Source organism: Apostichopus japonicus, chromosome 15 (genome assembly GCF_037975245.1).
Source record: "Apostichopus japonicus isolate 1M-3 chromosome 15, ASM3797524v1, whole genome shotgun sequence".
Lineage (NCBI taxonomy): Eukaryota > Metazoa > Echinodermata > Holothuroidea > Aspidochirotida > Stichopodidae > Apostichopus > Apostichopus japonicus.
This window is the reverse complement of record NC_092575.1, coordinates 23,964,413-24,252,770: the sequence shown is the minus strand read 5'-3', so window position 1 is coordinate 24,252,770 and position 288,358 is coordinate 23,964,413. Positions and strand designations below refer to the sequence as shown.

The window sequence follows — 288,358 nt, the reverse complement described above, 5'->3', positions numbered from 1 at the left end:
CCTTAGGCCAATGACTTGCCTCATTTCAGCCAGTTCTCCAACATCCCCTTACTACACTCAAAAACGTCTATGCGAGTACACTACGAGTTATAGCTACTCTCTTAAAACACCATCGAATATACAAATTACAATGTTTTTACAGATTTTTACGTGCAATCTGAGAAATTGCAGGCTTGAGACCCATATTTTAGGGCCAGGTATTCGCAGCATAAAACATTCGGGAAGTTCCGTTTCCGGCCATTTGGGGATTTGAAAAACCCAAAATTTTCTTGTACGCTCCGCGCCAACCGATGGTGGTGCTCCGCTTAGATAGTCCCCACACATTAGCCCCCCCCCCCCCATAATTTTCCCGTTCCGCCGCGCCTGGTTCCCTAACTGCGGTGCATGAACCCACAGGGGGTGCGTGTGTCCATCCCAGGGGGTTCTTGAGACGTTTTTGAAAGTCAAAACTATAGAGTCACTTTTGTTGAACTAAAATCTGATATATCATATAATTTAGTATGTACCAAAGCTGTACCTATCGACAAACCCTTTTCGCGTTCCAAAAGCATATGTTGCCATAGTAGAACCGTACCGTGCATGTGAAAAATGACTGCATTATGAAACAGACACAGGCCGCATGACTTTGGTGAAGTTGGTGTACGCATGACAGTACGTCGTGAAGATAAAGAGCTGAGAAAGTAACTGAAAGGTTGGCCAAAGTAATTATTATTATTTTGGAATTTCCAGATGACCTCTATTTTGCCAGACACAAAGCAAAGTTAGCATACATTTATGCTTGAAAATTGTTGGTGAGTGTTGGTGATATGCAGTCACTGGCCTGTTTTAACATGATACACCAGTTCAATATTACACTATGAACTTGACCTTTTACGAAGCACTGTTATGTGCGTATAATAATGACTCAGAGCGTGTCTCGAAAAGTTGGGCGTTCGTGGACAACTCTGACATCCAATGGGGGGGGGGGGGGGGGTTCGTATGGGGATAAAGTCAGGGAAACTCTGCTCTACACGATATATTTATTAGGTGAATAAATTTTCTCCGAGAGAACGACTGAACTCCAAATTTCTGTAGAGAGGAATTATTGTGGCAACCCTCGTAGTGTGACTATTTACCCTTTTAAATTTAAAGATAGCACAAAAGATGACAAAATGAAGTGATATACACTCTCAAACCAGCGTAAGTAAAATTTGTTGACTTGTTATGTTGACCGCTATACGTATATACTTGTACTTTGTACTCTCCGAGTTGTTGAAGCATGTATCTTGACACTCAGTGGTGCAACAAATCACAATGCACGTTTTGTTGAGACAATTTTTGTAGTGAGAAGTATTATAAAGTGGATCTTTCGCAACTTCTTCAGTTTTGACACAATTTTTGTTTCACTTGTATAGCAAGAAAGCGCATTGTTTAAAATTTCATAAACAAGAAGGTAATAATTCTAACTGCGTAACAAGAGACACCATAGGCTGCAAGTTATATCCACAACTTGTACAAAGTATTCGCTTGGCCTGTTCAAGGGTACGCGCTTAGTCAGGGAAACCAACGTAATTTGGTGCGTATATATATATATATATATATATATATATATATATATATATATATCACATAATATACTACTTAACTACTTTGATAGTAGTTTAGTTAAGTATATTATGTGATATTCTAGCTCTGCCTTGGCATAGAGCAAACTTTGTGAATATTGGCCACCATTATATGTGATATATATATATATATATATATATATATATATATATATATATACATATAGATATATACATATACATATTTAGGTAGGTGCTAGCGGCTGCTTTAAATGGCGTATACGTCAGTTCCCAAATTTCACATCTATGCAAATTCTAAGCTTCCCCCGGGTGGTCCTGGCTTGCACCCCAAGGGGATGCGTATATACACCAGGTTACTGAAACACTGGTTTTAAGATGCTCTAGATCTCGGCATGAAATTTCTATCAATTTTGAAAAGAGGGCCTATATACGACGAACTTTTTAGCCTTGTTTACACATGAAGGAGGAATCGAAAATTCATAGTTTATCCAGTTAAGCTTAAGGTCAAACAATTATAGCATAATGATATATACGAGCTATTAATTAACTATACCAAATGTTAACTGTGAGTTCTAATTGCAGCTGAAGAAAGGAAAAGTCTCTATTGGTGTAAAATGAACACATAAAGCTTCTTAAAGAGTGCACGTATATCGGAAAACAGGAAATGCGCTTAATTTGAATGATCATTATAACTGAACAGGACCGCGGAAGATTCTCCTTACAATATAAAACGTACAGCCTTTTTCTTTACATTGTATGTATAGTCTGCATATAGCCTGTACATTAGCCTAGTATATCAGTGTGGTGCTGTTTCATAATAATGATAAAAACAAATTATATTAACATCAACAAAAACTCCCAGTGAGAGCTAATTCCAAATAAATCTGGTTTCCATAGGCCTATACTTGTCGTGAATTCTATTAGCGAATCTTATGTGTGTTAGTTCTTCTTTTTTTTCGAGTGATAAATATACGCATGCATATGTAACTGAATCAAACGCTATACATGATATCGGTTCCAGTGCCATACCGCCCTAGGTACATACCGCCATACCTTTCCGCCATAGGTTTCAATCCTTTCCGCCATAGGTTTCAATCCTTTCCGCCATATGGCAGTTTAGAAATGTATTTTACACAGGAATGTATCGGTGAAACTGTTTTGATTCGCGTGGAAGGATAGGTACACCGTCTTCAAATGTGATGGTTCGCTGGTTACACTGAATTGTGGTTAAGACAAGCTTGGGGAATAGACACATAGTCTTTAATGTACATGTTGATTGAATAGTATTAATTGTAAGTTCGTACTCTTGAGTCGATTCACTGTCTTCAAATATATAATAGTTGGTTGAATTTATCGAAATAATTTAGGTTGATTGTTCATTATTTTCGATTTAAATGACCGATATTGTGGATTTTGCGGGCCAATAGGTAGTGTAAGCAATGCAATATACAGTGCATATAAGCCTACAGTGAACCAACAATAAATGTGCTCTCTCCGCCAAACAAAAGCTTTATCGCCACAGGGGTAACATGGCGCAATGGCACTTTCTCTATGGCGGAAAGAGCACATTTTCTATGGCGGAATGTACCGATGGCGGAATGACACGCCCCCCCCCCCCCCCCCCATGATTTCATATCAAAGTCTGGTAGAAAACATATCTGGAATAGTTTCATTTTACCGTCGACATCTGCAGCACCGACATACCTTGCAGAGGCGCTTAATACAGTCTTTTCGGCCGGCTGTGGTAGCGTGACAAGTTAATGTAACATTAATGCAGATATGTGATATACCGTAGAATAGCTAACTGAAATGAGCTACAATAGGCGTGGGAATTCATAATAGAAACATTGTTTGGTATATGATAATTTTATAACGCTCTGTTGCGCGAAACAAATGTATCTATTTATAGCAAGGTACAACTTTATGGCATTCGACTGCAAATATGATTCACCGTGACATTCTGTGATTGCAATGAAATTGGGAACGAAGTTAATCCCCGATAGGTTGCTTGTATATGATACGCTTACATGTATTTTGGCCGGGGAAGGAACAGGGGGAAGGGGGAAGGGGGAAGGGAGGTGTTAACGTACTCGTGACTTTAGCAAATCCTGCAATTTGTGAACAATAAGGTTTGGTAGACGATGTACGCAATTGTGTACAATACGGAGTACACACAAGGAAGATATGTTTCCATCGATCATCCAGTACATGAAATAACGACGAACATGACCAAATTAACATGTCTTAGTTCCACAGCTAGTTTGTGAGAAAACTATCTACTGAATAAGAACGTAATATGGAACATTTTACCAAGTTTCATAAGCTTGAGTCGAAATCAGCCTGCATGTAGCCTACTACTCAATAAAGTGCATATTATAAAGTTGTTACTATAACATATATCTAGTTTAAACTTACCGTATTTTGACTGAGGCTCACCGGACGGTACTAACGATGTTTACCGATTGTGTGTGTTTGTGTGAATGCAGCAGATTCGATTTAGTTAAGGTACCAGTTATTGCACTGTGTTAATTCAATAGTAGCAAGTACTGAGTCATCAATGATACACCACAAGATAGTATCAGCTGCACTTGACGGCCGCATTAGACTGTTGAGACCTAGCCTCGAATTGATTAAACATTGTTCACTAAGCAAACTGATCTTTCACAAGTTTGGATGTTGAAATGAACACGGTTCAATCAGTCAAAGGACTTTGTAACGTCGTCTATATATATAGGCCTGCACTTCCACGAACGACAACGTACAGATAAATATGGGTATAGGTATCGCGTACATATTCAAAATATTGCTTTTACACATAGTCACAGCTGTTCAGACGAATACGACACAACATCAAACTGCAACATTAATCAAGATTGCGGCGAACATATATCCATAAAGATTATACCATAAACTACAATCATATATAGTTATACGTACCCGATATTAACACAGAGAACATACGTACCAACAATAAACAAGAACCGGATGAAAGACAGTGCAGGTTTGATTCACTATAAAGGAAGTAGGTCACTTAGTGATTAAGCCTGTACACTTAGACCGTATCTTTACAGACAGGAACGGTGTGGTCTTTTTTTTTCTCTATATGTAGTTCCTCATAACAAGTCAGGTATAACAGATACAAAATCCGGAAATTATTCAAGTTTCCCAGCAGTAAAGCTTGTCCGGGCTTAAAACTGTGACTTTGGAAATACCCAGCATATCAGCTATTTACAGTGTATGCCTGCGGTTTCCGATAACAAGGATGTACAGTGCAGTATGCGCCCTGTCTTTTCGAAAAGGCAAAACTCGGTAGTCCGTACATATAATGTATACTCACACTTGTGGTGTGGTATTTTCTTTTTCTTCTTGTTATTTCGCTTTTTTTCTTCTTCTACTTTCGTATTTCTTTTGATTTGTGGGAAGGTGGCTCACATTTGATTTACCCCTCCAACGGCGAAGGAGAAGTTTGAACATGTATATAAAGTCCTATCTTCCACCCCAAGGAAATTGAGAGTTACACTAGTACCCCAGATATATGTGAATATGCATATGTGATAGTATTTTAAAAATATTGTGAAGAAAATATTTTTCATAATGTTTTACAAATTTTTCAGTATTGCATAAAACTTTATAGCTCAGTAAAAAAAACATGTAAGGTTGTATATAAACAGAAAGATGGAATACAAATGCATAAGGCAAAAATTTGGAAAAGATTGCATCACTTGGGTAAGCCCCTGAGTCTAGCAAACATTTCTCAATCGAGAGGGAGACATTCGACATTCCCTCTCTCAAATCGGCTACTCTGGCTATACGGGCCTACACACTGAGTCGTGTTTCTGGGAGTTTTGGAATAAATTACATCTATGATATTTATAGCAGTGGCGTAGGAAGGTACTTTTGAGTGGGGGGGGGGGGGCTGAAGACTGATGGCCGGCCTGGGGGAGGGGTCTAAGGGGAGTGGGTGTCCCCCTCCCCTTTGGATTTTTTTTGCATTTCCAGTTGGCCTCATATGCAATTTGGTGCAATATAGCACACTTCAACCCACCCACTCCATTTTGTATATAATTTTGCATTTTCACCTGGCCTTAGATGCAATTTGGTGCTCCAAATGAGATTTTTTTCTCATTTGGAAATGAAAAAGGGGTTTTCTGACTTGCGAAGCGGGGGGGGGGGCGGAATGATACTTCCGCCCCTCCATACTTTTCACTGGGGGGGGCTGGCGCCCCCCAGCCCTCCCGGTTCCTACGCCCTTGATTTATAGTCTTGAGATGGTCGTGTCTGGCCCCATCTAGTGCAGTGGATATATAATGTAAGAAACAGGTCAGCCGCCATCAGCTTGATCATTTTGTTGTTCAAGTGGAAGCAAGGATTCCTTATTGAAAACAGCATGAACATTCAGCTCCCGGAAGTGGAGGCAACATGAAATGTAAAACTTGGAACGGCAGGGATAACCGATTGACTAACACCGATCCGTGCAGGAAATCACGATCACTCTATATATACCAGACATCAGAAAGCACATGACAATGATTATCAAAGCATGTGATAACTACACATGTTAGTGATCACACTAACAATGAAATGAAACGCCGTTAAAACAATTATAGAAACGATAAAACTTAATACTTAACGTACGTTAGATTAAAAGTAAATGTATTTACTTCTGGAGAATAATTAAAACAGATATTTGTTTGTTTGTGTAAAATAAATAAGCGACATAGCGACCGAACTTGAACGGCCTTGGCAGTGCACTTTGATCATCATGATATTATATTCAAATGAGTCGGACGATCAACTGAGTGTAGACTCAGCGATAACGTTATATCGACACACACTGACTCAGAACGTGTTGCATTCACTTCATGACCAGGTTGTCTATATATAATATACATCAAGACTACATGCCAGTGGCGTAGGAAGGTACTTTTGAGTGGGGGGGGGGGGCTGAAGACTGATGGCCGGTCTGGGGGAGGGGTCTAAGGGGAGGGGGTGTCCCCTCCCCTTTGGAATTTTTTTGCATTTCCAGGTGGCCTCAGATGCAATTTGGTGCAATATAGCACACTTCAACCCACCCACTCCATTTTGTATATAATTTTGCATTTTCACCTGGCCTTAGATGCAATTTGGTGCTCCAAATGAGATTTTTTTTCTCATTTGGAAATGAGAAAGGGGTTTTCTGACTTGCGAAGCGGGGGGGGGGGGCGGAATGATGCTTCCGCCCCTCCATATTTTTCACTGGGGGGCTGGCGCCCCCAACCCCCCGGTTCCTACGCCCTTGCTACATGCACGCAAAGCGAAGTCCATGGTTCACTTCGGGCATAGGAAGGGGGGGGGACTTGGTGAAGGGGACGGGTGTAGCTTCGAGGAGCAGATACAAACTTCATGCAGCAGTCAGACATGTGTTTTAAATTCATTTGAGGAGCAAACAAAAAATAACATTAAACGTCTCATACTCTCAGTCGCAAATGAATTCTAGCAAATTTAAATGGTCTCACGGTCGTGTCATTTAATTAAATTTCAGTTAATTGCAAGCTATTGTGACAAACTTTTCAAAAGACTGTCTCTTCATTTGGGTCTACCGCATTTATCATTTTTTGTTAAAAAGCACTAGAAATTAAAACATCAGAGGTCTCTGTCCATATCGATATGTTGGACTTGCCCAAGTCATCAGTGAAGTTTACATTAGATATCAACCTTGTTAAGAAACGGATGTTTGCTAAATTTTGTATTCATTTCGTATGGGGTTTCATAATCATTTCTACCACATAAGAGTATTCTATTTTGTATCGTTGCACTAGCGAGTCCTTTGAGCTTTCCCTGCCAGTATCCTTGCACGGAAAAAAATCGAAACGGAGATCACATAATCATAATTATGCGCTATTTGCTTTTACTTTGGCGATGAGGATGAATTTTTGATTGATTTATAAGCTGACGATATATAATATCATTCGGCAGTAAGAATATTCCCCGAATGAACCCTTTTTTCCGGACTGACAATTTCAGGTGGGGTTACCCTGTCTCGCTATGCCGTGGTGTGTATATTTAGTAAGTAAATCAATGACCCAAATAAACGTGGTATATCCGCCACTTCAATGCTTTCCGAGTTTGATTTTAAAGAATTTCATAGAAAATTGAATATTGCAGGAAGCGAGCTTTGAATAATGTAAGAATATGAGAAGTAGAATATTGTGATAACTTAATGAACATGTCTATGATACCGATGCACATGATAAGTAGGCCTAAATATAATATTAAGAATAATTTTCTTCTTCTTTTGTAGTAGGAATATTTACGAAAAAGTACTGTTAAAAAAGACATTATAATCAGTTATTGTCATCTTAGCCTCAACGATTCCTCCTTACTCGACCATGTGTCATGTGTCTTTGCTATTCCCCAGTCGTAGATTTCAAACAACAGCTGACTTTGTGCAATGTTAGATCTATTATAGAGCCTATTGTAGCTATATGGCCATAGTAACGGTTGCCATGGTAAGATTTCTTGTTTCAGACTACGGGCGAGTCTTGGGAGTCACATGAAATTTGCCGGCTACACGCACATACCACATATATATATATATACAATCTTTGCCATATGCATGTATATATACGAAAAATACCTTTATTCTAAGTAAGACCAACAGCTTGTTCGTCTGTTGAAAGAATCTAACCCATACAAAACACAATTGTAACGCAAAACATGTTTTTACATATAAACAAACTTTATTTGACGACACAAAGACAAACAGGTGATTTTTTTTTCATTAATCTTAATAGAGAAGTAAGATTTATCGTTATTTGTAAAGTTAATTAATAATTAAATTAATTATCATTTATAAATAATTAATAAAGCTGGTCTCAAAGTTTTCGACCCAAGTATCGCACCACGGGATACCGGGCTTTTCGCATCTGATAGTCTTTCGTCTCCGATAGAAATCAAATGGATGAAATTAGTAATACGAATTATTGCAAATCTTCGTCTCCGAAGTAAAAGATAAAGGAATAAAGAATACAAACGATGGCGACAAACAAACTCAGACTTGTGACGTTGCAAACTGTAGCGTGTCCATTGGCAGACGACATTCTATAACTAACAGAGGGCGACATACTCTCTTTTGTTGCCAATCCAGTATGATGGCTGTTTTGATCAAACTGATTTAAGTTGCGTATTCTGTTCCTACGACGTGGTTTTTGATTCCATTTATCGGCAAGATCGTTAAACTTTCCAACATCATTTTTCTTTGCAAGATTTTCTACTTCGCAGTTACTATGGCTACGACAATTGCGTCTGCGGATAACATTAGATGTAAGGCATTTCCTTCGGTTCATTTTGTTGCAAGTTTCATCAACATTTTGACATTCTTGGCGTTCCGTTCTCTCCCGTAACTGGAACTTTTTAGACTTTTTGTTTACATGATATGACGTCATTGTCTGGGTCCAATTTTTGTATAGATGACGCTGTTCAGTAGCTGTGACGGATTTATGGCAGTCCCTGCTTTGAGCTTCCAGTTGGTATTTGGATGAATACAACGGAATATCATGATCGCCATCCAAAGTCTCATCTCGCGAAGGAGAGGATCTGTCAGAAACTGGTGAAAGGTGTTCATGAAATATGTTGCTATACAAACCTGGGATTTAAGTTGGCTAGCGCCCTCTTTAGGTTTATTGGCATATACCATTTTGTCATTTCTCTCATTCTCCACGTTATTGTTTTTTTTTTTTTTAGTTCACTACACAACATTTACTGCTCTCGTTTTTCTCTGTATTCAAATCCTTTAAAGGTATCGAATAGTTAGTGTTCATAGCAGCAGCGTTCTTACATACCTCTTTCTTACTTTTTGTAACATTTTGGTTATATTTTGGCGTCTTACTTTTTGCTATCGACTCTCTCTTCTGAGCAAGATAGTATGGCCTCTCACTTTGTCCTTTCGACTGCTCGTCGACAGCGCACAAACGGCCGACGGCAGAGTCATTCAAAGTCGCTGCTCGATTAACAGTTCTAATATCAGAGGCTGATGTGAGTCTTTTATCCCAATCAGTGGCAGCCATCTGATAGTTTATCCGGACAGTGCTCTCTTTACTCTCATTCATGCGCAACATTTGGCAATTTCTTTCTTTTTCTGCAGTCTGGTATGTCGTGCACTTTATTTCGATCGTTGACGTTATGCTGCCCTCTTCATTCTCTGCGCATGCGTCGATGAGATGTGCTGAACAAAGATCGCGTATGGTTGCAATTTTTTCAATTATGTCCTTCTCACTGCCTCGTACACTCTGATTCTTTTTCTGCCTATACACTTTGCCAAAAACTTTTTCTTCTGAGCAAGATAATAGACTTCGTGGCTTTTTGCTTTCGATTGGTTCTTGCTGGAACTCAAATCGACAACGAAAGAGCTGTTTGAAGTCACTGCTCCTTTGGTGATGTTGGCTGCCGAATTATCAATACCAATCTGACAGTTTATCTGGGCATCTGTATCGTTTCTGTTTATCTGTACATCCTGGATTGTAGTACAATTTGCGTGACTGCATGGTACACTGTTCTCTCTGTTATTTTCACATGAAGCATTTACAGGATTTGGATTACAGTCCCGCGCAGTTGTATCATTCTTAAGCACGTCATTCCCACTGCTTTTATCAGCATCCTGATTCTTTTTCTGCTTCCTACACTTTGCCAAAAAAAATTTCTTCTGAGCAAGCAAATAGACTTCGTGCCGTTTTGCCTTCGATTGGTCTTTCCTTGAACGCACATCGATGTTCATATTCACTGCTCCACTGATAACGTTGTCAGACCCTGGTTTTAGTGTTTCATTCAATTTACTGGCACCCTCATGACACTTTATCTGGACAGCGTTCTCTTTATATTCAAGATCGTCAAACACTTGGTAATTTCTGCCTTCCTCTGCGTTCTGCTTTGTTGTACACTTTATGTCACAGCGTGATGTTGCACTGCTCTCTATGTCCTTAGCACAAGAAGCAAGTTGGTTGTCTTGTGTAGTTGTAACATTCTTTACAACCTCATTCTCACTGCTTCTTATAACAGCACCCTGATTCTTTTTCTGCTTCCGACACTTTGCCAAAAAAAATTTTCTTCTGAGCAAGCAAATAGGCTTTCGTAGGCACATTATCTGGAATTTTAGAGGCATGTGACGTCATTTCCTGTTTTGCTTTCTTCAGATCATCTTTGATCGTCAGTTCACCTTCTCTTGGCTCAGCTGGTAAATTATTATTTGCACCTTTCGGTTTAGATATTGCACACTTTCCACCAAACAGGTATCGACTAACGGTCTTTACTTGATTTTTGCTCAAATCAAATCGAACCTGTTTTCTCGCTTTTTCTCCTACAACTGATTTATTTGTTATCTCTTTAAAAACCTTTTCCTCGCTTAGATATTTGTGAGGTGTCATTGGTAGGTGGTAATTTGGAAGCCTACATACAGGTGGTTGATACAATCCTCCATTAAGCGAAGTATGGTATTCTGGATAATATCCCTGTAGCCCATTGACTGTATTCGTCTCATGGCAGGATTCATGGGAGGCCGACATGGACAAAATACTTCATTAAATAATCTTTGATGCATCCTCAATGCTTGAAATCTCTCTCGGATCCAGAGCCTTCCTAATCGTTTATCTTCAAGATATATTTCAAAGATGAACCTCCTTCGGTGGTCGTAAGGGTCTTTGGTTGGTTCAACTTCACACACTACCTTAACCGTTGCCCGTGCGAGGTTGTTTGGGTGAGCATCTTCCCCACGATTCACCCGGCAGTATACCCTCTTCGACTAGACTGAAAAAATCATATCACATGATTTTTCGGTGGTGTTATTTTCTATCGCAAGGGGACTTGCCGTAGTGGTCAAGTTTTCATCATTATCAGCAAATGTGCCTTTTGGTGTCTCTTCCTTTTGGTTATTTTCAGGAAGAATTCGCTGGCGATTCTTGTTTGCCAACAAATAATTCGTAGCTGTTAATTTAATAATTTTGCCGGTGTTTCTGGCTCCAACTCCTATGATGTTATAATATTCTGACATATCTATCACGGAGTTGGTGTCGATTTCTTCATCAGACACGTCATCGATGTCTTCATAGTTGTAATCGTCGATGGCGTTAAGCGTAAAAAGTTCTGGAACAACGAGCTGTTGCTGTGGGTAGTTGTGGTGGTTACAACCCTTGTTCCAGTAGGAGACATGGTGGTTTGAGGACTCCGTAGGTCGAGGTAACTGTCGTTGTACGTCCTCGATGGTGTCGGTGCCGTTTGTCGTCAATGAGTGACGTATGGCGGCCGAGATGTGGTGCCGCAGATGTTTGGGATCACCGGTGGGGTCATCCAATGCAAAAGGAAGGGATCTGAAAAGACAAGAAAATATGTTCCACGTTATAGCTATTTGTGAATATACCATAACCCTCTAATTTCTTCCACCGCCACCAGCCACCCCCCCCTTCTCCCTCTCTATCAATATTTACACTGATATTTGTATTTATAGGCTATTTACTGTGTAAAGTCCAATTTTAGCTTGGAAATTGGCCTTGTTGCTACTTTGCTTCACATCATGAGAAACTCTACCCTTACACGACACCTACCACAATTTCACGGCAGTTGTACACAGCCTAGTCTACTTTGTATATAAGAATCTGGGCTGATTACATTCTTGGCAATTGTTGAGGATTATTCCATAATCAGGCCGGCGGAGCCGTTAAAAAAAATGTATATATATATATAAAAAATAAGTGTAAACATCTTTTACTTAAGAAGTCCCATTTCATTTGAAACTTGATAAAAATAATCAAATTGTGCCCTTTAGTTGAAAAAATCAATACTGGAGTTACGGTACGGATTGCACAAAGAATGAATTTTGTCGGAAAGTTTTGAAGAAACTCAGTGGTTTGTTCTTCACATTAAAATCACATTTCCCCTGCCCTTTGATGCTTGTGCCCACATAACCCCCCCCCCCCCCTCCCCCGCTTCTGTTCAATAGGGTTCGCACCGAACATTACTGTATCTTAACAATCTTTGTTTGAAGCCAAATCTGTCAAAAATGAACGAAGCAGCTACTTAAACTGTAGTACGTTCGCAATCTCTAATATATGAAAGTAAATATTAGTGGAGAAAACATTGACCTCCTGACCTGAATAACTAACTTTAAGTATGATTAAGATAAACAACGGAATAATTTAACCTATAAGAGAAATATTAGTTAAATGCAGTCCAATGCAATATGGATTATAATGAACTTTGTAGTTGGCATAATCAATACGTATACGATCTGAACACTAGGCTACTAAACCACTGCGCATCACGCAAACGAAATTACAGTTCGTTTATCTGTCAGAAAATAACATATTTATGCTTCTTACTTGTTCAAATTTAAAGCAAAGAGTTGGAAAACAACTCACCTTCCGTTAAGATTGGATTCAACGTTCATTTCGTGAACTAACATTCGATAACTTTGGAAAAAACTTTCCGAAAAACTTTGCGTAAACTCTATAGAGATCTGCTAAGTAGTGCTTGTTGATACAAACTAAGGTTCATCGCTACGAAAATAACTGCACTTGATGTTTTTATTGTGACGTTATGTCATGCTGATGTCGCGTTTACATTTTGCTAATACCCGATTGGCTAGTTAATGTTACGCAACGAATATGTAACTACAACGCGCGCAAAATGTATCCACTTCCATGTGCGTGACTTCATTATGATGCGCAGTTTTCCACGCCGATGATTAGCTCACATTGATGCAATTACGCGACACGGGCTATTTTCTTGGGTAATATACTACGTCATGGGGTACGAACTGTTACGCGCATTCATAGAAATTGAAGTAGGGAGAATGACGTCATGCGACATATACTGAAGCCACTCGTCCAACTGGTGGCGCTTTGCGCTTTAGTTATGTCAACGACGTATAGTGTTCGTATTACGCGCCGGTACTTTCTTGCCGTATTTCAATTTCTATGACTTTGACCATGTATATTTTTACATAGAGCTCCTTGAAGGTCTAAAGGGGCCTGAAATTGATCTGAAACGACATATATCCCGCAGCTCATGTACCTCCATTTATGCTCGTCAATATGGAGGCCATATATAGAAAGTGAATTATATGTGATAACAGATATAAAATGTTCTCCTGTTGTTGTTTTTGTATGGCACAGATAGAAGAACAACGTAGTTCTATCAACGTGAAGTCTGCCTATTTATTCACTATTTCCCCGAAATTGACTTATTTTAACGATTTTTCCCCTAAATCTTGTAGGGTGTATACGAACTTTGTTAGTCCCCGAAATATTTCCCGATATCGTCGTCTTCCGGTAAAATTCCTTCAAAGTGGAAACACTGTCACAAACTTATCTTATGCAATTGATCGGTGTACTTGTTACTAGGGATAAAGTATGAACCACTGCAAAAACAAAGAACCAACAGTATATGCACTTCGTACTTTCCAGACTCAACAATATTTAACAGCAGTTTTTTGACACCAGGTTCAGTGATTAGTAATGGTTGAACATCAGGGTATGGTTCCCCGTGCATATAGGGGATGTTGTCCATGGTATCACGGGTAAACACAGAGCTAAACTGTCTACTCAAAATTTCTGCTTAAGCCCTGCTAGAACTGTAGAGAGTCCCAGAAACCTTGAGAGGTGCTACCCCTCCCGCTTCCTTTCTTTGCTGTTTGATATAATTCCAGAAGGGGCGGTTATTACCTTCTTTAAAAGCATTAGTCATGGTTTGTTTAATGTAATCGTGATGAGCTTTCTTAATTGCTTGTTGGGTAGATTTTTTAAAGTCCTTATATTTCAACCAATTTTTAGCCCTTTCCCCCATTTCAGTAGTTCTCCTAGCCAGGTTGTAAAGTCGATGCTTACGCCTAGTCAGTTTACGCAGGCGAGGAGACATCCAAGGAAGATTGTAACGTGTTGACTTAAGTTTTGAGGGGATATGCTTATCAAGCATCTCAAGCAAATGTTTCTTGAGTTCTAACCAATTTTCATTAACAGAGCGCTTGTCACTCGTTGCTGTTTGGGCATACTGTTCAGCAAAACGTATGGTTTTCTCTTTAATAAGATTCCAGTTTGCATGATTGAAAGAATAAATTTTCCTAGGAGCTGGTGGATTATACTTAGGCTAAAATTTACATTGACGAAATTTACACCAAATCGAATGAAAAATTACGAAATGGCAGTCATTCAAACACGGTGGCAAAACAGGCGCGTATCCAGGATTTTCTAACCCGGGGGGCGCGGATTACTATCTAAGCGGAGCGCCACCATCGGTTGGCGCGGAGCGTACAAGAAAATTTCTGGTTTTGATACCCCCCAGATCACCGGAAATGGCACTTCTCGGGCTTGAAAATGATGTACACTTTTGCCTGAGAACCAAGTATTTCCCAAAAGTTTTTCCATCCATAACCTTTTTGAAGATTGTCACCAGTCACACATCATGTTGGACCTCATTGCATGTCCTATGGATCATTGCTTGTGTAGGTTATTCTACGTCACGGCTCACAATATCCGAAAGCCCCACTTTTCAAGGTTTTAAGCCCATTACTTGTTGAGAATTTGAAAATTCACTTTTCTCGTGAATAAAATCACTTGAAAACATACCCATAATGTTGCACAAAATTCAATCTATAGACAAGCAATATAGAAAAACCTCCTTGAACCCCTAACAGACAGGTCAAAATTGAACGAGTAGAGGAAAGTATGATGAAGAATGTTGGTGAGGAAATTTTCGAAAATTCCGACACAGTTAATTTATTGGTGTCGAAATATTGCAACCTCTTATAATGGCTTTTACAAAACTTGGTTGAAGGAACAGAAAAATAGCAGATATTTCCGATATCAGGTATATCGAAACCGAACACTTCACTCATAGGCGTAGGTCCCGTAGGAGGCGGGGCTGCAGCCCCCCCCCCCCCCCAATTGTTTTCCATTTTTTTCGGGCACCTACTGAAAGAAAAATAAATAGCAATGAATAGCTTAAAATGATCTCCTTGGTAATTTAAATAAAGTTGTAAGCTTGGCCGACATTACTACTGTAAAAGAGAGTTTTGACATAAATGGATCTGTATGCTTTTTCTCCATCTACATAAGACATTTTGTTGTTTACATTAGCATCCGGCGGTATACTGTGCAACTTTCACCGACCGTGCGGTACACGATGCCATACAATGTAATGACCGATCTTGCCTATATGATATTGGCATCGATATGTTGAATGCGCGCTTAGCGCGCGAACAATTTTGGCTTTTTTGGGGGGCAAGTCATTTTAGCCCCCAAATCCAATCTGGCTCCTACGCCTTTGACTACACACATTGACAGTTTTTGAGGCTGTTCATCGTGGAACATGCATTTCAATGCTCATTGAAATGATGTTATATCTGCTCTTTGCTTTACAAATTCGAACAGGCGTGTAGCGAGTAATTGCCAAGGGAGGGCGAAGCCTGTAGGCAAACTATGAGTTGGCGCGAAGCATACAAGAAAAATTTTGGCCGAAAATGCCTCCCAGATCGCTGGAAATGACACTTCCCATGCCTTGTAAGTTGCATCTAAGCATTGTCTATTTTGAAATTACTAGCGATGTCATAAAGAAAATTTGCTCGGGGGGGGGGGGGCGGTCGCCCCCTTCCCGAAATGCGTTATGTTCCCCGACGACTCGGTCGAGTTCAAGTACATTAGTGAGAGAGGAAAAACGGAAACGTCAAAAATGGAGTTGTCGGGGTAAGGGGTAGGGTGAGGCGCACACCCCCTCCGTAATCCTTGATCTGTCACTGGCTACCCTGTGTATATAATAGGGATCTTTCTCTTCCCGAGGTCTTGGCTATCTTCTACTCCCCCCTTTTCTCCTTTTTCTCTCTTTTTTCTTTTTCTTTTCCCTTCCTTCCTCTCCTCCTTTTCTTTTTTTCCCCTCCTTTTCCCTTTTTTCTTCTCTTTTTTTTTCTCTCCTCTTTTCCTTACCCGGGGGGCGCGCGCCCCCAACGCCCCCCCCCCCTGGATACGCACCTGCAAAAGGTGACAGAATTTCGGCAGAAACACACTATCGTTATATAGCTCTGCTGAAAGCTTTTATTTCAGCTGAGTTAAAAATCACACACGACCAGTTCCGCGTTCCAAACACGAGTCTCGTCTTTCGGATAGTGTGCTCTGTGATGAAGGGCTAAATAAATGTTCGTGTTAGTTTCTAGTATTGCTACGGGCACCGCGTAGTACACAGCCTAGGCTTCATGACATGCGTTCACCTCATAAGTAACTTGCGATCGCCTAAGCTTAACAGTGACACAACATTGCTAGTATTGTTACTCTCGACGGCTTATGAAACGAGGGCATTTTGCCCTGACGCCATACCAGGCCGAGGATCAGGTTCTCTGATGTATGTATTTGGCATTTAAAGCGTAAGAATATTATACGTAACTTAGACAAGACAAATTGAATCATTGGTAGGAATAACGTTACGCCTTGCCAAGTAAGAATTCATACACACCAGTAACGTGATGGCCTAGTTAGTCACTGTGCTACGTACAGTAACACTAGTTCATAGTGTTACTGTAATGTAACTGTGTTAGCCCAACTAAGGCATAGGTGAGAGTATTTTAGTAGCTTGTTAGTGTCAGGCGGTCACAAAGTGGTTCACTTTGTCATGTGCAGGACTAGGCTAGGCCCACTTTTTACTGGAATTTGATGTGTCACTGTTACTTGGGCAGCAGTACACGCCACTTGATTTAACAGAATATTAGGCATAAGTCGTCACTTCAACAAAGCCTAGGCTAGCCTAGGATATGTACTGTTAATAACAATATATAGTTACAGTACACGCCACTTGATTTAACAGAATATTAGGCATAAGTCGTCACTTCAACAAAGCCTAGGCTAGCCTAGGATATGTACTGTTAATAACAATATATAGTTACAGGCCTAAGTTACGTCTGTCAATATTGTTACAGGAATAGGCTACTTAGAAATATCATCTTTGGAAATGTTAAAAAAAAATTATTTCCAGTAAGTGTCAGACAGCGTTAAAACAGTCACTGTTTTCAAAAAGTTACTCTTGTAGTGTTGTAACCACTTGGTCTTGGTGTGGTACTGCACAAATCGCCCTTGATGTGGCTGTTGACGTGCAGTCCTTCAAGTTTTGCTAATGGTGCTGCTGACTTTCCAGCATGAACTTGAAGGAGGCGGTGTTTGGTGCTGATTTCAGTTCAGGTGGGAGTGCGTTCCACTGAGGAATGGTGCGAGGATAAAGCGAATATTTGTAACAGTTCTTTTGAGCTTGAGGAATTTTATAATTCAAACTGTGAGATTGACGTGTAGTTGGTTTGTCTTTGTCTTCAAGAAGGTTATATATGTTGCTTGGAATAAGGCCATGAGTAGTCTCTGATTGTGTGACGGTGGTGAGGCCTCCACTGGGAGTTGTAGGTCTTTGTTGAAAGAGACCTAGGTATCTACATTGACTAATCTCTGCAACCTTCTAAACATTGTTTAAAGCTGCTAAAAGAGGTAATAGGGCTTTACTGTAGGTATCTTCAAGAGGAATTTCAGTTTTCTGAAAGAGGACATCGTTGTAAGGCTTTATAAGCAGTAGGTTAGGCCTCTTCTGGAGTATGCTGTGCCGGCTTGGAACCCATATTTTGCTAAGGATAAGGAAGTTCTGGAGAAGGTCCAGATTGGGCTACTAGGATGAGTAGTTCCTGATAGGGTGTTCCTTATTATAGGCAGTTACAGCTGCTGAATCTCACCAAACTGGAGCTTAGGAGGTTACATGGTAACTTGATTCAGGGTTTCAAGATTGTATATAGTTTGACAATTTATCCTTCACTGTCTTTTTCATGTTTGCTAATAGTAGTTGTACCAGAGGTCATTGTCTTAAACTCCAGAGGTTAGACAGTAGGATTAATGTTTGACATAACTTTTTTTTCTAATAGGGTTGTGAATGAGTGGAACAGTTTGCCTGGGAAAGTAGTTTGCAACTACAGTAGTGTGAATGGATGTAAGAATGCTTTGGACAAGCACTTTAAGCATTGTAATCGGGTCTGATGTTTTGTGTCTTCGGTTTTTCTCTCCAATAGGGTCCTTGATGGGGACTTGAGTGTCCCTCCTGATCCTTCATCCACTAAGCTGAACTACACACATATTGCATAAAATAGGCTCTAGCTTACAGTAACTCTGTACAATATTTACAGAGAAAGTTTAGTGTAAGTGATTACAATGTTTTTCATGGATATTCTTGCATTAATTATACTTGTAACATGAGACATTTATCAGTTTGCAATAACTTAGGGAAAATCCCAGTAATTTAATGTTGATGATCTAAAGTTTCGTCTAAAATTTTATACCATAATCCTTATTTTATTTCAGGATAATAATTATGATAATTTTGAATAGCTATACACTCTACAGTACTGTAGTAATACAACAAACTAGTCTCATCTTTTAAATATTGATCTGACATCAGTATATCTTGTGGTGACATGTTTAAAGAAAAATTTGTATGCTACAACATTTGCCACTCAATCATTGAATGTTTTTAAGCTATGTACACATGTAAGACTGTAAGGGGTATTGCATATTCTGTTTCCAGAAACCTAAGTGTAATCTGTATATGAGCCTAGATGTAATCTATACACAAAGTAATAAGCTTACATCCAAGGATGTATAGTCACACATATCTGGTTCAGTACTTTTATAGATGGGAAGAGGGGTGGGGGGATAGATCAGTAGAGCAAACACTCCCATGGTGTTTGGTTCTTTCGGTCTTGAGGTATGTACAGAGGCATATTCGGCAAGATTCTGAAATTTCCAAAGTTCCAAAATTAGTGGCTGTCCAGAGCTAAAAGTACTGAGCTTTTAGTATAAGGTAGTTTTCCAGACTCAAATTTGGTGAAACATGGCGCAGTTGGATCTAAATTGAGTAACTTCACCACTATAACATTTGAAATTGTTCCTGAATTTGACTACCCCTAAGATAAAACCATTGTTAATAAGTTAATTGACATTTCACCTAGGCTGGTATTGTGTACATATATCTAAGTAGCATTAAAAAGGTACAACTCCTCCTCATACAGCGTAACTTCAGCTCAATTTATTTTAGTTTCCTACATAATACATGGAAAGATAGTGCAGTAAGAAGAAGATGTGTAAAAGTGAAAGGAAGTAAGGAAACTTAAATCATGACATTTGCTTTCTTGTTAGCTATATAGTAAGATTGTCACTTCCGTGTTGTAATCTCTTTGGAAATGGTTGATTTTCTGAACCTGATGTTGCAATTATAGGCATGGAATGTGTAATACTTCCACGGTGCAGATTTTCTTGGGGAGAAAGTATACAGTATTTACATTACAAACCCCCCAAATCTCTGCATTATTTTGCTTTCATTTTGTAGATGGATGACCTTTTATCAGCTGCTCTCTCTGAAAGTGGATTAGACTTATCGCTTGATGATGAAAGTGCTAATCATTTTGAGACGGGTGGAGGCCCACATGATGGGAAGATGCCATCATCTAACATTGAAGATAGACCAATCACAAAATTAGAATCTCTCAACGGTCCAAATAGTTTCACCACTTCAGCAGGTCGTATTGAGGTACAGTAATACATTCATGTTACTCTCATGCACGTATGTTCCAAAGTTTTCCTGCAAGATTAAATTTGTTACTTTTGAAGTTTCTCCAGTTGTTTCCCCAGATGATTGTCCCAATATTTAACTTAAGTGAACATTTTAAGTCATTCCATTTGCAGAAATTTCCCAAGTCAGAGACGTCATCCAATCTCGCAAATTCACAGACATTCGGACAGACTGTCGCTAACACGACGCAGGCTTCTGTCGTCAGAAACGGAAGCACAAAGCCTCCCAACGCTCATTTGGATTTTCTCTTATCCAACAAGAAGACCATTATCATCAAAAATTTGCCCGCCGGGATAACGGCACAGGCTCTCAGTAGAGGGGGCAAACTGCCGATCAAATTTGTACAGCAGTTGGCATCACAAAAGACAGCCGGAGTTTCCTCTTCCAATATATTAAAGGAAGCTGGTCAAGACATTGCCAAAGCCGCATCGTCATCGTCGACGTCTGTTTTAAGCTACCCGAGCGGTTCAGTGATATCAGTGACTATGGGGAAAGACGGGAAGCCGGTCTTATTGCGAAATACGAACGCTGTTCCAGCTAATCAGAGGGAAGTCCAGAAGCCAAAAGGGGGCAGGGACGCGGAGGTCATCGATCTCACAGACGATGGTGCGTCAAGCCGTCGTCTTGCAGGGGAGTCTCAGAACAGTGGAACCAGATCGGAGAGATTTTTGATAACGCCACTGAATGCCGCCAAGGCGTTGGAGTCACACAAAAGTACCTTAAATTTCAACGCCAGCCAAACAGCTCTGAGCTCAACGCCGAACAACTCCAAAAACGTCGCCGTCAGAACAGTGACTCTGAGCAGCGCTCAGGGCACGACCCCTGGACTGGCCGGCAAGATGGGACTCCTCGTCAAGAATCACAGTTTTCCTGGGAGGGACGGTATAAACGATTTGAAGACCGGTTACATGTCCAAACCGTTCATCTCTGTAAACGACATACGTGCTCCTCCCACAGGGCAGACCGATGCTATCGCACCGCTCTATGCAAATACCACCAAGACGCTAGTGGCCGGATCTAAGATTGGGGTAAGTGATTTACTCATTATGGGTTATATTATTATATTGTCTAGTTTTGATGAGCATTTCCTGATCTGAGTGAGGGTTTACAAGAACGTCATGGTGTTGAGGACCGTGGAGATTAAAGGCACGTCTCATGTTTGGTTCCTTTCTTGCAAATTTTCAGACTCAGTCTTCTCAGGTTGAGGAAGATGATGATGAGGAAGAGACGGAGGAAGAATTAGGACACACAGACACATACGCAAACTATGTACCAAGCAAATGTAAGTACTCGATCAGGGTCACACACAGACACATACGCAAACTATGTACCAAGCAAATGTAAGTACTTCATCAGGGTAACCCACAGACACATACGCAAACTATGTACCAAGCAAATGTAAGTACTTGATCAGGGTCACACACAGACACGTACGCAAACTATGTACCAAGCAAATGTAAGTACTTGATCAGGGTAACACACAGACACGTACGCAAACTATGTACCAAGCAAATGTAAGTACTCGATCAGGGTCACACACAGACACGTACGCAAACTATGTACCAAGCAAATGTAAGCACTCGATCAGGGTCGCACACAGACACGTACGCAAACTATGTACCAAGCAAATGTAAGTACTCGATCAGGGTCACACACAGACACGTACGCAAACTATGTACCAAGCAAATGTAAGTACTCGATCAGGGTAACACACAGACACGTACGCAAACTATGTACCAAGCAAATGTAAGTACTCGATCAGGGTCACACACAGACACGTACGCAAACTATGTACCAAGCAAATGTAAGTACTCGATCAGGGTCACACACAGACACGTACGCAAACTATGTACCAAGCAAATGTAAGTACTCGATCAGGGTCGCACACAGACACGTACGCAAACTATGTACCAAGCAAATGTTAGTACTCGATCAAGGTCGCACACAGACACGTACGCAAACTATGTACCAAGCAAATGTTAGTACTCGATCAAGGTCGCACACAGACACGTACGCAAACTATGTACCAAGCAAATGTAAGTACTCGATCAAGGTCGCACACAGACACGTACGCAAACTATGTACCAAGCAAATGTAAGTACTTGATCAAGGTCGCACACAGACACGTACGCAAACTATGTACCAAGCAAATGTAAGTACTTGATCAGGGTCGCACACAGACACGTACACAAACTATGTACCAAGCAAATGTAAGTACTTGATCAGGGTCGCACACAGACACGTACACAAACTATGTACCAAGCAAATGTAAGTACTTGATCAGGGTCGCACACAGACACATACGCAAACTATGTACCAAGCAAATGTAAGTACTCGATCAGGGTCACACACAGACACGTACGCAAACTATGTACCAAGCAAATGTAAGTACTCGATCAGGGTCACACACAGACACGTACGCAAACTATGTACCAAGCAAATGTAAGTACATGATCAGGGTAACACACAGACACATACGCAAACTATGTACCAAGCAAATGTAAGTACTCGATCAGGGTCACACACAGACACATAGCAAACTATGTAACAAGCAAATGTAAGTACATGATCAGGGTCACACACAGACACATACGCAAACTACTTACCAAGGAAATGTAAGTACTCGATCAGGGTCAATCCATGTGGAGGACTTAAAACTCCTCCTGCTGTTTCAAGTTAACAACAAAATGATGCATTTGATGGTTAGTTTGTTGTCTCTGTGTCACCTAACAGCGATAGATAGATACCTCAAAGAAAGGTAGCACATGAGCTAGAGGCCTCCATCACTTTTAGAGTATTTAAATTGCAGTGTACAGTAGGTAACTAGGCTTTAGTCTATATGAAAACTCTAAGACTAAAATTGTCATTATTTATAATTTAAAAAAAAGTGATGTGTAGCTGACTAGCCTGACTGTAGCATTGTGGAGGGGGAAGAAACACTTCACGTCGGCTGTTCTTGACGATATCCTTCAACTGTCGGCATAATGACAGAGAATGTAGCTGGAGCAAAGTGTTCACTTGGTGATGGATGCTACATGGCTAACATACTATTCGCATAATTCCAGGCCTGTATCTGATAGATATTGCAAGAAAGGTTACATGCTTACAAATATATAAAAACAAAGAAAATTTTTAATATTTTTATACAACACAATATTTTTGTTCCATTTTCCAGTAAAAATAGGGCTCCCTCATCCAGACCCTGTGGTGGAGACAAGTTCTCTAGCCAGTGTGGAGCCGCCAGACGTTCTATACCGTGTTTGTATTCCTGAGAGGACCATGGATATGTGTAGTCTGTCTGCTCTACAGTTAGAGGCTGTCACTTACGCCTGCCAACAACACGATACATTCCTTCGAGGTGGCGAGAGGGCAGGCTTCCTAATCGGTGATTTTAACTTCACATGTTTTTCTCTTGGGGGAGGGCAGAAGGAAGAAAGGAAGGGGGAGGGGGGGGGGGAATTGACAATCTCTGTGTTTTTTCAAAATATAAATTCACAAATAGAATGTCAACTGGGAAAAACTCACGACCAAAGTTGCATTAAGCCTGAAGGAAATTCAAACCAGTGATATCGGGATACCGAGTACTTTGCTCTACGGACTGAGTTATGAAACTTATCAAAAAGTTATCAAAACTTATCAACACAAAGAGTTATCAAGAAGTTGGATTTTTTAGTACTGTATTTGTCATCCATGTTATCTTTCCTTCAGAAGTTGGTTGTTATTCTCATCACAGATGGTTCGAAGTTTTTTTTTTTTTTCAATTTGTCTGCTCGGCTTTGTAGTAGATAAGAATACATACAGTTCGCTTTGACCAGCGGCGTTCAATATCTGTACTTAATAGAACTCTGTTCTGGAGTTGATACTCCTCTGCCTTTGATTGGTCAAGACAATTATTTGAAAGCACTCACACCTAAGACTTCACTAGTTTCTCACGATATCAACCGTTAATGAACTGGTGCCTTTCTGGAACACAATCAGTTGACTTTTTTTGTTGCAGAATTTTCATATTTTTTTCTACAAATGTTGCAAAAAAGAGCAATTCTCTTCGTTTCTGTCTTCAGGAGATGGGGCTGGCGTTGGAAAGGGGAGGACGGTAGCTGGAGTCATCTTTGAAAATTATCTCTTAGGAAGGAAAAGATCTCTTTGGTAAGTAGAGCAGAGTGGTATCTTGAGAATATCAGTTTTGCTAGATTTACAGCCATTTACATTTACGTTTAAATGTTTTCATTGTTATTGACGTCAAAGATCATCATTTCTGACACAGTAGTTCTTCCATCAGTCCTTCTTCTTGTTATCGATAAAATCACTGTTAAGATTATACCAAAATATACTATACTGTAGGCACTCCCCAACTACCCTCATCCCCTAGCCCACTCAAACCCACAAAGAAAAGGAGGAAATTAGTTATGCATTCTCCACCCACTTCCACCCCACTCCTTCCCCCACCCCTTCTCAACTCTCCCTAGTTGAACGAAAGTGGGAGCCAGTGGTAGAACGTAAAATAAAGTCTGAATCATTTGTCACCAATTTGAAGCCTTGGGAAACTCCTGCCAGTACTCGTAAGCCTTTGTTAGTCTTTATGCTAGACTTCTTTTTTTCTCTAGGTCTATTTTCAGTTCCTGTAGTCCGGTATAAATTGTATAAACTTAATAAATAGGATGGATTATATTTACATATGCAAAATAAATAATTAATTAATTAATTGATTTATTAAAGTGATTAGAACAGAGACAGATAAAAGATAAAACAAGGTATGCATATTAAAATACTTTAAAGGAATTTATAACAAAGGATTTCATACTCCATTTTGAGTTAAAATCCAGCTTTATAAATAAAGGAATTTCTAAAAAGGTGTTATTTTTTCTAAAACTTGTAGTGCTTACAGTATTTCGTAAAATGTAGTTTGTCTTATAGCACCTGTAAGGATGTCAATTCACGATATAAAGGATGATCTTTACAAGGCAAGTATATTTCAGTAAGTCTGACAAAGTCGTTTCCGGAGGCAACATCAACCTTAATCTAAGCACGATATATGTCTGCACAATCTTTAGGAAACTCTTTAATTCTCTTCTTGTCTTTAACATGTATAAATTGATACAAACTGCGAGCCCCACCTGTAACCTGTCTCTTTCCTTTGTTTTCATCCCTCTCAGGTTCAGCGTTTCTAACGATCTCAAGTTTGATGCGCAGAGGGATTTAAAAGATATAGGTGCCAGCAATATCCCTGTCCATTCCTTAAACAAGGTCAGTAACATCTCCAAATGTTTTTTTTTTCAAGAAACGGATAAAGAAGTGAACAAAAATCACGGAGGAAATATTTTGGACCTATTTTTTTGTGTATATCACTTACTGTTTCTCCATATGACTGACCCTATCTCACCTTCTCATGTTTTGATTTCTGCTTTCATGTTGGACATGCATCCCCTTGGCAACATTTAAGTACGGTGAATGTTAATGATCACGCAACTATTCTGTATGGGGATGTTTATTGCATCTCTTCGTTATAGGATTGTTATGGTCCCCTTTTTTGGGGTGGATGGGAGGGGGGGTTATTTGCACAAGCTTAAAACATTTAAATGCAACAGTCATCAAACATTTGGAAGTTGTGAGGGGAGGAAGGGGAGGTACAGCATATTGAGAGCAAAATTTGGAAAGGGGGCATAGAATGTGGATAAGGTATACAACATAAACAACACCCCCCCCAGACCCAACGATCACTTAATCAGTAAAGTGACGCTCTAAGAAAATCCTCAGTTATGTCACAAGTATCAGACGCAATTATTCACTACACACTGAACAGTTGTAACATGGTATTCTCTATTCTTTTACTTCCCCCATGCAGTTTAGATACATCAAGATTAATTCCAAGGAGAACGGCTATATTCGGAAAGGTGTCATATTCGCTACCTATTCTGCCTTGATAGGCGAGAGTCAGAGCAAGAATAAATACCATACCAGACTAAAGCAGATACTTCACTGGTGTGGCAAGGACTTTGATGGTGTTGTAAGTATCTTTATGTTTTTGCTTTTTTGTATACATATCCGTGAAGTTTTCAAAAATGGATGGTTTGAGAAAATGCACTATACACCAATCATTTGCAACTCACAAGGAAGTAGTTTTTGTCTTTTGATTTACCACAATCTACAGCTAGGACAGTATTTAATTCTTCTCTTGTTTCCCTGCATGATCAGATTGTCCTAGATGAGTGCCACAAAGCGAAGAACTTAGTCCCAAGCGGTTCGTCGAAGCCGACCAAGACCGGAGTGACCGTCTTAGAACTACAGAAGCAACTGCCGAAGGCGCGCATCATTTATTGTAGTGCAACAGGTACAGTGCAATCGCCTACACATAAATCTTCTCTCTGTTTGCTTTATGAGCACATTGGAACACATGCTTTGCATTTTATCATTTTTATTTTTATCAAATTTAAGACATCTGTACAATAATTTCATCTTGATCCAATTATCCTGTTGGAAATTGGGTTACAATCTGTTTCAATGGGATGAAATATTTTTTTGTAACATTTGCCAACAGATCTTTTGGGCTGAATGTTATATGCAAATTAGCAATATCTGTTTGCGTTGAATTTAATACAAACCTCAATTTTTTTACACTCTCACAGGTGCATCAGAGCCAAGGAATATGGCCTACATGTCGCGACTGGGTATCTGGGGCGGGGGCACTCCCTTCCCTGACTTTCAGACCTTCATTCAAGCTGTCGAGAAAAGGTATTGTACCAAATTTTCTTTCGAAGTTTGCATGTATATGCATATTGTAATAATTTCTACCGCCTTTGTTACATCAAGAAGTGGTCTCAAAGTTACACGATCAGATGAATTTGACACTTTCAAGTGATTTTTCACATATGGTATCTCATTACAAAGGGATGTAACCTTACTCTTGTACCTCGTTACAGGGGTGTCGGTGCTATGGAGATTGTTGCCATGGATATGAAACTGAGGGGCATGTACATGGCCAGGCAGCTCAGCTTTCAAGGTGTCGGCTTTAGTATCAGGGAAATCCCATTGTCAGACAACTTCAAGTCGATGTACAATAGAGCAGTTAAACTGGTGAGTGTTTCCACGCCAATAGTTGCCTTGGAGATTTGTCCCAATGCGGTTGTTATAACAAAGCCAATCATTTCATCAGAGAAGTTTCACTTTAAAATGAAAATCTATTTGCTGTCATTTAGATAATGTTCATGCGATTAGGCAGGTATAATGACAAGCAATTCTGCAAAATATCCTTTCGATATTCCATTAACAGGTCCATGTGTACTTGTGTGACCTAAATAGAATGTTATCTTGCAAGGAGCAATGTTACTGTGATGTCATTGTAGAAGCAAATTGTCTGAAAATTGCTGCCATTAATGCATATGGGAATGATGTTGATGAATGAATAAAAAAGGGAGTTTTAGCTGATAGCAAACAGGAGTGAAAGTGTATATTCATTAACATTTCCATAACTGTTTCTGTAAGCACTTTGGTGAACCTAAAAAGTATAATAAACAGAATGACAAACACAAACAAACAAACAGTTATTCAATGTAATAATCTGTTGTAGAAGACATTACTGAAATATCCCTCCAGTTGCTATGGTAATTTACACCTCTTTTTGTTTTTCCTCCTTCAGTGGTGTGAGGCCAGAGAGAGATTCCAGCGGGCTGCAAATCTTATGAGTGGAGATCCAAGTTTTTCCAAGTTCATGTGGGGTCAGTTTTGGTCTGCTCACCAACGGTTCTTCAAGTATCTATGCATCGCAGCCAAGGTCAAGGAAGCGGTCAGAAGTGCACAGGAAGCTGTGAAGATGGGAAAGGTAACCATGGCGACAACAAAGCCAGAATAGACCCCGATTTCGGTTTAAAGAAATATTTGTGATGCGACTAACTAGGAGTAATTGTGATGTCATTACTTGCTTCTGCACCTAAAAAGTCTGTGGCATTGCTATGAAATTAAGCTGTCTTTTTAATGTAGTAAACTGTGGATCATAACTTCATAGCACTGCCCACATTAGCAACTAGTTCAATGTGGTGTGTGAACTTTTTATAGTGCTTTTTTTTTTAAAGTTTTAAATGGGTACAGTACAGTTAACTGGTAATTATCATCAACATTTTATAAAAATTTAAAATCTTTAGCCTAGGTTCTTTTATACAATGTGAGCTAGGCTAGGTACATGTTGTATGAAAGTATGATGGGTTAAAGCCAGGAGTTCCAAATAGGTGAACTGCAAAGATTTCAATCCAGCCCGCAAAAGAAATATTGACAGAAAATCTAATCAGGGATACAGGCTCTGGAGGTCGTAGACCTAAGCGCCCTACCAGCCTACCTCATATATGTATTACTCAATCTAGGTATAAAGTGAGATTATGGTTCTCTCTGGTCTTTTTCGCTCCGACTAATTTGCTCGTAAAAAAATTAATGAAGGACTCCTGATTCAGGCTATGTGTTGAATAAAATTAACCAACTTTCTTGAGACTGCATGTAGCTGCTCTGACATTAATGGAATAATTATAACACTATAGATTCCCTTCGAGTGAACTTGTTAGCTGGAAAAGTTACATTAAAGACACTCCCAGTTGCTCTAAAGTAGTGACATCATGTTCTGTTTTCTCTTTCAGTGTGTGGTGATTGGTTTACAGTCAACCGGTGAAGCTAGGACGTTGGACGCCTTAGAAGAAGCCGGAGGAGAACTCTCTGATTTTGTCTCGACCGCAAAGTAAGATTTAATTTAAATATTTGAAGTCACTGTTAAGTACAGGTGTTTTCAGCAATTTGCAGCCCCCCTCCACCCCCCCTGGAAGTAGAATAATATCTGCCGAATGTTTAGAGAGACTGTATGGTAACAGAGAAACAATTATTAAAAATTGTTTAGCAAAACTCCAGCACCGATATGGAAAGCCTACAGCGGGAGAGTTAGTGTCAAGATACAAAGCTGGATGATTTTGTAAAATGATATCTTTCTTGAAATGTAATTGCATTTTCCAAAAGACTTCATGGTACATTGAGCCCAAAAAAACGCTATCAACTGAGAAGTAAACAAGCGATGCATATAAGAAGAAAATAAATGCCTTTGCAACAAAACAAATTTAATCTACAGGGTTCCTAATGGGTACTTGAAAGTCGTTGAGAGACCTTGAAAAAAATTGTAGAAAATGAAATTGAAATTCGAGGCAAAACTGCTTAAAAAGTCATTGAATTACAATATTATGTCATACAGACAGTACTCTGGGCTTGTCTATGTCAGTCTTCCAGTGTAGTTATTTCTGCACTGTTCTGTTACTGTTCTTATTACTTTTCCTTCTTTGGTGATGGCTTATTCCTTCTTTGGTGATTGCCTCATATTGGAGACCTACATGTATATGTATCTATAGTCTCTTGTAATGGGCTTCAACCTGCTAAAGAACTGTAGGTCTGAAAGGGGGTAGCGTCCCTGACAGCCAGAGCTAATATGAGCCCCTTATATCCACGTTTATATCCAAGTTAATATCTACAGATCATCATGTGGTGAAACTGTTGACTGCCCTGTGTTCCGACACACGTATGTTCCGACTGTGCCGTAGATCATATTGTACAAGGAGGAGAAAAACAATAACGATAAAGCAGCTGAAAATCCCAGGAAAATGTTTAAGAATTTATTTATTGAGATTGTCAAGTCTCTAGTATGTCTTGGGCAGGACTAGTTCATCTTCAGAAAGGTGTCAGACAGTCCTTGAAAACGGGCTATTTTGTCCTTGAATTATGATTTTAAAGATTGTGTGGGAACCCGGTAGTATTTTAAGTCTCATATGACTGCCATATGGATTTACGAGTATCTGTCATAGGTTTAACATGTTTCCAAGCTAATACCATAGGCCCGCCCAATTTGGAACAAGGTACGTATTTCTCCTGTGGGGTGGCATCGAATTGTCTGCCAATATAAATCAATATCTTTATGTTCTCATTTCTGCTTTTCAGGGGTGTATTCAGTTCTCTTATTGAGAAACACTTCCCAGCACCAAACAGGGCAAAGATGGCTGGTCTGTTTGGATTATCTTTCGACCCAGATACAAAAGCCGAGACTAAAGAACGCAACGGCAAGAGGAAACGGAAAAGAGGTAAATTCATAGAAAAACAGATTATTCCAGATAAATTCATAGAATAACAGATTATTCCAGATAAATTCATAGAATAACAGATTTATTCCAGATATGTTGTCTCTCTTCATTCCTTGCTTTGAAAAACAGTTGCAACAGTGAAAATTGTTTTTTGTTAATAACAAAGTTTAAGACATAAATGGTCGTAGCTTAGCAACATGGAGCTGTTGAGTGGCAAAGAGTGACAAGGCTAGGTGGTGCATTTAGTGCTGCGTATCCTCCCCACCTACTTTAAGGGAGGATTTGAAGTTTGAGGGGTTTCTCATAGCTTCCATTCATGCTGTTTCTGAGCATGGAAGGCCGGATCAATTTGAACTATTTAGAGGTTTTTGAAGTTTTCTGGAATAATTCCAGGGACACTTGTAATCTGTTTCAATCTGGAGACAGTACATGTAATCCAAGGACAATTCTGGGGACACAAAGGAACATGAAATCCAGGAAATGTCCACGGAAGTCAGAAATTACCAGCCACCTTATGTTTGGATCCCATTCAATGCTGATCAAACTGTATAAATTTTAAATGAATTAAAATCCATACACAGTTCTTTGCTAGAAAATTGGGCTTTCCTAGGTTAAGTTTAATATTTATTTCTTTTTTGTTGGGGGGAACGAAATTACGATGACAAAGACGTTTGATCAATGTTTGAAGTTTCGTCCTCTCTTTTATCATTCCCAGGCAAGAACAACGCCAACAATCAACGGAAGAAGAAACGACAGACCGGGAGTGATGACGACATCATGAGCGACAGCAGCCACGATTCAGAGTTCTCCGACCTCGACAGCGAGAAATTGTCCGTATCTTCTGGACTATCTTCCTCGGACGAAGAGGAGGACGATGATGATGATGACCAGGATGATGATGAAGAAGGATTCAACCCGTTTGGAGATTCCGATTCCGATGACGGTGAGTGATGGAGTTTTGGGGGATGAGACATCGACGATGATCCACTCGAGCAGAGATGGAATTGTGTTTATGATGATGCAAATGTTGTCTAACATAATATTCCACTCATTTACAGTTGTGTTGCTAAAATCAAACCAGTGTTCCACTCTCTCTTTGCCATTGTTGAGACTTTAAAACAAACGTAAACTAAATTGGTGTTTCTAGTGAGAGCGTTGTGGTCGAGTGGTCAAGGCAATGGATTGTGATCTAAGGCTTGCAGGTTTGAGTCCTGGCCAGATCATTACGTTGTGTCCTTGGGCAAGGCACTTTATTTCCATTGCGGCTTTCCATCCAGGTGTATAAATGGGGACCTGTAAGATAAACTGTCAGTTGGGGCACTGTTTAGCCACTGCCATGTGGAGGGATTGTCTCTGTCACGGATTCTTTTTAAGAGAGCAGTCGACAACGGCATAAAGACGGACAGAGAGAGTATATGAGTTTCGAAGGTTCAATATAATTATAAACAACAACAACAATAAATTAATATTGGTTACATATAGAACAAAATAAATCATTTTCTATATATATTCTTTTAATCTTTCACGTCTATACTTCATATGGCATCCTTTCTTTCTTATGGTCCTAGTTTTGTTTCGTTGAGGGTTCTGTCAACATTTATGGTTAATACAAATGAATGTTCTTTCTTTCTATATGAGCGTCGGCCTTTTCCTTTTCTTAGTTTCACGTTCTCTTTCTTTCCTCATTCAAGCTTTAATTTAGCTTCTTCCTGCCTCTTTTGCCATCTATAAAAGTACCAAAAACACCGAATTTAATTCGTAAAGTAATGAGTCCATGTTATCTCAATGAAGGTGGAAATTGGTTTCTTTTGAACTATAATTCTGACATTTTATAATTAAACAAGAGCAACTTACGGTTTTGCTTTCGGTTCAAGACCGAGATTGAAAAGAGAGAGCACATGGCTTTACTGTTCTATTTATACCCCATGCCGACGGAATTCCGATACTCGTTAACAAAGAAATGATAACGTAATGCTTAAGGATGCACAATACCATGGCTAAATAATTAGCATCCAATTAACTAAACACGTAAAGTAATCAATAAAATACTTGAGGGGGTTATCCCAGAACGAGTTGTGGCAGTCTCTATGTTTGACAGGTTATCGTTGACCAGGGTGGATTTGCCTGCGCTTTATAAGTCCTCAATATTATTATGAGTATTATCCTCAAAATGGATAAATTATTGATCTTACTGTGTTCTTTGTGTTGTCATTTTTATATACTCTCTCCATTCTTAAACCATTCCATATCGTCCATATAAGTCGTTTGATTTCGCTATTCCGAATCCAAAGATCCTTGGTTGAAGAAAGGTACGAAGACGAAGAAGAAGGACAAAGTCGCCAAGAAGACGAAGAAGAAGAAGACTCGAAAGAAAGGCGGAGGAAAGGATAGAGAGGAAGAACAGATGAAGAGTATGGCGGACAGCGCCCTCAGAGCCTTGGGAATCACGCCAAAGACTTCTATCAGCAAGCCAAAACCAGAGGACTACCAAAGCAAGCTTTCATCGTCAATGCCTAGTTTTCCATCCGGTAAGTTGCCGAAGTAATTTTCTTTGTCAGGATCGGTTTCAGGTGTCGTATTTTAGTTGCGTTTTTCATCGTCATCATTTTGGGAGTCTTAATTGAAAAGGCATTGTGAGGTGCTCAGTGTAGGTCAAAAGTCGGTTCTTATGCAAAGACGTAGCCAGTGATAAGACCCGGACCAACAGGTCTTGAACAGCAGGCCGGATCCGGACTGTGAAAGATTTTATCCGGGCTCATGAAAAGATGAAAATCGACACACGATGATGCACTTATCGAGATATGCCGAGCCTGAATGCCTTAGGCATAAAACACCCCGTACCATTCTGCCCTGCAGATTGTTCAATATAGGTTAGGAGAGACATTGAGATTCTGTCTGTCAGGATCTTTGCTCCAACCAATATTGTGCTACGGCCCTAATTAAAAATTTGATTGAGAACAACCCCCAGGAAACAGTAACTGTGTTGTCAAACCTAGAGGCTATGTTTCTTGAAGAATAAAATAGAATAACATAACATTTATATCTTGTTAAGACAAAGAAAGCAGTGAGCTACTTTTCAATGCTTATAACTCCCATTGAAGAAAAAGTTTGGAATATTTTGCTCATTCACATAAATGTCACCACGTCACTGACTGACCCCTCCAAATACTCTTTTTGCTCTAGCTACCAGACAGACCAGTCTACCAGGCATGGACGCATACGACAGAGTTTCTCTTATGAAGCAGGAACTCCTGGACATGCTGGAGGAACTAGGTCCTATTCTGCCCCCCAATACCCTGGATGAGCTCATCGAGGAACTTGGTGGACCCGAAAATGTTGCTGAGGTATGAATTTTCCCTTGAGAAAGTTTTTTGACTTAAGTGGATATACTTTCAATATTAGGAGTAATACTCAGAATAATTGTACTTGCAGAAATTTGTTAACAAAGTTTGAAGCTTCCGTGATATGTGAATACTCGATTGGAATAGAAAAGTAGTTAAAAAAGTTAATATTCAAATGGTATTAGTCTGCACTGTTTGTCAACAAAAACATTCAGAATAAAAAAACAAGTTAAGAAATGTATAGTAAATGAACATCAGAAAACTGACTGGGCAAGTATAAACGAATTGTAAAATGAAACGTTTGGCTGGAACAAGAGTTCAACCGGTTGACCTCAGGGGTTAGAAAGTCCAAATGAAAGAAATAAAAGGTGTAGTACTAGGCCTATCTTCAAAAACAAAGTTCAGTACCCTTTGCCCTACTTACTTGCACTTTCCTGGAAAAAAAGTTGCTCCGTAAAAGGAAATCGATGCCTCACAGCCATTGCATATACTATTTATCTTTCCTTTTTACTTAGTTTTTATTCATTTATTTTTTATTCCAGATGACTGGCAGAAAGGGCAGAGTAGTCAGCAATAACGACGGCAACGTGCAATACGAATCTAGATGTGAGATGGACGTACCACTGGAGATACTAAACCTCACAGAAAAGAAACGTTTCATGGATGGAGAAAAGGTGAGCAAGAAACTGCCGTATCTAAGACACAAAACTATGCTCATACTTTATACTGGAGAAATATATTGAACATGAACCAAATCAAGTTACACACACCAAAAAAAAAATAATAATAATAATAATAATAATTTTTTTTAATACTGAACAAAACCAAGTTACCAAAAAAAAAAAAAAATATTTTTAAATTATTATTATTATTTTTTTTTTTAATTGTTTCACAGTATGTGGCAATAATATCAGAGGCAGCTAGCTCAGGGATTTCTCTCCAAGCAGACAGACGGGTTCCAAACCAGAAGAGACGGGTCCACATTACTCTAGAAATTCCATGGAGTGCCGACAGGGCAGTCCAACAATTTGGTGAGTTTTGTCGAGTAAGAGGCTGTTTCATCAAGTTTTTAACCCATTCCTCGAGTTTATACTTCAGAGCCATTTCTCGTCTCGTCTGGAAATACCTTCCCAGACCACGATACCCGTTTGCAATGCAAGTCCGTAACTTTAAGCTGTTCCCGCTTTCATTCAGAGTAATTAATGAAATTGATTTTGGTCAATCTTTCATCGTTGTGTCTACAGGTCGTACTCATCGATCTAACCAAGTCAGTGCCCCAGAGTATGTCTTTCTTATATCCGAACTGGCCGGGGAGAGACGGTTTGCTTCCATCGTCGCCAAGAGATTGGAATGTCTCGTAAGTCGTGCAGACATCATTAATTGCTCTACAATTTGTTATTTGTACCGCTCATCCACTTCATCTGATTCCTACAATATTAGCTAAGAAATGTTACAAAAAAAGTTAAAAGGTTGCTATTGCACGCCTTTAAAAGTAAGTTGAGACAAAGCAACATTTAGCAATCTACTTTGCAGTTACATTCATTCAGTGGTACTTACCTATTGTAGAAGGTTCAATAGTTAAATCAAGAGTAGTATTACAGTTGCAGAATCGGTGCTATAGAGTGACCATTTATTATGATTATCATGATTATTATGATTATTATTATTAATATCATTAATATTTTCGTTATTAATAATATTATTATTCATGTTATCATTATTATTAATATTATTATTATCATAACTATTATTATTATTATTTTTGGGAGGGGGGTGGGGGGAGGGAGAGACTTGGGGATGGATTTTCTCTGACAAGTCTTATAAGGACGGGGTGCTTCATCATTCTTAAAATGGAAAAGCCATCATAAGAAAACAATAATCATAAAATGTGTTATATTTCCATTGGGTTGGGTGCTTTACCATTAAATTATCCCTGAATTGATAGAACCTATTAATACAAGATCTTCCCTGCAGTGAAAGCAATCAAAAATTGGTCAGTGTAATTCAGATCATTCTCTACAAAATGACAAATTCAGATACTGAACCGTATGGTGCTACTTTCTACTATTTACCTATTGACCCTAAAACATACATTGTTGAATCCTTATTGATATGATTTTTTTTTCTTAATTTTTTAAATTATCGGTCCAAAAGGGTGCTCTTACACACGGTGACAGACGTGCAACTGAGGTTCGAGACCTCAGCCAGTTCAATATTGATAACAAGGTCAGTGTCAAATGTCGTCATATGTTCCCAGTTCGCTTTAGTCATCTCTACACATACCATTCATAAAAAAAATTAAGATAAATTAAAAGGCACTTAACGACGATTATTCTCTGTTCCAACAAATAAATGTACTGTGATAATTTTATCCAAAATTCTATTTTCCATATATATTATATAATTTATTCAGGCTCTGTCATAAGGGAAGCCTTGTATCGGAGCTTGGGGTTGGGGGGGTGGGGTGGAGGACAGATGGTTGGGTGCACAGGGTTATGCTATTATCTTTGATAGAAGAGGTTTAGAATTGTGTAAATCAAAACGATTGAAAAATTTAATAAAGCTGCCTCAAATCGTCATTATCGTTATTTTTTTTCTCTTTAATCTTGAATATTCATACAGATCTTTCCTTTTTTTTATGTATGTATATTACAGTATGGTCGTATAGCCTTGGAGTCGGTCATGAAGTCTATCGTCGGCAGTGAAACGCCGATGGTAAAACCACCTAGGAGTCGATTCTTTGCAGGTACACTCAGTCACTCCAAGCAGGCGTGTTATATTTTACTATATTGAAGTTATTTGCATCAGTTTGACTGCAGTAAAGGGCAGTTGTCTTCACAATATGTTATGGGGTTCAGTTAGGCAACCAGAGGACAAAAGTAAACTGATGACCCGGGATGACAGAAGAAGTGTAGTACTCATCAAAGTGTACTTCCACTGCCCCTTCTAGTACCTCCTCCTACTAATCCTACCCCTCCCCCCCCCCCCCCCGCCACAAAACTTGTTTCCCTGAAGTCATTTGGATTGAATTCATTTCTAGTCAGAAAGTGCTGATGTTCTTTTAAAAATGTCTTTATATATATATTTTTTTTATGCTTTGTCCTTAATCTGTTTAAATTTCACTCCGATTATTGCTCCAGTAACAAGTTCTTTCAGGTTCTGTATTTACTGTTACCCTTTTCATTTGTCTTATATCTGTTTTTCGTTTTTTTTTAAATCTCTCCCAGATTGCAAGGAAGCTCTCATTGGTGTTGGCTTGATCATAGCCAATGATCATTTCAGTTTTGCTTCTTTAGATAAAGGTATGTCGACCTTAACTTTTGGTGGTTTTAAATCTCAAAAGTCATGCATTTACTTTTAAGTAAAAATTATTTGTTACATTTGTAGGCAACTGTCTAAGATAAATTGATTTTAAGAGCATGTTGTGTTTCCAGAGGAAATCGCCTGTTACTATAAATAGCCTGTTACATCATTAGACGTATCTGTTTATATTCCACAGTATTCTTGTTGCTGTTTTTGTTGTTGTTTTTGTTGTTACATAAATACGTAAACACTTCATTCAAATACACATAAATACATTAATTCAGGAAATGCATCATATTCAATCACTGCAGTTTAAGAAGTGATAAGGTCATATATTCTAAAATCCTTTGGATTTTCTTTCCATGCTGAGCTTTCTGATGATTTTGTATTTGAGTTTGGATACAGTTGGAAAGTTTTGTCAGCTGTGATCTTTCATCATAATGCAATTTGTCTCATTCCTTGCTCAAACTGTAACAGCGATGGCAATATCATTTAGTGTACTCTACCAATGCCAGATACTTCATGTTCCATAAATTTATCAAACCATATATTCCAGATGAAGCAGGCGATAAGGATGTTATTGCCTGGTTTAACCGCAGAGTATGTACTCCGATAAACTCGTAAAATATGATTGTGTGGTAATGGAGTTAACTTACAATAATTCTTATTTTCTCATTTCTTGATTTTTTCTCTCCAGATTATAATAGTTTACCAAAGTTTTTGAACCGACTCCTCGGTGTAGAGGTCGATCTCCAGAATGAACTCTTTGGATACTTCAGTGACACCTTAGCAGAAATTATTTCACGTGTAAAGAAAGAAGGATTGTGGGATATGGGAATTTTGGGTAAGTTAAGTAAAGAAGATGTAAACCATCCTAGGTAATAGTGTGGTCCATGGTGTGAATTCTGTTATCTTATTGAAGGAAAGTCCAATGACGCTTTCCTTAGCTAGCCTAACGTGTAAGTCATGTTAGAAATAAGTGCCTAAGCTTAAACAAAATAAAGATGAGCCCTGTATCGGGCTTCAGATGTTGGTTGCTATGTGTCTTGCACAGTTGTTCTAAAGTTAAGACAGATATAAGTTAAGACAGTTATTTTACAGATTTTGCTATATTATTATTATCATTATTTTTTTGTCTTTTCCCTTCTTTCTTTCAGACATCATATCTGAGGGCCAAATCGTTAAAAAATTAGAAACCAACAACTTTATTGGCAGCTTCTCTACTGGAACTGCTACGTGTCAGCTTCACAAGGTATGTGTTGAATATGCATGAAGTGTCCTTGCGGATCATGGAAAAAATAAAGCGCAACATTTGTAGTATAAACTGCAAAGAAAAGTTCGCAGATTGAAAGTGAAGATACATTCAGAGACAGCTGAAGCTGAAATTGGAGTCAAATATGAAATCATTGTGAACAAGTCATGGTGTTCCATAATGCTGCATTAGAAAGTTGTGAAGTATGAACATTACAGTTCCCTGTATTAGAAAGTTCTGAAAAAGGCGGACCACAGTTCCCTGTATGTTAGAGAGTCGTGGAAAATGTAGAAGACAGTTCCATGAAATAGGTGGAGCATAGTTCCCTATAAGTTAGAAAATTGTGAAATATAGAGAATCTTGCTTCCTTTATTAGAAAGCTCTGAAATAGGAAGAACATAGTTCCCTATATGTTATAAAATATCGATATATGAAGAATACAGTTCCTTGTATGAGAAAGTTTTGGAATAGGTGGAACACAGTTCCCTGTATGTTAGAGAGTTTTGAAACAGAGAAGACAGTTACCTGTAGTAGAATAAACTCTGAAATGGGCAGAAGATAGTTCCATACATGCTATACAATAGTGAAATATGAAGAATACAGTTCCCTGTATTAGAAAGTTCTGAAATGGGCAGAACATAGTTCCATATGTGCTTTACAATAGTGAAATATGAATTATACAGTTCCCTGTATCAGAAAGACATGAAGTAGGCAGAACATAGTTCCATATATGTTATACAATAGTGAAATATGAAGAATACAGTTCCCTGTATTATAAAGTTCTGAAATAGACCGAACATAGTTCCATATATACTATAAAATAGAGAAATATGAAGTAGGAGGATTATAGTTTGCTGGATTAGAAAGCTGTGAAACAGGAGGAATATGATTCATTGTATATTAGAAAGTTTTGATGTACGAAGAATACAATTGAAGTAGTTTACCTGTATACTAGAAAGTTTTGAAATATAAGAAATGAACCTCCCTGCTTTGGAAGGTTTTGAATTATGATGAATATAGCTCCTTCTATTAGAAAGTTGTGAATTATGAAGAATATAGCTGGTTGTATTTCATAAACTCATATCCCCTGAACCTGAACAAGGTATAAAATGTGAAAGAACATGAATGCCTGCCGTAGAGAAAAATTTCCTCTACCGAGGGAACGTATCAGATATAAATGGTGTATAAGGATAGAAACCATAACTTCATCAGTCGTGCCTCGGAAGGTTCTTAGCATGGGAGGATAATCAATCTTCATTCTCTGTTACAGGTTAGTGCTGAACGAGGACTAAAGTGGGGTCTAGCGGTTGATCTGTGGAGCCAGCTGACTTATCCCGACGAGGGATTCTACATCTCGTTAAAGGTATCTGTCATGCTTCTGCCTTGATGAGGTGCTCATCCATTCAGATGTTATGATTTGTTTTGTGATATGAATATTCATTAATGAGGCATGAGCTTTTTCCGCGAATTTGAGGAATATCTGTGATTTCTTTTCTACAAAAACTATTATCCTAACACACTGTAGCATACGCAAACTGGAGCCTATACCGCAATTTTTGCAAAGTTCCGTGATTTTTTTTTTACCCAAGGCTCATCCCTGATTAATTAAATGTGAATCCGAGAAAACATTCAGTGTCTTCTCCACGGTGCACCTTCTACCTGTATCTACGGAAGCTTAAAAGTGCCATTAAACATAAGAAAATCTTTGCCACATAAGTTGACAATTTAACACTTTGCAGAAAAATGTTGAATTAACGACATATGATAAGTTGTCAATTAAACAATTTGCAGAAAATTTTTCGAGTGCTCAGTTAGAACGAAGTGAACCATTTTGCATTTTGCAGAAAAATGTTGAATTGACGAGATACGATAAGTTGTCAATTAATCATTTTGCAGAAAATTATTCAATTGCTCAGATGGAATGAAGTGATGAACAATTAAACATTTTTGCAGAAAAATGTTGAATTGACGAGATACGATAAGTTGTCAATTAAACATTTTGCAGAAAATTGCTCACTTGGAATGGAGGGAACAATTTAATATTTTGCAGAGAAATGTTGAATTGACGAGATATCATAAGTTGCCAATTAAACATTTGGCAGAAAAATGTTAAATTGCTCAGTAAAAGCAGCTGAGCAATCTAACATTTTTCTGACTTTTGATAAGATGTAATCTTGTTTTTTAAACAATTTACTGAAAAATGTTGCCTTATTGGGGCAAAGTTTTCTTATGTTGATGGCACTTTTCAGCTTCCGTATGTATCTGCTATACATTTTGTACAAAACGATTGCAAGAATGAAATTCATAGCCGTCAGCAGTAATCAAGTTAGGCCAGATAACCGACTCTCCATGGCCATGTTAGATAGAAATGAGTTGACTTTGATGAAAATGTTTATAAGCTGGTCAAAAATTGAATTTAAAATCAGCTGTATATTTTTATAAAGAGTAACTTTAGGTCATTACTTAGGAAAAACAAATTTTGTCATCAGTCAAAGCCTTGAAATCAATCTTGATAATTTGTACTTGCATGTCAGTATTGACTTTATGTTTTGAGAGTGTGTAGGGCTCATCTGTCAAAGTGACTGGACTAAGTAGTTTACCACATAAATTATTTTAAGTCAACTGCTGTTTACCAGCAACTCAATAATGTTCTGGATGTGTTCAGTAAGTGTTTACATGTGGTGTTGGGTATCATTCTCTTATGGTGTGTTGCTACAAAAAGTTGAGGGGTGGGGTGGATTGGTGGGGAGGGGTTTTGATGGTGGTGGTTGTGGAGAATGCATCAACAGTTATCATTTCCAATAGGGTTGTTCACATCGATTTTCTTCCAAGAGATGTCATAGCACAGATGTCTTTGGGGAAGAATAAGGTAAGTTTTGAAAATTGTAGACTGATGATGGGTGTTCTCCTTTCCTCGCTCAGACCCGAAACGGGAAGCGGCTAGCGGTCTTGGTCAAATTCTCATCCAATGCGAGCGCCGCGAGGAAGGGCATCATGAACATCTATCGACCAAACTTGGGCCAACAGGTGAAAACGGAGACTCTGACCGAACTGAAGCAGAAATATAAGAAGGTGATCTCAGACGAGGCCAAAACCCACTGGGAGCAGCAGTACACTGCAGCTGCGACAATGTGCTCGCATAAATTCTGGTAATTTACATATACTAAATATTCATGATATTGACACACATGTGCTCAAATACAAGATTGCTTAGATGCCATATTCAGTTTAGTTTAAGATTACTTCAAAGTGTACTTCAACGCATAGAAAGTGATACGTTAGATTTTATATACATTTTGAAAACCCTGTCTCCGAGTGCTCAGATTTGGGAAGCAGGCAGGTAAATATTTCATCGCGAGACAGTCGCCTGACTTCCCAAATTCATTGGGGAGAGTTTACCATGACTGCCTTTGTAAATACTAAGGGATACAAAAGCAGCAGGTTCAAATATATTCAAAACAGAGGAAAGTTTTTCTGCTGTTGGAGGAAAATTTGTTGTGTGGGGGGGGGGGGAGGGGGATTGCAATTTTTATCCTTCAACCATTTTAGTGATTTCACAGAAAGGTCCTTTTCCCAGAGCAGTTGATAAATATTATTGAAATGTGTTTGTGGGAAGTTCAAGAATTGCTGGTATCATGCATCTCCTTGCAATTTTTTTTTTTTCATCTTTCTCTTCTTTTCAGGAGAGGCAGATGCAGAAACACTGATGTAGGTATACCATGTGACGTAGGACTCCGGAGCAGAACTTTCTACATCCTGGGTGGGTCGGTGCTCAGCGTTTGGAGCAGAGTAGAGAGGATCCTGATGAACTACAGAGGAGGGAGAGATGGAAAGATGCAGCTCATCAGAGTTAAAACAGCAGATAACTCCAAACTTGTCGGTGAGGGAATATATATATGGGATACTACAAGTACATATAAATTCTCTGAGAGGAGTGGGGGTGGGTGGACTGGTGGGTGGGAGTTGGAACAAAAGCTGGTGGGAAAATGAAGGAAAAGAAAAAAAGTAAGATACTAGTAGATATAGAATTTCTGAGAGGAGTGGGGGTGGGTGGATTGGTTGGTGGACAGGAGTGTGGGAGTTGGAACAAAAGCTGGTGGGAAAATGAAGGAAAAAAAAAAAGTAAGATACAAGTAGATATAGAATTTCTGAGAGGAGTGGGGGTGGTTGGACCGGAGGGAGGGTGGGTGGACGAGTTGGTGGGTGGGTTGGTGTGGAATTTCTGAGATTAATGGATAAGGGAGGGTAAGGGACGGTTGGGAAATTTAGTCAGCTAGAAGAAGAAGAAACAGATTAGGATCAATCAGAAAATCACAGCGACCCAATTTGCAACATCAAATTTGGTTGAGCGGTGGGAGACGGCCAGCGAGGATGTTATTGCTCCAAGAGAACATGAAATGTCAAGATGAAAAACAAAATGCTAGCAGGGAAACAAAAGGAAGATCATTTAAAAGCAAGTTTTGTTATGATTATACAGCAGAAAACATGAAAATTCTAATACAGTGCATGTGACAGGTATATTTTTACAATTGGTTTATAATTTTTTGTTCCAACAGGTATGTTAATACCAAAGAACTGTGTGACAGCCATCAAGAGAGACCTCTCGTTTGGTGCCACCTGCTTCTCCCAGACGTACTGATGTGAGTTAATAGGACGAGGAGGGTCGGGAGATATCGACATGAGTCAGGGTGTACCAACTTGAGTCAGGAGGGGCCGACGAAGGTCTGGAGGCGTAGGTTCAGGTCAGGGGATGAGTTATATCATGCAGAGATCAGTAGGAATATATGTAACCGTTGGTAACTTCTTTGTGGAAAGCTTTGGAGTGTCATATCGTCCTCTTTTAGGATCAAGTCCCTCCAGATGTCAATCTGTAGAACAAATGGTTTGGAGTGTAAGAGACAGATGGAGCTATTCATAAAAACAGACCATAAAAGTGTTTTTCCATACACTGAATCAACCAGGTGTCACAGTGTGTTACTATTCCAAAATCCCCCTTTTTTTCGGGGGTGAGGGTGTTTGGTGGGGGACTGCCCACATTCAAGCAATAAACTCTTAATAGTGCTTGCTGCAGGCATATGACAGTATAGCTACTTGTTTGTTTAGTGTTGAATTTAGCCTGTAATGCAACGCCTGTAATTCACTCTGTGGTGACCCGAGGGAGGTTAAATTTATGTCTCTGTGGATTGATAACTTTTCAATAACATAACAAGTTCCATAACAATATCCATTGGATAATCTTGTTTGTGGAGGTTATATGCCTAGGAAGTGTGTTATTTTCTTCTTGCAAGATTCATTTTCTATCGGGTATGTTCATACAATTTAGTATAAGAGGCTAGCAAGTGGTGTCTTTTCTTAGCATATATACACAAAGTAACTATAGTAACACCAGGGTCCAGAGCAACTTCAATATGTTCTTTCATGGTATTCAATAACTCTAATTTCCACTCTTTCCACAGTTAGCCTAACATGTAACCTATATGCGATCATAATAGCCTAAGCTGGATGAAAAAGAAAACGTTCTCTATTTTGATTTCAGAAATTGCTAATTCTGTACCATGTAGCCATAGGCTTCTGAGACAAAATTTCTGTTCTATTCAAGGTTTATGATGATATTTCCTTTCAAAACAAATTTGTTATTCAGTAACAGATTTTTTTTTCTCTTATGTGCGAGAGGAGGGTGATTATGAATTGTGATTATGAATTGTGGAAGTGACAGACTCAAGGTGACGGTCAGGATTAATTTCTAACAATTTTTTGCAAGTATGAGTTGAAAAGTTTACGCTAATTTGGTTTTTTGTTCAGGAGAGGCACAGATATATGTTAAAAAACATGGCTGTACACATTCTTCATATGATTAAAAGTCACAGTGGTATCTGGACATTCCCCTCCCTTCCCCCTCTCCATTGCAAAGGTCGTTCTTTTGTTTTAGATGATCCCTCACAGGTTATTTCTTCTGAGAGTCATCATAAAGTAGAATACCTGTGATCTACTCACCGCTTCACTCGATCAAATTTTTCAAATACTCCAAATTAATAAAAGTAATAATATAATAAATTGGACTGTTTGGCATTATTAAACCAACTGGTTAATTGGCAACTGTAGATGATTTATGAAGAATTTGGATGAAATTTCTGTTCCATCTGTTTGTTGCAGTTGTTCTAGGTTAGGCTACCAAATACATTTGCAATTTTACATCATCAAATATCTGTTATCAGCTTTAGCCTCTGGTGACCAGATGTCCCGGATTTCTTCCGAATTTCATGGATTGTCTCCAGATTAAAAGCATCACCAAAATTGTCCCCGGATATCGTGTAATGTCACTGATCATTCATAAATTTTGTGAATTAAAGAGAAATAATGTAAATCTGAAAAACAAATGCCTGTGTCTGGATAATGTATTACAACAATTTTAGCATGTTAATGTGATTGTTGAATCATAGCACCACCAAGCATCGAGATCTCAAATTTCCAATCATCTCTAAAACGTATAGGTGTAGACACTACCAGTGATGTCCACGGCAATATCATGTCCACGGAATTTCTGAAAAAATTATGGTCACCTTACTGTTAGCTCTCTTCAGTTTATGGCAAAGTTTCTGAAAAACCCTCTAAGTATTTTATGCAATGATTATCATTTGTTATATTAAAAATTGATACTGAATATTCTTATCAAGTGAGCGGTGATCAACAATGAGTCAGTGACTCCATTATCATAATAATCTTAGCCTTCTTGATGCCCTATTAGTATCAATCACATCCAAATAAAATTGGAAGATTCCCAAACAAAGTCTAATTTTTCCCGAATTATGTGAGATAAATTTTACCTTATCAGGTAATTATACTTATAATTATGTGGGAGTCTTGTATTGAACAAAATTAGAAAAAACAAAATATCTTCTCTAAGAAAAATATTGTCTCAACTCGTTGAGCATGGGAGTGGTTAAAGGTTGTCAGTATTACATCTGTGTGGTATATCCAAGTGTTAGATCGTAAGGTCCCGAGTTCCATCATAAGTTTGATCATAAGAAGTTCGTTCATAAGGTCCCGAGTTTGAGTCACTCCAAGATTAATGTATGTCGTCCAGTTACAGAGCTGTTGACAATTCATGATCATTGACGTTAAATATGAATGTAAGAGACTGACTTTGGTCAGCTTGCGGCTTTGATAAGCCAATGATGGCTTCTTCGCGAGTTCCTGCTTGCAGGAGGATCTAATATACATATCCAAGTGTTATATCCTGCAGTGTTATATCCAAATATGCTAGAAAGACAAATTATGGTCACAGTTGTTGAAGAGGTTTCGATGTCCAGTTGAGTCTGTGACCTGTAATGGTCCTGATTTGATTGTATAATCTGAAAAAAAAGGGCAAAACTTGACAAACTTATTTTTTGTCACTTCACAGTGGAAGTTTAGTGACTCCTCTTCACAACACTGACGAGTGTTAAAATAAAGTTATAGAACTGCAAAAGTAGAACCCTTGACCTAGTCAATTACCCTGCAGCCTGTACTGTATCCAAGTCACCATTTTGTGTCTACTTAAAAGAACTATCATGCTATAAAAAAAAGGGGGGAATTTATGGTTGGTCCTTTTGCTACTGTTTTCAAGATAAAATGCAACCCCTTATCCTGATTTCTCTTCATTATTCATTTTCTATCATAGGTTTGGTTATTTTTTGTTTTGTTTTGTTTTATGTTGCATGAAATGCTTACAAATATCTTTATAATATGAACAAAGAATCGGCATATGATACACATCGATCTGTTTGTATTTATTTGTATTCTTTTATCCAAATGTGAATAGTTTAGTCATACTAGAAGTGGATTCCTTAAATTCAGTCTTGTGTTTGTTCCCTTTTGCTTCTTGCTTCATTTCAATTGTTAGAAATATGAGAAAGAAACTTTTTTGAAAAAGTCACAAAAATGAGAGACTTTGAAATATCAGTTGTGCAAAAAAGCATTTTCGTCTGGGTCATAGTTATATATAAACATAACTATGAGTCATCAAATCGTGCCAACAACTAACTCGAGTGGCATGGATTGCATGAGTGACCACCCACAAACGAGAACTCCCCCCCCCCTCTCCCTACACACACATACATACCTTAACAATTGACTTCTTCTGAGGACAATATAATTCTTCTGAGGACAATAGAATTCTTCTGAGGACAATAGAATTCTTCTGAGGACGTGGTGATTCTGTTCAAATGACATCGGAGTACTTGGAATTCCTGTGTGTAAGTCCTCAGTGAGCATACTAAACAAGTGCACACACACACACAAAGAAATGACCAAAGGCTACCAGGCCCAGATTTGTCCATATATATATATTGCAGTGCTCAAATTTAGCAACGTTTCCTGAGTTGATGTAAGTGTTTGCAGTGCACTATACGTCTGAGGAAAGTGCATTTTTAACCCTCTCGGGATGCACTAAAACTTAACTGAATTCAATACAATATAAGGTAGATAATTTGTTTTCTTCGGTTTAAGCATACTTTGTTGAAAGAATAATCATGTAGGGTATAGCATGAACACATCTCGTGAAAACCAGTGAGCTGTTTCCCTGCTGAAAAGCTCATTCCTGTTAACTGTGTTTCGAAACTGAGTGCAGGGCCTTCTCTACGAATTCCAAGTTCGAGGGGGCATTAAACAATTATATAGGGGCACCATAATCTTGAGGGGCACCCTCGTGTTTCTGTATGATCGTGTGAACGCTTAGTACAACGATCATGATGGTGAGAAGGATGTGGGGCACAGAAATCTTCACGGCCCCCTGTGCCTCGGCCTGGGATCAGACCTGGCTGAGTGGCGTACAGACTGGGGAGCCACGGTAGGCCTAACGGTCGATAACATCGCATCCGCAATATCCCCATATTGGCCTGTGAGCTGCGGACTAACCTCTTCTCCCAATAAGACGATTAGTACGTAAATTATGGGCTGATAATGAATTACGAAACTGCTCATCATGCAGCGAGGATGTTAAACAGGTGTGTAAACAGTGACTTGCTGCGGACAACTTAATCGGTTCGACCATATGTGGGGGAATACACATAGCGTCATACAGAATGTAAATATGTGGACTGTTATTCATACGGAGAAGTAGGCAGCTAGACTGAATAGTCAAACGTTCTGTATCCCAGGTAAGTTTTGACTTTATACTTGATACAATTTAACTCTCAAGACTTTCATTCCACGGTGTCTTTGAATTTGTCTGAACGTATAGCCAGTGGCGTATAATCATGGGGGGGGGGGGAGGGGACACGCCCCCACTTTCTGTAGGGTGGGGGACAGAATATCAAATGCCCCCTCCAACCCAAGTTTAGTGACAAACTCGTGTAGTCGCTAGGCCTACCAGGCTCATAATGACTCGTGTATCTCATAAAAGTTCAAACAAGTGTCAAATAAGAGTTCAAACATTGTGCTATGAGATTAGTAGTTAGTAATATTTTATTCTCATCTGCTCAGCCCCCGATGAGAAATAGAACTAAGCGAAATTATCGTATCATTTCTTCTCATTTCATTAGTCAGTAGTGCATGTGCAACCTCAACATTCTAGGCACGTATTGTAGAAATGGCGTTCAAAAGGAAAAGTACGGTTCATAAATACATGTATCAAGTCTATATGTTTTATGATAGGTACATAAGTTTCATTGTAAGCCATATACTAGTGCCCCAATGTTTTAACTAAGAATATTGGGGCACAGTTCCCTACACGGCTCACCCACTCAGCTTATTTGCCCCCCCCCCCCTCAAGTAGATCCCTTTTGTCATGTAAAGCAGATAATGATAATACAAACCTAACAATTAATTTACACATACATTCGCCATGATGGATCCCCCCCCCCCCCCCCGCAGCATATATAGGCTATCGCTACCATCAGTTTTATGACGTGTGTATATTGAAAACAATAAGGTAAAGTTTGTTAAGACAATCATACCAATACACACATTAAAACAAATGTTATCGGTGATTCCTTGGAATCACTCACTCAACTTTACCGTATAGATATACATTTTATTTCACTATACACACCTTGGTTATATAATTGTTGTTTCTCCGATAGAACAGATTGCCTACTAATATTTCCTTGTCAAAATCATACTCTCTTAATGTTGTAACTAACTTATGAAGCGTTCACAGTAAAACCAAAGTAAGCCTAAATACGTCAGGTTCAAAAGACTCAAAATTGAATTGCTCTTGTCTGAAACCGCGTACACACGAATACAAAATATTCACTACTTTCGAGGGTTCCCGTTACATGCTATGTAGCTGTATAATGTCTTATCGAATTTATGCATTTATGCATGTATTATTTTCTTTTTAAATTATTCAAATTCGTTTGTCAAATTTTCAGCAAGTATATCTGAATATATATAAATCAGCAAATTAATTTACTCCCGTATTGCTGCAGTGTTCTGCGTTTGGTTGTGTTTTTTTCTTTCTTTGTACAGACTCTTAATTTGTTTGGCAACATTTCTACTGACTAGTCCTTTTTTCTCTTTATTTAATACAAATTGTATCGAATGGCTTCTTTTCGCCTTGGTATTGTGTTTACACTCGAGTGAACACTATTTTCCCTTCAGGTTGCCATATCGCATGGGTACCTTATTGTTTGTTTTTTAAAGTTTTGATTGACGAGATATCTACACCATGTTAAATGTAGGCTATAGTTTCTGCATATACACTGTTGTAACACAAGGTGTATGGAACTTGTCTAGAGATTAAAGTAAAGCATTGGCCTACCGATATACTTGTCGAAGATGGCGCCGGTAAGCAATCGATACTATATCTGTAAATAATGTCTGTTTATAATAATAAGTTATTGCACTAAGTATTGCAAGAGTGCAGAAATTACTTTCGTATGTCTGTATGTGTAGAAAACAAGCGTGTATCGTGTTATAGTGTTTGTAGTACTGCTATAGCAAACAGACCAACGTTGTATTAATGTTTCAATAGTATTCCTTGAAACAAAGTATACCAAACAACAACAGACTTTTTACGTCTGGAGATTAGTCGTTTCCGTCAAAAGCGTTAATTCTAATAGATGTTTTTGAGTGCATGTGTCCTGAAGAAACTTCTTGAATTTGTAAGTAAAATGTTAAATAAATTTCAAAATATTCTCTGACCAGTAGCTATACTACTGGCTATTTCATAGACCAGTGTGAGTACTGCCTGTGGTTTGTTAATACCTGATTACAACTAACCAGTCCGTCATTTCGAGGGAGAATATGTGTGTAAGCAGGGGGTAGGAGCCTGGGGGGGGGGGTAATGGGGGCACGTGCCCCTCCCCTGCTTTTTCCCCAAAATAACAAATGTGCTCTATTGGCAAATAAAATGTGCCCCTTTGATGAAGAACTGTCTTTTGGTTATCTTACGCCTTTGTTAATTTTAATATTTTATTTTAATTATTTATTTTTAGTCTATACATGCTATTTCAAAAATGGCATCCAATATCTTTTTGTAGCACGGTTAACAATAAACGATCTCAATAAATAGTATTGATAGCATACTAACACATCATATATATTTAAGTGATATGGCCGGTGAACTGTGTATCGGTTTATAGCATAACGAGTGGTGGTTGTGGAATGAGGAAGTGCCCCTCTTTTTGGAAGCTTCCTACCCCCCCCCCCCCCGTGTGTAAGATTTGTCAAAGATCCCAAGACGCGGTGCCTTAATGCGACAACAGCGTGTACACACGATGTAGAGTAAACGATCAACACATGTACTGTCTGTGAAAAGATATTTCTTCTAAGAGATGCGTTGGTTAGACACGCGAAGACTCACGTAAACGAGCGGTCTGCTAAGAGACAACGCACAACCTCACATGTTCGACATTTGGATGTGTGGACGATGTGTGGACGATGTGTGGACGATGTGTGGACGATGTGTGGACGATGTGTGGACGATGTGTGGACGATGTGTGGACGATGTGTGGACGATGTGTGGACGATGTGTGGACGATGTGTGGACGATGTGTGGACGATGTGTGGACGATGTGTGGACGATGTGTGGACGATGTGTGGACGATGTGTGGACGATGTGTGGACGATGTGTGGACGATGTGTGGACGATGTGTGGACGATGTGTGGACGATGTGTGGACGATGTGTGGACGATGTGTGGACGATGTGTGGACGATGTGTGGACGATGTGTGGACGATGTGTGGACGATGTGTGGACGATGTGTGGACGATGTGTGGACGATGTGTGGACGATGTGTGGACGATGTGTGGACGATGTGTGGACGATGTGTGGACGATGTGTGGACGATGTGTGGACGATGTGTGGACGATGTGTGGACGATGTGTGGACGATGTGTGGACGATGTGTGGACGATGTGTGGACGATGTGTGGACGATGTGTGGACGATGTGTGGACGATGTGTGGACGATGTGTGGACGATGTGTGGACGATCAGAGAAGGGCCACATGAAAAACGGAATGAGGATACAATGGAATATGAAAGTCACGAGGCTGACTCGAAGGATTCAGAGACATTGCAGACGGCGAATCACCTACAGAAGAGTAATAATACTACTACTGGTGGTGCTTATGGAACTACCAATATAGGTGACTGGGGCATGGATGACAAATTATGGCTGGAAGATCCGGTCCGCTATGCTGACAATCTCCTCTTCCCAGATGGTTTCGGGCGTGTGGAAAAAAATGATGCGCAAGGTTTAAACATATACTCTATAAAAAGCATCGGAAGGTCGGAAATACGAACCAGATTCCAAACGGAAACTGAAACATATATAGTTTCAACTTCCTACTATACAGACGATGACCACTAAAGAACAACTCGTCCATGCCGGTAACAAACCAGCTTTTCGAAAAACAAACGACGGCCTTTCAAGATAAACGATGGATTTTAGCCACTTTCTGGGAAACGTAGAAACCTGCGAGCCACAATACTACTACGCCCAGGCGCGTAGCCAAGGGGGGGGGGGCGAAGGGGGCAGCCGCCCCCCCCCTTGAGCATATTTTTTACTTTTTTTTTAATGTTTTTATAATATCGCTAGTATTTTCAAAAGAGGAAATGCTAAGATGCAACTTACAAGGCCTGGGAAGTGCCATTTCCAGCGATCTGGGAGGCATTTTCAGCCAAAAGTTTATTGTACGCTTCGCGCCAACCTATGGTGGCGCTACGCTTAGATAGGGGGGCGGCTTCCCCCTTCGCCCCGCCCCCCTTGGCTACGCGCCTGTGTAGAAATAACCATCAGTCTAAGTATATGAAAAAGTGAAATATTATATAACGCCGACGTATTCGTTTTTGTTTTCTGACAGTGGACTTCGTCTCATGTTTACACATCAGATACTGGGGATAATAATCGTTTGATGCAATTATCAAATCCAAGTTAAATAACTGTTTGAATAACGGTATCAAGACACTTTGTCAATATATAGGCCTAATGTAATGTAATCAAAGGAAAGGTCATTATATGCTTCGTTACAAAGTATACCAAATCCTACAATGATTTAGTATGTATATATGGATCACGAGATGAAATGCATGGTTGCATAAACTGAAAATTTAGGCGGTACGTATATTTATGAACTTCTGCATAATTTCTTTGACATATCATGGGCGTAGGAACCGGGGGGCTGGGGGCGCCAGCCCCCCAGTGAAAAATATGGGGGGCGGAAGTATCGTTCCGCCCCCCCCCCCGCTCCGCAAGTCAGAAAACCCCTTTTTTCATTTCCAAATGAGAAAAAAATCTCATTTGAAGCACCAAATTGCATCTAAGGCCAGGTGAAAATGAAAAAATCTTTACAAAATGGAGTGGGTGTTGAAGTGTGCTATATTGCACCAAATTGCATCTGAGGCCACCTGGAAATGCCAAAAAATTCCAAAGGGGAGGGTGTCCCCCTCCCCTTAGACCCCTCCCCAGGCCGGCCATCAGTCTTCAGCCCCCCCCCCCCACTCAAAAGTACCTTCCTACGCCACTGCATATCATCTGTCATAAAGTACTGGGAATCAAGTATCTTATAATGTATATACATGTAGTTTAGCTATAAAACATTGTGTTAGTTTTTATTGAAGTTTACGAGAAAATATTTTACTTAGGCCAATCCACCGCATATGGTACATACAACACTTTTATGGCATCATTTTATTATTTATTATTACATAATTAGAACCGATAAATGAAACTCCTCGAATGCACTGTATTATACACTCGAATTAAGATATTCCTTCGCCATGTGGAGTACAGTAAAAAATACTACTGCTAGAAAGGAATTAATGAGAAGAATGAGAAAAATTAGAAAACTTAGAATGAGAAATAGAAAAATGAGAAAGAGAATGAGAATGAGAATAAGAATAATGATAAGAATAATAATGAGAAAGAGAATATGAATATGATGAGGAATTAATGAGAATGAGAATAAGAATAATAATAATAATAATAAGAATAAGAATGAGAATGAGAATGAGAATGAGAATATGAATATGATAAGGTGTTAATGAGAATGAGAAAAATGAGAATGAGAATAATGATAAGAACAGGCGCGTAACCAAGGGGGGGGCGAAGGGCGCAACCCCCCCCCCCCCCATTGAGCATATGTTTTTATGATATCACTAGTAATTTCAAGCTCATAAATGCAACTTACAAGGCCTGGGAAGTGCCATAGCGGTCTACTTTCGAGAAAAAAAAACACAAAAATAAAGTTATCTGTAATTATTATATTTATTTTCCAGATATATCGATTGCTTGATCATTTCCGAAATGAATTATAACATGATGTCATCGGTGAGGATATTGTTATTCCTCGCTTTGTTCATACGTACTGTTGTTGGCAGCGATTACGACCCCCACATATATCCAGATCGGGGACCATTCTTCGAAGGCTGGTATGCTAGACTGACAGACGGTGAAAATGCTAGATCTTTTGGTATTCTCTTTGGACGTGTTCTACCTGAAGCGACGCAAAAGGCAGCAACATTGACGTATTTGAACCTGATAAGAAGCAACGGTAGTCGTAGCATGATTTCAACAGAGACCGCGCCTCTTTTAGAGGTAAATGGATCAAAATATACTAACTTTAGAAACTGCTTAACATTATAATACTTCGGAGGTGTTGTTCAGTTTATTTGGCTGTTCAAAGAGTGAAGTAAATATGTAAGGCTTTTAAGAAACGGTACCAATCAATTTATACTCGTCGTTTGCGAAATATGAACAGTTGTCTTTAGTTGCCATCAAAATTGTCAAAGTCCTTACCACAAAAGCGCAGTAATATTGAAGCAGATAGGTGTTATACATCCTGTGGCGTAGCTAGAGGTTTGGCGCCCGGGTGCCAGAGTAGAAAAATGCGCCCACCCCCCACCACTGCTATATATTATATATTTCGGGCTAGTCGTTACAGCCCCCCCCCCCTAAAATTTTGCTCCTACGCCTATGATATTTCCACCTTTTGAAATCTACTGCCTTGGAACTGTATACTGAAATACCCGAAATTTCCGTGACATATAGACATTACAGAATACAGAACAGAATTTTTTTTTTAAAAAAGAGAAAAAGGTCGAAATGGACTGAAAAGAAATCACAATCTATAAATTTGCTAATAAAAACAACTAGATTTAGTTCAGATTCTTATTAGTAACTGGAAAATACTCATGTCTGACGACATACATCAATTTCGTCATGTTTTTCTAAAAAGTGATTATTTTTTTTGCTCTCATTCTCCCATTTCAGTGCCCCCAAAAATCCGGCGCCCGGGCACGTGTCCTCCCTTGACCCCCCCCCATAGCTACGCCACTGTATACATCATTATATACACACTGATGTAATGATAGTGTTAATGGTATTACTCTACTCTCACTTACTCTGTGGAATTGATCTACGCCGATTGAATAAAGTTCCATATTTGCCAATATAGAGCAAAAACGGATACAAATGACCAATTTATGTATAGTGTACCCGTATTGTAATGTATCCAAGTTTGCAAATAGAAATGCATTGTGTTTTATCATATTTTTATATTAAGTTATAGTTTATTTATATAGTATATAGTTTATATAGTAAGTTTATTTTATATTAAGTAGTATTTAAATTTGCGATATGTATCTTGTCAATTATAACAAGGAATACAACTTTGTTGATCATGTAGACCTTCAGTTTTTCTCCAATGTAAGGTAAAAATCATATTTTTTTTTTCTTTTTCAAAAAGTTATATGAAAACTTCAGCCGGGACAATCCACCCCTCTAGCTATCCTCTGGAACTAATCAAAACCCGAACAGATGTTTGTGTACCTCACTGCTTTACTTTGATTTATAACGACTCAAGAAAGTCGAATCATCATGTCATTAATGTCTGTAATAAACCTGTTGTTCCATTTACCAATTATTCACAAAGGACATTTCTGTCACCATCAAAAATGGCACGCCACCAGTTACCAATCCTACTACGTCTGCACCTTCCGATTTTCAATGGGTATCTAGACCGAACGGGTATTTCAATGTTACAGCTAACAGCACAGAATTTAATATGACGGTGAACGATGTTCGATTTGAAGGAGAATTTGGTGCTCCTGTACCCTGGGCTCCCGGTGGGCTAGGTAAGATATCGCAGATTGGTGCATCTTTTGACATTTCTCCAAAAATCATGTATACATTTATAAACGCCATCAGAACGACATTGATGATGGGGATAGTGTATGCCCTCTGAGAGGGCGTGACATAAAACAATGCATGGCTAATCACAGTTGTCATGGTAACTCCAATTGTGAAAAGTAAATTTATAATTAAAATGAGGACACTAACCCAAGCGTTATATTAGATTACATGGCAAATACCTTTGTGGAGAACAACATCCACGCCCCGCTCACCCCCACCCCATCCACCCCACCCACCCCACCCACCCCAAAATGTTAACAAATATCTTGTCCCGTTTGGGTGATACTTAAAACTCGTGACATTAAATCTCGTTTCTGGAAACTGTCATTTTTGTACACCTCTCCCCTTTCTCAAGCTCACACAAACTACTTATTTGCACAAACTTTCGTTAAGAGCTACCAATGCAGACCTTATTAATAGTCTAAATATGACTCCGAGTGCATCATTTGACGTCTAAAACTTTTTCGACTTCGATGAACCCAGGGCCGGCATCCCTCCTTACTAAATTCCTTGAGTCGCCTTTGCCCCTGCCATAACGGTTCATGCCCCTTCCAAAATAACTCGAATTTGTGTGTTCCCGCCCCTCCCTTCCCTCCCTCCTCTCCCCTCCCTTCCAATTTTAAGGATCTACTTGTCATTGATTTGAGACTGACTTGTACTTTTCACCGGGGAGGGTGTGGGGGGGGGGGGTAACCCCTGCATAAGACCTATTTTCATGCATGTCTTATCAGTACTTCATAAATGGTGCTGCTTATGTAAACATTTTTCTTCTTTTTACCAGGACCCGAGGGTTGGCTCCACGTTCTCCCTTTACCACTCCACTGGTTCGTGTACAGTCTCGCGACCCCCGGGACATACCGATGGATTAATCTCACCTCTAAAGAAGTTCTCCAAGGGTCCGGCTATCTCCACCAAGAGAAAAACTGGGGGAAGTCCTTCCCACCTGAATGGATTTGGACGGAGGGATACGATCCCGTGAAAAATGTCTCATTCGCGGGGTCTTTTGGAACAGTTAATTTTGGCCCACTTCCGGTTCCCGCCATGTTGTTTGGCTACAGAAACTTTCGTAGCGGGTTCGCGGTGGATTTTCGACCTGATGATTCCGTAACAATGAAAGACCTCCAACCTTGCAACGGCACGGCATCAGTGACCATCGAATCTTTATTTTATTCGGTGAAACTACACTTTTCAGCAGAAGAGACAACCTTTGGAACTTGCCTTTGTGGACCGGTCGCTGACGGTTTCGAGCCCGTAATTACGGAGAGTTTCGTAGCAACAGCTTGGATACAGGTCACGCAACATGTGACATTTTGGGACATGATTTTTCGATCAGGCGATATCTTAGAAGACGTAGTTCTGACGGGAGTTGCGCTCGAATTTGGCGGTAACTACCTGTGTCAAGACAATCCTTGTAAGACCAAAGATACGTGTGGTTAGAATCAGTGTTGTAGTCAAGTACTTTAGGTCCCGATTACTATAAGTACCAGTGTCTAAGCACAACCTTTAGAATCCGATTATCGAGTACAAATACCTTTTCATCTGAGTAGGAGTAATTTTAATTGATAAAATACACAAGAACCTTTTACCTGATTATCATCATTATCAAAGTACTCGATTTAAATAATTTATTTAAATCGAGTACTTTTCATCGCTTGAGAATACTCGAGTACGAGGCGAGTTCGAGTACCTTTCGAGTACTACAACACTGGTTGGAAGAGTTAGTTCCTATGAGAACGCAGAGAGTTGAAGACGACATTTGTCTTGTTCCTTATAGACGCCAGGAAATGATGCTCATATAAACCAAAGATATTTTATATAATGAAAAACAACAATTGTTGTCGAAATCTGTATAAGAAGTAGAGCATTTCGCTAAAAATAAGGTCTTGTGTTTTTTTTCTATGATAAATTAGTAAGTTACAGAATCAAAATAAAAGGAGATCGTAGCATTTCTTAGGAGAATATTAATCAAAAGCCCTTTAAAAACATTCAGTGACGTGCACAGAATTTCAAAAGTGGATGAGGTGGGCGGGGGGGAGGGTTCAAAATCCCCGTCAAGATTTACGTAGGTGCCTGAACTTCTGGGAACGCCCATTGGTGAATCAAGGATTTAATGGGTGCAGCCTTGAGGTCGTTAAAGCCGGCTCCCATTAAGGGGTTGGCGTACTCCACCCCCCCCCCCCACCCACCCCCACGAGAATAATTAAGTTTAAACTTCAAATGATGCATTCTGATGTATATCTAGACCAGAAATTAAGTCTAAGTACCTCTAAACGCAAGATTGTGCTTATAATTATTTCTGTGAGTTTGAAAGATAAGGGGAGGGGGTGGGGGGTTGGTGAGTATACACTCGTATACTAGTGGCCTCAACTCCCACCCCCGCGGGGAATGTAAAATATCCCCGGACTGAACCTCCCCCCCCCACTGACGATGAGAAGTGCCAGGTATCTAGGCCATTGAACCCAACCCCCCCCCCCCCCCACATCTCCCTCATGCGAACGTTACTGATATCACTGATAAACCGTACTTCCTGCGTTTGAAAAACATCCGATGTGTCGAAGAATATCGTAATGAACGGTTACACGATTGTAGATTTAACAACGACCGCTATTTCTAACAGTTTTGTAATGACTATATGTTGTAGGGTTTCATCTTGGCTATTAAAATGTATCGTCTCTCTTGTACTTGTCAGTGTAGTCTGCAACATTATTTCATGTGGAACTTAAATATATTCTTTGGCTATGCTATCCGTCAGGAGTGTAGACAATGTAGCTTATACATATATATCAGTTCTTATCAGGGACGTAGCCAGGGGGGGAGCAGGGGGAGCGACCGCTCCCCCCCTTTCAGTGTCGATTTTTTTTTTTTTAAACTGTCGTTTTTTAGCATGGTATTTTGTCAGTGCTATTTTGATCTTGAATACTCGTCAGCTCCGTTAACTTGATTGTAATCGTAGTAACATTCACGCCTACTGATTCAACTACTTACTTAGTTTGGCAGATGCAAGTAGATAAATTTAGCTTATAGCCAATTACAAGCCTACAGTTGGCCACTGCGTAATAAAATACATATTGCCTCAGGGACGTAGCCAGGGGGGGAGCAGGGGGAGCGACCGCTCCCCCCCTTTCAGTGTCGATTTTTTTTTTTAAACTGTCGTTTTTTTAGCATGGTATTTTGTCAGTACTCTTTTGATCTTGAATACTCGTCAGCTCCGTTAACTTGATTGTAATCGTAGTAACATTCACGCCTACTGATTCAACTACTTACTTAGTTTGGCAGATGCAAGTAGATAAATTTAGCTTATAGCCAATTACAAGCCTACAGTTGGCCACTGCGTAATAAAATACATATTGCCTACCTAACCGCACTCTATGGAATGTCAGGAACTGTAACGTCGACAACGTCGTTCTATGAGTCGTCCTAAGTTGTTGCACGAACAGCATGTTATGAAGCTAAGCTAGCAATCGTACGTGATACGCACTTCCTATAATAAGTATTACACTGCTAATACACTGCGGTAACGATATTTGTTTTTAGGCCACTGCATATCTGGCTATATTACAAAATATGAAAGTTTATATTGTCCACCAGTTAAGTTCGTCAAATGTATTAAAGTCCAGACATTGGACAATAAACAAGAATCATCCTACTGGAAAAATTGTAAAAGAGCACTATGTTTGTCTTTCTGATATAATATGTAAAAGAAAATGTAAAGGAATTCAAACAGGAAACAAAATCTGCTGATAATGATATCATATGATTAGGGGCGTAGCCAGTATGTTGCACTGTTGGCCCGGGCCTACATTTTTGTTGGCCAAGTTATCTTTTTTTTAAAAACACCCATAATTCAAATCGATAAGCTTGCTGGACGAGTTTAAGAGTCTATAGACAGCAAAAACTATTGAAATGAACGTAGCAAGAATATGGCTAAATTAGGTGACCTATTCTTCTGTCATCTAGGCTGTCATTTCTATCGCGTGCCGTTTCATTCAACACTCTACCCGCCGAAAAAGACTAGGATCCGATCTTGTCAGTTTTTTAACATGTAGTTAAGAACCCGTTTACGCAGATAATATTTCAGTTGAGAAAACAGTTGAGAAATTTGCATCAGATGGCAATCGTCGGATAGCTCTCGCCTTCTCTTATTAGGCTAACTTAAACATTTACTAGCTACAGTTGTATCAAAGATACTGGCTATAGTTGTATCAAAGACATTTCTGGCCTATCTTTGTATCTACAAGTATCAGAAGTTGAAAAGTAAGACTACTCTGTACGTGTACCTTGCTAATTTTAATACATTATGTAGTATTGAACTACGTACTATTTTAACTCGTTTGTTTTTTGGGTTTAAAAGTGATATTGAATGAGGTGTCTCAAGTTAGCAAGAGGCCAGGGAACCAGAATGAACACTCGGGAAGGGCCGTTTCCGGCCATCTGGTGGGTTTGTAAAACCAAAAATTTTCTTGTACGCTCCGCGCCAACCGATGGTGGCGCTCCGCTCAGATAGTCGTGCCTACAACTTTGAAAATCTATATCAATCGCAAAAAGTGCTCCCCCCTTTCAAATTCCTGGCTACGTCGCTGGTTCTTATAACACGTCTTGCTTTCGTCAAGCGAGAGTCAGGCGTTTTATGTGCGCCCCCTTGTTTTCTGTTGAGTACAGGATTTCCTTGAGTCCCTTGTGGTGGGTATCTGCAGAGCCCAATCGTTTTGATGTCTGGGGCTGGGAGAAGTCGCGTAGCTTGCAAGGAGCGGTGCCGCAATGTGAATGGGTCCCCAAAGGAAACTCCATATAAATCCAAACCCAACCATGGTTTATGTTTGACACCTTTAGATGCCTGGATATGACACTCTCAGGCTTTCTCTTTCAGGCGCGTACCCAATGGGGGGCGAAAGGGGCGACCGCCCCCCCCCCCCCTTGAGCATATTTTTTTTATGATATCGCTAGTAATTTTAAAAATAGGAAAAGCTTAGATGCAGCTTACAAGGCCTGGTAAGTGCCATTTCCAGCGATCTGGGAGGCATTTTCGGCCAAAATATTCTTGTACGCTTCGCACCAGCTTATCGTGGCGCTACGCTTACATAGTTTGCCAACAGGCTTCGATCCTCCCTTGGCAAATTCCTCGCTACGTGCTCGGTTCTCTTCTGAGGACAGGGTTTCTTGTGAATTTAGTAGAGGGTTTTTTGGAGAGAATTTGATATTTATTCTTCTGCCTCTTTTTTACATTTTTAATTCAGTGGGGTTTCCTTTAGGTACTTTAGGCCTCGCTGATGTCTTCCTCCCGATTTTAGATCAGTATCGTACCCTATGTTGTTATTTGGTAGTTTGCTGTCCGATTTGGAATGAAATGTCCGCACATATGTCAGAACGTTCATCAAGGGGTGTACAGAAGAACGATTACCTTGTTTGAGACCGCCTGCAGTGATTGGTCGAACAACGTTTGAACCATTAGGCCAACAAAGTTACAATTTGTTTTCATCATTACAGCTGCGGTATACTCAGACGCATAGGAAGTATTTCCGATTGTGTATACACTGTTAGTGGATTTTTCACATAACTCTTATATAACACACATACATGTCAGAAAGATGAAGTACTCTTATCTTACTATCTGGAAATTTATACCTTAGAGCCCCATTGTAGGTCCAGGGGGTGCATCCCCCGGAAGTTGCAGCGAATTCTAATTCTCTTGTAACGAGTTTCAAGTACGAAAAAAAACAAAAAGCACGTAATAGCGCAGTTTAATTCACCGGAATGTATTCTGAGCTCTAGTAAGGGATTCTGAGGACTTTTTCACGTTTCAGATGTTTAATGTAAGTACAAAACTATGATTTGAGAGAGAATTCATTTTCCTTAGACTGAAATTAGACTGACAACCCTGAAGCATTTTGATATATTTCCGGAGGGGAGTGGGGAGGTGAGAGAAGTGCTCTTCCCCCGGTGGACGCCCATGCTTCTTTAGGGTTACTAGCCAGTGGCGGATCCAGGATTTCGCCGAAGGGGGGGCCCAGATGGGAAATGCCTAATCGTCGTCCTGGGGGAGGGGTCTAAGGGGGTATTTCACAAAATATGGAGGTCCTCGGTGCAATCTGGTGCTACTTTTCGTGAAAGTTTTGAGTAAAATTTATTTCCAATAAATCATGTATTCATGGTTTGCCGGGCATATATTTGCAATTTCGAGCAATGAGCTGGGATTTACGTCTTTGGGGAGTAGGTGGTGATGCAAACTACTTTTTACCAGGCTACTCCAGGCCATTTCATCTTGGATGCCCCCTTCCAGATGGAGACTATTGATGCAGTCAGAGTGCCCCTCTCACCTTCACTTTATCAGAATGATGGTGTACTCTTTTTGCAAATTTATTTTACAAAAAATTACACGCACAGTGGCGTAGCTAGGATTTTTTTAGTGGGGGCCATGGGGGGCTGTTCTTTCTTGTGGGGGAGGGCGGCGTTTACTATCTAAGCGGAGCGCCACCTTGGTTGGCGCGGAGCGTACAGAGAAAATTTGAGATTTCAGCACCCCCCAGATCGCAGGAGATGGCACCTGTGAGGCAAAATAGCAACCAAAAAGATGTGCAACTTTGGTGACAGAAATGCAAAAAAGTTTTTTCTCTTTCATGCTGACTGGCCTTGCCAACTCAGCCAGACTTTTAACTTGAGGGAAGTTGGCATCATTTGTCGTTTCAAGCTGTCAAGGCCTTTCTCCCAACTCAAACCCCTGTGGGCTACCGGTAGATTTGCAGGATATGCCCACATGTGGACTTAAATAGCATTAGAGGAAGGGGGTGGAAGACTAACACGCATCGATGTTTCGGTAATGGTCCACATTGGTGGCTCGGTGCTTATTAGGCCATTTATTGGGTTTCTTGAGGCAGCTGTCATCAGAATCTGGCTTTTTGTGCCAATCGATGACCGATAACATGTATTGGTATGTAAATTTCTTCTTCATATATCTAGCAACACTCTAAAAACAAATGAGTGGATTTCATTCCATTGGAGTGATCACTCGGCGCACTTCAAATTAAGAGTGAAATTTAACTCTATTGGAGTTAACCCTCACTCCTAATATGAGTGAATATAACTCTATTAGGAGTTAAGATTTACTCCAATGGAGTGGAAATTCACTCTTATACCGGAATGTGCTCAGTGATCACTCCCATGGAGTGAAATTCACCTATGTTTTTATCAGTACAGTACAGTGCATATCATCATAGACGTACGTACGTACTACTACGTACGTTCGTATATCAGACGCACTCGATACCCACGATACGATATGGTCCTGGAGAAACTATTTCCACTCATCATTTTTTAAGGCGATACAGTAGTGAGTATTGAACAGGCACAGCCGCATGTTTGCAGGAAATTCAGAATTCCCAATATTTTATATCTCTACCAGTAGTGAAAATCATGTTTTTCGACAGTTTCGTGGACATAAAAAGTTGTTTTGTGGAATATTCAATGACATATCAGGGGCTGATGCAGGATTTGTGACAGGGGGGGGGGGGTCTGACTGGTCCAGCCGCGCCTGAACGTAAGACTATCTAAGCGGAGCGCCATCATCGGTTGGCGCGGAGCGTACAAGAAAATTTTTGGCTTTACAAACCCCCAGATGGCCGGAAACGGCACTTCCCGAGTATTCTAAGCAGCATGTACCTAGCCTGAAAATATGGATCTCATGTCTGCAATTTCAGGCCCCCCGTAGCTACGCCACTGATCAGGATTTTCAAAAAGGGGGGGGCCCGGGCCCCCCGGGCCCCCCTGGATCCGCCCCTGCTAGCTTAGATAAACATTTGATGTTTTTTCTAGTATCCTGTATATGACATTACTGCACTGTTTTTGTATGTCTATGTAGGCTATATGCGAAATATAGTAACTGAAATAACTGAACTGAACTAGTGGTTGTAAACGATTTTGCTGCACTTTGACCATGAATGACCGGTATAAGACATTGTTCTTGGCGGAAATATTAGTGAAGTTGAACAAGAAAAGTAAATCAACCTCCCGAATAAATATTTGCTATGGTGAAAGTCCTTCTGTCAAATCCGCTATAGCTGACCGTCCTTGTGTTTTCTGCTTCGCAAGTTTTGGAATTGGGCCCTCTATTTTGGGATTTTCAAAGCAGATATTTCTGCCTTTGAATTCTGGTCACTGCATTTAAGATGAGGGCTGGCTGTTAACAGAAAAATTGGAACTACAGAACGGAATTATACTTTTTCGGAATAAAATACCACGGTGAAATTTTCCTCGTTTACTGGTAAACAGGTGAGATTTATTGATAAGCATTTTCCACTTTTGTATTGCTACAAGCCAGTGATCATTAAAATAATCATGAGCAGCGGTACAGGCTTAGCACGTTAGGAGTACTGTAGGATGATGATGACACCGCAGCTCCCTACATCACTGTTGCTTTTCCGCCTCTCAATCGAAGTTATCAAACACGATGATTTATCACGAATGAAGCCAAACGTGAATGATAAATTACGAATGCCTAGCCCAAGTTATATAAGGCCCCAGGCCTAAGCTGTGTCTACAAAGTTAAATATTTTACAGGCCAAAGCCTATATGATACGTTTTATTGGCCTTTCCGTTATATTATTGATGTCTATGTTGATACCGTTTACACATACACTATGTACAGTATAATATACGGTAGTCGAAGCAAACACAATGCATTTTTGCTTTGTTGTGGTGTTGTTGTTTAGAATACTGTTACGCCTATTGGCCTAATTTATGGCATGCCTATGGAAACTGGGCAGCTGGAAGAACAAGATATCCCAGCTTCAGGATTTGCCTGGTGCCAGGTGAATTAGTCATACTGTATTGTTTCCATGGCAGCTGCATAAACTAAGGACTTTAGGCAGCACTATTTGGCCAGATGGGCAAGCCAAGGCATGTTATTCACACAGGAGCCAAACAAATACTGAGAAGTACATTACTATTTGTCTAGATTGTAGGCATAAAATTTGGCTACTACTACTGACTACTACTCACCATTAGGCTCATTCTAAGTCGCCTGCAACATGGAATTGAGATGCGGATATATCAAGCCCAAATTTAAAATATAAAACACAATCAATTATAATGATTGTTTGTTCTCCTTGTAGCAGGCTGGACATGTGATGTGCAATTTATGCCTAGGATTTTAGTGAAGCAAACTTTACTACATTGTAATTTCTAATTACCCAAAATTCCTACTCAACTTGGCCAACTCAATTTACTATTAATTTATCGAAACTAAGATAGCTAAGTACTGTACAGTTGACTAAGGGTGTTACTAAAACGAATGACAATTGCGTTACACATAACGAATGACAATATGTTGTACACACTAAAAAATTGCGTTGACTAAAACGAATGACAGTAATGACAGCACAGACATTTGCTTCAACCGGATATCACAGTTCAGACTTCGTGGGTATCTAGATCTAGTAAAGTACGGACAAGATAAAAACGCACCTTACAGATACTAGCGAAATTGTAAGTCTGATTTAAAAAAAAAAATTAACGTCATTTTTCCGATATTAATTGTTAGAAACTAACAATAATATAATCTTGAAACGGCTTCAGATATATTTCTATAAATCTACAGAGGTAAAAAACACAGCACTCAAGCGCATTATCACACACAAACTTTCCCTGTGGTGTCTATAATTACACCAATACCCTGCAACCACGTAACATGCGATTTTCCTCAAATCATTTTTGCGCAGAAAACCAATAACCGCATTTACTCCACTCCGTTAATCATTCTATCTCTTCTCAACACTGTCCTTCGTTGTCCTTCGTTGTCATTCGTTGTCATTCGCTGTCATTCGCAAATGATAATTAACCCTGTACAAAGTCAATTGTCATTCGATCATTCGCTGTCATTCGTTTTAGTTTGTCCCTTGACTAAAGCCTGTGTAAAAGTTAAAGTTGGTGTGATGGTTACAGTAGTTTTCCCAACACCAAAGAATGAATAAATTGTGAATAACTATAAACATAGGCCTACGTAAATACTGTATGGGCCTACAGTACTTACCAGTATTTAAGATACATTTTACCTTTATTCTTTGCCTCTAATTATGATCTCAAAATTCGTAAAACATTTTACTAACACATCGCTTAAATAGTAGAGTACTTTGAAAATGAGAACCATTTATTGCAACAAAATAATAATGGCTGAGAAGACCTCGGGTACATTCAGTATAGTAAAGGCTTTGTAACTGATGCTCCTTCGTAATTAAGGCACCTTCAAATATTACTAGCAAAAATATAGCAGGCAACCTAAACTTTTTGCATTCAAGCAGAGTTACATATTTGATGAGTTTTAATCTATTTCAGGTTTATGCTAATCAAATTGTGTGTTTTTTATAAGCTTTTAACACCCTCCCCCCAGTTTTGCACATTTTTTAGAAATCTTACTCCTAAAAATAACAAAAATTATCTCAATATATATAATACCACTACTCTCTGGGACCTGACCTGTCTGAGCTAAGCGGCTCAGAGCATAGCAAACATCATTCACAGTCAATGGATACATACTTAAGCCTGTAGACACTATAGTTAGCTTATCGACGAATGTGTCAATTTAGGGGTATGAAAGAACTTGACTCAGCAGACATTTTGTGGTCAAATTCTGCTCAATTGTACGATGCGTAGGCACAGAACAATAAATATTTTGAGTTCATTACATTTCTGAGGAAGTACACATATGAAAAACGAATACAGTTGAGTGATTTTGAGTTTTCGTTGATAGACATCGTTAATCAAATCCTTAAGTGCATCAATAATGAGCCCACCATGCTACTGACATACATGAATATGTGTGAGGCCTACCGTATGTATGATTACTGTTGACTTAGCATGGTTGGATCTGGCTTCTAAAGGGCCTAAGGTCGACTTGCCCAAGCATTTAGAATTCATTTGGAATACAGACTAATACACACCGTAGCTACTGTATTGAAAGCAGTGATCCCTAATACCGACATCGTACCATATCATCGCACCAGACTTACCGCTAAGCCAACAATTTGAGTAAAAGTGTAAAGATTGTAAACTTGTGTGATACACACAGATTTACATCAATTTCTGTAACGTTCTGACATACAGTAATGGAGTGCACAGTAACACTGTCTTTAAATACCATCTCTGCTTTAGATTTTCTTCTAAGTAACATCTCTCCTTTAATAAAGAATATTGTCATATAAATTTTAATTTATGATTTTCATAGCATTTATTGCCATTCTTGTATCAAGGCCCTTTCACACGACTTTACAACGGTTAAACCCTGGTCATTGACATTTCCTCACACCCAAGTTAGCACAATTCAAACATTTACTCCTGGGCACTACAGTGGGCGTGTCTCCTGGAGGAATTCCCATATATGGTGCAGCCAAAACCGGTGCATGCAGCTTTATTTACAAGTTACCTTATAGGCATGCAGGTCCACATGTATACCCCTGGGTGAAGAGAGGCTATGAAGATTAAAAGTGCCATCATTCAAGGAAACAACATGGCCAGGAATTAAACCTGTAATCCGTAGATCGCAAGTCCATTGCCTTTCCATTTGACCGCCATGCTCCACTCTGCTTACCTTCTAGTAGTGTACTTTGAGCTTGGATCAGATCAGCTTAATCCATCTATACTGTCACAGTTGTGCAATACTAAATGCATGGCTTAATCCTGCCCAAGTCAACTGGCTGTTTATTCCAAATTATTCATGAAACATCACTGATAATGTCAGAACACACCCATTTTAAGTTAATTGATGTCATTATAACCTCCCAACATACTGTATGCTCATTAGTAAATCCCTGAGCATACAGGAACTCCAAGCAGCTGGTGGCCTGTAACTCCAAGCAGTTATCCCAACCAATAGAGCACACAGTTTACACATTGTTTTGTAAGTAGAACTTTCCATAATGTGAAGTACAGTATTGACTAAATTGTTTAATTCTCATCCAGGTTGGGACAGTTACCTTGGAAACAGTGTATAAATTGCTTAAGTTTATTCAAATTATTATGAACTACTGTACTGTACATCCAATGTCCATCACATTATCAATTTTTTTTTCAATTTCCTTTTATTTTACACAAATTTCATGGTTGGGAGTCATTAACTAAATTTGTGGTAGAGCCCCAATTGCTTTCATATGAAATTTGACCAAGGCTATCAGGCAGTGGGTGTAAAATACGCTTCCATATCCAGGGACTTACAATTCGGTATCTAGGGTCTAAGTACTGTAATGTTGAGGTAGAGTTACCATTTAAAAAATGGAGAAAAAAAAATTCTTGAGGCACCAGCTTGGATTAATTTTACCAAAGCAATCCAATTTTTCCCCCCTTCTTTATTTTGCATGCTGTTCAGTCAAATGTTGGTAAGAATATCCCAAGAGTAATCGAAAAAAGTGTTTATTGATAGTAAAGTGGGTGAAGAAAGCTTACGTTGGGGATGTCAATGATCCAAAAACAACAATCCCCTAAAGTGTAAAGGAAGTGTAGAATCAACTTTGGTTAGCAAGTCCGCAAAAATCACAACGCCTTTTCTTCTGAACGGTCGATCCGATAGGACGAGTACTGTAAGTTGGCGGTTCTCCGGAAGTGGGGGGGCAATGCTAAAACCATTCCAGTTATTTCCTACTTACTGTAGGTTGATAGGAAAGTGCATACAGATAGTGTAGTTGGAGTATGGTTTATGATTTAAGTATATAGTCACCAGTTTGTAAATCCCCAAACCATTAAGTCTTGGGTGTTTGGCGAATGTTACAAATCTTGAAACTTCTTCTTGAGAAATAGTGCTGTGACATGTTACCTATAGATCAGACTACTCGGGCGATCTATTATGTGGCCAGAAATCACAGCTTAGATAGATAGTACTTACTTAACCGGTCGCAGGTTGTTTAGTCTAGCTGCAGAACAAATTAAGGTAAAGGGCTGATTCTCAATGTATGGAAGAGGAGAGGATTTGTGATTGTTGCCATGGAAACAAATTTGTTCTGCTTTTTGCATTATTTATAATTCCTTGAAGAATTACCTGTACAGTATTGCTGGAAAACATATTGCTTTGTACAATTTTGATGTTCTTGTTTTTTTGGGACACCTCAAAGACCTTGTAGTCTCATGTGACATGTTTTGTCCTGGTGATGAGCCTTACTTTAAAAAAAAGAAGACATTTCAGGGTTTACTTTGTCGGGGGAGGCCCTGATCTCCTCTAGCGTGAAAGAAAAATGACATATGGGGCGTATTTTGGGGGAGCAGTTTGCAACACTTTTAGTATGGCTGGTTTAAGATATACTGTATTTGCAACATGTTAATTGTTTAAGGGGTGCACTCTTCTTTTAATTCTAGGGGACTTGCCCCAAACACTCTGGAACCTCCTTCTTACTTAAGGAGGTACAGTGCTAAGTCTGCAGTGGAACAACTACACAGTACAGGTACTGTAAGTATTGGGACCCTTATTAAAGAGAATTACCACAAATATGCTGGTCAAGTATTAATGATTGAAGCGTTACGACTCTGGTTTAGAAGTTACACAATATTTTATCAAGGTGTGCTAGAGCATGTAGGAATGCAGGTTACCTGGCTTCTGCTTTGTAGAATGTACAGTAACAAGGATTGTCAAGTCAATAAGGAAATAAAGTCAGTGTGTTTAATATGTTGACATTCTATACTGTACAGATTGAAGATCCGTGCCACAAGACTCCATAGTCTCACTGCACTAGTTTAAGAACGTGCCTTATAAGCCTTGACCCCATTCTATACCATGTCAACAATGAATGCAAGGTTTTTTATTGGATATAATTTTGCAAGAGCTATAAAAGTACACTCAAAAATTCCCTTCCCTTGGACAACATTCCAAGTTGCAAAGCTATCGAGGGACCAAAATTTGCCAAGTTCATGTCTCCAAAGTTTAGTGTTTGTATTGACACAAGATTCAATATCATAATTTGGTATTCTTCATTTGACACATATTTACAGGCCGTGAGGGTATTGTTACTTTAATGGCATCGAGTGGCTTCCATATATATTTCCTACTCAGGTAGTTGGCATTTGATTTTCATTGAGTACAGTATCTAACATTGTGTTGAAGAACCGTATAAAAGTTTGACCATGAATTGAGCTTTTTGCATAGATTTCCAATTTAACAGTAAACTCACACAGTTTACAATGTGTGCAGTAAACCCACCCATCCAAAGCTGAACGCTAGTGGATGCATTCATTTTCTCAACTGACTGCAACCACCTCATATAAGACTGTACAGCAGATTCAGTGCCTGCAGTCATGCCCCAGTGTCTGTGATGCTGCATTTCCTTCCACAGATGTTAACTATATATGTGCCATGGCTTCCTTGTTTAATTAATTTCAGAATTATAGATCAGACATTTAAATCAAATACAAATTTTATAAAATTTGTACATTTTGCTTGTACCTTTTATTCCATATATCATGTAAGCAACTTGATAAGTATTTCTTACATGACCGTAGATTTGGGATGAACCTCACCATACGGTATTGGGACAGTAAAAGTAGCAAGATCATTTTGCCAAACCCATTAATATTCAAAGTGAGACTTCAATTGTTCAAATTGTAAGGCATTCTCCTAGATTGTGCCACAAAATGAAAGTTTAGGCAGATACTTAGCCCTGGAGTGAATTCTATTTGTATCCAAATATTTTTCTTGCCAGGACACCAGTATACATCAGATATTAGTATGAACCATGTATATGTCAACAAGTTGGATTGGAAAATGTCACATTTTGAAACTTTACTACACAATTTTGATATGAAAATTGGCTAGTCAAGCCAGTACCTGAACTTACTAAATTATCATGGGATTTTAACGTACAGAAGATATCTAGACCGATGTTTTAATAAAAAAATAATATAAAAAAATAAATTTATAATGATAAGAAAAAACAAAATCCATCACAATCAACTCAAAAACTTTGTGTAGACTTCAATATTAATATTTATTTAAATATGCACTATTTAAACTTAGAACTGTATATTGCACATTGTATAAAACCCTGGACATAGCTGAACTCACAATCTGTACATATATGGTGCCTCGGATCGTTATTGCCAGATTTAGGGTGTAAACACGCAAATAGCCTCAACACCTTATAGTACGGTAGTAGTTTGTTCTTGTGTGATGAGTAACACCTTTGAAATGTCCCACGTGTATACAAACAGATCACGCATGCTGAGTTAAATCAAATATATTCAGATAAAACATGTAATAGTACGGTACCCCAAAAAAACAACAACGAATACAGTGGGTGCTGTATAGTAGCAATTATATTATATATACTGTACATAGCTGTTAAGTTGGTATGTAATATGTCAGGGAATTAATTCCTGATAGCATCAATAGCAAAATGCTGCAAATTGCTGCAAAATGTTGTAAAATGCTGCAAAATGCTGCTGTCAAGTGCTGCAAATTGCCGCAAAATGCTGTAAATTGCTGCAAAATTCTAAGTCTCAGTCGAAAGATGTTACAGTATGTGGCAGTCCTGCGGGCGGCTAGTTCTGTTATATATATTGAGCCTTTAGGATCAAAGAAACTACAGTATTTTTTGATGTAGTTGTGATGTTTATCTGTGCTTCATTGTGTTTTGGTTGCAAATAAACCCCTGTAACTATCCAATTTTAGAGCCTATAAATGCATACTATACTTCAGACCTACTCTGGCATAGATGAAACTAGATGCTTTGGTCAGCTGTTAAAGTACGCTTTTTATTGTAACAAGTTGAAAATGATTCCTTTTAATACTTAATCAACAATTTGTGTTATATATATACTGTACTGCTCCATGAGAGAGGAATCTGATGGTCCCCAATTGCCTGTAACCAACCTCAAATACTTGAGTAAAACTGCAAAATCCCATTTTCTTTGGACATCAAATGTATTTGAGGGGCCAGCCCTGAATTAACCCACCGTACTAACGATAAAAAACTCTGGATAAATAACATGGTGTTTTGAACTGTCTTCTTGCCCTCGGACAATATGAGACCAAAATTAATAACAGAGTTTGTATTTGATATCCATAATCAAGCTATGTACAGTTGTAAAAATTAAATTGATCACATCTGGGTGATTTGCTTGAACTAAGCTATTACAAGAAGCAGTCGACAACTGCCAATTTGATAGAACGTTATTAATGCTGAAAACATAATCTCCTTCCATTTTAATTTGATCCGTATTTGCTTTTTCAGATAAATGGAGGCATCATGTTCTCCTTCAAGAAGAAAGATAAACACGACAAGAAGGAGAAGAAGGCCAAGAAATCGGGCAAGGAGAAGCTGACCGACGAGGAGATGAGAAGGCTGGAAGAGATTCACCTACAGCTGCAAGCCGAGAAGAAGGCCAGCCTCAGTCGGAAGGACAAGAAGCACAAAGGCGATCAGAGTATTTCACAGAGCTCCAGTGATTACAGCGTCGGCTCACAGACGGAGAAGGATGGCTCCTTGGGGTCTGCAGCGGTCAATAATAACGATGCAGATAGAGACGGATTCTTCTCTAGGAAACCATCAAAAGATAAAAAGAAATCCAAAGGGATCTTAAAGGGTACCTCTAGTTACGGGGCTCAAGAGCTCTCTCACGGTACCATCTCCCCCAGGCTGGACGATCACGGGACGTTGACCGTCAATACGGCGTACAACGAACGGTTGGTAGACCCCCCCGTGGTCGTGCCCAGGTACATCCCGGAGATAGAGACCACCCCTCCGGTGTTATCTCCGACAGAAAAGACCTTCGACGCGGACCTCCAGTTGCCCGTCGTCGTACCTCCAAAACCCAAACGTGCAAGAGAGGTGAAATTGTACCGACAACCAGGAGGTGGGTTCGGCTTCACCCTCCGAAGGACTATCTTGGAGGAGCGGGCTCTCCCTCTGGGGATCCTGCAGAAGAGGGAGGTGCACTTTGCGGAGCCCAGCACGGCTACGAAGGAGAACACCACGGGACTGCTTCCCGGGGACAGGTTGGTGGAGGTCAACGGTACCAACGTACAAAACACCCCCCGGGACGAAATCATCGGGATGATCAGGAATTCTGGGGACTCAGTGCAATTGAAGGTTCAACCAATCCCCGAGCTGGTGGAGTTGAGTCATAGGTCGGGTGCTGACGGGTCAGAGGTCATGCTGGACGAAGAGATCTTGAAGACAGGCTCTCTGGTCAGGACCGCCAGTATGAGGATGAAAAAGAGAAAGGTAAGTCAAAAACCTTGAGATATTTACTGTACTGGAAAAATGGAAGCGAGTTCATTTTTTAAAAGTTTAAAATTTCACATTTAGACAGCACACTTACCGACTTACCTACTCGGTAAGGAGCTGTAATCATTTATAGAACTTTGCCCGGCATGTATTGGCGTTGTTTGTTATTATCTTCAAAAAGTTATTGTTCAAAATGGAAAACCAAGTTGGTTATATCCTGTTAACAGAGATAACAAACTTGACAGTTTGAACCTTGTAGTTTGGACTCTCATTATTCCGGGGGATCTTAAATATTGGTTTTATACTCTATGGAGGATATTTGTCATTAAGTATTTCATGTATATACTGTAGTAACATCCAAATGACTAGTCATCTCTCTAACTTTGTCAAGACAGTTTGATGACAACACTTGAAATAAATGACTCTTGTCATGTTATAATTAGGTCTAGCCCACTCATAGAACAAACATTGGATGTATGAGTACTGTAGATATGAGATAAATCTTTATATAGTGTGTAGTTATGTATAGAGTTTCTCTCCAAGTAACCACTCAATCAGTGATCCTGATCTATACTCTCTATGGATCACTGATCCTTGTCTATACTCTCGACGGATTACGAATCCTGATCTAAACTCTCCATGATTCAATGATCCTGATCTATACTCCCGACAGATCACTGATCCTGATCTATAGTCTCGACTGATCACTGATCCTGATCTATAATCTTGACAATGCAATGATCCTGATGTATACTCTCAATGGATCACTGATCCTGATCTCTACTCCCGACAGATCACTGATCCTGATCTATAGTCTCGACTGATCACTGATCCTGATCTATAATCTTGACAATGCAATGATCCTGATGTATACTCTCGATGGATCACTGATCCTGATATATACTCCCGACAGATCACTGATCCTGATCTATAGTCTCGACTGATCACTGATCCTGATCTATAATCTTGACAATGCAATGATCCTGATGTATATATACTCTCGATGGATCACTGATCCTGATCTATACTCCCGACAGATCACTGATCCTGATCTATAGTCTCGACTGATCACTGATCCTGATCTATAATCTTGACAATGCAATGATCCTGATGTATACTCTCGATGGATCACTGATCCTGATCTATACTCCCGACAGATCACTGATCCTGATCTATAGTCTCGACTGATCACTGATCCTGATCTATAATCTTGACAATGCAATGATCCTGATGTATACTCTCGATGGATCACTGATCCTGATCTATACTCCCGACAGATCACTGATCCTGATCTATAGTCTCGACTGATCACTGATCCTGATCTATAATCTTGACAATGCAATGATCCTGATGTATACTCTCGATGGATCACTGATCCTGATCTATACTCCCGACAGATCACTGATCCTGATCTATAGTCTCGACTGATCACTGATCCTGATCTATAATCTTGACAATGCAATGATCCTGATGTATACTCTCGATGGATCACTGATCCTGATCTATACTCCCGACAGATCACTGATCCTGATCTATAGTCTCGACTGATCACTGATCCTGATCTATAATCTTGACAATGCAATGATCCTGATGTATACTCTCGATGGATCACTGATCCTGATCGATAGTCTTGGTGGATCACTGACACTGGACTATACTCTTGACGATTCAATGTTCCTGGTCTATACTCTCTACGGATAACTGATCCTGACCTATACTCTCGACGGATCACTGATCCTGGTCTATAGATACTCTCTACGGATCACAGTTAAGAGTGTTGTAAAGTTTTGTACATACTCTACACTCAGTTCTAGCTTTCCTTTGGCCGGCAACACCTTGATAACAAATAAATCAATAAAGACGCATGCACTCGTAGCTGTTCTGAATAACGACCATTACCCTCATAAATTTCTAGTCTACAAAATGTAAAATATCTACGCCCACTTTTGTCGTAGTGTATATTAGGTTAATTTTAACTTTGGGAAATTGGACTATTTTGTGTTCAGTGTATTGTTCAGTATAATGTGCTCAATGAATTCGTTTACACAATTTGTGTCAAGATCACATCTCTACAGTAGAAGGCACCAGTTGTTCTTTTGAAGTTGCAAATAAATTGACCGCCTCCAGCCATCTTGGTCTTAACCTGAAACTTTATGTCTTCCCTCAAATCACTAATATTTATGTTTACAATTATTAACACTGAATAATAATCCCATGATCTGATTTGGTGACGTTCATACCTTAGCACACCTCTTGGACGGATCTGTCCATGTAGCATACGATTCTACAGTACATTAACGTATTAAGGTTCATGTTTGCGACTTCATGGTAGGATGTTCTCTGATCAGAAACCAATATTTGGGATCAAAAACTTCCCTTCAATACACTAGTAGTTTGTAGACCATCTACAGTGACGATGAACACACTGGACAAAGGTTATATTGTATTTGGAATAAGGATGGGGTTGCCTTTTGGAAGGGTACTGATATTTCTCTCATTCATGCCCCTCTTCTGATAAGTACTTAAATTTGATTGCCATGGTCTGCAGACCTGTGCAACTTACAGTATGTGGAAGCCCTTAATTTTCTTCTCCCATTTCAAGGAAGTAAATGTTTGCAGTAAGTTTATAATGTTCTTCCCCCCTTCTTGTACTCATTTAAGTTTCAGATTCACAGCAAGAGAAAGATTCTGTGAAGCCACTTACTAAGTGAAAGTTAGCATGAACAGTACTGTACAATAGTTTACAATATAATCAGGCCATGTTGTTGTTGCCTTCATACAGAGAAAGTAATGAATCTGTTACGCATCTTCTGTCTTTGACTATATAATGAAACGAAAACTTGTCAACAGGTAGTGTGAGGTCGTTGCCATGGAAACTCTGTGATAGGGTAAACACAGAGACACAGTTGCATGCACCACACAGAAAGAATTTGTGACCTATTCCTCTTAAATTTCCTGGTTGAGTGTTATTCCTCATGAAGTCATTAACCTTTGCAAATTAGAAACTGTACAGGAAATTTTTAAGACACTCAAAATTTGTTGTATAAAATGTTGGTAAATTAAAGTTAGGAGGTCAAGGAGGCCTTTGAGATTCCTCAAAGAATATGTATGCCCTGAAGTGCCCTGCTTCTGGGGACAACATTTACCATTGGAAAGTGGGGACAGTGTGTCAAATCTCCATAATGTATCTACAATTGTGAAGTGAATTGAACATGATTTGGGATAAACATACATACTTGGGAATGCATGTATGGGATTCTCATTAGGCATAATAGACCTTACCCTTCTACATGGAAAGATCAATGCATTCGTTTCCAACAAAAACAAGTGCTGTGTTTACTTACAATCAAAGTAGCATAGCATTCTATATTGTTTATTTATTGATGCAGCAATTTAATTCATTCCTCTCTTACATGTCTCTTATACTGCACATACATGCACTCTGATCTACCATCTAGCCTTAACACTGGTAATATTCTTGTACTGTGCCCCCACTGACCCTCTAGAAGTCACCACTGCCAGTGTATAAAGAGTACCCTTCACTCCTGCCTGCCTGCACAAATACATTGTTAACTTACAAATAAGTGGTGTTTAACAAACCAAAAATTATACCTACTGCATCTAAAATTTGACTTGCCCCTCCACTGACCCCCCACACCCTCCCTAACTGCTACAAATTTCTAGAGCACTGTACATACTGTACCGTCCTGGATGCTCTGGACATCCATCAAGATTATTGCCCGGACTGATTTTAAATTAGAATGTGAACACAATCTGGCAGAAAAAGGCTTCTTGAAAGTTGAAAATGAAGGACCAAATAATTGGAAGTTCTCACAAATTTTAGGGATGATTAATGATAAAGTTTAGTTATAAATGAAATATTTTTATTTCACTTTTGGTAGTAATAAATATACAATTATTGCACTCTGATTTTTATGGAACGCCAAAAGGGCAATGCATTTTGTCGTCTCCGTCAAGTTTGTCCACTTTGATGTTGTTGTCTCGATCGAGTTTGTTGCCTCGATCGAGTTTGTTGTCTCGATCGAGTTTGTTGTCTCGATCGAGTTTGTTGCCTCGATCGAGTTTGTTGCCTCGATCGAGTTTGTTGCCTCGATCGAGTTTGTTGCCTCGATCGAGTTTGTTGCCTCGATCTATTTTGTTGTCTCGATCGAGTTTGATGTCTCGTTGTTGCCTCGATCCAGTTTGATGTCTCGATCTATTTTGTTGCCTCGATCGAGTTTGTTGCCTCGATCGAGTTTGTTGCCTCGATCGAGTTTGTTGCCTCGATCGAGTTTGCCGCCTCGATCGATTTTGCTGCCTCGATCGAGTTTGCTGCCTCGATCGAGTTTGCTGCCTCGATCTATTTTGTTGTCTCGATCGAGTTTGATGTCTCGATCGAGTTTGTTGTCTCGATCGAGTTTGTTGCCTCGATCGAGTTTGTTGCCTCGATCTATTTTGTTAAACTGTGCTGCTATTCAATAATTGAATGTACAATGCACATGTACGCACACATAACACTATGCTACTGCTACACACACAAAAAAAGCGTGAATCGGCGTCGTCATATCTCGCGTAACACGCGGAATTATCCAAACTGTTTCCAAAAGAACCGATGCTAGTTACAAAATGGCCCAAAATTTCAAAGATTTACTTGTTAACTCAAGGTTTCGTACTAACGAAGAGTCAGCTGACTCTCAAGGTTTACACGAAGCTCTTTTAGATGCTCTTATAGTTGCACTATGAGTCCATAAAAGTCGTGCACAGAAAATAGATGCATTTTGAGAACGAGACGCCCAGGCCGAATATAGAATATTCAAAGGCTACTACTGATGAAGCTCCTCCTATGAAGTTTGAGAGCAGAAACCGGTCTAGTTGGTCATAAGAACCTACACTAGTCTCTCCTACTATTAACAGTACACTCAATTCACCTAATAGGTGCAATTATGTTTCACCATGAGGAGCATGCTATAAGTTCATATTCCTCGGGCCCTCCCTTAAAAATACTTCATGTTCTTGGCGACTATGTACGTCACGTTAGATAGTGTAAAGCCGCCTACACCCCCATTTCATATAATACGATACGGCGCGATATACACGGTTCGATATGGGACGTAATATAGTCTGCCGGTCATATGTGTTGTATTCACGGAAAGTGTTCTATTTCTGTGGTAATTGTATTTCATTTGGTTTCACCGATGCAGTTAGGGCACGTGCGCTCTATGTTCACACATTTTTCATTTCGGAATAGCGCCCCAAACTCGATCGAGGCAACAAACTCGATCGAGGCAACAAACTCGATCGAGGCAACAAACTCGATCGAGGCAACAAACTCGATCGAGGCAAGAAACTCGATCGAGGCAACAAAATAGATCGAGACAACAAACTCGGCCGAGGCAACAAACTCGATCGAGACAACAAACTCGATCGAGGCAACAAACTCGGCCGAGGCAACAAACTCGATCGAGACAACAAACTCGATCGAGGCAACAAACTCGATCGAGACATCAAACTCGATCGAGACAACAAACTCGATCGAGACAACAAACTCGGCCGAGGCAACAAACTCGATCGAGACAACAAACTCGATCGAGGCAACAAACTCGATCGAGGCAACAAACTCGATCGAGGCAACAAAATAGATCGAGGCAACAAACTCGATCGAGGCAACAAACTCGATTGAGACAACAAACTCGATCGAGACAACAACATCGAAGTAAACAAACTCGACGGAGACGACAAACTACATTTCCCTTTTGGCGTTCCATAGATTTTACTCTACTACAGTATGACATCAATTGGTAATCTGTGACACTGTCATCACCTACTGTACACAGCGCCAGCTCAATTTAGTCCTCCCCTCCCCCCTCCTTCTCAAGCTACCAGTTGATGAGTGACAGGGATTTCTAGTGAGCATATAAAATGAGGAACAGTTTTCAGAGTTGAAAGGCAAAAGCTTTGAAACCAAACCACAAGTGTGAATTGACCTTAAACAGTCATGATTCAAAGTACTAGTATTAAGGTCAATTTCCTACAGTAGCTTCCTCAACTCATTATGTCCTTCTTTTTTTCTTTTTTTTTTGAAAGCCCAATTTGTTGTTTACTCAATCCTAGCCTTGTAAAAACTTCTTGTCATTTTGAACAGTGTGCTAATTCTTGCATGAATGCTGTAGATTCACAGAAATTGAGGTTGTTGTAGAGAGGTATTAATTATTGTTCATTTTGAAGGTCATTTATGCTTACATGAAGCCTGCAGTTTATCATTTAATTTGAGACTGGTGTACAAGCTTCCACAAACATCTTAAGTCCCAAATGTCCCCAAAAAAGTCCTAAAAATTAGGATAAATCAGAATTAAGTAAGGGGAAGTCAGGATCAAGTTGTCATGGTTTCTCTCTTAAAGTAAGTTTGAAGTCAGAATCAAGTCAAGACTTTTGTGAAACATGCTATTAAAAAAACTCACTTAAACTTAATCATTTCTGACATATAATACTAGCTTCAACCTGACTTAAATTTCCAGAGAGGATTCTAAAAAATGGTGACATAAAAAATATATAAAGGTCACCCAGATGACACCTAGAATGCTCTTAACACCGTTAACTCGCAGTGAATTTATGAAGCTCATCGGAGATTTCCTTTCGATCACTTCGGTTGACAAATATACTTGGATAGTCCCTTGGCCAGATGAATGTTTGCTTAGTTACGGAAGGTTACGATTTATGACGCCTTTGATGTCACGGTTCGGTGCACAGTGAAGTGAATGCAGGAATCAAGTGCACATACCTCGACCTACAAGAAGCGATGAACAACATCATTTAATACCCCTTTGGCTTATAATTAACGTGCCAATCCTGGACCTACTGTTGTGAATAGAGGTCGTTGACTGTCTAGAGTGTACAGTTCATTATGTTTCATCAGCTTTATTTCTGTTCCGATATTAAATAGCAATATTATATGACCAGGAGCATCTCTTCACAACAGTCGATTAATTAAACGATGACTAATGCTGGTGGTTCGCTGGGCTGCTTAGAACTGTTACTGTACATTACATGCTTTCAAAGTGCGTGGAGTTTGAAATGTGTTCTTGTCATACCATAAAAGTAAGAAGTAAAAAAAAAGAAAGAGGTGCATTAATAATGCAATCTGACAGTATCTTAAGAGATAATTTCCTGAGTTTATGACTGGCTGCTTGGCGAGACTTTTGGATACAACAGTGCACCCCGGGGAATTGTTTAAATTTGTTATTCCCATAGTTACGAGGACTACAAAAAGAAAAATAGCTAAATTGCTATACGAAGGACTTAAATTTGATGTAAATGGCAAAATTTGTGACAATAATGCAACATGGGATGCGTCACACTCTTTGTGCAAAAACATGTTATTGATAATATGTGCAGTATTTGCTATAAAAACATAGTTGAGAAACAAAACAAAACCACACAGTGTTTTTTCGAAATGTAAACTCTAAATTACAGTACTACTGTACATATCCCCTGTAGTCTACACACATTACATACATGTCTCCTACACGCTCTACACAAGCTCCAGTTCTGGACACACATAATTACATGTTCCCTGTACTCAAAACACATAATTACATGTCCCGTGTTCTCTGCACAAATAAATTACATACAGTCCCTTTACTCTACACACATAATTACATGTCCCTTGTACTCTACACACATAATTACATGTCCCCTCTACTCAGATGCACATAATTACATACATGTCTCCTGTGTTCTACACACATAATTACATGTCACCTGTTCTCTGCACAAATAAATTACACACAGTCCCCTGTGTTCTACTCACATAATTACGTAACATTTCCCTTGTACTCTACACACATAATTACATGTCCCCTGTATCTCAAAACACATAATTGCATGTCTTCCTTATACCCAACACACATTACATGTCCCCTGTACTTTATACACATTATTTTTGTACATGTCTCATGAACCCCATACACATAATAACATGTTCCCTATATTCTACACACAATTACAAGTCCCCTCTACTCTATACACATAATTACTGCATACATACATCCCCTTGTATTCTACACATATAATTACATGTTAACTGTCGACCTACTGTAACTAATGAACAGCTATACAGCCTGTTTTGAAAAAAGGTTTGAAATTTAGCCATTGGAACCATCAGGGAACATATAGTTTCATTTTGTATACACGATGGCATCCTTTCTATAATTTGTGTACATACAGACCTGGGAAGCCTCAAATAGAGATCAAATTTATCATTCCAAGCTGTATTATCTGATATTGTCAATAACCTTTGTACATAGTATACAATTTGAATATATATTAATGTGAAGGTACAGGTACAGTATACAGACTTAGATATGTAATTATAGTGTCTGTAATACCATACCAGCCAAAAATGAGCTTTGAATTGACAGATTGTATAAGAGTTTTAAACCCAAGCTCGTCATCTTGTACAAACTAGCAGACTCTCTTCGTTCAGACATTGAAGAGAACATGCTAGATACAGTACTTATTTAACAAACTTTATCATGTTGTTATTTCTTTCTGTAGGGACTTGGTGAGAATACTTTCTATATATAGCAAATTTACAGAGTGTTAAAATGGTCAAATCAATCAGCTCAATCAACTCAACTAGTATTGTTAGAACTCCTTTAATAAACTACTTTCAAACCTAGCCATGCTCAATCTTAGCAGTTTACATCATACTGCATCGGGCCAAGCAGGGCCGGGTTGGGCCGTATTGTAACGGACTGAACATGTTCAATTACATTCCGTTCCGTGGAATACAGTTCAGCGAAATACGGTTCGGCACGGAACGGTACTGTAACGCAATGAACTGTTCTATACTTTATGGGACTGCACTGTACAGAAGCTTCACTTGGCTTTCAAACAACAACAGAGTTGAACATTCGAATACTATACACATTTTGAGTACCAGCTCTCACACTATGTACATACCTGTACAGTGGCGCAGGAAGGTACTTTTGAGTGGGGGGGCTGAAGACTGATGGCCGGCCTGGGGGAGGGGTCTAAGGGGAGGGGGTGTCCTCCTCCCCTTTGGATTTTTTTTGCATTTCCATGTGGCCTCAGATGCAATTTGGTGCAATATAGCACACTTCAACACCCACTCCATTTTGTAAATAATTTTGCATTTTCACCTGGCCTTAGATGCAATTTGGTGCTCCAAATGAGATTTTTTTCTGATTTGGAAATGAAAAAGGGGTTTTCTGACTTGCTGAGCAGGGGGCGGAATGATACTTCCGCCCCCCCCATATTTTTCACTGGGGGCTGGCGCCCCCAGCCCCCCCGGTTCCTACGCCCTTGTACCTGTATACAATCCTGATGTGGATATTTTAATCATACTATTAATCACAAAGAAGTATTTACTCTCTTATCTGCTAAATTCTTTTGCCGGTACTGTATTTTGGTTTCGAATACCGTACTGTACATGTATGTGATATCTGGATTGTAACATTCTTGATCCAGTATAGTGTTACTGGTCTGAAGAAGCCTTCAGTGGGATTGTAGGAATGTATCAACACTTTCAATTTAGCACGCATATTGGCAGTGCCAGTACTTCTTAGACTTTTGTATTCTTTCTTGTCAACCAGGTTATTCCTTTCATACTGTAAACTTACATATGGAACACTCCAACAGTTTGCTATGCACTGTTTGTACAGTCCTAAAACAGTGTTAAAAAGATTGATAATTGGAGGAGAGGGAGAGGGGGGTGGGGAGGGGTTGGAGGTGGAGGGGTGGAAGGTTTGTAGGGAGAGGAAGTCAGGAATTAGAGGAGGTATTGATGATATGGTTCAGGTGCACAAACCAATAACTTTCAATTATCGTGTTGTGGCATTTGAACCTGATGGAAAAGTAGAATTTTGAATCTTGAGTAACATTTCATGTACAGTACCGCTTTTAAGTAAATTGGAAGAGATTAGCGCGATTCAGCGCAAAACGCAGCTTAACTGTACTTAACCGCGCTCCATATAAAGGAACGCGATTTCCCCGCGTTCCAAACAAAGGAACGCGAATTCCCCTCGCTCGCTATTCACCACCGACACAATGGGAGTGAACCGATCGATACAACGCTATTCATAGCGTGGAGGTAGTGTAAACCTATCGCTTGTAACCAACACCCGTTATAAACATCACAATTTTAAACGAAGTTTACCAACTTTGACGGAAAGAAAGTTTTAATCGAGAATAGTTTCGTGTTGAAGGGCAAAACCTTTTAATACGTGTTTATTTTATTCCCCGATATGTTCTGGTAACCAGAAGTAATAAAAAGCAAGAAGGAAACTTCGTGTCTTACCCTTTCGCCGTAATATTAACGGACCATTTTTTGTAGTAACATTAGGCCTTGCGTTTTGTGTTGAGTTTAGGCACATTAGGCCAGTGTACGAGTACGAAGTTCACGACTTCGACTGAAAGTTTTAAACGAGAATAGTTTCGTGTTGAAGGGCAAAACCTTTTTTATACGTTTTTATTTTATTCCCCAATATGTTATGGTTACCAGAAGTAATAAAAAGCAAGAAGGAAACTTCGTGCCTTATCCTTTCGGGGTAACATATCATTTTAAGTAGTAACATTAGGCCCCGCGTTTTGTGTGAACTTTAGGCACATTAGGCCAGGAAACGTTGCACTGATTTTATTTTATTTTTTATAGAGTTCTGTTCATAGGCTTACGAATGCGAAGGTTGTCACTAACTGAAAGGAGTTGTAAAGAGAATAATTGTAGTTATATCCTGGAAACCAAAATGAAAAAGAATTCTAAGCACAAATGCTTGTTTTAAAAAAAAGCAAATTATTATAAAATAAGAATAATCATGCAACATTGTTAAAGCTTAGAAATGCAAACTAAAAAGAAACAAACAGTCTGTATTTTCTGTAAATCTTTTAAAAATTCTAAAAGAAAATTTAGGCACACATTAGGCTAGGAAGCTTTGCACTCACAAAGCACAGTGTCACACTTAGAGAAGCAAACTAAAAGCAACACACTGTCTATTAGACTAGGAAACATTGCACTTACAAAGGCAACAACATTGAAAAATACAATAAGTAAAATATTAAAATTACCATGCAAGGGATCAAAATTAACATGTAGTTCTTTTTGACTACAGCCTTCAAAGGTTTCACATCAAGAATAACTTAAATATATGATGACAAAAAAAAAGGAAAATGGAATATACCCAAAAATACTGTACTTGAAGATTTGACTGCCATTGCTAAGTATCTCTTAGCATTTCTGTTGGCTGTGTCCATCTTTTTAACGAACTGTCCCCAAACTCTTTTCTGAATGTGAAGTGGTACATGAAACTGCTCCATAATACATTTCCTAATTGCAAATACCCTATCCTTATTAAGTGCATTTTTCTTAATCCCATTAACATTACAATTTAAAAGCTCATACGGTGTGAATATTTTACGCATTAAATATCTGGCAAGACCACATGGATCTCCCTGTTCAGAAAGAGACGACAGCACAACTTCAGGTCTTATTTCTGTTATGACGGAGGATAAGTTTACTTTAAATAGTTGGCAACATTTTGAAGAAATAATAAAGTGTTACTAAGCGTTTCTTGTGTGAATTTTTTATATAAATTACCATTGGTTCCAGCAGAATGAAAAGAAAAAAGAACTTCCACCCAACAAATTTGAAGCAGGGCCGGTTAAATTCAAAACATGTTTCTCGTCCGCGCAATTGATGGGCCTCCTTTTTTCCTGATTCCCGAGTTTCTTTTCGGATTACAAGAAATCTAAACTATCCTTAAAAATTATTTTGTAAAGGTTGGAACATATTCCAAACTAGTAGCAGCGCATGAAAAGAAGAAAAATGGCCGCCCGTTTTTTCAGATCTCAGTACGAGAAACATGTATTTTATTTGGATACTATAGAACAGCTTTTGTTCCCTAGCTGTATGTCGATTTTTTATAAAACCTTCATGAAAATTAACAGACTTGTTTGAAAATGGATTTTGCAGCTCAGTCGACAATTTAAGAAATGCTTACCGTTAAATACTGGCGTCAAGCAATACATTTCGAATTTATTCCAATAAAGATCCGCAAAGGATAAAAATGATGATTAGAGCTTACTAAAGAGAAATAGAAACTGCATGTACATGGTCATTTTAAGTATCCAAGTACTAAAGAGATCGAGTTCACCGAAACATCCCTTTTCCCTATGGCCTGAGGAAAACCGTCTTTTATAAATTATAGTAGGCCTACCATACAGTACTTTACATTTGAAACAAAAGTTACTTCTACAACACACAGAATTTTTGTGTGTCGCAATAGTTTAAGTTTTAACCGCGCAGTACACTACCATTCATAATTTGCATATTACACCAAAAGTTATAACTTGGCGTCCAGATGGCGGGAAAATGTACAATCATGTACAATTTGTTGTGTCGTTGCCATGGTGCAATGAACTTGGGCAAGTTGCCAAGTTCGAATGTCGATGACCTACTTATGTTCCGTGACCAATGTCAATGAGAATTCTGTGTGTAAAAACTCGGGTTTTCCACGTGCAATATATATAGAAGTTTTACGTAAGCGGAACGAATTCGGGGCGGCTCGTTGATTGTGAGGAAGCACTTATCTAGTCATCAATTTTTTTGAAAAATATCGTACTTTTTTTCAGAAAATATTTTTGACTAGTAATTGGAAACTCAATGTATCAAGAAGTACTGGGGGTAGACCTTATCATTGCATTTTGAGGGAAGTCAGATCTTCAAGTGCAAAATATTGTTTTTTCATTTAAGGTTATCGTGGTTTTCTTGCCAGGTGTATACGGCGTAACTTTTGATGTAGGCTTAGAGGTAGGATAGGCCGATGCAAACTAAATGAGAACGTGCAAAAACGTTTGAAGTGTTGTTTTGAACAGTACCCGTGAAGCTGTATACTTTGAGAATTCCAAGGGCAGTGACAACGTGCAATGTCACAGTGCGGTATACAACTGAGTACCAACTCAGTTCCGTAATGTAACATGTGCGCGAATCGCCCGTATTACTTGCAAGAACATTATACTGTACTGTTCTAGCCACGAGAAATGATCAATTCGGCTTTCACTTAATCTGCAATTTTTATTGTTCGCAGCAATCGCGGGAATTCTGTTTGCTAACGTTTCACTCATCAAACCAACTGTTTTGCTCCCACTTGAACATTTGTATTGTACGTTGAATTTAAACAGTATAAGATACGTGCTTATACACTATCCCTTCCCTTGGCCGAGTATAAACCCTCGGTCTTCTTTCTACCGGCGAAGATCGATATTCTTTTGTTACCGGATTGGAAGGAATTAAGTAGGATTACAGCCATTGACCGTCTGACGGTAACAATGAACTTCACACTTTTAGCTGGCATGAATAGAATTAGGGAAGCCTTCCGACGGAATCTGCGCTCTGATAAACAGTTCCCCGCAATTAACTGCATTTAAATGCGGGTTTTAACAAAAGATAGAGCGCGGTTTAAACGCACAGAGCGCGATTAAGAGCGCGGTTTTCTCATTTACTTAAAAGCGGTACTGTATATAACTTTTATCTCAGATGGTGGAGTGGGGCATGAATGCAAAACAAGCTGACAGTAAGTACTCAGTGCGTCCCTGTCATTGGGATGACCACCATACTGTACATATGAGCATGACAGTGTTGTCCAGTGTGGGATCACAAAATTTTCCCTTTAAGAGGAACAACATAAGTATACTGTACATCATAAGCTGCTCACACATTGCATAGTCATCACAGAACTAAGAGAGGTCTCTCCTATTTGATGCAGCACCTACTGGAGGAGTCAGGTGCATTTCTTTTACTTTGCAAATGATTGTAGAACTACTCAGGATCGTGCAGGAACACCTAACAGACTTTTGTAGCTCATTGTTGTGTTTTTGTAATCTCTTATCATCCTTCAGTAAGCATGTGTAAATACATTCATATGTAACAGGCTACTGTTGAATCCTTTTGCTTTTAACTCTTGTGAAAGGATTGGTAGACCAGCTATAGACTGATCTTTTTAAGCTGATTGAATCTGTGGTCAAGCCCTGTTGTCAGGTTTTTTTTTATATTATAATGCATGCATTGCTCACATCACTGTGTGGTGCACATTACTGGTGTTCCCATTCTCAAGTGAACTTCCTGGCCAATTTATTCACTTTAATATTCTGCAGAAAAGGGTGGTTAGGTCCTACTTTTTACTTTAATAGTCCTCCCTGAATGGAGGAAAAATATTGGACTACAGTGTGTATATAAAAAGTTAGATATATACTTATAAGGTTATATGTACACATTGTACAGAGAATTATCAAAATCATTTTAATAATTGTTTCCTTCTTTTGAATTGCATCATCAAGTCTATACAGTACAGTAGATGAAATAACTCGAGGGATAACTGAATTTATGCTTTATGAATACAGTAGCTGATTATAATATTGAAATTAGCACAGTACACATTGTAACAAACTTCAAGGTTGCCAACAGGTTGCACTGCTAGTTTCAAACCTTTCCCTGCAATATTTTCAATATTTTTGGGGGCAGTGGGTAACTTCTAGGTCGTTTTGTGATTTCAAGTTCTCAACACAAGCTCCATGTGGTACAGTACTATGAAACATTCTACTTGTGAAGGACAGAAGTAATATCTGAGTGGCAAAGTACAGGAAGGCATATATTTATACTGTATGACAAATCTGTTGTACTAGTGATGGTTTCCTTGTAGTGACAAATTTGCTGAGAAATTTTCCAAGTAAGCAACTTTACTGTTGATGTCACTTCACAGTCATTGGCAACTAAAGCCTCAGTTTATTGTTGCCTAGGTAACTGCAGTACAGGATCTATTGGCTGGTACAAAATGTTACATGATGCTGGGATCTCAAATGGCTTTACTATGAAATCATTGCTTTACACTTGGTTGGGTGTGACCTTCAGTTTTATTTCCATCATTAATGTAAACATCACAATATTATAAAAAAAAAATAAGAGAAAAAAAATGGGAGGATTTTTTGGATTTGGAAAGAATTGTGAAATTTCTTTGACTTTCTATATTGATCTTGATAGAACTTAGTGCTTCTAGGATGTATGGTAAAGTTTTTCTGCTGCAGGAAATAGAAAGAGATGGTTCAGGCAGTCTCAGCATGGATTCCATCAAAGATAGATCCATTAGTGCTTTGTTTTACTGCATCGTTACATCAATGAGTAAAATTTGATTTTGAAATTTGAAACTTGTAGTATATGTAGTATAAGTGTATACATATACAGTAAAGGGCAGAGGGCTTGGTGCAAAAGAGCTGTCTCTTGATCTTATGCAGCCTAAAACTTGGGATATTGGGAACTATAGTTAACTTTTTAATACAAAATTTTTGTTGTTCTATAAAAGATAGATTTCTTTAAAAGGAAGCAAAAATAGCAGACATAAACACAATTCACATATACAGTAAATAATTACATTTTTGTTCAACATAGTGAAATGTGAATGATAACATGAGTACAACGTCAGAACTACTGTAAAATTGTACAATAATTATACAAACCTACGTACAGGTTTGTCTAAATGATTTAAATGATCCTTTAAGTAGCATTCCCCTAAACATTCCTGCTTACACAATAGGATTATAGGAGTAGGATTCTTAAATCAGTACTTGTTATTACTGCATACTGGACCTCTCTCCTTCAACATTTTAGCTGGTAGGATGCACAGTGAGTCTAGCCCATGCAACCAATTAGAGTATCTTTAAAGTGTTAAAGGACCATTTTTGAGGATGATCATCTAAGTTATCTTGTAAGTTAAAACATCAGGCTGTAGATGTCAGATGTGTAAATATTTGTCGAGGAAATAAATGGAAGACATGGTTGTGTACATGCTATTGTCTTCACTGTGTCAGCTATTATGTCTTTTAATTTACTAAGTGGTGAAACAAAGAGAAAATGGATGTCTCTGAAGCTGAATTGTTCGAACCAGGTATGTAATTATCAAATTCAGCGCGAATCATTAAGCATTGTACGGTACTGTAATGTGTTCGTATTAATAAAGTTCAATGCTGGCATCTTGTGTATATTATCAATAGAAATCAGCAGCTCCAACATAGTGTAGACACGGCTGATATTGTGTGACCATTTGTGGGGTATACTTTCTTCCTATTTGGCATATTTCTGTAGGATGATGTAAAGCTTTTCCCATTTGTCTACCATCTGCCTGCCTGCTCACCTCACCCCCCTCCCCCACCCCATCCCCACCCCACCCTCCTCCTTATGTCTGTATTGTTTACTTAACAGATACTTTGTAACATCAGTCTGGGAGAACAATGATACTGAATGATGGAAGGAGGATGGGTTGGTAAGGAAAGAGGGAGAGGATTAGGGTAGAAGAAGGATTAGTTGCACAGAATATGAGGGATGTTGTAAGGATTTGTATAGGATTAAGGACTGAGGTGAGCAAAGGTAAAGGAGGGAGAGATGGTACTTAGGAAGGAAGGGGGTGGGTACGTAGAGGAAGAGAATAGGTATTGGATGGGATGAGCCGTAGAAAGGAATTGATAATATTAGGGAAGGAAGCAGAGGTATTCTGGACATGGGAATTAGGAATACTAAGGGGGAACTATTATAATGGAACACTCAGTTTACATAGACTATCTCTATACTGGTACAGTAGTACCCATAGTATTACTGACCATATATATACAGTATATACAGCTGGGATGGTTTGAACTGTTGTACGTGAATGCTTGAATCGGTTGGCATCGGTTGGGTGTGGAATGTACTGTATTCAATAGCATTTTGCCCTGGGAGTAAACAGTGGGAGATTTAAAGGTCCTCATAAAAAGGATCTTGGTAAACATGACTTTACATACTAAGTGATTGTCAGACCTCAGATGCTGGAGTGGTCATCAAACTCCACTTAAACTGGTTTGACTATAAACAGTAAGTGTCACAGTTTGGGCAGACCTTCATTAAAATATCTGCCCTTATGGAATATAGTCGGACTCGATTATAAGCAAAGGAAGGGTGTGATCAAAGTACTGTATTTGCTGAAGTTCATATGTACAGTAAGGCCTAATTGTAGTATAAAATGGTACATATTTGTGGTTTAGTGATTAATTATTTGAAGATGATCCTTACACCAGCAACTTATTCTCAGTGAATGAATAAAATATTTGACTTTTGAAACAGTATTAAAGGGGGTGAGAAGAAAAATTGTAGAAAATGATGATTTTTTTCCCTGTTGGGTCTCTAATATTTTGTAGGTCTGTAGGAATAGTACTGAAGACTGTAAACAGACAACTGCAGTATAGTTAAGTGTCTATATCGATACAGTATATATGTTTATGCCCAGCGGTATTAATGTACTGTAGGTGTTGTGCAATTATTGTGCAGTTCACTTATAAATGCAAAAGTCATTTTAACCTCAAAGCTTTTTTATTCTACATGTGAAAGAAATATAAAATATTTGGATAGGTTGTACTGTATGTATACACTGTATACAGTAGTAAAGCTAACTGATTAATGTTGTAAATTGATAGATTGTGATGTGTTGAACTGCAAATTTGATAATTGAGGGTTGGAAGGTCTATACTGTATGATAACAGATGGCACAGTATTCAAAGGTACAGTTTAGTCGTTAATAAACTACACCCAAAACTATGGAGGGGTTTGAACGTTAAAAGAGCAAGTTGTCTTTTAGTCTTGGATCTTTCCATGGTTTGTAAGAAATATTACCGTAACAGTTAAACATTATTACTGTAGAAGGATGTAGAGAAGGATGAACAAAAGTGAAACGAAATCGTGACCTAAATGTGAGAGTTTTGACTCCTCCCACGATATGTTACCTCTCAGATAAATTTACTTCACCTCAAGTGATAAGAATCATGAATAGAGGGATTGGTCTACCCGTTTAACTGTTGACCGGTGAACAGAGCCATGTGCATGGGCGGTACACCAGTGAGGTGCAGATGACACCAATTTCCTCTTGGTGCTAATATTTTAAATCTCCGTAGCATGCAACCGGTTGAATGACCGCGCCGGGGGTAGCAATTTATGCTCCAGTCTGCCCGTGATCATGAAAATCATCCATACTACTACTCACTTTTTGTGCTCATCATCTGGAACAGCCTGTGTACCTGTCGCAACTTCTCTTGCCATATATTCCAACTTGCACACTTCTTTCGTCCAACAAACTGTATTTAACTGTTCTTAAACCAAGCTTGAAGACCTACAGTATGGTTACAGAAGCTCCGAATACTCTGGCTCTTATCTCTGGAACAAGTTACCAGATCACATTTTAACATGCTCTAAACTTTCTACTTTCAAAAGTTTATTTAAGACCCATTTTTTCACTTATCCTTTTGTTAATTAATTTGCTTTCTTTGTAAAGCGCCTTGAGCAGTGACTTTTGTCTACTGATTTGGCGCTATATAAGTCTCATTTATTATTATTATTCAAAATTCACAAATTTCTTATTTTTTTTCATTTTCTTCTCATTTTCTATCATTCAGGCAAAGTCGGAGGAGCAGCTTGCGAGTGAACGTAACTGGATATCAGACAAGGTCTGGTTGGTCCACAAGGGAGGTTTCTCGGGGGCGACAACTCACAGTAAGGACCTGTCACCCGATGGGAGGGTCCGCATCAAGCTAGACACTAACGGCCAATTCCTTGACGTGGAGGAAGAAGATTTAGAGAAGGTAGGCCGGAGAAGATATGAAAATTTTGTAATTTTAGAGTTGGATGTAAACTTTTAGCTTACGGTGAAGACGACCTCTCGATAGGGCAGGGAAATTCTCGTTTTGGCTGTGATATAATAATAAAATATAATAATTTGTAGAACTTCTCTCTTTGTTCTCAGAAATAGTGCACCGGGTATAATTTTGAAAGTCTTCACAATTACATAAATTTACTTAACTTCTCTTATACCTACAGTATCTCCTATACCAATCTACCTAGTTTACAACTCATTGTTACATTACCTTTTAATACTGTGCCCCCCTCCCCCCTATGACCCATGGGGGATTTTAGATCTGAACCTCCAGACGGTCAAGAAGATGTCATTCCTGATTTATGACCCAAAAGTTATTCTTGAGGCTGTCCCAATTTGTATTTTTACGCTGCAACACTTCCATTTATTTCTGATATCATTTTGGTCATCCACATTTTGCTAAAGCAGAAGACAACATTGGAAGAAAGCCAAGTTTATCCTGGTGATGACCAGCAGACTTTCTACATATATATTGGTCAGACAGAAGGGGAATACTCCTAGATGTGTTTTAAACATATGAATAATTTTTCTTTTCCTTTTTTGCTGAAAGGCCAATCATTCCAACTTTGACCGAACAGAGGATCTCTCGTCTCTTCTACACCTGAACGATTCCAGTATCTTACATACCTTGAGGCAGCGTTATGGGGCTAACCTCATCCACACCTATGCAGGCCGTAACTTGCTCATCATCAACCCCACACACCAGCTGTCTGTTTATTCAGATAAGGTGAGTTCCTTGTTCAGCTGTTCAGAAGGGGAGAAAAAATCGACCAGAAGCTTACATTTTCATGTTAATTTAGTTTCATTCCCTATTTTGTTGTGACCGAGTTTCACTTTTATAAACTTTTTTTATTCTACTTGGAAGTTCAACAAACACACATCTCATTTTTGCTGGAAAAGCCAAAGTCAGTGTTCGTCTCCTTGTGTAACCCAACCATCAACTGAAAACTGACAAGAAAATTGTAAACAATTGTTAAACATGCAAGTTAGTAATTATCTGGACCAGTGCCAGCATGTAAACAAGTCATGGGCACTGCAAACTAGGCTAGGCAACCCTGAAATGGTATTACATTGACCAGTGCCAGCATGTAAACAAGTCATGGGCACTGCAAACTAGGCTAGGCCAGCCTGAAATGGTATTACTGTACATTGACCAGTGCCAGCATGTAATTAGTCATGGGTACTAAAAGCTAGGCTAGGCAAGCCTGAAATGGTATTACATTGACCATGCAGTGCCAGCATGTAAATTAGTCAATGGTACTAAAAGCTAGGCTAGGCAAGCCTGAAATGGTAAGATGATTATGCCTCACTGGGATAAATGATCGTAAGAATGTTAAAATGTTGGACAGTTTTGTGAGAGCTTTATCAGTAGGAAATATTCAGTTATTTCAGGTTCTGTTTTCAGTGGTTAACAGCCCTCTATTTTACTAATTGCTGGGAATACCCTCTCTCTTCCTCTGAAAGATAATGAAAGGAAAGTTTGATGTAATCCAAACCAACTAGTGACTAAAATGAAGAGAAGAAAAGAAATAAAAAGGGCTTAACAATTAGGGTGAAGTATCTGACTTGAGTATAATATAGTATAGGAAGGGGAATTTATTGAGCACAATTCTAAGGTGATCATGCTTTCAATTGGTACTTAGAACAAAGATGTGCATGTTATGTCAGTAAAGTAGAAAGTGAAAGGAAAAGGAAAATAATAATATAAAGAAAAGGAAATAAACTCACCTTAGTCTAGTATCCAGGACGTGACAAGTTCAGAAGACAGCATGCTATGTACACATGTGATGGGAACGGTTTACCCAAGAAATGTTAAGAATGACTGCCTTCGTTCACAGTGACATGTGTACACTTACTATATAGCCTAACATGTGTACACTGTGCTGTATAGCCTAACATGTGTACTGTACACTGTGATACATAGCCTAACATGTGTACACTGTGATACATAGCCTAACATGTGTACAATATACTGAATAGCCTAACACTCCTTCTGCAGTGAATGGAAAATAACAAAAAGGTGATATTCCCTTCTATCTTGATGTGTGCACAGTAAGTGTAAAATATGGGGAAATGTGGTAATACTATTCCCCCCTGAGGAAGTTTAGATCAACTGGGTGCAATTACTGTGACATGTGTACCTAGTTACTATATACCGTAGCCTAACAGAATATTTCTGCATTATTGCTTGCTTGCACACTTTCAGTGCAACAAAACTTGACTATTTTTACCCAGAAGTTCAGAGGTAGACCCCGACTGTGTCAAATTCAGTGGAACGTTCCCCACAAAAAGTTGAACAGTACTTTTCCATACTAAAAAGAATCAATCAACATGTGATTGGTCCATAATTATACAACGGACATCACCATTTGAACTTACGGGTTGATTGATGTAACGTCTTTAGACTTCCAACTAAACTATAATTAGCCAGGACCTCCTGGAGCACAAGCCTTAGTGCACGGCAATGAAAGAACAGGTTGGTTAGGCCTATCCAAGTAGGATATCGCGGTGCTGTATAAGTACCGTAACTTTCTTGTAAGAATATTTTGTAAATTATTTCCCATTGCTTAATTATAGCAATTTTATGCAAACATATCCCCAAAAATGCTTAAAGGAATACTTCAATCATGCAAAGCATATTTTAAGAGTAATTCATTCTATGGGGCATTGCACTGTTAGGCTTGAAAGGCCTAAGAGTCGCACACTTGCAAGTTACAAAACATTTTGATAGATCATTCAAACCATCATTGGGGGGGGGGGGGGGAGGGGGGAAAGTATCACATTTGTTGATTTTGCGAAAGCAATGTTAGAGTATAAGAAGAAATTTATATAGATATGCCGCCTTGCCTATCTTACCCTATTATATATATCTACCCTATCTTAATTACTATGTAAACATAACTGAAGGGCTGCATAGCCTATACTATATATACATAGTTACATTAGGCTTAGGTGTATCCTTAGTATCGGCCTTGCTATGGTAGAGTTTGAATGTGTAATGAACAGGTACCCGGGGTATCGTCTGAAATTAGCAAACATACCCAGAGCAAAGTTTTGGACAGTTCCCACATTAGCATTCATTCTGGGTGCATGGTATTCATATTACCACCAAATAAGCATTTTATATTATTGTATAGGCCAGCCAGTCTTAAGGACTATGTGTTAAACTAGGAAATCCAGCCACTTGGATTGTTGAGCCTCCATAGTTTTTAATAATTTGTTTTCCACAATTCCTAAAGTCACTGATCCTTTTAAAGGAGGATTGCTGTGCAGATTACAAGACGATTGTACTTAAAGATGCAATATTAGGTAATATGGAGAAGTTAAAACTAATTTAGGATTTTACTAGTTTAGACAATATATTTGCTGTTATTTCTTTCCATTGATGAACATTCCAGTTAAGTTAATTACAAATTAATAACAAATGTATTAAGCATTTTCCCAAGTGTCCCAAATTGGTTTTCACTTCCAGATGGTTTTTTGATTACAAATTGCTTTCATATCTTCAACATACTATCGATTCTACAGCACGAATCCCCTGACACTACCCAAAGATAAAGGTAGCCTAATTAAGAATAACAAATCTGCTAAAATATCTACCAAATATTTAATGTTTCCTTCAATTAATCTTGATTTTGAAACAATTTTCTTGACCTTTGCCTTCATGAGACATTGACAGTTTTGCCAAATCTTCTTGTTTTTTTTACTTGTTTTTTTTGGAGGGGAGAAAAAATTACTGCGTTTATGACCATATTTGTTAAAATGGCTTCCATCGTGGTTGAAGTAGACTCACATCCTGTTCGAAAAATATATAATTTGTTACACAACTGTGCCCTCCTACGGTGTAACAAAAGTTCGTTATGCTTGGAAATTAAATTACGACACGACAGGGACTTAGATGGCGAAGATTCTGAAGACACTGAATGCATAATTAGCGGAAAGGCTAGGTGGTTTAATGTGTACAGTTTGAAGAGCTTTGGATTATTTTTTACTACTATGACTGTAAGGTTATAGCTAGGGATGTGGCTAGCAGCTTTTTATACTTTTGACATGCCTGTAGGTTTTTTTAAAAAGATATGAATAAGCAAATAATATGTATTTGAAATAAGTATTTAAGATATCAAACTCCTTCAGATTGTTTTATAGCATGTCTTGTTCCATTTTTTTCAGTCTTATCAAATTAATATAAAGTTTCCGTCAAGTTTAGATGTAGAATGTTTACTTCGAGACACGAACAGTTTTGAGTATGTCAATCTTCTGTAAAATGATTTGACATCTTCTGTGTGCCTAATCTAATATTGTGATAGTTAGAAATGAATGTGTTGCATAACTAGCAATTTATAATGTTCCCAGCTTTCCCCTTGCAGCTTGCCACCCCCCTCATTACCCAAGAAGTTACTAAATAATTACCTTCCAATAACACTGACCCCTTCTTATTCCCTCCCTGTTCAATTCTCATATAATAGCCATAATACTGTACATTAAAGTGTGGTGCCAAGCAAGCCTCAGGTAAAGTGCTGTGATAATCTTTTGACTAACATTTTATTAGTGCTCCACCTTTTCATAAGATTTCTGTCCATAATCTTCTTTACCAAACATAAACTTAAACAAGGGGCAGAGCTAGACTTGTTTTCTTGAGGGGGTGGGGGTCATTGCTTCCCTAGGGTACAGGTAGAACCTATTTAAAAAATTGAAAAATTCTGACAAGGTTTTTTTCTTTGGCGGGGGGAGGGGGGTTGGGGGTAGCCAAATGTTTTGGGGCCTTATTTCCCTTAGGTCTCAGTGGCTATACCACTGTAGTTAACCCTTCCACTCCTCTCCTTCCCCCCTCCCCCCATGAAAAAGAAAAAGAAAGAGATATAGGAAGGATACTGCATGAAACAAGATGTAAGGGACAGGAATATCTTTCAAAATATCATCATATTTTAGTGAGCCAAGGACTCACCAAGTACAACAATGCTTTGAAGTTTGTACTCAAATACACTTCAAATGATAGTCCAAAGGTCAAATTTATTATTGTATGGATGATAGAAGAACATACTCTAAGCATCCTTGTGAAATTTCCATTCAATTTCTGTTTACTGTTTTTGAGATAACATCAATATGATGTTGACACATTATGTACTCAAAGTGAACTTGAAGCAAACAGGTGTGATGTCATAGCCCAAAAGAATGACAAAGCTCTGGAATGACTTGAACCTTTAAAATTCACATCATTCAATTCCATACTTGAAGCTTTGGGTACATCTCAAAATGAACAAACTATCAGGTGATTGGTATATATATATTGTTAAATTTACGTCCACTTAGGGTTAATTTGTTACCAGATCCAATTCAAGGTCAAAACATTAAAGGAAAGAGAGAACATTTTGCTGCCAGTGTGCAACTATGACACCATGTATGTTTGCTTCAAGTTCACTTTTAATATATTTACAATCTCTGGCAAATCTCAATTATTAGTTTCTTGATAATGCTATCTAAGATTTGGATGATGTAAATTTCACCAGAAAATGCTGACAATGTGTTTCTCTCTCATCGGTCAAAAATAACTTCTCCTCTTAACAATCATTTTAATGAACATCAGACATACATGCCTTGTTACCATAGCAACGTACTGTATATCAGTCATGTGTCAATATAGATATAATTTCACTTGATCATGAAGGCATATTTTAGAACATGGACAAAATGTCTTTAGTACATCAGTCCATCTTGTTTGCCTTTTTGGCACTCCATATAACTTTATGAATAAACTATAGTATATAAAGTATTAGGCCTTCAATACAGGATATAGTGCATAACAGATGTACGTATTTTCCTAGCATATCATAATACATCGGCCTAAACATTCATAGAAATTACATGATTCGAAAGTAAACGTTAAATTTTGCAATTGTTCTAAAAGCACATTGTTTTTGTTTCAAAATGTGATTTAGGGGAGCACGAAAAGTTCAAAATCGTCCAAATTAGTTCCCTTTCTTATTTCCTGAATTACTGCAATCGAGCAAAGTTTGTACCTTCATATGTGTAGAAGAAAAAAAGTATTACACATATTGTTTTCCCCCTATGTTGTATTGAGTTTGTCCACCAGTGCTATGTATACAGCTTTTTACTCTTTGATCAAATTTTCACTCAAAGAAAGTAAGCTCTCTTTAAAGTGCTATTGAGGAAAGCATTGCAGTTTATACTGAACATCTCTGTCCAATATAGGGAGCAATAAAACTTACTTTTCTCAATTCCAAATTATCAATCATGGACAAAAAACTCCCAAAGATAAGAAATACAATTTGCCTACAGAGGGTAAACTAATCACTTTCTTCTTATATAAGCTGTTTAAAATGTTATATTTCTTTGTATGAATTGGAAGTATTCCAACATTTTTACAAGGGTCTTCACAAACCGATGGATATTTTCGGTTGTAGACACCTACTACAGACGGCTAGATGACACAGAATGAAGAAGTTGATCAATCTTATAAACTGCGTCTGGTCCTAAAGCTGGAGAAATAACCATAAGTTTGTAAATTTTTCAGTTTGGTGGTTATTGCAGAAATATTAATCAAATTGAGTGGCTTGATTGGATGCTACCACAGCTGTAGTGTTGAATTCCCTCTGGCTTAGAATTTGTCGGGAGAGTTGGTTGTATGAGACAGTTTTCTTTCAACCATGCAGGTGACAAGATAAGATGTTGGTAGAAGTCTGAGCTTCGCCCTGTTTAGCGTATTTCTTTGTCTGCTTTTAGGTGCGAAATAGTAGGTCAACGTTTTGGATGCAATAATGTTGTAAAACTTCCAGTTTCTCTCATGGCGGACGCCATGTCCTCGAGACCATGGATAACCAGAAAACCGACTAAACATTTGAAAACGGTTATTTTACAGAGCATTGTAGCCAGATTCCCTTTTTTCCTTTTTGTAACTTTTGTCTTATTTGTGAAGGAATATCTTTCAACTGTTATTTACTTATTTAGACTATGTGTAGAGAGATTATAGCCCACAATCAATTAATTCGTACCTGTGAGAAAAGGACCTTTTTTTGCAACTTTTCCTATATACATGTATGCAATCAGATGATTATTATTTTGGCAAAATACAGCCATAAAGAATTTAATTATGCCATGCAAAATCAAAAACACTCAACGAAGGGAAAAAGATATGTGGCATTTGATTCTCCTAAATATTAACAAAGTACAGTAGCAACAAGTTTACAATCTTGTATGAATAGATTGAACAGTGTTTGTTCACTTTGGCCTTATTTATAAAGTTCATGTTTTCCTAAAGTTTTCATACCACAATACTGTATATATCACAAAAGTCAGCCAAACTGTCGGTTTGGTGTACAGCAGTTTGTTTGTAACATCAAATGGATCCAGTGCAGACTCAGATATAAAAGTTCATTTTGGTGAAAAGCTGCAGGAATTTGGAAACCCTTAGGTTGATCCATTTATAAATTGATGTTAGTAATATCACTTTCTACAGTAGGATTAATAAAAAAGGATCAAACTTTATGATCAAATGCAAACTTGCCTTTTAGTACAATCCATATGAAAATGCCATTTTCTAGACATCTCGCAAATGTTGGATTTGACAGTGATAGGGGCTGTACCTGTCATCTCGGAAGTGTTTGTCAACGGTCAGGGGCTAAAATGTTGCCAGTTTTAATGTAGACTGGATGTTAAAAGTGCAGTAGTAGAGTTAAGACAGGTAAGGTGCAGATATCATCCAAGACAGTGAATTATGGAGTTCCATGTACTCAACATAGTGATAAACTCAGGTGAAATGATTTAATGTTTCATTGACATAGAAGTCACACATGGAACCCCATACATTGTACTTTCTATTAAGAGATAATTTCAAACAGTTTATTCACAGGTTGCAGCCAATAGCACAGTATATTGCAATCTTATACTGAATAATGATAACCAGACCTAAAATGAATCTTACATTGGTGAGAGTTTCATTTGGAATAAACCTTGGCTTCTGACAGTATTTATACACAAACGGTGCCTCCTTATACTGTAGTTCAGATGGACTTCGTGCAAGATGTGTAGGGGCAAATGAATTTTGTCTTTCTCCCCCAACCCCCCTCCCCCCCAAAAAAAAAATTGTGGAGAATATTTTTGATGACGTGTTGATGTCTTCTTCTTTTGTTTTTTGCTGTTATTCCTCACAGCATGCTACAGCAGTAAGTAGTACCAGATTTTATCTCTCTTTTTGCGTTTATAATAATCGTCACCCTCATATATTTTACTAACATTTTTTCCTCTTGTTTTGCTATGTGCTGTGTGTCACAAAATGACCCCCTGCATGCGTGGTTTGTTATTAATGCTGTGCGAGGAGAGGCGTGAACATTGCACATAGTCAGCACTTCCACCGGTAAAAAATAGCTCGAAACAGTGTTTGAAAGGGGCCACAAGACAAGTGACCGTTCGTTGGTCATTGGTCAAAGATCGTCAAAGATATCAGTGAAGAATGGTGTGGTGAAATTGGCCGTTTCCTAAAGGACATTTATTTTGAAACTGGCCATTTACAGGGAAACACCAAAGAACAATTAGAAATTAAATGGGTAAGGTAGATGTGGTCATTTAAGCAGGTAAAACTGGCCGTCAGTGCAAATGGCTACTTGAAGTCCACCCAACGGCAATTTGATGGCAAAAGACCACCAAATGTCCGTTTAATGGCAAATTGTCCCAATGAAATGGTCATTTAATTGATATTCATGAGACATTTTTTGCTGAATATTAATGGGTTATATCAAATGTATTAATACAGACAATCATACTAACTAACAAAAATCATTTTTAATTGGTTCTTTAACTTCTTATATACCATGGGTGTCATTATTAAAGCAATCCAGGGGCCTCCATCCAGAACTCCTGTTGTAATTACTCGCAAGATATATTTTTGTTTCATAAACTAATTTGGAGGATACAAACTTTTTACAAAGCTTTTTGATGTGACTTGTGTAAGGTATTCGATACTAATCTAGGTGAAAATCTCTAAAACATGTAGGTCACTATGACGTTGGATTCTATAAAAAAAAAAATAAAAAAAAGCAGTTGTCTTTCATTAAGTATAAAGGACTGAAGATTTATGTCCAAATTTTTCTTGTGTAAAATTCCTGTTTCTTGTGTTTACTCTATATTTTCTGGTTTGTGAAATTTTGTAAGACAATGACTGGAATCATCATTTACTAAATAGATTGCTGAGTGACTGAAAAGTTTGGTGAAAGCACCTAGAGAGGTGTCCTAGTTTGGTCAATTGCAATCTAAATTGTTCTGCATAGTATGTTTCGAGTTTGAGAATGCGCAATTAAACAGCAGTTTAAAATCGCCTTCACCTGACATAGTAACTGGTCAATAGTAAGTGGTTAAGATCAATACAGACAATTTCCAAATTGTCGCATTTCAAGAATTTTAATCATTACAAATGGTAACAATATATGCTAAAAGGACTTGCAAATTGGCAACGTTAACATCCCTCGTCCCCATCTCAAAGAATATTTGAAAATGACTACTTTCCGGAACCTTTAGGGCAGAGCTACCATATGCATGCTTTATTTGTTTAGCAAATATGGACTTAAAAGTTTTGGCGCAGAATGCAAAGTCTTTTATTTTTGCTTTTTAATTTGCACTTTAATTTGGGGATATTATTTTTTTGTTCTTTAAAAATTGGTTGCAAATTCCACAAAATTGGTTGTGAACCACCTTAGTGTGTAGATGCACACATCATAAATCCATAATTGTTAAGGATTTATAGATTACATGTAGCAAAAGTTTATATTTTGCCTGCCCATGATTATTAAATTACATTATCACTTATCTGCTAATTTGCATAAAAAAATAGAAAAGTACATTTTTGTTGGTTAAAAACTGCTAACTCAGTCTCAAATGCAACTTAGTCTTTAGTTTTCACTATGTAGTTTCACTTTAATTTGGGGTTAAGTTTTCCTGTTAATTAATTAATTAATTAATTAATTAAGTTAACTAATTTCACAAATTTGGGTTTTAACCATCACCTAACTGTGTAGATCTATGCACCAGTCATAAATCCACAATTGTAAAAAATTTCACATATTTAGCAGAATTAATGTTTTATTTGCACTGTATTATTAAATTACATTATCACAGACCTGCTGTCTGCTAATTTGCATAATTCTCATAAGAAAAACTCCAACATTTTGCATAATTAATTTACACATGGCCATGATGATAGACAGACTAGTAATTGCATTGTAGATATATTTATAATATGTTCTAAAGTGAATTCAGTATGGAGACAAGATCTCATTTGCAAGAAATTTGCTGGCACAGTCAATATATAAGAAGGTTCCTGCAACAATCTGGCCTTCTGGAACCATGCAGACAATGTATGCCCACAACTCCACCCAGTTGGGACAATTTTTTTTCCATATACTGTACTTCAATGCCCTGCTTCAAAGCACTCATATTGACAGTACCAGCAATAAGAATATCATGGTTCTATCAGATAAAGGTTAGAAACTGTTTGTACTGTTAGTAATAGTGCTTTGAAGCATGGTATGGGAGGACTTATAGATTGGTAATAGCATAAGGAAATTATCCTCACTGGCTGACAACTCAGATGTTATGTGCGCAGCATCTTGAAAATTATTTACGTCAAGAGGCTCGCTTCTTGGAATTTGGTTAGGATCATTTGTGCAGTATCTATTTTCTCTTTGTGATACTTCACTTGACTACATTACATCGTCACGGTTACATCTGGATCTGAATGTCGTTTGGTTTTAAGGGCCAGTGTTCTATCTTGGATCACTTTACTATAGAATAGTATAATAAAATCCTTGCAAGAATTACGTAGTTTAGCAAATTGTTTGGTCAGCGTATTTATAGTAGTCATGCTCTCTGTATCAGGAATTTCTTTTCACATAGTTTTGCATCTGTTTTGCATAGTAAATAAGATGATATATGCAATTTAACAGACCAAATTTTACTGCACAAATTATACTAACTCAATGTTTGCCTTGGTAGTCTGTAGGTTGTACAATAAACTTTAGAAACACCATTTCTAACAAAGAAATAAGAGGTTAATGTTGTTAAACTGATCAGTGATTTGTTACCTGATTTGCAGTTTTTTTGTATATTGTTTTTGCCCCCCATGTATGTACATTGTACAACTATGGGTGCCATACTACAGTAACATTGTAAAATGTGAACTAAAAAGATTATATATATCCCATACAAACCAAGAAATAATTGACAAGTAAAGTTTATTTGTCACTGCAGAGCAAGTTGAGTGTGACTGGAATAAATGGGAATGATAAAAATAGTGACATATGGTGGTACTTTTATCTAGCAGGCTGCTGTATGTACTGTAGCCCTGCTACAATTATTGTTATTGGTCTGTCTGGTCTGTGGCAGACTAGAAGAGGAAAGTGTGGTTGATATTTGGGAACAAATACATTTCGTTTCCATTATTTGTTACTACATTTATTGCCCACTATTGTGGAAGGAGGCTAAAGCTTCACAGGAAAGAGAAATGTTGTCAAAGGTAGCAGAAAAGTAAACCTCATAACAATAATAGAAAGTAAGAGAACCTGGCAGGGAATATTAAAAACAACTTTTGCCTGATCGCCCTGATGGATCAAGCCCGTTTGTGAAGCTTGCTTTCAATTTATTATCCAGGGTAATATACAATAATACTGCACAATAGTGGTTGTGCAATGTTTCCTCCAGATATATAACAGTCTCTGACATGTTGCTCTGCTCAGAACAATCGAATAAAATAGAATTTCTCCGTAATATGGACGTATTGAACAGGGAATGATGTTATGGGTTTGGACTTGCTTCAAATTCTGTACAAATCGTAAAGTTTTTGACAGTTGATTGAAAGCTGAATAAAAGGTCAACCATCCTAAACCTCAAGGTCATTTAACTTGGCAAACATATCCAAATGCAGGGAAAGGGGATATGTACCCCAAAGCTGGACGGGGGGGGGGAGGGAAAGGGGAGGGATGACAGGGTTCCCTAATATGTTCAGAGTTCCATATTGGTTCCATTTCCTATAATCATTAGAAATGATATTGATTGAAGATTTGTCTGACTCCTGCCCTCTCCCCCTGCCCCTCCCTCCCCCTCCCACCTATTCAAAACCAGGTGTCAGTGACCCTGATGATGCATATCCTGTATGTTATCCGCCTTTTCTTTTGAATTTACTAAATTCAGTAAATTACAGATGGAGTTAATTCCATGGAATTAACATATATATGTATAACCCTACGCCATTGGTACAATACAGTATATAAGTAGTGGATGCTTCCCATAAGTTAGGATTCCAACACAGTATATTTTGGGTGTCTATTTTATACCCTCATAAAAACAAGCTTAAGTTTACAAATACAAATATATCAAAACCTAAACGGTTGAATGAGTATATTGGGAATTCTGCCAAACTTGTGTCATAAGACAATTAAATATATAAAAAAAAGGGATGGGGAGAGATATCATTCTGGTTTTGTCTAATCCTTGATCGATCAATGGATTGATGGATCGATTAATCAATCGGTGGATGGATTGATTGATAGTTCTTTGCGTTAATTCTTGCATCTAACCCATATTAATGCATGATATACTTTCCATTGAGTTCATCCTTTGACAATGCAATGTACATCTATCAGCTAACCAATTAGCAAGTAAATTATTATGCAAAAACATTGTATAGAATGATATATGCACATTTATTTTATTCTTCAAATAAACTGCAGTTATTTATTGTACCTGTAATGCAGAATGCAGACATGCCTCATATCCATGTTACCAAATTTGCTGTGCAGAAATATGCTAGAAGTACTCTGAATTGACTTTCATATTGAGACTGCCACTTTTTGTGTTTAATTGGATCTGACCTACTTCCTCTGCTATGCATATGTGTATACATGATTGTAATTAGCATAACAATGGAAGTTTATAGAGGATAATTAAAGCATTATATGTATTAATAGTGTACTGTTCAGTTATACACATTGCATGACCCTTGACCTATAGAGAACCTAGTCTTCTCTGTATAATCATGTGTCATGCCAAGCCTAATAGTGACAGCTGGGTCAGTCTGGTCTAATGGATAGATATGTTTATAGGATGGATTGAGTTGATCCACAGAATGATGATCCTGTTTGTAAAATCTGATCCTTGATCCTTGTCTCATTCTGCTATGAGAACATTAATACTGTTTTATTACATCAGGATCAGACCAACAAATACACAATGTGTACTATGTTATTTACTCCACCTTTAATTTGATCCAAATCCTTCTATGTGCTTAACTCTAAAGTGGAAGTGGACAGTATATGTGCACTTTACTATAGTGTAATTGGAGCTCTACTGTAGTTGTAAGTGACTTATATATGCACTTTACTATACTAGTGCATGTGAGTAACATGCACTTTACTCCAGTTTAAGTGAAATACATGCACTTTACTGTAGTGTAAGTGAATGGCTTATACTTTACTGTAAGTGAATTATATGCACTTTACAGTACTAAGTGCAAGTGAATAACATGCACTTCACTCAAGTTTAATCGAACTACATGCACTTTACTGTAGTGCTAGTGAATGACTATCTCCTTACTCTTCACAGTGTTACAAGGGAAGGACATGGACTGTACTAGAGTGTATTAAACTGATTACATGCAATTTACTGTAGTGCAAGTGAATAGCATGCACTTCACTCAAGTTTAATTGAAATACATGCACTTTACTGTAGTGCTAGTGAACGTATATCTCTTTACTCTTTACAATGTTACAAGTTAATCACATGGACTTTACTGTAAGTGAATTATATGCACTTTACTGTAGTGCAAGTGAATAGCATGCACTTTACTCGAGTTTAAGTGAATTACATGCACTTTACTGTAGTGCCAGTCAATGTCAAGTGAATGACATGGACTGCACTAGAGTGCAATAAAATTACATGTACACTAAATTTACAGTTAGCAGTATAAGTGCATTCCATGCAATTTACTACAGAAACCGACCTTATATAAGCTGATCTGATCACCTCACAGTGTTGTGCTTTAATACTCTGGTGCAATTCACCACATACCTCTAATTGGTATGTTGCACCCTGAGACATATATATGCACTATCTTGTTGAGGTCTCAAGAATTCCATTTCCCCCGAGTTGTACTTTTTGATCTGAACCTGAAATTTATAGAAAAACTTTGTTTTATTCTTTGTTGTTCATTTTGTATTTATTTATCGATACATTCTTGCATGCTCCACGTGATTATTTATTAGAACCTCACCCCGACCTTGAGGTGTTACAAAAAGTCATTGGAGCTAGCTTAGAATTCTGAAAACATAAATTTGTAGGATGTTATCAGAACAAAGGGTTAAATATTATAGTGATACTACCCTTGTGGTTCACTGTCAACCCTTTATATCAACTTTACATATGTATCCACCATAGTGTGATTAACATTTTGTTTTTATCCGTTTCAGAAATGAAAATACAAACATTCTGAGTTGAGATATATATCTCCTCATATTACTTCGTCCTCTCTCACTTTAATACTTGAAACGGATAATCCTGTCATCCCAATTTCATACATTGGCTGCTGCAGTCAGTCAGCTAATGCTTTATGCATGGCAGAAACCTTATATTACTTGTCTGGGATTTGTAGCCTCCTCTGAAAATGTCAAATTAGATGTTTATTTTTAGCCTTCCTAAAGTTCTGCCATGCATTGCATCTCAAGTGAAGTCGAAAATTTGAGATATGGATCATGCAGACCAGTATTCTCAAGTTCCCTAGGAGGATATTTTTTTTTCTTTCTTTCTTTTTTCTACTTTTTCCCCGTTCGTTCGTTCGGAGGAGTAACGTCATAACATTGATAGCCGAGATGGGAAAGCTGAGAGGCGGGTGATGATTTGAAGAAAAACATTCCCGCAAGACCCTTAGGGGGATGAACAAACCGAGGATGGTAAAGACTAGAGCAACGATGATGATGACGGACAAAGAATGAAAAATATAGGTTTTAAGGAATGCCACTACTCAACTTGGCAGCTCGTAAAGGTCACCAGGATTGGCACCAAATGGTTGCTCGATCATGAGTAATGCTTAAAAACCTTATTAAAAGTCTTCTCACAGAGGTCATGACCCCAGATTTAATTTATTCACATACATTTATGTACAGTATTTTAATTGTTTAAGTGAACAGACTCCTCAATTTCCTGGTATTTCATAAAAAATGTCTGCCAATAAAACTCTTTTTTGCAGAGGTTATGATATGACACACAGATTAATTGATTCACTTACAGTTGGAAGTTTGTTTTTATAGGTTATTATTAATGGACATCAGGATCGTCCCGCAAATATGCTAGAAAGTCAAATAATGGTCACACACATTTCAACTCACAACAAACATTTTGTTGCCAAACTCAGAGCATTTTTGTTCTTCCTCGATCTCAGTTCAATATTTTGATCGTTTAAGTGACCATTCCTCAATATCCGGATATTTCTTAAAATCTTCCAATAAACTCTTTTCGCAGAGGTCATGACATGCAGATTTAATTTATTCACATACATTTAAGTACAGTATTTTAATCGTTTAAGAGAAAGCACCTCAATATCCGGGAGTAATTTAGAAGTCCAGACTTTCCAGGAGAATATTTTTGAAAACGTTTCGCACTTTTTCAAGCATGCTTAATCTCTGGCCAGTGTTGGAGACCTTGAAGTGTCTCAGTGAGGGAAATTGCCTTTAGGTTACTTGACGGAAAAATTTGTCGTTTGAACATTTGAGAGCATGGGTGACCATTATTTTAATCTCTAGCAGAATTGTGACACGTGAACTGATGATCTTAATCTGGTCACTAGCTTTGATCAACAGCATTGTTTTATCTAGTGTCCATCATATGTCATCATTACTCAGTTGTATTAATTACTACTTTATGCCATATGAGAAACAAATGGATTTGAATTTATTACAGCATTAAAATCTCTTAACAATCATCAGATTCATATTCAAATTGAATATTTTCAAAAATATTTGACAGCTATAAAATCAGAGTCATCTCTGGACGTGAATGGCCTTGATAGTTTTAAGTAAAAAAAAAAAAGTGAAAAAAAAAAAGGATAACCAGTTGGCAATAAATTTATTAAAGCCAAACTTTATTCACTGGAATAATAATTTAATAATTGCCATTTGTTGAAAGAAGCAAAAAAAAAAAAAAATTAACAAAAGCTGAGGATTGTCTAAAATTTTCAGGGAAATATATAGGCACGAGACTCAACAAATTTCAGTAAAGCATCTGTATAATTCAATAGCCAAATATTGTTGTAGCTCAGGCCTTTCAACACATGCACACTTTGGGTGTAAAAAGGCCAAAGGCCTCATGTCCCCTTTCGTTTCTTTAGCTGTGGCAATCGTCACATCCGATTGAGCTGGAAAACTATTTGTGACAATAGAAACAAACAGCAGGTATTGTGTAACTGAGTTGTCTATTAAAGTAGGTACAATTGTGTGGTGGTCAATGACACATCGTACGATCAGAGAATATATGTACTTTGTACACCTATGCTATTGTGTGCTACAGTTTCAGTTTGGTGTTTCAAACGAAATTCAGAGGAACAATCTTGAAAGAGTGAAAAGAACAAAAATGGGAATGTTTAAGTAAACAGGGAGACTTGAATGTAATGGAATTTGTAGAGACATTTTAAGGCTTGGCATGCTGAGCCTATATGCTGTTGTGGCTATTACATGGCTCACATAACTACAGTTCATGTATCACTTAACATATAGAGATGGTGAAATCTTATATTTTAAGACCTTTTAGAATTGCCTAATTTTTTTTTGCCTGAAATTAGTTTTCAAAGGTGCTTCACTGCAAGGACCCTGGCATCAGTTTTAATTTTTTTGGGGGTGGGGGAAGGGGGTTGTGGGTGAGGGCTTGAAGGGGTCAGAAGAATGGTCAGTGGTATAGATGGTAATTACCCATGGTGACACTTTATGCCCATGTTATTCACTGCTTGGAAAACTTTTGGCACCTCAATGTCAGGGGTCCTGTTCACCTCCAGAAATTGTCCAGTTGTTAATGCATGTTAGAAATTTTGATTTTCGTACAGTTAAGGAAAAAGAGTGCTTTATTGAAGTTCTAACATGATTGACTATTAACATATTGTGTGAAATACTTTGGAATAGGATAAATTTACCGATCATCTTCAAATGTGTCCATTAAAACCATACATCCATAGTTTGTTACCATATATATATGCCATCTTTTGACAGATAAAACCACCAAAGCTGAGCTAGGGCAGGATAGTATCAGTTGAAACTGTGTATGAGCAGCAATAATATACTTTCACTGAAATCACTCAACTATAATACCTTTTCAAGTGATATGTTCTTTTCAACAGCACTGCAGAGGTCTCCTGTTTGTGAAATAGAGCTGTTTTTCAACACACACACACAAAAAACCCACTTCAGGTATGCCCTAACCTACATTTGGTCTCAGCTGCATTTGGAGCTTTTGGGATTGATGAAGTGGTGATTTACATGTTTCAGGCAGAGGTTGGTTGCGTTGTAATATTAGATCTCACAACACTGCTCACCAAGGACATGGAGAGCCATGGTGGGCCCTGGGGTACAGTTATGTCACCAGGCCTCAATTTGAAGTCTTCATTTTGCCTAAAGTATATTATGAAAATGAGAATTCATTATTCTTAATCCCATATTTTTCCTGGGGCCCCCCTGATAGATTCTGGGCCATCCTTTCTGATACCCTAAGTACTCTCGTCTGGGTCCCCTTTTGACTCAAGTGAACTGATCATTTTTCTGTATGGACTCAGCCATCTCTTAGCCATTCTCTTGTCCGAAGGGTGTAGTTGGAGCCGCTGTTTAGTTTGAGTACAATTAACGTTGTTCATGAGTATGAGTACAAGTAGAATTCCACTTGATGTGAGTACTCCCTGGGTACAAGAAGAATGAGTACAAGAAGAACGAGTACAAGGCTGTCTCTCGCTATATATGCATCGAGATTCTTGAGGATGAGTACTAGTAGAATTACACTTGCTGTGAGTACTCCCTGGGTACAAGAAGAATGAGTACAAGGTGGTATCTCTCAATCGCTATATCCATCTAAAGTCTTGAGTATGAGTACAACTCCACAAGTAAGAGCACATGCATGGATGTAACTATGCTAGGATATGAGTACGGGCTCACTTAAACTCTAGCATGAAGTAAGCATTATGACATAATCCCCTTTAGTCCAGAGTCTTATATGCAAATTAGAGTGAATCTAGGTCGTTGTACTGTATCTGTAAAACTGGGCTAATTGTGTTCATGTTATTTTTTATAGCTTTCCTGGCTGAATTCAGTAAATGTGTATGCTGTGACACTAAAAATTACAACACACTTAATTATAAGAACATGTATGGCAGCTGATGTTTTTATATCGCAAACACGGCCTACCTTACAGACAAGTCATCGATAGTTAACCAACATTGCTGAAAAGTCCAAATACAATCAACGTGTATATATCATAAATTTTAAAATATTTTCAAAGAAAAGTTGAAGAATTAAATGGGTTGTCTAACTTTCTCTGTTGAATATTCATCGGTTAGAACGTTCAGTCCGGTTAAAATCACCAGCGATTCTTGATTAGAATAAATACCTGTACACAGTAGCTCGGATGCCTTAAATTTATTCGATTAACGTAATCAGCTGCGATTAGCATAAACACCGATTAAATTAAAGGAAACGTGTCGCAGGGATAATGTTAACGTCTCAAGTCTCTCCACAGGAGGTAATTAATTGTTCGCCTCGTGAAACATGGATCTGTCCTAATTATTCTGTATAAACGTCAGGAGAAACTCATCGAGCCATGGATGTACCATTTAGGGCGTTCAAGTATTTATACCACAACTTGAATACATCGTATGGTGTGAAGCTACACCATGCTTTGATCATTGAGTTGGGAGACTCGAACGATTTGGTTTTGTTTTGCTTTTGCTTGAGCTAAGACAATTCAACTGTGAGAGTGGGAGGGGACGGGGGGAGGGAGATGGGGTAGGGGAGAAGGGTGCTGTGGTGGGGATTGGATATACCCTAGCTTGTCCACTCCATCATATAGTTACCTGTCATTATTGATTGGAGATCGGATCAATCAGCAGTTATAAGGTACAGTACATGCCACTTTTAAGTTACGAGTGGATTGGAATTATAGTGTTTTTACTCTTGAGTTTGGTTATATTTTAGAGATCAAGTTTTCCCCTTTTCAGTATAGTGGTATGACCTTTAATCATATATTAAAAGGATAACTAGTAACCTGAAAAGAGTTTTCATTAGGTATAATGGCCTACAGTATAAACTAAAATTCCATTATAATTCATAGGGATCATTTTGTTAGGAAGGAATTAGTACTAAAATTGCAATGTATCAAATTGACTCTATTCTTGGTACACATGTTTCGGACATTTACAACATAATGTTTACTAGTGGTACATATGTAATAACCAGGTGGGTTTGGGAGGGGTTGAAGGGAGACGAATAGTGAGAAGGTATAGTGCTACCATAGAATATTTCATTTCCCACCCCCCCCCCATCCTTGTAACTACTGTAACAACATGTGCAGTTGTATGTATACTTGTTGTGTAGTAATATTTAGTATTGATGTATGGACTGTCAGTGTCGATAGTCAAATATTAACTACATAACAACAGACTGGTTTTCCAATGAGCGTATATTTGTCTATTAATTTTCCAGAGAAAATGGATGAATGTTGCTGATGAGCTTACCCATATCGCTACATTATTTTTACATTTGTCAGCATCTATTTATGGTAGATGGTGGTATCTCACTTAATCTACACCCTTTAGGGCTATTAGTCTCTACCTAACCCTTTGATCTGATCAGGATGAAGCAAATCCATGGTCACAATGACCTGTGATCAATAAAGGTGTTTTGCAACTGTTTTTTGGGGGATATCGTTGTTATTACAAAGTTGGTGAATTGTGTAAGGTGACAGATCCTGTTCTTGAAATTGTGAAATAGATTGACTTAAAAAAATCTTGTTGGTTCAGGGTATACTGTTGGATTCCTGCTGCATTCACAACTGTTAAATCAAGTCAATACAAACACCTTTGGTATTATCATGTTCGATGAACTGTGAGTTGCCAACTTGACCTTGTCAGCTTGGTGTTTTGCTTTAATATACTTAGAAGGAAATTAGATGTAGAAGTCAAGTTGAAATGGAAATTACCAAGCAAATAAGGAACTAAAAAATAGCAGGGAACTTGTACTTGTACAACTATATATGTTTATACCAGATTTATAATAGTTCTAAAATTCCCTTTTCAATAAATTAAATAATTGACAACCACAGAAAACTCACTGGGATGTTGTAAACAAAGTTTGAAAGGGGTATTATATTGGCCCAATTATAATTTCAGAACTTCGCATACCAATTGTGACTGAGGAGAAAGGGACCACCACTCCAAGCAGTTTTCACAATGATGCAAGCTTGGAGGGTGGCAAGGAAGGGATTTTTTTTAATTGAATTAAAGTGAAAATAGGCTCATGATCAAAAAAAAAAATTTTTCAATGAAAAACCTATTTCAAACAAATATTGAAAGAAACAAAATTCTTGGTCATTTTTTTCACATGAGGAATTCAAGTAGCTCTCCTTAAAAATATCTTTGCTCTTTCCTCGATATCGATCAAATACCAATTTATTTCGGTCTGTCATGCAGAAGATATTCCGTCGATCGCTGCCAGGTATATAGCCGAACTCTGCACGGTGTATCCTGCATGTATGTAACTAGTGCAATATCAACTGCAATCCATATTGCAGATATAGTAAATATTGAGCTCGTCGTTGTACAGACCTCTGAGACGGAACTTGATTTATGGGTTTGAGGAAGTGATGATCTGTCATATTTCATTATGAATACAGCAAAGAAAAGAAAACATCATAAATTTAAAAATAATATTAATATTTCAAAGTTTAAATCCTTCTCAGTATATATGTGATCCAATCAGCAACTGTCTCTTCTTATAATTGTTGCCCTGGTGATTTTTCGAAATATTTCAACTTCAATTTGAATTTCAACTGTGAAATGTTGTGCAATGTTTTCTTTTGAATTAATTAGTGGTAAGAACCATAGATTGAATAAGAAGATTAAACTTCTGGTAGTTTTCAGAAAGGGAGGGACGGCAGTGGGGTTGGGGTGGGGGGGTGGGGATGGGGGAGACTACCAAAAGTGCTGGACCTGCTTTCAAAAAACACATGAACTGCAGTGAAAATGTTGGAATAATAATGGTACAACCTTGTTGTCATGGTAATATACATTTACAGCATGCCAGGATGTCTTATTCCATTTACTAAAATTGGAGGCAACCTCGCAATATTTCATTTTATGAACGCAAAACAAAGTGATAAGGAGGCAATCTTGTATCTAGTCCAAGAGAGATATGCCATGTTTTAATGCCATAGAAATATAAATATCCTTGTTAGGGACTGCAGTGCCTTTCAACTGACAATCCTTTGTTTGTCTTTGTGTTCCATCTGTCTACCAACCGATCCCTCCTCACTTCTCCATCCATCAGATTAATTTCATTCTCAAAACTCATGGGATATTAATACAGTTTATTTATCGTGTATGATGTTACATTTTGATGCTACTAAAAGCAATATACACGTCACCCCAATTTCAACTATAAGAAGACATAAATCATCGTTAAGTTTGTTGGTCCTGGGAGTGGGGATTCAAAGTGCCGCATTACCTTGATCTATATATCCCTTATTTGTAATAGGTTGTTTGGTATTTGAAAAAAAAAGTTTTCAAGTTAGTTTGACCCTCCATATATCACTTAAACTTGAAATTGGAAAGGTGATTAATTTCTGAATATTACAACCAGACTATGGAAGTTCTTAGTGTTTGACTTACTGGGAACCTTTTATGGGATTGTTTAGTTTTTAATATAGACAAATATTGCAGGAATTTTTAGCTTTGCTTGGTTAAGGTTGTTGACCAAGGGAAAGAAAGTTAATTTCATAGGAAAGTTAAAAAGTTATTTTATTTTAATGTAGCATCAAAGCAGTGTACTGTCATTTGTTCCATTGAGCAAGTTGATAATGGTCTGCTATAAAGCAATTTAATATGAAGAGGCAAAATATATTAATATTTTGAATTTGTTGCATTATACTGTAGTCATGACGACAGATGTTAAAAAATTTGTCTTTCATAATTATTGCAATTAATAACAATATATTAATTAGTCAGAGCTTTTGCAATATGCTTTCTTGGTAATTAGATATTTATTTTTAACGATGGATCATATTCTTGCACTGATTTATTATTCTGATATTAACTTCCATGATACTTTATTATAAATGCACATTTCTAATTAAGCTTGAATATATTAAGCAAACAAATTGTATAATACAATTAGGTTAACAAATGGAAAATCTTGTTGACTTAAAAGTTAGTTGAGATGTGTCATCTCTCTCTATATAATATTTTATAGGCAGAAATTTAGTCTTGATTTATGTTATAACCCAAGAAAAAAAAAATTAATTCTGTAATGTTACTACATGTAGCTATTATTTTTCTTTTTTTTTTCAATATATTTTCTTATTTTATATGCTCCTTTAAGGTTAAATTTTATGAAGATGTGGTTCTTTAATGTTTTGTTAGTCTCAACATACATCAACTTCAATTTTGTGCCTTTTATAAGGAGGGGGTGAGCAGACATTTCAAATTTACAAAGGAATGTACGTTAGGCTATCGATTCTTGATCCGAAAATAATCTGAAGCTGGAAAAAAAAAAATGCCTGGAAAAAAAAAAAATGCCCATTTTGTGTTCATCAAGTACAGAAGGAATATATACCGTATGCACCCGATATTTATATATGGAGATAAACACATTGCATCCTTGAAACTGGTCAATAAAATATTAAAAAAATGTGGTTGAGAAATGACAAAAATTAGTCATAACCGAGAGAGAGACTTAATTACTCCTGGATGTTTGAATTCTCTTTGTAATTGCTAGTAAAGGACAGAAGGGAAGTCTTAGTTGACTTATACGTCAATTGAGACAAAGTGTGATCTCTCTATATAAGAACATAAGTATATTGTTGCTGCTGTTACAGTAATATTCAACCACTGTATGTATATATAGCTTCAAGGTTATATACTGTAGAAACTGCATATTTAATAGATAACATGTGATAATGGTTGTTGGTGTAGTTATTAGTCTGTACTTGGCTTTGCGTGTGATGATGGCAATTTAACTAATAGGGGATCATAGCATGGAAACCGAAAGTATATGAATGGACTAGCTGTATGTACATAGTAATTTGTGCATTGAAATCGTAATTTTCCGATTCACTATTTGTAAAACCATATCGATTAAAAGTCTCATGCATTTGTACGTGCATAATGGGTTTGGCAGATATCAAGTGTCTATTTTACATATATAAAGGAAACTAGAAATTGGAAAGTAGTTCTACTTTCTCAGTACTATTCAGTGGCTTATTTGGGCTTGGAATGAAATAGATTTAACTAGTTCTGTAAGTTTTATTGCAGAAAAGTATTAAGTGTTATATCCTTCCCTTGTGGAACAGCTGTTGGCCGGAAGAAGATGGTACAGTACCTGGCTTTATGGAAGAAAGCTTCTGTAATTCATCTTGAAAAACTTTTCATGAGGTATTTTGATGATTATAAGAGCTGCCCTTCCCTGTGAGGTATATAGAGGTGCCTGAATGTTACTGTGTGAAGGTTCATGCTCGATGTTAACATACATATGAGTCATATGAAGCCATTGTGGATTGTACCAAAATAGTATAAACAATGGGTTTTCCTGTTATCTGGTGCATACACATCTCTCAAAGAATGCATATGCTACTGTGAGTGTGATATGTTATGTAAACTATTTACAGTGTAAGGTACAGAAATCAGGTACCTACAGTAGCAGCTATGTTATAGAGTACTGTTTGAATGGAACAGCTCTATTCTTACTGGAGAGATATCTTGAAGATAATCTTATGATCCAATCTCTCCATGTCCAAGAAACAGGCAGCATGCTTCCTTCTGTTCTTTACAGAGTCCTTTTTCAGCCAGAATTCCCTTCAGCATCATAACAAGCTTCATTGAAATGGTAGTGTAGGTCATCGGGCAGGGACAGGGACTGGGACATCTAAGCATTCCTTAAAGTAGTTCTCAGTCATGTGGTAAATATAGAGTAGCAGATCTCTTGTAGACTATAGCAGCTCTTCTAATTGTTAATGCTAGAACAGCAACTCCCTGCAACTAACTGTCAGAAAAGCAGCTGTTCTCTGTTTGATACAGCTGTAGCAAATATCCTATGATAACATACAGCAGCTGCTCCCAGTTTAATACAGCTACAGTATATAGCAGCTAGCCTGTGTCAGAGTACAGTAGTAGCTCCCTGTAGCTAGCTGTCAGAAAAGCAGCTGTTGTCTGTTTGAATATCCTATGTTGAAGTACAGCAGCTGCTCCCAGTTTAATACAGCTATATAGCAGCTAGCCTTTGTCAGAATACTGTAGTAGCTCCCTGTAGCTAGCTGTCAGAAAGCAGCTGTTCCCTGCTTTGATAAAGCTGTAGCAAATATCCTATGATAACATACGGCAGCTGCTCCCAGTTTAATACAGCTATATAGCAGCTAGCCTATGTCAGAGTACAGTAGTAGCTAGCTGTCAGAAAAAGCAGCTGTTCCCTGTTTGATACAGCTGTAGCAAATATTCTATGTTGAAGTACAGCAGCTACTCCCAGTTTAATACAGCTAAGGCAGCTAGCCCATGTCAGAGTACAGTAGCAGCTCCCTGTAGCTAGTTGTCAGAAAATCAGCTGTTGCCTGCTTGATACAGTTGTAGCAAATATCCTATGTTGAAGTACAGCAGCTGCTCCCTGTAATATACAGCTATATGCAACTAGCCTTTGTCAGAATAGAGTAGCAGTTCCCTACAGCTAACTGTCAGAAGAACAGTTGCTTGCTGTTTATTACAGCTATAGCAGCTACTGTAGCCAATTGTCCGAGTAGAGGGAGCTGTTAAATAGTTAAACCATGTCCATACACTATGTACCTGTTACAGCTATTTGCAGGTATCATACATTTCATACATTATTAAAAGCCTACCATAAATATGGTACAGTAACTTTATTATAAGCCTGCACATAGTAGTCTCTGCATACTAACTGCATAAAACTCAATATGTACAATATTGTAGACATATAGTGGATTAATTTCCCAGTGGTATTGGGTCGATCCATGCATACATAGGTACCTTAGCTTATGCATCTTAGGGGAGATACTGGCTCTATAGTTATATGCAGTAATAACAGCACCAACAGTCATATATTAGACTAAACTTATTATGGGCGGGGGAGGGGGGGGGGCTTTTTGGCAAGTAAAAGCTTCTGGGTCAATTCGGACTGTTTCTCTTCACCAAGGCTTGGTTGGGATGGTGTTGGGGAAAAATGTGAGAAGAGAGGGTTAGGTGGATATGATCAAGAGTATAGAAAACTTGTAGTACAGGCAGCTATATAATCTAGGAAAACAATTATCTGTATGGAAATGTAAGTTATAGTCTGTTTTCGGAAGCTTATATGATGAAACTGGCGAGTATTATTAACAAATATCAGGGAATAATTGATACAGGATCGCATAGCAATATACTATGCAAAATGGGGCTAATACTGTAGTTACAGTATATACAGACCTATGCAAAGATATATCAGTTTCTGTACATAAGGACATTTAGTATACATTTGCATTAGAGACCAAGTCGAGAGCCTTCAAATGGCTACACAAAAGTTTTAACATTAAATTACTCCCTATATATCCTATCCATATAATACTACTTTTTATGTTATTATTTTACATGAGCAAGCTGCTTGCCTATGATATAATTATGCAAATTTTAATAAAAACTCTATTAATACTTGTCAGCGAATTGAAGGTTTCCACTGCATCTGATACATGCTGCTGTGTATATATATATACGATCATATTGTACGTACCACAGATGCAAACGTAATCAAAACCAGGACGAAGTATTATTAATGAAGGCCAGCAGTCCTGAATTATACAGTATCTTGAAGTTAATGATGTATGGCTCCACTGCTATAGTAAACTAACATTAGATTAATAATCATTGTGGCTGATATCATCAATTACAGTAATACATATTTATAATTCGTTCATATTTTGCTGTTTTTTAACTTATCGTGAATTTATAATCATCATCATTTTTTGTCATCATCATCATAACATCCCTGACAGTGTGCATTATTATTTCATTTCAGGGCAGTTTAGACTTAACAGAACTGGAAGTCACCATTTGATTATCATCTTCTATATAACATACATACATGTCCTCCATGATGGGCAATAGTGTAGGAATTAGATGTCGACATTGCTTACTTCATAATATTACTATTTCATGTTATAAAGTCGCGATTGTACATAAATTCCGATTCAAGTACCAAGAAATTTTAAAGTCTTCTTTTAATTTGAAGTGAACCTTGAACCAGATAAGCTAAACGAGCTCCATTGTAAAAGTGAATTATGTATAATAATAAAACTTTACATGTTTGATGCCAGTTGCTGCTTTAAATGCAGAGGAAGGGAGGGGAGGGAAGGGGGGGATGAAGGGAAGAGAGGGAGGTGAGGTGGGAGGGGGCCTCGGACTGGAAGTAAGAAGGAGCTGTATTAGTAAAGGCTAATATGCAGATTCCCAATTTGTTGCCATGTTTACAGTGGTTATGGTACATGGTAGGGATTTGGAAACAATTTAACTCAGAATCAGTTTAAAAAATCTTTTTTGCTTTGAGGTAAGGTAATTGTTATTTTAATACCAGATATGAGATCCTTCGTCCCATAATAATTGCTGGTAAGTGTAAGTAAAATATTTTGAAAAGTTTACCATGCAATTCCATGCATGGGTGCGTGGTAGTTACTTTTCAGAATCAACCAGGTTGTTACAAGTACTTAATTCCTAATTAATGCAAGTTGATTTGGTGATGAAATACATGACATAATTGTCATAAGTCATTTGTGTGATCATCCACTTATCTGTCTTTGATAAATATTTGGAAGATTCAGAAACATTACGAGAACTTGTTGAAACCCCCTATTCTCCCACCCCCCCCCCCCCCTCCATGAACTGCTCAAATTCCATGTTCAAAGCCAAACCACATATTGATCAGATTCTGCGATTTGACTTTGTTAATACACAACGACTACAAATGTGTATTAATGCCCTGTATATGTCTTCACAGCACAGGCAGACCTATTAAGAAGTGGAGAGGAAGTGTTTTGTTTTTGTCATATTCCAATTATATGTTTCTTGGAAAAGAATGGATGAAATAACAAAATGATATACCCACTGCAAGAAGTGGCAGATTGTTGTTAATGTGCACAAACTTCCCTTACACTTTATATATAGTAGTAGCATTGTGTTTGTCACCCTTGTGAACATTTTTGTATATGATATATTAAAATCAACCAAATTTTTTAAGTGTATCCTTTCCACAAAAAAATGTCTTCAACTGACACATTGTCTCCATTGAGAAAGAGAAGAGAAAAAAAAAGATTTTAAAATTAGAGAATTTTTTCTCCTGATATATTTCAATAGTTTTGATTTTGAAGTACCAACATTTTGACTGTTCTTGAGTACAATATGTGTACACAGTACTCAGAAATGATCATGTGATGTTGTTGTGGATGTGCACCTTCAATGTTAGATATATATACAACATCTTCAACTTCACTTCTCGGCACACACGAATGTTTGGTAGGGGAGTGAATAGTTCCTTTTGAATTTTTCATGTGTCCATTTGAGGGGACTTGTGGGGGGGTAGGCAGGGAAGGAGGAGGGGTGGGGGGCTATAATGCCAATAAAACCCAGACGTGAACAAGATGATATTGTGTCAAAATATTGATCGGTTGGGTACCCAGGTAAAAATGATAATGTTTTTGTGTCTATACATACATAAATATTGTTCTGTCTTAAAGCTGTGGTAAGGAGATTATTGACTATTAGAAATAGTGTACAATGACAGATAACGATAACTATGGAGAATCGTAGAACAGGAATATGGGGTTAAACTCGATTTATGGGACAATTACGGGAAACTTTGCTATACAGTAACTCTAAGTGTGTGTAGCATACTGTACCCAGTGTGCCCACCATCTAACAATGAATCCCTTGTTTCTTCAAAGGTGGTACAGATGTTCCGTGGCTGTAAGCTGGAGGACCTGCCTCCGCACATCTACGCCGTGGGCCAGTCCGCCTACCTGAGTATGCAGACGACCAGGAGGGACCAGTCCATTGTATTCATGGGGAAGAGTGGAAGTGGAAAATCCTGGAATGTGAAACACGTCCTACAGTACCTATGCCTGGTCGCGAACCCAACTAATACCTACGATAATATATCTAGTGAGTTGCGCGTAGAAGAGGATTTGAAATGATTACAAAACACAATCGTTAACTGCGTCACGGTTTTTTTCCTTTTTTCGGTGTATTTTCATGTTCCGTTAACCTTTTCTCTGTTTCGCTGGTTAGTTATTGGTTGACTACATGAGGAATGTTCAGTGTCTGAGGAAGAAGTTTCAAATCAAAATTGGGTCGATCATTTGTAAAAAGAAAAAAAGAGAGAAAAAAAAATTGGTGATCCTTTGTACACCGTTGTGGCTGAGGTTGATTGTCTGACAAGTGGTTCAAATGTCACCTTGGATGATCAGAAAATCATTAAAATATCAACCTTCAAAAATGAATTACTAATAACGTTTTGTAAAGCACACCCCATTTCAGAGGATTCTTCTTTAAGCGGCCTACACATTTTTTTTGAATGGGAACATTTTAGCTGTAAGATGCTAATTGCATTTCTCTCAAATGTCTGATAATATTATGGGCCGAGTCTGGAGTACCGGAGTAAAGTTTAGGATACGACTTCAGAAAGGTTTGCTCTAAACCAACTAATCACTCAGTGTCTTATGTCTTTGATCAGGTGTGAAGTGTTTCCTGTTTTAGAGAAATACACAGTAAATGCATCCAATCCCTTCCTTGTTTGCATACATGCACTTGTACAACTGCCTTTCATACAAAATTTTGTCAGAACATGAAAATGCCATATGTACATTTCAGTCTTATCAAAAGCACAATCTGTTTTGATATTTGTCATCTGTTTTTATAGTTTTCCATTTTGAAGGGAATGTTGACATAATATAGCGACCTAATTTGAGTATTGTCATCACTCTATAATAATTGAAGAACATCTAAGCCTGTCTGTGTACACACAGAGGAATAACTACCAGTATAATGTACTAGTATTTCCTGAGTTCTTTGAAGGGCCTCTACTGGTAGACCTCATCTTGTTGACAAGCTCATACCGAACAAAAAGACAGTCATATACACCCTTAAGTAGAATATAAATATTTATGTTGAATGTCAGACTTTATAGACGTGGAATATTGTGAGCTTTTAAATAGAACTATCGTAGCAGAAAACAGTATTATTAGCTAATCACGCATCTGCTGGCTTTACTCAAATATGTTCCGCAAATCTTTGATGTTTATGAAAGTGAAGGCCCCATCTGGGAAAATCTCAAGAAAATTCTACCGAAAAGTCGTCAGATTTTGGCAGCGATATCTAATGATTGTCTCCAGACTTGTCTGTGATCCGCTGGCCTAGTTTCAAATGTTAAAAATGTATAGTGAATGTGACACATTCTCCTCCTCATTATTATTCTTTATCCAATGACCGCCGTTTTGTCATATTTACAGCGACGTAAGAATATCTCAAAATTGGTGTTTTCATCCACTTATCCAGTTTCAAATAGGCAAGCAATATATTGAGTAGAAAGTTACACCTTTTTTTTAAAAGTTAGTTTTGCATTTCTCTCAAGCAAAAACGCAGTCATTGTGTTGTTACATAATGTGCTCAAGCACATAAGACTTACGTTTGATCCACTGACCTTAGTTTCAAATATTAAAGCATTAAAATTAGTTTTTTTTGTCCTTCTTCAAGTTATCATTCCATCCAAAGACTATCATTAAACTCACCTCGTCAGGAACAGTTTCAAAATTTTAAACCTTTGAAAGGTTTATGTGTGATATCAAATGGTGATGGTGACAATCATTACAGGGGCACAGGGTATTACTAAGTCAGACATATAAAGATAAAAAATCATAAACTGTTTACCATGTAAAGATTCATGAGGTAAAAGAAAGCTATGCTTTACACAATTCTTGATATAATTTTGATTAATATTACCTAAAATTTCCCAAATGACATATCAATGAGCTGTGTTCAAAATTGTAAACAAATCCCTGTCTTTGTTTCAAAGTTTCTGCATATATTATTTTTGTTTGTTTTTCATGTTTTTTTCAAATTTATAGTTGAGAAGCTGAATGCCATGTTGTGTTTGATGGAAGCCTTTGGTAGTGCCAGAACTATACAGAGTACTAACGCCTCCAGGTGTGCACAGGTCATCTCACTGGACTTTGATTACAATGGCCAGATAGCAGCTGCATCATTGCAGGTAACGTCACAGTGTCGTGAGATGGTGCATGCATCCACATTAGCATAAGCGTAGGAGACGGGAGAGCTGGGGGGCTGTAGCCCCCAACCAAATGTTTTTGTGAAAATTCGGGCAATATGCTGATAATTTTTAGGGCACCTACTGAAAAATAAATTTGAATGTTTTTTTCAATGGTTAAACTTATATTATTATGATCATGAATATTGTAACAACCTCCCAAAAATTATAACCGATATGGAAGGGTAATAACACGGCAAATTGATTGTATGTAATTGGCATGCGATGTAGTAACTGATGAATGCCTATATGATATGCACATTAACATGTTGAACGCGCGTGGGGCACGCGAAAAAGTTTGGTTATATTTTTCGGGCAAGTCGTTACAGCCCCCCCAAATCAAATTAGGCTCCTACGCCTATCCACATTAGTATCATTAAGAGGATAACATTTACGGACCCCACTACCTTCCGTTTCTCCTTTCCCCCTTTCTCCAAAAAAAAAAACAACTTTGATATATATGTGACAGGCATCTGACATTCATATACTCTTGTTTCATTTTCGTGAGAAGTAATCCATTCAAAAGTGAAAGCCTTTGAGCCAAAGAGTTTGTGTTCTGTCAAATGATGTTGGATTTCATGAATGTAGTTCGGTGTGTGCTTACCTGTCTCAACAAAACATGTGCACTCTAAACTTCCCAGCTTATGAAGAAATTGGTACACAGCCCTAAATTATTATCTAGTTTTCTTTGTTACTTTAGGTTGCAGTAAATATATTGATTAGGTATTGGCAGTGTTTGTTTATTTGTGCATTTCCAGAACATCCAGTATTTTGGCATTTTTGGTTCTGTGTTGTTTCTGATAATTTAACTTGTAATTTGTGAAAACATTAAGATAAACAAAAACAGTGAGTCCTGAACAGAGAAGCTGATGTCATCATCTTCAGTTTTCAAACTGCTTTTCTATTCATCAGTTTTAAAGTTTTTTTTTATCATTCTCCATTCATCCAGATTCATTTGCTCAAAGATGAGAAGTTAAAAATGGGTCTAGATTACTCTTTTTATCAACTCCAAAGATAAGATTGTACCTGATGTTAAATATTCATTTATCCTTATGTAAAGCACTCCTGCACATTTAACTCAATGAAGAATGTTTTGCTGCATCTCTTTTAAGGTCCTCTTACTCGAGAAATACCGGGTCATCAGGAGGCCGAAAGACGAGAGGAATTTCCACATCCTGTATTACCTGATGGAAGGAGCAGACGATAATTTACGGTAGCTAATTGATTCTATTGTTTTAAGCTAATTGATTCTATTGTTTTAAGTTAATGGATTCTATTGTTTTAAGCTAATGACAGTTGAAGACTACATTATGAAAGAAAGAAATGAATAGGTCATCAAATTTCACACACAGAGTATGAAAGTAGAATTGTCAATGCTCAACAATAGGATCTATTGTTTTAAGCTAATGGATTCTATTGTTTAAAGCTAATGGATTCTATTGTTTTAAGCCAATGGAATCTATTGTCTTAAAATCAAAGCGATAGTAGTAATTTTTGACTCAAGAAACAAGATACTAATGCGCACAGTTACCAAACACATGGAAATAAGCACGGAAGTACTTTGCTTTTTGTAAGAAGCATCTAAGAAATATTTTGCCTAATTGCTTTAAAAACATTTTACGATGTTAACTATTGTATTAGAAACAGAGAGGATAGTTATACCATGTTGTAAACATGGAAATGATAATTATATATTTTATTTACAAATATACAAATGATTAATCATGTTGTGATATATACAATAGACATAAAAATTAAGCGAAAGGTAAGCAAAAAATTTAGCTGGCAGTTGAAGACTACATTATGAAAGAAAGGAATTAAAAATGTCATCAGATATAACACACAGAGTATGAAAGTAGAATTGTCCAATGCTGGACAATACAAACTACCTCGGCTTAGATTATTAAAGTGCTATTTGAAACTATTCAACAAAGATAACAGGAACAAGAGGGAACATTTAGTCTCAGTCAGGAAATAGTAGCTGAAAGGTAAACAATTGATTAGTTTCACTTCATCTATCAAAACCTTAAAATGGGTAGAGCGTGTCTGAAGGGTAATGCGGCGATTCCCTAATGGTTATTGACTGCTTTATTGTGGTGTTATTGAGTGCTTTATCATGGGACTCTAATGTGATGGAACGTTAGTCATCACGAGGAAGTGTAATAAGTTCAAGAGTAGTTTCCCAACGGGTTCTCATCTAATTTGAGGTCTGATTATGCCTTGATCATCTCTTCCAGCATTGACGGTTACCTTATAATTCAAGTTATAACATACTACCCCCCCCCCCCAACTTCTTTCGAAGGACATTCCTATTCTTAGTTACTTTATTCTTCCTTTTTGCTAGAATGCTTGGGTTACACCTAGTACTAATGTACATTCCCATAGCTATCTTTCATTGGGTTGTTTGGTGGTCCAAGTCAACTAACTTTCTTGTCAGCTAAACTAAACCTTGATGGAAAGGAGGGTGGGGGTGTGGGGGGGCGGGGAAGGACAGCCAATTTGCCTACTAGTTCTTGGTCCTACCTTCCATGTTATGTTCATCTCGTAGTATGACTAACTTTACTTTCGGAACGATCTACTAGGCAAATCCAGTTTGTCTAGAAGAAGACCAGTGAACCATTCTTGAAATTGTCTGCCATTTTCTCCACGTGTTAAGAGTATAGGTGACATTTTTCGTTTTTTTCTCCCTACAGACAAGAATTATATTTGAACAAGCTCGGAAAGAATGATTACATTTCACCTCTCGAGGATGTAAGTGCCATGATGACGATATGAGTTAATTAATAAAACTAAAAATACATTTGATCTTGGGGAATTTGAAAGAAAATCCAAGTCTCCATTTTTCAAAGTGATGGTAATACAAAGCAATATGAAATGAATCCCTTGGTGGTCTAAAATGTTTGTCTTCATAAATTGTTAACATTACTTGAAAAGTGAGAATAATTTTCACAATTCCACATATCTTCCTCTAAGATGTCTTGTTGATGTACAACACTGATAACACTTTTTAAAGAGCTTATTGTATGTATGTAAACTTGTGTAAATGATGTATATATCGATTTATCTTGGCCATTGTTGGCTCTATGGTCCCATTGAAGCCTCATTGGCGGGGGGGGGGGGGGGTTTAGGGGGGTTTGCAGACTCCCAGGTTGAGAAAAATGGCTGTGTGGTGCTAACGAGCATTCCCTCCTAGAACATGTTACTTGTGGAGTAGCACATTACAAGAAGTATGAGGTATATACCAGGAAACATATCTTGTAAAAAAGTGGTTATCGATCATGGCACAAGTCAGTGGTCTTGTAACAACGATAGATTCACCAGTTTATGTCTCTGAATCTAAAGAAACCGATCTTTGCTGTTTCCTTTCAAAATAAAACAAAAACTGTTAGCAAACTTGTTGTCCATTAAAGAGCCTGTGTAAAGAGAATGTGTAATGGGAAGTTGGCCTGACGTTTCCATCCTAGCAGGATCTTCTTCAGAGGCTGAATGACAAGTCTTTCTAAAGTTTGACAGACCTTTATAGTAAATACTTTAAGAAGCTCTTCAGTATGGAAAAGACAATTACAAGTTAGTTGACTGCATTTCTTGTTAATACTTATAAAAGCTTCTAAAACCCTTCAATTAAACTCATAATCCTCTCATCACCCACAGTATTGAGTTCAAAACCCATTCTACAACATTTCCATCTGTTTCCAATTTTCTCAGACTTCCGACAAGAAATTTGCGAGTGGTTCTTGGCAGAGGATAATAAATGCATGTAGCGTTTTAGGTATCACAAAGGAAGAAATTAAAACTCTCTGGTCTGTCCTGGCTTCAGTCATCCATCTCGGAGCTGCTGGAGCAGTCAAAGGTAAGTTAATTTTAGGTTGAATTTGTTTTTGTATAAGGGGCAGAAAATGTCTACTATTGGTAAGGGGAAAGATTTTGTTTTTTTCTTAAACCAAATTATAGGATGGAAGCCTAATGCTGTGTTTGTAAAATGCCAGGCATATGGTGTAGGAATTAATCATGTCTGAAAGTTATATCTTTTAAAAGAAACCAGAAATGGTTTGAGTCCTAAAATGAGACATTTGTGTTGTTTGAAAATGGTTCACAATTCCTTATGTTGATCCTCCACCAGAGATTTATATTTAGGCTTTGAATTAGCTCTGCATTCAGGGTTATGCTAACTTCAGTGTTCTTAATTGTTTGTGTGTGGTTGAAGGGTGGGGGCGGGGTGGTGTATGTTCCCCCTGCTAAATGCAACAGTTCATTCTAACATTCAACAAGAAAAGCTCCTGTACTGTTACGACCCAGATATCTTGCACAGATGAATCTTTTAATTGAGGTTTGGATGGCTAAATTAGCTTCATGGAGGAGCATGCCTCGTAGATTTGGGTCTTTCATTTATGGTGTAAATGTTTCTAAAGAAACTATTCTTTACTTCTGAAGTAATTGCAAACAATAGTAGGGCTTCTCTGGAAAGCAGTGCTTCTGCACTGAGCAGGACTACCATCATTAAAGATGACAATAAAAAAACAATAAAAAAAAGTACATACAAGTTCGGCCCTCTCTGTTCACCAGGTCAGAATAATGCCAAGGCCCAGTTCAAGGACCCGTCCGAGGCACAGAAGGTTGCGTCCCTGCTTGGGGTAACCGTCGAGGATCTAGTCAGGAACATTTTCAGTCCCAAGGTGGGTGGAACTCCCACCAGAGGTCTGGTTCTGAGATCGTCTGAGCAGGATGCTGAGGGCGCCGTGGAGGCCTTGGAGGGGATGATGGTCGGCTTGTACACAGAAGCTGTCAATGCTCTGGTGTCCCTCATAAACAGGTAAAACTGGGCGGGGCTCATTGAAAGGTAAAAGGAGGGAGGGGGGAAGGGTGGGGCAAGGTGAATGAACTTTTTGGTTTCTCTGATTAACAGGTAAAACTGGACGGGGCTCATTGACAGGTGAAAGGAGGGGTGGGGGGATGGGGTAAGATGAACAAATTATGTGGTTTCTCTCATTAACAGGTAAAACTGGGTGGGGCTCATTGACAGGTAAAAGGAGGGGTGGGGGTGGGGCAAGATGAATGAACTATGTGGTTTCTCTCATTCATAGGTAAAATTGGGTGGAGCTTATTGACAGGTAAAAGGAGGGGAAGAGGGTTGGGGCAAGATGGATGAACTATTTGGTTTCTCTCATTAACAGGTAAACCTGGACGGGACTCATTGACAGGTAAAAGGAGGGAGGGGGAGCGGGTGGTGCAAATATGAATGAACTATTCGGTTTCTCCCATTTATAGCTAAAATGGGGTGTGGCGTGATGAATGACCTTTTCCACCATATTATCATAGTATTATAGGCTTTAATTGCATGTTAGGATATATCCTATAGAAAGTCCTTCACAAATAAAAACATATCCCATGGATATTTCCTAGCAGGGGTGTGGATATATTTGGTGACTGTTTGGTATTTCTCATTAATAGGGGTGAAAGTGGGTGAAGAAAGTAGAATGAACTATTTGGTCACTAGTCATTAATAGGTAAAACAATGTGGGGGGCTTGCAGGATGAATAGACTATTTGATTTCTCTCATTAGCAGATAAAAGTGGTAAAGGTGATTGAACTGGTCAGCACAGTGAAGGTGGTACGTTAATGTAGACAGTGAAATTAAAGTTTAAGTTATGCATATCATATTACTTAAGCTACCGGTTTGTGTTTTTTCAGTATTTATCAAAAATTTATAACTAATAAAAACTTTAATTATAAATAAAGTGTTTATGCTTATAAGTTAAAAATCAAACAATTATATCAATTATTTCTTCAAATCTATATATTTTTTCATTTCAGGGCACTATCTTCCACAAATCGGACTTCTAATTCCATCTTCATCGTGGATATACCCGGTTTCCAGAGTCCCGAAGACTGCGGACGTAAAAGCGGAGCCTCGTTTAGGGATCTATGCGACAACTACGCGAACGAGAGAATGTTTTCACTTTACAACGATCACACGTTCACATCACAGCAGGATAAATATGCACAGGTTCGTTGATGTACCCTTAAGTTTTGTTTGTACTTTGAATTACACACAAGGATATGATGATAGTTTGAAATGAAATGTTGAAACGGTTGATATACTGTTCAGAAAATGTTCAAGAAATTCAGTTTGTGTAACAGTCATATCGGGAAAGATTGACAAAAATCTAGTACGAGCAAAAAATAAAGGAGAGGTTTTATTCCATTTCAGCCACAAAGCTAGTTTGGTTGACTTGGCTTGGTTATGTAATAAGGTAACAAAAAACAGATTGGAAATATTAGCAAAGAAAAGCAACAACTAGAAATTTGAATGCTGCCCTTATAAAACACTGATCTTACAGCATTTTCACATTGCGTGCTATGTAGAGTGGATAAAGGCTGTGACCTTAGAAAGCAATCACACCTAGCATCAGGGAGTGTTGTGGGTTCGAACCATGGCCCACCAAAGTATGGTGGGTTTTACATCCAAGAGAAATCCACCATTTTCTCTTCTGAAATTGTAAGAAAAATCCAAACTGAGCTAAAACTGTAAATTGGATAGCCACCCAAACTATTAGCTTCTCCCACATTCATATGTAGCTGATGAGTGTCATAAACTAACTGACTATCAGCCTGAGTTAAAACAAAACAAGTTCATGTACAGGTTTAGACAGCACACAGTTTCGTTTCTCAACAAACTGAACTGGGTGTGTTCCTATGTGAAGTCTTGTTCTCAGCCAGAAATCTGTACCATATTAACAACCTTGTGCCTCAAAGGGATTTGCCCTCCAGCATTATTCTTGGACTAGATATTAAACTAGTTTATTGTCTGGGTGTTTCTATGAGTAATAAACTGTAAATTTGTCTGCAGAGTCTAGGCTGACAAAAATTAATTACATTTCCTATATTTTGTCTTTCGATAGGAGAATATATCATTCGATTTTGAGAGTAGCGACGATATACCACCGGATGCGATAATCGATCTCATAGATAAACAACAAGGCCTGGTAAGATATTTTGTTGACAGTTATGAAATACAAACGATTTGGAATCACTTCAAATGTTTTACCAATGTTTACAAATGGCTAACCATCATTTGTAATTTGAAATAATATTACATAAACTTTCCCAAGACATTTTTGTTCCATTTGAATAATATCGGTAAATTTTCATGTTAATTCTTGTGTAAGAAGGACATTTAAAAGCACGTCTGAAAAGCCATCACTTGGGGTAAAAAATGGTCAGGATTTCCTTGTGCCACTGTATTTTTACTGGATTAGTGTGATCTGATAGATATTTGAAGTGTTCAAACAAATGTTATCTATTAAATAATCAAATGTATCATATATTTAAACACCCCTAGTAACACAATCAACCAGTCCAATATCTCACCTCCTCTCACTAGATTATAGCATTAGCCCCATAGCAACTATTAGTCATAGTTAATATAATAAGGGTCAGTTGTTATCACTTCTAGGACAGTTTATCTTTGTTTCTGTGATCAATTATATCTTGGTAGTTGTAGAAGAGAGAACAGTCTGAATAGATCAGAGAGCATCATCCTTGTGCCTTATTTCAATTATCCTTGGAACATTGTAATGGTGGTAAATGCCTTTGCATTCGTATCAAATTTCTTAATTCTTTGGGAGTACCGACCATCTCCTCTCCATATCATGATAATGTTAATAGAAACAGTGGCAAAAGTCAAATATTGCCCCCTTTATCGTTTTGCTATGACATCCTGTGATGGAGGTTTTGATCAATGAACAAATTTTTTTCCAGTTTTAGGTTGAGTCAGTCAGCCGTTAGTTTCTTCGTTACCTAAAGTGATTAAATGATAAGTTTGGGTTTTTGGTTCCATGAAAATTAGGAAATTGTCAGGAACTTTAATTTCACAAATCTGTTGAAAAGATTATGCAGTCACCGTATTCTTCTTCTTTGTACCAGAATCGAAGTTCCAGTCATGATTTGAGAAACTCTGACCAGAAAGGGCTTCTCTGGATGCTAGATGAGGAAGCTATGTTCCCCGGAGCCAGCGATGATAGTTTCATGGAGAGACTCTACATTCACTTTTCGGATGAAGTCTCCAAATGTAAGTTTTTTCAAATAATAAACGTCCTACGACAGTTTTAGTTCATTGCTTTCAAGAGAACCGTAACACAGATGTTGCTGTCAGGTATTTGTTCTAACACACAACAGCATGAATTACTGAGTATGCAGTTTACTCTCACCTTACCCATTCCAAAGGAAATAATATCAGTTCTAAGTGGACTTCTTACTTCAATTTCAATTTCTATATTCCAGTATAAATTTCAAAATTTATAAATAGGACACATAATAATGATACACAAAAGACGTAAAATGTACAATTATGAAAGCATGAACAAATAAGAAATAAGATGGAGGATCAGAAGGTTGAAAGATTAAAAGGATTATAACAGAGATTCTAAGAACCCATTTTGAATATAAATGGCTGCTCTGTAGATAAATAAGTTCTTGAAAAGCATAATTCTTACTTTCTTAATTATGAACACAAATGAGTAGTTTAATCACAGGTATATCAAACAAGAACCCTGAAAATATCCAACACAGAATTGTGCACTTGTTCTAAAACTGCACCGTTCTTGGTAATTGCATGACCCTCTCTTGTAAGCAATAGTACATGACACTTCAATCAGATTGAATCAATCTGAAATTTTCTCCAGAGTCTGGATTTAATCCTGTCATCATACTGCTGTTGGTTTTGGTAAACAGTGTCAGACTAGAGGGTCAGAGGTCATGTCAGGTCACATGTGACACCTTGGGTTGTGTTAAGACTCCCTCACCTCCTTTTATCTACTTATTCGTTCATCCTTGCAAAGAGATGTTTTTTATATTATCTTCAATCAGAGAGTGTTTGAATGAAACTTTTATTCATACAGAATACATGTAACTTCTTTATTTTCTTGCATGGTTCATGTTTCTAGTCCGTGGTGTAATCCAGCCTTTATCTAATTAGAATCCCTTTGATCTCAATATTTTTTCCTTGTTCATGTTTCAGCGAGCGGTCTAATGCGGCGTTCGTCCGAGGAACACACCTTTATTTTGAACCATATGCGGTCTACGTATGGCGTGAAGTACCACACCGTAGGCTGGATTAAAAACTGCCGAGAGCATCCCATAATACGGATGGCCGGGGCTACTCTACAGGAATCTCAGAAGTAAGTCATCAATTCTTTTATGTGTTTTATATAAACTTCAAAAGAGTCCAAATTAGCTATAAAGGTCAAATTATTATCACTGTTACTTTGAGACAAAATTTGAAATCATTTCCTCTCAGTTGGATAATTTTTTCGAATTATCTAATTACACATTTATCGATGTGTCAGAATAATTTGGGAAGCTTGAACATTCAGGAGAGTAAATTTTGAAAACTCATTTCAATGTTGACATGCTTAAATATTTATGACCTTGTCACAGAATAATTACTTAATCGTGGTGTAATCCAGCCTTTAACCCTGGTTGTATTTTTTCAGGGAGTGTCACTAACCGACAAGCCCTATAGGTTTTTCTGGTAAACTTGCTTTCACAAGTTTTGTTTCTTATCTCCTGTGTTATATGTCATACTTATGTTGTGATAGAAAAAAATAATGAAATGAAATCACCACCACCACCTCTGCCCCCCCCCCCACCCCACTGCATTGTAATCTGATGTGTTAAAACTTGAACATATCTAGGTTAGCCATATATTGTTATCTGTTAACTATGACCCCTATATATCATGGACATTTCCTGATACATTATTTTACTTTCCTTAAAAAATGTCTCTCGTCATTTACAAAAATGTCTTTTTTTTTGTATGTCTGTTTCTTGTAGGATTTAAAAGTAAGAGTGTAATTTACAGCAAATTCTATATTTCTGTTTAGAGAATTAAACTCTTCCCCAAGTGGATTTCTTTTACACTTTGTATTGTCCATCACTCTCTCCATGGAAGGTATCGCTAAATCTAAAAATATTTCAAATGTTGGTCACATTAGTGAAGGTTTGTTACATTTTTTACCCCCCCCCTGTCTCTTTTGTTTTGCATTTCAGAAAGAGCATAAGTTCCTTATTTGTGAATTCAGCTGGTAGTTTACCAAACACTATGGTAGGTTCTGTCGCAGGCATCCAGGGCAGTGCTGCCCTGAAGAGAGCGTCCAGTCTACGACGGGCTTGGACCAGTGGGACAGCGGCCATCAAAAGAAAGTCACTCTGTCTACAGATTAAATTCCAAGTGGTAGGTACCGCCGCTTATACAACACCTTTATTTCAAGCTTTGGTCTCCAATTATCGCAGAAGTTTTAACCAGACCTGCTGCTAGGTTTGAGATTTTAATTGATCAACTCCAAAACCAAAGGAAGGTCAACTACCCAGCTGTTGTTAATCATTTCATTTTGATTCCCAGAATATTGTCCATCAGGATATCACTCAGTTTTAGTATTAAATAGACAGAAAGGTTGAAATTTTCAGTGTTTCCTCGTTAAAACTATATATATGTTGAAGTTAGAGGTTAGTCTCTGAAGAAGATCCTGCTAGGATTGAATCTTGAGCACCTCCAACTTTTTTACAAAATTTTACCTACACAGGCTTTTTGCAGTAGATAAGTAGTTTGCTAACAGGTTCTTTCTTTCATTAAAAATATAAATTTATCAAGATCCTTATTATAATTATTTCTTTCAATTGCTGGAAGTGCCAGTATACTGTGTAATCAGGCAGTCAAACTATCTTCATTTAAAACAAAATCTAGAAAGTGGCATGGAAGGAAGGTCAAGACAAATTTGGCTTGTGTGTATGTTATTGTAACTCTGCAACAGGCTATTAGCAGAAGAGTAGTTTGCTAACTGGTTCTTTCTCTCTTTAGAATTACAATTTTATGAAGATCCTTATTATAATCATTTCTTTTAATTATTTTCATAAATAATTTTTGAAAGAGCAGAGAAAGTTATTTGGACAGAACAGATTTGGAACCAGTGACAATAAACCAACCCTATAATAAAGCCCCAACCCCACCCACCCACCCCAACCACAACTCAACCCCACCCCCAAAAGAAACTGATATTAAAAAAAAATTAAACAAAATGCCATTTTACCCAAAATATGACAATATTTTTTCTCCAATAGGACGGTCTTATTGACTCTATACGCCGGACGAACCTTCATTTTGTCCACTGTATCACGCCGCACGCCCTAGCTGGTCTGAGCACCGGTGGATTAGAGAGAGCCCAGAACCCTAGGAGTTATAGCGAGGACCTGATTGATGTCCCTCTCCTTAGGAAGCAAATCAAATCACTTGCCCTTCTGCAGGCCTTGAGAATTCACAAGTTTGGTGAGCAATTTTGTTATGGTTTTTATTGAACCCTTGTAAACATGTACACCCTCACTATACATTACGTCAGATTCATGAAGAAAACTGCTCATGTTACATCATCAAAACCACAATGCATTTTTGCATTCTGGTTGTTTCTACTTAAGATTATGATATAACTAAATTCAGAAAACACTTGACGGAATGGGTATTATTTGAAAAACACTTTTTTTTATAGTTTTGTTCTATTAGCTGAATCTAGTGAATTTGATACCAAAAACAACATAAAAATTAAAGTTGTGTTTTTTTAATTTCATCAAAAATGGGGAATTAAATTGTTCAATCTCCAATCAGATACTGCTACGAAAATATGTTTTTTTACCTCATGAAATTTGATAAGATATTTTGTGACCTAGTCAAAGTTGTGGTAAGTGAATAATATTGTGACAATAATTCTTCTTTCTTTCTTTGACGTCTATAGGTTTTCCAGAGAGCATACTGTTCACGGAATTTAAGAATCGTTTTGGAGTGATCGCTCCAGCCGAGAGTAACCTAGAGAATGAGGAGAATGAACAAAAGGTACCTACATTTATCCTGTATCTTTGCTAAAACTTGAGGTACCATCAGGTCTTTTGACTGACCAGTTACACCCTTTGATTAATCTTTAACAAGAGGCACCTACCTTTAATTAAATATCCTTGGTCTACCTTGAGGTAATTTGGGGTATCTCATGTTAGACACCTTGAGTAATCTTGAAGTCATTGCCTCACTATGAAGCACTGTAAGGCATATCTAGATACCATGAGGTGCCCTGAGGTACAGTGACCTGAATCAGAAGTCACTAACCTTGAAGCCTGTATCCTATGATAAGGTACCTTAATCAGAGTGGATTGAGAGATAACTTGAGTGAAATGCTTGGAGGTACAGTGACTAAATTGGACTCTCTAACATTAAAGCCATTGCCCTACCATAAGGCACTGGAAGTCACATTTAGCAACCCTGAGGTGCCATGAGGTATAGTTACTACACTAGACTCACATTGACTAACTTTAAAGCCATTGCCCTAACATAAGGTACTGTAAGTCACATTTAGATACCCTGATAGTGACTACACCAGATTCACATTGACTAACATTGAAGCAGTTGTCCTATCATAAGGCACTGTAAGTCACATTTAGATACCATGAGGTGCCTTGAAGTATAGTGACTAAATTGGATGCACATTGACTAACATTGAAGCCATTGCCCAACCATAAGGCACTGTAAGTCACATTTAGAAAGCCTGAGGTGCCATAAGGTATAGTGACTATACCAGACTCACGTTGACTAAAATAAAAGCCATTGTCTTATCATAAGGCGCTGTAAGTCACATGGTATAGTGACTAAATTGTATGCACATTGACTAACATTGAAGCCATTGTTCTACAGAGAGTAACTGTAAGTCACATTTAGATACCCTGAGGTGACATGAGGTATAGTGATTGCACCAGACCCACGTTGACTAACATTGAAGCCATTGCCTTACCATAAGGTACTGTAAGTCACATTTGTATAGCACAAGGTGCTATGAGATATAATGACTAGACTGAAGTCAATTTTACTAAGCTTTAAGTCACAAGGTAATCTAGGCCCATTGAGGTACATTGAGGTACTGTGGCTTCCCATGAGGTACTAATGATTAGCTTGAAATCCCTGCCTCACCAAGAGACACAATGATTCCTCCAGACTCATTTGCCATTGTTTGTCATTTAATAGTAATTATATTTTTGTTTTCCTTACAAACAACAGGTAGTTGAAGAGATGTTAAAACACATGGATGTAGATGGAACCTCCTTTAGGATTGGACTCAGCCAGGTAAGTTTGTCTTTTTAATGGAATATTTTTTGTCCAGATTGGTTTTGAAACTAAAACTTGTATGAGAATGCCTAATTTTATGTGTGTAGAGAACAAGAAGGTTTGACTTTAAAGAAAACATTCAGGATTTTGGGGAAAAAACATTCTATGGTCACTGTTGGTTGAATTTGTTGAACTTGAAAGCTTCATATTTTGAGGTAGTGGATTTACAAAAATCCTTTACATATGCAAATGCCTGAGCTTGACTGTTCAAATGTCATTAGAAGTAATGAAGGAAATGCTGTCAAGTTGGAAGAAAGAAAGGGGGAAAAATTGCTTGTTTCTTATGTTGAATATTAATATGGAAATCGTTTGGAGTACAAAATTTTCCCGAATGGAAAAGGAAAGACTACATTTTATCCTTTTAAGTTAACGTTTTCTTTGATGAGGAATTGAAAGGTTTGTCATAGATCGGTCAAATACAATGTCGTCATTGAAAGCAGCAAGGGTAGGCTTTGCTGCTCAAGGAAACCTTGTTCATTACAATTGACTTCCATTTCGATGTATTTCTCCAAAAGCTGCTAGGACTATTGTAAATCTATGCTCACAGTTGATGAATGTGTTACAATAAAATGGAAACTGTCATCAGATGGACCTTAGGTTTTATTTAAGCGTGATTCGCAGTGGAGTAACAAGGTCAGCAGTGGATGCACACAAACCTATACTTAGTAATAGTAAACGTGTTAAGATTTTTAAAATTACTGCAGAAAGCATAATCCAGGCGCCTAGCCAGGGGGGGAGGGGCAAAGGGGGCAGCCACCCCCCCTTGAGCATATATATATTTTTTTATTGTATGTTTTTATGATACCGCTAGTAATTTCAAAAGAGAAAATGCTAAGATGCAACATACAAGGCCTGGGAAGTGCCATTTCCAGCGATCTGGGAGGCATTTTAAGCCAAATTTCTTATACGCTTCGCGCCAACTCATGGTGGCGCTACAATTAGATAGTTTGCAAGGCTGTATCTACTGCTCTGATTCCATGCTACACGCCTGGCATAATCCTACCTTATCATCATGAAAAGGGAAAGATTTATTCAATTATTTGTCGATGCTGAAGACTAAACTACCCCAGTTCTTCCTGTTGGTGCAGCAATTATAAGAACACCAGTTTGGTTTTGGAAGAGGTCAAAGGTGACTTTAGTTTCCTTTACTAAAGTAAAGTAAATCTAGCTGAAAGATCACCCGCTCAGGCAAATAGTTTCAAAACTCAGTACCTTCCATTTATTTGCTCTGTCATGCTGGAGTGTTGTTGGTGCAGAGTGTACCGTTTCGTAGATATCAAATGTTAAGCTAATGGCTTAAAGTCTGTCATGGTTTTGTCGATAAGGATTGGCAACTTTGTAATTCATATTAACAAATAATGTATCATTTTTATCAACACCCTCGTAAAATAGCTCCATTTCCTTCCTGCTGATACAAAGTAAATCTGCTGTCTTACTTGGAAATCTTGAAGGAATGACTACAATTTGTGTGTGAATGTTAGGTTTCTTGAATCGGGTTTGTACGTAACTGTTGATGACAGTGGTTGTAAGAGGATATTTAGGTCAATGTGTTGTTCCTCACTAAAGTGTTATTAGTTTACACCCAGTTTGTTTACCTCTCAATGTTTTTCTGCTCTTGGAATTTCATCAAACTGCAACTATTTTTATAGGAATATTATTTTCCTCCAGGATAAATGATTTGAAATATTATAAATTAAACAAAGACATTTTTCATCTCAACTGCCTTGATGGCATCACTCGCTCTGCTGTGCCAGATACTTTTACAAATTTACAAAAGTTATGTTTTTGCCCCCTTGTAGGAGCATTAAAGTATTGCTCAGTATGCAATTTACAAGAAAATACTGTATTATGTGTAGAGAAGTATAATAATAAATAAATCACCAAATTTAATCAAAAACAACCAAAAAACAACCCTGGTATCTTTGTGATACAAAGTGTTATAAGGACGTGGTTTTGACCTTAGAATGGAAAAAAATTTCAGCATTTTTGTTGAGCAGTCAACTTCAGAGATCCTTTTAAACAAACCTAAATTAAACCAGTAGTTATGACATGTGGTAAACAGTACTAACAAGTATTCATGTATTTGTACAGATTCACAATTAACATTAAAAACAGAAAGAAGCAAGCAAACAAAAAATCACAGAAAAATAGCTTAAAAAATAAGAAAAACAAAATTGGTAATGTGAGGAAACCTGTCATAATTATTAGAAAATAAGTTAAACCTTTCTCAGTTTAGGTTTGGTATTCACCATCAATACAATAAAAGTTCAGATTCTTTTTGGAAGGAAAAAACCAATGAGAACTAGGTAACTTGATATCCTGCAGAAAGTGAAGTTTTCATATCATTTATAATATGAACTTACTTTTGCTGCAATACATCATAGATTTATTAAATTCTTGTTTGTGTTATAGTGAATGAAAGTGAGTTAGAGGAAATATGGAAAGACTTTGACTAAATTAAATAAAACACAAACCTAATCATCATCTTTAGCTACTATGACAAAGATCTTTGTGAGGAACAAATCTCCCAAACAAGCCGAGAATATTCCTTTTTCCTTCGGGAGACTGAGTCCCAGTTTAATAGTCAAGTCTGGGAGCTGTCATTCTGTTGTGTCAAAATGCCATTCGGAATTGAAAACTTTTATATTCTTTTTTGTATTAGTTTTTGGGTTTCTTTTCATATTTTTAAGGTTTAAAATGTCAACAGTGTGGACATTTAATCCCCTATCATCTTTAGGTTAATTTTAAGATCTTCAATATTTTAGAGTTTATAGCATTGGCAAAGCCAATATCTCCATTTTGCAGAAAATCAAAATTGTTATAGATAAGAAATAATAAGAAGCACATTTGGCTCGATGATGTCATAGTTTAGACTTGATCAAGTCTTCCAACTTGTGTAAGAGAGAAACATTAATTCTTTGATGACTCCCAATTACGAAAAAGATATTTCTTAGCTTTTGTTGGGAAGTCATTCATGACAGTTATCTCTATCAGGCAAACCAGTAATGATGGTAGGGTCTGTGTGTTCTTACAAGCAGAGGTCATCAGCACTCGTGCTGACATTGGAATTGTTAATTAAAGCAGAATCGTTAATCCAGTTCCTTCCTGCGTCGACTCCAGTGATGTTTTTTTATTGTCATGTTTGGGAAATCACACGAGGGCAGTTGAATGCTTTAGTTCAGTGTTCGAGGATATTTGTATTGGGTTTGAAGTTTTGTAAGAGAGATTTTACCGATGACTGGTACATTTTGTTTCAAAGTTGAAAGAGATTAATAGTTGCCGAGCTGATGAATTAAAAAAATTATTTATTTATATTAGAAATGACATTTGAATATTAAAGACTCATCAGTTTTAAATGGTTGTACTGCTTCATAGTAGTCTAACCAGCAGTGTTATCAGGTTCTGTTCCTATTATGGTCTATATCTCAGATGCAACAAACGTATGATCAATAAGAAACCGTAGCATTTTATGGCCTTGAATGAAATGTTTACGCTACATTACAGATTTTTCAAGGATAAATGGTCTTCAATGTCATCCAGTGAAGTTAATACAGCACATTTTGGTTGCATGAGTAGACGTCATTAATCACTGGATTAACATTAAGTGTCTGCCCTGAGGTGGTGACATCAATCATCATCAATTGAGCAGCCTTAAATTTAAAGGAGCATACCAGAGATTTATTAGCACATGTTAAGGCTGAATATCTTGAATAATAATCTGAATAATTTATAGAAACATTAATAAATCATAAATTTGTCTTTTGATATATAAAAATCTGAAATTGTCCAAAATTCATCTGGTTATCACACCCCCACACCCACCCTCCCATTCCCTTCCCACCCTACTTAACATCCCATTCTCTGTAATATATACCCTATATGTACAGATTTTTCGTGATCATACTGAAGTACTCTCATTGCTCTTGGATAAAGGAGATGGACCAAAAGGAATATTTTAGATTCTCAGCACCTCATGAACAATGCATAGGCCCTACTCTTGATTCTTGTGACAACAAACTTAAATAATAAAGCACAGATTATTAATTGACTGAGATCTTTCAGTTTTACTTGGACCTACCAAGGGAATAATGTTTCCAGTATCACAGAATAAAAATGATACGTAAAATGGTAATTAAAAGTTCAAGAAAGAGAGAATGAAAAACAAGTCCCAGGATAAAGCAGTTTTTGAATGCTGGAATCATAGTATTATATTAGAGACAAACTTCAGAACCTTTTAAACTGCTACACAATTAATGTTTGAACACTATTCAAATTATTACCTGCTACCAATCACAAACCTGGGTGTACATGTAAGATTAATAAAAAAAAAAAAAAAGAGTTGAAAGTGAAAAATAAACATTGACATTAAATTTGTCAGACCAATGCACAGCTGTTCATATTATTGGATTTAACCAATTTTGCAACTGTCTAGTATGGAGCCATGAAATGATTGTGACCACAAAGAATAAATTCAGTGGAATTATATGTATAAATATTACAAACTAACACAGAATGTAGGTTTAAAGAATAGATGCATTCACCCTTCTTCCTCCCTTCCCCTCTACTTTTGGCCCCAGTGTTCGGCCTCATTCGTCACTGATGTACACATTCCATACAGTAGGCCTTTAACTAGCCTAGCCATTGAGACACAGTGCTGTACTCAATGATGACACCTATCCAGGTCATATCACTAGTGTTGATAAAAGTAATTTCCAGCTATGAACATTATTGAAAATACTGAATTTCCCATTCTTCTCTCGCACTCCTTTCATCCCCCCCCCTTCCCACCCTCAATCTCTTTCTCTCACATATATACATCTTCCACAGGTATACCATTCTCCATTCAACTACACAGTAATTCTCTCTCACTCTTTTCACCCCCTCCCCCTCCCCACCCTCAATCTCTTTCTCTCACATATATACATCCTCCACAGGTATACCATTCTCCATTCAACTACACAGTAATTCTCTCTCATTCTTTTCACCCCCTCCCCCCTCCCCACCCTCAATCTCTTTCTCTCACACATACATCCTCCACAGGTATACCATTCTCCATTCAACTGTACACAGTAATTCTCTCTCATCTCCTCCCCATTGACTGACTGTAATCCAGCTAATAAAAGTACAGTGCTGAGATCAATAATAGCCAGCTACTGATGAACAATGCTTCAAGAATGCACCCATCATCTGCTACAATAAACTCCTTTGTTTGACCAATACATTGGTTTCAGGTTTGCTCTGCCTGCCCTGGTCAAAAGGGGGTACAGCAGTGTATCTATGTCAACATGATCTTATTGACTAGCTTGCAAACATACCCTTTGAGTATAATACAAGGCCTATATATATCAACAGGCAGTTTCCTACATGCTGTATCTCAGCTTTATTTGTGAGTGCCAATTAGCTTTATCAGAAATCACTGCTGATAGTGTAACTCCACACTAGTTAGTACACTTTGGGATGTGTGTCTATATTTTTGTGAGTGAGGACCTGATATGAGTGCAATAGTTTATAACTGTATTTTCCCTTTGGTGCATGTGATGATGGACTCTGCCTTCAAAGTTCTTAAAGGAAGCTTAATTATCAATGTTATCAGTGGGTTTTGTGTGTAGACTGCTTTTGTTCTTCAATGGAGCTCCTACAGAGAGTTCACAGATATTTTGTATTTCAAATAGCTCTGGATAACGGTACCGATGTCGGAAGTTATCTCTGTCATATTTGAATTTCGTGTCGGTTGACATTCCAGGCTGGATGTGTAGTACGTCTTTGTTTATATCGGAATCTTGAAGTCAAGGAAAAAATTAATCTGCCTCTTTTGAAATTTCCTTAATTTGGATGATTTTTGAAGTGGTGTGATTTTATTTCTCTTTTTGCCTTCATATATATACATCTGTTGGAAGCGAATGAGCTCTGTTTCTGAATCTTTTCTGTGGATTATATGACCATGTTGGTCCTCCATAGCTGTTTGTTTTGATTTATTTTGTTTTAACTATTTTGTTTTGAGTTTAAACCTTATCTCTCCCTAGTTGACCTGTTCTGGGTGTTTCTACTTCAGCGTGTGATAAATTTGTGTATTGCTTAACTTTTTAGGTTCTGTTGCACTTGTTGAGCATGTGTGCGTGCATGTGTTTACAATCGGACATTAATTTCCACATCATTTGATCTTTGATATTGTGTCTGATGATGTTTAGGAATTCCTACTTTTTTGGAATGTATCGTACATGTGTTGAGTTGGTATGATGCCACCAGTTCACAAAGAACTTTCTGAACCTTGATCGTAGAATTTTTGGATTTGGGGGGCTGAGGGAGATGGGGAATGGGGGCGGGGAGTAGGTGCAAGTAGGGTTTATGAGGAGGAAAGAGAAAGGAACGTGAAGGAATGAAAGTTGACATTAACCAATGTAATGTCACACTAGTACAGTATCAAACCCTATGGTCCAATTGCAGTTGTTGGCAAAATTTCTTGAAGAAAATGTAATAGTGTCTTGTTATTTACAGGGTGATTTCCATGGAAATCTCCAGCAGTCAGATTTGTACATCATGTCTGTGCTCTGCATTTGTACACTGACCATCCTAACCTGGCTTTTACTTCACAACATAGTATTGTAAAGCCTATACCTCCATCGGGAGGGAAATTCACAAATGGTCTAATATCCTTTTCATTGGTTTTAACATCCTGATAAAGTTATTTATTGGGCTGGATAGGACTGAATAGGAAACTGGTTTTTCCTTATGGTGTAACATTTTATGTGTCTGAAGTGAATACATTGAACAAATGACTTAAGCACCTGATAAGAAATACTATTTTCTTTTCCTTTGTTTTTATCAGTGGATATGTCGAAATGAGTTTCAACAGGAATGAGTTGATATCAATGTCTGTAGACACATCAAATATTAATCTGTCCTCTGTGTCAGTTCAGTCTTGAAATGGCTGATTTTGACAGAATAAATATTCCACTCTAAAAATATTTGTTTAAGAAAAATTGATATTTATGAATTATTATAAATATTTCCATTCAGAGGTCAAGTTAGTGTCAAAGTAAATTTCTGTCCTGAGATTTGACTTTTTCTTTTTCTCTTTTACCAAACTTTGAGGTACTCCTCAAAGCTTCATTAGCTGTCTTTGTGGTGTATATAAGAAAGATATTGATATTGTCATATTGTTGTGACCTTTGACCTATTAGCTTTGATTGGTTAACTCAATATTGAATAAACAAGTGTCAATTACCAGTATTTATCCTCAGGTGGAAGGATTGTTAGCTTTTATTCCATGGATAGGTAGGCAAGGAGAGAGAGAGAATTTAAGAAAGAAAAAAATCTTGTCATTTCGTGATTCAATTCTTGGGGATGGCAGGTGACATCAATGATATAGTTCGGGTGCTCCCTCAATTCTCTTGGGTTTTCTGTGACTTCTGAAACTTCTGAGTTCTTTGCAGGGTTATAAAAAGGTTACATGTTTAAAGGAGCATATCTTGAATCGAATCGAATCGGAAAAACAATTGATGTTACGTATAATTATTGAGTAAATATCTTCAGTTTGTAGGATTGAGATGATAATTTAAGATACTTGATGTGTGTTTTCACATTGCAGAAGTGTGATATGTGTTTTAATGTTGCAGAAGTGGTTATTACAAGAGTCACAGACTCATACCTGAAAACACGAAAACTAAACATTTTTCACGTACCAGCTTGGTCTAGAAGAGTACTCACAAAATGTGAAATTTGTATCAAATTTTATGAGATCAAATACTGCACCATATTTCTTTTTCAATTAGCCAAGCCTACATTTTTTTCAGTGATGATGGTCTATATGCTTTGAGGTTGATTTCTTTATGTACTGTAGTTTAGCAGGTCCGTTATCTCAAATGGGTTAAATACAATTTATTCCTTTCGTTAGTCAATTCATCCCTCCTTTTCAGTAATGTTGGTCTATATGACAGAGGTTTTATTTCGATGCACATGAGTTTTATTACGAGTTTTGTATCTTTGAGATTTAACCATCTGTGATGTCTTGTTCAAATCCTCGTGTTCTTTTAATAAGTCTAAACAGTACTGTAGGACAGTGATGATGGTCTGTCTAGTATTGGGTTATTATGAAGTATAGTTTCGGTGCAAAGGTACCCTATTCCTTCGTTTGGTCAAGGTAGAATTTCCATTCAATGATCATGACGGCCAGGATCAGCAACCAATGAGTTGCGGCCCAACGTTTGGGTTGAAAACGATTTTTGATTGGTCGGTGGCGCAGTGCGGATCTCAGGATTGCATTTTTGCAACTTCAGACCAAGATTGACTAACTTGGCAATGAAGCAGAGACAAGTCAGACAACCATGACATAGGCTACCATGTATCTCATAGGCTCTTTAACGATAAATTTAAAGGGGAAGATGTGTTGATCGTATTGTCACAGCCAAATGCCCAAATTTTGACTGGGTCCTGGCCTAAAATGGTTGCAGATCGCTGGTCTACAGCTTATGGCACTTAGGTTGTTTTGACCTTTTAATTTCTTCCATAGTTTAGCTAAGCAGTGATCTTTAGTTAAGGGCATTGTATTCCTTTAAGTAGTCAAGCTGAGCATTCCTGTTAAGAGTTTATGGTTTACAGTTTATGGCAGTGAGGTTTGAGGTATATTTCCTCACAGTATGTTACAACTAAGTAATGACCTGTGGTATGATATGTGCACTGTATTCCTTTAATTAGTAAAGCTTTGGCATTCCCTGTTTAGTGTTGATGGTATACGGTGTATTGACAGTGAGGTTATAAAGAGGTTGGATTATTTCTTGTAGGTTAATGAGATTCTAAGCATGGCCTGCAGTGCTGTACCCCTTCATATATATGTCATTGCAGTGTGTGTACATCGTTTGTGAATGACTGTTATCCCTGGAGACTGGCTGACTTCTAAAGATGTCTATGATTGGTCTAGTGTTTCCCATTTGGTGTCAGGTATTTGAGTGAATTGCACATCTCAAACTGAACTGGACAATAAAAAACTGGAGAATATATATTGCTATGGCAACCACCAGTTAACGTTGGAACTTGAGAGGATCATTGGTTATGGAAAAAGTTGAAAAATTTCAATCTCTGGTGGGTAGGGATTGGTTTCAAATCAATACAATGGTTTTAAACTGTTAAATGAAAGAGAAATCGGAGCCAGAGGTGTTTTGAAATATTTACTTGAATGGATAAAATATTCGGGCAGTAAGAAAACAAGAAAAAGGTCAAAAATGTCATATTTCGTGCTGGTCAAGAAGCAGGATTCGAATCAGTTGGAGATGAAGCTCGTGGAAGAAGAGCCGAAGATTGTAAAAGAGAGGAGCGAGGAGGTAAGGAGATAAAGTAGATAATAATAATACGGTGAAGATGATCATCTGATGTTTTGACGAAATGTCAACAGTATTGATATTTGTGAAGGTTTCGTCATTAGATAGCTCACAGTGTGTTTGGTGACCAATGGGAAACACTTTGCATGTTTAATAACTAAACTTGATTGGATGATAGTAGATTTGTGTTTGGTGTCATTTCTTGGATTTTTGGTACTTTAAGATATAAACTTGGCCAATGTTGAGTACATCGACTAACGTTAAATCCAGGTTTTAAGGTGAAATTAATCATTTGCGGACTATTAATATTAATAATGCGGAAGGACTTCATGACGGTTTATCTGCTATCCTACAAGTATTATTATTATTGCTTAGGTCACCGGTCATATTTCTTTTGCCTTAGTAATAAAATGTGTACATCGGGAACAACATGGACTTTAATTAACGGTCCAAAGGGTTACTTTTAATTCCTCACTCACTCAACTTTTAGTTAGAAATAGTAGGGGTTGGGTAAAGCAGCTAAGGGTTTAGTGGGAGGCCCACTTTTCTGTGATGAGTACCACATATATCTATGTAAATACAATATAGTGAGTAAACAGTATGCAGCATTGTCAGGTATGGGTGGGTGCATGTGTGTGTTTAAAATCTAAATTTCATTTTACATTTTGACATGTTTCATATGCTGTGGGAGGAGGGGATGTGATGGTGTTCACTAACAAGTAAAGCATTTCCATCACACACAGTACAGTATGTCTCCATGATTGTACTTTACTGCTTTTCAGACCTTGTGAGTCACGAGATTATCCGTGGACCTTCTAATGTACAGTTCTCAGTCAAATATCAAGTTACTTTGCAATGACGAACTATTTAAATTAATTAGATTACAATGTGATAGATTTCTGACATCCATTGTTTCAGCACTTATTATGCGTGCATGTTGTAATCAACACTTAATCGACCAATGGTCTGCAGCGATGAGCGACCTATGACGTACTCTGCACCATGTTGTATTGTGTCCTGCCAAACCTTTCCAGAAAACCTTTCAGGCTTGCTGTGCTACAGTATGTATTCTGCATTAATTCTAGCAGAGTCATATACAGATGTGTACATTTAGGGCAGCAGTTATTTTATCCTGCAGTACATAGCTGGCTACAGCTGTATTGGCCTGTACCTTTGGGAAATGTTTGTAGCCTCTTGTTGGTATGTTTCATATCAAAGGCATCTCATATACTCTGTGATTGGTCTGATACATGAAACAGATAACTTAATTGGAAAGCTGACCAAAATGCAATACATTCCCATTGTGGGGGAGGATGAGATGTTGATTTATACAATGATAAAGAGAATAAGATGGTTTGTGGTATGAAAATGTCAGTATATACATGTATTTGTTAAGAGGCCATCTTTTAACAGAATATACTTTATCACCAAGACAGAGAGTTAATTATATCTGTATAGTATCTTGATACCTTATAATGTACAGTACATCCCATTTTCCATCAGCCCCAACCCCTCCTTTCCTCCCTCTCCCACAAAGATAAAGCCCCAATCCCCCTCCCCTCCCCTCTCCCCTCCCCCTCCCTTTGCCACCCTAACCCACACAGATAAATCTACTTTCCTTGTACACTGCTCAGTTTGTATGTGCAGTAACTTAATTCTCTTCAGGTTTTTTTGTATTTCCCGTTGAAACTATCGGTAAAGATTTGTGTCCCTGTTTTAGCGGCCCTTACTGTATTTATGTAGATTCTATGTACCTGGCTTCATCAGTCTCTTAGCAGTTTCTTTGTTTCAGTTTCTGTTGAGGCTGGACAGGGAATTTGTTGTTGGGACTAAATTCCTCTGTCCTATCAGACAGTCAGAGCTAAAATTAATTGGTGACTGGCTAGTGGGTTATACCATGGAGGTAAAAACAGAGTTTTACCTCCATGGTTTTACTACTGTACCATGTGACTTAGTAATTTATTATTGCATGTTGTACAGGGAACATCGGCCCAGCATTTGGTATATAGGTTAAAGCAGGGAGTCCATAACAGCTCCCTGGTTAAAGTAAATTTGTTGCTTTCTGTACATAGAGTTAATAACTTCACTACATGCTGCTTACAGTACTTATTGCTGTACAAGTTTATCAAACTTCATGTAGCACCAACTGTACAACTTAACACAGTACTTTACATTTAGTGTTGGTTGATGACAGGTGTATGGTCATCTGATTAAACAACAGTTTATATGAGTAAATAGTTTGGTAGAGTGTTGTCTGTGAATTTTAAAGGAGTTAGTTTTGGTTGATGACAGGTGTATGGTCATCTGTTTAAACAACAGTTTATAATTAGTTTGGTACAGTAGAATGTGTTTGTGAATATTACAGCAGTTGACCACTCATAATATTGACTGAAACCAAGATTGATGATCTGAAATATCCTTGTTAATAATTGAGCATAAAGCACTGTTGTATATCATGTAATATTTATTTTTAATTTGCAACAGACTGTGAATATTTCATTATCTCTGGATAAATTTGCTGTGTCGGTCGTGTTTCTCTGAGAGAGTACACAAAGTTTAATGTTCAACCCTTTTAAGATCATAAACCGAGATCGTAGTACCGATTATGATGTAATTATTAAGAGTATGCAGTAAAGTTCATTTTTGAACCATACATTGTTAAAATGATAAACAAATTACATTGTGGATGAGGCAGAAAGTTTAGAGCACAGGGAGGTAGGAGTAGGGTGGGGGGGGGAGATGCTGGGAGGTAGGAATTGGGAGGGGGGAGATGCAGGATATTTGAAAAGGGGTACAAATAACAAATGGAATGGAATGAGCCCCCAGGCTGATGTTGCTAATAATTTATACATAATTCTATTATTGTTTTGCCCCTTTGACTTCTTGTAGATCTTCTTCAGGCCGGGCTGTTTGATTCAGTTGGAAGACCAGCGAGATGACAAGTTGACCAGTACCGTGGTTAAGTTCCAGGCTCACATCAGGGGTTATCTGGCAAGAAAGAATTTCAAAACTCGACAGGTAAGGGAACTTGTACAACCGTACATTACTGTGCAATTCTTTTAAATACCTACCCTTCCTCTGAAGGTTGTGTAATTTATGCTACAAATTCACAAATAATTTTTTTTTTAGGCTTTTCATTTTGCACAAATTTGAAGAATAAAATTGTACTCAATCTGGTGAGGGCTTTTAATGCTGCCACATTTTGAATTGAGTGGCTCTGTCGTGTCATGTATTGTTTCCCACATAACTGGATAAAGCTTTGATCAACCTAATTAGATCTGTGAAGTTAAAAAAACAATTTTGCTGTTTATTCCAAATTAGAGAGTTATTATAAATGTTTATTCCAGTGAATAAACATTTAATGTGATGTGTTAGTCTTTTCAGATTTGTGAAGTTAAAAAATACATTTAGCTTTTTATTCCAAATTAGAGAGTTATTATAATTGTTTAATTCCAGTGAATAAACATTTAATGTGATCTGTTAGTCTTTTCAGAACTTTTTAATTTATTGTCTCATTCAATCACATTCCATCACTCTTGGTGTGATTTTGTTGGACCTGATTGTGATAGAAACAGTTTCAAGTTTATTTTAATGTTCATTGCTATCTTTAGTATAAATGTAAGAATGGCAATGTATGGGACAGAAATGGTAACTAATAAGTAACTTAACAGCAAATTTGGGTCTGTACTGATACTTAGTAATCTAGTATGGTTGCTGTTACTCACTCTCATGGAATGTGTACAGACATACTGCCATAGGCATAGGAGGCGGGGGGCTGGGGGGCTTCAGCCCCCCAACCAATTTTATTTGAAAACATTCGGGCAATATGCTGAGAAGTTTTCGGACACTACTACTGAGAGAAATATAATTTGCAATGTGTGTTTCAATGGTTAAATTTATATTATTATTATCATGATTATTGTACCGACTTCCCCAATAATTATAACCACTATGGAAGTGTAATAACAGGGCAAACGATTGTATGTTATTGGCATGGGATGTAATAACCAATTCATGCCTACATGATGTGCACAGTAAGATGTTGAACACGCGTGGAGCGCACAAACAATTTTGGTTATATTCTTCGGTCAAGTCGTTACAGCCCCCCCCCCAAATCAAAGTGGTTTCCTAGGCCTATGCATACTGTACTAGGTGTTTAGGGAAATCTAATACAGGCACTAGTATAAGATTAAATACTGGTGCTTGTGTTACAGGCTCTATGTACTCATACTCATACCAATGGTAACTATACTTGTACTTATACTCATGCTGTAGTACTACTGGTAAACTAGTCTGCTTAACTCAGTTCTGTTCTCAGAGGCTCAGTTCCTTCACCAATAGAATCAATTCCTTCTACAGTAGGAAACGCTATCCCAGATGCTTATTTTTTAATTTAATTTATTGATTCTTTATTTTTCTCTTTGCAGGTTCAAAATGTTGCAATCCGGTGTATCCAGAGGAACATACGTAAATACCAGGGAATACGAAACTGGCCGTGGTGGAAGCTAGTCGCTAAGATCCTACCCTTGCTGGATGTCCACAGGACAGAAGAAGAATTAAAAATGAAAAACGTAAGTATGACCTGCATGCATGGGAAAGTTATAGGGATATCACTTCCAAGCTGGCCCACAAAGCTGTCTACCAAAAAGCATAACTACTTATCAGTCCTCGGATGATGCTGGTAGGGGGGGGGGGGGAATGGGGGAAGGGTAAGGGGATAGGGGAGGGAAGGTGTGGTTGACTTTTTTTACTTTGGGATTTAAAGTCCGAGAGTTTTATGCCAGGAGTCAGAAAACTTTCCACCAGAAGAGTCAATGTTGTTTTTTTAGTTGGAATGAAAGTATATGAGATTTATTGTGTCCTTGATTGGAATAGATTTACTCCCCTCATAAATTTGGTACATTCCACAATAATCATAAATTTGGTACGTTCCACCGCTTCACGTCGTCCTGTCATTTGGATCTCCTAATAGAATCTTTTGTCTTATTCATCTGCAGATTGAGGTCGAAGAACTTCGAGCACGGTTAGTCCGAGTGGAACAAGAGAGGAACAATTTGAAACTAAACTGCGATAAACTTGAAGCACGGGTAAGCGGCTGTTATGCTTGTTAACATAAATATTTAAATTCATTGTTGTCGTTCTTGTTCCTTTTCGTATGATCAAATTGTTGTTGTTTTTGTTGTGGTTGACATTGCCACTGCTGCTGTTTTGCTATTTTTTTCTTCCCACGACTGATAATAAATTAAGTTAAAAGAAGATCTTTCTAAGTAAGTTTACATTTAAGCAGTTGAAAAGAGGAACGTTAGTTCATTTGGTTAGGCAGGGCATTTCAAGAGCTGGCAGTCGTTGCTGAGGTCAAAGGTCAGAACAACCAGAATGAGAGAAATTGTTATAGTTTCCAGATGCTCGACCTAACATAGATCATAACCCTTTTCGACCCAATACAAGGCTCTACCCTTCAAAAAATTGTGAGGATATGCATTAAAGGCCATCGAAGGTATGGGTAGGGCATGGGTAGGACATGGGTACAGAGGTCAGAGGGAACAGCCAGAGAGTCGGGGTAAGTTCGCAACCAAAAAGTTTTCCTTCAAGGCATTGAAGACTTGCCCCAAACCGCATGCTGCCATCTGAAAAAGTTCACATTCTGTTGCTTGCAAGTGACGTTTTGTTTGTGTTGCTACAAAATGCAGACAGAAATGAAACGTGATACCTTGTTATCTTTAGCTGGATCTGAGATTTCCATCGCTGTATCGTTTATACACCGTGCTGTGGGTATTGAACGCAGCTGTATGTACTGACTGTACACTAGTGTCTAAGTACCGATGGTAGCAAGCTGTGTGTGTATTTTCTGGGATCGATGGTGGTGTTTAACACTTCTGTTACACCTCGTTCGAAACTAGGTCAGATTACCGGCATTAGACGTTTCTTTTTGTGCAAGTCTTCAATGCCTTTAAATCATCTTAGGCAGCTTGCTAGTATTTAACCTTCTTTCGCTCACAGATGTCAGAACTGACCACAGATCTGTCAGAGGAACACGACACAGCAACCAACGTTACTGAAATGTTAGAGGCGGAGACTGCAGAAAGGCTCAGACTAGAGAAAGAATTAAAAGATTTAAAGGTAAAGAGAAGACAAACAAGAAAGCATCCATTTCCTTTTTATTTAATGGATATGAAATTTTTAAGCAGATGGATAAAAGAGATCAAAAGTTTCAGTTTTTCTGAAAATTGATGGTTCTCTGAGAATTGGTTACAAGGTACTTTTCATTGGTTATTTGCTCAGCGGGCTTTTTGTTCATAATCCGTTTTTAGTTATGCTTATTTGAGTATTGCAATTTATTGTTTGTTTGTGGTTGAATCTTTACTACAACTGCTGTTTCACTCACATCATTTCACATACTCTTTCATATTAAACATGTTTTTTTTTTTTTGTTCCGGGGGGGGGGGAGGATAAATTGTTCAAGTTTGATCAATTTTAGCGACTGTTTGAGAAAAAAATTCTGTCGAGTATCGTCCAAGCAATTGCCCACTTACAGTATAAAGGAAAATCATAAGTTTATATCCTATACGTTCAAACGGTTTCGTTCATACGACTGATCCTGTTTCGTTGATAATTTACAGTTTCATATATGGTTTGAATCTTTGCTACTGTTTAGCACTATTCCATATGAAAGCAAATTTTATAGAAATAATTTGAAGACAAAAATGTTAACTTTGAAGTGATATAGTCATTCACTACTTTCAGTGTAGGTTACCTTTTAGTATCACTTTTAGTTACTTGAGAAATTCCCAACAAAGATTGTGAGACTCACTAACAAACGTGACAAAGGATATATCCAGCCTAGAGAGTGATTTGCAAATGAGGTGAGGCTCGGTTATAGCAACATTGGCGGCGTGCCAGTCATTGCAAAAACATCAGTTGATGTTTAATTTGAAGACTAGACTCTCTCTCTAGGTGTTAGAGATCAGTTGCGAGACAAATCCAATTAAAGAAATGACATCGTCTTTGCTACACATGTTCACAGTTGCATATAAGTAGTGGGGGCCTCTGTGCCAGCAGAAGATTTTAATTGAGTGCACCTCGTTAATAATGCCTCCTCTTCCTCTCATCTAGGCCTCTCATCAAAATCTGAAACGAAAAGCAGAGCAGTTGGACATGGAGGTGATAGAATCCAGAATGATGAGGTCATCGTTCATCGACGGCGACACCAGTACGGAGGAGGAAGGTATGTTGATGATGACGATGATGAAGATGATGATGATGATGATGATGATGATGATGATGATGATGATGATGATGATGATGATGATGATGATGATGATGATGATGATGATGATGATGATGATGATGATGATGATGATGATGATGATGATGATGATGCGGGGGTTGGGGGGGGGGGTGATTGAGTGGTATAATGGTGGGCAGAATGAGAGATGGGCTTGTGTCAAGTAATGAGAGTATAATATTTGTTACAAAAAATTGTTGACTGAAGAATCAAGACACCAATTCGAATTGGGGTGCTTCTCTTTGGACAAGAAATCAAGCCGGCACAAATGCTAAGAAAACAAAACAAGAGGACTGGACAGCTGAGTCAGAAGAGGACAAACTTTGTATCCTTGAGGTGACTGGATCAAACTTTGTATCCTTGAGGTGACTGGATCAAACTTTGTATCCTTGAGGTGACTGGATCAAACTTTGTATCCTTGAGGTGACTGGATCAAACTTTGTATCCTTGAGGTGACTGGATCAAACTTTGTATCCTTGAGGTGACTGGATCAAATTTTGTATCCTTTGAGGTGACTGGATCAAATCGTTTCATAATCAATGGTTTCTATTCTCTCTCTTAAGAGGTTCAGTCTAGTTTGGTGAATTCCGATCATTATGAAGCGGGCAGAAGTTCAACTCTGAACCGCTATGAAATGTTACGATCATGAATGAATGGCAACTTATCTCATGCCTTCTCTCTTCGATGAGTGTTCAGAGAATTGCAAGGCGGGCATGTGATTGTGAAACCCACTGTTGCTCCCCACACCACCACATAAAATCCCCCATCTGGCAGGCAAGAGTGCAACTCACAATCCCACTAAATACTGAGGGAGGTGAACGCCCCCCCCCCACCCCTCCACAATGATCATAACTGCAGTGCAGCTATCGCTATATGGAAAGAAGAATCAAACCCCATTGTTTCCCAATTTGCAAACCAGACATACCATATCCATGGAAGATTGTGCTGAACAATGTTTACACATCAGTGATATTAAATACGACAAGCTAACCTGGTATCTTAGTGTTTTTTTTAAACCGGGAACCTAACGTTTGTAGGGCGGACACTTTAATCATTACACCATGCCTGAGTTAATAATACCTACGTCATAGAAGAATATGTAGTCCTATTTTGTATGATTTAGTTTGATTGCAAAATGTTACCTTTGTAGTACGTATTTTGGATATTTCCGACACATTTCTCAGCAATCTAATTCTTAAACTATGAAGTGGGCATCCATCAGTTCAAAGCATATACGTATGGTTGAGAGGAAGAGGGGGACCAGAGAGTCATTCCGTCAATAATTTGGCACAATATACATAGATTCATTTGTCATTCTTCATTCCTGCTTCATTTTATCAGATTCCGTATATAAACACAAATACGACTACTTGAGGAAAGAATCGGAATTAGCAAAGACCAAACTGAAACAGGAACACGAAGAAGAACTGGAGAACCTAGCGAGTGCAAAGAAAGCCGTTGAGAGAAAGGTAAAGGGTCAAAGTTAGGATGTCACTTTGCTGTCTGTAACCTCCAATTTTATCTCCCCCCCCAGTACCGCCCTTCCCACCCCAGTGATTCAATTGTAAATTCCTGCCAAACATTGACCTTTTTTTGCTTGTAGCCATTAAGTCCCTGTTAACGAGAACTCCAGTCTAAAAGGATTTGCCCTCAATGTACAAAACTGTTAACCAAGCCACGATAAATATAACAACCGTCTCGGTAAATAAAAGAAGTAAAAAATAAGATGGACTATATCAATCAACTTCTTGCAATGTTTGTGTCATCAGTTGGCCGAGGCTCTGGAGGAGGTCGAGGAACAGAGGAGGCAGGCGGTCTCGATGAAGAGAAAGTCGGTGAAGTTAAACGGGGAGACTCAAGACATCAGGAGACATCTGGAGACGCAACAGTCCAGGAATTCGGACCTGGAGAAAAAGCAAAGAAAGTAAGACATTTTCTCCACTTCGAAAAATTTGAGCGAGAAAAACGGTTACAGAAAATTCTGACATTGATGTCAATAGTACCTTCCCCTTGTTGTTTAATCTCTCTCTTGTCTTTCATGTAATTTCTTGTTATGTTGATACATTTGACAAATGATCAAATTTGGTTAAATTAATAAGTAAGGATTTATATCATCACTGAATGTACCAAAACTCAAATCGGATTTCTGACGACTCATTAATTTTTCGAGATAATGAATTTCCTCATCCTCAGGTGAGGTTATCGGCACAAGACACTTTCCGCTTAAGGGATTTATTTGTTCAATCATTCGTTCAAAAATGATATCTGCACAATGGTAAACTATGCATAAATTGTGATTAGGCTGTGTACAGCTGCCTCATGCACATTGTGGCAGTGATGGATTAACACCCTCTTTAGCCCTAAGCTTCCCTCCCCCTTCCCCCCCCCCAAAAAAAAAATAAAATAGGAAAAGAAATGAAGGCTGTACAGCTTCTTCTTGCACATTGTGGCAGTGATGGATTAACACCCTCTTTAGCCCAAAGCTTCCCTCCCCCTTCCCCCCCCCCCCCCAAAAAAAAAAAATAAAAGAGGAAAAGAAATGAAGGCTGTACAGCTTCTTCTTGCACATTGTGGCAGTGATGGATTAACACCCTCTTTAGCCCTAAGCTTCCCTCCCCTCCCCCCCCCAAAAAAAAAATAAAAGAGGAAAAGAAATGAAGGCTGTACAGCTTCTTCTTGCACAATGTGGCAGTGATGGATTAAAACCCAATTTAGCCCTAAGCTTCCCTCCCCTCCCCCCCAAAAAAAAATAAAAGAGGAAAAGAAATGAAGGCTGTACAGCTTCTTCTTGCACATTGTGGCAGTGATGGATTAAAACCCAATTTAGCCCTAAGCTTCCCTGTCCCCCCTCCCCCCCCCCACACAAAAAAGGAAGTATCATCAATGAATAATCTGTCATGTATATTTCAACGTTTAAAAATCTTATTTTTCTTTGTGTGTGTGTATGTGTCGTGCAAAATTTACTCCTGTGTTTTAGATTCGGCTTGGAAGTGAATCGGTGAGCAGCTTCTGAAAACAGTATGATCACCATTACCATTTCAGTTATCTGTGAACTGTGTGTGAAGTTTTTTCCCCTTTCCTCCATTGACATACATTACACATACAGAAACCCACATGTGTGTGTGTGCATTACTTGTCATGTCAGGGAGTTTGCCCTGACGACAGCATTTTGTATTGAATCATGAGAATTATTTCTTCACCTGTGAAACAGATCAACTTTCATTTCAGATATTAATCAAGAAGTTTGTTTCTATGTGAATCAGCGTTCATTTTGGTTTGCATGTTATATTAACTAATTTCATGAAATTGTCTTGGTTTAACCAATAAATGGACATGCTAGTTACACTTGCTTGAAAATTTAAGTTCCAAGTGACAATTGAAAAGGCAACATAAATGTACCTGCTGCCCTCTATTTTCAGCAATTTGATGGTTTCCAAAATTTGGAAGGTTATGATGTAAAAAGATCTAGATTTCATTAAGAAGCTCAGTTTATCGTGCAAACTAAATGATTATATTCAGTTCTTGGCAATTTTATTACAAAATTTGAAAGATATGTGTAATCACAAAATTTTTATGAACTTTCAGTAACATAGTCTTGGCACTAAGGGTTCTGTATAATATTCATCACATTTCCTAATACATATTTGTCATTTATGAACAAAATACATGCATGAAGTCCACACAGAGCATTTCAAACATTGTCTACCTTATATATCAAGATGAACTATTTTTGAGGGGGATGTCTTCAATCTTTGACACCTTACACGATATTGTCTGATATTTGAAACTCATTGTCAGGTATTCAGTGTGTGTGAGTACATATCTCGCAGCTGGTCTTGCTGAAATGTATTGAAATATTGTACTCCATGTTATCTTTTGAGAAATGTTCTGTACCTTATAATAACATACTGAACATACTGTCAATTAATTGAGTATGCCTAATAGCTGAATCTTTTCTTGATGAGCATATCTCACAGTATGTATTGGAATACATACTTCACCCGATATCTTACATAATATTACAGTACTTTGCATTATACCTAACAGTAATTCCTTGTTGAACATACAACTAACTCCACAGTATACCTTGGTGTAGGTGGGTCGACCTACCCCTATGATAGTGAGTAGTAGTGGAAATATCTCGCAGTGCACCCAATTGTACATTTTACGCAATATTATGTGTCATTGTCTCAATGCTATCTGCAAGTGTGGGTGTTGAATAGGACTGCATGGTTCAATGAATTTTACACCCATGCACAAAATACTAAGCTTTATAATACAAATTCCGACAAAACCATGTGTGCCATTTACCAGTTTGTTGTCCCAAAGCATAGTCACCACCATTTTAAGTTTGATCAACTTAAGGATTCTTTGTTCAATTACCAAGTAGGGTAGGTATTAGATATCGACCAGCTTCTAGTACTCGCAATCTCGTGTGGATTACTTCAGATTAAGGAGAAGTTTTAAGCAAAACAAGAAAACAGGTCTGATTTTGATCTGATTTTATAAACCCACAAGCAATGTTGTATGTATTTTAGATCCTCCTGTAAGCAGGAACTTGTGAAGAAGCCATCATTGGCTTATCAAAGCCACAAGCTGACCGAAGTCAGTTACTTGGATTCATATTTAACGTCAATGATTATGAATTGTCAATTGTCAACAACTCTGTAACTGGATGACATACAGTACATTAATCTTGGAGTGACTCGAACTCGGGACCTTATGATTGAAAGGCACCGATGTTAGTCACTGAGCTAACACTCCTGTTAACACTCCTGTTGTCAACTTCTATCCGGCTTCCTCGACAGGTTTGACACCGAGCTACACAAGTTCCAGTCGGAAGCATCTACGGAGAGAATAGCCAAGGAGAGGATGCAGAGAGAGAAGGACCAGATGCAATCGGAGATTAACAGACTTTTAGCAGAGTTAGAGGTGAGGATTCATGAATGTGTTTTAAATACGGGAAAAGAGTGGAAAAAGATCCAAGCTGTGAAATATTTTCATCAAAAGTCAGAAACGAGATTAACAGACTTTTAGCAGAGTTAGAGGTGAGAATTCATGAATGTGTTTTAAATAAGCGAAAAGAGTGGAGGACAAAGATCCAAGCTGTGAAATATTTTCATCAAAAGTCAAAAAAACGTTTTGTTTCACAACTGTTCCACACATGTCAACAAATTATTACATTAGTTTGTTTCATTTCTGCCTAAAATTCTAAGTGAATATTTTGGCCTAAAAAGGTGAGAAACCTGAAACAGGAAAAAAACATTGTTGAAATTCTCCTAAATGTACCCAGAGACTGTCACGGTGTAAACTGCTTTCGAAAGATGAAGACCCTGCTGCAGAATGTCTGGCTTCTTAGTGGTAGATTCAGAAGGAAGAGGGCAGCGGTGCCCTTTGAGAAGGTTATTGAGGGGGGGGGGGGGGGTAGGGGTGCAAGAAAGTTACCAGTTCTTAGGCTAGGGTAGATTTGTGTTTGTATGCATAGAAAACGTCTGAGTATTGTCATTTGTCAGACAAAACGGTTCATTTAATCGCACGAATAGGTATCACAAAGATTTTTCTACAATGTTCAGTAGAACAGTACACTGAACATGTTGCTATATCCCATACATATATAATATTACTTTAGAGGGGATTTGAATTGCATTACTGTTACCAGTCTGTATAGCTAGTCTGGCTTACGGACGCCCACACACGTATCATTGTACTGCTAATTACACTCTCTGCTGTTTTCTAATCAGCTTTGACGATAATATTATTCATTACCTCCCTATCAATCTGTTTTCCATGTTCAAACAGACCCAGCTGTTTTATCGTCATAAATATTCATGCTAAACAGTTCTTTGACGCTGCAGTTTTAATGCCAATCAGTTTTGTATTGTAGTGTATTGAATTTGGTATGATGGGATTGTCCCAAAACTCAACCATTGATAGGAAGATAAGATAAACTAAAATCACAATCTGTAACTTCGGGTCCACGAAAAATCGTACCAGGAATTGTGAAATTTGGCATAAGAGGGTGATTCTGTCAACTGAAGTTGATTGTGCAATGAAAGTGCTGGAAATTATCTGCATATATTTGTCAAAATCACATTGTGATAGTATTGTGTATGATGAAGATGAAAATATTTTGTGAAGGCATCTGGCAACAGAAGGGTGAATGATATCTTTAGGGTAATTCACCTGAAATTGTTTTTGTTTAGCTTAATAATTATCAACCCTCTCTCAATCAGAGAAGAATTTTTTTTTTTTTTACAAAGTCCAGGGTTAAAAAAAATGCTTAGGAAGAATGTTTCATGTTTTGGTTCCCTCAGAGCCATACGTAAAACCCAAAATAAAATCGCAAGAAATGCATCTCTTTTATCCTATGAGGGGGAATTTTGTGGCAGTAACTGCATGTTGCTTTGTATATGCCACTGTTAAGAGAGAATACCATCTCTGAGAAATATTTTTTTACTATACAAGGCCAGTGTTATAGGTATAAGTATTTTGGTCATTCCATGGGGCGAAGTGAATTATCATTTATGAGTGGTCAGAATATCAAAATCAGCTATCCTTAAAGTTTACATATAATAGAAGGTATCATATCTGAAGTGCAATTTTAGGGTTCTACTATAAAATCAGCATTTGTTCCTTTGATGGCCTCAGGGAAAGTTTGACTTATTTCAGCAAGATATTTATTTATTCAACACAATCCACTCATCAGGTTAATCTTGGTTAAGCAAAAATCAATAATCAGTAATCAATCAATAATCAGGTTAATATTAAAATCAGTCCATGCCCATTGTCTGCTGGTTAAAGTAAAGATACCCTCTCCCTGATAAGCTCTGTTAATAACAAAACAGTCTCATAAAAAAAAAAAAAAAATTATAACAGATAACTGGAACTGGTTGGATTGACATTTTATACCTAGGTTGCATACTAAATGTGATGTATGTATACTGTATTTATGGTAACCACTGGATTGATGTATAGTGCTTACTTTGTCAAATAAACTTCATTGAACAACTGCACAGAGAGACATTTCCTTGTCTTCCCACACTCTAAAGCAGTTGTTGGGATTCTTTTTGTTTGGGTGAGCTGTTACTAATCTCAATGGCATGAATTTTTGTCCTGTATACCTGTGACCTTCCTATAGACAGATTGAATAAGAGAATTCCAATTAAAAGAAGAATAGAAAGTACTATCTTTGCAGTAGGTGGGGAAATCCTTTGATGTCACTTCCGAAGAAGAAATGATCATTTTGTGCGAGGGTGCCGAGGCGTGACAACACCCAAAATAGTCGACGAAATTTGCTTAGTTTAAAAGTGCAGTCGACCGTGTCAAAGTTCAATAGTGTGCAGATTGGTAGATTGTCTGTCTGTACACTTCTAGTATTGTGTAAAGGGTAAATTGTTCCATAGCAGTGCTTTTTATCTTTCCTCCATGAGTGTCTGTACGTTTTAAATGGTCTCTCGCCCGCAGGAAGTCCAAAGCGAAGTGAAATTTAAGGAGGATAGGATCGAACAGCAGAAGGAAGAATTGGAAGAAATGAGTTCCCATGGCAACAAAGAAGTAGTGGAGATTACCACCATGAAAAGGCAAAAGAGAGAATTGGAGGCAAAGATTGAGGACCTGGAAGAGGAGCTAGATGACCAAGCTGGCCAGATACAACAGTTGACACAGGTTAGTAATGGGGGTGTGTGGGGGTGGGGGTGGGGGTGGGGGTGGGGGAGAGAGATAGGGGTAGGAAGGGGTGCTATAACAACCAAAAAGATTAACAATTAACAGTATGTACATACTAGCTTGAGGACCTGGAGGGGGAGTTCGATGACCAAGCTGGCCAGATACAGCAGTTGACACAGGTCAGTAATGGGGGTGGGGGTGTTAGAGATAGGGGTAGGAAGGGGTGTTATAATGACCAAAAAGATAAACAATTAACAGTATGTAAATACTAGCTTGGCCGCTTCGGTTTCGGATTACTGAGTTTGCATGCCAGACACATGAAAGCAAATGTATGCAGTAGGTTCTTTTCTGAGTCCTTTCGTCCATCTTCAATCCCTGTTCCCTTGGCACTGTTCCACTCCTTCCTGTTGGACAGTGTGACAGATATTACTTTACTCCTCAATGGAGTCAAAGTTATTGAAAGGCTAGAAAAAACAGTCTGTAGGCTTGTTTTAATACAACACTATGTGGATTATTGTACCCATAGGGTATGAAAATGATAATTATTTCTTCCAAGCTGTGAATTTCAAAATTGCTGTAATATTGTGTTCAAGTCTACTGTGCGATTAGCAGAGAGTGTCAAATGATTTGAAAATTAAATATTGTTTGTGAATTAACAGTTATTCATTGCAAAAGACAAGGGATTAGTGTATAGGTTACCACTCTGAAGTTAGGAGGAAAAAAGTACAACATCAGCAAAACTATTCAGAAAATGTCATTTCCGAACCCTTCTTCGGTTATTTATAGATATCTATTTTCTTTATTCAGACTAAACTGAGACTTGAGATGCAGTTGGAGAAAGGAAAACAATCTCTTCAGAAGGATCTGGATGCCAAAGACCAGGAAATGGAGGACGTGAGGATATCAGCACAAAATAAGGTCAGATTTGTCAGAAAAAAAATAAAAAATCAAAGCCAAAAGAAACATAACCTCACCTTCATACCCTTTCCTTAGGCTACAGCACTCTTGAATCATTGGGTTTCGTAGTGTGGTGTAAAAATGAACGCATTAAAGCAGCATTTTGCGTTTGGTCGCGGTTTTCTATTTTTTGACATGTCTACGATTTTTTTACATATATCAATCACAAAACAGCAAACTAAGATGTCAGCCAAGTTTTTCCCTGCCAACATCGTTAATTGGCGAGTAATTAAGGATATTTGCAGAGAATGAGAAAAGTATCCACGACAAAATTCCACATTTAAAATTAATCGCATACAGTACCCCAAACCCACTAGTTTGAATTCAACCAATCAGAGATGCAGGTTTAGTTATGAGCCTTTGCTAAAAATAGATTCAAGACTTTGCGTTGGCACAACCAGGGAGTTGTTATGGAACTCCCTGGTACAACTGCCATATAGCCTGTACACAAATCAAGCTTGGTGTTGGATTACGTATTGGTTTATGACGTTCATAATGTTTAAATATTCATATTATGGGCGAGGTTAATTGGGATCCCAACGGAAAATATCTTGGAAAAAAACAAAGTTGAAAGTTGCAAATTTTTCGACTTTTATGCCACCATTTGAAGTAAGATTAAAATAGATAAGCTAGTTATGTATGTCGTTATGGCATAGTAGAGTCAGTGAGGTTGAGAAATATCATAGAAAAGGACGCAAAATGCTGCTTTAAATCAGGCAAGAATTATGAAAAGCATCATTGATGTTGTAAATTTTCCAACATCTGGAATTTATCTCTTCATGGAACATATGAAGTGTATAGTTAACATTGTGGCTCAAGCTGAGAAAATTAAAAGAGCTTCATTGAAGTGAGTACCATTTTGTAGATTTTTCCAATTCTGAGATATAAAATACAAAACTATCCTTTGAAGTGGAATTGAGAGAGAGATGTTTTGTTTTTATTCACATTCACAAGTTTCATTAAGATGTTTCAAAACTCTCTAACTCTCAAATCCTTTCTTCAGAGTTTTTCCTTATCTGTTAATCGCTTCTAAAATGTTGATCACGTTTCAAGTGCCTCAGTGCCTTTACAAACCTTTCTCTGTCCTGAACCCTCACAGGAATTCAGGGATTCCTGTAAAATCTTCAGTATGTTTATATCGTCTTGGGTAACATGGCAAGATTTTTCTGCTGATAATTCTAATCTGAAATTTGCCCTTCGGCAATGTTCATTTTTAGCTACTGTGAAAAGCTTTTCATGATTTATCTACCTTGTTTCTCTCTGAAAAAGAATCCTTGATGTTGTGTCCATTTATCGAACTTTAAATCATAGAAATTTGGCAAAGTATTCTGCATTTCAGCAAGACAAGATTTTGAGTTGAATTTTGCACTACAATTTGTAGGAATTTTATTTTCTCTCTCAGTAGATGAAATTATTATCAAACATAAGAAATGAAATGGCAAATTTTGGTTTACAAATATCGCACCCACACTTTCTATGAAGTTTAGTTTAACCAGCAATTCTTAACGAGCAAAAGTTGAGTTATATTTACAAATACAAAACATTTATTTTATAGGCTATGATAGCATATCCAATCTTTGTGTTATATATTTATTGTTAAAATATTGATTTTGTAGCCATATTTAGTATATTATGTTGGCTGACAGTGGTCAGTACTTTTATTCAAGAAAGCATGCATTGACTGAGCAACCACATGTCTATAGGTGACTGGAGTACTGTTTAAATAAATTAATAAATAAATAAATAAATGAACTTATAAAGTGCTAAAATCTACGAAGTATTCAATAGCGCTGCACAACCCTAATAGAACACCAACTTGAAAAAATGAGTCTTCAAACAAGACTTGAACTGACTGAGAGTAGGAGAACTCCACACAGATATGGGCAGACCATTCCAGAGCTTGGGCTAGGCTGATGGAAAGACACGGTCGCCATAGGTTTTCAGTTTAGTTCTGGGAACAGTGAGAGTGAGTGTATTGCTAGAACGCAAGGTATAACGAGTATTGACCTGGAAGGACAGATCGTCCGACAAATAGGCGGGTGCCATTCCATGAATGCACTTATACACTAGGAGCAGTACTTTGAACTTAATTCTGAATTCAACAGGCAACAAGTGCAAAGAATGTTTAGTGTGTACAGGCTGATAGAGTGACCCGACATCAAGGAAATCACACTTAGAGAGCTGATTTCAATCAGTTTAAATGCTTAGGATAAGTAGAAGCTATCTTGGAAATTGAAATGTTGATAGTTTGTGTACTTTATTATTGAGTCATAGTAAGGATTCCTCAATAGGCAGCCTATGATTTCATCATGTAGTTGTTTTATATGTATGACTTGCATGTATATAATTTTTTTCCACATCTTTTCTCTTTTTTCAAAACCAAAGGTCAAGCAATTAGAACTTCAGGTGGAGGAAGAATACAGGGACAGACAGACTGCGCAGAGAGAGAAGCGAGAATTGGAGAGACAGCTAGCAGAACTGAGAGACCAGAGGGTGGACGGCGACAAGGAGACGGAGAAGAGGTTACGGAGGGACCTGAAGAGGACAAAGGCTCTATTATACGACACACAGACCACTCTGGAGAAACAACAGGCTGGTGCCCCCAGTCATCTCAAACTAAAGTCACTAAGAAATGATGTAAGAGAAATTGATTTGTTTTAGAGTGCTTTATTATACGACACACAGACCACTCTGGAGAAACAACAGGCTGGTGCCCCCAGTCATCTCAAGCTAAAGTCACTAAGAAATGATGTAAGAGAAATTGATTTGTTTTAGAGTGCTTTATTATACGACACACAGACCACTCTAGAGAAACAACAGGCTGGTGCCCCCAGTCATCTGAAACTAAAATCACTAAGAAATGATGTAAGAGAAATTGATTTGTTTTAGAGTGCTTTATTATACGACACACAGACCACTCTGGAGGAACAACAGGCTGGTGCCCCCAGTCGTCTCAAGCTAAAGTCACTAAGAAATGATGTAAGAGAAATTGATTTGTTTTAGAGTGCTTTATTATACGACACACAGACCACACTGGAGGAACAACAGGCTGGTGCCCCCAGTCGTCTCAAGCTAAAGTCACTAAGAAATGATGTAAGAGAAATTGATTTGTTTTAGAGTGCTTTATTATACGACACACAGACCACACTGGAGGAACAACAGGCTGGTGCCCCCAGTCGTCTCAAGCTAAAGTCACTAAGAAATGATGTAAGAGAAATTTATTTGTTTTGGAGTGAAGGTGAGGGAGGGGTAGGAGGGGGAAGGAATAGGAGGAGAAACTGGTCTGTAGTAGATGCCTGCAACCCTTACCTATAGTCTATAGATCTAGTTACAATTCATATTTATTTCTTATTGTCTGTTTGATTATTAGCTTGAGGACGCCCAACTGTCCACCGCTGCAGCAGTTAAAGCCAGACAGACTGTAGAGAATGAACTTTTAGAAGTACAAGCCAAAGTTGAAGAATTATCCAGAGGCAAAATGGAGGTAAGGAGGAAAATGCCTGGTGTATTTTTATCGATCTGTCTCGTATTTAATTGACTGATAGATGGTCGGATGGAATAATTGATCCGTCGATCGATCAATTAATTATCCATTCCCTCCCTCCAAGCAAAAGAAAGAAACTTAACATAGCATATACATCTCATTCTGTAATTTCTCCATAATTTATTGGTTGTCTCTCTCGTACCACAAGTTTCGTCTTTTTTTTGAGGGGAGGGGCTTTTTCTTCCTTTGTCTCCTTTACCTTTAAAAGGGATGCAGAGTTAAACCTGGATTAATAGAAGATCTATTATCTGGATGTTGGATTATGTGGATTAGATATCTAACTGTTCTTAGTAGTATCATACCACAAAGTGTTGTTGCTTACAGCCCGTTCTCAACAAGGCCCCTTTCTATTAGTTTTGGATACAAAGGCTATCGTTAATGAACAGGAATCTGGAGGTTTTTCTCATATGATTACAACTCACCCCTCACTCCCCTTACCTTTCCTCCTGTGGCCAGGTCCAGAAATTCAAGATAACCCATGTTTTTACTCTAAAACCACATGTTGGATTGTTTTGTTTACATACACCCTGTACATGTCTGGCAATCTGGTCCAAACAAGGTTCATTCTATAGAAGAGAGCGTTGTGGTCAAGTGGTCAAGGCAGTGGACTGGTGATCTAAGGATTACAGGTTCGAGCCCTTGCCAGATCATTGCGTTGTGTCCTTGGGCAAGGCACTTTATCTCTATTGCCTCTCTTCGCCCAGGTGTATAAATGGGGACTTGCGAGGTAACTTGTAAATATAGTTGCATGCGCTGGTTTCTGGCTGCACCCTATGAGAAGTCCCCCGGGGGGACATGTGTTTGTGGTGCACTGTGGTGCCCCAGGAGAGATTGATTAAATTGGGCACACTTTTGTGTGTAGGTGTGACAAGTTACCAATGAACAGGCTAATAGCGCCTTTGAACAATTTCTGTTGACTTTGGCGCTATATAAATGTCTTCTGGTTGATTGATTGTGTGAGTTTTTTTAATATATAGCATTTCATGACAATATCTTCTTCCAACGTTCAATCACAGATAGAGGACAAACTGTCTCACGCAAACAGAGACAAGTCCGACTTGGAATCACAGCTGGAGGACAACGAGGAAGAAATTAACGACCTCATGAAGAAATACAAAGCCTCAATTAATCAGGTATGCGTATATCAGGAGAGGTCTTTTAATTTCAGGGTTTGAGGGTTTGAGATTGAAACAGCGGATAATGTGGTACCGACAAAAAATCGTACCGACACTTCTCGTGAGTGTTGGTTTAAGCAGCAAATCCACAAGGAACAAGACTTGGAGTGAAAAATATTATTTAAAAAAATTAAAAGCAATTATTTTTATTGGCTCTTGTACATAACATTTTTTTCCATTTCTGTGGCACTTTTGGATTTGGGTTTTTCATGTCATATTTAGCCTATTATTGGTGGCTGACAGTGGTCAGACAAAATACCCAGTTTGTACTGAGCACTGTTTCTTTGAAGATAGTAGGGCTGGGTACACCCTGGTCACATGACCCAACCCCAGACTAATAGTTTCAATCGTTTCCGATGCTTGGGAAGGAAAGGATTTGGGGATGCCATTTATTATGTCTAATATTACTGTGATATGAATCCTTGTTTCTAGACGTGTGTCTAACTCTCCTTTAATACTGCTATCCAACTGGACATTTTGCCTGACAAACCTGCTAAAGTTAACAAAAAAGAAATTTTGTATTCCTTCATTTTAGGCTGCCTTGGATCAAGCTAAGCTTCTGGAGGCTAACCAGACCATATCTGATCTTAGAACACAATTGCAAGACATTGAGGAAAAGGTAAGCATGCATATTTGCTTTGTGCAATATTTATGGAAGGACAGGGTAGTAAAAAATGTCCCCTAGACAGGCTTTTCTGGGTTCCTAATGGAACATTTGTTCCAATTTATGTCCATTACAGACATACCGCTATCAATGCAGTTCACTTTATGTGTTTGTAATGCTTGGAATTATACTTTATAAGCAAAAATATAAAGAAATATAGAATATTTACATAGTATTTGTAGTAAGTGATCTGTTTTGCATCCTGTGGTATTTTGGTTGTTAGCTTTATCTTGCAATATCAAACATTTTCACCTGTGGTATTTGACCAAATAGTAAACATGTTTAATTAAATGTAAACAATATGCTCATGTCACATGAATATGCTACTGTATGTAAGCGGCAAGGAAATTAAATAATTTTAAATAATTTAGTCACCTATCCAATTTAGCTATCCACCTTCTCCCCTACCCTGCCCTACCCTATCCCACAAATCCATTGTACTACTGCTCTCAATTCATATTTTGTTTAATTAAAATCGCCAGTTTTTAGTTTTAAGAAAACATTTATTTCAATGCTACATTTCCTGTCCTCCCATTATTTTAATGCAGCCATCATTTGTGAAGTACAACTTAATTCCCACTCCCTCCCCCCCCCAAAAAAAAAAAAAATTAGTCACTTGATTTAACCATTGAGTTTTGCTATGCTATTTATCATAACATTCCTTTATGAACAATAATACCTGTAAATTTTGTAAATAGGAGTAAACAGTTTCAAGCTTCATGAAAATGTATTAAAATTGCGATTCCATACTTATGTCCATTTTGAAACGTTCATTTCATTCTGCTATTTATCTATTTATTTTTTCTTCAGAATCTTGAGCTTTCAAGTCGAGCAGAGTTTATGACCAACACCATGATCGAAAAGAACAAGTTAGATAGATTAGAATCCCGAGTGAAAGAACTGGAGTCCAGGCTAGACTTGGAACAAACACAAAAGCAGAGATTGGAGGTAAATCGGAAAAGCAACGAAAAAGAGTTTTCTTGAACCACTGTTCTCTGCCTTATCTCTTATATCTTATTTAGATCTATAGACATACATATTACATCACCAGAATTTCCAACAGACCTTTTCTAAATAAGACATCCACAGACGTCAGTTTCAGTAAAAGCTTCCTTTTTTTTTCCTTTAATTTTTTTGGGGAGCAGAAAGGGTGTTCGGGGATTTTACAGAAAGGGCAAAACAAACATAAAAATGACTATGAAACTAGTTTTCAAATCCTTGATATTGGTTTTTCTGGGTCATTGTTTTACTTTTGCCTTTAAATTCCCAGATGTGTATCCCCATGTCATTGTAAGTAAATGGGTTCAAATTTAACTTTGTAAAGAAGCTTTTCACTCCTTGCTGAAGGCAAAATGTTGCAGGGAAATCACAGAGTGTATTGACTTTCTGCTTTCTTTGAGTACAAGTGTTATAAATAAAGTTTATTGACAAAAGTGTACAGCTTTGACATTGCAGCTAATAATTGTGTCATCTGCCCTCAAGATGGAACATCCCCCCTCCCCCCCCCGGGCAGTAACATTGTCAGTAGATGGGATTAATTTTTCTCTCTCTTCTTCTTTTTCAGGGACAAATAGAGAGACTCAAGGACTCGCAGGAAGATGCCGTCTCTGATCGTGAAAGTCACATCGTCAAAGAACAGAGGGCGCTAGAATCCGTGCGTAAGAGTCAACGAGAAGTACGGGAACTCAGGGAAGAGATGGTAGAACTTCAAAGAAAAGAAGCAGACGTCTCGAGGAAGAAGGAAGAATTGGTAAGACTCGTCTTCGTCTGTCTCCGCTGTCAAATGTTCATTCTTCCCTTCTACCCCCTCCCCCCACATCCCCATACCCCCCAACCTCACCCCCCAACCCTGCCATAAACCCAGGACCACTCCAAACTGGTAAACTTCAAGGTTAATATTGAGGGATGATTGTTAGGGCTGCTTGAGATAAATATGATGCTGAAATTTGTCCTTCAAATTATGGAAAAAGCAAGCATTTGCTTTAACAAAAAAATACTCAAAGAAAATACCCCATAAACCTTTGAATTCTCACTTTGCTTGGTTGAGTCTATAGGAACAGGAAGTTACTTGGGTAGTTTCTGGTATGTAAAAATGTTAAGATGTGATTGGATGTGTCTGTCGGCTAACTCATCTGACTTCATGTGAGTAGTCGAGTGTTATCTACCCAGATAATTGATTTTTTAAGATGTTTGAAGAAAAAATTTAAAAATATAAATTAGATTAGGGATTTCTTGACTAGAGACTTGCGATGACTGATATCAGGTAGAAAAGGTTAAAAATATCAGTTGGTTCAAACAGAAGCTCTATCGATCGACTTTGTGATTAACTGGTGGAACGTTACTCTACTGTTTATGGAAATATTAGCCACCTGACAAAATATAATGTGTTTCTTTGATCTACCAAAATTGCAACAGGAATGATAAATTAGGCGTAAACTTCCAAAGCGTTCAAAATGAAGTGATAAACAAAACTTTAAATTTTCGGGATATAGAATTTTCTGCGTCAGACTAAATGTCTGACATCTCACTGAATTGAGCTTGATCCAATATCTTTATAATTATTACACCAGTTGGTCGAAGGAACCCAGCAATGTTGTTTAATAGGTTGTGACATGAAAGCATTGTGTGATCAGTCACTACCCTCTGTAAAAACTTTCATTCAACTCGCAGAATTTGTTGTTGGCTGCATGAAGTAAACACAATGATAATCATGAATGATATCCTTTGAGAGGCCCAACCAAACTTCTTGAGCCAAACCTCCAAGTGTTACCTCAGAAATATGATATGAGGAAAGAAGCACTCGTTCCAGATACTTTTCATGTTGCATTCAAAATCGATAAAAAAAAAATCCGTAAATATTTAGAGAGTGAATAATCAATCCAACGCAACCTTAAACACAACGTTTCAGGGTTACTATATACGTTATAGAAGTTTTCATCCTTTCTTATCCTATTAATTCACCTCTTGAGTTACCAGTTACCCCTTTAAATTGTAGTTGGCCCCCAAAACTCACAAGCAGTCACTGAATTCTCAAGCTTCTGTTTGACGTTTCAAGTTTCACCAGATCCTGTGTAACGACCTGTTATCTAATGCGATTTGAAGTATTTCATACATTTATTCTCACTTTTAGAGTAGACTAAGTCATTTTTTTAGTCACAATCGATATTCCTTGACCGTGCGCTTAAAATTCGAAACTTGAATCTCACGAAAATTTAAAGTCAAACTTTCGGCTGACACAAGACTCTTTGACACAGGGCTGTTAAAACTTTGAATCATTTTGACATGATGGAGTGCATTGCTTTCAATTACCAAGGTTTAGATTATCATCTGGATGTAATATGTTAAAATAAAATAAATTGAAGGTGGTAACTGTTTCTCTAGTTCAAAAACCTCCCATTGCACATAAATCATGTTGGATAGCTAACAAGTTGAGAGGAATCTTCATTTTGTCTGAGAAAAATGCCCTTTTTACCTTAAAAAAACAAAGCAGTCCCTGTAATTTGTTTGGTCTCGAGAATTTGCAATATAATCAGGATAATTTTCAAACTTTTTGAAAGTCGTGACCAGTGTTGTCCGACATATGAATGTAAATTGTTAAAAGCAACCTTATGCTTGGATATTTTATTTTCTATATTCATTGAGTAAATTTATGCTGACTAACATTCTGCAAAATATTGTGTCAGGAATGTTTTCCATTGGTCGAAGTCGCTTGTATACAAACCTAATGAATCGCTGTTTGTTTCAAATGTTTTTCCTCTGTTTTCTCTAACTTTGAACGAGCATTGGTTGCAGAGAGAAAGATTTCTGTGTTTTTCACACAATTGATCTTGTTCATTAATCTTGCGTTGTTAGGTTTTTAAAAATAATAGAAGAGACCATTTTTTTAAGGAAAACATTGGAAATAATTCCTTTTCTTCCATGTGATGTCCCTTTAATCTGAAACAGTATCTGTTTGGTTGACAATATTTTAGTTTGAATCTAATGGAAGCATGAATGACTCCCTTTATTGTAGTTATTTCAGGTAGCCTATTCAAAAAGTATTCAGTCTGTTTCGTGCGGTAATTTGTTCGCATTGTGAAGCACTTTAGAGCATGTCCTGCTCGATTAGAGCGCTATATAATTTATTATTATGATAACTATTATTATTATTGATATTACTGTTGTTATTATTATTATTATGATTACTACTACTATTACTACTATTATTATTTTGATTATTATTATTATTATCATCATCATCATCATCAGTATTATTATTATTTACGTGTTTTGGTTTGGCTTTACATGCTTTTGTGAGTAAAGTAGGTTTGTTGAAATTATCAGCAGCTATGGACTTTCCCCCCAAAAAAGATGGCTTTAAGCTGAGGGACAGTATCTGGTTTGCTATCCTTTGAATCTCTGTGTGGTCAAAAGACGTTATGACTTCACATCCCTTTGCAGTCGGCCTACTACTGTAGCCATTGGTTCAAAGGCACACAAACCACATATATATATCTTGTCATTGCTCATGGAAACCTTTCCCTTACTATTATGCTAATCTGCCACACACTCCATGCCAAGTTGTGTCTGTGATCACGTTTGTCAGAGTAAAGAAAGACATGGCATCTTTAAATTTGAAATGAGTCTTCGAGAGTTGCCAAAAAAAAAAAAGAGACCGGCTTTAATCACAAAACTTAGCAACAGTGGTCTTGAGAGCTTTCAATTCTGATTACTGCCAATATATACAGTATGTGAGATTTAGATAATCGATGATTTTATATCACATAGAATAGAAGAAATATACCTGGAACAATTTGCTACAGCCCGTTAAAGGGAAAAAAGAGAAAATATTAACCTAATCTTAACCTTGACATACTTTAGCTCTTTGTGAAATTGTCACCAAAAAGAAAAGGAGGGAAAAAAAGAGAGAAATGTAGAAAAAGGACGATAACTTTGTAATAAATGTAGAAAAAGGAAACGGGATTTGAGTAAATAAGATTTGTTCATCTTGATAATGATCAAGTAGGTTGAATTGGTATAAGGTTAAGATTGATGTAGGAGTAAGGGAGGGGGTGGGGGAGGAGTAAGGGGGGTGGGGGAGGAGGAAACTCTTTTTAACATGGTAATAAATGGAGAAATGAAATGGGATTTGAGTAATTAAGATTTGTTCAGCTTGATAATGAACAATTAGGTTGAATTGGTATAAGGTTAAGATTGATGTAGGAGTAAGGGAGGGGGTGGGGGAGGAGTAAAGGAGGGGTGGGGAGGAGTTACCTCTTTTGAACTTGGTAATAAATGGAGAAATGAAATGGGATTTGAGTAAATAAGATTTGTTCATCTTGATAAAGAACAAGTGGGTTGAATTGGTATAAGGTTAAGATTGATGTAGGAGTAAGGGAGGGGGTGGGGGAGGAGTAAGGGAGGGGGTGGGTAAGTAGGTAACTCTTTAATACCTGAGAATAATTTGGGAATATTTAATTCCAATATAAAATAATACGTATTTACCTACACAGGCTTTTTGCAATAGAAGCTAACAGGTTTATTTCATCTCTTTCATCTTTTTTCATCTTTCGTCTCTCTGGCAACAATTTGGGAAGAAAGATACCAATATATATGCAAAATTTTGTTTGCAAGCAATTTTGTCACTCTATGGTAAGCTTCAGTTAGCTTACATTAATCTATACCTAATAGTAGTATTAGATCAAAGATTTGATCACTATGGTTACGGTAACTAATAACTACAATAATAGTTCACATTCTAGAAATCTCAGATATGTGACCCTTATTGTGGAAATAACTTAATTAGAGAATACATTATAATAAAAAATAATGAAAATGAGGTATAAAGACATTCTCATACTTGGAGTTGAAAAATAGGTGCGTTCATTTAGGTTTGTCAAACGGTTTAATTGTTTAAACCGCAAACCACAATTCCAAATACTTTTGAGCAAACATAAGACCCATGGTTATAAAGCTTCATTAATTGAGGTTCTTTACTTTAGACATTTGAACATTGTCTTAATGTATTTGCAAATAACAAATTTATGAGTGTCGTCCTCAGTTGTCATCCTCAGTTGTCCAAACTAGCTTGGACATAGGAAAACCTCATTTTGGTATTTACAATATCATTTTTATATCTGAGGAGAAAAATCACACGATATTCCCAAGGGATATTATATAGTATATTATAATATAGATTATATAATTATATAGATGATATAATATAGATAATAATCAGACAGAATTTAAGAAGACTTTTATGGTTATTAAGAAGATAAAACAGTAAGTGTTTGAAGGAGGCAAGTAGCACTTTTCTGGCAAGGCCCGAATTTGGTTCGCACGAAGAAAGTCTTAAAATACACTTCTTCTCTTCGGAGAATGACAGTTATATAGTGATGGGTTGTTTCCACTTCAAAAGCAGCAAGTTTGGTGATGGCAAGCCACCACACTTGTCAGGATGCTGTGAAATGAAGCATACATCTTGAACCGACTAGTTCACTTCAGACCTTTCTTCGCTGTCAACTTCAGGTTGTTTTTAATCCCTGAGAGGAAGTAAATTAGTAACATTTGGGGAGGATGAGTTTGTAGAAAGAGGCAGGACTCGTGAGTGGTCTCTTCATCTTTGGTACGTCTGTGTAAACATGACTGGAAGGGTCCAGACATTTTAATCGACTTATCCTAAATAGAAGAAGTAGTTTTTTTCAAGGGATTACTCCAGTAGTCGGACTTAATCTTCAAATCCGTCGGGGGAACTAGAGTTTGTGAACTGTCAGCCTCAGAGAAGCTCACAGCTTACAGTATAGCCATAGTGTATATTCTGTACAAAACTTATGAAGAGTGCTCTATCTGTTTGCAGAAAGGTATAGTGAGCTATTTAATTAACCAGCAGCAAATTAATGATGATAAAGGGTTTGGCCAAAAGGTTTATCTTGCTAAATAGGCTAGACATTGTCTAGGTACCATTATGATGGATATGTAGGTCGTCTAAGTGAGTATCTTGCAAATCAACAGACATTCTCTAATTAGGATCTAAAACCCCTAGTTTCCAGCATTCATGGGTATTTGGTGTTTGTAAAAAGTTAAAAAGCTGCAAACTTTACTAGCAGAAAAAAGAAACCCAAAAGGGATTCATTTCTAAGACAAGCTTTGGTAGGGGGGGCAGGGGGGGCAGGGGGAATGGTCATCAGGTGGCAGACCCTTCCAGACGTCGGTGAATTTATCTACAGTTTTGGGATAATGTGGATGCAGATCCGTTAAGCTATGTTTGTTAACGTCAAATCCACAGTATTATACATATGCTAGCTTTCGTGCGTTCTGAGTATTGATTTTGAAGATTGGCATCCAGTGGGGTGTGGCTCAGCCCTTGTTTAGCTTCGTGGATAGGTACTACTGCTCTCGTAGCCGGTCAGCTGTGTTTTAGGTTTGGTCCCTTCATAGATACCACTTAAAAGCTCATCTGTCCATCATTTGTAATTTGATCTTTAGTAATGAAAACTTATAAAATTACACCTCATTCACCAAACACATGCCGCAAATTGTGAAACATTTCGATATTGTGGTGAAGAAAATGAGCCGAGGATCGTAGGAAAAAGGTAGCTTAGCAGGGTGGGGAGGAGGTAGGGGTATGGGTAGGGGATAGAGGCGGGGGTAGAGGTAGGGGATAAACAGGTCCCAACTGCATGGCTTCCTTGTGGATGTTCTTATGCAGTTGCTAGTATTTACAACTACATGATCAAAGATTTGATACAAATTCCTTTAAACCTGCTGAAAACCTTCTAAAAGGTGAGATTTAACAGGGAGGTGTTTTTGTCATCTCTCCACAAGAAGAGTGAGGTATTACCATGGAAACAGTTCATCTTTAAATGTCATCAAAGTTATCAGCATTAGAAGTCTTCAGATCTCAGAAATGTATGAAAGTTTTGCCAATTTCTTTTGGAAACATGACTTTTTCATGACATTTTCAGTATTATCGAAAATTTGTAACTAAGAAAAAACATGTCAACTAATATTAATATAAAACACATCATTTGAGGAATCAAACTGAATTGCAATGTTTTGAGATAATTTTCAATTCTTTAAGTTATTCGAAATGAAGTCTACTTTTGACATTTCCTCTTTTTGCATGTTTGGTTGTTTATTTTTCATTTTTATTTTCTTCTTTATTGGTGGCTAAGTTTAGGACTCTTACAAAAGATATCCAAAAGAATAAAACAAAATTTTGCTGCAAAACTATACAAGAGTTGTTTAGAAGTTCGAGGTCGGGCCTACGGTGAAATGCTGCCTCCCATGTGTGGCCAGACCGCTTCATCTTTAAAAGGAAGTATTAAAACAAATTCCCCTTAAGCCAATCTCTCCCCGACTTTGATAAAAATCGATAAACATTATCGATGCCCTGCCATGCCGCTTGTTCAGTAACAAGATCCCACAGGCACACCATTGACCAAGAATCATATATATCCAACTCGTAGTGCCCCATTCATTTCAGCTGGAAATAAAACGAGATACTCATCTCACTATATTTTTATCACTACTCCATCTTGGCAGTCTGTCAAAAGATATGCAGCATGAATGTCACTTAGGTAGTTTTTCTTTTGATACTTTTTTTTCTTTTCTCTCGTTTCTCTTTATTTTATTGCAAATGTAATATTTATAGATAAATTGTATCTGCATTTAAGTTAGCTTCAGGTTGTCTGGTTTCCCAAACATCTATTCTCATCTGTCTGTGTTTTTTGACTTGACTATGAATCAGAGAGTGACCTTATTCTGTCACTGCGGGGAAGTCTTCAGTGTATTCAAAGCTTTTTACATTGTAAAATTCATGAGGATGCAAGAACATAGTCCCGAGACTGTGGTCGAGAGGTTTAATGATTCTTTCTCTAATATTACCTCGTCGCTCATCGGATTGCACACTGCCAAATATTAAATGAATCTTTGGTACACGATAATGTTGATATGCTGATGATATGCTCTTGAACCAACAGTTTCCAAAAATATGAAAGGTGTTATGAATTTTTCTACCTTATTATACAGAGAACAAAACTTATTATTGGACTTCTTCTATGCGTCTGAAATTTTCCCTCCTACAATATTTTTTTATTTTTAAGCTGGGAGGGCGGCGCTTAAATAAACCAGCAGTGTAAAGTCCACACAAGGTGGTGGAGATCCAGCAACAAATTTGAACTCTTTTTGACAAATGTGTGTTTAATAGAATCATTGTGAAAATTCCCAGTGCTAACATGTTTTGTTTGCAGTTTTAATTAATTACCTAGAGGAAGACCGTTATTCTTACCATCGTTGTGAAATTTAATATTCGTCTTCTAGCGTAGCATCAATGAATGTGGTATTCATATTCATATTCTGATACATCAAGCTTTAATGGTTAACAAAAATATTTCAGTTAGTAGTTTTTGGTTGCAAATGAAGCAGAATATAACTTCTTCAGAGGGCCGGACGTTTTGATCCTAGCAGGATCTCGACAGCAAGGCTTTTTGCAGTACTTAGACAAGCAATTTGCAGACAGTGTCTTTCTCTCTAATAATATGAATATTCATATATTTAGAAGTTGTTTGATGAGATATTAAAGACAGGTACGCTTGGTTTAGTAAAATGAAGTCTTCTCTTGAAGTCGGCAGAAAAGCTCATAATAATGTAGAAAATTTAGTCACGTCACATTGACAGGAAATCTAAAACATTTTGATCTTCTGGAAGCCTCTTCTTTTCTCTTTTGTTTGTATTTTTTTTGGAGGGGGGTTGGTTGACGGCGGAAAAGACGGCAAATTTGCTTCACACATTTGTGAAATTATTCTAGTCAGGATTTGGCATTACACACAAAGTCTAGCCTGTAAAATGTATTGATTGCTTTGTAGTGTGCCTCATCCTTGTCCATAGATAGACGAAGGAAGGAAAATCCCTATCGGATTACCCTTATCTTGTCCCTTTATTAACTCGTGCTTAAAGTAAATGTGGATGTTCCGTCATAACGTGCGTTAGGTTACCGTAATAACGTGCGTTAGGTTTATACCAAAATTAGACGTATGATCAGTTGTTTGCCAGTGTTTTAGTCTTCTGCATATTTAACTTTCAAAAGTGACGTGAAATGACAGGTTTAAATTTTTTTTTTAGAAAAAAAAAAGGAAAAAGTTGGAGATGAGTCTTATTGAAGCATTTACAACTTCCGGGCTTGGTATATAGTTAGTCTTATGGTGCGGACTACATTTATTAAACCATTGATAGTCAAATCTTAATCTCGGGTACTAATTGGCCGAGGCTAGAAATTAAATCAGTCTCTTGTGTCCCTTAGATTTCTTTAATCTTTTTTACATTGAAACATTCACCAAATCACGACGTATGTTGGGGTATACCTAAAACCGACATATTTGTTAACAAGAAAAGGCCCCCCAGATTGCAGGGGATGTCTCGTATGTTTTAGAATGTTAAAACACAATATTCACGTCAGTCTTTTACTAACCAGCTAAGAGGTTCCACGAAAAAGAAAGGGAATGACTCAGACATGCCGAGGTACTTTTTTTTTATCAGGAAAGTCAACTCTACGGCATCAGTTTTTGTAGGAGGAATAAAAGTGGGAATAGGATTTAACAAAATTAACGATGGAGGTACTTAAAATTGTGTTTTTTAAATTGTTAGTTGAATTTCTCTGCTGTGTGTAAAGCTTCATTGTAAGCATTCTTAAATACTCAGTAATGGCCTGTAAAAGTGGTCATAGTTTTCCTCTTGTTATGAGGAAATTTATGAAAGATGTTTGACATCACCGACAGTCATGATGTCTAATTGCTGTACAGCTCCTCGAGGTTGTCACCATGAACATTCCCCCAACTTCTGTAACCAAACACTGTCCCCTTCCCTTCCCCCTTCCTCTCTCCCACCCCTCCCCATCCCCATCTCCCCCCTCCCTCCCTAGCCCTCTTACTCTCAGTGAGACCATCTCTGTCTATGCCTTTCTCATCTCACATACAGTACATTTGAGCTTATATCTGCTTAGACTTCCGAGGCTAGATAAGTTTGCTTGGATACTTGTTACAAGCTTTCACTCCGAATCTGTATCAGGTCATTCAAAAGATTAAAAATTGGAATGAGTTCAGAAACTTGTAATGGTTGTAAAAGTTTTCATTTGGCATTTGGCTCTTTGAGTATCATATTTTGATCACATTAACTATGATCGGATTGACATTTACAGCCAAGAGAGATGAGGGGGTGTATTATAATATTTAAAAGGTTTTCGAGCACCTATTAAAAAAAAAGGTACCACCGTGGCTCTTCATGGTAACCTCATGGTCTCAACTGTGTCGCTCTGTTTTAAGAGCTCAATGTTTTCAACTCCAAAGCAATCAGAAGGGAACAGTGACTAAATTTGTTTACGCAAGTCCACATTGTAAGTGATAAACAAAGAGGGGAGGGGAAAAATGACAGCGAAGATTGTCTGTGACATATATTGAATGAAACATTGTATACCTGTGTAGGCCAGATCATAAAGGTTGGCAATATACAGTAGTCCAGGCAAAAACTAAAAGATGCATGAAAACTATAGGAACTCCTGCGGAAACCGATGCATTCATAAATGAGACACGGATGTAGGTCCTCCTATTAATGGTAAAATACATTTTTTACATCATTGGCCCCTGGAAGCTTCATCTGAAAATAAGGAGTGGGTACACTGTGTTTTGCTGTAGTCTTTGCTACATTCATCAACCAAATGCTAGTGTTTTGTTGAAATTTCACTGCACGTCCCTCAGACAGCCTGGAGATATTTCTGAGGTTGTGTCATCAGATCTGGGTATTAAACAGAGAGTGTAGAGATAGTAGGAGTGGCTGCTTTGACTTTGAGAGTACTGTCGGGCACAAGGACATATTTTTGTCCACGTCGGTCGTAGACCTCTGTACAGCCCCTTCAAAATAAGTCTTTTGTGTAAATTTTACATTTTTGTATTTAACTTCTTATGTTTTGCAGTCTTTGACCAGTTTGTTGGATTGCCTTTGTAGAAACAAATTTATACTCTGGGGTACTGTTATGGCAAGCGAATCAAAACAGTTCTCACAATTAACTGTTACTACATATGGTAACAAAGGCAGTTTTACAGAGATTGCAGCCAGTTCTGAAAAATGTGGGAAGAATAGACCTTGTGTTTCTAATTTAAAGGATAAACAGTAAACCAGATTCTGAGCAGCTGACTAAACAGAAACATTAAATGAATATCATGCATATACCTCTCCTCCCCTGCTCTCCCTCTCCCAGCTGACTAAAAAACATGTAAATGATTGTCATGCACATAAACCTCTCTTTTCCTTCCAACCCCTCATCTGCTCTCCCCTCCCCTACTCTCCCCACCCCTCTCCTCTCCTCGCATGCAAGTGAAGATGACAGATTGATAAATTTGTACAAGTTTCATTTTGTACATCACATTTTTTTCTCCAATTCTGGGTATCTACAATAACAGCAAAACTCTTCTCCTCTTTAATACTTCCTTTCCATTTCCCTTCTTTTATCGAGAAATGCCAACTCATAAACTTGTATTCCGAGTAGTTGATAGTTCTGAGGGGAAATCTTTTTATAATCATGCTTGGTCAATGACCTCCCTGTTTAAAAAGACTGAGAAATGCAGTAGGCCTATCTATATTTGTTTTAAACTGAATGCCACCTACTGTATACAAACAGCTTCAAAGAGCACACCAGGCAATATCAATGCACTTTTTTGAGCATCCTATCCCCCCTCGTTACTTTTTAGTGTTCCCCTTCTTCAAATTATCTCTCTCTTCTCGTCTTATTTTTTTATCTTCAGGAGAAGGAAATTCAATCTCTGGAAGAAACCAACACTCAACAGCAATCGGATTTGAAGTTAGCTTTCAAGAGAATCAGCGATTTAAAGTCTGCATTGGAGGATAACATTGGAAGCGGTAGTGATTACTCCGGCAGGTTCGTCTCAAATATTTTTTTTTTTTGAGTGTTTTTCAAATATTTCTTTTGTCATTGCATTCGAGGATAGTTTTCAGAGTCATAAAAATTGTGTATTAATATTGCGTTGATAAAACAACATAGAGGCAGGCCAGCCAATCATGGGCTGTCATTTCCTGATCTTACAGCTTGATTTCGTACTTATCTCACGTAGTTTTAATGAAAGTCTGAAATGAACAAATAGTAAGCAGGGACGGAATGAGACTCTCGTTTTGAGTTCTGACGAGCAAGACGATATATCGTGTCGCGTGAAGCGACGTTTAACCTTGCATTTGGATTTGTGCTGAAGTCTGCGGAATAGTCGATTATTGCAAGCTCATCGCTGAATAATTCGCAACAAACCTATCTTGACTTTGCAACAAGTGTTGGTTGGTTTTTTTCTTTCCACCAAGCGACTAAACCGTACTACGTGGTTTGATGCAGAAGCAAATTTTTCACTTTTTCCCACCTATTCAGAAAACTATGCAGTAAGCTGACAATCAGCCCGAGCACTTCTTCACGATAACTCCCTAATCTTCCCCCCGGCTCCCTCGCTGCCCAACCTCTTCCCCTCCACCTCCCCTCACGTCCCCCCACCTCCCCTCTCCCTCCCCCTCCCCCAAATATGTTTCTATTTATCACCACACTCATTGAAACTAGTACTGATGCCTATCTGGCATGAACCTAAAAGATAGCATTTCAAAGAACAAGAAGACGTGACTATTTTCTTCAGTGTAAACATTCACAAACAAGACGACCGTTTGAAAGATGACAGAATATTTGGCAGCTAGCAGATAATATCTGGTATTACTGCATAAAGAATATTTCCTGCAACCTCGGCTTGCTGAAAGTCAGACATTGTATAACAAGAGGAATCAATGTTTTGATACATGATGATAAAAATAAGAACCCAGAAAGGTATTAAGCCAAGAATTGTTTACAATAATACTTGGCTCTCTAAGTTAATAATTTCTAACTTCCTTTTTTCATCTGTTAACTTTGTGATGAAGCCAACAAGAAATGGATGGAATAAAAATTTCTGGCAAGCGAGCACTCTCCCGAGTTCGATTTAATATTCCTTCTCTTCAATTTCAGCTATCTGAGGGAAATGCATTTTGGTTTTATCTTTTATCATATTTGACAATTATTGAGGACAGAAGATAAATAAGGTATCTGGGAAGAAAAAAAAAAATCTTGGTTTGGATAGTAAATGTAGTGAAGGATAAAAAAGTGCAAGTCGAACCTGTGATGTTACGCGATGTTTTGTCTACAGTGCAAATCGGTGGTTCTATCCTAAAATAGGTATTGTTGAATGATTGCAAAAACAAATGTCAGCATCCGTTATCGAAATGTTTACAAATATTGATACCAAACAGTCTCCCCGCTCCAGATGCACTTCGATCGACCCTTAAAACTTCTGCAAGAAAAAAAGTTGACGACATTTTAGATTGAGTTGTTATTCTCATGATTTCCTAGAAGATTTTTTCCCCCTGATATATCTAGATTGAGAATTGTGACTTTATAAATGCTTTTAAAGCATCCATTGCGATCAATTTAAATTAGTGGTAATTCGTTGTGGTGATGTGTGTATTTATAGTCTTCCATGGATTTGATCATTTCTGGTTTGTGAATCGGAGAAAGTTAGGTTTCGTTCTCTCATCGGTTCAGACAAAACTTACGTCTAGTCTCTGCACTCAGTGTCTGAGAAAGAGTTCGGTTTACTGAAGCTGAAATTTTTGTGTGAATACAGTAGATTTGGTAAAGTATTGGTCCCAAGAGCAGGAAGAAGTCTGCCCGCCATCCACTTCTCCAAACATGTTTGTACACTGGGGTTTAAGTCATATACTGTAGGCTATTAGCCCCAAGAGCAGGAGGGAGTCTGCCGGCAATCCACTTCTCCGAACATCCATGTACACTGGTCTCGTATACTGTAGGCTGATATATCGCTTCATACAATCCTAGCATTCATTGGCTGATTCAATTTAAATAAAATATGGAAGACAAAATAGTCCCCTTAGGGACAAGGTTTCATATGTATCCTTTCATTACTTAGGGGAAGGGATGAGGGGGGATGGTGGGGGAGGGGAGGGTTGGTGATCAAGACTGGGTGTCGCTCTCTCCATAGTTTGGATAACGTGATGCTAGTTATTTGTAATAATCAGTATTTTTCTGCCAGTGTTCACCCCTCTGCTTTTGTTTAATTCCCCCTCCCCCCATCTTCCCATACTGTCGGACCCCTTCTTACTTTGTTCAGTGTCCACTGTGGTCTGCACTCCTATGCTTCGTACTGTAGATACATCTGGGTTCCCATCAGTAGTACAGCGTAAAAAGTGGGTCTTCAAAATGTCTCGTCGAGGTTGCGACAGATTCCCCATGGAGTTATTTAAAAAATTCATAGTAAAAGCGGACTCGTTTCCGTTTACGATGTGACGAGGAACGTGATATTTTTTAAATCTCGTCTTAAATGTAGGGCGGCTGTAGAACCGACCTGATTTAGATATATATTGAGTTGTACGGTATTAAGAGGGTCATGACAGTTTCACATGTGTTAAAAGGAGGCTTCGTAAAGGAAAAGTTGAGGATGAGTGGTCATCACAATGATCCAATTCTTAAATTCTTCAGGACGTTTCTTTTAGTAGGCTTCTGAATGTCCAAAAGGATCATGTTTCTGATCTCTTTAAACCCTGAAGTACGGGCAGTAAAGTTTGCTAAATTTAGTCTCATAAGTGGGAGGAGCCAGTACAGTATGCTGGAAAATGAACTGATGGAAGAAGAAAAGTTAACAAACAGCCTAAAATGTTCAACTTTAAGACTATACAGTTGTAAAGTATACACTGGTGGTAAATAAAGAATGTGCCATCCCTTGTAATAATCAGCTGAATAACTTGCCCCCCTCCCCCCACACACACCAGCATATTTGTATCACCTCTTGTTCTTCGTGTTGTTTCTGATTCGTTCCTTCTTGATAACCAGCCACTCCTACCTTTCCTCCCCCCACCCCCCTCCCTATACCCTCATCTCTGATTCTACCCCAAAAGCCTTCTTCTGACAACTGGAAGGGGTATTCCTTGCTCTTATAAATGTTACCATAGTAACTTCAAGTTAGTAACTAATTTTGCAGCTACAGTAATATAAACACGTCATATTTTATCTATGTAGGATAGTGTATATTGAAGAACCTCTCTGGATATTGGATTTATAAATATTTCAAAATTATTTGATGAGTGTTATAAATCATGTACAGTACATAACAGTATAATACAGCAGTCTCTTTAGCTTGGATAGTGAAATTCTCAATCCAACCAGTCGAAGTAAATATTTAAAAGTTTGCGAGATATCCAATTTTACGTACGTGTGCTGTATGCTACGAACAATGTTAAAGTTGTAAAAGTGTCTGTGTGATCAAACGTTGAGAACCAAATGGAATTTTTAAACTTTTATTATCTCTCATATTAGCTGTTGTTTGTTGAAAAAAAGCTAGGAATATGTCTGACAGTAGTTATAGTTATAAGCTAATCTTGAGCCATAGTTGATACGTATGGTATTAACTATTAAAAATATTATTAATGATATAAAATGAAACCAAAAAAAACTGCATAAAATTCTTGGAGAACTTAGTTTCTTTAAATTTCAATTCACCAAGGATCTTGGAAACTTGCAACAGAATCTCCTCTGCCCCATGGTTGTAAAAGTATGAATCACCAGTTTACCTCTGTTTTCTCGATCGCGAGTCACTAAGGTTCAAGATTTCTTCCTTGTTTTTAACTCTTTTATTCTTCCTGACCTGTGCCGCTAGTCGGATTTGGGTAGAAGATTTGTTTTGGCTGATCGTATTTCAAAATTAAAATGAGGAATCTCGTGGATTTGGAGGAGGGTGAATGTTCCAAATGAGGCAGGACTTAATGGCTTCTCAGGCAGCTGTGATTTGTCGGTCTTGCCTTTCATTGTTTGAAATCCTAGTCTATTGATTCACAATTAGATAGCCATCCGTCAGGAGTCGGGTTTCAAACGAATCGATCTCAATTTCCGCCAGGGTTCCTCGGCTCTCTTTCCGATAGGAAATAGTGCACTTGTATTGCCTACACCTCAGGACATTTTGTTAACCTCTTTCATTCTACAGGTGATATTTTGCAAGGATCTCTCTTTTCGTGCCTAACTAAAGGACAGAGTAAGAGTGAAGTTAATATTCTTAATGTATCTTGCCTATGACTTTGCTGACCTCTAGATCCCTTTGTAGGCTCAAGGCCAGTTTAGGTGTGTAGAAGTCACAAAGGCAGCTCTGTCTTAAAGTTTTGGTGGTAATATGGAGTAGTATAACAGCTTGAGTTCAAGATGTAAAAGGACTCCGCAATTACGAACCCATTTTATCCTGTGTTTATATATTAAAATTATTCCCATAATAGTTTCAGTAGTATTTAACTTTCTCTGATTATGTATTGAATTTACAACAAATGTATGATGGTTTCGATTTGACAGAACAACTGAATATTCATGCCAATTATGGTGATTAACCTTCGTTGACTACATTGAAGAATGTTCCCCGAAACATGCATGCGCTATTAAAGCTTTTACTGAATAAAATGCTGAATATTTATTTACACACGTTATGGTAATTTCCCAATCTCATTTGTCATCTTTTAATGAGCATTCACCAAATGTCTGGCAGATAAATTAATAAAGGACTTCGGCAATGAATATTCAAGCACATTATGATAATGATCTGTCATCGACTAAGACATGGTATAGTCTAGTTGACTTTAACACACCAAGTTATCATAATTAGGCTAAATTGTAATGATATCCTATAAGAGGGTCCATGAACAAATAACATAATAAACCACTGGATATTAGCGCACGTCATGGTTATTCAAAATCATCAATTTACTGTATACTGAAGATTGTCCAAAATTTATGGTAGTTAATGAATCAGTCACAGTTTAAGGGATTTCTGACAGCAAGTACATTTCAATGAACTAAGGAATACAGTTTGTCAATTGCTTTGCACATCCTTTGCATATTCATGCGTATTATGGTAATTAACTTTCATTGAATCTTACATCATTGAACATTGCTCAATGTATGCTAGTATAATTTCAATTTTAACCCCCCCCCCCCCTTATCATGGTAATTGGCTAAATGTTATTTCCATGAACAAGAGAAGACACTCTCCTAAACATGTGTACATCCTTCACAAAGATGACCGTAACCTATGGATACTTCCTAGCGATGACCAGTACAATATGAATATTGATATAATTGGGTGTACATATTACCACTTAAGCCACTGAATATTCATGTCCGATATAGTGGAACTATGAAATCAGTCACTCTGTATGGTTTATTATTGTAAGTTTGTAAAATGTTGACAAACAAACACAATAAGCCAAATAAATATTGATTGAAGACATACCTTCAGAATAATTTACTTTTTTTGCTATGTCAAGAAGCCAAAAAATATTTCTTTTTATTAATATTGAAATTGACTGTTGTCTGGAGATGATGTTTGCATGATCAATAACCCAGTCGGAGAAGTTGGAAATATCATTCCAGAATATTGGAACGCACCAGATCTCACTAACTCATCAAGATTTTCCAGTTCACGTCAACTTTTGTAGCATCCCACTGTGAAATTGCATATTGTATGACCTCACTTTTTACCCCAGATATTATTCTTGCTTCAAGATCTTTTTGCTTGTTTGAACTCTTCTTTGAAAGAGGCCACTTTCCAGTTTCCTGCGGTTTGGCTGACTAATCACACGATGAAGGTCGGCTTAAAGTTCTTACTTTCAGTTTGAATTTGACTATGGGTACAAAATCTCGTAAATTGTCAGAGAGTTTTCGGGGACATGTCACCTTTTCAGTGGGGCTGCTTTTATCTGCTGAGCCAACTCAAAGGAGGAAAACATGTGTGTTGGTTAAATCGTGAAATGAGACAGATGTCCTTTAGATGTGGTGTCTGCCGTGCACTGCTAATGTACTAACTGTTCCTATCTGTCACCCCAATTCCCCCCCCCCCCGACTCCACCCCCATATATCCATGTCAGTTTCAAATTCAGTCTTAGCATTAGCAACAATCTGAATTACTGACACTGCTAGCTAATTTGCCAAATTCAAGTCATCGAATTAGTGACAGGCTACTACACTTCCGATTGGGTTTGCTCTCCGTTGCTGTGTACGGTTAAAAGTCATGAAAATTCCCAGAAGTGTGTCATGATTGGTTCTGCACCATAATTAATTCTGCACCATAATTGTGCACCATAACTATCGAGAGTACCAGCACCAGTCACAGGCATCTAATCTCTGCTTCCTATTTGACCGGCGACGCCCAAGGGATCTCCATGGGTCCATCCCTGCAATGGTATTATTAAACTCCTACAGTAAGTACGACCATTGTAATATATGCCAGCCCTCCAGACGCGTAATGTCACTTTGTAAGAGCGGCAGATTGATGGGATTGGACTATTAGTCCTATTCGTCACAAATAATGAACATTGACCTTGGCATTTGTTTGGGGAAAGATTGACAAAAGCAAACACTGCATGGGAAAGAAGCAGCTTGGCAAATCAAAAACTAATAGAGGAATTATCAAACTGGTGTGAAATTTCTCCCCGTAGAGACATAAGATAGTTTGATCTCGACAGAAAATCAGCGACGAACTTTAAAGACCATCGTGGCGGAAAGCCTGATAAACTTTGACGAAAAAGGAAAGGGATTTAAGCTGCCTCTTTTTATGCTTGTAATTTGTTTGCTCTGTAAAGTCTTTTATGTAATATGAGGGGGGGGCGGGGGGACCCCCCTCTCTTTTTATTGCTTCAGATGGTAATCGCAATTGAAAGATTTTCCTTTTTTTTCTAGCGTGAGTCATGTTGTGAAAACACTGCATCACACATTTAATCTCAATTTACTAACTTCACATTTGCTATGATCCAAATTGTGCACGTTGGAAATATATTTTATTGCCAGACTGCCAGTTGCAATGATCCCCAAGTTGTCTGTATATATTTTTCGGTTAGTAAAAAGACATGTTACGTAAAAGTTAAATTGCTGAGAGGTTTTCCTCTTTTTCTCCTCCCCACCCCCCTCCCCATCCCCATCCCTATGTCCCACTTCTCTCACCCATTCCCTCTGTCCATTCACGATACTGATTTGTTTGAAACTTTACTCTTAATTACACAAAAGTCATTTTATCTCTCTTTAATCCGTCCTTTTTTTCCCCCTTTCAGCGACACTGATTCAGAAAGCGGTAGTGATGACTACGTTAGCCAGGGGCGATACAGGATCGGATCGAGAAGTAGTCGTTACAGCGTAGGAAGCGATTACAAGTCAAACCAGACCAGGAGACGCATGTATTCCGGGGACTCTGACCGATCGGACTATAATTCTAGGTAAGTGGAAGGCTCGACGAAGTCGATCGTAAAATTTGTCACTTTCGCAAGTCGGTCGACTTGCCACGATGACTGCTCTGGTACTTTTATAGACGTAATCACCATGGCAACGTGCCACATTTATACATGATAGGTTTTGACTTCCAAGATTATGGAAGTCCAAGGGTTGTATTACATGAACAGTGGTAGGTGTTCTTTGGACTTACAATCAAAATAAAGTCTCAGTTTAAAACATTTTCAAGAAGTGAGTTTACAAATCAGTATATTACCCAACACATACACAGTGTTTTCAACTGACTCTTTGGTGGTTTAATAGTTTGTGGGCTGTGAGCAAACCGTCTGTTTTGTTAGCAGTAATTGTTAACAACATAAAAGTTGGGCGGTTTGTTTGGTAGAAAGTGCATGCTTTTAGTCATCCAAATCATGTCATGAGATTGCTACACAGATTTCAACTCAAGAAAGTCCTTAAAGATTAAGCAATAGTTTAGTCTTCAACCCTTCCCTCAACCTTCAACCCACCCCCCCTCCCACCCTTTCAAAACTTTAAGGGAGTCTGTTGATATGATCTAAGGAAAACTGATGCAGTTAAACTTGATGCTATATAAGTTCATTTGAACCTTGCAGGATTTTTGTTGATTTCAAGCATGGATGACACTTTTTAGTTTGAAGGGTGGTTATTATATTGGATTATGGAGTTAAGGAAATATTGGATTATGGAGTTAAAGAAATATTGGATTATGGTGTTAAGGAAATATTGGATTATGGAGTTAAGGAAATATTGGATTATGGAGTTAAAGATATAATGGATATGGTGCTAAAGATATTGGATATGGTGAACAGGATATTGGATATGGTGTTAAGGATACCGGATATGGTGTTAAGGATGTTGGATATGGTGTAAAGGATACTGGTTATGGTGCTGAAGTGTTGAATATGGTGCTAAAGATATAGGAGATGGCGGTAAAGATACTGAATAAAGATTTTGTATTATGGTTCTTAAGATATTTGATAGATTGGTGAAAATATTGGATAATGCTATGGATATGTTGGTCAAGATATCGGCTGATGTGGTCGTTATATGGTGGTCAAGATATCAGATGTGGTGGTAAGGATAGTTGATATATGGTGCTAAGTATCCTGGGTAGTTGTGATACAGTATGTAATGCATTGTATTAATTGGTGCTAAAGATATTGGATAATCTTTTAACCATACTGAAAGCATCCATTGTCATGTTACAGTAGCATACATACATAACTCAGCTAGAATAATGCAAAGTGAGAACCCAAACCCAAACTAAAATTTCAGCATTCATTCATTAAGGATCTTTAATATACCAAAGTGTTAAGACAGTGCCCTCACTGGATAATATCCATAGCCAAAAAAAAAAATAAAACAACAACAAAAATACAAAAAGTACAAAATACAGGACATGACTTATACTTGAAAATGTCCTTGATACTCAAAATTCCATTGCAGAGAGCGTATCCAATAAGAGGTGCAAGTGATTTATGTTATGAAAATATGAGCACACTAACATCATTATAAAAGTGTGTTTGCTACTGTCAAAGGCTCACCACAAAAAGCTGTCAGAAGCGTGGCGAAGACTTGGAGCAAGTCCAAATTAAATTTCAGCAACACACGTACGCACGTATTAGTTTCATAAGAGTGGAACCGGAATGTGAGTCAACCCTGTCACCTTTATGACAGAATGAGACACTTTATGATTTAGTGCTCTCATGCTTGGCTTAGAGACTGCAAAAATCATAAAAAAATATATATATATTTATAGACAGAGAAAGGTGACACAAACCAAGGCCGAGAAGAAAACTTAAAAAAAAAAAAAAAAAAAATCAAATGTGAAGTGGCTTTTTTTAAATTTTTAATTTCTTTGGTTTATGAGTTAATACGCTGAGCTTGTTGATGGGATCTTTAACAGATGGTAATGTAACAGTTTCCGGTGGTTATGAAGTTAATTATTCTAGTATGTGAGAAGGAGGGGCTTGTTCAAGTTTAAAACCTATGTGACAATTTGCTTGAGAGGAAAAATAATGTGTGTGTCATAATAGCATCTGTCCTTATTTGAGAAAATATTGAGGGTTTATTGCGTAGTGTCCAAGTTATACGAGAAGCTACTGTAGATGATTTTGACAATTGAAATGGAACAATTTCTGTATGTGAAGGACTTACCTGTAAGACGTACAATTTGTTCATAAGAATTCTTTGATTTTGGCTGCAATGTTGTATGGACTTGAATTTGTGAGTGAAAATGACATTGCATCAGTATAACTTTTGCACTGGAAAACAGAAACACCCTCACAAAGCAATTTGAACAGTCTTGAGCCTTGAACTTTAATTTGTAGATAGTAATTTACTAATTTTGACCCATTAATTATTCAAAACGAAACAGACTAAACAAAACAAAAGACAGGGACATTTTAAACGTTTTTGTATATGATAAGTTCCTTTCATTGTGGATTCTGTTTAAAGATGAGGGATCGACTGTAATTCGAAATGGGAACCAATTTTATAGTGTTCAAATTTTGTCCAGCAGTTTCGTATGCCACTTAAAATACTGCGGTATCTTTCGTACAAAACTTGCAATAAATCATTGCTCTTGTGTAGCGACATTGTCCAGTTTGATAACATTTGTCCAGTTTGATAACGGATAAAATGATTCCCTTTGAATTCCTGTGAATGAGGGTGCCAGACGCCTTTACCACATGCAGTCACAGAAGCTTTGAAATGATGTGGGTACTGGGGTTGCCGTCGGTTACATATGATGCATGGTAGTGGTTGGTGCAATTTCTATTACATTTACAGAAGTCTCAAAATAAGGAGTTTGAAAATTCAAAAAAACAAAACCGGCCTACCGTGTATTGATTCGTACAGCAGGAGATCCCTCAACTTAAAACAGACGACAAATTCATTTGTGTACAGCTTGATGGTAAACAAAGACCAAAATTGATGTCCAAAAAATTGATAATTAATGATAATTTATGCATAACCCTCTTTTCTCATGGACAGCCACTGCTGATTGATGTTATTTATATCATCTTTTTAGAAGGTAAGTCTCGGTGTGTGTTCACAGCTCTCACCATTTCAAAACCTGTCGTAGGTCACCCGTTAATAATCACTCCCTTCCATTCCCCCATTTTATCATGTGATTTCACTTCAACTTTTTTGGAAAAAACAACAGGGAGCAGATTCAGGGAGTGTATCGTATATAAAATATGTTGAGGGTTATGCAGAAGCAATCGGCTCACAAAATAGTTACGTCAGGTTGTCAGATATGGATTCAAGAAAATACTATAAAAATGAGCTATTCTAAGTGCATGGCCTTGACAGAGGTTTAGTTTTCAGAAGCGAAAAAAAGGCACTCCAAAAAGATAAATTTCTATGTAAAAAGTCGCAAATCATCTGAGGACGTGAATAATTTGTACTTCTCTGTACCATGTTTTACATTCATCTTAAGTTTTGCATCAACCACGTTTGGTTAGTTTTGTTCTAATCCTAATCCTCGTGAGGTAAATAGAAAAGTTTTTGAAGCAATAGTGAATAACAGTCCCAAAAAAAGTGTTTCTGCATTTCCCAAATAGTGTGTTTAATTGAAATACTCTCCAAGCTGTGTGGAATTGTCGAAAATGCCAAAAAGGCTTGGAAATCAAAACGAATTTGGGTGTCCAGTTAGTCTGAAAAATATGCGCATTGATAGGTCATATTTTGCTGCAAATCAGTGATTTTTTTCATACCAATAATGGAGACATTTGCTATAATACAATATTTGAACAACTGTGGGCCCCAATTGTTTTTTTTGTTTTTTTTGGCGTGTGTTTGGTTTCACTGTGCATGAGAAGCAGTGACAAACAGTTCTGTCTATTTCAGTCCACGTTTCTTAGAAGCTTTTTGACTTCCGTCACAAAGGAATCAGAGCCCTAACTTAGAGTTTTAGCTTAACTTTCTCTGGCTTGCTGTGGTCTTTAGCTGTTTACGAGTCATTTACACCTGGAGTGAATGTGCCCTCAATTTTCTGCAATCCTACGAAAAAAGCTTTCTTCATTGTTTTTTTTTTTTCATTTTTAAAAGCTGTATACTTGAAACCAATTTTGCAGATTAACAAAGAAGATAAATGAAAATGAATTGAAATATTAAATCTGCAGCTTTTGAATGAATAATAAAAAAAAAAAATGGAAAACAATTAACATAAAAGATTAAAGCAAAGTTTTCTGCTCAATATCCTTGCATGTGCTTTTACTCAGTGACTCTGGACGCACCAGATTCTGCCATGCTCTGCTCGAGCTAAGGTGAGGTCCCCTGTTTATGTGATTGCCTCTCTTCTACTCTCATTACTTTAAGAGGTTGCGGAGTATAATAGTCACGCTCTCTCCCTCTCTCCATCTCTGTAAAGCGAGACGTCCTGATCCGACACTAATTCTAAACATCGTTTGATTGCTTGATTGAACTCTTCTTTGGTCTCTCACAAAGTTATTGACCCGCAGATTTCAAAGAATTTGGTGATATCGCCCGCCGAAAGGTGTGTCACAGTGTTGTGATTAAAATGTTCAAGAAGCATAAGGAGAGGAAAAAATTTAGAAATTTATACAGAAAGAAAGCAAATTTTTTTTCCTGTTTGTTTTGCCAAATTCTTCTAAATTGTTTAATCAGTACACTGAAAGATTCTTGATTACTTTGTGTAGTGTTCTTTGTGTAATATTCAGGCTTTGTACTCCCACCTCCCTCCTTTACCTTAATATAATAATAATAGTAATAATATCTAAGATTTATAATGTGCTAATTATAAGCAAAATAGTTGTCAAATAGCTGTATAAATATTGTTTGAATAGAAAGAAAAGCAAAACAATAATGCAGCAACGAAAAATAATTAAAAATCAAATTCACGTATAAACCAAAACAGGGGCCAGGGAGGGTGTGGAGAGGGTGTGGGGGTGGGTTCTTATTTTGCAATTGAGAAGGAAGTTACAAAAGCTCACTTTTCCTCGCTGTCCCAAATTGTGATTGCACATTAACTAACAGCACTTGACAAATTGTTTTGAGGGTATTTTTTAACCTGTGTTGTTTTTGTTCCTTCATTAATTATAGTTTATTGAAACAAGAGTTGCAATCAAACTCTCAGAGGATGTCGTCATTCCGTACGTCGATCTAAGCCACACTGACATTTCATTTCTCAAACATGTCAGAAAATACTCCGTCATGCAGTTTCCTGTTTGTTTGCTTTTCATTTCCGTAGTAGTTTTAGCCGGAGCTTTAAAGATTAGTAGATGTCCTTGCTGGCAAAGCTTTAAGGGTTAATATGACCCGTGGATTAATTTCTAGATTCATTCAGTCACCTTCAATCAGCGGCAAAATTGAACATTTAAGTTTTGTTTCTGTTTGTACATCCTTTTGGGTGCCATTTACATCTTTAATTTGTTTTCGTATCGGTTGAATTTGCGGAAAAATGAAAATTCACATCTTCCATCAGTTCTGTTTGGTAGAGATATCACCTTGACTACTGTGTTTTAGTCTTCTCATGGATTTTGTTTTGTTTAGTTGAATGACATGTTTGGTGTTTACTTTCAATCGTGAGTGGCTAATCTTCCCATTTATTCATTTCGTCTGTCATTAATATCTTTGTTGATTGCACAAAACAATTTGAAAAATATTCTCTATTTGACGAAGTTGAAATTTTTTACAAATTACATGTATCTTGGAATGGCCGATTTCTTAAGATTAAGTTCCTCATCTTTTTATCAGGTCTTATGGGGGGGGGGGGGAGAGAGGTAGGGGGATTGTGGTCGGGGGGAACGGTAAGCTGGGTGATGTGCTCCACACATGCTTTCCTTGAACAATTCATTGAATTGATTTTTTGTGTCTGTTTTATTCAAATGTACTAAATGCAGTTTAAGTCAGGGGATTGGTATCGTAGTTTGTAGCAAATTTTTCCTGCTGTCTTATCTTTCGCGTTTAACATGTTATTACAGTAGGACAATTCCGTATAGTTTAAAAATGCCAATTGGTGCACACTGGCTTCATTTGTTGTTTATGGAGGCTTCTGAAAATTCTAGATAGTGTAAGACAAAATGAATTTAACAGATATGATCAGTATACCTGTTCCAAATTCTTACCTGTTTCATTGGAAACATATTTTTAAAGGAAATGCTGTTTTAATTCTCTCTACTAGATACCGGGAGACTTGTCACAGTGCATGTATTAAGGCTAACAACCAATCAATGTCAAATATTTGGGTAATGCTCTGTCCTTGAATATACAGTGTGTATGCTGACAGGCTGGTGCAATGATGATTACCTTGCAGTCGCCAGCATATACTGTACCTGTATTACTTAGACAGTTTTGCCTGAATTTATTTTACTCAAGGAATAAGCCAGTCTTAGATATGTTCTCCATCCATCCCTCCCTTCCTTTTTTTTTTGGAAATTTGTGACAGTTTTAATCCCAAGTTGTGGGCAAATTTTTAATAAATGAATCAGACAAAATTGATGATTTTGAAAAACACTTTATTTGGAGAATTAGATGCATCTTGAAACAGATGTATACTGCTGAGCTTTGCGTTTTCTTCGTTAATTCCTTTCTGCGATCTATTCGAGAGACTGAATTAGTTTGAAGGTAATGGAATCGTTTCCTTCATTATATCCAAACCATAAAATCTTTCTGGTTCCCGTACATACAGTATCCCCAGAAGAAACGAATAAGTACACATTTCTCTAATTATCTCCGCTTGAAACATCTCTCCATGGTAATTAAAAGATGGATTTTGCCCCAAAGTGTTATCAAGCGTTCAGAATGCATGACATTTTCCCCAGGAATTATTGTCAATCAAGTTTTACTCCTCCCCCCTTTTGTTTTTAGTTCATCCTTATGTAGCAATAGAGTAACAGATTAATTACAAGGCAGTTCTTGGTTTGTTTCTTATGTCATAATTTGGGCAAAAGGAGGTTTTTGCATAATTACTGTATACAAGTGAGCTTGAATCTGATCTTGATACTAGCACATATGAAGTAATGTTGGCTAGCATAGCAGTATCAATATATGAAAGAAAAAACAGAACTTTGCATTTGCAGTGGTGTGTTGGTTCCTGCCAAACTAATTTATGCACTTAAACTTTCCACTGAAAATTACCTCATTTAGATGCATTGTTGCAATGACTGTCACAACAGACATTTCAAGATTCCAAAAAAAGGATCTGTCACCCAGAGTGATTCTGTGCGTTTTCAAATTAGAAATTCATAAAAACTGTTCATTTAAACAAAAATGGAACTTCGTTTTAAAAGCAGCTTATCTGATGAACCATGGGAAGGTTTCACCAAGCTAATTTTGCCAAAAGCATTTCATTAATTAAGAAATTAATGATTGAAAGTATCATAAACAGGAAAGATCAAGTGGAGAAGAACACAACCGGTATCATTAAGCCTGCTACTATCTAACAGGATTAGTGTGTATAGTATGTAAATGTACAGTATACATACCTTAGCAATGCATAACCATACTGTACCAGTACTAGATACTGCTGCTGGACCATGGGGCTAATTAGATATGTGGGAGAAGCACTCAAGGGCTTTATGGATTACAACTTCAAGTTAGCATCTAAAATTAAAATGTGAGTAGTATGCATGTGTTACACTGGTGACACTGTAGCTGTTTAGTGTTACATATTCATTACAAAACTCACATCTGGGCATGGTCTAGCTCTTATCATGAGAGCCGTTATTTTTAAAAATGCTTTCCAAATTTTACCGTTTTTGAGCCGTCCCCATTAGTTTTAACAAATATCACTATCATTTTCAGTCATCAAATGACATATTTCATACATGAACAACACCAGTGATACTGTACATTGAAAAAGAATGAAACCATCAGATCAAACATTATCTTATGTACAGTATATCCTTCTTCAAATCTCACATAACCACTTTAATACGAAAACAAACAGTAATTTTACTCTAATTTGCATATTAATTATTTGGTGCACTGTAGTGTCCCGGGAGCAACTGTTTGAATTTTGCTCACTTGATTGTGTGGGTAGGACAACTTAACAATGACCATTGACCAGGGGTTAAGTAATATATACAATAATATAAGAGCTGGCTTAGCAAGGGATAATTATCTTCCTTTGCATATTCATTAGAATACTATAAATATTCAATGTGATAAACACTTACCCACCCAGTTGGGACAATTTTTTCTATACTGTAGTGTCATGTCCTGCTTCAGAGCACTCGTATTGTCAGTATGATCAGTATGAATGTAATTTTTACATCAGATCAAGGTTAGGAACTGTTTGTACTGTCAATACCAGTGCTTTGGGAGCTGGATTTTGGAGTACAGTTTAGAGAGGTATTAGCATTAGGAAATTGAATTACCTGTCCCCACACAAACACTTCACTTTCATCTGCCATGATGTTGTATATACAGCTGTATTGAATGATCTTGTATTCTGTGTGGCACATACAGTAGTAGTATTGAGTTTATTTCCTACGATTCTTCATGTCTCAATGTGTAATACAGACCTGCTGTTAGTCATCGCAGCCTTTACGGGTTATATTCACTTTATACCTGTCCATGTACAACAAGTGCACTTCATTGTTCTATGTTCCATGTGTTAATAACAAGTATCATATTAAACTTTGTAATTCCACTGTTAGCACTAGTTCCCTCCTTCAAGCCTAAGGTATCCATCTCTAGATTTCACTTAATATCCATCGGTCACTGATTGTCCATTTTCACTGATTGTCCTACTCGGGTCACACGTTGTACCCGCCTGTTAAAATCTAATAAACACATCGTTTATAATTAGCTGTCCTATAATCAATGAAATTGTAACACAGAGAGATGGTCAAGCGACTGTCAGTTACAGTGTCCACTGCTTTAACTTGATTATGGTGACCTCAACTGAAACCGATAATTGCTTTCAGATGTTCAGAACCGCCCGTTATTTCTCTTACTTCTAATTTCAGTTTTGTTTTTACTTTGTCTGTTCTTGTTGTTCATGAGCAGGTTAAATGACCGTCGCTAATTGAGTTTCAAATAAAGCGGTTTGTTTTGCTGACACACCGACAGGTTAAAGTATCTGTTTAGAGTGCTTTGTCGCTGTGGGGGGTCAAATCCCAGAAAATTACTACCATATTGTTAAATCCGGTCTATGGTATATATGCGACCCTCGAGAGTCGAAGCTCTTCATATCCCGATCTTATCCTATGAAACTCTCCCAAGGGATTGTCCTTTGCATCTTGAGGGCTGAATGCCTGGTACTGATCCATGACAGAGGGAGATATTCTTAAACACCTCATTGGTAGAATTAATCTTCAGTGCGATATTAAGCTCTTCATTTTTTAAAAGCTTTTAAAGAAAGTATCCAAGCTTTTTTACAAGAAGTTGTATGTTTCAGGGTCGATGCGAGAGTTGAGTGCACCCACAGCCCCATCCCTTTATTCAGCTTAATTAAGTAGCAGATGTGCGCATCCGTGCACATAACAGCTGTGAAAGAAGTACTTCGAAAGTTCGTCACCACGATCGTATGGAACCTTACAAAGGTCCGTTGCATTGAGAAATGTACCTTGGGGAACCATGCAGAACCAAAGGTGGCAGAAATGCGAAAGAAGCAAAATTAATTCATCGTAATTTATATTTAACAAGCTTAAATATTCAGATAAAAGTAGCCCCTGGCTTTAATTAGAGCGCCATGTGGTGATTACGGCCTCTGTTTTAATAGCAGCATTTAATTGCACTGTACATGTTGCATTCGGTACTGCAGGGGTAATGGGTACACCTTTGACTGTTCGTGAATTTGGTCATAAATTTAATTTAGGACAGATCATATGTGTGGCAGAAATTAATGGTACCATGGCATAATACATATAGACCGTCAGAGTTTCAAAGGGCGGCATTTGCCCTCCAAAAATAATTGGGAACATGATGGCTCTAATTAGATTTTGTTATTAATTGTTCCAATTGAAGCTGACGTATGAAGCCTTTTGACCACTTATATAGATTAGTTAGCATATATATTTCAAAATTGAATAAATGAAGCAGGGCATACATTGAGAATTCAACTAGAGATTTCAGTGTTACAACCTGAAGTGTTGTTTGTTTATTTGTAAACATCCACCTTAGACAGGGTAAGGTTGATTTTATCAGGCAGTCCGGCTGGTTGTCATTCAGAAAAGTGAGACTTCCAGGTTTCTGAACAAAATATCAGGTTTGTTTTCAAGCAAGATGAATGAAGGTATGAGTAGTTTCACTAGTTTGGTTTATTATTTTCCCCATTTATTCCTGAAAGGTATTAAAACAACAGCAAAAAAATGTTGTTTGTTATAATAGCAGGTCTTGCAAAATATGCATTTGCATTGAAAATATAGGTTTCAAGGATAATATAACAGTTGTCCAGCCATTTTCACTGAAGTATTAACTCATACTATGAAATGCAATTGATCAAGCAAGGACTACATGTCCTTAAATTTCGTTTCAGACCTTAAGAAATGAAATTGAATGGGGTATTAATTAGTGTTTCTAATATCAATATCAGACAGTTTGCTGTCCATCCATGCAAGTATATATTGTAATATTAGTCGCATACACATGTATATAACCCAAAAATATATTAATACGAAACACATGTATGTATGTTGTTAACTAGACACACACTATTGCTCCATGCAATGTACTGCACACTACACTTGAAAAATCACATACATGTATGTATTGATTGATAGCCATGTTTAATACAGAATTCATTCATACTTAGTAAAGATTCCTAAATCCTATTGGTCCATTCAGGTCAGCTGACCGTGGTTAATCCTGTGAGTAACGCACGGTAACATTACGGGGCATCACTTTCATAAATCTTTGGTTATATGTAACCAAAAATGTTTTGTTTTATGATTTTTCCCCCACACAAATGGTAGTGTATGAATGAACAGAGTTAATGAACGGTCTAGCGTGCGTTACTCACATGATTAATGCATTCCAGGTGTTAATGCTATCGCTGGATGCACTCGGGCTCCGCCCTCGTGCATCGCTTGCATTATCCCCCGATCGTGCATTAATCCTGTGAGAAACGCACGCTAGACCGTTGATTAACCCCTCATTAATGTCTGTTAATTATACTAGAAGTAGAAAAGGTATTGACAATGACATTGAAACATGCATATAAGTTCTGTCAAATGGAATGACCCTGAAGTACTGTACAATACCAGGGCTCAAAAACCTGTGTAAATTAGGCAGAACAGGCAAGAAAGTATAGTTCAAATCTCAAACTTTAAGGATTTTTCATTCCAAAAATTATGCAAACTACCCTCCTGAAATTTTGTGTAAACACAGCAGGGTGGTACTAGATATCTTCTAGAAAAATATTATACAGCCATTGTCAACCCGACCCAATTTGACTTTTAGCAACCAAAGACGGCTGTTGGCACATCGGAGAAACTTTACAACCTCATAATAAATTAATGATGGAAAAGGCTAGAATCCACGTAATTGATACATAGTAAGAACTTGATGCAATGAAAATTGAGAAAAATTCACAGCTCTCGCATGGCTACGTTGGTGATAATTTGGCAACAAAGACCCTCCATCACACTGAATCGCAGCATGAAATAGCAACTTTGGAGTTGTATTACCTAAAAAGTATAAACACAGGAAATTATTGTTAGCTTGTGTTTGTATTGTGTGGGTAACACATTATAACCTTTAAGAAACTCAGGTAACCTGAAGCAATTCTTTAGGAACAAATATTCACCAAAAATGGGATACTTTTTAGAGAAAAATAACGAATGGAACATTTTGGCATTTTTAAGTGACTTTAAAACTCCACAATACAATGTTCGAATATCCTAAATTTTTAACTATTTCTATTAAAGGGGTAGGATCTATAGGTTTATGTAATAAGAGGGTAGTGTGATGTTCAAATTGTTAAGAAATAGGACGTCCAAAATCAAGAAAATGTCACTTGGCCGGCAAATTGCAAAATATCAAACAGTCATAAATCAGACAATTTTGAAGCAATGCAGTTGAAATTTTCACGTTATGCTTAAATTTTAATCTTGCTCTAATCATGTCAGGAAGGTTGTAGATTTTGAGAGGCTTCAGCAACAGCCATCCATGATTTGACACGGAATGACCCTTTCGTACTTTCATACTCATGTTACCCACATACTTAAATGATATGAAGCTGATTAAGTTATATACAGACTTTCATGGCCTGTCACATACTGCTAATTTTTACGTGGTAAGTGCAGTGTACATTAACGTGGGTGTCCAATTATAGCATACAGCTAAAGTGCTTCTTAATTTTTTAACACCTAGTCGCACCCCCTTAGCAAATGAAATTGCTTAAACTTGCATCCTCTTTACCAGCCATGGATGAACTTTCTCTTTCAGGAAATTGGTTGTTAATACAGCCCATGGCTTTGGGTCATACCTCTGTGTCCCTCCCTCCCCTCCCCCCCTCCCCACAGGGGGTGCGTTCACCTCAGGTCGAGAAACACTGGCCTACATTAAGAAGTGTAAACAGTAGTTTATTGTTGACGCATCTCACAATTTTGTAGCTAGTACATTGGTGGCATACTACATCACTCAGCAGGTGTCATTCCTGTAGTTATAACCATATTAATTAATTAATGAATAAATTATTAATATGTTCTACTATATTACAAGAAAATCATTTTTGCATATCAATTTTGCAGGTTCATTCATTTATTTAATAACTTGCTGAAAATATAAACCTGTATAAGCTTGGGTTCTCTCTGCATTGCCACGAATTCCAAACTCAGTTTACTGCCGAAGAGATGATCGAACCCCCTTCCTCGTTAAGATCTTTGCTGCCATTGTCTCTACTTTCATCACAGTTTTTGGGTGTTTTTGTTGTTGTAGGGGTGTGTGGCTTGCTCCTGATGATGCCCCTTTGTTCTGTCCTGAAATAATATATTCTTTGTAGTCATCAAAGGCTTCTAACGTGATATACAGTAGATTAATCGCATCTAATGGTACAACATTTGTCTAGAGTGTGGTTAAAAATTTAGGTGTCAATTTGACTGCTCTGGACATGAAATCTTCCAATTTCAAGTGATTTAAGAACAAAATCCTGAATATTTTCTAAATATTATAATTCACGTTCTAGCTTGGCTGTTCGGTAAGAAAGAAAAATATATATATATATATATACATGAACCAAATGTTTTGCCAGCAGCAAAGTAAAACCTGGTCTGGAATTATATGTAAGGTGTGAATTATTCATAATTCATTTGTTGTTAACCTTTAAAGTGTCCTAGCAGGGTGCAAAAACTTAGACGACAGGGACCTGGCTTTTGTCGGATTTACGTGCCAAAAAAGAACGTCAGTTAATACTTGTGTCGTTTTTCAGTTATCTTTATGAACAACAATGTCCTTTTTTTCTAAGCTGAACATTTAAAGCCCTTGATAGACAGTTATGAGGAAAACATCGCTGTCTGGTTATCATCATGGATCAGCGTAGTGTTCATACTGCTATGAATCAATCCTTTATTGGAAATGATGTCGCAAATTTATGTCACCATAACCTTCTGATGGAACAGTTTCCCCCGGCCAGGGGAGTGGAATTTAAACATTGTTCATTATCGTCAACTTGGAAGCAGCACGCCCATGGTTGCATCGTAATATTAAAGAACGTAAACAAAATGAATGCTTAATAATGAGTTAAGTTACAATCATACCTAAACATCACATGTTCCCTCCATGTTTAACGATGATTAAAGATGAAAAATTCGTAGTCAGGCCTGTTGACAATCAAATTGAGATCCTGAAGTTGTTTTGTATTTGGTATTTTACACAAGAAATATTAAATCTAGGGAATATTGCTCTAATAAAATATGAGAATTACAATGTGGACTCTTTAGACGTTAGTCGCCCATCTTGACCTGTATTATTAAACCACGGTAACCATGTTAATTAGCGAGGAATTAAGCAAAATCCCCTTTCAATTCATATTTCTTTGTCACCCAAATTCATTGATCTTAGTTTCCATACACATATTTCAAGTGAGTTTGTTACCGTACCAAAGACAAGCCAATTTAACGAAGGGCACTGAAATAACAATACAGGTATGGAATAATATTAGAGATGAACCAAAATCCATGCAAACTATTCTTAAATATCACATTTTCTTAAATATATTAAATTCAAATGAATTATCTCCATAATATTTGGCAGGTTCAACTGTTGGTAAAATTGTTTTTAGTAGACTGTACTGATATGTTCAAGCCTGCAAAGTTTGAGCAGATACAACCTTTCGAGCAATTACATGATTTTTCAAGATGTCTTGGATAAAAAAAAAAAAAGGAATCTCTTGAGTGACACCAAACAGGAGATAAAACTTAGCCTCATATGCAAGCATTTTCCTTGCCCTGTCCCCCTGTTTTACGAGATTTATTGGGAGCAGCCGTACAAGTTTTACATTGAGGAATGCTTTGATCAAGAAGGAAACATGGATTACAAAGTTTGATCTTTTTTAATATTTGCTGGAAGCAATACTGTAGGATACAGTCACAGTATGACACCTTAGTTTAACATTGTAAATGTTCGATCCAAATGTCAGCATTATGAAAGTGCTAATATCCTTAGAAGAAAACAACAAAATATGAGGAAAAAACTACGTTATTGGATTCTCTCTTAATTTCAGATCCTCTTTACAATTATTCTCAGACATAGAGAAGTGTTAAACTACAAGGCCCAATGAGGGGTTAAAATGCAAATATGGGGTCTTCAGGCATGATGTTAAAAAGCACTTTGTAAAAGCTTAGAAGATGAGTGACCATATTCCTTGTTCTTTTTCTTGCCATTTTTAGCATATTTGGTTTGTGCCAACACTTTTACATCAACATACCAAAGATAAATTCTCCACTTATATGTTTTTGGTCACCTCCCCACCTCACCCCCTCCTAATCCCATCTTGTTCCTATTCTTGTTCAAAGACCTAAACAAGAAAGCCTTCCAAACTTTGCCTGTGTCTGTGTCAACTGCACATTAAGCAGAGTAATTTTTTCTTCATTTGACAGAAACGAGTTGCTCTTACTTCGTGCGTTTGTAGTTCATAGGTCAAGTTAGCTAGAGATGCAGTTTTGTCAAGAAATGAAACTTCGATGGTATATGTATCATCCGGACCGGCCTGCATATTTCATTGTCTCTGTTATGACATTCTGTTAAACTTAAGGCTACATTAGCGTTGGTGTATTGTCACCTTCGCTTCAGTAGGTGTTCCCAATTGTAAGTCTGAGGCTCATGCTGTCTCTTAATGTAGCCCTGGATATCAAGTTATATACATGGATGGCCTCTTTCTAGTCACGTTCCAATTCATCGATTCACATTTTTGTCACATTTTTGTCACATTTTCTTGGGCAACTTAGCAGAGAGCTTACCCGATGCAACGATAACTTAGCATTTAAACTAGAGACTCTGCTGATCTTTATCTTTGAGTGGTGTAAATGTCATCTGTGAAAGGGGGAAGGTCGGGGGGTGGAGGGGGAGGGCAGGTGGGGGAGGGGGAGGGTTGGAGAGAAAAACTAACTAGAATTTAATAAAGCATGGTTATGAATCTAAAAGAACAGGATTTTTCTTTCATCTGGGCTGATTCATTAGAAAGTTTGAATATATGAAAGTTTAGAACAATTGATAGATTTAGGTCACTATTTGTTTTTACAAAGGAATTGGGAAAATAAATATCTTGAGTCTTCTTCTTCTCCTTTGTAAAGGAATTGTGATATTTGCCGTACGTCTGCTGTACTGTTCAGACTGAATTGTAAAGATATGATATCTACCGAAAACTTCCGACCGAAATCTCTCGTCCAACCACTTCATATGCCTTACTATTTAAAGTTAAATCATTTCTACAGATGTTAACGGTAATCCAATCGAGCCTGCACTAAAAAGTTTGCTCCTAATGGTTTGCCATATGTCAAACTGCTTTACCATAATGTCCAACTGCTTTACCATCAAAGCATATTTCTCTAAACTCCAAGATTTGGGTACTGCTGTGCAAAGTCACTGATGTAAAGGAGAATAACTATTAAGGCACAAAATTAATTTTCTTCAAAAACATTGTTAGCTATCAGTCGAGGTTCTATTTCTATAGCACTTTTTAAGTTATGAGAAAGTTTGTCTCACGGATCAACGGTTTTTAATATCATCGATCCAAGATTAATAGAACATATTTTGGAGTTATTATCATATTCTCTAAAGATCAGTACAAAATTCTGCATAATTTTATTTTCTGTATCTTGGCAATCATTTAAACAGAAACAATTGATCTAATAATTTATTTACTTTCAAGTATTTGGCATTTTACATTTTCAAAAAGCCAAAAAATTAATTTACCGTAGAGGACGAGGCCGAAAGATCAGGGCTTAGTGAACATTTAGAGGCCAAACCTGGGAAAACAAACCTTGAAGTTAAACACAAAAATAAAAGAAAGATTCCTGTCCTGAATTAACCTTGAAATTTCTTTCAGGATCACTGGTCATATTACTCATTTTCCACTTAGGGCAATAATTGGGAACCTTAAATTGGTAAAACTGTAAATGTTACCATATTTTGGCATATCATGAATATTGGTAAATTATAACTGCCTCAGGGCTCCATTTTGTGTGAACAACTTTTGACCACTTTGGAGGTGACAAAATATGACAATCTATAGGTTTGTAGAAATAACTGTTGAAAGTATTTCGATATATTCAAACGTCTTAAATTGCTGTGTTTGGACAACTGTGGATATTTATACTACCAGAATGTATTGTTTGACAGCTGTACGATGAATGGGAGGGGAGGGGGAGGTGGGGGATGAGATTGGCCTTATACTGGGAGGCTACTAAGTAGAGTAGTATCCTATGTAAATTTGTAACTTTGTGAGCTATTTGACAACAAGTTTCCACTTTCTTTAAAAAAGTTCTGTATAAACCCTTAAATTTTCCATCCTCTCCAAATTCCTTCAAAACTTTTACAATGCAGTTTATAATGTTTACAGGCTATTCGCCCTACGGTGGGGTAGTTTCACTAAATCATTACATCACATAGGTTTCAAACATGAACAGTACATACCATTTTCAGCACTTTTTTCAGTCGCCTCGTTCCTTTTAACCCATTGTATACATGTATGCTTTCAGGGCACTATGTACAGTAGGATCTAAAGTTGATGTTTTGATCTCAAAGTGACTCAAAGAAGATATGAGGGCAGCAAAAGTGTTCCATGAAGGTTTTAAATGTTAAAAGGGTCGGGATATTTTCCTTCCTTTAATTCCTTAAATTTTTCACGATTGAAGATCGAAGCTGATCACCGTTTTCTCTGTATGGCAGGGCTTTTGTTATAATATTACTGTATATACATAATATATGGATTGTCTATTTCATCGTGCAGTTTGAGCTCGCCTGGGAGACGTTTGGCTTAAATAGAAGGTTGAAATTTGTATGTACACCTGTACTGTACAAACTGTATGTTACATACACAAGTTGACAATTGATACAAGACTCTTATATGTTACTCAAAGTTAGCAATTAAGCTAAAGAAGTTAGCAATTACCTTGAATATTATTCTGATATCAAAATAATCATCTAAAGTGGATGTCCTTTTGGGAAAGACAGTGTTTATCCAAGTTTTTTAGTGTATATTGATCGTTTTTCATGTCCCATTGTTAAATGAGTTTGGTTTTAGACCTTGATTCTGTTCTTACTTGTTTTTTCTTTCTTTTTGGCCAATTATCTCTGACAATTTTATTTTAATTTTTATAACCAAAATTATGCAATACAAATTTGCAAATGATTTCTCCAAGGTGCCACAACTGTTTGCTCACAGTAGCTATTTCATCGGAAAGATTGATAAACATGTCATTGTATATCAAATTTCACCCCACCCACCCACCCACCACCCACCTGGCAATCTCCCCCTCCCCCCACAATTACTGTACATTTTTTCACAAATATTTCATTCGTCTAATATTCATCCCACATTGCTTTGATATTGCTTGTCATGTTGATTCTTGTAGAACTATATCATTACTGTTGACTGCATAATCATCCATCAATCAGTTATTTTGAGATGACATTTAGGCATTGTAACCAAAGTTACCCTCCTTGTCCCCCCCCCCCCCCCAAAATCTCTAGTTTTATTTCTTCATTATCAAGGAAGGGACTTCAATATATATATAAAGAGCTAATCAGGTCAACAGTGATTAAAACTGTAAGAGTATCAAAATAACATCAGCAAGAATCCTCGCTGCCGATATGATCCTCAAACTCTGGTTAGGATTATTGCTCTCGACTGAATTCGGTTTAAATCAATTTTTCACAGGCTTTTCTCATCTCTCATCCAAATTGTGTATTAAAGCTCCTCACACGTCTCTCTATGTATATACATATAATATACATACACCAGATTACACTCAGTTCCATCTTCATCACTCCATCACTCATCAACCTTGTGAGTTACAGGATTTCAATTCTGGGATGATCAGTCAATGATTCTTCGTCCTCCATCGCTCTCGCCTCTCGTTAATAACAAACCGCCCGGTTGAAGTGAAAGCTCAAGTGGTTTCCACTCCTGAACAAAGATCTCTCTCCCCTCCCACCAATAACTCTCTTCACCTCCCTCCCTTTCTCTCTATCTCTCTCTGGCGGGATTTGGTTTAAATCATAATCGTTCTACTCAATTAGTAAACACCAGCTCCGTGATGGTTTCGGTTTTACCTTTCTATATTGCATGGAGAGAGGTGCGATCACTGCTGGCATGTCTTATTATCATTTGATGGGGCAAGAGTCGTCCCGTCATTTCTGCCTTTCGTCTCCCCCAGGACAGAAATCCATCTCAGAGTTTGTCTTTCCATGATTAATCCGCCTCGCCTCTGGCAAAGGCCGGGATACGGACGTTTGGTTTCGTCGTTCATTCTACCTCAGAAGATTCCTGGCTAATGTCACCATATTATAAAGTGTTTTAATTTTGATACTCTGTTAATATATGAGTGTCCACACAGTTGCCATTTTTTTTGGGGGGGGGGTGGGTGGGGGGATGAACTTTGCTTATTTGGATTTATTCCAAGAAACTTCTCATCCACCCACGGTATTAGTTAGTCATTCTGTTCCGATGTAAATCATTTCTCCATTCATTCATATCCAATGTCTGATATGTGGAGATGAAAGGGAAGAAAAAAGTAAATTAAATGTGACCAAAATATTTATTCATCTAGGGGGATTAAGAAGTTGCAGGTGTGTCAAAATTGAAAATACAAATTTGTAACCATCAAAGGCTGTAACAATTTCCCAAGGGTTAAAAGATTCGTAGTTAATTCTTCAACCCTTTGCCAGGCCTATACATTTTCCCACTATATTTTATATGTATAGAGCCATGGTGTTTTTAGCTTTGCTGAAAGCTTTCACCTGGGGTATTGCTATCGTGCGATTTTGCCAAAATTCTGTCACTTTTTGCCACTGTCTGGGAATGGCTGTCATTTCGTCTCTTTCTCTTCGAGTTGGCTCAAATTTTGTGTCAGGTTTGCGTGAGTTAAATTTCCATACATGCGATGATATTTACTAAATTTGAAGGTTATTTTGAGGTTATGAGAGGTTATTTTCTGAAACCGTAGAAAATGCTACTCCTAGAGCCTTTTGTCCAAATTGGCTGGAATGTTGTGGATGTAACATTTCAATGGAGGTGAACCTAATCTGTGTTAAGAATTTAAGATTTCAGTAATGATGCACTCTTGGATAGCTCATAAGTTGACCACCCCCGTATCAAATTTAATGGAACGGTCCCACCTAAAGTCGAACAGAACATTTTCATACTTGAGAGTATCAAGCATGATGTGATTGGTCCATGATGAAACTTTTGGACATCAACAAAATAACAATAAGGGTTGATGCAGTTTCTATGGACTTTGTGTCAAATTTAGTGGAACGGGTCCCACAAAAGTTGAACAAAACTTTTCCTAACTGAAAGGATCAGTCTTGATGTGAGGTCAAGAGTCATCTGAAGTCAACAGGATGAAACAGTGAAAACCTTGTACCTACCTATTCTCAAGAATGGAAACATGTAGGTTACCCATTCCGAGTTGGACAAACCCCTTGATATTAGTTAAAGGCAAAGTCATTTGGCTTAACTAGCTCAAACGTGAAAACGTTGCGACCACCATGCCTAGGGAAATGTAACATTGACAAGTCTCCTACTTCCATGGGAAAGTATTATTTAATAATAAATGTATTTATATATTTTGTATTATTTTTTTTTTTATCATTTTATTATTTATTTATTTATTTATTTTAGTGAAGGTAAAAATCCATGAAGAGGACAAGCGTATCTGCAGAACTCATATTAAACATAACTTTTTCATGATATCTTTACAAGGATATCATTGGTTTCATACACTGTTATGATAAATCATCCATCAAACATCAATAACTAGTTTTACATTCTGGTTTTAAAAATATATTACAATGTCAGCTCTGCATTTTAAGTATTCAAGAGCATAACTTAGTGGTAATTATAGCCTTTTGACTTTTATACTCCATTTCAAACTTTTTTTCATTTCAATAAAAACAAAATATATTTATCTTTGTCTTTTTTTTTTCTCGAAACAAATGTTGACAATTTTCTAACATTGTATTAAACTATGTCTGCTAATAAGAAGGAATACTAGGCAAGAAATGAAATGACAACCTTAAACCTGCATACGTCTAACATTTCTCGCACAAGCAAAATGGATAAAACTGCTCAGAAATATTGCCAATCAAAACAGATTTTTCAATTAGAAGCTTATCTTCTGCAGTATTTCTGCAGTTGTTCTGTTTATTTCTTCAAACACAAGTTTTATAGAGGCTCTTGAGTCTATTTGAACTGCCAAAAAGTGGCAGACATAATTCCATGCATCTTATTATGCTATCCATGTCTCTGCCGTGACTTTTTTTTTAATACCCTGTTTGATTTCGGAAAGATCTGATGCGTTGTGATCTGTAGGCTGTAAAATCTAACAAGCCAGTTCATACATCTTTATTGGTCAATTTTTATCTTTTTCATGTGAAATTTTCCCCTCTTTCTCTCTCTCTTTATGGCCCAATGACAGGAAATGGTAATGGATATGAAAATAAAACATTTGATGCATTTTAAATCTAATATTGCATTTCTAAAGAGCATTAAAGTGATGGTATTAAAGCAATTAGTAGCAAGTACAGTAAACGTGGGGTTTAAGCAGGAAAATATCTCATTCTATGTTTATAAGTACTACTGCTTAATTTGAGATATGTTTTTTTTTTTTGGGGGGGGGGGGAACTACAGTATTGTAAAGTAGGTTGTCTAAAACTAAAGGTGAGAAAAACCTCTCCTGGTACTCGAGAAAGGTTACATTATTTTGCATTCTTTATTTTTTTGTTCCTTGGAAACAGTTATTGCTGGAGCGGAATTCTTTTTACTTTCTTTTATAATTTAATCTCATTTCAGTTGTGTCGTCTGTTGTGCCTTTAAAAGTGCCTTTGAAATTTTTTCTAGGTTGATGGACTGTTAACTCTAAAAAAAAAAAAGGAAAAAGAAGAATAAATTCTTATTTTTCATGTTTCTTTCTTTTTGAAACTCACACAAGATCTCACAGGGTTTATATTTGATGATCACGAAACAAATTGTTATCAGGCTAAGAACATTGTCCTTTGCAGTAGTTTTAGGTTTAGAAATCTTTTAGTTTTCGTTAAAAAATCAAGGCAGATGTTTCCATGTTGAAATGTTAGATTCTGTGGGCAGATTTGTGCCTCAGCCCTCCTAGCTGTCCCCCCCCCCATTCCCCCCTCCTCCCTTATGTCTCTGACCTGACAATTACAGTATAGTTACCTACGGCATCAGTTGGGACTACCTACTCAAATTGCTTACTGTTTGTTGTTGACTGGCATACTAAATATTTCCTTTGTCCAGATCCAGAACCATATTTTAATATGTGACTGTTGTTAGATAGTCTGTGTTGTGGTCATGCCACACCTAGGTTTCTAGTAAGCCATGGGTTCTGGCACATCTTGGCATAAAATCAGCTCTAGAGCCAGTTTGTTTGTTTGTTTTATTCGCACTCAGATTGTTCAAAATACAAGAAAAAATTACAGAGACATAATAGAAAAATAGGATGGAATTGAAAAGAACAAAAAGAGTAACAGGAGCTAAACCCATAGGGCAGACAGAACGTCGGTCCATTTCCAGTGGGGCCCTATAGACGAAAAATTGCACTTTCAATGGTAAATACTAATGAAACCAATAAATAGGACTCAAAAAACATACATATTGCACACAATACTGAAAAGCGCCTCCCTCTCCTCAAACACCCTAAATTACATGAGATGCTTCTTTTAAAAAGATGAGAAGGCGTGATGGATTTGATATGATTTGGAAGAGCATTAATTTGATGTGGTGTAATAATGATCTTTCATCATTGGAAATCATATCATACTGCCCTCTCTGTAAATTGGTGACTTACACATATTGCATGTGGTCATTTTTTGTGTCCAAACTGCGCCGTCCACCTCATTCGACAATACCCAACGTTCAGTCTCCATGTGGGATTAAAACTGGGGCACCAACGATTGGAAACTCTCATGGTTACCCAATGTTACCACGTGTCTATTCAGAGAGCTTCTACGAGTATACCAGACAAAACTCAGACCAAAATTAACAGTTTCGGCCGGCTTCTTGTCCATAATTACGTACATACAGGTCAACTTTATGGTGAGAGATACAATTGCAGTTCTCAATTATACAGCCTGCAGCAAACCCACATGTAAATTTACTTGTTTTTCATTGTTTCTTTGGGGGATGACTTTGTTTATATTATTTCATGTTTTTACATGTGACTCTCCAACTCTGCTCTTTAGAAAAGTGAGTGCTGTAAATAATTCACCTCCCACATAACATTTATGAAGTGAACAGACAATAAGGATCAGATAAATATTACATTCGCTGAGGGTTTATCGATGCGAGTTTAAATCATCCTTGTCTCGGAAATTTAAAACTGTGAAAATGCCCATAGTGTCTCCTGACAGCTTTAAGTTTGTAACAAACATATGAGGCCAGTACCATTTCTTCCTGAATGTCAGCTTGACGTGAACTATATAGGTCAGGTTTGTTATTTTGGTTTTTGACTTATAAGCTAATTAACCCAAGGTAGAGTGATTCATAACTTCGTCTGCTGTATAAAGTTGAAAATTGCCATACAGACTGTGACACCTTTTATGTTCGACTATCGCATATTTTTGTAGGAAGAAAAGTAGTTACAGTATTGGGAATGGAATGCATTGTGAAATGGTTTAGCTCTAAAGATATTTATTTTAACATTTAAGACAGGGTGCCCCAACTGAAGCCCAGGGCACAGTGCCCCGACTGAAGCTCGACCCTACATCGACACGACCGTCGTAACCTTGACAACCGGGCCCTGCTCACTGCATAATGCCATATGCAGAGAACAGACAGTACAGAGGGTAGCTTGGTACAGTAAAGCCCCATGCATGGTTTTTTCCCTGTTATTGATTGTACATTTTGGGAAACTGGGTAATTGTAAACTGGTACATGCTGCCAACAGCCAATCAGTCAAAGATAACTTGTTCTGTCCGAAACACGCACACACAAACACCCACACAGACACTGTTACATTATCTTCAACTTGTCACAATCATCCTGTTGAGTCATATCGCATTTCAGTCGAGCAGGTCGCCAAACCAGCATCTCAACTACGCAGTGAGACACGTATGTCAGCGATCTGATGCGTTTACCACGGTACAAGTGCGAATTTTCAAAACAGTTCTATGATATTGAAATGGAGAATGATGCTGTCTTGATTTTCATCATAAAAGGGAACAGACTTCATTGTCTGGTACGTGCGCCACGACCAGAGATCCAACAAGAGTCTGTCAATTTCAAAGAATACTTCTGACATATCGGAAGAAAACTCGGTGAGCCACATCTTGATTAAAAGATAAAACAAACTCCCTCGACATACTTCACTTATGATCTGAAATGACATTTTGTATAATATTAGATGTTTTTTATCAAATTTCATATATGCCACGATGTGTTCTCTCCCAAAGAGTCTTCCCAAACGTCTTTGTCATCTGTTAAATATGGTTGTTACATCTGGTAAGGTCCTTATCGAATTGAATGATTACTGGGCATAAAATTCCTGGGAGAATATTTTTGATATGTCACCACTGGCTGTCAGTGAAATGATACATATTCTCTCTTGTGAGAGAGACCATATAAAGTGAAATGAATGATAAACCAAAACGTACTAAGTCTTTTGAGTCATCAGTATTTTATTTTGCCACTGGAACATACAGACAGTATAATTAGTAATTGATACAGTATGTATGTATGTATGTATGTATGTATGTATGTATGTATGTATGTTAGATCCTCCTGCGAGCAGGAACTTGCGAAGAAGCCTCATTGGCTTATCAAAGCCGCAAGCTGACCGAAGTCACACTCTTACATTCATATTTAATGTCCATTATTATTAATTGTCAATTGTCAACAACTCTGTAACTGGACGACATACTGTACATTAATGTTGGAGTGACTCGAACCAGGGACCTTATGATTGAAAGGCACGGGTGTTAACCACTGAGCTAACACTCCTTAATATACTGTATGTGTACGGTAAGCATACAGTATACAGTACCAGACTATAGGAAATAAAGCAGAACTCAGGAAGAAGCACTGGTGCTCTAATATGGCATCACCCTTTTACTAGAAGAATCAAAACTACAGCGGGAAATTTTTCCCCCGAAAGGTAACGAGGGCGGTATTGAAGAACTTAGCATGCATAGACTCCGGATGTGTGACCTCATTGATTCACTTTGGATTTGAGTATGGCGTTTCTGTATGCTGCCGTGTTGAACGTACCTAACGGTAATAGTAATTACCGACTTTGTGATCCGCATTATAGTTATTGCTGTCTTTGCAATCCGGGGTTCCCCATCACAATTTTGCAAGGTCTGTAAGAATGACTCCATGAATTTCCCTTTTGGGAAACCAAAAAGCAAGTGTGATTAGATAATGGATTTAGAAGTAATCACTTTGTCATTATTTAAATTCAACTATATCTAAACATTACCCAAAGTTGGAGGAGGATGAGGATAAGTCCCTTCGCAGTGCTCTGCTGTTTCTTTAAATTATTAAAACATCCTTGTTTATCGGTGGTATTATCGTCCGGGTGAAGGAAGAGCTAGGGGCCTTTGGGTAGAAGAGGTTAAATACCAGAAAATGTTTCACAAGTTGAAGTCAATGAATCATGGTGAAATTTCAAATCAAAAGGAGCTTAACCCCTGGTCGACCTCTCGAGAGGTCCACGGGGGATAATAAGATTGTTTTTATAGAATAGACACTTAAGTTGACCTATGTTCAGTCAAGGAATTGCTGATAAATGAAGTCTTATATAATAACATTGTATAGATAGCCATAAATATACCCGAGGTCAGAGTCCAAGAGCCAATTAGGGAGGGATTTCTAAAGGAGAGGAATTTCTAAGTCCTGAGGATTGTGGAGACGGAGCGGTTTCAATTTTTTGGGAAGGGAGTGGTCGCTACTTTTTTGTTTAATCAATCGGTCATTGTCGGAATTGTTGTTTTGTTCTTTTATAAGTATACTTGTAGTCGAGGGGGGGGGGGACCTAGACCCATTTAGGAAAGGATTTTTTCAATGGTGATTAGGTGATCTCCATGTTTTATAAGTGAAAGGGGTAACTTACAGAGAATTTATATATCGCCAAGTAGGGTTGGGCGATATATCGAAAATTATTATTATCGCGATAATTTTTTTTCAGGACGATATTTTTTGAGGATCGAACAAATGACGATAATTTCTTGTGAAAGAAATTTGAAATAAGTGTGGATAAAAATGCGATTATCCTTTCTCCGTTTCGTGTTTAAATGTTTATTCTAGCATTCCATGGTTAAGAAAGTTGAAACAAAATAAAGTTTATCAACTTCATTTACTGACTTTTGAACTTCGTAAAAAACCTGTCCTTTACAACATTAACTGTATAGAGAAAAAACCTCGAAAATCAGTCGAGAAATTACCAATTGTGTACGAACAGTAAGTTGGTACACCTTTCAAATTTTACGAAAGATCGAGCAAAATACCTTCGAAAAATTCACGCGAAACTGGCATATCGTGATAAATGCAACAAATGTCATGTAAACAAGGCTCTAGTACACCCATTTATGAATAAACCATACGACCACATCTGCTGTTAAGCGGGGGAAAGAGAAAGTATTTTCTAGAATTTCCACAAAAAAAGGAAAAATAAATATCCTACCATAGTTAAGAGTATAGTACATAGCCTAACCACTTCGTTGGTTACGAATCTCACCTAACAACAAAAACACAACTAATTGTATTTTGCTAAGTTGATGTTTTCTACAAGGACATGGAAACAATATTTAGCATTTAGTTCATCATGCCAAGTGGCCTAAAACATGGGATTGCAAGATTTACTTTCATAAAGATGGCCATACTGTAGCTACTGGGCCTTGATATCGTGCTGTCTGTATGGTATAGACTGTGCCTCGTGTATCATGGGGAACATATTGTTTTGTTCATGCGGATGAGTCGGTTGGCTTGAGGTGTGTTTTTACATCCATGGTTTTACCTACCTTAATGTTACGGGGATATAAATTTTCTTAAACGTCTAAAATAATATTTCGCATAACTTTACAGATACTTTACTGACTGACCTAATTAATTCTAGAGTGGAGTCAAAATAGTTTACTCCATGAAAAGTTTTTTGGAAACGTGCCAAAAATGTTAACAAACAGGTGTTAGACAGGGGGGTTGTTTGGCAATTTACATGGGAAAATCCGCAGCACATGTACAGTAGCCTACCGTGATATTTAAGTAGGGGTAAACACTGTGCAGTAAACTTGTAAACTGATGTACGTATAGTGCACGCTGTTCATTGTTAGGCAGTCTAGAAACGGGGCTTTGTCGAACGTAGTTTCTTTCATAATATCGTCAGGTTTGTAAGTTAACCATTTTAAAGATTGTAAGACAGGTTAAATCTCTTTTCATTTTATCATATAATATACAGTAGCTACTCTAACTTGTCATTTTCAAATTTTCATCAGTTTCGTGACAATTTATATTCAAAAAGTTGTTAGTATTTTGAATCCTCAACTGCGAGTTTGTTATCGCCAGACACGCAAAAATACTAAAATTTTCCGGGGCCTTCGCCCCTGGACCCCACGCAAGGGGTTCATCTCTTAACCCCACTGGGGCCCTAAGGTGGGCCCCTTGACCCCACGCCATTATGCTCTCACGCAGCAGGGGTTGGTGTGTTCGCTACGCGAAAACACCGGTGGTAAATCGGCAGTTGTTTTTAGTGTGTTTGCGAACACACTAAAAACAACAAGGAAAAATTATCGTAATTATCGAAATATCGCGATAATTTTTGAACTATTTATCGTGACGTTAAAAAGCAAATATCGCCCAACCCTATCGCCAAGGGGCATCAGAGAAGAGACACCGACAACAATCTTGATTAAGTTGGCTTTGATATATACTTACATGTTTAACTATCGTATCAAGTACGGTATACATGTGTATTCATGTTGCAAAGGCCGGGGGGGAAATATTAACTCAGAGCAGACAGTGATAATATCCAGCACTTTAAGCTGCACTGTCAACATTTCGCACTCTCAATATGTTCAAAACTTTTGAGTGAAATTAATCTGGATTGTCCTTGAGTTAGGATTAATTACATACCTGTTAGATCATTTTTACATCATCCATCATTTCACCTCAGGGTGAAGATTGTTTGAACTTTGCAATCCTCTTACACAGATGATGTTTGCATTAAGGTTATTTCCACCCAATGTTGTGATAATGTTTTATATCCGTTGTTTTAATAATATATCCGTTTTTAGTAATATATCCGTTGTTTATAGACCGTACAAGCGAAGGTCAGGTGCAAAAATCCTTCATTACAGGGAATATTTTCTAGTAGTCACTGTACAGGTAAACGTGCTACTCGAAATTGAGTTGAGCACGGGATGGTTTGTGAACGTGAGTTGTCAGTTCAGTCTTTTGAAATTTAAGATTTATTCAGCCTATTATTGTGTGAAAGGGAACACCTCAAACTTTTGTAAAAACAAACAAAATGTATAAACTTATATTCAGTAGGTATTGGCTGAACATATTAAATAGTCTGTCAGATTGAAAATGTTCACCAGAATCTTTCTTTTAAAAAACTTTTGCCAGATTTTTATGGTTCTCCCTAAGAAGCAGATGTATATATCCCTAAATAGCTATGATTCTCTCTAAGAAGCAGATGTATATATATATCCTAAATGGCTATGATTCTCTCTCAGAAGCAGATATATCCCTTAATGGCCTGTTGAACAGTTTAACGTTGATGCATGTAATGTGCCAACACAAGATCACTTCACATCTACAGTATTACACAACAGAAAGTCTTCTTTGTGGGTACAGTAGCTGTGCATTTTACACATATAACAATATAGTATTCAAACTGCACAGTTTGGGACTTTGACATGTTGGGACGGAAGTTATATATGATGTGTGATTTGACTGGATTTTATTTTCTTCTGTGTCACTTTTGTCGAGCACCGATCTATTTTTGTATTCATTATCTATAAAATTGTGATTTTAGACCTCGAGCAGTTATTAAATATTGCTCCCGGTGGGAGATGTCTGAATGATTATCCGTCATAATAGATCATTGTAACATGCATTGAGTTAGGATGCATGTCTAAGTTTTCGTTTGGGGGATTTATCCTTGTTCCCTATGAGTAAGAGGATTATTAAAGCTCTTGAAATATTACATATTCACCAGTTATTAGATGGTTCTCATACGAGTCTTGATCAAGGAACAGCGATTATGGTCTTGAAAACTTTTTAATTTGGCAGCTGGAGTGATCACTTTGGTGGAGATTAAATGATAAAATGTCTTAACCGCCGCGTTTAGTCGATTAATGTAGTGGTTATTAAGGCGAAAAAGTTTGGAATAAATTAAGTTTCCTTTCCATCAGGAAAGGTTAATTGCAGATAATATACACAGATGATGTTTAAATTTAATTTACAAAAAAATGTACAGTTTGATAGGAATTTATAGGTATTAATAAAAAGAGTGAAAATACAGGATTTAGTGCCCTAATTTTAGTATAAGCTGCCCTCTACTGTATATGTATAGTTTAGAAATTCCACTTTGAAAATTGTCAGCATAATTCACAGAAATGTGGCCGAGCTGCTTATATTTTTGCTCATAAATTTATTACTTAGAGAAAGTGTGTGGGTGGCTCAGTGCCCCAACATTGTTTATCACAGAATTTCTAAATCAGTTTTGAAATGCCAAACAACATTGATGCAGGTATATCACACCAGACACAAAAAAAGAAGATAATTCTCCCTCTATTCACATTCATCCCAAGCCTGCATGTTACTGTATCGGCTAACATGTACAGTAAGTAATTGGTATTAACACATAACCTGGTATGTTGCTAAAACCTGAAAGTAATTTTAAAGTTCATGTGTAGAAATGGGGCATGGCAGGCTTTCACAGAGGGGTAAGTTTAATAGGAACCGGGAACTCAATATGACTAGCTTTAATCAGGGCGGGCAGGTGAACGTGATTTTTCTCTCTAAACCGATCCGCTTGTCCTAATTTCGGAATCATTTTGCGGTCGTTTCATCCATTCGTCCCACGATGAAAAATATGGAGGAAGAGAGAGACGAGGATTGGATGAGACAGCTCCAATTTGTTTCAATTTGCAGCAGGAATTGATATTTCGGGGGAAAAAGTGTCAAGAGATTGAGGTATCTTGGCGTGATGATATGAAAGTTTGATCAGATATCGCATACTAGGATAATTGAAATGGAGGATAAATACCGGTATGGGGGGTGGAAAGAGTTGTTCCATCAGTCTGTACTTCCAATCTTTTATCCTGATCGGTGTGTCATTATTTGCTTTCCTTGGGTGCAATTATTGCTGCTAAGGTGAGGAGAAAATTGGACATCTAATATTGTCCAGATGATAAGGGGGACTGCTTCTTCTTTGTTAAGTGTGGCATAATTTCGAGGGGAAACAAGGATTGTTTGTTTCGTAAGCAAATTATTTTATGGTACATTATGGTTTATTTTATTAGTTTAGTTGTACAGTAATTCCAATGATTGGAAGGTTAGACAGCTGTGATATGAAATACTGTACCAGACTCAAGGTTAATTCAGATTACAGTACATTCCCAACTATAATGTTGTCTTGTCGTACACCTTGTTTTAATTATTAAAATGTTCATGGACAGAGGGAAACTACTTCCAAACAATTGTCAGAAAACTCTTCGGAGCACTTTCCTTATTCTTGGTACATGTGTATCCCGTAAATTAATTACATTGGTTGTCAATTAATTTTGTAAGCCGGTCAGAGAGAATTATCGGTTAAAAATAAAAATGCCAGGGGGAACTAAATATCTCACTGCACCTACACCGAGGGTAGGTATATGGACGTAGGCTGGTAGGGTGCTCAAACATCCGTAAAGGCCTGCTTGCCCAATCAGTGCAATATTGTGGGCCAACATTTTCTTGCAAGAGTATTATTGAAATCTTTAATGGGCTGGATTTGTCCCACTGACCACCTACTTAGAGTTTGTGCTGTATCACTAAAAATATGCAAATTTAGTGTTATTATTCACACTTCCAGTCATGTTAAGTTTAAGTGCACTACTTAAAGGCATTGAAGACTCACCCAAAACCGCGTGCGGCCATCTGAAAAAGTGTCGCTACAAAATGCAGACAGTAATGAAACGTGATTCCTTAATTGTTATCTTTAGCTGGACCTGAAATGTCCATCGCTGTATCGTTTGTATACTGTGCTGTGGGTATTGACCGCAGCTGTATGTACTGACTGTACACTAGTGTCTAATTACCGCGCAAGCTGTGTGTGTATTTTCTGGGATCGATGGTGGTGTTAAAAACTTCTGTTACACCTCATTCGAAACTAGGTCAGATTACCAGCATTAGACGTTTCTGTTTGCGTGAGTCTTCACACCCTTTAAGCAATATATGTACATTGTATGAAATATATGAAGGTCTAGGGACATACTGCAGTGAATATTGACCTCTCGCAGACAAAGCCTATGGTACGTTGTGTGTCATGTACTATGGCTAGGCAATGGCAGCGCCAGTTAGAGGTTAGACTTTCTTATTGTCTCATTCAACTAAAAATAATTCTCATGGGTATTAATCTAGAATTTCTTCAACTTATTTTTGTCTTATCATCTTCTCGAGAGATTTATACTAATTAAAAAGCATAATCTGATACCGCGACAGCTGAATGTTCTGTGTTCATGCATGTTAATGAGCCAAACGAGTGACATAGTTAAGACAGTGCTTAAAAAGACAGTGCATTAAAAAAAGACAAAAACCCATACCAAAGAAAGAAAGACCGGCTAAAATGTAGGTTAAAATGGTATCGAGTCTCTAGATTTATTTCTAATGAGAACCTGTACGTGCTAATTAGTCATGCAAAGCAGGGCTGGAAAGTGTCAAATGTTGAACTGAGTTGGTAATGCTAGTAAAAAAAAAATTTTGATGCAAAAGTTTTCCGTCTCGACTGCTCGCATCGCACAGCTAGTATTAAGTACAGGTAGCTATGACGTAAAGTGTCTTTTATCGGCATATTGTGATTGGTCGAAAGTTATCCGGTCGCAAGTATATTTACAATTAACGGAAGTTTGCCATTTATACATTCAACTTAAATTTTGAGCTACAGTTTTAACCAATTCCAGCTATTCTGCTCGTACAGTACATGACAAATAGAGTAAAGGCAAGCGCCAAGTTGTATTTAAAGTGCAAAGATTGTCTGGACGAAGTCTTGGAGGCGTTCATCCGATAAATGACCTCGATTCTGGAACTATCTTGTTTCAGATTTTATCTAGGACATGTCAAGTATGAAGCGAAGATGAGTGAAAAATTGTTACGTGAAGCATCCATGCATTCGTTTTCATTCTAAATTTCTGTATAATTTCAAATTCTGCCCATGCCCGATGCATTTATCTCAACGACAAACGGAACCCTGTAGCAGAAGGAGTGCATATCAGCACATTGCATTACCGTAAGATGAAAAATTTACATCATTTTAAAGACAAACGTTTGCAAAAGTAGAGAAAGAAAGCTGTTTGGGAGGTTAATGTACCTCACAAAGATATGTCCTATTAGCTGTAGATGATGATGGCTGTGTCCACAATTTAAACAACACATGGGCAATGTACAACAAGCCTGAAAGCGAGAGATCAGCCTGCGAACTCATAATAGTATCAGAGTAATGTTTTTTTTCATCCATCCATAAAATCGGAGGCAACAAATGCATTTTATGCCCAATAGGAAAGACAATGAAGCGTTGTTATGTCACTATTCTAGTGCCTGCTTGCGGTAGGATGTTTTGACCTAATCGACAAACGGACAATGTCCTTATTAAAAGCTTTTCTGATCTCTTAGTTCCCAAATAATGTAAAACAAAATTGGGTTTTGTCATGGAAGTTGTTCCGTCTTTAAGTTTTGTGGCACCGTGTATGGGATACAAAATTAAAGATGGCTGACAGTGCTCAAAACCAAACATCTCCCAAAGAGATGCAAAATATACTGTACGTATCTCAACTGTAGGGAGCAGTCATAACGCCATAGGCAACTCTATCACATGATCTGTTATTAAACAATATGATTGTTTAGCTTGGCTTATTTTCCTTTTCCTACAATTATAGTAAGAAAGAGACATTTATTTTATGAATAGTACCGATTCTCACTTCAAAGGAGTTCTTTTCAGAGACTGTGATGTACAGTACGTCGAGTTAACCTTTCCACAAGGCCGTTTTACCAATTAAATAGCCCTAAGAAAATTAATTTTAGTTCCAGGTTAGACTTCTGACAACTTTGATTGGAGTTTGCTCTAACCTGACTCATCCAATACCTACTACTGTTCATATCATAGCAATAAAAAAAACAATTTTCTGCATTAAGAGGCATTTCATTACTTTACGCCATTTGTGGAATGAACCGTCATTAAATGGAGCGATCAAATTTGTAAGGTTGTTTGTGGATCTTCTAACAATGAAAGCTCTCAAAATTGTCGACAATTTCATCGATGGGGAGGTTGTGTTTGCGGCTCAAATCATTCAGATAAGGTGCTCAAGATGCCGAGGAAATTTTGTCTTCATGGTATTTTTTTAATAGACTTTTCAATTTGGCCTCTAAATTTCACTAAGTGGAAGGCGGTAAAAATGTTTGGTATAAAGGCATTGAAATCTCCTGTATTTTGTTGAGACTAAATTTCTTTGAAGTTTTGAAAACAAACACTGTTCAGGTTTATTTTCATGAAAATGTGTTTGTTAGATGGTTAAATCATTTGCAGTCAATCAGCTGTGGACTGCAGGGTTGTTTTTAGTACTTAAATAGTTTTATTGCTTTGTTTCTGAAATGGAAAACGAGAACAAGCTCCAATAGGTTGGGTAACAATTTAACAGAATTTGACAATAATTTTGAGATGATATGTCTTTTGTTGATTATTATATGGACAGCTTACCAACATTGTCGCAAATAATGTTGAAGAACAAACAAGTCTATCAAATGCAGAGGAAATGCTTTAGTTCGTATACTTGTGTTTATTTGTCAGTTCTTATTTGATTTTTTTCCCATGTATTTTTAAATTTATTAGAAAATCATGCATTTTATCATGGATATCATATTTCATCATTTCCAGTAAGCTAAAAATTCAGTGTTTTTGGTAATTTTATACCAAGTGAACATATAGCTGTTTGTAGCTGACAGTCCATTTAGCTTTAGGGTGATAGCTCTTTATCATTTTACCTATTTTGGGGGTATAGGCCCTATTTAGTTACACCCTCCACCGGTACATGTTTGGTTGTCCAAACAAGAGTTTGGTTGTCTTGTGCTACTGTACCAGATTACCATTAAAACTTTGCCCTGTGAATGAGTAGTTATTTTGGAAACTCTATACATGAGACACCTACACACCTACCCCCTCCCCCCCCCCCCCCGGTAGACCCTGTACAATCCATCTAATCTTATCTTTGACAACCAAGTAAATCATGACCCGTGAACGACTAGTCAAGATACCACTGGCAATAAAACAAAGTGTTATTCATTTGAAAAGTTTGCGTCATTGGCAGATATTCGTAAAAGAAAAAGTGAGAAAGTTTATTACCTTTTCATCATGAAAAATACCAATTTATCAATGGTGTGAACGAAATCTTCCAAAAAAGAAACATCCCTTTGAAATATATCTGAAATTTTCCTCGTAGAAAGTAATTTGCTGTTTACAATCATTCCTGCATGTTTGTGAATCCTTTATTTACCCAAATTTCCCATCTGCGTAGTTTATTCAGAGACACCTTTGATCATGAAATCCTTGCTCATTATCACAAGGGATTCCTTTCATTATATTCTTAAAACAAAACTTACTGTACCATATCTGGCTGAGTGGATCGTATGGTTTTGGCCTTATTCCTAATCAGAGTACTGTATATGCGTGGTAACAATTCTAGCCTGTGACTTCAGCAACAAGATGCTTAGCCAATATCAGCCCCAAAGTTAGGCTAGATGGAGTAAACGACTTGTTTTCTTTTGAGCTTGTGAATTTCTTCTACCCAAACATTTCTGCTGTGTCTTCAAATGTTAAACTTGGACTGTGAAATTATCTTTTCAAATTTTGCCTATAACCCATTTCCCTGTCAGTTTTTGCTGAATATTTGACTTTCCGTAATTTTAATAACCTTTCAAAATGTTGTTTGTTCTCTTCCGAAGGGCAAAGTACAACGTCAATCCCCTGAGCTCGGAAGATGATGTGGATCACAGGACAGAGTCGCGACCAAACAGCGTCTACAGCGAAGACAGCAAAGGAACGACGGATTCAGGAGGAGCGCCCTCTACCAACACCTTCAGCAACACGGTCAGCGGGGACGGGGACTACACAGAGAGTACGATGTCTGTCAATTTGTCCACACCTAGTATAATAGATAACGGTAGCAGTTATTCAGGAACAAAAGTGACTTTAATATCCAAAAAGAAAGGATTAGCAGTTAATCCAGACTACATCTGATCCTCCTGTGATACCATGGAAGGATGAAACAAGGTTCAAGGTTCAGGAAGGCGGTCGGGACATCTGCCCTCGGCGACAGATGGATGAAGGATGAACTCGATCGGACGTAACCACAGTGGGAAACAATCGAAGCCATTTGACCAAACCCTCGAGACATTTTCCGTTTAAAAAAAACGGAAAACAAGGGTGCACCCTGACTGCATATGGGATCTTTCTATTAGGGGACAAGTAACGTTTTGTTTATTGTTGCATAATTAGCATAATTGCAATCAAGTCCCAACTCAATGTTAATGATAGTTTCAACATTGTTTCTTAACATTTAAATGTGAGTGGATCAATTACAACTTTTTCCATTGTTTGTGATGTATTGTGTACCATCCTCTCTCTCTTCTTCTTGTTTTCGTTTTTTCTTTTTAACATTATTTATAATTTATTCATGATAATTGGAGGTAAACTCTGCAGTTTACACAGATTTTCACAATTTTGTATTGGAAAATATTCATTTACTCATTATAGGTTAACATGTCAACATTTAAAAAGATCAATTGGAAGTGCAGTAAAAGGGATCATTTGTGTCTCTTACATTTTTCAGCAGTATTAACATTCAGATGCAAGAGAAAGGAGAAAATTGTTTTGAACATCTGTTACTGTAAACTTTATCCAGTAGAATTTTCCAATCAAGTTTCTTGAATAAAATTGTTAGCAATCGTTCTGCTGATTCTCTAGGAACATTATGACACAGAGATCGTTGAACTAGCATCTTCAGCACCCTTACTTTCATTCTACACTTTAACGGACCTTTGGTTTGAAATATTGCTCTTCCTGATCTCATGCATTGAGTCTGCTGATCTTCTACAAATTTAAAAAATTTCTGTGCGTGTTTTTGTCACTTCTGTTACTGTTACTTGTCATTTAGCCTATGAAGAAGATCCTGCTTGGATCGAAACGCCAGGCCAACTTTCTTTTACACAAATTAAGAAAGCTACAGTACCTGACAAGGGCCTGGCTTTTCACACCAAGGGATAACCACTTAAGGAAAATGCTATATATATTAAATGTATGTTTCTTTGCTATATAATTGTCGCTTTAGCCCAGGGTTCAGATAAAAGGGATTTTTTCAGTGGTATTTGTAGAAATACTTCACAGAACTTAATTCAACATTTGGTGTCATGTTACTCTTCAAGATTTGCTAAAGTACAAAATTTCATGTTTGGGAGACTATACAGTAACAAAATCCACATAAAGTGGTCTTGAAAACAGTAAGGTAGCTTGATTTAGCTTGTAAGTCTAAAACATGAGGTTTCTCGATCAGTTTCCTGTTACTTTTGATAAAAACTAATCGTTTTTCATGTGCTTCTTATGATTTCTCCTTGTGTATGTTTGCAAACAGTTCTGTAGAATTTCTTTTACTTCTTAATGTTGTTGGGTTTATATTGTTCTGTTTTCTTTCTTTTCTTCTTGTAATTTTATGACAAGGGATATTGTAAGTGTGTTCAGTTTTACTCTCTGAACTGTCAGATTTGGACCACTATAATTGAATAAAACATACGCCTCCAGTACCTCTCCCATCGAGATAGGAATCCCACCAAATAATTCTGAAAAGGGTGAAGGTGAATCTCACAATGTATGCTTTTTTGATATTAATAACATATATTAGTCACAGTTTTTGCACGGTATTCATTATAAGACATGTATGCCATAATATCCTTCTAAAAAAAAGGAAAGAAAAAAAACAGTATGTTAGCAGTGTAGCCTAACATAATATTGCTATGAGCAATTTCAACCTAAGTATATTTGAGGTCAGTTATCAGGTTAAGCACACTAGTATTGACTGTACATGCAGATCTAATATTATACATGGATTTATTTCTTCTTCTTGTCTGGTACCAGACCACCACCGGAAGCAAAAGTGCACATTTCCATAAAGAATTGCTTTATTAAACTTGCAAAACAAGAAAAGGAATCAGATATTATCCTGGGACCGATAGTCTTTTATTTGTAAATGATAGTCATTGTGGGAATTGAAAGGTCTCTTTATGTTGCCATTACAAATTTCTGCTCAATTTGAATGTATGATTGTAATATTTATTTCATTTTCCTTTCTGTTTCAAAAGTTGGTATCCTACACAGTTTATAATATAATTAGCATGGGTTATTGGTTGGGCTAAGCTGTGATATGTTAGTTCAGCCACTGTTAGTTCACCAAGACATATTAGTAGTTAATACGTAGCTCATATATCACACACTAGGTTTTAAGTCTTGTGTTTTATTCAGTCAAAATGTTGATTTGTGTAGCTTCCTTGTTTTTTTTTGTATTGATGCAAAACAAAGTTCTTTCTATTTGTTGGAAAATTTCATTTATATGTAAAACTAGTAGTAAGTCCTGGATTGTGTCATCTGAGTCATGGCCATAGTAATATGAATGTTCCTGCTGTAAAACAGATGGCAGTATTTCTCACTTACCTATCCACACATAATCAATGCATTCTGCCAGATTGATTTCATCAGATATGGGGGCCAGCATTTGACATATATCTACTCTATGTGTGTTATTTGCTCATTGTCAGAAAAACCGCCTATGGGTATTTTGTGAATGATATGAAGTCAATAGAAGATTTAGCTGCTTGGATTAAATATGATAGTTGTCTTTCTGTGTTAGCCTTATATGTCTAGTTTTATCTGTCACAAGGCCACACTTAAGCTGACCCTTAATGGGATTCCAAAGTGTGATCACAGTATTTTAATATCATGGTTTGCTTAATTATGTTTAAGTTTGCTGTTGTATGTCTTATCGGCAGCATTTAGTCTCAGAATTCACATGGAAAATCCACCAAATCGTTGCACTGTTTGATAAATATCTGATTCACGGTTTGAAGTGTAAATATAGAAACATGGATGTAACCATGTTCTATTGTTGGAAACATTCTATTGGTTGTTCAACAAATTTATGTGGTAGGTCCTCGGATGATACGTCACCTGTTTTTTATATACTGTGTTAACTTTCTTTAAATATAGTATAATACAAATTGTTCAATAACTTGAGAAAAGTGTGCTAATTTTCAAAAACGATTATAAAACTTTTAGCTTAGAAAACATTCATATAAAAATGGCCCAATTCTCACATAGAAATTTGAACGGAGAATTTCATCAGTTTTTTGAGCTGTTGGGAATATATACTGGAGTAACAGAAAACATGGGGATGTGAGGTGCACTATGGGATGTATAAACATTTTATTATGGAACACACCCTGCTGCTTTAAAGCAAACAGAACCACATACTATTCCATAATTTTGGATGTTCTTAATATATTTTGCATATTTACAGTGGTATATTATTTTCTGTCATAAGTCTCGGGAACTCCTCCCTCCCACCTCCCCTTCTCCCTCCCCTCCAAATTATCCACACCCTCCTTAATAAATGGTCACCCTTTGTGAAGCATACTTGGGAAGGAACTGTGTTCTTTTGTTCATGGAAAATGTGCTTTGTATCACATATATATCTTACAATTTGGCCTCACTGTGATAATAAGGTGGGGAACCCGACCAATCTATGAATATTTAACAGTGTATCTGCATGAATATTCATATGAATGCATGTAGTCTTGTAACCTTTGTAATCAGATAGACAGATCCATCATGTATCTTGAAAAGTCAATCAGTTTTGGTTATTATTTATGCTGCTTTGGGATAATAAGTCTTGTATATTAATTGAAATGCATAATTAAAAACTACAACCAAAACAAAATGTTGTCCTTTTCTTTATTATGATTATTTTGGTCGCCTCGAACAAAAAATCCTGCTTTTCTCCATTTGTTTATCTCAAAACGTATTGAGATATTGTAACACAATCAGTGGCGTAGGAAGGTACTTTTGAGTGGGGGGGCTGAAGACTGATGGCCGGCCTGGGGGAGGGGTCTAAGGAGAGGGGGTGTCCCCCTCTCCTTTGGAAATTTTTTGCATTTCCAGGTGGCCTCAGATGCAATTTGGTGCAATATAGCACACTTCAACACCCACTCCATTTTGTAAAGAATTTTGCATTTTCACCTGGCCTTAGATGCAATTTGGTGCTTCAAATGAGATTTTTTTCTCATTTGGAAATGAAAAAGGGGTTTTCTGACTTGCGGAGCGGGGGGCGGAACGATACTTCCGCCCCCCATATTTTTCACTGGGGGGCTGGCGCCCCCCCAGCCCCCCGGTTCCTACGCCCTTGAACACAATTGACAACAACCTGGGTTTTTTGTTCATCTCTGCTGCCAGAAAAAAATTTAATTGGCAATTCTTTTGAAATTTTATCACTGGGTACTACAGGTTATTGTTTACAAAAGTTGCTTTTTATTGTAGCCAGAAATCATTCAGAGACAAAGTATGAGGCATTTTTGCCATATATCATTGCATGAAACACTCATCTATCATCTAAGGTTACATCCAAATGCCAATTACAGTCTTGCAGTAAACCACCTTACATGGTTCCAAACCAAGGATGTTGTGCATCTGAAGTTTAAAGACCTACTGTACACACTTGACTGCACACCTATGTAACAGACTTGGCTATGTGATAAGTGATACCACTAACATTGCAAGTAAGATCCCTTATCTAGCAGTAACGCCTTGATTTCACCACGGATCTACATCAGTTTAGACAGTGTAGTCAGTAAGATTCCTTAAGCTGGCAGTAATGATTCCAAAACTTACTGGTTTGGATATTTAAGAGTGACAAGCTTACCTGTCTCCCCACAACCTTTACACTCTCATTCTACCGTGTCTAGAAGGAACTCTGGTAACCTTTTAACACTGTTCGCCCTCTATGGCGGAACCCCTGCGGTCAATGGCCTTCCATTCTTATTCCACAACCCAAAGTGTCTGCATCATTTGTGTTTTGTCTGTATTGAATTTCTACTAACCAAAAAAGAGCCTTGATTTGACAATGAAGCTACAACAGTCTAGACAGCTTGAAACGAAATTGTTGCTTGAATGTGAGTCCAGTGTTCGACTTATGGCCAAAAAATTGCATAGCAACAAATTTCGACAATTGCTATACAATATTTTTGTTGCATAGCAGTTCCCCAAAATTGAATAGCAGTTTTGAAATTACCACAAAACGGACCAAATGTTGGCGATCAATGTATTAACTAGAAAATGTTTGTGTATTATTATTATTTATACTAGTGTTGCTACGATAATCGTTTTCAATATCGGTATCGGCCGATATTTGCAATATCGGCAGCATATCGGTATCGGTAAAATTTTGCCTAATTGCCGATAACAGCAAACCGATATTGAACTTTTCTTTTTAACAGCAGAGCTACCTGTACTTATTTATACTTGCAATGATTTGTTAATCTGCCCAAGAGGATCCATTTCTTTTTTTCATTTTCGATTAATATCCATGGAAACCTGACTCTCCGTAACATCTAAAAACACGTTTACGGCGCGCGAATATAACCAATGACCTTCGTGAACCTTGGCCTACACACAGCATTAGTGCAGCATATATACACTGTACTAACCATTCATTTCCTCAAAGGCCTCCGTGAAAACCTTGAACATGATGCATACAGTAACTGCACAGTTCAGCAGTGTTGGAAAACCTTGTTCAATTTCCCGCGAACACACTGTCGATTTCCCGCCGGTGTTCGCCTGCCTAGCATGCGTAACGTGCTAGCATAAAGGCGTGGTGTCCAGGGGCCCGTCTTAGGGCTATGGTGGGGTCATGGGGTAGAACCCCTCGTGGGGATCCTGGGGGCGAAAGCCCCCGAAAATTCTTGTCATTTTTTGCGATGTCTGGCGATGAAAAAATTTGCAGTTGAGGATGCAAAATACTGACAACTTTTTTTATTTAAATTGTCACGAAACTGATGAAAATTTTGAAATGACAAGTTAAAGTAGCTATGTTATGAAAAGAGATTTAATCTGTCTTTCAATCTTTAAAAAGTGCAACTTACAAAACTTCCGATATTATGAAACAAACAACGTTCAGCAAAGCCCCGTTTCTAGACTGCCTAACAATGAATAGCGTGCACTATGCGTACATTTTACAACTGCAGTTTTTAACCCTATACCCAACTACTGTACCACGGTACATGTGCTGCGAATTTGCCCAGGTACCTTCCCAAACAACTGTGAGCTCATCCCCTGTGTAACACCTGTTTGTTAACATTTTTTGGGCACGTTGCCAGGGAACCTTTTAGTTACGTGAGATCCGTAACCGCCGAGGTGGTTAGGCTATTTGCTTTACACTTAACTATGGTAGGATATTATTTTTTCAGGTTTTTTTTTCGCTATACGGTCAAGTGAATTAGTTGTACATTGAGTATAAACTCAATAAATTATAACTTCTACATTGTGATCGACAGTTCGTAAGTTAAGGTTTGAGTGTTTGCTCCCAAATCTGACTAGGAATTTGTATCGCACAAATCGGCACAATGTGCGATGCTGATTTGGAAACGTCTCGCAAGTTTGTCGTTTTGGATCGCATTTTGCGATGCGATACCGGAAAAATCGAACACTGAATGTGACACCCCACACAATATGTTTTATATAAATGTGGAATCATAGATTTTCAAAGATTGTCCTGCAAGTGGGCAGTGTAAACCAAGTTGTGTCAGTTTCAACTAACTCTCAGGAAAATCAGGTTTTTATCTTTCTAATTTTTTGCTTGTGTGATTTTGTAACATTTGTAATCTCTCAGTTTGTAAACTTATGCTCTGTGACTGTTTTATTGACAAACATGCCTAATATAAACTTCCACATATGATACCTTGCAATACATGTCTATTTGATTCACATGCTAGTATACTGTAATATTTACCACAAAAAAATAATATAGTTGTTATCATAATATGTCATTGCACAATGTAATACTATATATACAACAATATTATGGTAGAACGGTTTTATATTTTATGATTATGATACTTTATTATTGTATGATATTATTTGAATTGGATAATCTGTCTTCACTGATAAATCAAGCGTCAACGTACACGAACAGGAATGTACACTATTATTGAGATTCTGCAGCATCACTTCTCAAAATTTCTCATTATCTCCATAATTTGGAACAAATCGTTTAACCAGCTTTCATTGGTTAAGATATTTTGTCAACACGATTTTTCCTCGTTTCACAACAAACACAAATTATTTCTGCTTCGTTAATTGTTGAATGTCTCCACAAGCAAAACAAATTTCTGCTTACGTTTGTGGTTATTTTCGTGTGTAAAAACAAAACAAACAATTAATGTACCGTTTAAGTTTCTTGTTCAGCTGTCTTATACAAAGAATACCATAAGACATCGTCTCAAGATGACGAAAGCTCGTCTCAAGTTGCAAAACATTGTTTTTATATCTCTCTCGGAAAGACGCGAATGAGTGCAATGGCTGACTTGATACTGTCGTGCTGTCACTAACAGTTAGTCGGTTGTCAAGATGCTAAGGCAAACTCTCTTAACCACTGCAGTTAGATTCTTGTAGTTACGTATTTTGGATGGCTTGGGGCTTTCTTTTCCTCCCGATAGTTTCGTCTCTACTAAAACTGACTAAAATAGATACAAAAATGTTACATATATGAGCAGAACGCTGCAGGTAGTTTTAAGTCTTGATAATTTTAACATTGTTTACCACAAAGGGATTTACTTATTTCGACGAGACGCGAAATGACAGTTACGGAAGTATTCAAATATACCACATTTTTTTAAGTAGAAAATAACTTTTTTTAAAGAAAAGTAAAGTATTTTGAAGAACATTCGGCATCATAAAATCCCAGACCACTTATCGTGAACCATTTCCTGGAGTAATAAAGAGTTTCTCTGACAACATTTCAGTTCGCCTCAAGGTCCAAATCTAAGAGTTCATGAAGGGGTATTTTAGAGAGAGTATGTATATATATATATATATATATATATATATATATATATATATATATACATATACTGGCAGATGTACAGTATATCCCTATTATGTAGTATGTTGGTTCAACAAGCATAGTTCCCACACAGTCTAGAAAAACGTGGACAAATCTGGAAATTAATATCCTCTTATCTGGGTCTTGAAATTCCTTACAATTTTGAAGATTAAGTCAGAAAAAGAAAGTAAACTTCTTCTTTGTTATCTTCTCATTTTCATTGACTTTTCGGCAAAAAAAAGAACATATTGTTTAAGGACATGTATACTTTCGGGCATATTCAACGATAGGTGTTAACATACATGTTGTTAGAGTTATAATTGTTAGGCCTATACTAGGTATCATAACAGGTATGTCCTCCATAGTGTGTGTGGGCTGTATAGTAAACCCGTAAAACAAAATACGGTTTTGGTCTTAACAAGTTTTGATCTTGATTTGTTGAAAAGCATGGGAATCTCATGTAGAGATGTTTATAACATCGGGACTGGAAACAGTGAAATGGAAGCATTCATAAACATACATAAGCATTCATAAACATGTATAAACATATATAAACATATACAAGTGTGATGTAACATTGACAAGTCAATATTTACCGCATCAAATTATCACATTGCAATTCGACGGATATGGATGGAACCCTATAACGAAAATAAATTTTATGATGCAACGCTTGTTCCTAAGTTATTAAGTGTTCATGTATACGAGTTACGTGACAAACCTCCGTTGTACATATTTACTTTGCGTGTAAACTAACTACCAGCAGCTCCAAATTAACAGCCTTTCATGTCGCGTGGGGAATAGGCTGATGGGAAATAGGTCGATAGCAGACACCCAGGTTAAGACAATTCTTTCGTATGCTGTACTGTCATGTCCCGCCTCCTCGGAGCACTCATAGTGTCAGTATGAGCAGTATGGATAATCATGTTTCTATCAGATCGAGGTTAGGAACTGTTTGCACTGTCAATACGAGTGCTTTGAAGCGTGATATGGGCGCACAGTTTAGAGAGGTATTAGCATTAGGAATTTGTTCCAGCTGACTGGATAGGAAATAGGCGTTGGTTTTCCAAGATGTAAGTGACGTTGCTAGTAAAAGATTAGGAACTGTAAATACGGATACCTTGAAGCACTCAATGTTTCGAACATTTAAATGGAAGTTGTTTATACTTAATTAAAGACCACGAAACAAGACTGTAAACACAATTGTATCGAGCCATGCAAAGATATGAAAACAGGCACTGTTGCAGTCAATTCACAATTGATATTTGTAGTACATCTCTCTTTCGAAAATATACACACTAGTTACTCTAGTGAGTGGATTTGTTGAGGCAAACACTGCATGGGTTGTAACCAATTGAAGTAATCGCATGCAACTGTATAAAGCTGTATGATGAAGCTGGTAGCATTTAGCCGTTTTGTGGAGGGTTTTCCCCTAAATAATACCACATTATCTGACCTTCTTTTAAGCATAGGCCTATGATAGCAATTAACCAAGCGAGGACGCTATCCTAGATTTGCCCCAAATTCAAATGAATACTTAACTAGCGAATAATAAAAAATATCTTTCCATTCTAAAGAAAATCGTCCTTCCTATAAATTATCATATAGGAATCATTATTTAAATGAACTAACTAGAAACAGGGGGAAAATAACGATTTTCAGTTCGGGTAATGGATGTGTACCATTAGAGGATACTAATGCATATACTAATTCATAGGATAATAATGTATAGGATACTAATGTATAGGATACTATATTGCATAGGATACGTATGCATAAGATACTGTACTAATGCATAAGATATAATGCAAAGGATAGTAATGCATAGGATAATATTGCATAGGATGTGATGCATAGGATACGTATGCCTAAGATACTAATGTATAGGATAGTATGCATAGAATACTAATGCATAGGCTAATAATGCATACTAATTCATAGGATACTAATGGATAGGGTACTAATGCAGGACTCAATGTATAGGATACTAAATGCATATGATACTTATGAATAAGATACTAAAGCATAGGATATAATGCAAAGCATACTAGTGCATTGGATATAATGATAGGATACTAATGCCGAAGAACATAATCCATTTACCAAACTTAACGGGGACACAAACCCCAACCAATTCTTATATAACGAGAGAGTTCTCTTAGCAAAAAAACTCCCAAGCAGCTAAGAAAACTCTCGTTCTGTTTGGAAGATGTCCTGATTTGAAAGTCGTAAATTTGTTTAGGGTTGTCATTTAGTAACTCTTTGATCTATATGACCAGGGACTTGAACATTTACTTTTCTCTTTGTTCATATTTTCATATTTTCAAAGTAAAAATGTTAACAATGTTGACATTGAAACCAATGCAATCATTTGGGTAATGTTAACAGTTTCACTATTTTAAGATTCAGCATCTTCAGAAGTCACATCCATTTATAGAAGATGAAGACTCGCATATATACATAAATAAAAAAAAAACATAACAAACTGAAGCACATTTGGCTCGATGATGTCATAGTTACACTTGATCAAGTCTTCAGCGTTGTGCGTGAAGGATCATTAAACCTGTGATATCTGCTTAATATGTTAAGATGATTCTTAGCTGTGTAAAAGAATCTACCACGCACAAACAAAATCATTCTGTTGGTGGAATTTGTGTCTCCTTTCACTGCTTTGGATTAACTTCACAACAATTTGACTGTCAGTTTCTATCAGTAATACAGACGATAGGTAAAGAAGTCGTACGGTCTACTCACAACTTTATAGCCTATATCATACCGTTGCATAATTTATATTTATCACGCTCGATTGCGCTCATTTCTCGGACGCCTATAATAATCTCTCTATAATATATGTATTTGACGGATGAAATAGGCTTATTTATATTACATTGAGATATCACCTTGAGTGAAGTTCCAAGTGTCATTACAGGACCTGCAAATCATTTTTTGCTCCAATAACCTTTAACGAGATGTTTGCCAGTGACTCTGTTTATATTAACTCTTTTTTTTAAGGGTTACGCTGTAATTTCAAGAATCTTGACTACACGAATTTAGTAAGCAACTGCATGATGGGATAATTTATATATAATATAAGCGAAGTGCCTCTTTTTAATATTAGTTCGTTGTTTTGGGGGTTGTTAACTGTAAAGAGTGCGTTTACCAGAGCCGTCACGATTCTATCCTTCCGTCGAACATTTAAATGGAAGTTGTTTATACTTATTTAAAGACCACAAAAGCAGACTGTAAACACGATTGTATCGAGCCATGCAAAGATATGAAAAACAAGCACTGTTGTAGTCAATTCACAATTGATATTTGTAGTACATCAAATAGGATCCTTGCTCTTTAAAACAACTAATAAGCCCTATCGACACTTTATATTCCGTTATATTTTAAGCGAATGTAACTTGGGCAAGTTTGATATGCATATAAAGTACTTGGGTGGGGTCTTTTGGTGGTGGTGGTGGGGGGGGGGGGTTGCGAACAGGATTCATTCGTAATCAAATGGACCATTACTGTATATAATTGGGATTGATGTGGCGCATGAGTGGCTTTTTGTATGTAATAGTATAGTTATAATACGACTGTTGAATATACAGTATAGAGAAGGGATACAAAATATATGATTCTCGAAATTCTTGAAAATTAATCTCCCTTCATTTTTGCCACTCCAAAAGTCATGTGGTCCATGTGTGTTCCTCATAGACCAACCGATCCATTGGCTTTTATCATTTGTTTCTAAAGTGACATACGTTATAAATGGCTCACTGATTTCTTCATTAATAACAGCGGTTAGAAGTCTTGTAGGCCCTCGACCCATGACGAATGGGTACCTTCCCATCAGAATCGATGCTCAAGCGTGCTTGGAAAGCAATCGTCGTCGAATAAATAAGTTCACCGATCCCCGACGGCAAGCACCGAAAACTGTATATAAAATTTCCGACGTCCGCAATAATGCACGACCCATTTTTAGGGTCACAGCCCATAGTTTGCGGACCGTCGATTTATGGCTCGTTGCATCTCTTAGTGTAATCTTTCATCGGAATCCCCTCGTATAATTTATTTGTCGAGTTTTTGAAGTGTGTGGAGGGGGGGGGGGGGGGAGGGTACATTTTGATTGGCTTGGTGTTCATGGGAAAACCAAGGGTGAAAGAATCCTGGTGTTCTCTCGTTGCGATTTTCAAGAGCAAACTTTTCATGTCAGAAGACAGAGAAATTTATACTCTTCTTCTTTTCAACAAATTTTAAGTGAGCATTCCTCGCCTCCCATGCATCACCTCCCTCCTATACAAACCTGCTTTGTCCATGTTTATAATTGATCAGTGCTAAATTGGACTTGAAAAATGAACCTCATTTTGAATATAAGTATAGGTATAATGTATCCACTATCCTTAACTTACTCCAGTTTAGTAATTAATATATGTTAATAGAATCAATAATAGATTAATAGAGATTTTTAGAGATCAATTTAGACATAAATTTAGAGATAAATTTAGAGATTAATTTAGAGATTAATGTAGAGATTATTGTAGAGATTAATTTATAAATTACTTAAGATATTAAATTAGAGATTAACTTAGAGATTAATATAGATAATTAAGATTAAAAGAGTAATAGAAAAACATGTTTTTGCTGTTTAATTATATATAATTTATTATATTATTTTGCTGTTTAATTATATATGCTATATTCACTGTATTTCTAGCATTTCCTCTCCACACCAAGCGGGCTTTACTTTCATCATACGATATCAGATGTCGGGCTATGGTAAATTGCCTGCGTAGCACGGCTCTGTGATGTCCCTCAAAGCAGATGGAAGTGTACACCACTTTACTACACCACGCAGGGTTGGCTGGCTACTTACGAGACAACGCCTACGGAGGACAAGTTCAAAGCAACATTTGGTGTTGTCTCAGTAAAAATCGATTTTGATCATTTCCTAGACCATTTCTTGTCACATGGTTAATCACGTGAAGGAGAAACAGGTGATTTTTATTTTAACATTTCTTATTACATATGCGCTTCAAGCTCGCACTTGATTCCAGCAAGACCAATTTCCAAGGATGAATCAATAGTGAAATTATAAAGCGGACTTAAAGCTGTTGAAAAGAATACGATATATGATGAAATGATGACATCATAACTCGTATGTTGAACAAGCTCTATGTCCTTGTACTACTTTTTCTCCTGTTAATGACTGCTCTTGAAAAAGAAAAACATACAGACACATAATTATACACGCACACACTGTTCCACTGATGTTTCTACAATGTCTCTCATTCTCTCACTTGCTTTCTAATCCCATTAGGTCTCTTTTTAAAGAATAGCAATGAATGTCTGATGTAAATCTTTTGTTCGTGCATGGTTCCAACTGTCTGACATTAAATGCATTAAACTAAGGATGTACTTTAAAAAGCTCGTACATAAATTGGGAGATAAGTTACATGCGTGCACGTGGGCACTATACTGTACACTTAACACGCTTGAGTCTCACTATACTACGCATGTTTTTGCACGCTTGGTTTGAATAAAAAAGGAACTTAGAGTTGGTGGCTTTAAGCGTCGTAAATATAACTGCCTGATGATGATTATTATTATTATTATAACTTTATACCTCCTTTGCAAAACATTGTCTAACCATCTGTTTATAGCTCCATGGTCTAACTTAATAGTACAACCATGAGTTAAGGGAGACACAATCCCAACCAACATTATTGGTCTATGTGGTAGAGATAACTGATATGACCCCCTCCCCCACCCTCCCCTTCCACAGCCAAGGGGACACAAACCCAACCATTACATTTGGTGTATGTGATAGAAATAACTGTCATGAACCCCCCCCCCCCGTTTCTTTTGATATATATAGTGCAGCAGATAGCAAAATTCTTTGTTTTCTGCATTTGTTCGTATATCTAACGATCTAAACTGACCACCGGCAGGACGGCCGTCCGGCGCAACAGATATTTTATATTTAAAATTACATCAAAAAGCAGAAAAACAAATACTTCAGTTCCCCAAAAAGTGCATTTCTCGACAAGCGAACGTTGGAATAAGAAAGTAACGTACTTGTCCATATAGTATAGAGAGCGTATTTGCAAGAAATTATCTTGAAATTGATAACTCTTGACAAATAACCCCTTGGAATGACAAGTTAATTGGCAATAAGCCACTCTGCAGGTAGGTGGGGTATCCACTCGAGACTCAATGTAATGATTCAAGATGAATTACTGCTGACAAAAGTCTTTCTTACCTGACATAAGAAGTTTTTACACACTTCTTGCTTTCGTGAGGGTCCTGACTTTTAATCTGAACCGTTTGCTTCGTAATATCTACGCTATCATACGCGCTGTATCGCTTACAGTAAATTAAAGTGACCCATTGCTTTGACTATGTCATTAACCCCTCCCCCTCCAACAACTCACTCAGCATGTACCCCGTCCCAACACAAGGCCCCCCTCGCACAATGTTAGTCCTCTTTCTTCTCTTTCCTCTCCAGCAGAAAGATACTATTTTATTCGGTTATGGCCTCTGATTTCTAATATGTTGAAAACGTTGGTTAGGCCTAACTACATCTGCTGCGCCGGTGTGGTAGGATAACGTTATCATCATCGAAACATAGAAACAGAACTGTATATACCAGACCAACGTAGATTTTCTGACCCAGGACACCACCATAATACGATACTCTATGGTTCATATTACTTTATTTTCCTGGCGGAAAGTGCTTGCTTTGCAGATAAAACTATGATGTTACTTTAAAGCGAAACACGAGTGATCCTGCATAGGTTGTCACCCTGACCTAATGGTGCATGGCCGTGAATAAAGCACCTACTAGGCTTATGCATTAACATTCAAGAGAAGCATAATTCTTTTGACAAGTTCTGTAACGGATGAAATGTATTCTTATATAGCGTGAATGAGCTCCTCTGTTAACAGAGGCGCCTCTTGATCATTAAGTAACATTGATTGAAGAATTTAAATATCTGCATCAGTGAGTAGAACTTAAGGCGTCAGTCTTAACTGAAGCCTAGGGTCCGTTAGCGGTAACATATATTGCATTATAAAAGTTAAATTTATATATTTTACATCGGCCAATGTGTATGAGTAAATGGACAACGGCAAAATTTTGATGGTAGCGATTGCGGACGAAGTATCGCAGTTAGTATAATTTTTAACCATAGTAATCCTGAGGTCACTGACTCGAACTTCGTTCTAGCAAAAACAAGAATAACAATTCTTGACTCTTTTTCATTAAGATTATAATCAGGTCTAAATGAAAAGATGGACTTTTTTGCCAAAAGTATTAAGTGTTCACATTTTGATGGCACTTAAGCGTTTCTTCCTTCTCAAGTAATTTATTTGCGTGTATTCCTGACTATCTAACAGTCTTAAAGAAAACTTTACAACCATCGATATTCACATTCAATTTTGGTCGTAAACAGCACTAAACTTCATATCTTTAGCTCCGTTTGTCCATTTAATTACGCTTGTTGTTTGACTTTTGTTGTTTTTGTTTCTCCTACTTATCTTACTATTAGTTTTACTGTTTTCATTTCGACGATGCCCTGGGGCCTTGTAATTGTCTTTATTTGTGTTTAGCGTGTTCTGACTTGTGTAGTGACACGTACTAACCATGGCACTTTATGGCAAATTGTATAACAGGAAAACTCATTAGACCGTCTGTTATTGCAGTTTGATTTGAATTGATAATGAAAACGAAATGAATCCTATAGTACCTTTGCCTGTAAGAAATACGTAAAAGTTGTGAATTATTTTCTTTCATGTTAATCTTTTACTATTTTAAAGCCCTATACAGCAAGTGTTAAGTGCACACTTAAGGGCGAAAGTATATATCCGCATATAAAGCGGGAGACCCGGGTTCGAATCCCGGTGGAGGCTGGCAGTTCTCACTGTTCTGGATTTTCCAACTCACTACAATTTCAATTCTATATATATATATATATATATATATATATATATATATATATAAACCAGAACTTAAGACTATTCATATATGTTAAAACATAAACACATCACTGTGTGATTCTATCGCGGATATTGTTTAATCTAATGTCTAGTGCCTATTCAAACAGTTGTGAACAGATCTGATACAAAGTCCGATGGCAGTTGCATATACACTTCTGGAAAGTACTTCGTTGCAAATCTAGCAATTGAGGGGTATCGTTAAGTGGACACCTTAATTTCAAATTTCCCACAAGAATCACGCGACGTATTCGCACAATATTTAGTACGTACTCTGTTGTTTCGTGTATGGACTTACTTAGTGACTGTTGATATATCGAATATATAAGTCTGTAAATATCACTAACCCCCACCCCCCCCCCCCACCCCCTGTTTCAAATATGCGAGAAGAGGATGACCCGACATAGGATACATCAGTTATCAAACTGTTATATAATCATCTTGATAAGATAACGTTTATCTTGGACGAAAACACTACAAGCCTTCATGGCTTCTTTCGCGAGTTCCTGCTTGCGGGAAGATCACATATACATACATACATACAAAACGGATTTCGCAATTTAGAACCATATCTGCTAGATCTTCTGTGAAATGCACAAAAAGTTACAAAATCTTACATTAAACTTTTCGCCTATTTTTGTTTGTCTGTATGTCTGTCTGTCTGTCTGTCTTCTACTATCTATCTGCTCAAAAAATGTTATCATGAATATTAAAAACTGAGCAAGATGTCACTCAACAGTTATATTTTATTGCTGTCGGGTAATAATTTGTTATGCTGCAGCATTTGACGGTTCCTTTCAAAGGCAGGGCTGTGCATTTTAAGGCGGCCAATTGCAACGGACAGTAAGGCAACCAACTTGCAAGAAGGTTGCTTTCATTTTTAACTTAGGTTTACAGTTAATATATGTATCTGTATATAGTGAAACCTTTACTATTGACTACATGGTAAAGATCTCTCTATTCCCTTTTCGGCCGATGTTTAATTTGCATTTCTTCTGTAACTAGGAAGACAATATAAGTATCAAATTGTCCCCTAACCCAGGAACGAATTGATTGGCCTTCCGGGTTATCGTCTCGGAACAGATACGCCGTTGTGTCTAAACCGCCGAAGGCACCGATTTTCTCTTGGTTGCGAAATAGCACATTTATGCCCGAGTCCGTCCCTGATATCCAGCAAATTAAATGAGTAAATAAATAAATAAATAAATAAGGAAGGAGTACCGACTGGTCTCCTGTGAGTATTCTATATGCTGCTGGTCTAAACCCTAACCACCTCCTGCCACTTCCAAAGAAGCTAGGCTGCACATTGAACTCTCTATTTAAAAATATCTCAGCAAATCTCACATGGATTGGTTGTCATGGCAATCTTGATGATGTCATTCATGTAATGCATAATGTTTCAATTCAGACGGTTATTATCCTCTTTCCGTTGTCTGGTAAGAGTGATTTCGACTCGAAATCACTCCACGTTAGTTTATATTCGACTGACTATAGGTAACCTACTGCACTATGGTTCAAGCCTATACCTATATATACAATTGGGTCCTATACGGTATGAGAGCAACTGTTGATCAATGGGTGAGATGTGTAAATTGACACAAGTTAACTCTATGATAAACCACACAAAGTTCAAAACAATTGCCCCTTGAGTTATATATTGGCATATACTATAGACTTTATATCTTTACGGCCTTTAATATTTCATGTTTTTCGTGGCTATTTTGTTACACCAATCTTACCATGTACTGCAACAAGTTCCCATTAGATTAACGCAAGTACAGTATCGATGAAACGGTTCATATGAAGATTATCGAATGCTCATAATGAATTTATTTCCATCCGCTAATTAGGTTCACCTTACATCTACTATGAAAGCATTGTAAGCCTAGGCTACTATAGGATATGTGTTGATGCATGACGTGTATTGGTGCGTGCGACAGTAAAAAACAAAAACAAATACTTATGCTAGCCTAAACCTGCCCTTAAAGACTCACTCCTTCGTTACGTTCAGAACGGTGCAATCAGATCTATTAAACTTCCTTCCATAGCTTATATCAAGGGCGTAGGAACCGGGGGGGTCTGGGGGGGCCAGCCCCCCAGTGAAAAATATGGGGGGGCGGAAGTATCGTTCCGCCCCCCCGCTCGGCAAGTCAGAAAACCCCTTTTTCATTTCCAAATGAGAAAAAAATCTCATTTGAAGCACCAAATTGCATCTAAGGCCAGGTGAAAATGCAAAATTCTTTACAAAATGGAGTGGGTGGGTTGAAGTGTGCTATATTGCACCAAATTGCATCTGAGGCCACCTGGAAATGCAAAAAAATTCCAAAGGGGAGGGGGACACCCCCTCCCCTTAGACCCCTCCCCCAGGCCGGCCATCAGTCTTCAGCCCCCCCACTCAAAAGTACCTTCCTACGCCACTGGCTTATATGCTATACTTAGGGTGATATCCTACAATAGTACAAACTACGTTCTCATATATGTCTTTTGAAAATTCAAATACCGTCGAGGTACCAGAGTATGCTATATAGCATTAATATAGCACTTTCATTGTTGGTTTTGCGTGAGCATTTACACATATGAGAAGACATGATACGTTACAAACATAACGAGATGCTTTTAAACTTTTCCCTATTCTCTGCATTGTTTTATTTCGAGTCCCGCTACGTGATTCTAACACGAATTGTAGATATGCTTACAGCTGATACAGACAAATGCTACATCTCTTCTTCGTAATAATGAGCCTTTTGCTTTTACTCTCCTTTCAATGATTTTTTTTTCTATCAGAACATTATCTTTGATTTTTTTTTTGGACGTTTCCATTACACAGCTGGTTACGCACAACCCATTACATAGGTGATTACTTTAATATCAGGATACTATTAAGTGTGCGTGTAGACTTCGTAATGGAATCTGAGTCAATTATAAAATATTACAAATATGGCAGCTCGATCGAAATATTCGTCTGTATGAAAACGGTCGCTAACTTCATTATCCACAATTGTGTGATGACAAATTCCATTTTCAATATATACACAGTCCTGACTAGCTTGTTATCATATCCTACTTTTATACATATATTCAGACACACACATATATTTATATATATATGTATATATCTTATATATATTCTATATATAAATATAAATATATATATATATATATATATATATATTTATATTATATATATATATATATAAATATATATATATATATATATAAATATATATATATATATATATATATATATATATTTATATATATATATATAGGAATAACGGAAAACTGTTAAAGAACTATGCTGCATTTAGAGAAAGGCTGGATCTCGAGTGAGATACAATAATTAAATTAGGTAAGTATTTGGAAGTAAAACAGCCAATGTTTGGTTTTTGCAGAGCTTTCGAGCAAAACTAGCTCTTCTTCGGTGCATGATTACCGAAAGTGACCTATATATATATATATATATATTTATTAATATATATATATATATATATATATATATATATAGCTGCCGATGGCTGCCGATAACTTGGTTATTCACCACTGTTTTGTAAGCAACGGCTTGCACAAAATGCACAGCACATGCCTTATTATAAGCCTACTTCAGGTATCGGTAAAGTATTAAAAAATGCTCAAAAAGTTATCACCGTGGATGGGAACGAAATTTGTAAACAATTTTTGTAATTTTTCGAGGATATGAGTAATGAAGGCGAATACGGAAAACAACACGTCATCGATTAAATTATAGTTTTATATTCGTACACCTGGCTTATATTTCACTTGAAAGAATGATAATACACATTCTTATTTATAAGTGATGATCAATATATATTGCTTATGGTTGGTTTAACGTGTTAATAACACAAAAACCAATAACCACAGAAGAAGCACATACGTACCGGAACATAAATAACTCACGCACCGTTAGCCTATAGAATGAAGTTGACTTGTGATTAAAGTTCTCAGAAATTCTGAAGACACCGTATGATTCATATAGAAGCTCTTCCCACGTTATTCTGTGTTTGTTGTACCGATTAAAGCTATTTACATTCGTCTTCTGCTCTTATTAATAATTTCAGCCAAAATGTTCACAGAAGTTCTCTCTACGGAAAACTTAGAAAACGAAAAACTCCATTTGTAATGTTTACATAGTTTGTTTGTTTTTAAAATAAATAAAAGAATAATTAAATGTACTGTTTTAATTACTGCCAATCACTCACTTAATTTAATTTTTGTAGGCTCATTCGAGATCTAGCTATTCTCTAAATGCAGCATGGTTGTTTAACATTTTCCCCCCGTTATTCATATACATATATAACAAAGATTAAGGTGTTCACTTCCTGTTGCAAAAGTGCTCAATAAGTATAGAAATAGAGCAAGTACATACTACAGTATACCTTTTATGGTAACCAGGCGCGTATCCAGGGGGGGGGTGTTGGGCGCGCCCGCCCCCCGGGTAAGAAAAAGAGGAGAGAAAAAAAAGAGAAGAAAAAAGAGGGGAAAAAAGAGGAGGAGGAAGAGGAGGAGAGGGAGGAAGGGAAAAGAAAAAGAAGAAGGAGAGAAAAAGGAGAAAAGGAGGGAGTAAAAGAAAAAGGCCAAGACATCGGGAAGAGAAAGAGGAACAGTGACATCATTACAGCGCCTATCCCTATTATATACACATGGCCGGGTAGCCAGTGACGGATCGAGGATTTCGGAAGGGACTTGCGCCTCACCCTACCCCTTACACCGACAAATACATTTTTGACGTTTTCATTTTTCCTCTCTCACTAATGTATCTATATATATACTATATATGGTATATCATAACGCGTGTATGTGTATGGACGCCTTGAACAATTGTGCTATGAAACCAACTGTGGCTGGTCTCGAACTCGACCGAGTCGTCGGGGAACATGACGCATTTTGGGAATGGGGCGACCGCCCCCCCCCCCCCCCGAGCATATTTTTTTTATGATATCGCTAGTAATTTCGAAATAGAAAATGCTTAGGTGCAACTTACAAGGCATGGAAAGTGTCATTTCCAGCGATCTGGGAGGCATTTGCGGCCAAAATTTTCTAATACGCTTCGCGCCAACTCGTGGTGGCGCTACGCTTAGATAGTTGGCCTACAGGCTTCGCCCCTCCCTTGGCAAATTATTCGCTACGCGCCTGTTCGAATTTGTAAAGCAAACAGCAGATATCACTTCATATCAGTGAGCATGAAAGTGGCGGTTCCAGGATTAACAGCCTAAAAACTGTCGATGAGTGTAGTCATTTGATTTGGGAGGCTGTAACGACTTTCCCGAAAAATATAAACTAAATTTTTCGCGCGTTGAACATGTTAATGTCAATATCATAAGCAAGCATCGGTTATTGAATCGCATGCCATCATGTATACCGTACGGTCCGTGGAAATTGCGCAGTATACCGCGGGATGCTACTGTAACAACGAAATGTCTTATGTAGGTGGAGGAAAAGCATGGAGGTCCAATTATGTCAAATTCTTTTTTACATTATTAGTCGGCTTAGTAGAACTTTACTTTAATTATCAAGGAGATGTTTTTTAAACTATTCATTTCCTTTAGCTACATCATTGCAATTTATATTTCTTTCAGTATAACCCCCCCCCCCCCCGCCTCCTACGCCTATGTGTGTAGTGTTCGGTTTCGGAAATATCTGGTATTTTTTCATTTCCTTCATCCAAGTTTTATAATATCCGATATAAAAGGGTTTAATATTTGTACACCAATAAATTAACTGTGTCTGAATTTTAGAAAATTTCCTTACCAACATTCTTCATCATACTACCCTCTACTCATGTAATTTTTACCGGTCTGTTAGGGGTTCAAGGAGGTTTTTCTATATTGGTTGTCCATAGATGACATTTTGTGCAACATTATGGGTATGTTTTAAAGTGAGTTTATTCACGAGAAATGTGAATTTTCAAATTCTGAACAAATAATGGGCTTAAACCTTCAAAAGTGGGGCGGTCGGGTATTGTGGGCCGCGACGTAGAATCACCTACAAAAGCAATGATCAACAGGAGATGCGATGAGGTCGAACATGATGTGTGACTGGTGAAAATCTTGAAAAAGGTTATGGATGGAAAAAAAAAACTATTGGGAAATACTTGGTTCTCAGGCAAAAGTGTACATCTGGTTGGTCATTTTCAAGCCCGAGAAGTGCCATTTCCGGTGATCTAGGGGTATAAAAACCCAAAATTTTCTTAGATAGTAATTCGCGCCCCTCGGGTTAGAAAATCCTGGATACGGCCCTGGTAACTAACAGCATGTTGTTACTCGAGTTTGCAGGTTATAAATATATATATATATATATATATAAGTTGGAAAATCAAGAACAGTGAAAACCCTTCCAGCCTCCACCGGGATCCGAACCCGGGCCTCCCGCTTTGTATACGCGGACACCCTAACCGATATAGGCTATGGACGCTAATTGTATGCCCAGAGGTTCGAAACCGGTGAAGAAGGTCGTAATTCCACTGTAGGCGTTTGTCACCTGTATTGAACAAACAAATTCTGTTTGTAGATAATAGCTAGATCTCGAATGAGATACAAAAATTAAATTAAGTGAGTGATTGGCATGCAGTAATTGAAACAGTAAATTTAATTAATATTTTATTTTTTTAATTAAAAAACCAACTATGTAAACATTACACATAGAGTTGTTGGTTTTGTTCGTATATACATATATATATATATATATATATATATATATATATGTATATATATATATATATATATATTTATATATATATATATATATATTCTGATGATCTCTCAACTCGCTCAACTCCTAGTAACAACTACTAGTGTTCCACTAATCTCAAGTAATTCTCATACTTCGCTCTGTCCACCGGACATAGAGCACCCTGCGTCATGATAGGCGCCAATCAACCAAGCGTTGATTAGTGTAACCTACCATCTGATCGCTTCATTTGTGCGCATAGTGCAAGCACACCACAGCTTCCTGTTATAACAAATCGCGAAATAGGGTACCCGAGTAAATTTTAATGTTTTTGTATTGTACGTAAATAAAATGCAATGACTGCATATATAGGTATATGTATAGGCTGTATGCATCATAATTCAGCATCAATTTAATGACTAATCACCAAAACAACGTATACAATGTCGTTTCGCAGAAGATATAAATTGATGACATAACCAGACATTATACCAGACTCACAAAACATTTGTGATGACTAAGTTTTGATTAAGAAAACACTTTTTTTCTTTGTTTAAATGGTTATGCATGCAGAAATTAGATTCCTGAGATTTGATTCGTATCTCTCAAGTTTAGGAAAAAATATTTGATAAATGTTGTCAATTTTCTAGTATAAGTAAGAATATCGTGCCCAAGCTACAGTTTATTTAATGATTTCGACGCAGTTCATCGTCCGGTCTTGTGGTTCGTGTGTGAACCGATAAAATTGTTCCATGAACGTAACAAGGCGTGACATGTGGTTACCGATACGTATCAGCTAAAGCATGTTTCCCAAGAATTTATTAATCATGTTCTCGGTCTGTTGCCTCGGTAACTTCGATATAAGATTTCTTTGTTTGTCTTTAAAATTGTTCTTGTCTTCGAAAGCGATCGTTCTAATTTGGGGATGTTCCGGACAATCGAAAGAGTAGAAGGGAAGACTTTTCCGGCGCCCCAAAGAAGAAATAAACTTCATCAGTTGGATTTTAATATTCTTCACAGTAATATATAGATAGTAAAATGATTGTACAAAAAAAGAAGAAACTGGTTATTATTATTATATATATATATATATATTTATACATACATATACATATATATATATATATATTTATACATACATATACACATATATATATATATATATATTTATACATACATATACATATAAATATATATATATATATATATATATATATATATATATATATATTAATCAGCGTCCATAGCCTAGTGGTTAGAGTGTCCGCGTACAGAGCGGAAGGCCCGTGGTTCGAATCCCGGTGGAGGCTGAAAGTTTTTTCACTGTTCTTGATTTTCCAACTCATTACGATTTTCATTTATATATATATATATATATATATATATAAACAGTGCTTTATTATCGCATGTGGTTTAATCGTTATACCCGGACCAACTTTTCCCGTTGCTCTCACCCATTACTCCCCTCCCTACCCTCACATTATACCGCGCTTTAACCCACCCCTTCATCTCAGTCAGAACGAGCAGCTCTAAATCAAGAAATTAATCTAAATCGAGTCTTTATATCTGTAATACGAAACACCCTTTACACAGAGAACACAGTAACTACCGGTATAGGCTATCTTAAAGTTTTGTACCAGAGTAAAAACTGGATCGTACTGATAAATCAGTAGCATAAATTTATATATGCTATGCTGATTAAAGTATGAACTGAGCAGGGAGCTGCTACTCTAACGAGGATATTCAACAAATCCAGTTTGATGCATTTGTTGGGTTTACACATATCCTCAGTTCTTACTGTAATCCTAACAGCACATGCTACCGATTTATCAGCACGATCCAGTTTTAACTGTGGAACAAAGTTTTCAGGTTTGCAGTAATGACTGTAATCTCTGTGTGAACGGGTTGTACAAAGCGGTTTTCCATCAGAGACAACCGGTATGACGTTTCATCTTATAGACGGTTTAACCGGTAGCTAGAGGTTACCTGGTTTCACATTACTTCCATATTAGAGGCAATTACAGAATGTCCATATCGATCTTGTAGCAAATGTTTAGACCCCCAACGGGAAGATATATACACAATCACTTGTTCTCATTTGATTTCTATAATACTTGATATTAAATATAACCATGGATACTGGTACAATTGACTATGTTACTATATAACATTTACATAGTAAATGCTGCAAGCAATATCGAAATGAGATTATTGAGATTTCTGTTACTATGTGTTTGTAGATACTCACGTGTAATAGAAATGTCGTAATATATATAGAATTCGCAGAAGAGATTTCAGTCATTTGGTTTCAATTACGAAGATTGATTAGCGATTCGAGGCGTTTACGTTACATATTACAGACGTTTGGTGGCAGCAAGGACTCGTAATAATAAAACGGTTGACAGAAATACGTGAGTCGAGTATGTAACGTAGGCTTTGTGATAAGAAAATAAAATTGATGTGTTTGAATCAACTTTTCATTCCAATACTGTCCCGTTTCTTCAAGCAGGTCTGTTGTGGTCTATTTACTAGCAGTGTAAAACTAATGATGCTCTGAATGTTCATGTAGTGATGGTGTTTTATCTTTAAGCTTGGGTGAAGTGGGTGGTTGGGTGGATGGAAGGGTGGGTGGATGGGGTGGGGTGGGTAGGGTGGGTGAGTGGGAATGGAGAGGGAGCAAATGGAGAAGGCATGTCTTGGCAGATACAGCTATATATAATCATGACAGATTGAACAGCTGGTTTCAAATCTTCAGAAAACTACAACAAAAAAATCTACCAAAAACAAACACCATCATTAGGCTACAGCTAGCACAGTTACATAGTTAGCATAGCCTACCGTACTTTACATACAAGAAGCGGGTAACGCCGTTATTAGCCTAGCCTACCTACGTTCCATACAAACAATGGGTAGTAACGCCGTTGTTAGCCTAGCCTACCGTATTTTACATACGAACAATGTGGTAACACCGTTATTGCCAGTAACTGTTGAGGCAAACAATACCGGGTATGTCGTGTAGTTTTGTGCAATGGAAATCCTTAAAACATTTTGTGCATAAGAGTTTCTGAAGTAAATATTGTGAGTGGTATGCAACTGTGAATCAGGGGTGCAGTCGCGTACTTCTGGGGGAATTACCCCCCCCCCCTCCCCTTCACTGGTACCAGAAACTTACAAATAATCCTGGGTGTACAGTACACTAATATGTAACATGTAAGCATATTTGCGGTACAACCCAAGCCGTCGAAAATTCTTCAGAATTGTGTCAAAATTTGCAAAATATAGTATCCGTTTGCATCTAATCGCCCTCCATCTTACTTACCCTCTGTATACCCTTAGACCTTCCCTGTATGACGTAACATCTTAGCCTGCAAGTGTGGTTGTACCCCTGCTAAGTTCAGGATAACTAGCTACCTTAACGTTTATTGTCAAGAAAGAAAAGTGATAAACAAAGCGTCTCTCACCGTGTTGATGGTAGTACTTAGTACATAGATCTTGTTTATTATCAAATATTAAAGTACACCCCAGAAGATGGCATACATGGGCATTCTAGGTGTCAAAGTAACCAGGACACCAGACAAGACGACACCTCGTAGAAACAGTAACAGGGAGTAAAAAAGAACAGGGAAACAATTGGAAGTAGAAGAACCAAGAAAAGAAGCAAAAACTAAAGTAAATACACAGCAAAAACAAAACGAACAACAGAAGACACGAAAGAATGTAGAACAAAGAACAAACAGTAATTAACATCTTAAGAGAGAAAGAAGCAAGGAATAAAACGAAACGAGAAAAGTAGCTGAAACAAAACGAAGATACATAACGTAAGTAATCAATAAAAACGAAAAATTAAAAGAAAGAACAAAAACAAAAACAGAAACAAAAAAAAAAGTGAATAGAAGGAGCCGAAAAATAAGAAGGGAAAAAGTACAAAATCAAAGAATTAAGAAAACCCCAATATATATATATATATACTAAATATTCCGTTCTGCATTCTGTTGACTGGAATTAAAATTCTTGGAGATTTTGCTTCATGGTAATTTTTCATCAAATTTTCTACATCGTTGTAATCGATGTTAACCAAGCATCACCAGGAATACCGTATCGCAAAGACCTTGTAATTTATTCTCAGTGACAAAAAAAGAAGAATAATTTCAAAGGCAATAAAAGCCTAAAAATAGTTTTTATTATAATTTTTTTTTTATAATCTTTTGTAACTCATCCAGCTTGCTCGTTATATTTAACTCCCTGAGGTAAGGGCCGAGTCTCCAATGAGATGCATTTATGGCAACTTGAAGCACATTGCATTCACATTGATACATTCAAAGGGATTGTTTTATATCTACTTTAGGGTTAAAATGATGATTAGAAAAGGTGATACGGTGAGAGAAAAAGAAATTGGCTGGCGGATATAAGAATTAAAGAATGCATCGATATCGACTTTACTCAGATTACAAACGAACGAAGAATATTCGTGGTCCCTCGAGTACGGATATGACAAATTTCAAGTACTTTGAAGGTTGTATCAAAAATCGGGTTAGCCTCAATTTATAAGTCCAGAAGAAGAAGAAGAAGAAGAAGAAGAAGAAGAAGAAGAAGAAGAAGAAGAAGAAGAAGAAGAAGAAGAAGAAGAAGAAGAAGAAGAAGAAGAAGAAGAAGAAGAAGAAGAAGAAGAAGAAGAAGAAGAAGAAGGAGAAGGAGAAGGAGAAGGAGAAGAAGAAGGAGAAGGAGAAGGAGAAGGAGAAGGAGAAGGAGAAGGAGAAGGAGAAGGAGAAGGAAAATATTGTAAAATCTTCTAACAAATATGGCTAAGTTGAGGAATCGAAATTTCGAGAAGTACATCTGAAATCATGCTTTTTTATTGGCCAATCAAGTATAACGAGAGTTTTTTTTTTGTCTTTTCTCTATACTTCCAATAAACCATATATTCCTCAAAGAGGAACATTTTCAAATTTGATAGAGTTATTTGAATCAAATTGATCTGCCCACACATTTATTTCCTTCGTGTTTTTTCCCTGAATTTTTTCATTTTATTATTTCGTTAGTCTCCTAAATGTCATTCAAGGTATACAGTGTCATGTTCAATTTCATTATGTTAGCAAATTTTTTATTTGAAAAGCTTATAAATTCGATGAATCCTTTATTCTTCAAGGACACCAGCTTAATATTTTTGTCTTTGAACATCAGGAAACGTGTTTCCCATAGGGTGAAAAAGAAAACTAGAGTAATCCAAAATATTAAAGAATAATATTTAAAATGCCATCAGCAAAGTTTTTCAGAGGACAGAACGAAAATTATCATGTTTGAGCTTTTGTGAAGCAATGATTCGCCTGAAAGTTTGATTTAAAACGTGTTCCTAGTTTATTATCGTTCCTTTCTTGATTTCTCCCTTAGCACCAATTATATATCATGGGAATCATCGGTTAAGTGACTGACATATCGACCGAGTGACTCACTGACTGACTGATAGATTGTCTTACAGTATGACTAACGAATGGACTGACTGACTGATTCAGTGAATGAATAATCAACTTACTGAATGGAAGGTTGAATGACCGAATGACTGCAAGACTAACCAACTGACTGACTGGTTGAAAGCATAAATGAATTAAAGATCGACTAAATAACTGTCTGGTAGACTGACTTACTGAAAGACTGACTAAATAACTGACTGACTGACTGGCATACATACAGAAAAACTGAAAGAATAAATGAATGAATGATCGACTAAATAACTGACTCGTTTACTGACTTACTGAAAGACTAACTCAATAAAAGTCTGACTGACTCACTGACTGGCATACAGACAGACAAGCTAAAAGAATAAAGGAACGAATGATCGACTAATTAAACGACTGGTTGAATGGCTGTCTGACGGATTGACTAACTAAATGACTGACTAACTGACAGACACACGGATTGAATTCATGAATGAAAGACTAATTAACTGACTGGTTGAATGACTGACTTGCTAAAAACTAAATAAATAGTCTGGATAACTAACTGACAGATTGACTTAGTGAATAACTGACTGAATCACTCATTTGACGAACAAGAAATAGAAATCGCAAACAGCGACTCGGACGGATGGGCAAATAAACAAACAGCAGAAAACAAAGCGAAGAAAAAATAGAAGAAATTGGAAGAGAGAACCAAGAGAAATACAATGGGACCCGCCAGAGATATTCGGGAGAAAATTTCGAACGACCTATCATTCGGAAGGACGGAAAAAGGGCAAACTCAAAAAGAACAAACCGGCACATCGGAATGCCCGTGCGAATCAACGACATTGGCGAACAAACATCTCACTTAAAGAGAGAATATTAACGAACGAACAACAAAAACAGATCAAACAGAACAGAAACACAAACAAGCAAGAACAGGAAAGAATAAGCATGCGAATAAAATGAGTACAAAATAAACGTAACACAAATAAATGAGCAAACAAACACACAGAAGAATATAAACAAACGAACAAGCAATTGCATCAAAGGAAACGCAAAATTAACGAACAAACAAAACGAGCAAATACATTTTTTTAATACTAAAAGCAAAATATATTTATACCTTCATTTTACAAAACTTGATTTCTATTACAATGTCATTGTCAGTGACATCGTGTCTTTTATAAATTGGCTATATTTTGAGTTTTTAATAGCTATAAACCCTGCAGAGCAATTGACGTTAAACTTTATTAATTATGACCTTTTTTAAAATATGTTATTTAATATGTTAAGCCTATGTATATTCACCACAAAATATGCTATTTCAGAAATTAGTGATTTATATATTCAGTACACAAAGATATCGGGGTAATACGAAAATGTCTTGCTTAAAGGTCATCATGAGAATTATTGGCTCTAAATCTCATCACTACCTTATCAACGAACTGAAGTAGGTCACTTTTTACAGTTTTTATTTCATTTTTCTTCTTTCGCAGTTTATGATATTCTCGCTGTTCTATTTGGTTCTTGCTGACCTAACTTCAAAAACAGTAATACATGTATTCGAAGATTGCTTCATAAATGAGAAATTCCCCACCGGTTTCCTGGGTTTAAATCTTACGCAGATTTGAACATATGTGATCACCATAGGGTAGGCTAGAGAGCCTAACCATAGATTTACAGCCTAGTGAGGTTTACCATGCACTGTGTATACGTACATATACATAAACCTTTAATTAGTTTCCCGAGTAAACACTGATTCAATTTCAAAACTTGAAATGAGGGCCATGTAATTGAACTTAAAAGGGGTGTCTTTTTTTTGTTTGCTTGGCGCCATTGTGAGATGTCTTTCTCTCAATGAGATATGTAGCGGTGCACGGTGGAGATATCTCTAAGTCAGGGGATGATAATTTGAATAAAAATGAATATGGACTATAATAGTTTGAGTTTGAGCATCAGTAAGAGTACCACAGCCAGTACTGATGCTTTTGTGTGGATATATATATATATACATATATATATATATATATGTGTGTGTGTGTGTGTGTTTGTATGTAATATAATATAAATATGTATAATATAATATATATAATTTAATATATATGTATAATTCGTGAATGTGCCTAGTTTTCCACGGATTATTTATTAAGGAACCGATATGCCTATTTACCCGTCAAGTTTATAAATGATGCCACCATCAGCGACGTCGTTGAAAATAATGCATAAATCTTCATATTTTTTTAAATCGTGCAAAGTGGAAAATAATTGTGTTAATGACAAGTTTATTTATGTCATGTGCAAGACATAAATTCAAATTTTTCTCAGATCACTCGAATTATTGATTTCCAGTCGTCTGCTCCAATTATGTCGAAATATTTATGGTCAACGCGTGTTATTTGCGCTATTCTGACAATACTGCATGATTCGGCAATAGATTGATGGTGGCTGTCTTAGAAATTCTCAAAGACACATCTAAAAAGCAAAAAGAAACTTAGGAAAAGTCGTTTTCGCTAATTGTAAGACAAACATTTAGACACCGTCTGTCCTCCGTTAATGAATAACTTTTAATATATGCATCGAATTTACCACTTTGGAAAAAGATTACAATCAACTGACGGTTAATGATCAATCTCATTAACTTTCTACTTCCTTCTATAAATAAATTTGTCATTTGAACGGTTAATTGCAAACTTTAATAGTAGAGCTATATCTGGCAGTTATAGTCTCCTGCTATGAAGAAACAGTAAATGTATCGCACGCATTTTTAAGAATAACAGTTATAATGAATATGTGCATGCATGGGCGTCGATTTGTTTCTCAAAGTACAGGGTGGGGTTGGGGGTTGGGGTTGGGGGTTGTGGGTTGGGGGGGGATTGTAACAGACATGGTGTCTAATTGGGTGCCATTTATTTGCGTTGAGAGGGGTGAGGATGAACTGTTCTCGTTTTAATCGATGTGTGCATGAAAGAGCTGCGGAGGGGGGGGGGGGGGGCGGGCGGGGTCTAACCTCCTTCAATACAACACCCATGGAACTATGGCAAGAGATCAAGTTTAAGCTATTATGGTAACTAATCTTACACAATTTCCAGTCCCAGTCAATTTACATAAGGACTGTTATCACTTTAGAAAAACAGATAACAGATTATACCTGGTAATTCGATCTTCTTATACGAAAACACTCACGGAATCAGTAGCAAGTTGGTTTTGACCTGTTCGGATTTCACCAATGAGGCTGTTCATAGGCTATTATACTGCGTATAGTTTGTGTATATCCATCTTCAAGAACTTATACAAGCAGCAGCGCTTTCTCCGAAGGGACCGATTATTGAAGTGCACTTGACTTTTTCACAGTCAATGGTCAAAATATGAAACAAATTTGAGCATAAGACAAATTGCTTTTTAAGAAGAGTCACCCAAGAAAGAGAGTATGGGCACGAAAACCAAACAACTTGATCCTCTCTCAACCCGATATATTATACTTGTACTAACCACGTGGGTGGTATTATGCTAATGAGTCAATATCATGAAATCAGTTGTTGTTTTAGTCTTTATACTGGCACTGTGGTGTAACAGTGTCGTTGGATTGGCAGTAGCCAATTATACTGGCTTCTGTTAAAAGCTATTCTGAAGCACAGAATAACAGGCTGACAACAGCTATCTGTGGAGTTTGTAGTCCGAAAAAATCGGGGCTTTGTACAGCCTGCATACTAATATAATTTAATTGTTTAGGTTTTCTCAATTCATAAAGGAACAGCATGGAGAAATAAAATTGGGGAAAACAATAGATGACGCCATCGATTCGTCATGTGACAACCAGATCCCTTTCTCAGACTCAGTACTCTTTTTATCAGGACTGTGGTTAACACGTGATCATGACGTCATAACGATATGCCCGGTTTCTCCTATATGGATTTTCTGACACATTGTAGACACACGTTGTAGATATTATGGCAGAGATGTGGTAGAGTACATTCCTGTGTATATATATTTAATGAACGTACACAGGTGTTATATAAGTTAATTCTAAGGAGATAAGGGTTAAAGGGGTATTAAAATTTAGCAGACGATAGAACATCAACATTATTTTAAAGAGAAATACACATTGCACATCACTAGAAGTTGGACCCCCACCCCCCCCAATTCATACTCTAGACCGTCTATAGCAGGGTGTCCCTAAACTTATCCCCCCCCCCCCACGAATCCCCTGTGGCTTTCAGAGTTGTCCACGAACCCCCAACTTTTCGAGACACGATCTGAGCCATTATTATACTATAATACGCATAACAGTGCTTCGTAAAACATCAAGGGTCACATGCAAGGTACGGTACTACTATGGCAACATATGCGTATGGAACGCGAAAGGAGTTTGTCGATAGGTACGACTTTTGTACATTACTAAATTATATGATATATCAGATTTTAGTTCAACAAAAAGTACTCTAGGTTTTACTTTCAGAAACGTCTCGCGAACCCCCTGGGGATGGACTCACGTACCCCCTGGGGATTCATGCACCCCAGTTAGGGAACCTCTAGTCTATAGCTTCCCTTACTCCAGGAAGTGGGTCCCTAGTAGCTGGACTGTGACGTCATCAGCCCATCAAGACAGATACGGCTCTGCAATAGCTTTAATATACTACTATATTCTTTTTGTTGATTTACCCTAGAAAATTTGATATAGGCTATTACAAAATTTTACTGTCCAATTTTCTCTGTTATATAAATTTTATAAAAGTGTAATATGTTGTTGTAGAAAGATTACTTAGAAAAAGAAATACATTTTCAGCTCAATGGCACCGATGACATCATTTTAAGGCATTTTAGAACTTCGTTGGTGAAATAGGAAAACTTCTGCAACGAGCGCTGGCGAACGGGTTGATAAGTATATTATGCTAAACTTTGACCTCAAATTCTAAAGGTCATAAGGATTAATTTGTATCTTGACAGTCCAAACAATTAGTTATTATATGTTAGATGTAATGGCATGTGAGCTGACAATTTCTATCCCTGCTCTATAGCGACCACGTAAAAGTGACGAATTTAGTGTGTAAGTCAATGTAGCAATTCAATTATAATGACAACTGACACATTATATACGGGTGAACATAACATATATACGTTACTCTGGCAACTTGGTGTGTATCCAGTCATTTATACTTTGCCCAAGCCCACTTAACGAACCGGGAAATGGTCTTTCCAAATATATGTATATGGACCGCTTAATGGACGAACGGACGGACAGACACAACTAGGTTGACAGTTAGCTGTATGGCTTTTAGCTGTATGGCTAGTATACTTTGTTGTAACCATCACGGTAACTTTGCCTAAGCCTATACCTGATGCGAGCCGTTTAATGGACGGACAACAAACAGCTAGACTGACATTTATCTTTGAACTATCAACTATCACAAGTTTTCTGTTCTGTTTGTATCTATATCGCTAACGTTGCTCAAATCAACTTACGTCCCGGGCAAATGGTCTTTTACAAATATGGAAAATGGACTTTTTAATGGACAGACAAAACAAACTCAAAAACGTTTATCTGTTGGAGCTGTCGTCTGCGTGTGGCCACTGTGTACATTAATTATATGATATTGTGCATGAATATCTATAATTGCCACAGAGATGACAGGGTTATGCGTTATATATACATCAGCTGTTGGTTGAGGTTAGTCAATTTTCGAATTAAAATATAACGATTTTCTTTTCACAGAATCATTTTTATTGAAAGAAATTGGTCCATTTGTAGTTGAAATGACAGTTTGACTGTCGCATATAAAGCGAACTCCACGTTCGATGTTTGAGCATAATATATAAATTAGGACATTGATTCCTTATTTTTTAATAACAAAACAGTTGTCTGCAATTATTGAATAAAAATATCATACAACAAAAGAATGTTGTCGTACACTTGCGAACTAAATGTGGCAACAAAAAATTCTGCGAAATTTTGACTATGTCAAACTTAACTTATATAATACAATATCAAACTTGTTTGTATTGTGCCACCCCGTACACCGCGCCTTACAAATGTCCTGCTATTGCCCTATATTATGTATGTTCGTATACTTAACACTGTCGTCGCAATATGTACTGGCTTAGGTTGATTCTGTAAGCTGGATAAAACCCCAAATTCTTGCTTTAAACTACTCATTCAAACAAGATTATCGGAACAGTAATCCGGTAAAGACTACCAAAGGAGCATTAAACTTGTCCCTCTTGGTACAGAACGTCAATGCTATTTAATACGATAAAGATTAAATTGAGTATCAGAGATCGGTATGTGTAAAAAAAAAAACATTCATATATGTTGCTTGTAAATGTATAGATCCTCCTGCAAGCAGGAACTCGCGAAGAAGCCATCATTGCCTTATCAAAAGCTGAAAGCTGACCGAAGTCAGTCTCTTAGATTCATAGTTTACCGTCCATGATTATGAATGGTCAATTGTCAACAACTCTGTAACTGGACGACATTTATTAATCTTGGAGTGACTCGAACTCGGGACCTTATGATGTACAAATGATGTACAACTTCAAACGCTGTTTGATAGGATCGCAAGAGAAAATATGCTGTCTGTTAATTACGTCATATACAACAGTGTGTGACAAACGGAATCCTTGTGAAAAGAGATTATCGGTGGTCTTGACGTAAGACGGATAAGCCACTGAGAATCAAGGAATTAACATACAGACGAACGAACATACAGAAACCTAAACAGACAAACACAATCAAAACACAACTAGTACTATATATACATCAGTACATTAAATGGCAAGATAATCAGGATTGCGACTGGTTATTGGAGATAAGTGACTTCTCTATAAATTCATCCGTGACATTTATGTCCATTATAGACATCCGTATATTTACCGACCACTTACAAACCTTCTATGTTATCGAGTGGGCTTTAGTTTGCGTGTTGCTATTCATATGCATTGATAGAGAAGGGACGTAAAAAGGATTATAAGACCAAAATATACCATGGAATCAAGTACTCGATTGGCGGTTAATCGCGAATAATCGTCAGCCGCGGTTAAGCGTCATCGTTACGTGTAGGACAAGACTTTGAACCGGTAAGTTATAAATTTAATCTATTGCATTAACAGTTGTTATATGATGTTGTATATTTTCACATGTAGTACTTCATGGTGAGAACGGACGCCTTTAGAAATCCTAGTTGAAGTTTAAAAGATCAGCAAAGTGCATCGGAAACTTAATTCTACTTATAACCTGTTTTTTTTTAAGTTTTTTTTTTTAAAGATTTTCTTTGTTTTTGTGAGCGTGTACCCCTAGGATGTGTAGGTTTCTCATTTCTTCATATTATTAGGTTCTTGTGGAATTCAAATGCATTTGATGAAACATTTGAAACTGGAGAATTTAATTTTCTAGCGCTCGCTAAAATGGGACATATATAGTTCTTATAATTTCTGTTTTCTACCTGAGATTTGAGAATGACATCCTCAGAAGACTTGTACTCGAAAACATTTTATGGATCTTACTCGAGGTATTGTTCTCGCACTCGGGACATTGCTCTCGCACTCGGGACATCGTACTCTCACTCGGGACAGTGTCTTCTCACTCGGGACATTGCCCTCTTACTCGAGACATTGCACTCTTACTCGGTACATTGTACTCTTGCTCGAGGTATTGTACCCGCACTCAAGACATTGCTCTCGCACTCGGGGCATTGTACTCTTACTACTCCTACTAGGGACATTGTACTCTTACTAGGGACATTGTACTCTTACTCGAGGTATTGTACTCTTACTCGGGGCATTGTACTCTTACTCGGGGCATTGTACTCTTACTAGGGACATTGTACTCTTACTCGGGGCATTGTACTCTTACTAGGGACATTCTAATCTTACTCGGGACATTGTACTCACACTCGAAATATTGCTTTCGCCCCAGCATACAAGTCTATTTGATGAACACTTTACTTTTAACTTCTTGTGGTACAGAACGTGTATTCGAAGAGAGCATGCAGAAATCGAGAGAATGTTAAATTTGTAACTACGGAAAGTTGATATAAAGACAGGTTAATCCATGGTGCTTTAGTTGACATAAAGACAGGTTAATCCATGGTGCGTTATAGGCTAATCTCGGTTGTCATTGATGACCTTCTTCTTGCTTATTCTGTAATTTAAGAAGGTGGCAAAACACATCCTTGTAGCATATTTTATATCCCGAGGGCAAATTATTAACATTTGGTTAAGTTTTTATTAATGAATCTATCAACCGAAAGTGAATCTATCAACCGAAAGCAAATATAAAAAAACAGGGGGTGAGTGACGGCACTCTGGTAAATCAGTTTTCCTTCAAATCCCTTATCGACAGAAGAAAGTCAAGTTCTTTAAAAAAATACGTTTTTTCATGAATCCTTGTTATCAGGGAAATTGAATTTTAAGCGAATATCACATTTCAGTGACAAATAAAATATTCATAGAAAGTAAAGTCCCTTGATGTTTATGACAGACCAATCTACATATGATCCTTTTTCGAGAGAAATGAACATTTTTTTCTGACAGAAAAATGAAGAAGTTACTTTGAATACAACCATGTCTAGACTACAAACCAGATGTTGAAATGCAAAGGGTTTCAAATATTATTTATCTTCCCCGTATAGGCACACACACGTTATATAAATATATATATATATATAGTTATATAGTTATATATATATATATATATATATATATATATATGTATATATATATATATATATATATATATATATGTATATGTCCATACCTATAGTTGGAACGAGGGGAATTTAATCTGTGAATCTATACTTTAATTCAATTTCGTGCCGAGCTGTCTCGTCATTGAAACTGACAAATCTTCTCAACTTCTTATAATAGCTGAGTGTTTGCCAATGTCAGTTATACCAAATTTCCTAAACTTCCTGCACTGCCTATGACGCCCTTTGCACTTGTCGTGTGCTTAGAACCCGATTATATTGCATAATGCTGTTTTTACAGTCTATAACACCATTTGTAGATACAAGAAAAATCCCATCTTATACTGACAGTTTCACGAATACTGTAACTATTTTTTTGTGCTATTCCTCTGAGGACCTCACAGGTTACGTAACGTTACCATCTATTCCCTTTCCAAGTGACTCGTGATACGTGACAAATGACGTTTACATTGCCATGATCACACGGTCTCGATGTAAGAGGAGTACGGTTTGAGAGTGGATCGGTTTTAATCAGTCGTTTGGTTTTTGTGGCCAGTTCATATCTTTGAGTGACGTTTCTTTAAAAAAAATACAAACAAATTTATATAAAAAAGTATCATAAGTGTAGTAGTGGTATCTGTTCCTATCACGTCTGATACACACGGTAGTACACCGTAGACTGCTCACCACCCTTCAATTTGATGTGTAGTATATCTTCCCTTTAATTCACTTGACGGAATAACAGTATTATCACACTGTCCCACTGTCACACAGTCACACTGTCAATATACTCTCGATGGAAAAGGAGACCGATGCTGAGAGTGGGTCCCGTTCTTGAGTGTTCTTGCTCATGATCCATCTTGGGCGAGGGTAAAGGTGTAGGGTCAGGGTCAGGGGGTAGGGTTCCGCTCGATTGTGATCTTATTATCCTTCACTGTTCGTTAAGTACAGCACTATACTCCCCCATCCCAACCCCCACCACAACGGGCTACTCTACGCAAATAAATGTTAAGTAGCGACTATAAAGGATGAATACAAGATAGTCCAAAAAACCTGTGTCATTTCTATTGTTTTATTAATTTATGGGTGAGGAGAGGGTGCCTGGGGAAAATCCCGAGGTTGTGTCTTTCTTGTTAACTAGCAAAATTAGGGTTAATATTACCGTTAGGGTGGTGTAAGTTTCTTTTTTTTTTGACGGTTTATTTTGAGGGCCTTGGCCGAACGTTACCCTCCCGCACTCGACAAACTGACTTAAAGGTGTATAGGTGTATCCGTGGATATTAATAAAAGAACGTGAATAGAATAAGAAAGTACATTACGAGTAAGGTGGGAGGGGCCGGGGGAGGGGGTGGGGTGGTGGTGCATTTGGGAGTGTGAGTGGATGGGTAATTTATACAGAGTTAAACTAACTGAAAAAAGTCTTGGCGATAAAATGCTGCCTATCCCTTTAATTATAGTTATATGTACGCATATCAATGATAGCCGTTTGTTAGCCACTCGACTATAAATAATGAAATTTATGATCCGAGCACAAACTGTAAACAGTTAAAAGTTTATAAATAGATTAATTCTTAACTTAACAGCTATTTTTAGCGAATTAATACATAATGTATAACTATACACAGCTGTTAATTGATAATCGCTTTATCGCTCAACACTGCTGAGTTCTATACCATGTGAACGTATGCACCTGTTTACACTCATACATAAGAGAATGCCTCAGTTTCTCGAACCACTGACATGTATATACGCTACTGCTCGCCAGCTGGAAGCGTCTGTTTTGAACCCGTAAACGGCGGAAAAATACAACTATGCGACTTCGTTATAATATTCGAATAGAAAAGGAAGAATCGTTGAGCCTTTGCTATGCGTTCTAATTATTGCTAAGTCAAGTCGTTCATTGTTGCTTTTTTTTGTTGTTGGCATGACAATCAAGCGAATTCCGGGGTACCGTCACACCGATTTGAATTCAAGAATGCACTTGAACTTTGTTATGCGTGTTAACTTGCACTTGGTCGACGGTATAAGAGTTGTCACTTTATATATATATCTATGAAGCCCAAAGGATTGGAAAGGTAGAAACACATAAACACATCGTTCAGTGGGAGGTCTTGACGAGGGTTACTGCAGAATTCGGTCTAAAGGTAAGATTATACATGCGTTAACTTTTATGTAGGTTTACTGGAGTCAAATTCGTTGAAATTTTGCTTAGATGGGTGGCCAGAACGTTTGTAAACACTGTTTTTTGTTGTTGGTATATTTCCGTATAGTTACGCCCATTCAGTCAAACGTAGCAATGAATTGCGTGACGTCACATCACGTGATAGTCAGAAATAGGCTAACGATTGTACCGCGCTGATTTTTTTTGTTATTCTTTATCGATGGCAAAGTGAACATTAATGCGATGTGAATGATGTGTGTGTGTCAGCATGTATAGTATAGTAAGACACGGTCTATAGCTTATCAACTCTATAACTCAAGAAGAACATGGTGCTTTAACTTCATACATGCTTTTTGTCCCCAAAGGAAGTCAAAGTTGATTGGAGATCCACAAATGTCAATGTCTCAAAAACGTATAAACAAGACAACTTTAAAAGCACATTTGGGTAACTTCATACTTTAACATTCGGATCCGTCATAGTGATTTCAATGCCCTTATTGTTCTTAGTAGAGGTCAAAGGTTATTTGACTGTCAGAATCTGAAACCTTGTAAAAATCATAGCTTCCAAACTGAGAGGCTTGAATGAACTTTAATGAAGTACAAAATCGGTCTCTGGTGTCGAAAACTTGAAAGTCTTGTGTACACGTATGGTACATTGAATGTTGTCATATTATACGCTACACCAACACGCTATAGTCATAATAAACGTGTCCGCACCTTCAGTGTTGTCATGAAGTCTAAATCTCTCATAATTTATGAAATATGATATTAAGATATAATTTTCTCTCCATACGGTACCAGACTCTAAAAGCTCTGCTTATAAGTGGCTCCCATATACCCATCAACTACCTATACGTTTTCTTATCCGTTGGTCTCAAAAAAGTGTAATATAGTCTTTATTGTATTGATGTAGCCTATCTGACATATTTTCTATGTTTGGTAGAGCTAAATTGAATTGAAATTGAAGTAAATACGTAATACAATATAAGCAAAGGACTTCAGGTAGACATACCTATTGACAAGGTATTTGTAGGTTTCTAGTTTATGGTCGTACCCAGCACATGTATATATGTATAACCAAACTTCGATAGTCAATCCACGAAACACTTTAGAAATCATCCGGTTTCCATTCGCGATAATTTTCTTCATATAATTTGGCTGAATACGGCATGCCTTTTGCCATCGAATCGACGCTGGCGGTCAAACCACTTGAGTGAAATTTATTGCAAATCCACTAAACACATCTATGCGAAGATGGCTGTTAAAGGAGTCCTTAATAAAATATCTAACCTGGCCTGACCGTTGTGTATAAATAAATGGCTTATTAATGAAAAGTTCGTGTATACTTGAGATCGATACTTCAAAGCGATACTTAATGAAGAAATCTGAAGCACAAATTCATTGTTTTAATTATAACCACCGTTTAAATATATACAAGGGGGTGGGCCTGCTGAACTTCGAAAGAGAAAGTCGTTAGATAACATGTGCGAGAATGGCATAGTTGACTAAACGAACATGATCTTTGTTTTCAACCCTAATCGGTGTAAGCTTGTATAACGTTTGGTAAAATCACGTTGTTATGTTGTTACGTTGTTATGTCTGTAAGAAACTCATGAAAAGTTCATTCTGAATCACCACACATTCGTCCATTTTGGTCTATGCTATCCTTTCATATATCCCGCTTTCAAAGCAATCGTACTGACAGTATGAACAGTAAATCATGTCATGTTTCTGGCCGATAAAGGTTAGGAACTGTTTAAACTGTCAGTAAGAGAGCTTTGAAGCATCATGTGAGAGGACAGTATGGAGCAGTATTAGCATTAGAATCAGAAAAAGATTAGGAACTGTTTATACTGTCAGTACGAGAGCTTCGAAGAATCATGCGAGAGGACAGTATGGAGTGGTATTAGCATTAGAATCATATAAAGATTAGGAATCGTTCATACTGTCAGTACAAGTGTTTTGAAGCACTTTATGTGTGGACAATATAGAGTGTTATAAGCATAGGGTATTGTTTCAACTGGCTTATCTGAATTGTAATATAATAGTTCGATTTATATATTATTTATTACTATGTTAGTACTATTAATACCTTGACTGGCAATTAAATTAATAATACTGTACACCTTGATCCTGCCATCCGTTGGGAAATTATTGTGTATAAAATTCGTATTTACACCATCAGTAACAGTAACATAAACCTGTACGATGCGGGAAATGATATCCCAACACTTGAGCGACAACTCATAATTTGATAACTCCATTCGCAATAAGTTGAATGAGGTCAAAACAGTCTAAATTTACTTTACAAGCATATATAGGGTAGATGGATTTATCGTTAGATCTAATGCACGTGTGGCAAAGTCTGGTGAAGAAAAGAAAAAGCTCGTAGTACCTTTTTTTAAATTTAGCAAAAAGAAACAGGGTCAACAATAATATTAACAAACTCAAGATTGGCGATACCATATCACTAAAACAAAGACTTATAAGGGTTTAGTGAAAGATTTGTTGCGAAGCTTCTCTTTCCCCTTTTGGGAAGGAACTTATGTTTAATTGTAACTTTAACGTGAACGACACTTTTAAAATAAAGAATATTTTTTATTAGACAGGCCTGCATTAATTATACAGGCCTGTATTGTATGGTATAAGGCTACGTTTGTTAATCCATTCCAAAATTTCGAGAATTAGATTATCTGGAATAACTATTTCATAAGGATTAATAATTCGACAAGCTATTTTAATAAGTTTTGTCAAGCCGGTGCATCAAGGAACTTTCCAAAAATATTGGTTCTCTAAATTTCATATACTCATTTTTGCGATAAATTTAATTTGACAAGGTTCCCCTTTACAACGTTCTTTGAGTATTCGTTCTGCAATTCCTCCGGCTTGGAAAAGTTCATTTCAGGCTGAGGTAGCCAGCGCTCTAGAAGATAATCTCATAAATGTTATTTCTAATGCTCAAAGTCTTCCAAAAGCAATTTACTCTTCTTAATCCGGCCTATTTTTCTTCCTCCACGTGCGTGTGATACGAAGAACTTGCTCTTCAATCTCACTGATGATAACTGGAACATCAATTTTAGAATAACTTGTACTCTCTAAGAGACCAAAGTTCAGTATTTTCAGTTTAAATGTCTACATCGACTTCTTGCTATCAATAAGCTTCTATTTTTAAGGAAAACAATTAATAGCCCTGCCTGTTCTTTCTGTAAATGGATACAGAAACCATTGGGCACCTAGTTTGGAACTGAAATGTAACCTCCAGTTATCTATTATAGATACCGAGAAAAAATTGTTTTTCGCTCTGAAATAGAATTGTTTCTTAATTCTAAGCCCGACGCGCCAAAAAGTAGTATAAGTAAGTTTAATATATACTAATGAACTGTTTAACTCATCTCCCAAGGCTGTCTGAAATTGATCTGTTATTGTTAAATTGGTTATATATTTATAAACTTATTCACCCACTCACCCACCCACTCACCCACCCACTCACTCACTCACTTACTTATTTATTTACTTCATGAACTGATGAAGCATTTCTTCGTTCTACAAGAACTTGTTAAAACTGAACTAATACATCTGCAATGTTCTAGACAGAGTTAGAAGAGTTGAATGTAACCAATAGAATAAAATCCAGTAGGTCTTATACAATCAATTCAATTCTTCACCAGGGAGACAATTCATATAGGCTTATTTCATATATTCACTTTACTTCTGCTTTGTTGGAACTAGTGAGTGACGTAACAAGGAACGAGTACATCTTCACGTGTCAGAGAGATTACACTTGCTTACAGGTAACGTTACATTCAGCCTCTGAAGAAGATCCTGCTAAAAATCGAAACGTCAGGCCCTCTTACTTTAACACATTCTCTTATATTGGCTCTTTAGTGAATACGCAGTTTGCTAACAGTTTGTTTTATTTTGAGGGTACGTTACCAACAGATTTCTATTGATTTATCGAAGAAAATGTCGAAAACCTATGACAAGGAGCAAATGCTTCTTTGTGGGTAGTAGATTTCAGTTGTAACCTCTCACTGTTTGATCCACATTTTATACTGTCGCAATATTTTTAACTTGATATTCCAATAACCAACTCCCGTAAACTGGTTTTCGGAAATTACAAATTTGTTCAGCGTCAACCCAGACAGGAAACCTCCATAAAACTTTAGCCGCTTTAGGTGCTATTCTCAGATTTGTCTTGATTTATTTATATCTTCACTTCCAGGAAGTGCATCCATGAGTACGATAACTAAAGAGGCAGAACCACTGTCACGATTCGTTAACGTCTCTTGCACACCAAACAATGTTAGTAAAATTAAATCAAATGAATTTAGGACTGCACCGAGCCCTTCCGCTGAAGCATCAACTCAAATTATTCCAACATGAAGTAATGTATATTTACATTAACTGGGGAGCGTGAGAATTGGTGTTTCAATCAAATTTGGCGAATCCAGACGAATATCTTATTGTTTATATAATCATGGAATCCATAATCTTGACTCCGGCTCCTCATTTTAAATTTCTTACAGAGCTTCCAGGTATTCGTAAATTGATCAGACAAAAAAAAACTGTACAAAGTTGTTCATATCGGATATATGGTATACTTCGCCGAATTGTGTGCCCCATGAAGTAGAAAGGAAATGAATGAATGAGGAAAAACAGGCTCTTAAAAAGATTTTTAAAGAAAGCGTAGGCGACATTATGATTTGGGGAAACTGTCTGAGTAATGAGTATGTATGACTTAGTATACGAAGGGTAAACCACATCAATTTGAAATTCTCAAAACTTTAGCTCGTGAATTCTGCTCACTGATCTTCGCATCTCTTCATGGAAATTGAACCTGTCAGCTGTTGTCAATTACAGATTAGCCTACAACTGATCATGTATGTGGTGTATGTGTGGTGTATGTGTGGTGTATGTGTGGTGTATGTGTGGTACATGGAAGTGGTGTATGAGGTCGAGGGGAGATGTGCTACGACGGCCTCGAAGCAATAAGCTATACGTCGTTGTGGGAGACTAATATTGGATAACATCTGTAATTTGTTCATATAAACTCTTAATTTCTATTTTCAAACAAATAGAACGATAATATCACGACTCGTGATCACTCAGATTTATTTTCCCGTTCTTCTCACAAACATGTCACAATAAATACAAGGTCGTTTGTATTTATTTGAAATTACAAATATAATATATATATATATATATATATATATATATACATATATATAAATTGAAATCGTAGCGAGTTGAAAATTCCAGTATGCGTGTATGTGTGTGTGTGAGAGTGAGTGAAACGAATTACATTGTCATGGGTTTTTACTATCGAAAAATATCTAAAACTTTATCAAAAACAACTGAACATGTTCTTTTCCCACACATTTAAAGATTAAATTGGGACCTATAAGATGTTTATATGTCTGAATATTGGAAAACTTCGGTCGGATTATCAACAAGCATATAACCCAAAGTGTGGGGCGTTCCTCTTGAATGTTGCACGTATTCTTACATGCATGATATGCTTTCTTCATTCCAGTCACGGCTGCTTGATGGTAATTTTCATCAAATTTTGTCACATAGCTGAAAATATAACGAAGGTTTGAACTGTATGTTCATTCAAGGGGGAAATGTTCAAATGATTCCGCATCAACTATTTACGTACAAATTTAAATACAGCATGAGAAAGTATTTCTTGTTCTTATTATACGAACGAATGAAGTTGCCAAGCGTTAGACTTAAGAAACCACAAATATATGCGGCCTTTAAGATGATTAGCTCAAGTCACTGTAAAAATAAATGCCATCAAATTTGATAACCAATGGTTCAGGGCGAAATCAGTATTAGCATATTGCAATCACGGCGAAGGGGGTTTTATAGGCCATTTTAGAATATAAATATAAGAAATACTTTTCAACAGAAAACTAAACTGCAAGAACACATTCCATAAATACAAGATACGTCTAAGTGGAAAGTGGATGGGTATGGGTGTTGGAGGGGCCAGGCTCATGATGATAGAGAGGGGTTCAGGGAGGCTTGTGCATGGATCTAATGTTTTTATTTCCAATGAAGTTTGACAAAAGTAATTAAAAGCGACCACCATGGTAGGATAGATCATACACTTCGGTTATATGTAATAGTGCTTTCTGAATTATTCAGGGATGCTGTTTAAACCATGTAGCCTCGTCCAATGAAATACATGAATACGGTAGTTAGTCTAACACAGACCTACATATTGATAGGTCATTGCTGCTATTAATAATAAAATGGAACCCATCATTTGAAGATTTTTAGAAAATGTGTGACATTAACGTAATAATCTGGTTTAAAATACATTTTGCGTTAATTTATGTCGTTATTGAGAGAATGAGTGTGAAAATACCATCTTCTGCTTAAAGACAGTAAGCACTGAGAGAGCTATCTTCACTACATGTAGGCTGATGATTTATCATGTTAGGATACGTTATATATATATAGGAAATTGAAATTTATTTTCTGTTCATGTGTTTTCCCCGTGCTATGCAAATAGATCTACCATATAACGTAATTAGAAGATGGTCTGGAAAGCCTTGTGATAATAATCTATATAAACAAAACGTGTTAATTTGCATATTTATTTCATTAAAACAATTTGCACGATGGTCCTGACAGACAGCCGCGTCGTACTGCGTTTTATCTTACCTACGTTCAAATAAAATTGTTCCCCTCTATTTTCAGTTCTCTTTGTCAAGTAAATTCCATAATTAAAGTGTCTCATGCGAAGTCGCTATATACTTAAAGCAAACACGCGACAGACAAGTTGTAAACACTTTGTTGTGTGCACTTAAATGGAAGTGCAGGCAAGGTTTTCTCGAATGCTAAACCATTAGATCTTAACCAAACGTTGGAGGACAGGTCCAAAGCAATTCCTACCAATCTTAACCTAAATTATCTTAATTATCATAACGGCAGCAAAGATTTTTTTTAAAACTTTTTATAAGCTAAATAAAATGCAGTAGGCTAGACCACAGACACAAGTGCTAGAACAGAAACGTCACATGGATGATTAATAGACCGGTACATTAATGTTGCGTGATGTCGTGAGGACAGTATAGTTCTTTCTTGCAGTACCGTAGTATATTTAGATAAGATCTTACTTGCATAATCTTGCAACGTATTCTATTTGTCATTATAATGTGGTTAATTGTCAGTGATTAAAAACTTGACATTTGAATGCATGCATGATTATTTGTCAACAAGTTTAACTCGCAAGTTTAACCTAGCAACTAATTGCTTACTTTATTAAGTAAGAACTCTTTACTTTCATGCACAACTTTGAGGTCGTTGAATACCGTAATATTATGCGAGGAAACGAGAACGCCTCGGTACACTAAGACATTCTGTGACATTTTGTGGCAGTCTGTTTGCAATATGCTGTCAAAGTCTTTCCTCCATTAAATAAGTTCGTTGAATTTCTTGAGTGGGTTTGAACAATACCATTTGTGCTTCCAACTGTTAGCAGAGAAAACATAACTCCATAACTATATATAATAGGTAATTAAGTTAATCAGAGCGCAATAATTGTTTATAAAACGTAAAATACAAACTTAGATCATCCGTCTTGAAAGCCTTCGTTTAATTTTTACTTTTGTCTTTAAAAAATAACCCGATTAACTCCCGCAAGTGCATACATTCATACAGATGATCATTCTCTATAAAACTTTCGTCGAACATATAGCAATATACCTAGCATTTTACCCATGCTTCTTTCTAACCACACACGTTTTCATAACTTACTTCTTGTCTTCATAAAATAAAATACAAATTAAGTAAGTCTATTTTTATAGTTACCTTAAAAAATATAAAATCATCGCTGGTCTCTATTTTCTTCAATCTCGATCTACTTTATTAAATTAGTATGACCCAGATTATTTCACTTTCAATGCTTGTCACATGACCGTGAGGGTTTTTCTCCAGCTTGTATAGATTAATTTTATTTTATGTCATTTTCTATAATGTCAAGTTCTATTTAATCTGTCGCCATTACAAAGTTTTTACCTCCCATTAAGACTTACCAATGGTTGTTTGCAATGGATGACTGGTGAATTATATCTGGAAAATGTAGATTTGGTCTTTCAGTGGAGTTGTTAAAAAAAACTGATAATGAAATGGTACTAATGGACTTGGGTTTTATGCAGGTGTTTACGTTTCAATCATAGAATAAGTCACGATTAACTTTTTTCTTCCCAAAAATGCGTGGCTTTTAATGGAATATGTTCCATAAGAAGACCTAGTAACCTATTTCCTATATTAGTCACAAAGACGTTAAAGTGGCAGAGACATGCAGGAAGTTTGTGCATCACAAACAACAAATACATACACACACAGGTGTGTTTTACATTCAGACCGAGGACCGCATTGTTTTTTCCATTGTTCAAATCCACCTACCCTAACCTTCACAATACCCCATAACAAAAAAGTTCTTTCGAGGGCGTGGTGATTCTTTAGAAACCACATCCGAGGACCTGGAATTCTTTTGTTCAAGTCCTCGGTCAGAATACAAAACAAGTGCACACCCTCACGCACACACGCAAAAGTAAAGTATTGCATAAACAGCATTTGCGATGTTGAATAATTTGTTTTAACTGTCTATCGGGAGAGGAATTTTTGAGAGGACATCAAATCTTTATTATTCCTAATGGCGGTTTTCCCAGGGTTCACCGCCATTTCCGGTCTCCCACAATGCAATCCTCCTGTATATACTATTAAAGTTTACACTGTGTGTAGATTGATACTAACAGCGTATATTCATGCATCCATCCGTAAAGGTGTGCACATAAAAAATACGATTATGTATATATTAGCTTACAGATTGTAACACTGCAGCAGACAATGCTAGGCATAGCATGAAAACATAATTATAACATCATCAACGACAAAAAAAAAAAGTCATTTTAAACGATCTATTTGCGCCTGTACAATTCTCCCAATCAAACAATTGATATTTATACCGTTCTCATTGTGATGTGCATAATCTATTCATAACGTTTTGAATATATAATCCATAGTGCCATTAGCGAGCCTGTATCGCTTAATGCTTAGAGCAGCGCGATAGAAGGTTTAATTGTCAATATTCCAATAACCGGCATTATATTTTAAGTATCTCAGATCGATCACATGACAAACACGATTCGCGTCGTTATTTCACACCTGACTTGAAAGTATAAGCTACATTTGTCTATTGTATATACCTTGTGCATTAACGATATTAAAGATATAAATCGTGACTTTTGAAAGCTCCTCTCAAAATACCTTTCAGTTTATGCCATTTTTTTTGTGGAAAAAAGAGGGGGGGAGGGTATTTTCTCATCAGTTCTTAATGCACTTTTTTTATTTCCTTTGTAGATATAAAATACTTAAGCTATATAATTAAGAAAGAATTAAACGTATAATTATCATGAATTTCCTGATTATGATCACTTTACCTCATTTTACTCCTTGGGTAATGAATATTTTTCTTTTCCACACCTCAACATAATGTTTGTTTAGTAGTCGCCTCAATGTCGATTATCTATGATAATAAACTTAGCATACAGATGATATAACGTTCAGTGCATGGCACGCCAACTGGGCAATGATAACAATAATGATGATGATGATGATGATGATGATGATGATGATGATGATGATGATGATGATGATGATGATGATGATGATGATGATGATGATGATGATGATGATGATGATGATGATGATGATGATGGTGATGATGATGATGATGATGATGATGATGATGATGATGATGATGATGATGATGATGATGATGATGATGATGATGATGATGATGATGATGATGGTGATGATGATGATGATGATGATGATGATGATGATGATGATGATGATGATGATGATGATGATGATGATGATGATGATGATGATGATGGTGATGATGGTGATGATAGGGAAAATATCATTTTTAGAGTAATCAACCAGCTATAGGCCTTAAGGTATAATCTAAATCACCATAGACGAAATACCCAATATTCTATGAACCTTACACGTTATGACCCTTACTGTGGCAAATTGTTATGACGCCATTATTTTAGCAGCAATTGTCATAATTTGAATTATGTAACTCTGTATATGGTTGTTGATATTTGCTCAAAGCACACAATGGATCAATCAAGACTTAAAATACTGTTTTAAATCTACCAATGAATTTCTTAACCTAGTTACATATCATTAGCGTATGAAGCAAACACTGTATTGGCAATATCAGGAATTAATCTTTGATATTAGGTTTGTGATGTCTCTTCAAAGATTTGCATCACCGCCTCAAGCCTTCTTAATTGCCTCAATTCATTGTGCATAGCATAAAGCCTACTTTTTATCTGATCAAATTTTTACCTGCTTTTCTATCTCACATTGTTTGGTAACTTTTTGAGCGTAGGAAGTTGTTAGATTTTTGCTATCTAGAGATCCCCGTAAGAAATTTTCTATTTAACTTTGCGTATTGTCTATAATGCCCGTGTCTCATGCAGTCTGAAAACAAACTATGTTCCCGACATATTCGCTCAGGAAACTGCAGTAATGTATATTTATCACAGGTGGACGAAAATCGGCCCTGGGCTCGGTATCTCTGAGACTGTGAGAAGGCTTTCGAATCTTATAAATGCAGTCAGCGGAACCTTATAACATCGCTGCAATATTTTCTATCCAACCAATTGTAAATTAACTATATATATAAATATGAAATATAGTGTTTGCACCATATTTTAGTCCTACCGTATAAATATGACGTAAATATTACATCATTTCAAACGCAGTTTCCTTCTCACACATAACTCTCACGTATATCCCATAAACTTAAAGCAACGTATACACATATTGACATCAGTATCACTATACTTATACCTTACCTTGGTACCCCTTTAAAATCAAGAGAATACATTAATCCTTCAAATGTGCCTCTTCAGAGTGAAAATGGATTTAAGTAATTTATCGACAGTAGAATTTTCTAGTAAAACAGTAAAAAAAAGAAGGGGAAAACCGAAAAAAAGGTGCCATCTGAAGATGAAATTGTTATCCGTAATAAGTAAGTCATCGGCTATCCCAAAGGGACATTGGATCACGTCAACAGATGTAACGTTCGGGAATAATTACCATTTCATTAATAAGGTGTTGGACGTGTATATATAGTGCAGGGCACCTACACATGTGACATATATAGATGAAACCAATCTTAAAATAGTTTCTTGCGAATGAAGACAGCATAAAAGGCCTCTTAAAAAGCTTACTCTTTCGTCTTCTGTGCAATTTTCCCGTTATTATACACTGACATTACAATGTTGTAATTTTTCTTGAAGGTGAGTAGTGATGGGTAGGGGTGGGGTAGGGGGGTTGGTAAATCTGTGCCTCGTTAATTTTAATTTTTAGGTTTACAGTCTTGTTCAGGGCCAAGGCCTTCTCACACGATTTTTACAACTTAACCCTGGTCATTGGTAACTTGCCACACCTACACACCAAAGTGTGCACAATTCAATCAACCACGTGTCCTCCGGGGGACTTCCCATAGGGTGCAGCCACAAACCGGCGCACACAACTATATTTACAAGTTACCTCGCAAGTCCCCATTTATACACCTGGGTGAAGAGAGGCAATGGAGATAAAGCGCCTTGCTCAAGGACACAACGCAATGATCTGGCCAGGGCTCGAACCTGTAATCCTTAGATCACAAGTCCACTGCCTTAATTAAATTAACCACTTGACCACAACGCCCTCTTTTTGTTTACAACAGGATGGTCTTTGTATTTGCAATTGAACAACGTACTGATAATGTCAGAATGTCATGCAATTGATTGGTTACATACATGACAACAGAATATTATCGGCGATTGTGATTGGTTGACTGAATATACCTACAATGGAGTACATTATTATCGACAATTGTGATTGGTTGATGAAGTATTAAAAATGTAATATTATTAGCAACTGTAATTGCTTGATCACAAAATAACAATAGATTGCTGACAGACATTGGAATTGATTGCTTACACATTGACAGCATACCATTAGCTACTTTATTTGATTGACTACACAATGACGACACAGTGTTGTCAGTAATTGATTGGTTACTACTGACAAATGCTTATCAATTGCATTTGCTTGACTACATGCTGACGACACAATTATGTAGCGATAAATGACATATTGAAATATAAATAACATATCACTAGCAACCGTATTTTGATTGACTACATAATGACGACACAATGTTAATTGTCATTACCTGTAACTGATCGATTATTATCAATATTATCGATATAACCATATATATCAGTTTAGCAATTGTAATTGATTTGACTAAACAATAGAATTTTAACAGACAATTTCCTTGATTCATCCAAATACTGACAAGAGAATATTTGAATATCATAAGTTCTAACTGATTTATCACATAATTAGATTAAAGTAGATTATTATCAGTAATTTGTAAATGTAAATTCGATTAAAATACCGATACTAATAAAAGTTTAATTTTAACGCCTAAATTCTGACCATTTATTGTTATAACATTGTCACTAATTGCACACTAATTGCCACTTATTGACTACTGTCTTCAAAACGTAATCATACCTAAACTAAAAACCTTGATGAGATCTACCATCAACCCACATTTCGAGTTGATAATATTTTAATTAATGTATCGTTAATACTCTCAGGCATATCGCGGTACTTAGATTTAACATTTATTATTTTGCAATGACGGCTTAACGGAAAGGCAAAAACAAAAACCACTCAATTTTGCTCTACCCTGAAAATTCCCTCAGGAACTCAAATTTAGTAACAGGGCAAATTAGTTCTGGTGTATTTGATAAGAGATACAGATGTTTTAACATGAGAGCTATTTATATCCGAACGAACGAACGTGACATTCGGCATTTTGGTAAAAGAGATACGGTTGAACACATGCATAAACGATTTGTTTTCAACGTCTTGTGCGTTTATGAATAATTGTTATTACCAGACATTTTGAATCCATCTCACCTTCATCTATACTACTGCCTATAGTTTAATTTTCTACAGACCTCGTTCTCATCTCCACCAAATATTTCCCCTTAATTTCAAACAATTATGCGACAAGAAATTAAGTTTTATGGAAGGAGAAAGAGAGGAAAAAAGGGTACCAATTTCGCATATTTGTGAAAGGAATTGCATTAGATTAATCTCTATCTGCGCTTGAAAACACTATATTTAGAATGAGATGAAAGAGTGGCTAAAATCCTTGGAATTCTATAGCATATTAACGACCCAAGGTAAGTATATAATAGACACTAAATTCGATGGAAGTGACTATTATTTGCGCCTGGTCAATAATTACTACTTCATCGATAATAGAAAGCACTTTTACTCTAAAAAAATTCTCCGACCATCTAGCTTAAAAAAAAAAAAAAAATTAAAAGATAAAAAAAGAATTTAGGGATGAGGCGTCGTTAGGTAAAATTAAAAGGTAATACTTTAAAAGTCATTGATGTGTGATGTCAAATCTTTTCCTTCCTTATTATTTGATTTGAATCCATTCTATCGAATCTTCATCTTACTGATCGCAACCTCGATCGTATCTTTATATGTAACTATGCTCAACCAGTGATCAGGTAAAAATAGAAATTGCAAATTAAAGTTACCTTTTCTTCTCTTTTCTTTTTTCTGTAACACTCATATGTAAACTACACGACACTAGATCGTCCAATAATGGCATGGTTCATTTCGATAGCAAAGTCCACTTTTAAAGAAGAGCTATTTTTTATTTGATGGCATTTTCATTATATTTAGTGGAACTTGATCAGGCAAGATGCATCATGAAGTGAAAGATAATCGTAGGCTTGTTTTTTTTCTTCTTCTAACAGCTGAGGTCATTTACAATATTAAGGCTCGCCTCTGGTTAAAGCTCACTTTTAGGCGTTTTGAGGGAAATTCTATCGAATGCTACGCAAAATAAGATTGTAATCGATTTGGTTAAGGCAAATTTCTGGAGTATTTTGGTTGTTGTTTTTGTTTTACTAAATGAAGGTTTATAAGCTTGTAATTAATAAATCCAGTCGGATCTTTAACATTTAGACACCCAGGCACTCTTAAAGTTAATATTAGTCATATCTTACAAGCAATTTGAACGTGTCAACAATTTTTGCTATTTTTGATGTAATATGACTTAACTTGTCAACTAATTAACTATAATTGACTCACTTATTTAGCCTAGACATTTTCTTGTTATTTTAGTATGTATAATAAACAAGACCATCTTTAAAACAAAAATCAATCCAAAAAAGTTTATATAATGCCAAGTCGAGAATATATCAACAACAGACTGCTGTTCTCGTTATACAGTGGTATTTTGAGTCGAAAATTGCCACTTTCTCGTGGAACGATATACTTGGCTCTGAAACGAAAGATCCGATATCTGAAGTACTGAACATAATAAACTGCTATGGTACTTTAAGTATACTCCAGGTGAAGAATATATTTTTGATTGACGAAGAAAGAAACCAATTCTATACAGGCCTGTTGTAATTTATATTCAATTTCTAATCCTAAGAGCACAACATTTCAATTGATGACATGTTTTGTACCAGATGTGGACTTGTAGCAAACAGGTGTGATGTCATAGATGCACACTGACACAATTATGTTATGCGGTTTTTTTTTTCTCTTCAAAATTGAAATTAATTTTTCGACTTCTTGGGATGCATTTCAATACAGTTAAGTTGGAACACCCATTTAAGTCTAACAGGTGTGAGGTCATAGATGCACACTGACAAAATTATGTTATGTGTTTTTCTCTTTCAAAATTTAAAATACATTTTTTTTTTCACTTTTTGGGATGCATTCAATAAAGTAAAGTTGGAACACTCATTTAAATTCTAGTTCAAAATAATAAAGTAAAAATAGAGCAAACCAACACAGTTGTAACTGTATGTGCATCTGATATTACACCTGCTTGGCTCAAGTTCACTGAGTGTATAAGCTATCATAATTTCAGCTATCAATATCTCGTAATTGTTATGTAGAGATTCTATGCAAATTTCTTCAGGATGCTTAGAATATGTTCTTCTATAATTCAAAAATAAATCTTAAAGACAAAAAGTACTGAACTCTCCTCTTGAAGTAAACCAAACGATGAGAGGGTACGCAAGAATGGGAGGAGGGGGGGGGAGATGAAATATAACTTATGGATGAAAAAATCAACTAGATTATATGAGTTTAATAACTCTTTAATATTAAGAGCATCCAGCTGTTGTTACCATGATACGAAAGGCTGTCTTTGAAATCATGTTTGGAAAATTTCTCGAAATGAAAATTTCTGAATATCTTGATATCATGCCGGTAAAACTTGTAAAATAATTCATATGATGGAAGTAAAGTGGATGCAAAGATATCCCTCCCAAGGCTGTCTGTCTGACGCTCAAATATAAGAGATGTTTGATTGTAAAGTCGCCATAGTAACATGAAAGGGGGAGGAGGGGGGGGGTTGTCAAGAATATGGCAGGCCAATAGAGGTACGATAGGAGACATGGACGGTGTTTTCTACACTAAATATTTTCATGGCAGTTAACGTTTATCTTACACTTCATAAAGATTGAGATAAATGAATAGATGAATATATATATATATATATATATATATATATATATATATATATATATATATATATATATATATATATATATATATATCATTTCTTATAATTGTCGATTTGATTGGTTCATTTAATGAAACGAATGGCGTGCGTGCGTACATTACCAAGTATTAAAAATGCTTTTATCTTACACTTCATAAAGATTGAGATAAATGAATAGATGAATATATATATATATATATATATATATATATATATATATATATATATATATATATATATATATAAGTTTTTTCACTGTTCTTGATTTTCCAACTCATTACGTTTTTCATTTATATATATATATATATATATATATATATATATATCAATTATTTCTTATAATTGTCGATTTGATTGGTTCATTTAATGAAACGAATGGCGTGCGTGCGTACATTACCAAGTATTAAAAATGCTTTAAAATAAATCTCCGAATTACTAGGCCATCAATATTTGGTTGCAATTTATCTGACTATACCATCTTCATATTGTTTTCTCACCAAATACCACATCTTTATAGCCAGAAACATTGTTCGACATCTCTATTGTTCGACAACTAGTGACAGAAATTTCTGTTGTCCCATTTCACCAGTTGTGAGGTCTAGACATGTATACACCCACACAGATACACCCAGACACACGCACACAGACACATGGCATCGGGGAAAGTGTAGGGATTAGAGTTTACATAGATCTCAGTACTTTGGTTTAAGATGTCATTGATAGATATATACTGTATTAACGATTTCAATCAATCTTTGAACCCATATTACCATAGTTTCATTACCTGACTACATAAACCGGCCTTACTCCCCTGTAACAAAAGTCACAGTGCAAAGACAGTATCACTTTATCTCTTTGTTTTTAAAAGAAAAATGTACAAGATTCTTGTAAGATAAGTAACGAATTCATTCCAGTATATACGTATAAATTGTTTCAATTTGACCCCTCCGTCCCCTTCCTCCTCCTCCCCTCTACCCCCTAAGTGCCTCTCACTGCAGTGTAAAAGGTTACATAACGTGAGGAAAGTACAATTATTGTAAAGTGTTAGTCGAAAATAATTATAACTGAGATAGTTGTAATTCTCGTCGTACGTAGATGGATTTTGAGACCTCGTAGCAGTTTGTAGTGTAACTCACAGCTCCTGTGTGACGGTTGAAAATGACACCTTTACCAAATTGTTAAGCTGGTGGGCTGTTGAACATGGCTGACAAATTAAAGCATCTTCTAAATGTGCTCAAGATAAAATCACATTGTTGATTCAGACATCGGCGGAAGAGAATATTCTTTATTAGTTTGCTGACTCTATATATAAGTGAAGGACAAACTAAAGTATCTAGCCCAAAAAAACTATGATAAAGAATGATGTGTTTTGACAAACACAAAAAATGTACTGATTTGTCAGTTTAAAACAAATTAAACTGAATACGCTGTTACGCCGTAAAGGTCATAAGAATGGAGTGATTATATTCGATAACATTCGATAACTTCGATAACATTCTGTCACTTTATCTTTTAGTAAACTTCGTCACTTCACTTAAATTTGCCAACAATTTTCAAAACAAAATTAAAAGCTTGCATAAATGTTTCTTTTATAGATAATTTGAAAGAGCAAACCAGATGCTGTATTTGTAGGGAAGGAATGTAAAAACAACATTGCATTATGGACGATGTGTTTACCAGGCATATATGGCTAAGAGTTAGTATCAGGAACACAGTATATACTTGCAGAAACAATTTGTAGATTTTCAAAATATAAAATTAAAACATGAAACCCTTTTTTTAGAACTTAATGTTGATGCATATATATTATCCATCATTTACAAGACCTTTAACCGTTATTACAGTACTCATGTAATTTAACTATAGAACTCACTGTGTGGAAGCAAAATAATGAGCCGAAATAGATAAATATGTAATATGGACGGAAGCATAAACTGTATTTTACCTCAGCACACAAATTCTACATCTTTTCGTCCATACATGATATATGTCAAGTAAACATCTATAGAACGAGTATATCAGATGTCACTAGTATGTCAAACATAATAAATCTACAAGGTTTAATGAATAATGTTTAATGAATATAGACAACGGTAAAGTTTCTTGCAAATGTATACGGGTTATAAATATACGATTACATTCAAATTGATGGCATTGTGTATGGTATGACTATCTGCATGGTATACCAGCAGGTGTGGTATTATACATATGCGTATATTTATATATATATATATATATATATATATATATATATATATATATATATATATATATATGTATATATATATATATATACATATATATCTATATCTATATAGATATATATATATATCTATATATATATATATATTTATATATATATATATATATATAGATATAGATATATATATATATATATAAATATATATATATATATATATATATATATATATATATATATATATATATATATATTTCATGCTGGCACTATATACAAATATATAGTGACAAGAGCTGATGGTTTACTAACCGGCACTGAGTTATACGTATTGGTATCATTTGATAGACCTACATCTTTCTAAAAATTTTATTTAGTCTAAAACGTTAGATATTAATGTAATGGCGTTAGAATATCATATATTATTATTACATGCCATAATCACATAACGTATCAGAATACAACTATAAATATTCCAAGATGATATTTACGATATCGTAAAATACCAGAGAAATATCATATTTTGACATTCCTCTATATCTAAAATTATAATTTTATAAATATTTCTTTTTGTGTACAGCTGTCTGAAGAAAATTTCCATCACCGAAGCAAGGAGGTTCACTTATAAAGAAATTCTATTTCAGCTATAGGCTATTATGTTTCTCTTTACTAAATCTTCAAAGGAATATGATTTTCTAGTCTATATGTAAATTTTTTCCTCTCTTATACCCCTTACCGCTGGAAATACACAGAACATTACGTTTGTTGGCATGACAACGTAGAATTTTAGCTATGTTAGTATACTCCGATCAGAAAATTCACAAAACATGACACTTTTTCGTTCCGCTGCTCTCTAGCTATATTATAATTTCTGACATTGCTTCAATTTGAGTGACCAACACATCAGGTTTTTCTAAATTGATTTCTTACGAGAGCCAAGATTTTTTTTGCTGGAGCACTATGTTTTATGACCTCATGATGGTGGGCTGGGGAGGGGGTGTGGGGTGAGGGATTTCTTATTGGCAGCAGGACTAATATCTTTAGCGGCCCGCGGGCCGTGCACCTATTTCAGAATTCCTTTCATACATCATTCTTGCAAGTTCCACAATTGTTTCAATAAATTCACGAAGGGGGGGGGGGGGGGCATATTGCAAGCCACATAAGCCTTGGCCGAGACTTCTCCTTCGCTTGATAAGAAAACTTATAAATATTTATTAATTTGTTTAATAGCTAATGGGATGTCCTGATTTTGTTTTATAATATAGGAATAAGAATAAAGACAGCACTTTGTCTCAAAGACTGAATTTAATGAAGGCATCTCTATTCATTATATCACTGTAGGATGCAGGGTTTTATCACGACTAGCCGTGTAGATATCACGCCTGGTAATAAAGTACTCATTTGTCGTGACAGTATAACATTAAATATGTATGACACCTCGAACTGCCAACTTACTGAGAAATTTCGTGAGTCCCGTTTTTTTTCCAGTTCTGTTTGCATTAAAGTTCTAATGTTTGGTACGTCTTATTTAGCCACAGGCAGAAATTGCCTGTGTACGGTTTAAAAATGTAGCCAAAAAATGGGTATAATTCCGTATTCATTACCGGTAATTTATGTTAAAAACTTGTATAGCTCTTTCCCGTTATGTCTGATTTTTACGAGTTGACCTGTGAATGTTGTCTGTATGATCTGCCCATAGCCTAACATTGAAAATTAACCTAAAGCCTCCTTATATTTCCTTTACAAAGGCTTAATGGGCAATATCAATATTGTTAGCGTTGTCATGGCAACAAGCTTCTGACAAATATTAAAGCTACTCTGAAAATGGAAAAAAAAAGAAGGTATATGAAAATGTGCGTAGAATGAGTTAGCAATATCCGCCACTGCTTTTATGCTGGTGGGATATCGTTGCATAGGGATGTTGTGCTATACGTTATTAGTGTAAAGGCCGCAGCATGCAACATACATTGAGTTTGAACATGCAAATATTACTCATTGTCTAATAAATTTCTCTTCTTTTTACATATCTAGCCTTCGAAACGTGCTATATTTTACATATTTTGACCCCCCAAAGCAGACGAAATAATGCGTACCTTCTGTTGAAGCAAAGTCCTTAAATAATGGCGCCGTTTGGGCACTATTTTGAGACAGTCTACTTATAACAGTGGAATGTATCTGAAAATTACTTGGGTGACCTCAAACAAGTTACGACTATACTTTTTACACACAGACACACACACTGGTTGTATCTAGCTTTGCAAATTTACGCAAACACACATTGAGAGACTTGCTATTACTTTGTCAAGTCGGCCTTAATTTATCCGTTGCTATGAAAAAGAAATGAAATTTCCAAGCGTGCGTCATAACTGATACCGCACCATAAGTTTTGGTGACCCCAATTGCCTGCTTACGTCATCTTGGCAACCCCCCTCATCTCCCCGGTGTTGGATGTCGTGGCTTGGGGAAGGGATGTACGGGGAGGTGGTATCCCCTTGTTTTGGGAATTTTTGATATTATTAAAGGTGCTGAGTTGCAACATGGTGTTATATTTTGAAACTTCCGAAGTTATTAATGTTCAACACTTCCATACTTTCGTTTTTCCTTCCGGTGTTTTTTGTGTGGCGACTCTCCAACAATCGTTTGTCGATCCAACAATGGGTGGCGCCCCCACTTTGAATAGCAGGCCCTCCAATCTACACTATAACTATATTACTAATGTATAATGTATATACAGCCTTTCACAAAGTCTGACTCTCAGCATTCATATGTCGTCGTAGCATTTAGCCATACTTACCTTGTTCTAGTGTTGGTTTAGCTTAGTTTAGTAGGGAAAAAAGGATCAGGAGGGACACTCAAGTCCCCATCAAGAAACCCTATAGGAGAGAAGAAAAAGACTGAAGACACAAACACTCAGACCCGATAACAATGCTTCTCCAAAGCATTCTCAAACCCATTCACACTACTTGCATGTACAACTTTCTCAGGCAAACCGTTCCACTCATTCACAAGCCTACTAGAAAATTGTTATAGTTACGAGCTGAGTGTGAACCTTGTAATGTAACGTATTCTCTCCTTACGCCTCCAGCACTGCTATTTCAGCTGATGTATTAATCTCCAACCTGAGGCAGACACATATAAAAGGAAACATGCCGGTTTTAGGTAAAATCGATCTTGCACCTAACACTCAATGAGTTTACTCTAATCATAGACACATTACCCTCCAATAACCTGACATCGGGCATAGTTTCTTGTGTTTTTTTATCCTCTTCCTTCCTTTATTATTCTTGTTCTTTCCAAATCTTCGTTTGCTCTGCATGGTCACCTTTGTAGAATTGTACTATATAATAATCGGATTGAAAGTTTGACGTTCAAAGAAATCGGGCGGGGGGGGGGGCCTCCCTGGGTCAATACGATTCCAAAACGTGGCACTTGATGTAAGAGGATTGATAGATTATGTATATAAGCTCTACTCCAATTTTGCTTGTACATATACAACGACTTGAATATTGTGCGGTTAAATGATGTCTTTAGGCCCGACATTTCATTTCCTATAGTCCAGACCATTAACAGAACACTGCCATTAGGACAGGTTGGTCTTTCCGTACCACTTTTGGTATTTCAAAGAAAAAGACCCTCACTAACAATTAAGGCTCGTCAAGGAAAGTGGCTGGACTATTGAGTCTAACAAAGAGACCATTATCACAGTTCCACAAATGCAACACAAACCATAATAGGAAAACATAAGTCTTTTTGGGCCTCAAAATAACATGTTTATAGTATACTATACATATTGAAAAATGGTCAAAGTAATGTTGAATAGCATCCAAGGGTGCTCTTATATTTCAATGGGGTTAAAAGAATATGTTTTGCTTGAGTTATTCGAAGCTATAAAAACAATGGAGTAACATTAAAAGGGATAGTCCGGTGGCAGATAATATGACACTTATATGGAACATTAATGTATTTCACACATTCAGTCGAAGACTCGATTTCAATCTCTTGTCCCTAACTCAAGTTGTGGTTAATTGAATGTAGCCTAATTTGACTGACTTTATTCTTCGATACTTCCCTAGAGTGGATCCTTACTTAGCTGGTATATACATGTGACGTCATAACGGTACGTGTTCTTCAAAAACTTGAGTTATCTGTTACAACATTCCAGTTGAAACTTTGTAAGCATTTGCAATGTTTGGTTAGCTGTCAAAAATCTGGGTATTTTAGAACTTATCGAATGCAACTTTTTGGTAGAAATAGTATTTTCCTCTAAGTTAAATATTATAAAGAGAAAAAAAACAAAGATATTCATAAGAATCGTGTCATGATGACGTCATTTACTTCGTTGTTGCCAGATACTTTCACAAAATACCAACAAATTTGAACATTTTCAGCATATCTTCGTCTAACGAAATGCTATTAGCATGTGGCCTTTGACCTAATGACGCAAACATTTTCCATCACTTTTAATAAGAAATCCCCATCAGCCAATGGGAAAGATCCCTCCAAGACCTGCACAGAGGATGACGTCATTATTAATATAGCATTAATGGATCATTCCAGAAATCTGAATAATAACAAACCGGCTATATGTCATTCAAAACATTTTTTTAATACCGGAACGGATGTAAAAGTCTTCTTCTGCTTTGTGTTCATGCACCGAAGATACATTCTTGTTCTCTGCCCCTCCCCCTCCCTCTTCAACTCTCCAACCCCACCTCATCAAAATGCCGCTGCAACCATTCTTTAGAACCATCAAGGCTCCATGCAAAAGTCTTCAAGCAAAACTGACGACACCGTTGAGGCAGTGACCTTTATAGTAAACTGTCCGAATATTGAGCAGATGTCGAATGTGGAAATAGCCAGTGAAAAATAAGAGACCCCAATAATAATTAAGAAATAAACAAACAGAAGCTAGGTTCGTGTATTTGTTCGGGGTATCTTAATTAATTCCATGGGACGCCAAATATATGGGTAGTCACGTGCAAAGTGTCTTAGGGATCGATCCATGAACCATAACATGCATATGAATAAATTCTCTATGTTCAATGCCGCGTTGGGGGACGAAACTTTCGCTTATACTTCATGTGAAATTCCATCACACTAAAACGACTGTGCGAAATTGCACCAGGTTAAAAAGCCTGCGGTTATAGTACTTATACCGGCGCAATACTGTGTAAATGTTTTCATGAGATTTGAACATCCTTGGCTAAAAAAAATCGTTTGGTCATTCGGGTGAATGTTCGTCTCTATTTCACTTTGTTTTCTCTATTCATGCCTTTTGCAATGATGTAAATTTCCTTCAGAAGAAAAAGTTCGGCTCATAGCTATAAGAATGGCCGTTGCTTTAAGCCCCTGGTCTATACGTTATACGCATAGGCTTTTTTCTGTAGAGATGCATGTTAGTACTTCAATAAAACCCGCAAGGCTCAGAAATTTATGAAGTGAGATTTCTTTATTGGTCGTTAACCTCTGACGTTATATATGACGTGGACTCTTAAAACCTAACTATAGGGTATAGGCTGAGCAGCAAAATTAATCCTGACACCGAGGGTCAAGCAACGCCATCTTCAATGTTCATACTATCAATGTGAGCTCGTTGTTATGGAAACAGACCTTGATAAAATAGCAATTATATTCTTTTAATGAAACCATGCAAGGAAGAAATATATATGAGATTTCTCCCTCGTCCCTCGCAAGCAGTCTCTCGTCTAACCGATCACTCATCTAAACTCGAAACTCTCTCCACTCGAATAGGAAGCAAAATTATCCTGAAAGTTATTGCTTAAAGTAATTTGAGAGCAACACAGACGACAGAAACATTCTATCGAATTAGTTTATTCCTCATGTAAGTTGTTATTTATTTATTTCGAGGTAAATGACTATTGCTTCATTCAATATACCATCTCTATATGATCTTTATGAAAAGGATTGGAGTAAATATTTCCTTTTTTTCTTTCCCATTACTGGCGTTATAGAATGAATACATACGGTGACATTTCTAATTGACAGATATAGCCTAAGTAAATGTAAAATATTTATAGGTTTTTACATATAATTATTGTTATTGTTAAACACGCACACACACATATATATATATATACATACATACACACATATATAAATATATATATATATATAAATATATATATATGTATATGTATATATTTATATATATATATATATAAATATATATATATATATATATATATATATATATATATATATATATATATACAGCGCGATGATATACAGCGCCACGACCAAAAAGGTCCATGCCGCTACCTAAATCACTCGAAAAGGGAGGGGGGATTTAGGATTTCGACCCGCCTCCCCCTCACACACACAGACATCTTTTGAATCCCTGTGCACATATAATTTGTGTACATTTGTGTATCATACGTCCCTTGTGCATCCAACTTTGAAATTGAATTTTATTTCGCTCGTTTTATTTTTCGAGAAAGAGTAGGAGTAATTTTCACAACTGAGAAATGTTATGGTACAATAAGTGGTAAGTACTATACTCTTGACAAAAGAACCAACTTTGAAACCTAAAGTTCCTCCGCTAATAACTATATAGGGCCAGAGGAGCGAAAAATCGAAGTTTCAATCAGTATAGACAGTAACATTATAGTCTAGGCCTAACACTAACGGAGCAATAGTGCTGCGTTAGTGTTAGGCGGTGATGGTCATTGTTGTGGGATGTGGCTAGGCTAGTGCTACCTGTCAAGCTATGATTGAGGGAATCTATTGACTATTCTGTTTATGAGTGTTGGTTATTCACCTCTTGAAGATGAGTATGAACAAGAAGATTAAAAAACATGATTGACCAAAACAATCAAATAGTATAGGCTATCGTATGACATGGTTACGTACCTTGTGTAAAGTAAGTAGAGACTGATTGAAAGGTAGACCAGTTAGTTACAGGTGCAGGAATAAAACCAATTTATTTAGCACATGACGCCTTCATGTTGTGTTGGAGAATGCTTTCCTCATTGTGAAGAGTTTTCCATAATGGAATAATCTCAAGGTTGAAAAATGTCTCAACAATCTTCTTAACCAGGTCATATCTGTGCAGGTGGTGTTCAGCCAGTAACTTGAGGAACAATGTAAATAGGCTGACATTGTCTAAACTTAAGTTTGGAATAAGATAAGACCTAGGCACTAAATCATACTAGTCTAGGCTACAAGTTGTTGTAGCCCAGGATATCATAAAATGAGGTGGCGATAATGAATGCCTTTATTTCATTAGGCTTATGTCACATCCGAAAGGAAAGACCAGATTTAATTACAGTAACACTGCAGAACAGCCGTAGCCTAAGCATAGGCGTACGAGGCGGGGGGGGGGGGGCAGACTGCCCCCCCCAAATTTCCAGAGGACAAGAAATTCGGGCAAAAGTCCTGAAAAATTCGGGCAGCCTAAAGGGGAGAAAAAATATATATATATAAATATGTAGTAGCTTGCCCGAATCTTTTTCATATTTTTGCCCGAAAATTCTGCGGAGTTCTGTGTTATTTGTTTTGTGACATTAATATTAATATAGGCCTAATGATTTTCTTTATTTAGCATCATGATGCCCGAATATTTCCGTGTAACACCACCGTAAGCGCAGCTCATCTGGGCTACCACGCTTTTTGCACTATCGCCCAAAATTATTAATCAGTGAACGCCGCTCGCAATCGTGGTGACAAGCATGCATGGAGATTAGCAGTCTCTGAAGTGAAAAAACCGCAGTAAAATTTTTTTTTTCTGGGGTAGCTGAGTACTGTGTTAAAATAATAAATACGGTAACTATATATAGGAGTTAAAAATATACTGTCCTAGTTTTCCCCGTCAAAGTGATGATACCATTTTTCTTCTTCTAATTTACCAAATTTTTTGGAAAGAGTAAATTTCTAAACGTGAGATCATAAAATAAAGAATGTTTAGATGCAACTTGCAAGGCTTCAGAAGTGCCATTTCCTGCAATCTGAGAGGCATATTTTGCCAAAAAAATTCTTGTACGCTACGCGCCAACCGATGGTGGCGCTCCGCTTAGATAGTGTCACGGGAAATTTCGGGCACAAAAGTGTCTGCCCCCCAAACCGAAATGATCCCGTACACCTATGAGCCTAAGCTAAGTTCATGCCCATGGTTCTATTTATTAATACTGCTGCTGAGCAGACGACACTAGTAAATTAGACTGCTATTTAATTTGCTTCTACAATCACTTCTTAAAGTTACCCGTGAAACCGAAGTCACATCACACATGTTTTGGTGATTTCGACACCCAAATGCGGAACGCGATATTACCATTTATGAATGATTGATGTCGACTTTATGATTTCAAACATGCCAAAGAAGTAGTGTTTTTATTACGCAATGGTATTTTCTTGCCGTACGAACAAAGCGCCACCAGTAGGCTGAGTGGCTTCAGTGCAGGTCGCATGACATCATTCTCCTTACTTCGATTTCTATGACTATGTCAGTGTTGAAAATGCTTGAAGGGTCGCATTAAAATGAGGTATTATAACTGTTATTAAAGGTTACCATTTTCCCTGTTTTTCTCTGTAATTGTATCTTATTTGGATGTAAATGTTAACTGATATTCAAAGGGACCTTCCGGTGGCTTATATCTATTGCTTAATAAAATTGCTGGAAATTGTCTACATCTTTAGGCCAAACAATAAACAAAAAAACATTCGTAGCATATTTTTGTTACTCTATTATTTCTTCTTCTTTAACTCACTTATTCAGAGGGAAATAATATTTTATACAGATCAAATTCTAAAATACAGAGTACATTGACAGGGAAGCAAACATTCCAAATGTATCAGGTTTCATATAAAAATCATCAAGTAGATTATAGAAAAGGAAACTCAAGTATGTGAGGTTTATCTGCCACGATGACATTATAGATCACCCACTGTGTTCCTCTCAATGAAAGGATCAAGTCTATAGCCTGTCAAAATAGAGAATACGTTCAGTCGACCATATCCCTAGTTAGGGATAAGATAATGCGATGAAGTTTTCAACTAACAGTGTTGGAAGATTTATCTCTTCCATATAAGTGTCACATTGTCTACCACCGGAATATCCCTTTAAACAACATATATACCAGAATATATTGTAATTCTCTGTTGAAAGAGAATTTCGTTACAAATCTAGTTATTGGCATGTGTCCAACAAATTTAGGGCACTTTTTGGTTACCAAAGCCCTACATCGAGTGATAATTAAAAACAAGATTAAAGTTGAACGAAGCAAGGCGCTCTTGGTTTTAGTACCAAAACTAATGCAAATTTCGGTTGGCAATTTACAAATTTGTACCAATTTTAAAATCTCCATGGAAACGATTCAAATTAATCTCCATATGAATACATATATATAATTGAAAACTTAATGAGTTGGAAAGTTTAGAATAGTGAAAAAACTTCCAGCCTCCACCGGAATTCGAACCCGGTTCTCCCGCTTTGTATGCGGACACCCTAACCACTAGGCTATGGACGCTGATTGTATGTTCAGAGGTTCGAACCGGTAAGAAAGGTTGTAATTCCATGACTGTAGGCGTTTGTCATCTGTATCAAACAACACTAGTTCTGTTTTTGGTGACATATTTGCCTTACTCTAGAGATCAAACATGATTCTATATATAATTGTAATCGTAGTGAGTTGGGAAATCCAGAACAGTGAAAAACCTTCCAGCCTCCACCGACTCTCTAACCCGGGCCTCCCGCTTTATATGCCGACTGTTTCCTTCTTTTATAAAGCATATATTAAAGATAATTTTAATATCAAACGGAATTAATTGCTTTGAGCGAGATAGAAATGAATTGCCTTGACTGACACCCCGGCCTCATTCTCATTCGACTTTTCCTTGTTTTCTTTAAACTGTAAGTGTAGTAGAGAGAATGACCTGGATTTTATTCAAAATGAAGATTTAGTTCCAAGTCTTCAGCGACAGGTGTCGTTTTAGTATACTGTTTGGTCCATTAGCTACTTTAAAGGGTGAATGCATACGCCATGTACATAAGAAAAGGTTGCTGGATAAGTATATACATATATGTGAACCGTACTGGAACAATGTTCACTTGCGTATCGAAGCGACTAAAGAGCATCGTTTACGTACGTATAAGAACAACAATTACAGTAACTGCACAACTCGCTCGAGATGGAAAGGTATATAATTATGTTAATATCGTCACGAAAAACAAAAATCGTGATGTTTTTCTTTTTTTCAAATTTTTCAACGTTTTTGTTTATTGTGATTTCATCGTCACGGTGAACTTCGCTGTGTTAAAGTTTGATTTTCAGTGCACAGAATTTCAAATGTCGGGCGGGGAGGTGGAAGGGGAAGAGGGGGCAGGGGGTAGGTTCAGTTTCCACCGGGTGATGTAATATGGGCATGATCCTTTATGGAGGGTTAGAGGTAGATACAGCGTGTATTAAAGGTTGGCGGTGGCCCTGGGACCAAATTGAAATATTATACCTCAAATGGTACATACTGCGGCATGCTGATACTTTAAAGTAGGTCTTTAAAAGGGTCTCAACGCACAGGGCTCAATATACACCACTTGAAACACCCTTTGATATATATATATATTTTTTTTTGGAGGGAGTGGAAAAAGGGGGGAAGGTGAACCACCCACATCTCTTGATCCCAATTTTAGGGCGTCCTGGGAGAAGTCGTCTAATTAATCTCCGCTTGAATCTAAAAGTGACAGAATATGAAGGACTGGGGAGGGGAACATGCCCCCCTCCCCACTTGCGCACGTCTTTGTATCTTCTGCAATCAATGACGTATCTAGGGGGCTTAAGGTGAGAAGTGGGAGGGGTGGAAAAGAAAGAAAAATCAATTTATAGTTATATATACCAACAATTTATATCAACAGAGCTCGTAAATTACAAAGATGTAAGTATAACGTTCATAGAACCCCCCCCCCCCTCCTTGCATACACGCGCACATATGTGTCCCATCTCGCCTCACTCCCCCCCCCCAACATGCACTGCTCTCCTCCCTCTCCCCTCCCCAACACCCCCTTTGCTGCCGAGAAACAGCGAGATTTGAAAGATGTTATAGTTAAGATGTAAGAAACAAGTCTCGCTTGTTAACGTTGACTCTGTATTACATTCTAGTTTGTTATGGATGAGTAGAACCTTCCTTAATTTGTAGTTGATCATCTTCATTC

At 37.2% G+C, this 288,358-nt stretch overlaps 5 protein-coding genes and 2 long non-coding RNA genes across 16 annotated transcripts in view; 4 read left to right on the top strand and 3 right to left on the bottom strand.

The window, feature by feature from the left end:
- LOC139980720 (uncharacterized) overlaps positions 1 to 4,496 on the bottom strand; it is a 44,952-nt gene extending 40,456 nt beyond the window's left edge. For both annotated transcript variants that reach the window (XR_011797654.1, XR_011797653.1), the window contains exon 1: positions 3,981 to 4,496. This is a non-coding gene — a long non-coding RNA (uncharacterized lncRNA). The remainder of the gene's footprint in view (positions 1 to 3,980) is intronic.
- Positions 4,497 to 8,348: 3,852 nt separating this feature from the next.
- Positions 8,349 to 13,064, bottom strand: LOC139981441 (uncharacterized). The gene is made up of 2 exons (XM_071993813.1): positions 12,950 to 13,064; positions 8,349 to 11,902 (listed from the first exon to the last, which is right to left on the bottom strand). Exons 1-2 carry the CDS (start codon positions 12,991 to 12,993, stop codon positions 11,338 to 11,340), a joined length of 609 nt encoding a protein of 202 aa, XP_071849914.1. The 5' UTR covers positions 12,994 to 13,064; the 3' UTR covers positions 8,349 to 11,337.
- Positions 13,065 to 16,723: 3,659 nt separating this feature from the next.
- On the top strand, positions 16,724 to 44,239 carry LOC139980844 (protein strawberry notch homolog 1-like). 3 transcript variants are annotated; one of them, XM_071992813.1, is made up of 29 exons: positions 16,724 to 16,919; positions 19,926 to 20,126; positions 20,282 to 21,196; positions 21,354 to 21,450; positions 23,344 to 23,553; positions 24,230 to 24,314; positions 25,322 to 25,412; positions 26,011 to 26,172; positions 26,361 to 26,496; positions 26,792 to 26,897; positions 27,086 to 27,239; positions 27,802 to 27,984; positions 28,787 to 28,884; positions 30,123 to 30,262; positions 30,978 to 31,205; positions 32,554 to 32,790; positions 33,446 to 33,606; positions 34,146 to 34,277; positions 34,499 to 34,634; positions 34,848 to 34,960; positions 35,758 to 35,829; positions 36,259 to 36,349; positions 36,831 to 36,905; positions 37,604 to 37,750; positions 38,064 to 38,158; positions 39,429 to 39,521; positions 41,081 to 41,307; positions 41,842 to 42,038; positions 42,715 to 44,239. In XM_071992813.1, the coding sequence occupies exons 2-29, from the start codon at positions 19,926 to 19,928 to the stop codon at positions 42,795 to 42,797; spliced, it is 4,665 nt and encodes a 1,554-aa protein (XP_071848914.1). In that variant the 5' UTR covers positions 16,724 to 16,919; the 3' UTR covers positions 42,798 to 44,239. The 3 variants fall into 3 exon arrangements, with proteins under 3 accessions (XP_071848914.1, XP_071848915.1, XP_071848916.1); XM_071992814.1 differs by having other exon boundaries at positions 16,724 to 16,941; XM_071992815.1 differs by lacking the exons at positions 16,724 to 16,919; positions 19,926 to 20,126; positions 20,282 to 21,196; positions 21,354 to 21,450 and adding an exon at positions 22,619 to 22,668.
- Positions 44,240 to 47,151: 2,912 nt separating this feature from the next.
- On the top strand, positions 47,152 to 56,964 carry LOC139980825 (uncharacterized). 4 transcript variants are annotated; one of them, XM_071992774.1, is made up of 4 exons: positions 47,152 to 47,295; positions 52,859 to 53,177; positions 54,514 to 54,715; positions 55,555 to 56,964. In XM_071992774.1, the coding sequence occupies exons 2-4, from the start codon at positions 52,887 to 52,889 to the stop codon at positions 56,208 to 56,210; spliced, it is 1,149 nt and encodes a 382-aa protein (XP_071848875.1). In that variant the 5' UTR covers positions 47,152 to 47,295; positions 52,859 to 52,886; the 3' UTR covers positions 56,211 to 56,964. The 4 variants fall into 4 exon arrangements, with proteins under 4 accessions (XP_071848875.1, XP_071848872.1, XP_071848873.1 ...); XM_071992771.1 differs by lacking the exon at positions 47,152 to 47,295 and adding an exon at positions 48,776 to 48,925; XM_071992772.1 differs by lacking the exon at positions 47,152 to 47,295 and adding an exon at positions 49,056 to 49,242.
- Positions 56,965 to 62,899: 5,935 nt separating this feature from the next.
- LOC139980528 (unconventional myosin-XVIIIa-like) lies at positions 62,900 to 224,252 on the top strand. 4 transcript variants are annotated; one of them, XR_011797571.1, is made up of 40 exons: positions 62,900 to 63,035; positions 70,970 to 71,962; positions 90,446 to 90,631; positions 91,253 to 91,429; positions 98,871 to 98,882; positions 118,912 to 119,128; positions 121,090 to 121,232; positions 122,402 to 122,502; positions 123,983 to 124,040; positions 124,995 to 125,139; positions 125,853 to 126,099; positions 127,101 to 127,293; positions 128,189 to 128,272; positions 129,213 to 129,357; positions 130,306 to 130,465; positions 131,337 to 131,520; positions 132,405 to 132,609; positions 133,070 to 133,167; positions 134,377 to 134,442; positions 146,688 to 146,816; positions 148,226 to 148,369; positions 148,796 to 148,885; positions 149,799 to 149,918; positions 150,912 to 151,023; positions 152,425 to 152,552; positions 152,853 to 153,007; positions 155,892 to 156,015; positions 158,548 to 158,748; positions 159,556 to 159,666; positions 162,091 to 162,342; positions 163,076 to 163,189; positions 164,266 to 164,382; positions 164,960 to 165,043; positions 165,899 to 166,036; positions 166,653 to 166,838; positions 177,862 to 177,995; positions 185,237 to 185,398; positions 188,424 to 188,463; positions 189,656 to 189,700; positions 220,213 to 220,340. XR_011797571.1 is itself a non-coding variant. In XM_071992230.1 (39 exons), exons 2-38 carry the CDS (start codon positions 70,985 to 70,987, stop codon positions 188,431 to 188,433), a joined length of 5,910 nt encoding a protein of 1,969 aa, XP_071848331.1. In that variant the 5' UTR covers positions 62,900 to 63,035; positions 70,970 to 70,984; the 3' UTR covers positions 188,434 to 188,463; positions 220,213 to 220,348. The 4 variants fall into 4 exon arrangements, 3 of the variants coding, with proteins under 3 accessions (XP_071848331.1, XP_071848329.1, XP_071848330.1); XM_071992230.1 differs by lacking the exon at positions 189,656 to 189,700 and having other exon boundaries at positions 220,213 to 220,348; XM_071992228.1 differs by lacking the exons at positions 188,424 to 188,463; positions 189,656 to 189,700 and having other exon boundaries at positions 220,213 to 224,252.
- LOC139980534 (uncharacterized) lies at positions 221,136 to 228,397 on the bottom strand. Its single transcript, XR_011797572.1, has 2 exons — positions 227,012 to 228,397; positions 221,136 to 225,473 (listed from the first exon to the last, which is right to left on the bottom strand). It is a non-coding gene; the product is annotated as an uncharacterized lncRNA (long non-coding RNA).
- Positions 228,398 to 258,981: 30,584 nt separating this feature from the next.
- Positions 258,982 to 288,358, top strand: part of LOC139981022 (adenosine receptor A2b-like) — a 59,103-nt gene continuing 29,726 nt past the window's right edge. The window contains exon 1 of the mRNA XM_071993129.1: positions 258,982 to 259,334. The gene's annotated coding sequence lies outside the window, so the exon portion shown is untranslated. The remainder of the gene's footprint in view (positions 259,335 to 288,358) is intronic.

Excerpts from the sequence above, each read along its gene's own strand:
- LOC139981441 (XM_071993813.1), bottom strand. The coding sequence starts at position 12,993 with ATGTTAGTTCACGAAATGAACGTTGAATCCAATCTTAACGGAAG. Across the intron at positions 11,903-12,949 it reads GAATCCAATCTTAACGGAAG|ATCCCTTCCTTTTGCATTGG; the intron begins GTGAGTTGTTTT and ends TTGTCTTTTCAG.
- LOC139980844 (XM_071992813.1), top strand. The coding sequence starts at position 19,926 with ATGGATGACCTTTTATCAGCTGCTCTCTCTGAAAGTGGATTAGACTTA. Across the intron at positions 25,413-26,010 it reads CTGTCCATTCCTTAAACAAG|TTTAGATACATCAAGATTAA; the intron begins GTCAGTAACATC and ends TCCCCCATGCAG. Across the intron at positions 41,308-41,841 it reads ATGTGCTCGCATAAATTCTG|GAGAGGCAGATGCAGAAACA; the intron begins GTAATTTACATA and ends TCTTCTTTTCAG.
- LOC139980825 (XM_071992774.1), top strand. The coding sequence starts at position 52,887 with ATGAATTATAACATGATGTCATCGGTGAGGATATTGTTATTCCTCGCT. Across the intron at positions 53,178-54,513 it reads AGACCGCGCCTCTTTTAGAG|GACATTTCTGTCACCATCAA; the intron begins GTAAATGGATCA and ends TTATTCACAAAG. Across the intron at positions 54,716-55,554 it reads CTGGGCTCCCGGTGGGCTAG|GACCCGAGGGTTGGCTCCAC; the intron begins GTAAGATATCGC and ends TCTTTTTACCAG.
- LOC139980528 (XM_071992228.1), top strand. The coding sequence starts at position 70,985 with ATGTTCTCCTTCAAGAAGAAAGATAAACACGACAAGAAGGAGAAGAAG. Across the intron at positions 130,466-131,336 it reads ACTCTACAGGAATCTCAGAA|AAAGAGCATAAGTTCCTTAT; the intron begins GTAAGTCATCAA and ends TTTGCATTTCAG. Across the intron at positions 153,008-155,891 it reads CTGGAGAAAAAGCAAAGAAA|GTTTGACACCGAGCTACACA; the intron begins GTAAGACATTTT and ends CTTCCTCGACAG.